The sequence below is a fragment of the Macrotis lagotis genome, chromosome 8 (genome assembly GCF_037893015.1).
Source record: "Macrotis lagotis isolate mMagLag1 chromosome 8, bilby.v1.9.chrom.fasta, whole genome shotgun sequence".
In the NCBI taxonomy this organism is placed as follows: Eukaryota; Metazoa; Chordata; class Mammalia; order Peramelemorphia; family Peramelidae; genus Macrotis; species Macrotis lagotis.
This window is the reverse complement of record NC_133665.1, coordinates 142,066,727-142,355,084: the sequence shown is the minus strand read 5'-3', so window position 1 is coordinate 142,355,084 and position 288,358 is coordinate 142,066,727. Positions and strand designations below refer to the sequence as shown.

Genomic DNA, 288,358 nt, shown 5'->3' with positions numbered 1-288,358 from the left:
GGATGGATAGATAGATAAAAAGAAGAGGACTCCTGACCAGCAATCATTCAGGGAACTTGGAGTACTTAAAGGAAACTTCATGGAAAGGTTAGAATTTGAATTATGTCTTGAAGGATGGAATAACCTTTGGATAGGCAGGGAAGAGAGGGAAAGGCATTCTGAGTGAGGAGGTGACAACGAATTTCCTTAGTATGCTGGTGTAGGATAAAGGGTTGCAATTATTAAGCTTGAATGAAACAAAAGAGTGAGTATGAGAGAAGAATGAAAGAAAAGTTTTCATAGATTGGGTAGAACTTGGTGTGGAGGAATTTATTGTTTTAGTTATTGTTTCGGTATTATTCTCCTATAATTAATTGAATGAGCAAACATTTATTGGGAGTCTCCCATGTATGCTAGGCACTGGGAGAGAGAGAATAAGAAAGATTTAGATAAGGCACAGTCCCTGTATTTGGAGTGTTTAGCATCCAAAAATGGGAGTGTCTAGTCTTCCCACAATGCTGAGCATGCTCGTATGCAGTACTTTTCTCACAATCAATAGTGAAAGAGCCTTAAATGGAAGCAAGTTACCTTTCATCATGGGACTGCACTGATGAAGTATCCACGTACCCATTCATTAAACGTAGGATGCCACTCGATGAACTAGGCAGATGGAGACCTTTCCCCTTTGGAAGACAACATGCAGATAGGATAAAAGTACGGTGATGTGAAGAACAAACACAACTGACAAATATATTTATCTATTTAGATTATTCCAGGCCCATGAGTTTGTTGCCTTTGGAAGGGAAAACTGTCAAAGGAAATTCATAGGTTAGTGATACTATTTGTTCCATTGACTTGTGGAAGCTTTCTCAGAGGATGTGGAGTTAAGGTATGTCTGTCTTCTGTTTTTCACTCAGATATGCTTGGGCTCCATAGAAACTGAGGAGAGCCTCCTTCCAAAGACAGGAATGGGCTCAAAATTTGCTATATCTAGGCTTGATGGTTGCCCATGGTCCCCACCCCCCACAATGTCCTAACATAGAGACATACCTTCTTCAGGGGGCTTCCCACTATTTACTTGATCAAATCCTATATTTGTCATTCAGACTTTGGATTATTTGCAAGTTCAAAAGTTTTATGTTGAAGGTCATCAATGAAGGAGAGGAGAACAGCTCCAAATTTTGAAATGCCTTTGCTCATAATGTTGGTTTATACTAATAAAAATGAGCTTGAGATGTGTTGGGTGGTTTTTGCTATAGTTTCCGTATAGGAAATCATATGATGTGTGTGTGTGTGTGTGTGTGTGTGTGTGTGTGTGTGTGTGTGCGCTTTGAGAGACAGTGCATGGGTAGCGATTTTCCACGTGTATTGAACAGATAAGTATATATGGCAGAAAAAATGTTATAGATATAAAAGTGGTTATGCGTTTCTCTATGGATAAGAACTATAATTTCTCTATGGTTAAGTGTTTCTCAAATGGGGTATATGCCATGGGAACAGTTGTGTGCTTTTATGTGGAGGAAAAATTGGGAATGTAAGGGTGTATGTATAGAAGAGATGACTGAGAGTACTTCTGAAGGAAACTATACATATGTGTACTAGGAGTCAATGAGTCCATCTTGTTGGTAGTTGTATATCTTCTACAGTAGGATATATTTATATATATATATATATATCTATAGATATCAATATAGTTATAGATACAGATACAGATATAGATGTACATGTACATGTAGATGTAGATATAGATTATAGATGTAGATATAGATATAGATTATAGATATAGATATAGATTAGAGATAGAGATAGATTATATAGATATAGATTAGATGTAGATAGATATAGATATAGATATAGATGATATAGATATAGATATAGATGAGGGGATATGAGTGTTGCAGGATGGTGTATAGGTATCTGGGCATGTGTGTGTGTGTGTGAGAGAGAGAGAGAGAGATTCATTTATGTATTTATATGTAGGAGTTGTGTGATGCAGTGAGGTGTGTGTGTGTGTGTGTGTGTGTGTGCATACACACATGTGCAGATGCATACAGAGGGTGCTGAGCAGGCCCATATGCAAAAGATGTGGTTTACCTTTTACAAAACATTGTTTGCTGGACTGCAGCAGTGTAATCTTAATAGCAAAAAGAGCCCTTAGGCCAAATTAAGAGAGAGAGGCACACCATCCAGGACCAGTTTTGCTGTACTCTGTTCTGGTCAGACCATTTCTCACAGCTCATGTTCAGCCCTAGGTGTCACATTTTGAATGGATGTTGATGTTGATCAGCTGGAGAGAGTCCAGAGGAAGGTGACCTGGATAGTGAAGGGCCTCATGTTGATGCAGCATAAGGATTGGTTGAAGGAACCAATATAGAGACTGGAAAAAAAGACTTATGGGAGACATGATGTTTGTTTTCAAACTTCAGGGAAGATGAAGGAATAAGCTTTTCTTCTTAGTCCCATAGGTGGAAAAGGAGAGATGGATGGAAGTTGTAAAATATCAGATTTAATGTTTACAGTCAGGAAAATAAATTCCTAATAATGATTGCTCTCTAGAAGTAAGATGGCTACCTAAGGAAGCAGCAAGTTCTCCCTTATTAGAGGTTTCATGACCACTTGTTGAATATGTCATGGAGATAACTCTTGTGTAAACATGAGGTAGGTACCTGTCTACCTCTGAGATCCTGTGGGCACATTCATGAGGGACCTTCTAATGCCTCTGTGGATGTGTGTCCTTGCCTGTGTGGGAGATATCTGCATCCAGCATCAGTTCTCACATTTTCATAGCATAGAGGTCCCTTCTTGCTTCCCTGAATGTCCTTGACCATCTGTCTCTGATATAACTTGTTCTCTCTCTCAGGGAATCGCTGGTACTGACGTTGCCAAGGAAGCTTCAGACATCATTCTGACAGATGACAACTTCAGTAGCATTGTCAAGGCAGTAATGTGGGGCCGCAATGTTTATGACAGCATCTCCAAGTTCCTGCAATTCCAGTTAACGGTCAATGTGGTAGCTGTCATTGTGGCTTTCACGGGTGCTTGCATCACACAGGTAAGCTCTGGTCATATTACCAACCCATATTACCAAGCTCTGGTCATGTTACCAGGTCCATACTTATGTTTATTAGAGAATTGGGAAAGGAGCTGGAAACTAGTACATGCAATATAGATGAACTGCAATAGTTTTTTGTGATTAATATCCCCTCTAGGTTCTTTTTGTTTTACTAGAGCTGATCTAAGAGGGAAGGATTTGGGGAAGTTGAGGGACCAGCTGAGAAGGAACAGAAGGAAGCAGAGGTGTTTGTTAGGTATAGACCTCTTGGGAGTGGGCCAAGGACCCGAGCCCACTCCTTCCTCAGTTAATCAAGTGTTTGACAACAAAACTGGGTCATTAGAATATATAGTAGAGGGATTATTCTACCCTACACTAAATAAGGAGCTTTTGGACTTGCCCTTAACTTGAATTGTGATAGCTGAACAGAGAGCACTGCCACTTCACCTATGACAGTGAGTTTTTCACATTTGTTGACTACAGATGAGATGATCTGGCATGGGTTGAAATCTGTCAGGACCAATCATATTTGAGGAACCTTTTTTTAGGGGGGCTACATAGTATTTTAAACAATTTGATCCTTGAAAAGGGCCTAGGAGGTTGGAAAAATGACAAAGATGAAGAGGGGTCTATATTGCTTATTGGGTTTACTTCTGCTTGAACAGATAGGTCTGGCCACCAGGTGGAGGTCCAGGATTTAATATCCCTAAACCCAATATCTAATTAGCTGATAGCTCATCAGATAAAAGTGAGAGCTGGCCTCAGAGGTGGAAGGAGGATCAAAATGAGAAACTCAAATTAAATTTGAAAACTCAGGAATCAAAAAATGCTTATAGGTTTCAAAAGTCCATCCTCAATAATAGATGAGGGGTTGAAGTTGATAGTAGGTTCAAATAGTTGCACACAAGGAAAGGCCTCACAAGCTTTCCATCCTCCATATTCATTCAAATTTCCTTCAGCTGGAGAGCTCCCTATGGCACCACCACATTTATTAACTTTCCTTGGAAACTATGGGGCGGTAGACCCCTGGAGTCTAGAGACTTGTGGACTAGTCCTGGCTCTGTCTCTTACCCTTTATTTTATCTAAGGTAAGTCACTTAATTTTTCTCAGTTTCATCATCTCTTAAATGGGAATGATAATATCTCCATTAGGGATATAAAGGATATAATTGTAAAAGTTTATTGAAAAAATTATATTAAGGAAATTTGACACTGAAATTCATTAAAAAATACAATTAGTCTTCTGTGAAAAATCTTACTGGCTGCCATTTTGTTTTAAGATGGTGGAGTGACCTATGGATCTAATATAAGCTGTGTCTTCATTATTTTCAGTCATTGTCTGAAATCTGAAGGAAAAAAAATCATTTCCAAAAGTTATTGGAAATTACTGCCTGAGGTCAAATTGATCCACAGACAAATGTGAACTATCTTTGAGTTGAACTGAAAATGAAATCCTGATTTAAGTGATTAAATATGTAGCCACTATACTATTTGGGGATTTAAAGACCAGCCTAGAGTAAGTGAATGGAAGTTAATTGGAATTTGGACTTTTAAATAGTTCAGACTCATGAGAAACCAATGTAGGGCAACCACATCCATACCCCATTATCTTCGACAAGAGTGATTTCCAAACTTTTTGTTCTCACCCCACCAGCAAAAAAAATTTTGGGCCAGGGTCTTCAGTATATGAAATACTATATTAATTTATAGCATACATTATAAAATTATGCAGGAATAGAAATGTTTAAAGGAAAAGAAATGTTTAGATGATTAGAAGATGAAATAAATAATATTATTAAAACATTTTTACATATTAGTGGCAAAAATATTTTCTCACTGAAATTATCATAATTAATTATTATTATTTTGATTTAAAACAATGTGATGATTATTAATATTTTGAGTAAAATCAATGTGATTGAATAGAATTCATTGTTGTTGACTATCCTGAGTTAACAAATTATAATATAATCATTTCAAATCCTTGACTTTAATAGTGGTCATCCCTAAAAAAGATAATTTGAAAAGATCCAAAGGGAAGTAGAACATCAATGACTGTACTTACTAATCCATGACCCTCATTTTTCAATTCCATCTACCATGCAAAGTTTGTTGTTGATGTTTGCCTAGGAAATTTCCACCTTCCCTGGTATTCATCAATTCTTCTTACAAAGTCATTTCAAGGTGTCGTGTTTTTACCTTTGGTCAATTGGCAATTGTCAATATCAAATTATTTCACAGATTTTTAAACAGGTCAGAAAATTCTATGATGAAGCAGAAAAACATCAACCAACCATTACTATGTGCAGACAGTGGCTAAGCACTGAAGTTATAATTAGATGGCAAAAGAAAGACAGTCCCTGCTCTCAAGCCAGTTACTTTCTAATACAGGAAAACTGTCACATAAAAGGAAGCTGGAAAGGGTGGGGAGAAGAAGAGAAGGAGAAAAAGAATATATCCAGGGGAGGAATGGTGTCAAAATCCAGAGAGAACAAATCACAACCCAGAAGGGAAAGTATACTCAAGGAAGGGCTTTATATTAGTGTACATATTTTTTCAAGGCATATTCTGTTCTTAGGACAAGTTTCCTCATTAACTTCAGTCAATATAAATCCAAATTTTAAAATAATCTTTTTGATAATTTTGAATCTTTTGAACTGACTTCTCATCAGATCTGATTGGCTCCCCATTGTTTTACCTCATCATGTGTCTTCCAAAGATCTTATCCCAGGAGTAGACATGTTAGCTCAATAATTCCTTGTTGTTTGTTTGTGGCAGTGATATTAGAGATATTAGAGATATTAGAGAGGCAGTGATAATTCAATCCATGAATTAGTTCAAATCACTTGCTTATTTTATGAAGAGTAATTTATTCCAAACTACATAACAGCTCCTCCAAACCCATTTCATTGCACACTTTGTGTTATAGAATACTGAAAGTAAATGATCAAAGAAGGGTGCCTGTTTCTATCAGTCCCACTGTGTCATAGAATTCCCACTCTCACACAACGTATGAAAAATTGACTGATTTACAAATTGAATTAGCACATCAAGGTGAAACTACATGTTAAATTTTAGTAATGTTTTTAATTGACTAACTTTTCAGAATAAAAAACAAAACTAGATTTAATATTTTTCTCCAGGTACCCCAATGAATCAATGTTTTGGTGTATCATGGGTTGCGTGCACCTCACCTTGGTGACCACTAACCAAGAAATCAAAGTGACCCTTCAGACTCTTAAAAATTTCCCCCCAAAAGAGCTTATGAGGGTTATAGCTACCATATTATATGCCATATGATAAATTATGTATTGTTTAATTGTATCAGTCTTGTCCAACTCTTTGTGACCCAGTTTAGGGTTTTCTTGGCAAAGATACTAGGGTGGTTTTCCATTTCCTTCTTTATTTCATTTTACAGATGAAGAAACTGAGGCAAATAGGATTTAGTGTTTTCCCATGATTATATAGCTAGGAAGAAATTTTGTACCACATTAGAAATTAAATCATCTTAGTATTAGAATGAAAATAATTCTGACCTCATATCCCCTGAAAGGACTTGGGGAGTCCCAGATTTGCTGGAATGGAGGCTAAAAGAAATTCACCCCTCCAACCCGATTTGCTTTATGCTTCATAGCAGACACATAGCAGAGACTGCCTTGCCAGAAAGTGGCAGTGTGCCCATTTCACTCTAAATTCAAGGGGAGATTCATTCCGTAATTGTGACCAGAATTCTCAGTTCTTCTTTTCATGGATTTTGCATTGAACTTGAATGTCTTTTAAGTCTTCTCCCAGCTCTAACATTTATCTGAAGATGATTTCCCAGCCTAGCAATATATATTCTTAGATTCCTTCCAGCTTCCACATTCTTTGTTCTAAGATTCCAACTCTTAAGGTTTTACGTTCTAAGGGACCTATTTGGTCCAGAAGTCTATGTGCTGAGGTTCCATTTAAGCCCTACCGATGTATTCTAGATACTAATGTTTCTAGTCTAATATTCTGTGTTCTAAGGTCCCTTCTAACTCCTATGTTAGAAGAAAGTCTTTCTAGTCCAAACAATATCATCTTTGTTTCTGGTAAATGGATAGTTGGGGCCAGGTCAGTACGGTACTAGGAACATTTGTTCCTGAGTACAGGATGTTTCTGGCCCACTTGGGAAAGCCATATTGTGATCTCTTTGAGATCCTTGGAGGGTTTTGATCCTTTGCTTAAATCATTGTCCTGAATTGTCTCTATAGCAGTCTAAAACCCAGGGCTACAACTTGTCCCAGGGTCAGACTCTTATTCAAACAAAATTAGCATCTGACCAACTCCTTTATGAGTCTCAGCAGTGTTATCCCCCTCCCATTCACATCTTACCCTGACCCACCCCACCTCTTCTGGTAGGGGCACAACAATTATATCTGAGCTGTTAAAAATCAGGATTTTCCTATCTTTAGTAGCATCCTCTCTTCTAGATTAGTGGACAAGCAGCACCCTCTAGTGTCTACTTCCCTAATATTTACATGTTAAGAAAAAATCAAGCTTTTCCTTTTTCTCCCAGGGATTTGCATTTAGCCATAGTCGTTGGCAAATCTTCATCTCCCTTGTATGTGGCTCAATTAGATTCAAAGTTTTTTTGATTTGTTTATGGCCATCTATGCTCTTTGTGACTAATAATCAGACTCAGTCAATCAAAATGGCAAGCATGGTAGGGTGGAAAGATCTAGATTTATAGCTGTAGATAAGAGGTAGCATAGTGAGGTTGAAAGAACACTGGATTGGGGGTAGGAGGGTAAAGACTCAATGTTCAGCTATTTCACTTGTTAGGGAAAGTCACTTACCTTCTTTGTATCTCAGTTTCTTGATTTGTAAAATGGGAATGGAACATTTTTTTATTGACTATATTACAGGGTTGTTGTGAGGAAACTACTTTGGAAATTATAAGCTTTCATAAGCTATAAAGAATGTTGGTGCTCTTTCCACAATTCCATTCTTTGACTGGGCCAAAGAGGAGACTATAGACTGATATCCAGCATTCAGAACTGTGGTTGAGAAGGGATATCCCTTTGTCCAGCTAATTTAAAGTTGGCATATGGATAATCCTTGCTCACCAATATCCAAAGATATAAGATTCCATGGTATTAAGGGATTTAGGGCTGTATGGGATCTTAGAGAATAACTGGACTGCTCATCTCCTTCCATTTTATGTGGCTGAGCCCTACAAACATGAAGTTATCTCTAATAACATAGGTAGTATTTAACTTAATTATGTCTCTTGGTGCCAAATCCCAAACTTCCCACTATACCTAAATCCACCATACCTTGCCACTTTATCACATAAGATGACAAATTTATAGGGTTTTTTTTTGTTTTTGTTTATGTCCTTCATTCTCAAAAAAGACTATGACATCAGAGAGGTGATGCCATGACATGTGAGTGAAGAAGGCTGTGCTAATCACCAATTTCACTTTCTCCTCCAGAGCCATCTGAATCCAGTGGCCAGATATAAATCAGGTCAACTAGAGATGGCCCTGGATGTGAGGCAACCAGGGTTAAGTGACTTGTCCAGGATCACACAGCTAATAAGTGTCCTCCTGACTAAAGGGTCAATGCCCCATCCACTGAGCTACCCAGCTGCTCCTCTATAGGCAATAAATCACTTTAATTGTGGGAGCTTCATCCTAAAGTATCCCAGGCTTTACTTAGTCCTCCTTTATTTCCTAAGTGTAGATCTAGCCATGTGACTCTCCTGTTCACCAACTTTGTGGCTTCCTCTGATCTCCAAGATAAAAAACAAGTTTCCTGAGGTCCCTTCCAGCTTAAGATCCCGAGATTTGTAGAAAATGGTCAGCGTTTCTCTTTCCTCTTCCTCTCTCCCTCTCCCTCTCCCTCTCCCATTCTCTCTGTCTCTCTGTCTCTGTCTCTGTCTCTGTCTCTGTCTCTGTCTCTCTCTCTCTCTCTCTCTCTCTCTCTGTCTCTCTCTCTCTCTCTCTGTCTCTCTCTCTCTCTCTCTCTCTCTCTCTCTCTCTCTCTCTCTCTGTCTCTCTCTCTCTTTCTCTCTCCCCCTCCCTCCCTCTCCTACACACACACACACACACACACACACACACACACACACACACACAGAGCTATTGATGGAAAACACTATACCTCATCCTGGGAATGGCATAGTCTCCTCCCCAGAGCTGTCCTAGCTTGGTTACCTCCATGTTGTGACTGTTGATTCTTCTTCTGTCTTCAGGACTCTCCCCTAAAAGCTGTACAGATGTTATGGGTGAATCTCATCATGGATACCTTTGCCTCCCTGGCCCTGGCCACAGAGCCACCAACAGAGTCCCTTCTGCTGCGAAAGCCATACGGCCGCAATAAGCCGCTCATCTCCCGCACCATGATGAAGAATATCCTAGGCCATGCAGTCTACCAGCTCACGCTCATCTTCACCCTGCTCTTTGTTGGTAAGTTGCTGGGTGTCCCTCTGGAATGCTCAGTCATAAAATCCTCAGGAATAGATTCAGCACATTAGAATGTAAAACAATTTCAGGGTTTTGAAAGAGGTCTTAGAAATCAAATAGCCCAAATCCCCTATTTTACTCAGTAAAAAACTGGTCTAGAGAAGTTCAATGAGCCTTCAAACTTCACAGTAGTATAGAGGCCTTCTGATTCAGTAGCCATTACAATCAATTTACTACCTTCTATCCATATTTCCTCCCAGGTTTTGGGTGAGAGAGAGAGAGAGAGAGAGAGAGAGAGAGAGAGAGAGAGAAGAAAACATTTTTTGAAGACTTAGTAAAAGACTGTCTAGACTGTCTATTCCTATAAGTATATTAGTATTTAAACATATTCACTGAAAAAGGACAGAAAAGATTTGATGTCACTTCAGAACTCCAATAGCAAAAATTTGGACAGGTAGAAAGTGGAAAGTGGAGGTTCAGAAACATATTGAATCTTCTGTTTAAGGATAGCCTGGCTAATTGCAGAGAAGATTATCAGCAATAGGCTGACCACTTGGTGGTGAACACTTTGGCTATGTTTCTGCATGAAACAAATACTATCCAATATGGTCCTTGGTCCTGGGAGCTCCCCCACTGCTTCAGCAAGGAAGGTGGCAGAATCATGGAAAATTAAGGAGAGAAGGATGCTAAGATTGACATCATTTTAAAACCATCCATAACTCTTCTCTTTACTCTTAGTAGGTTCAATGGGTTATCCTTATCCAATTACTGAATGTACATCATACTGGAGGAAATGAGTCATATCAATCTTGTCAGTCTTGATATAAATGAAACCAAAAAAGGGGGGGAGGGAAGTTATGGTGGAAGGAAATTTGTCTGACAGGTTCATCCTGTAGAGGCAAATAAAAAAAGTTGGTGGAATTGGTTTAACTTTATATATACAAAAGCATCAAGAATTGTTGCTTGAAAGGGAATTTGATCATCTCACTACAGTACTTTTGATGTGTAAAAAGATTGTCATGAAATAAAATAAAAGCTTATAAGAAAATAAAAACATTTCTATAAAGAACTCAAGAGGCGCCTACATGTTAAATGAATATGGATTCTACTACTTTATGACTTAAGAGGAAAAAAAAATAGACTACATTAGATCAGGAAGAGGGAATGAGAGAAGCTTGAAGGCTACACAAAATCTCCTGCCTATAGAGTGTAACACCCAGTTATCAAGAAGAGAATCAGAAGGTGCTAGGCAGGAATCAAATAACCTTATTGAAAATCATTCTGCTTATATTTTAACACAACAGGGAACAACTCATTATGTATTCTTGTGGAAGTCATTTCTTTATTAGCTGTCTGTTTATAGTCAGAAGCAATTTGTTTGAGCAAAGATCAGAATTAGTGTAAAGCTAGAAATAAGAATGAATGTGTGAATAAGATTTGATATGCAGTTAAAGCAAATAAGGAGATTTGGACATAAAGAAATACATAGACACAGACTACAATAATTTCATATAGAAGTTAACTGATATAAGTCATCTGCTGTTACAAGAAGATCAGGGAGTCTAAAAAGTACTCTCTAGTCATTAAACTTATTTACTTGCCAAGAGGAGAGTTACGAAAGCCAAATGCAATATTAAATTAGAATATGGATTCATTTTTTAAAATTCAAGGAGGAGGAAGAAATGCTTTGAGCAATATTGTCTCATAAAATAGAAAGAAGCAGTGGGAGTAAAACCAATTTAGAAAAAGTTTGGTAAGAGAATCAACTAAGAAAAATAATTTTAAGGGTATTTAAGGATAGCAATGGAAGGAAGAAAGCAAATGAAAGAAAAATGGAAAAGATCTGCATGTTTATAAGAAATTTTTTCAGCTTCAAAACACAGAATCTTCATAGTTCAATGTCACAGACTTAGATATATTTGCATAATAAATAAAGGGCCATTAAAGAGCTTAAACATGATGAAAGCAACTTAAATTAGTCCAAGTGACATAGAGGAGATCTCTGCTGGAGGTAACACAGTCTTGAGAATAATGAGAAATCACTTTTCAAGGTTTCTGCAGGAGAAGAAAATACCAAAGGTGTGGGGAAATTTCAGTTCTTATTGATATTTTTAAAAGATTAATGGAAAATTGCAAAAACTATTGGCTTGCATGACTATTTTCATACATTTATAAAATTTTTATATAAAAATATACATTTTTCAAAATCTAAATACTAAATCTCCTGGGAAAGTACAGTCAGGCTTTAGCAAGGAATATTACAGAGTATACTTTATCTTTCTCACCATGCAATTTGCTGAAAGTTGTAAAGAAGATAAGATCCCATTGTGTTTATTGATTTAAAAGAACAATTCCTTCAGTAAAACAAATCACCACTTTGATTTCTCTTTCATAAGGTGTCTCCTGAATACATCAACATTTTTCTAGATTATTTAATTGATATAGGAAGAGAGATCATCTTGATCCTAAATAGCAAGGGAATCATAAATTAGGGAGTCATATCATCAAAAGTATTTGCGGCTATGATGGCATTAATTCAGTACAGCAATGGCATTAATTCAGAGATAGTGAGGTCCTTCAGATATTCCTGTTTATGGATAGAAAGTTTCACAATCACTGGAATTTAGCAATCATCCAAACAGGGAAACACTGAGAAGAAAAAGAATTTTTATTATCTAGATTGTGATTTGCCATTTAATTAACAACCTAGACAGAACCCCTTCAACTTTTCTCCCTGTTTTCCCATATATACATATGTATACATATATTTTATGTATCATATGGAAATGCATATATGTATATCATTGAGAAGGAAGTCCAATGGACATCTAGCTGAACAGAGAATTTAAAAAGAGAAGAGCAGGCAGGATTGATTCCCTTTGGGAAATTTGCAAGTTCCTTTAATGATCTCAAACTTAATTCTCTCTGAAACAAAAGACTGACTTTTTAATGCCAGTGTTCTACAATGTTGTATGCTTGTGAATCATAGGGGAATATAGTTTCTGTAGAATTAAAAATGAAGAAATGGATGGGCACCTGGTAGACATAAGTAGGCTGCATTAAATAACAAGTGAGTAATCTTGGAAAAGAATAAGGAACTTCATTAGGGAAGAGTATGATTAAAAAAGATGGGCTAATCATGTGACTCGAGTGAGGGAAAGACCAGGAATATTCTGCATATTCCATTGGTATCTTCAAAATTTTGAGATGTAAAGAAAGACCCTTAGTACACAGAGTAGACTTCCTTCAGGGAATTTTTTGAAGACAAGAATTACCCAAGATAGATAGAAATACTTTTACCCATAACTTCAGTAGGAACATCTACACCTAGGAGATCCATTAAAGCAACTAAGTCAACATTGCAGGAAATATCTCCTATAAAATGTATGGAAGTTTCATCCATAAGCACATGATCATTTTTACAGTTCCCTACTGATGGCTAAGAATAAAAAGCTATGAGGTGAAACAAGTTTATGAACTACTTTTCTCTTACATTCTCCCCTCTGGCTTTGACTTTCTATCATCTTTCCAACACCTATGTAGACATAGAAGAGCAGGTGGGTAGAAACAGAGAATATTAAGCATCGGAAGGGATGTTAGAATTCAGTCAGTCTAAACCTTTCATTTCATAGATTAAGAAACTGAAGCAAAGAGAAAACATGGAACTTTACCCAAGTCACCCCACTCATATCCTTGGGACCCCTTTGGTTTTATTTGCACTTTCCTTTCTATAGGTGAGAAAATGTTCATGATTGACAGCGGACGCAATGCCCCCCTCCACTCTCCTCCCTCTGAACACTATACCATCATCTTCAACACCTTCGTCATGATGCAGTTGTTCAATGAAATCAACGCCCGGAAAATCCATGGGGAGCGGAATGTGTTTGATGGCATCTTCAGGAACCCCATCTTCTGCACAATTGTACTGGGCACCTTCGCCATTCAGGTAACCAGGACCCTGGGGTATCTTCATTGGGAGAAACTTCACCTGGTCCCTGGCCAGCAGGAAGTCCCAGTCCCTGTTCTGAGAGAGGGAACTTGTGCTTCTCCTGATGATGGGTTTGTGTCTCCAATTTTGTCTCCAGATAGTCATTGTGCAGTTCGGGGGAAAGCCATTCAGCTGTTCTCCTCTCCAGCTTGACCAGTGGATGTGGTGTATATTCATTGGACTAGGAGAACTTGTCTGGGGTCAGGTAAGCTCTTCTTGGCAGGTTCCCATTCTCAGCATGGAACACGAGTAAGCAGTCTCTGCCTCTTGAAACAAACCCTAACTTCCTTCAAGGCTCAGCTCAAGGGTCAGATCCTAAAAGATCCCACGTACCCCACTTCCAGACATTGCAACATTTCCTACATCAGTCCAAAATGATTGAGTATATATTTTAAATTTATTTATTTATTTGTGAATGTGTTGTTGCCCTCATTTCACCAGAGAATGGAGCCTTTTTGAATTGGTGAGGATGGGGTTTATTTGGTGTTTGACTTCATTCTAGACACTTAAGAAATGTTTGTTGGTTTAAATTGACTAAATTTGGAAAAATCACATCCTAGTCTCAAGTTTGCCAAAGTTACTCATAAAAATCCTAGATCTGCGACTTGAAGGAACCTTAGAGGCAATCTAGTCCCAACCCCTCATTGCTCAGATTAGGATAATGACTTGACTGAAGTAAAACAGGTAAGCAAATCCTTTGGCTCCAGATTCAGCCTCTAACACCATATCATATCTTTAAGTAAATCCATTCACCACTTGGAGCCTTAGATTCTTCCTTTGAATGAAATGGTTAGGATGAATGATCACCAGGTCTATTCCAGCTCTGAATTTCTCTAATTCTACCACAACTTTCTCAGACCAAGTCTTTTCTGTTAATTCCTTGCTTTTCTTGTCATTAAGTCCAGGAACCTGCCATGTCTTAACTTCATTTGCAAACTTTTTTTTCTTTATACTGAGGGTGCTTCCTAATATAGGAGAGAAATCCTAGACACCTGAAATTGGCTCCTAAAGGGTGGTTTTTTTTTGAGGTGGGGGGGGCTCCTAGCCAGAGAGAAACCAATAAGACCTTTGATTTCTTTCTTTTTTTCTTTTTTTAGGTTTTTTTTCAAGGCAAATGGGGTTAAGTGGCTTGCCCAAGGCCACACAGCTAGGTAATTATTAAGTGTCCGAGACCGGATTTGAACCCAGATACTCCTGACTCCAGGGCCGGTGCTTTATCCGCTGCCACCCAGCCACCCTGATCTTTGATTTCTTAAAGGAAACTCCAAATACCTGTTTGGTATTTGGAGATCAGAACCCGTTTTGCAACATATAGTTTTAGAGAGGTGGCTAGGGGCCTCCAAGGGTTAAGTGATTTTGCCCAGTATTATATATAATACTTTTTCAGAGGTAAATCAACTGGCCCTAGGGCCAGCCATCTATGCTGCTACTTTTTATTGGGACTACTTGCTTACAGGGGGTCATCTCAAAATTCCCATTTTCCTCTTTTATATAAAAAGATACTCAGAGGCAGCTAGGTGTTACAGTGGATAAAGCACTGGCCCTGGAGTCAGGAGGACCCGAGTTAAATTTGGACTCAGACACTTAATAATTTCCTAGTTGTGTGACCTTGGCAAATCACTTAACCCCATTGCCTTGCAAAATAAAAAAAAAAATAAAAAGATACCCAGGGGTTTCCAGCTCAGTTGCAGAAACAACTGTGACCCCTCATTAGTCCAAAATGAGAGTTGTGTTATTGAAGGATTTCAATGAAGGTTTCCCACTCCCACCCTCCACCCCCTTATTGTAAAACCTACCCCTTTATATAAAGGGCAATAGGAGATCCTCTATGTCTGACAACAGAATTAGGAGGTGAAGTCTTAGCATCCCATAACACCTCCTATCCAACTCAGCATATCCTTCAAAAGAATATCACATGTAGTAATTAACTCCTTATTCATGTTTACTGGGTACTCCATAATCTGTAGAGATTAGCTGGTCATCATTCTTTCTCTAAAGGGAGGTCACTTTAGCATTGGGGATCCTATCCCAACTGCTCTGTGAGGGTGGGAGATTGCAGGAAGTCAGTCTAGTCCTTCTGAATCCTAGACAAGTCTTGTGGAAACCTTGGATAAACTGAGCTGCATCTCTCTTGTTCTTCTGAAGAAGATGCCATTTTGCTTTGAGGACACTTTGTTCCTTGCCATGAAGAATTAATTCTAAAATTTTTTGACTCATAGCATTTGCTTACCCCAAATTTCCATCTCTAAATGGGAGGAAAGTATAATGAATCTCACACACAAACATGTGTGTGTGTGTGTATAGATATATATGTATATATAATGTTTATATTTATATGCACACATACCCATACCAACCAGATAAAGGGACCATCTAATTCACATTTCCACCTAAATAACTTTGCCTGTTCTGCCATCTCTGCCTGAGATGCCATCCTTTTTCTTGGGCTTTTGATTCTAAAGTAAATATGGGGCACATAATTAGTATTAGTTATCACTGACTGAATAAGTGAATTAGAACAGTGAATTGGTTCACAGTAGGTGTTTAATGAATGTTTTTTGACAGATTGAATTTGCAAATGAATGAATTGATCATGAATGAATTCAGAAATGAAGGCATGCCTCTTTTGATCTCCACTTGCCTCGATTTCAGGTCATTGCCACCATCCCAACCAGCAGACTCAAGTTCCTGAAGGAGGCAGGACGGCTCACTCAGAAAGAGGAGATCCCTGAGGAAGAACTCAATGAAGACGTGGAGGAGATTGATCATGCTGAGAGAGAACTTCGACGTGGACAGATCCTGTGGTTCCGTGGCCTGAATAGAATCCAAACTCAGGTATGTACAGTATGGTCAACCAAGAGTCAACCTGGGTAGTGATGGGCCCTCCATCCTCACACCAGAGCCACCGGAAGATGCTAGTGTGGGGAAGTGTGGGTAGGGGAAGTGAGGAAGAATGGTCACCTTGTCCAGAGTCCTAATCATCAGACCCTTCAATAGCGTAATAAAAAATAATCTCTTCCTACCACTGGTAAAGGTCCCCAGAGCTATGTTATCCTTCTGGGACTTTTGGAGAAGCATCTTTCCTTCCTCCCTACATCAATTGTGACTCGTTTTCAAAAGTCACTCAGTCCCTAGGTCCCCTTCATTGACATGTCCTTATCTCTGCGAATCCACTACCATTATGAGGATATGGCACACTCTGAAACAAAGCCACTGGGTTTTTCTTTGTATTTTTCCCATTGGAGTGGCTTTCTCTAATGACATTTTGTGATCTTGATTAATTATCTTCACTTTATAAGTAATAAGAGTAGGCATTAAGGGGAGGGGAGAGTTGCAGTAACTAAAGTGGATAATGAGCTCAGGGGAGGGGGCTGGAGTTCCTTAGTGTGTCTTAGTGAGGTTCGAGGTGAGGTTGGGGTGGTAGGGATGGAAAAGGGGAAGTAACCACTTCTACCCACTACTACTTCAGCTGACCAACAGTTCTCAGAGGTGAGTGTCAGATCCCAGTCTGAAAGCCCAGGCTGGGGTCTCTACTGGGTGGACTTGGCAGTGCTTGCTTGGAGTGGGTAGTTGGGCACATCCAGCCTCTCCTGTCTTCCCACAGAGACTTTTACCTTGATGAGAAAGAGAGAACGATAATTTGGGGTCTCTAACTCAATAGGGAGCTGCTCTAACCCAGTCTGGAGCCCTTTGGAGGCTACTTTTCCAAAGCGTTCCTTTTAATTTAACTTTCACTTCAGTGATTCAAGGCCTCTACATGACCTGCCTCCTCACAGCAATGGGCATTCACTCATATCCAAGAGTAAACTCCCTTCTCATAGAGGTACATAAACACATACACAGTAGGCAGCTAGGTGGCCCAGGGGATAGAGCAATGTTCTGAGAGATCAGAACATCTGAATTCAAATCCTTTCTCATGTACTCTCAGGAAGAACCGAGTTCAAATGTGACTGTAGACAGTTATTAGCTGTCTGGCCCTAGGCAAGTCTCTTGACCCTATTTTCCTCAATTTCTCCATCTGTCAAATGAAGTGGAGAAGGAAATATCAAACCAGTGCAGGATCTTTGCCAAGAAAACCCCAAGGTGGTTTAGACATGACTGAACAACCTCTAGGACCCTGGCAAGCCTACTCACTGTCTCCATCAATAAATTAGATGAGGTTACAAGGTGCCATTCAGGTCTAAACCTAAAATTCTGCTCCCAAATTCTACTTTCCTGGGCAAAACTGCAGTGCAGAAACACAGTGACATGGACTTCCAGAAATACATGCATGCATTCATATGTAATAATGTGTATATATACACATAGAGATCCAGTGTGCTATCTATACACATACAAAAACATCAATAAACATATATGAACATACTGAAAATAGATGCAAAAGTAGAGATCTATCTGTGCAAACAATGTTGAAACACAGATAAATACTTGTACCTCCCAAAACTTTTATTGTTGTTGGTTGGACCCTTCAGTTGGATCTGACTCTCCATGACCCCACATGGGGTTTTCTTGGCAAAGATACTGCAGCAGATTTGCCATTTCCTTCTCCAGCTCATTTTACAGATGAGGAAACTGAGTCAAACAGGGTGAAGTGACTTGTCCAGGGTCACACAGCCACTAAGTGTCTGAGGCTAGATTTGAACTGAGAAAGATGAGTCTTCCTAACACCAGAATGTGTTCCACTGCACCACCCAGCCGCCCTTGAAAAAACTTACATGTGATGAGAAAGTATACTTGGGATATAAATACACAGGCAAAAATATGCCTACAAACTCACATGTAGAAATATATTCATGTACATAATATAAAACATACCCATTCACAAACATGCCTATACAGAACATGCATACATCCACCAAAATATCCCTACAAACTCACATGTTGAAACGCACTTCTGTGGACATCCATGTGGAGAACCCACATATGTAGAAATGGACCTTCTATGAATAATTTAATTTAACAGATTATTGTTGAGATTCTGAAGGTCTGATTGCTTATCCATGCAACAACTTTAGGGACTTCAAATGGAAATAATACACAATATACCAACATTTATAGGTAGTGTGGGATAGTGGAAACAGCTCTGCATTTGGAGGCAGAAAGGTCTGGGTGCTCATCCCTACTCTGACACAAGCTGAGTGACCACAAACAAGTAGCTTCATGGGGCTTCAGTCTAATCATCTACAAAAATGAAGATAATACTATATGCACTGCCTACCTCAGAGGGTTATGAGGGAAATACTTTATAAACCTGAAAAAGCTCTAGAAATCTGAATGATCATTCCTGTGGCATGTGTCCATAGGGAGAAAGATTGCCATTCACAATACATGGAGGATGGGAAGAGTCCTGGGTCCTTGGCACCATTACACATGTTTCTTTTCTTATGTTTGATTTCAAGTCTGAACCAGGGCAGGGTCAAGTTTGTTTGCCCTTGCCATCAGTCTTATTAGTTCTCTTCACCCCCTCAGGAGTCAGGGGTTGTTTCTAATCACTTCTATTCTAACTCCCCACAAGGGAGTGAAGGAATCATGTGTGAGGTTCCAAAGAACCTGGGGAGGGGGACAGGGAAGATTCTGAACCCCAGAAACTTCAAAAAGGGGAGAAATGGTAAAATCAGTGAGTTAGGGGACAAGAGACTAGTAAGCCTATGAAGCCATGCCTCTCCCATTCTATATCCCAGGCTTGGTTCTGCATATTTATGTCCTAGGGAAGAACACTTGTTAATGAATCTGGCCTGTTATCTCTATGAAGCAGTCTGAATGTTATTGCCCAAGAGCTAGAAAAATGGAGAAAGATGAAGAGAAGTGGTGGTTCTGAATTTGATTCTTTACTTGCTACCCCAGCTGTTTCTGGGAGGCCTAGGCTACAAGTATTCCATCCCTTGGTCATTTTTAAGGTTGCAGGGGCAATGTGGAATTAAAAGTGCAAAGAACCCTGGCCTTGAATATTAAAAGATTCAGGTTTGAAGTCTAACTCTTTTTTGTCTCTGTCCAAGTGAACCTGGGCAAGTTGAACCTTGGGTTTTCTCATTTGTAAAATGTGCATGGCATTCCCTACCATCTCTACCTCACAGGGTTATTGGGAACTTAACTGAGATAATATTTTGTCAAATTTAAAGTGCTCTCTAAGTGTCAGTTATTAGCAATTATTTAGAACCTTAGTAGAATTTGTTCATCTGAGCTGTGAATGAGCTCATCTTGTATGGAGGAAAGGGGGTAATTTGTCTGCTAGACCTTTTCCGGAATCACCTCCTCTTCCACCATGAACCCTGGAGGGTGATTCCAGTCAATAAGCTTACTACAGAAGATTAAACCAGAATCCACAGTATGGTATGTCATTTCAACAGCTCAAGTTCCTTTCAACCAAACTTCATATCTATGAAATGCCCTGGACATGTCTGTTTGGGGGTGGGGCTGGGGAAATATCATTTCCTAAATGGAGATGAAGCATTTGGATTCAATGAAGAATCCTGATGATCCCTAGCAGAGGATACTATCCTTATAATCTGCTCAACTCACACCATGAAGAGGAGAGTGGGCCCAAGGTATAAGCATTTTCTAAGATCCTCTCTTTTAAGACCTCTTCCTTTGACCCAAAGCCTGGAGAAGGTTTTATTTAAGACTTCCTTGGGAGCTAGGAATGGGAAAGAAACTCTTTTCCCCTGGAAAATAACCCTTTCCCCACCTTTGAATCATTAGGAGAAACCAACCGAAACAGCCTTCTTGGCTCGGGGATGCCAAGAGCCTCCCAAAGTGGGTGGGGCCAGGCAGAAATTCTTTAAGACATTTAAGTTTGTGTTTATTTGGTTTTTTCTTTTTTTTTTTTAAATTTAAGTGATATTATTATTATTATTATTATTATTATTATTGTTGCTGTTGCTGGTGTTATTGTTGCTATTATTATTAATTATTATTATTATTAATTATTGCTCTTATTTTGGTTGTCATGCCTGTCAGTTGTGTAGCCGTTGTGTCCACCCTTTTCGCAACTTGTCTCGTTCTCTCCTCCGTTGCAGATTGAAGTAGTCAATACTTTCAAGAGTGGCGCTTCCTTTCAGGGGGCTCTCAGGAGACAGTCCTCCGTCACAAGCCAGAGCCAGGATGTAACCAATCTTTCTAGCCCTAGCCACGTATCGTTATCCAATGTTCTTTCCTCTCCTACCAGCACACCTCCTGCTGCAGCTGGGCGTGAGTGTGAATTCTTAATGCCTCCAATTGCCAGAGATGCCAACTCTCTCAGTGGGCAAGTGGGTGGATGGGTGGGCAGAGGTTCCTAGATGGTTGGAAAGGTCAGTCCAAAAAGAATAGTCAGACAGGTGGTCTAGCCCATGAGAAGGATCATAGTCAGTTGATGAGTTGCAGATAATGACCAAGGGATCATAACCAGTTACAAGGGATGTAGTTGGTCACGGAGGCCATCCTGTCCTAGACCCAAGTACCATTTCTTGTAATCCTATCCCTGGGGATGAAGTGCAATCTACTCTGCCAGTAAGAGAAATAGAATATATTTCTCAAATTCCCAGTTCCCAATCCCTTTCTTGAATTGGCCTTGGGCAGAGATTGGTTTCCCTCAGGTCACTGACTTATGGTTTGGACCAGGTCCCAAAAGCTTGTTGGTTTCTAACTGGAAGGTCCCTATGGCCCAACTGAATTTCTCATCTCTAATTAGAGAAGAGAGGGTAAAAGATCTGCAGTGGTGATTTTCAAAATCTTCACTTACTATAACTAACAAGGAAGAAAAAGAGGATGAAGAGAAGGAAAAGAAACACCCTCATTGTGGTTCTTTTCCTTCTAATGGTCCAATGTTCTTATGTCATATAGACAAGGGCAGGGAAATAGATTCCCATATGTCGTTTGAGATTCATACAGGAAATGTCAAACAATCAGGTTTACTGATTAGTGGTCTAGCTTTGGTGGTGGGATTGATGTGGTTTACTACCTAAAACCTCAAGCCCTCATCTCTATGGCCCATAAAAAATGTGAGGGTCAATGGAGCCCTCTTGAACCAACGCCAATCCTCTACCCTTAGAGGATTGTCAGAATAAGAACCTGGTTACATTCTCCTCCCAGAAGGTATTGGTCTTGGGTTTTGAGGTGTTTTTGTTCAATGAAGACAGCACTACTTCAGAGTGAAACTCATCAGAGTTGGAAGGAACCTCAAAGATACATCATTCTGAGCAACTTTCCCACTTTACTGAGGAGAGCCCAAAGAAAGGTCTGCTGGAGGTGTCAGGGTATTTAAAAAATATATATCAAGTATCAAAAATATGTCCACTATCAAAAACTTTTAAGAATATACCAGGACCTTTGAAGTACAAAAGAACCAAAATCGTCTTAAGAATTCAAGAAATCTTCTCTTTCCCTAGACTTAGTTCTATCCTACGGTCCCTTCCTCTCTGGATTTCATCTCTGAGGTGCTCAGGGACATGATTGTCATCCCTGGTATTGACTTCTTGACTTCAGTAAAGTCTATCATAATAGTCATACCATAATTATTACTGATATTATGATAATATCACTTCCCTTACATGAGCACTTTCACCATTTCTACTCTGATCAGTTTGTAAGTCCCTCATGGACATAAGCATTCCAGCTTCCTATAATAACCATTTAGAGATCAGTCATTCACAGATTTATGCTATACTTCTTAAACTGTGTATATTCTGTTTTCTAGTCCTTTTCTATCCTCAATATAGACATCTTCTGGATTCAGTGAAACAGGTATATATCCAGTGATGATATAGACTTTGATCCCATCCCCATCTCCATCAGTCATGACCCAAAAGGCCTCATCAGTTTTAAGCACACTCTCCTATGACAACTGCTTCAGCATCCCAATCAATTTTGTTTTCTCATGAATATTGTCCAGGTCTTTCTTGAGATATGGTAACCCTAGACACACCTACTGGTCTGTACTATGAAACACAAGGAAACGGATACCATTCTCTCTATTCCTCTCAGTCCCTTTTCTTTGTTGGGCTTTTTGGACCATAGGATTATAAATGGCTTAGTATATTTTGAAAGTATTCTACAATAATTTTCAGCTCTCTGTTATGTTCTGAGCACTTGCTTTTGATGCATTGTCATAGAAGTGAAACTTGAAATATTTTTTCCTACTTTCAATCTGTCTGCTATTCCTTCCTAACTATATAACTTCAAATAGTCTTCTAGGTGGCTCAGAGAACTGTGGAATAAGAAGACCTGAGTTCAAACCCTAATCCAAGTATTTAGTGACCATGATTCTAGGTAATTCTTTTAGTTTCTCCTTAATAATCTATAAAACATCTTCTTTCAATTTGTTTCCACCATCTTCCATCTAACAGAGATGGCCATTGCTTGACCTTAACCTGAATATTTCATTTATGCAAACTTTTTTCTTCACACCCTTTATATACATTAAATATGACCAGACCCTTGAAACTCTATTGTTTATGATTTTCTAGCTTGAGAAATGCCCTAGTTTTTTTTCCATGATAGACTGTTCTATCTGTTATACCAGAGTGACTTGTGGTTTTGGTTTAAGGATTGTAAAAATCTTCCAAAGATATGGCTGGTGATTTCCCTTTTTGCCACATCTGTATTATCTCCTTCAAACCATTCCAATCAATTAGGAATTTATGATTGCTTTTTAGAAAAGACCACCTTTTTCTCAAATGACTTTTGTTTGCTTGAATGTCCAGGGGTCTTATCCTTTACTTGAGAACTTCCCCATCCAAACTCCTCCTTCTTAAACCCTTTTTATAAATGTGGATTGCATTGACAATCTGAGAGTCATTCAGTATAAGTACTAATTCATAGGACCCTAGTATACCCTGGTATCTTAGATTGAACCTTAGAGATTCAATCATTTCATTTTATAGCTGAGCCCCTTTTCTAAGGTCATACAAGCTGTAAGTGATAAAACCTGGTTTCAATGAAGTTCTAAATCAAAATCCAGTCTTCTTTACACTATTTGTTCCAGCAAGTCATTCCTCTTGAATTCACTATCTCCTGCTTCCCTTAGGTGAGCATTTTTGCTTTCTCTGCTCTGATCATGGCCTGTGAGCTCCTCAAGGACACAGAGGCCTTTTTAACCATGTCCTCTCATCCCTAGGGAAAGAATGAGACTAATGGACAGAAAGCTGAGGAAGAGAAAGGACAGCTTTTCTTTGACTGGCACTTTCCTGAGAGGTGATGCTGTTCATTCCTGAAATGGGATCCACATCTTAGAGTAGAAAAGGAGCAGGGAAAAGAGCAAGAAGGAGGGAGAACTTTGAAAAGCTACAGTATCATCCAGCATCTGTGATGAGTCTTTCCGAGCATGGTCTCATTTATATAAATTTTCACATTAAACATGGTTTATAGCCAAATGTATTCACATTATAGTATCAAATAGTGTATACTCATCTTCTTTCTTTTGACTAATTGAAAGTTGACAATATCTACTAAAGCCCTCTATGTTCAGATTCATTTGATGTTTGGCCCCAAATGCCTAGAAAGACCTCAGTATTCTAATTTTCTGATGACATAATTCACTTTCTTCCTCCAGAAGCTACTAATGAGGGAGGGTATTCCTGACAGAATGGTGAAGAAGATAGAGACCCCAAACTTTGAGGCAGTAAACTTGAAATTCAAATCCTGCCTCAAACATTACCAGTCTCCCCCATCTGTAAAATGAGAAAGTTACATTCTAAGCTGGTTGTTTCTAGTTAAAAATCTCCCCTTCTCTTCATTGATGACCTCAGTGGTGAAGCAAGGGCCATAATTGTCATCTGTAGGGCCATTAGACCAGGCAGGAGCCTTACTGTAAGCTTTGAAGGATGAGTCATCCCTATCTTAATCCCTTTCCTGGTGGATTCTGATGCCCTAAGACAGTTTGATGACCAGTTTGATGGACCAGCGCATGTGGGGTTGATTTTTTTAAAATTCCCTGTCCAATTCCCCATTTGAGATAGAGAGACATTTCTGGAAGCCCATGCTTTTGCGGGATGGCCCTGCTCTCCCAGGTAGAAGGTGCTCACTACACAATAGGATGGTTCAGTCTCTTCCAGACCCCTCACTCCTTACAGGGAGAAACATATCTGATGGGAAGCCAGAATGGAATTTTACATTCCCTTTTTTCATTGAAGATAATCATGGTCAGATTCCTGATAGGAAGCCAAAATAGGATTTTATGCCTTCTTCTTTCATTCAGGATGATTATGACCAGATACCTGATGAGAAGCAAGAATAACATTTTACACTCCCTTCTTTTATTAAAGATGATACATACCCCTCTTTCCAAAAAACGAAAACAAAACTCTATTTTTATTTCTTAAATTTTCAATGCTAAGATCAGCTTCTCCTATAAACTTAAGATAAACCTCTTTTATATCGGCCACCATGTTTGTTGCATGTTTGAAAAAAATTCTGTCACTTTATAGATGTCTAATTGGATTCTGATTATGTTGGAATACTCTAAGTTAGAAAGTACTGCAAAGAAACTCATCTATTAGGACACTTTCCTCAAAGCCCCAATCCACCAGAGGGACAAGAATCCCTCTTGCCCCCTTCTCCCCACTAAGATTCCTGATTCAGAACCTAGTCAGGGCAAAGAGTTGGCATCTCTTGGGAAAGATAAAATACAATAAAATTGGACCTCTTGTTTGGTTTTGGTTACTAATCACTTATGGATCTTTCGCTAGTGTGAAAAATGACTTGCTTTTGCAGTACCCTCCTCCTCTCTACTGTCTGAATATTCAATGTGTTTGTTTCCCTAGAGGGCTAGAGAACCCTGGACTGAGAGTTCAGCAAGAGAGAGTGAAATTAAAAGAGGTTGTGAGTCTTTAACTTGAGCCTGACATGAATGTGAACCAATCCCAAGACACTTGGCTTCCTTGAAGCCGGGTAAACATTCGAGTATAATCTCAAATGCTCCCTGTTGAGCTTGGAAGAGGCCTGATGTATTTCACTTCAGATGAAAGGGTTGAGTCTCACTTTTAATTTCTCCGGATGAGCAAAGGAAAATTAGAAAGCCCTAAAATTTCTCTTCTGTCTTCACCTGGCCCCTATCCCCTTGATCCCTGCAATATATATATTTTTTAATTTAAATTTGACTTTCAGCATGTGGGAGGGAGATGGAAAGATTTTTTTCTTTTTTCTTCCTCCCATTTTTTTTTCATTTCAGCCTTGGAGAAGACCGAAGTGGAGACTTGAGCCAACGTGGCAGGATGCTCCTAAAGTCTTGTCCCCATAGTCTTGTCCAGAGCAGTTCATTCTTTCTGTTGTCTCCATCCCTGTGGAAGGAGGGGCCTGCATCTCATTGTGTGTGTTCCCCATCCCCTTCCCACCTGCCAGCCAGCTTTGTCAGTTGTAGACCAGGCCAAACTCCACCTAGTTCACAGGGAGTCCACAGGGATGGGAGCTCTGGTCCTTAACTTCACCATTACCTAGCATAGGGTCAGGGAGTCAGCAAATACTGTGTCTACTCCAGAGGAGAATGGGCAACTAACAGTGAGATTATTTTTCTTCAACAATTGTGTAGTATTTTATTTATCCTAAAGTTAAATTCTGGGGTAACCTCCGAGCTCTAAAACATAACTATTCATCCTAAAGCTAGACTCCTGAGTACTTATTTCTACCCTAACAAAGCCCTGAGACTAAAACTAACCCCTTTTCTCTTCCTCTCAGAAACATATTAGTCTTATTCAACACTCAAGTCTAGACAAAAAAAAACCCCAATAGGTTCATGGAGAGTCAGGCATGACTGAAAAACAACTCAATTCTAATACCTTCCATTCTATGGTTTTCTATCTACATAAATTTGGAAAAAGTAAAATGTAAGAGATTACAAATTAAAAAAAAACAGATAAAGAAGGAGGCCATATATTATTGTGTGATAGAATAACCTATATGCCTAATCATGACCCTGAGGCATTCAGGAAAGATTGAATGATGCTTAAGAAGTTGGGGAAGCATATAAGGCATCAAAGGAAAAAAGTTTATCAAAAATGATTGCAGCGAAGTTGTAGAAGTTAAAATTTTAATTTTCTGGTAAGATAAAAATTTTACTCCTATAGGAAAGCTGAAGCTTCAATGATGCCCAATGAATAAGTCTTAATTATACTTTAATTAGTACCTGTTAATCTAGATCTGAAAGTATCATCTCACACATTCTTCTACCTCCACACAGGCCACCATTGAAGTAATATAACACTATTGCCTCTTTTTTTGGAAGGGGAGGTCCTCATTTCTATACTGCCATCAAGTCTAAAAAAGCACATTATGAGTCAGAGATTCCAAAGTCTCAAAGCCAATATCATTCTATTCCCCCCTATTCCCTGTTCAGGGACTCTACAGTCTCTCTGTGATATTGGCTGAACTGAATAGATCCTATATTTGGTTGTGGGGAAGAAGATGTGGAGTTTTCTTTTTTTAAGCTTTATCATCTCAAGAGACAAAGCATTCTTAGTGAACTGGGAAAATGGCAGCATTTTCCCAAAAGGGAGTTCTAATTTTCCTCTCCACTTCAACAAAACAGACTAGATAGAAAACAATCATCCCTAGGACATTCATTACAAGAATCATCTAGTCTAACTCTCTAGTTGTACAAAGAAACTGAGACCTAGAGAGAGCAGAAGAGACTTGGCCAAAAGCTTATTAGAATGCCCTGATGGGTGTTTGTTAACTGACTTATTGATTGATTGATTGATTTGATTTGATTTTCACAGAATTGTAGAAAGTACTCTGACCTTAGAGTCAGAAATTCTGGGTTCAAGTCCCAATTCCACCACTGAAACCCTTTCCATCATGAGCAGGTCTCTTTTTTTACTGAGACTGAGTTTCCATCCCTCAGCTAAGTAATGTAGTGAGTAGAGTAATGAACTTAGACGGGAACCTGACAAACATGAGTTAGGATCCTATCTCAAGTTAGCAATACTTTGCTAATTATATGACCCTGAGAAAGTCATTTAGCTTCTCAGTCTCAGTTTCCCCATTGGTAAAATGAGAAAATAACCATCTTTCAGAGCTGTTATAAGGGTCAAATGAGATAACATATGCAAAATACTTTGCAAATCTTAAAGAATTATATAAATACTATTGTTATTATTTATTATTATTATTATCACCAAATGGAGATAACATTTCTATCATCCCACAGAATTCTTGTAAGCAAAGTGCTTCATAAACTACAATGTGTTTAAATAAATGTGAGTTGATACAGGGAGTAATTTGGGATTGATAGCTCAACGATAATAATAAAAGCTAGTATTTATATAGTACTGACTATATTAATATTAAGCTAAGTCTTTACCAATATTATCTCACTTTGCTCTATACTAACAACCCTGGGAAGTGGGTATGATTATTATCCTCATTTTAGATTTGAGGACACTGAGGCAAATAGGGATTAAGTGATTTACCCAAGGTCACACCTCTAATAGGTGTTTGAGGCTGATTTCCATGCTAAGGATGGGTCTTTGTGCTTGGGGTCTACCTAGAAAGCAATCTGAAGATCCTGTCATTAAATATTAGTTGAGTTGATTTGTAGATATATAATATTGAATAATATTTTAGATATGACATTCAACCTGTTACTCTTGATACAAAATATACAGAAATAATATTCATTCTTTAAGATTCAATTCACTGGGTTATTTTCCCTAAAGGCCATCATAGTATGGTGGAAAGAGAGATTCAGGCAGGTACCAATCCCAAGTCTGCCATTAACTTGCTGTGAGACTTCCAACAACTCATTTCCCTGACCCTCTGGAGTTTTTCAGTCTCCTTTATGGGAAGGACTCGGTCAATCTAAATGGTCTTTTCCCTGCTCTAATAGTCTGTATTCAGTTCATCCAAGTCCTGAATCAAAGAATCAAGGTTGGACCCTCTACCCAAATTACAAATGAAAGAAAATTATTCCTAGAAATCTCTTTCCCTGTCCACTCATACCTATGACTTAACTATGACCAGAAAGCAGCAATGCCACTTCCCTAAAGACCTGATTTTTAGCAACCAGAGAGAAGCTGACCCCCTTGGAAAAATCTGAGAGTAAAAGGTTTTGTTGAAAAATTACATTAAGGAGATTAAGAAATGTAGTGATGATATAAACAATAGCTTAAATTTAAAAAAAAAATAAACTTGAAACTAAAAAAAAATTAAACTTGATAAGCAGAGTTCAGAACTGAGACACAACAATTGAAAGAACATGACTCAGTCCTCTGCAGGCCCCAGAGTGATATCTTGGGGCTGGGTAAAGGATTTGGCCAAAAAAAAAAAAAAAAAAAAAGGAAGCAAATAAATGATTACAAAGCAAGTTGAAATGAAAGGCCAGGATGTTGAGTCTATACTCGAGTGTTTACCTCCCAAATGCATGAAGGCAAAGACCAAGTTGGAAACAGACCAATCTCTGTTCACATTGTCTAGGCTTCCAAGCGTAGCATTGGTGTGGCAGTTGTGTGTCTGTGTGATAACCAAACTCCCTTCTGCTGTGGCATGATTCTTCCCCTGAATGTTGTCTGCTTGGCTCCCCATGCTTCTGGCTGCCTCTGGTTTTCTTCTCTGAAAACTCTTTACGTCTGGTTTGGGTTTTTAATTTTTTAATTTTTTGTCCTCAGTTTGGCTCTTGTGTGTCGTCTCTCATCTTGGCCCATCTGACTGTCTCAATATTTTGTTCTTTTCTGTGTGTGGAGTGTGATATGTTCTATGTCGTAGAGTTTCTTTTTAAACGATGTTTGATTTATTTATTTATTTTTTTAAAAAAAGGTTTGGTTTATTTTTTTAAGCCGATCCTATTTTACTCATATCTGAACCTGCCCCTTCCCAGCCCTGTGCATGGTTTCGACCTGTGCATTGAAATTAACACAGCTTGGTCTTTTACTACTAGGTATGGGCACCCACCTGAGTGGACTTATGCTTTCTTTAACTCACGCTGCCCATCAGCTCTATGATGGTTTGCGACTCGATCTATTCTGATGTTGCAGTTACATATGGCGCCCATGTGCACACACACCACCCCCCAAATGAATGCACAAAACGAGCCCATTCCTTCCACCCCATCCCATCGATGCTCCTAACATTCAGCGACTGGATTCCAGCCATCTGCTGTGCCCTAACCCTTTCTGCTGTGCTCCTCCAAAGGCCCCCCTCAGCCTGTCAAACCCATTTCTCCCCTACCCCAAGCCCTCTCTGGAGTTTGTTGCTTCTAACCCATTTCCTGATGTTTCCCTTTCTAGATCCGCGTCGTGAAGGCATTCCGTAGCTCTCTCTATGAAGGTTTAGAAAAACCCGAATCTAGAACCTCCATCCATAACTTCATGACTCATCCTGAATTTAGGATAGAAGATTCACAGCCCCATATCCCCCTCATTGATGACACCGACCTGGAAGAAGATGCCGCTCTCAAACAAAATTCAAGCCCGCCGTCATCACTGAACAAGAACAACAGCGCAATTGATAGCGGGATCAATCTGACCACTGACACGAGCAAATCAGCTACCTCTTCGAGCCCAGGGAGTCCTATTCACAGCCTGGAGACATCACTTTAGCGGGAAACATTCACATCTCCTAAAAACAAAATATTCAAAACAAAACAAAAAACCCCACAAAAAATAAACAACAACAACAAAAATAATCCCATTGCCACCAACAACTCAGAATGAACCAACCCAGAAAACTCAACCATGACACAGCACCAAGAAAACAAAAATAGACAAAATGGGAGAGAACGAGATCTCCACCCAATAGAACCTCTCTCTGGCTGAGAAGCTGTTTGAGCTCTTTGTCCCTCTGAGGCAAGTGACGGGATCCCTGATGTGGGTTCTCGGGAGTGAGCAATTGCCCGACGAGCCCTTTCTTGCTCCCACCCAAACACAGACCAAACCCACCCACCACCTTCCTGCATGGACGTACTGTACACTTCCACTCCTTCTCTTGTTTATTTTTTTTTCCTTAGGCAGGAACTGCAAACCAACAAAAAACAAAAAAAACCAACAAAAAAAAGACTCCTTTCTGAGGCTTATTTATCCAATTCACTGGTCTGTGAGTTTTTTGAACTGCTTGTGTGGCATGGTCTCAGTTGTAGAGATTAATTTAAATAACTTTTTGAAGTTGCGGAAGCTTAACTTGCACAGTAGGGTTATACCAATGGGACAGAAGAACTTCATAGACACTAATGAGATTATATCCATTTCTTTGTATCTATATCAACGTATACCTCATCGAGAATGTATACGTCCATATAGATAGGTAGATATATATGTATATCTATATACATGGATATATAAAGTTTTTTTTGCTGGCATGTTGCCTTGTTTTTGCTTAAATTGCTCTATTTTAACTTATTTATGTCTTAAAAGAAGAATGTAATTTGTTTACAAACCTGTAGATAAACGTCCTTCACTATTTGTAGGGTTAAGAACTCTTCTTGCTGAGAGAGTATAAAGACTGCTCAGCTCATCAGATACTCCTCTCAGATTGCATCCTCGATGTTTTACGACAGCTCGGCTCTGATTTTTTGCCTGCTCTTTTTCGTTCAGTAATGTAGCTCCTGCTGGTGAATGACAAAAGAAGCCAAAATATAACATATTGGATGTAGGAATGTGCTCCACAGACATGGGGTCATGGGACTGGAAGCTTGACTCTGTCAGGAAAAAAAACAAAAAACAAACCCACCATGTGCAACAATCAGGTTTATTTTTTTGTAAAAAAATAAATAATAAATAAATACCTAAATTGTTCAGCCCGGTTTTGGTATGCCCCTCATCGGCCAGAGGCCACTTTGGTAGCCGTTGTATTAGAATGGCTTCCGTGGAATATTTTTTTTTTGGAAGACTCTCCTCTTTATGAAACTCCTTTGAGTTTATTGAGAGCATTTAAAAAATAAGTTATATTTGGCTTTATATGGAGGGCAAGGTAGTGTTGAAATATTGTGAACTCTATTGTGTTGATTTTTTTTTTTTAGTCACTTAGAAATTGATTTTGTTATCATTCGCAGCTTATAAGCTGGTGGCATTTTGAATGAAGATCACTACAGCTTGCTGCTTTTCTTTCCTTTTTTTTTCTTTTTTAATTTTGGAAGAAAACTATCCATCCCCTTCCCCCCAACCCACCTCCTCTGCACTATTCAGATCTGAATGAACTTTATGACATGTATATTGAAAATGTGCTCTGTGTGATTTTTAAACAAAGCCTGTCTTCCTGTAATCACAATATATACTGTAGCCATTTAACAGTGTGTCCAACCTTCCTGCAAGGGAAGGTGATCCGAAAGCCTACAGTATCACAGGTGAGAAAAGTTATTTTGTAGTTCTTTTCTTTTTCCCCAGGATGGTATCAGCACTAATAATCAACTTACTATGAGCTTCTTGAATTGCTACGTCAGCCACTTGAATGCTAAGCACTTTGTGGGCCACGGCTTTTTTTCATAAAGAACTTTTGTATTTAATACAAAATTTGCTTTGAGACTTTTCAGCACACAGTCTTTTTTCCATAAACTTGTACAGTGCAAAAGACATTTTGAATATATATAACATGGTCGGTGATGTCAGATGTGTGGAGGAAAAGAAAAGCACTTTCCGACTCACCTGCGAAATTAATTTGTCCAGCTGACCCCACCCAACCCCGCCATCTGTCAGGTCCCTCCTTTGGGCCTAGAACTTGGCAAATCAGATGAAATCTTCTCCGCATCCTGGCCAAGAAGGAGCATTGTCTTGTGCAGATGGCCAAGATTAGGTAGAGCCTTTCCCAACTGGGGTGGCCAGTCTCCAAATGCTGCTGGCGGAACAGCAGCGTACCCAGTCCACTGTCAGCTCCCTTGTCTGGTCTAAATGTTCCTGTACAAGGGGCCGGTGCCTAGGACAGTAGGGTCTACAACCCCTTTCTTTTGAATCAAGAACAGGGCCCCCATATCAATTGTAAACAGACTGGCAATGAAAACATCGTTGAATGTTTCCGAATGGCAATTTAGTCAGGGTTTCATTTCCACATTACAAGGGTGGAATCTAACCTTAGCTTTCAAGTATTGGAATTTTTTTTTGGGAGGGGGAGATGAGATCCTGTTCTTTGCTCTACTTATGAGGAATGGGGAGGGTGTTGTTTGGATTTGCACATCTGTGAAATGGGTCTGTTCTGGAACATGATTTACTTTCTCTGTCTTTACTGCAATGAGTTATTTTTCCTTTTCCAAATCTCTCTCAACCACCTCTTCTTTCCATCGGTAATGCTCATGTTCACCCAGCAAGAGCACTAAGCCATTAGAGAACATCTTTGCGGATTTGGATTAGCCTCTCGTGTGGCACTATTTCCTCCACCCAGGGGTCTCTTGTAAATTGAGATGACCATACTACAGTGGCTGTCTCTCCAAGAGAAACCAGAAATCTGGGTGGGATTGAAGATTGGTAGTAGGGCAGGCTCCAGGATGGGAAGGGGCAGGCATCCGTGAAAGAGTTTGTCAAAGTAACATCCAATTTCGCAAATACCTAAAGTTTAGTCTTGCCTCCTGGTCTCCTTTCCCCCTTGGTCTTCTATTGTTGGGAACTATGGCTCCAAAATAATGGCACATGGAAATCATGATTGGTTGGTTGGAGATCCTGATTGGTTGGTTGAAGCTCACCACAGTACATACACCGCCTGCATCCCTGCCCTCTGTCCCTGGCCGCATGGAGTTTGTGCTCAACAATAAACAATACCCTGGTACATTTGGCCATCCATCCCATTAGGGGGTAATAATTTATGTCCATTCATCTGTTTTTATGAATTTTTTTATCTAGACAACAATTGTAAATAAAGAACTCACCGTCTCTGTTCATTTACTACTATGCAATGGCAATGCTTTCTCTTACTCTGGTTCATCAGATTCCTATGGTGTGGGCCTGGAATGTTTGTGGTTTAAAAAAAACAAAAACAACTACAAAAAAGAGTAAGCTCTGTGATGTAAATTCTTTACTAGTTTGGAACAGAATGATCCAACTAGACTTTTAATTCCTCCCTTTCCTTCCCCTCCACCCATTACTGAACTTTCTTTACAGGTGCCCTCAATCAACAAATGAGTGAAACTAATTCCCACGGTAGTATGAACGGCCATGGTCTAAGCTTGGCATCTTTTCTGTATTGCTCCATTCCTTCCCATTCCCATGTACATTTTACTCTTCTTCCCACCATGAGTCAGAGAACATAGATCACAGACACTGAGCAGTTATTCTGTACCAGGGGTCACATGGATACCTGAGGGATGTGGCTGGGGGAAGCTATTGAAGTTAGGGTATCATGGCTCTGAGTCTCATCCTTACTTCTCCCCAGCTTTGAGCGGGGCCATATTTCAGCTACATCACATAGCAAGTCACCCAGAAGTGACATAGACCCTAGTGACATAGCCTCCCCATATGTTGGTCTTCTCCAGTAGAGCACTGAGCTCTTCTGGAGAATGATCATGGATCCAGGGTGATGGGATGTCAGGAAGCTGAGAACTACAATGAAGGCTCAGGAATAGAGAGGGATAATTTTGTCTGGCTATGGGTAGTACCCTCTCTACACTCCCAACAGAATTCTCTCTGGCCTCAACCCTTTCCCTATGGGTTGGGGAAGTTAAGATGTCACAGCTGATAGATGGGAGACTGCTCCATTGAGGATGAGGAAGGGCTCTCCTGTGCTCTCTCTTGAGTGGAAGCTCTGATGTCCCCTTGGAGCAACCTCTTCCTACTCCTTTCTCCACTTCCCCCTTCCCAGGAGAGAGATCAGGAGAAGCTACTTCCTTTCCCCTCCCTTACCTGGGAGATTCTGGTGCCAGAGGATGACTCCCCATCCTCAATCTCTGGTCTCCTGCATTTCAAAAGTGCACATCCTAGAGAGGTCTGGGACCTCCTCCCCAGGGATGGCTATAGTCTGGCTAATATCCTGTACCCCTAGGTCCACTTTTCTGTAATAGGTGAGCAAGAAATGAGACCCAGAGATGGTAGAATAAGAATGGAACCTTGCCATTTACTTCTCCTTGAAGTTAGTGGGGGAAAAAAACCTTGGTTCAAGCAAGAAATTTTTACTTGGTGAAAAGTTTCATCCTGGCAAGCTCTATCAACCCTCCCACTCTTCAAATTAACAATAAACACAATGATTTAGGCCTTCTCTGTGTGTGTGCTTACCTTTGTGTGTGTTCGCACACCCTTTTCAGATCTTCCCAGATTGTTTTAAGATGTCTTAAAAGCTGCTAATGTCCTGACCAGACCGCATCAGCCTCCCCAAACCTTCCTGGGTCTGCAGTCTGGCATGTGCTCAGGCCTCCCATACTCCTCCTGCTCCCGCAATATCCCTGCCAAGGCCCTGTCTAAGGACCTTACTTGGCTTCATTAAGGACCAGAGGACAGCAATAGGCCATGGGCCCCTTCCACTGTCCAGAAACCAAGCTGCTCTCATTTTTATTTCCAAATACCACCTCACCAAGCCAAGAGTCACAGTCACTGAGCCCAGCTTCCACCTCTTCCTGGGTCCAGGCCTCTCAGCATAGGGGGTACTCGGGGCCCCTTCCTGCTCCTTGAGGGACAGTGACCAATCCCTAAGCTGGGGCCAGGCTGATGCGAGCGCCTGAGAATTTGTCTGTCGTCTACACCAATGCCATGGAAATATCGTCTTCGCTACAGTTTCTGTAGTTTTGTAATTAAGTGGCTCTCTCTCTTTGACCTTTTGCTGGTCGCCACACTTTCATAAATATTGTATGTATATTTTTTATAATCAATAGTGTAAAGTTCTCTATACAGATTCCAATGATCACAGACCAGTTTCAAAGAGCTGTCGATGCTTCGTGGGAAACTTTGGAAAACATTTGGTTTTGGAAAAAAAAATGTGCTTACACTGTAATATCTTTTATTTTTCTGTATCCTCCTGCCTTGCTCTTTGTAATAGTGTGTTCGTCCGCCTTTTCAACACTATCCGAAGCAATAATAATAAATGCACAAGTGGAAACGCAGACAGAGACACATGTGGCCTAATCCTCCTCTTCAAATCCGTTTTGGTAGGACAGAAAATGGGACCTCCTTGGTATCTGAGCTCCTCTGTCCCGGCCCACCCCAGACTATGAGAATGTCTCTTCCTTTCCCTGTGGTCCTGGCTTGAGCATACCCCACTTTGGTAGTCCTTCAGTGGCAGCAACAGGGTCCTTAATGGGGAGTGGTCCCCTATAGACTGTGAGAGGAAGTCAACAAACAGATCTCTCTCCTATCCCCAAAGAGACTCCCTGTCTTTGTAATAGTGCTTGGTATTACTCCACTCCTTTCCTTCAAATTTTAGAGAATTTTGTTGTCTTTAAAGGATCCCCAGAAAAATTAAACTATCCCTGGAAAAAATGTCAAGTCTTAGATAGTGTCACTCATTGCCTTCCTGGAAACTAGCCAGTTGTTCCATACAACTAAGCTTGTGAGAATGGAACCCAGGACCTGAGCCTTGTAAGGCCAAGAGATAGAAAGAAGAGTGCTGAAGGGAGGTGGGAAAAATAGATTTTAGCAGTTATACAGACCATAACTGAAATTATCCAGTTATTTTAATTAGATTCCCAAGTTTGCTTATTTGACCACAAGGCACAGGATGTGTTAGAGTCCACATGTTGGGTCCACCCTGCTCCCCAACCCCTTCTCTCCCCCTTCCCAGCCAAGAAAGACGAAACCCTTGACAATCCCCGGTGGACAATGATCCGGATTGTGTCTTCTCTTGCTCCTTTCCCTGACCATCCACAGAAGGGAAGTGTGGGAGGAGAGGGTAGAAATGGGAAGGGAAAAACCACCAGAAGAGATGATCAAGTTCATTTAGCCAGAGTGGAGACCCACAGTAAGGTCAGACTGTGTGTACCTGAGAGAGGTAACAGGTAAAACACTACATTGTTTGGGGGTCTCTATAACTCCAAAAAAAGGCTGACTTGGGGAAATCCCACTTTAACAGCTAATTGAACAGACTGATTTCTTAGCTAACTAAACTGACATTCAGATCTGAGGGGAAACTAGTCAAAAATGATCTCAAGCTTAGTTCATCAAGTCATCAGGAACAGTTGCAGGCAGAGCCAATCTTATCAAGAGATAAGGTCTAGGTTTGTCATTTGGAGAGATTGTGAGAACTAGAGACCCATTGTACCATGTGTCCCATCATAAATCACATTTGCTTAAGCTAAAAAATTATCCTAAGAAATCTTGAGTAGAAAAAAAATTTAAGAGTAACCTGTTGGAGTTCTTAAAAGGTGGGGATGGGGGAGTGGAGTGAAGGAGGTATTATTGCCAGATAGGCAATCCCCAATTCTACCTAACTTGCCATAATGATAGTGGGGAATGTGATGGGGAGTTCTAGGCCCACAATGTTCAAAGCACACTGATAAATCTTGGAGCTGAAGAAACAAAAAAATAGACAACTGACTTAAAGGAGTTTATAATTCTGTTTATGTCTATGACTTCTTAAAAACACTGGTAATAGATGACCTCCTGAATGAACTCTCTCATGAAATTCCCACCACCATCATTTTAATGTCTCCAAAGCATGACAATTGACTTCACAGTGTCCTGAATTTAGAGTTGAAGGAAAGAGAAATCATCTAGAATAATTCTCTTTTTTTTGACAAATGAGAAACTGAAGCCTAGAGAGCTTTGAGGACTTGCCCATTTTTACACAAGTTTTAGTTAGAAGAGCCAGGATTTGAAACAGGTTCTATGACTCTATCATCAAGAGTCTTTCCATCATATGACACGGCCTCCCCTTAATTCGCTATCATCATCTTGATCAACCTTATTTACAAATGGTAAAACTGAAATCCAGAAAGATTAAGTCAATTGCCTAAAGTCACACAAGTGAAAAGTAAATGAGAGCTACTTCCCAAGTCAAATTCTCCTATCATTTCATTGAGTGATTTAATGAAATGATACATTCTAGGTTTTAAAGAAATGTACCAACTGTACACCACTGGCAATGGAATGTACTGGATGTACCATTCCATTAAACCATCCAAGTTCTCTTTCTACCAAAGCAATCATTAAAAAGCCAAGGCCTTATAGTCTATATAGAAAGTCCATACATTTCTATCATTACTTCCTTCAAATTGAGAATTTGGAGGTGTTGGATATGGTACCATCCATGTAACAAAGCAAAAAAATAATAAATAAAAGTGATTTTATCCAAGCCACAGGAAATTATTGGTTTTGAATGTAGAAATCATTTCCAAATCACTTGTCTATTTACACTGAGACTATTGATTATTTAGAGTAAAAGTGAACATCAACACCAAATTAGAATCAAATAATAAAAATGAGCCAAAATGGAATATAATTAAAATAGTATCAACCTGACTTATTTAAATGAACAATTGACATTAAATATGGGAAGTGGATCAAAGAATAAAATAAACATGTTGTTACACCGACAATCACCCTTCCCCTAGAAGTTTTAATGACTTTAAAAAAACAATAAAGAAGACCAAATGAACTTAGCTAACCTCAGCTAACAAGTGTTCTCTTTGTCAAAGAGAGAGATATGGCAACCAAGAGAGTTTTGAATAAAAATCCATTTGTAAAAATTTACATAATATGATAAGACTAGATCGGACAACATAGTGGATAGAGTGTTGGATCTGTTGTAAGGATAACCTGAGTTTAAATTAACTTCAGACACTAGTTATATAACTTTGAGTAAGTCACTTAAACTTACCTCAGTTTCCTCATCTGTAAAAAGGGAATAATAATAATAATAATATAATAATAATAATAATGGCATCTACCTCCCAGGGTTGTTGAAAGTATGAAATGAGATATTTGTAATGTGCTTTGCAAATCTTAAAGTTCTACAAAATGCTATTTACTATTATTAAGATCATAAGTTATTTTGATTCATGAAATAGAAGCAGTGAAAGGAAAAAATGAGATTACAGACATCTTGTTCTAAGACTCAAGGCATCATCCTGAGAGTATTTAAGGATGAAACTAGGAGAAAGACAGCAAGATAAAAATGGTCTGTCAAGATTTCTATAACAAATTATTTACTTTACTAGTGATAGCAGATTTTGAATCTAATCATGTGCCCAATAAAATCTTCCTCAGGAATCAGAAGAAGCAATCAAAAAACCTACAAATATATTTCACAGCATCATAAATCTAGAGATGGAAGGGACCTCAGATTACACCTGGGACAACTTTTATAACACCAATGTTCTCCTGGTGATGCTCTATCTGGAATAGCCTCTCCTCCACCTCAATTCTTTCATTCTTCAGTGTCTTGTTCAAGACTTGCCTCCTCCAAGAAGTCTCTTGTAACCACATGGTACTAGAAATTTTTCATATTTCAGCCCTTTAAAAATCCATTCCAGGGATGTATATCATATTTGCCCTATTCCGAGGGTTCGCTTATCTTTCTGTAGGTCAGAGTATTTTGTTTTTACAAAAATTCATAAATTTCAGTTAGAAGTTAGTGGAAATAAATTCTCCCCTGAGATAGATTCTTCCCCATCCATGGACCCCATGAAATCTATTCATAGAGTCCTTGGGAGATCCAAGAGGGTCTCAGGTTAAGACCCCTGTTCTCTGTTTCTTAGTGGATCATCTCTAAGAGAGTTGCCATGATCCTGAATCCATTAGTCACTCCAATTTAGTGAGAAGCTGGCCCTCAGATGAACACTCATCCTATCACTGGTCCTCTACTCAAGGACTTTCCAGCATGGGAAGCATATCATATAGCTTGTACTTCATTAACATAGCCTTTAAGACCTGTTAACTTTAGGGCTCAAAAATGTATCAATAAAAGATGCTAGTGGAGGACAAGATGGTGCAGTAGAAAGAGTGCTGGATTTGGAACCAAAGAACCTTAATTAAAATTCTATCTTAGGACTTGCAAATCTCTTCCTAGACAGCAGTTAACCTATTTAAAAAATGAGAGAACTAGACTAAGTAATGTCTAACATTCTTCTAGCTATAAATATATGATTCTATTATTTTAGCACAATTTAAAAAAATTCTGTAGTTATATGACTATGGGTGTGCATCTTATTACCTCTGAAAACAGAGAGTAATAGATTTCCCTCTGACATTATCCCCAATTTATCTTGTTGATATCTTATTTGTACATAGTTGTTTGTAAGTTGTTTCCCTTATTATATAATGAATTCCTCGAAAATAGGGACTGTTTTTTGCTTCTCATATATCCCCCAAACTTAGCATAGTGCGATGTATAGCTGCTGAAGAAATGTTAGTAAACTGATTCTTGGGGCAGCTAGGGGGCGCAGTGGATAGAGTACCTGCCCTGGAGTCAGGAGTACCCGAGTTCAAATCCAGCCTCAGACACTTAATAATTGCCTAGCTATGTGGCCTTGGGCAAGCCACTTAACCCTATTTGCCTTGCAAAAAGCTACAAGAAACCCAACAACCTGATTCTTGTTTAGGCTCATACAGTTTACCACCATACTGGGACTTTTTTCTCTTACATGATTACCCAGGTCTTCCCTAGATTGTCAGTTCCTTGAGGTCATGACCATGTTTATTCCTTTGGTATCTCCACCATTTGCTACCAACATCCCCCTCCATGATGATTTGGTTTTTGAAGTCAATGCTAGCAGAGTATAAACTCAGGCAATTTTTTACTGAGTTGTAAAGACTTTGTGTCTTTACTCCTGTGTCATCCAGGGGCCACCTTAAGCTTGCAAAGATTCATCACAGGAAACTAAGGACATAATGATATAATTTTTGATCATGACAGCCATGATAACCATTTCAAATACTTTGAAGTCCAGAGTACACTTAAAATAATTCCAATTCAGCCATGGCTTCTTTAATCTTTAGATGGACCTAGTTCGTACTTACTAGTCCGGGGCCCCAGAAAAGTCATTTAGGCTCATTCATTATCATTTCTAAATTGGACATGACATTAGCACTGACTTGACAGAGTTTTTGTGAGGATCAAATAAGAGAATGATTACCTTAAAGTGTTCTGTACGTACAAGCTATGATTAGTATGGTGGGAAGAAAGATGGATTTTTTAAAAAGGTGCTAGAAGGTCTGTGTTGGAATCCTGTCTCTCTTTTATGTATTACCTGGGTAATCTTAGGCAAGATGGCTTAAACTCTCAATGATCATATGACCTCAGAATCACTAGTCCTCAGTTTCCCCATTTGTACTTGAAAACACTAACATTCTGTGATTCTTTGTGTGTCCCATTAGCAAATAGATTTTGAAAGAAGTCTAAGTTTTTTTTAAATCAGCTAAATTCTGATTCCCTTTTCTCCTCTATTCTTTTGACCCCCCCAAATCTTCTAATGATGCATAAGAAACCCCCAAATCTCATATGTCTAGGCAATTTTCCCCTTCCTCATGACTTAAAGAGTTTCCTCAAAGTCTTTGTGCAGTTTTAAATAATTTGAGCTTAACAGTGTTTCCCCAAAGTGCCTGGGAAATTTTAAGCTTAAAATGCTTAAAACTATACAAAGACTAGGGGGACACTTTTTTTTTAATAACATATAGAATGTGAAGGAAATAACACTGGATCACTGAGTAAACTGACCCTACTAATGAACTTCTAAATGAAGAATAAAATGCACCAACCCATTGTGCCCCAGGGTTCCTCATCATCTACCTCATCCAACATGCACATATGTTGGAGGTTCCTGGATTCTTGCCTTTCATAACCCCAAATGTTTCCTTCCCTCTTCTTATAGATAATGGCCAAGCCAACCTATCCGGGCTGAGCAAAGACTGGAAGGTAACAGTGCCACGCTCCAAACGAGCACCAGATGGCAGCCCATACCAACAGATATTGGGACCTTTTCAAAGACCAGACCTTCAGAGACACTAGATAGAGGAGCTGCCTCAGGTTCTGGTTTCTGGCTCTAAAACTGGAAGCCATATAATCTAACCTCCAGATTTAACAGATGAGGAGAGCAAGATCCAGAGAGGTGATTAAACAGGATCTTAGAAAGAGTGCCAGAGTCAAGGATTTGAACCCCTAATCTGGGCTCGATAACAACTGGCTTTTCCCACTGCACCATTATATCTATCTCTCTACCTCTGAAAGGGGAGACAGGGTGGTAGAAGAAGAAAAAGGGAGTTCTACCCATACACATTATAAGAAAACCCTATTAGATGCCAGAAGCCAATGTCCTGTTCCTTGAGGTCCTAACTGACTGTCAATTATTCCAATATTATTCCAATAGCTATTTATGAAATTCTTACTAGGCATTGTGATAAATACTGAGCATACAAAAACTAAATGTCATGCCCTCAAGGAACTTCCATTCCTTGGGGAAGAAAAAAATAAGCATATACAGAGGCAGCTAGGTGGCCCTGGGGTCAGGAGGACCTAAATTCAAATCTGACCTCAGTCATTTAATAATTACCTAGCTTGAGCAAGTCACTTGACTCCATTGCCTTAAATAAATAGTTTTTTTTAAAAAAAATAAGCAATATATAAAAATACTAATAAAGTATATAAAAACTAATTTCCTATCTAAGATGTTAATTAATTATAGACTGGTCAAGGAAAAAATCATTTATTAAATATTGCTAAATGTTCAGCTATGTTTATAAAGAAGGGGGAAAGAAGGTTCCTGTTCTCAAGTTGCCTCAAGTTTAATGAAGGACAGGTCAAAAAAATGTATAATGGGGCACAGTGGATGGTGTAGTAGACATGTAATCAGAGGGAACTGAGTTCAAATCCAGTGTCAGACTTCATATTTATTAGCTGTGTGACTTTGGGCAAGTCACTTAACCCCATTGCCTTGCAAAAAACCGAAACCAAAACAAAATATGTACAAACAGATATACAGAGGATAATTTTGAGATAATCTCAAAAAGAAGGCACCTTTAAAGAATAAAGAAAGGCTACTCTCTAAAGGTGAGATTTTAGCTGAGACTTGAAGAAAACTAAGAAAGGCAAGGAGCAAAAGTGAGATAGTCTTAGTTATCTGGGAGAGTCAGCAATAATGATCAGAGTCCAGAGATATGCCTTGTTTGAGGAACAAGTCCCCCAGTATCATTGTGTTGTTAAGTACATTCAGGTGAGTGAGGTATAAAAAACCTGGAAAGGTAAGAAAGGAGCAGATTGTGAAGGAATTTGCTTGAACACACACAAGGTAGTTTATATTTGATGTCAGAGACAATAGGGAGCTACTAGCATTTATTGAATGCTTGGTTTTGGAAAATCAATTTGCCCGCTGAACAGAAAATGAATTGTAGTAGGGGGAGACTTGAGTCATAGAGGCCCAACCAGAAGGCTATTGTTGAAGGTGATGAGAGCCTACATCAGGATGCTGGCAGTGTCAGCGGAATGAAAGGAAAATATATAAGAGATGTTACAGGACTTGGCAAAAGATGCAAGACAGGACTTGGCAACCAAAGGGATATGGCGCATGAGAAAGGGAAAAGTAAAGAATGACACTTGTGAGCCTGGTAAATGAGAAAATGGTGGTACACTAGATAGCTAAAGGGAAATGCCAAAGAGGGAAGCATTAGGGAGAAAAAATAATCAGCTTAGTTTTCCATATGCTGAATTCAATAAGACAATGAGATATTCAGTTTTACAAGTCTATTAGGCAGTTGCAGATGTAAGACTGGAGAGAGATTAGAGTTGGGCATAGATCTAAGAATATGATGATTGAATATGGGTGCCAATGAGATCTCTGAGTTAAATAGTATAAAGGGAGAAAACAAGATGGCCCAGAACAGAGGTTTGGGGATGGCCACCATGATTATACAAGACGTGAGTGAAGTCTGAGATAGAGCTGAGGAAAATATTGCTTACAATTGAAATCCTTTGACTCACAGAAGATATCAATTAATGTTCATATTTTTATAAGTTATGTATTTCTATACAGATATGTTTATATCTATATAGATATAGATCTAAAGCAGGATCAACTAGAGATGGGGCTAAATTCCAAGAAATAGAAATAAACCAATTGATCAACAATTATTAAATGCCTACTATGTCCCAGAGACTATGCTTGTTAGTGATATAAAAAAAATGAAGTTCTTTTCCTCAAGGAAAGAGAGAGAGAGGGAGGAATGAGGAAGAGAGAGGGAGTCAGACAAAGACAGACTGATGATGATGATGATATAAATACATCATTGTTCCTGGGAGGCTGTGAAAGGTGTAGGAAATAGTGTTGAATTTGGAGTCAAAAGACTCGGGTCTGAATCTAGTTTCAGATACTTCTTAGGTCTTGAGAATTAGATCATGAGCAATCATTTTATCTCTCAATGTCAAGTTTTTTTGTCTTCAAAATGGAGTAATAATAGTAGTAGCCCCACAAATCTCATTGAAGGAAAGTCTTCTGTAAACTTGCAGGGATTGTATAAATGTGTGTTAGTATTATATAGAGGTGGACTTTGATACCTCAAAGATAAGAAATTTCAGAAATATAGCCTGACTCTTCTCTCAAATGAAACAGAGGGCAAATTCTTTGCAGTCCCATTTTAGTAAAAAGTCTTTATGAGGTGTTGTAAACAAAAGGTTTGTCACTTGGTCAACAAACAACCTTCTGGTGATGAGCTTCTGAATTTAGCTGAGTTGATCAATCAATGACCCAAAAACTATTGTACCAGATAGTGTGCTCTGTACATACTGTCTGAGAGGGTGAAAAGTGATTCCTGGACTCAAGGAGATCACATTTCATACTATGATCCCTCAGTTAGTAGACAAATACTCCTTCAGACTGAAAATTAATTGTATGGCTGAAAGTCATGGATCACTGTAGTCTCTGGAAAATTAAAGTTGTTGATTCCCCAAAAAGCAGTGGAGGGGTTCATAGTAAATATATGTGGGTTGCACTGAATTCTAGGAAAATGGTATAAAAAGAGACCATACAAGAAATGAACAGTTGAAAAAAGGCATTTGGTAAGAGTTAGGGATAGTTATGAATAATCCTCTTGTTCTATTGGTATTTTGAGGAAAACTCTCAGTGTTTTTAGTCTTCCCCATGATGGATATGGGGAAGGCATGATGAAAAGGCTTCCAGAATGAGTAGGCATGCCTAGGTTGCATTATTGTTAGAGGGAAGACTCTCATTCCTTTGATCATAGTCCATGGGGGAATAAGCATTTTGAAGGGTGTTTCTTCTTTGCCCTAAACCCTTCCCTCCTTAATTTAAAATTAGCTTCCTCTCCTTCTAAAGGGTTTTGTTCTAAAGACTAACTCACTGTCTCCAGCCCTTTCCTGGTGTTATTGATGAACGATGAGCCACCTGACCCCACTTTCCAATTTGAAACGATCTCATCTTAACAAAAGCTAACAAGGGCTACAATGTCCCGAGAATACTTTTAGGAACTAAGTGTGCAGAGGGATGGGAGTGGGTAAAGAAAAAGAGCTCACATTTCTATAGGAATTTACAATGTATAATGTACCATCCGTTGAACAATTCTGTGAAGTGCAAACTTGTATGAATGACTCAAAAATAAATATTTGTTGACTTATCTCTATCCTACAAATGAAGAAATTGAAGTGATTCAGTTAAAATCCCACAGTGAATTGGTGAGTTTGTGAAACGAAAATCAATTGAAGGAACTGGAAACTTTTAGCTTAGAGAAGAGGAGGGACATAAAACCTATTTTGGGGTAACTGAAAAGCTATCACATAAAAAAGGAATTGGACTGACTCCACAGGGCACAAACAATGCACGGCAGTTGTAAAGAGGGCAATTTAGGTGAGATTCCAGGAGAAGAAAACAAAACAAAACCAGCAACAACTTTCTGAATAAATGAGAAGTGTCCTCAGGTGGAACCTCAAGAGGCTTCCCCCTCCTCAGAGGCCTATGAACAAAATCTGGCTGAACACCTATCAATTATGTTCTAGTGGGGGAGTCTTTTCAGGAATCCTTTGGAATATATGACCTCCCACAGGGCTAGAATTCAAATATTTGGCGCTCTTCCTTTAAAATCCAGTGCTATAACAAATGTGATATGGGCTTGACCTTGGCGGAGTCTTGCTGCCTAGCTGAAAGCCATGCACCTCCTCTCTTGAATAAGACAGATCACAAGATTATGCTGCCATGATTTGAGAGGCCAGGTGGAGGGAGAAGAGTGGGGAGATCTCTTAACTTAAAAACCAGGAGACCTGGACTTGTGTCCTGGGTCTAACCCTTACTTGCAATGGTGGGAAAGACATGGAATCTCCAAGTGGTTAAGAATCTGATAGACCATCTAGATTACCTTCTGCAGCAATCTTGATTATGGACATTTAATCTCTGCTTAAGGATTCCCAGAGGCAATCTACTCCTTTCTAAGACAGTCTGTTAGTATATTTTTGGGACACCTCTAATTATTAGGAAGTCTTTACTCAATAATCAACCTCAATTTCTTAATCAGTAAAATAAAGGGCTTGGACTAGAATCAGGGGGTCTTAACCTGGGGTTCATGAACCTGTTTTTAAAAATGTATTTTGGAAATTATATTTCAACATAAATAGTTTCCTTTTTAGTCTTCTGTATTTTCTTTTATAAATGAAAATGCATAATTCTGAGAAAGGGTCTGTGACACAAAAATTAAGAATCCATGACTTCCTAAAAAAAAAAAGTATCCTGATCAGTCTCATTTGGGGTGGCTAGGTGGTGCAGTGGATAAAGCACCAGCCCTGGAGTCAGGAGTACCTGGATTCAAATCTGGTCTCAAACACTTAATAACTACCTAGCTGTGTGGCCTTGGGCAAGTCACTTAACCCATTTGCCTTGCAAAAAAACAAAACAAAACAAAAAAAAAGAATGCCTGATTTAAGAATCTATCTCTAAGACATCTACCAGTTCTAAATCAAGGATGGTCCTAAGCAACAAATAAATGGCATAGAAGTGTTCTGAGGAGGGAGAGTATAATAATGCTTCCTTAGCTATACTGTGACCCTTGGAAAATTACTTTCCCTCTCTTTCCATTTTCCTTTCTTATTCTTTGAAATGAGCTTAAAAATAAATACAAATAAACAACAAGACCAAAAAGAAATAACCTGCCTCTGATTTTCAGAAGATTTTTAAAATCTGGGAGAGGAGATAGTTTCTCCATTATCTGGAGTTTCCAAGTCACTCTGTGGTTTTCATACATTCATCTCCAGAAATTTCTAATTCTATCAGCAACACACAGAGTCATCTGCAGAAATACTATGGAGAAAAATGAAATATATTTTAGGCCATCTCCAGTTTTCTCTTTCCATTGCCATTTCCCCCATCTCCCTCCTTGGTCGTCTTTCTAGTCTTCATGCTTCTAGTCGTTCCTTTCCCAATCTTGCCTGTCAAAGCCTGTTCTTGGGGAAGAACCACCTATAAGTCAATGATAACTGAGCATATACCAAAGCCCCTGAGTTACCTCTTCCAGGAACCCTTGTGCTTTATGCTTTTTCTCTCACTTTAGAATAAAGGACACTGGCTACTGTTAAAATGATCTCCAGCCTCAAAGAGCATGTTGGAAAGGTATTTGGGGACAAGGAGGGGATGATCAGGTTGAGTCTTCATGATTGTACTGAGAATATACCCACAGGCAGAAATTTGCTGCCATTATGCTCTGGTGAGAGACCCAAATTCTGAGTTATGGAGTCTTAGATGGAGCCAAGAGAACAATGTACACATCAATAACATTATGAGATGAACAACCTGGAAGGAAGCAGCTCCTCTCAACAGTTCACAGAGCTAGGACAATTGTATTAGACTGGTAATGGTCTATGTTAACCCCAACCAGAGGAAGAAAAACTAAACAAAACATATAGAAAAAAAATCACCCCTACCAAATCTGATGAACACCTTAGAAAAATTATCTCTTATGTATCTCTTTCCCTTAATCCTAATTCCTCATGCCCAAAATTACTCATTTGTAATTTTATTTAACAAAATATGTATGTAAAATGTGAAACTGACTGTTCCCTACTGAGGGGAGGAAGGTGGGAAGGAAGGGTGCTGGGAAATTTTGTACCTTGGAAATATGCTTGTAGAAATGGATGAAAATAAAAATAAATTTAAAAAGAGATGGAAATCCTTGGTCCAAAAGATGTGAGCTGGGGGTAGATCTTCATCTTTTTAAGGTCTCATCTCCAGATCTGTTCAATGATTCACATCTATTTTCACTTATCCTTATTTCCTCAGTGCTTAGCACTAGATAATGGGATACCAGATCATAGAAGTTGTTTAATAAGTGCTTATCAATTGATTAATGTTATAAAAAGATGTAGACAACAGGAAACCTTACATGTCTGTTGGTCCAGTTCTCTCGTTTTGCAGAAGAAACTGAAGATCCAAGTAGTTCATTAACTGCTAAGGTTGCCCAGACAAGTAACCAAAGGATCAGGATTCGAATCTGACCCCGAATCCATTGTCTCATGCTGTCTGGATTCATAACTATAGAGCCTTTTGCAAGTTTTTAAGCTCATCATCATTATTATCGACATTTTTCCAGCTGCCATCATGACAACTTGACTTGATGACCTCTTTGGGCTCGTTTGACTCACTGTCTTGGTGGGCCCAGTATCCTAAAGACAGTTTCTATGTGTGAGGTTGTATGTGTGTGCGGGGGGGATTCATCAGGGACAGACCAATGAGGTCCTGGTCAGTGAGAGAGGAGGGGGGTTATACCGAGCATCACAGCTGTTACCATAGAGACCAGGAATCATGGGATGCCCAGGCTGGGGAGCATGCCCAGTGAATGAATAAATGTGGCCCATTTTTCTTCCTTTGTTTGGAGAGCTCTCTTCAGACTTCCTGTTGTCAAGCACAGCTGTGGAGACTGCTCTATTTGCATGCTATCGAGAGCTGGGCCCGGCCGCCTGGCAGAGTTGGGAGCTGGGTACTGTGACTGCTAACACTGAGATTAATGCCGGGAAAACAATCCGGACTTTGTTTCTGTGGGAAAGTCCAGCCTCCCAGGAAAAGGACTTTCCTCCAGCCCCCTGTACAGGGAATCACTTCTATTTGGAAGGAAGGTCTCCTACAAATCACAGGACCCAGTGGTCACAAAGACCAGCTTTCCTCCTTGTCAAGGGGGGGATGCCTTGTTCTAAGTCTCCTTGCCCTCTCTCACTCAGTTGACTCAAGACAGGGATGTTTCCATGAAAACCACTTATGCCTACTTCCCTCCTTCCTTCCTCAGTTCCTGCCTTACTGCTCTCTGGTCAGGGTCTGAGCCCTGTTAACATTTATTATGGAACGGTCCCATGGCCACCAGCCTGGGGCTATTTGGGATGCAAGTCATTCAGTAAGGGCCTGAGGGGCTGTGTGGGCCACTGTCCAGTTGGCTGGCATTAGTGGGTGGCCACGTGCCCAGCCTGAGCAATAAGACCAACCCTGGCTCCCACAGCCCACTAGGGTTGAGGTGCTAGCTGTATTCTAGGCCATGCACCTCGAGCTGATGACCCCGGAAGAATGAGGACTCTATTGGATTGGCCCAGAATCAGGCCACATGTTCATTGCCAAGGCAAGGTAGAGGTCATTGATAGGCATATAATATTGCCTTCCCAGTTGTTATACTCTTTCCTTTTCTTTTAAAGGATTTAGGATCTATAGCTCTATGACATTAAACATTATGAAACCCAAGGATGGGCTGACTGGGAGGGCAATGGATTTCTCTTCACTGAGAGTCATGATGCAAAGACTAGATAATAGTGTACTGGGCGTTTTATGTTTTGGATTTTGTTTTTAGTTAGGTTGCTGTAGATGGTTGCTGTGTTACCTTCTAGCTCTGAGACTGTATCATTCTGCAATGGTATTAGAAGTAAATTATGCAGTTTTTTTAATATGACCCAAGTGTTTTGTTTTTTCAAAAATGATTCTTATAAAGAATGTCATGAACCAAAGGAATGATTCTAAATGCTGTTTTTAGTTCAGTTAGAAATGTTTTAGGTAAGGGTATCCTTTGGCCATCACATGCCATATAAGTCATAACTCTCTTCATTAATACCCCAGTCTGTCCCTGAGCAAACAAAGGGTAATGCTTCTTTAAAAAATTTGAATAAGACTAAATTAAAAAAAAAACCTGTAAAACTGAATTCCAAGCCTCAAGAGAACTTTGTATTTCATTTCTGGAACTTAATGTATTCTTCCTACTACTATTTGTCATATTGAAATCAGGAATTCTGAATTCAAATGCTACCTCTGATTTTTATTAGCTATGTAATCTTTTGTTTTTGTTTTTGTTTTTTAGGTTTTTGCAAGGCAAATGGGGTTAAGTGGCTTGCCCAAGGCCACGCAGCCAAGGAATTATTAAGTGTCTGAGACCGGATTTGAACCCAGATACTCCTGACTCCAGGGCCGGTGCTCTATCCACTGCACCTAGCTGCCCAAGCTCAAAGTTTCTTGATAGCAAATACAAATCTTTTAGCCAGGTTCTGTCTCAGTGTTTCTAGATAGAGGATTTAATAGACTCTCCACACAGAAAGGTTTAGAAATTTTGCTCAGCTTCTCTTTAGGAGTTTAAATTTTTTTAATGATAGAAATGCTTATTCCCTAGTACATAGAAGCACCGTTGCATAATTGAGACCTTCTGGCATATATTTTAGATTTTCTCTGCAGTCCCAGTAAGCTGTTAAATCATTAAACTTCGCTAGATACCTCCCAACAGCAAGGAAAATGAAGATTCACTCATTTCCTAGTTTTATCCTTTGGCTTAAATTGGATGAAACAGGATTTAAGATGTTCAGATCTTCCCCATGTCTCTGATTTGTAACAACCAGAATACTGAGACAGGTAAAGCACCATTCATACTCTGATTTTGCAGATCTGTCAACTGAGGAGGTAAAAAACTTGTTCAGGGTTACACAGCTAATAAAGATTTGAGGGGCGGCTAGGTGGCATAGTAGATAGAGCACCGGCCCAGGAGTCAGGAGTACCTGGGTTCAAATCCGGTCTCAGACACTTAATAATTACCTAGCTGCGTGGCCTTGGGCAAGCCACTTAACCCCATTTGCCTTGCAAAAAAAAAAAAAACCTAAAAAATAAAAAGATTTGAGCAGGTACTCAAACCCAGGTCAGCTCTCTCCTACTCCAGTAGGCTTCCATATGTGGCATTGCCTCTAACTCCCGCAGGTCTCCTTTTCAATAAGATGTACATACCCTGAACTCAAGTCAATGTTAACTGCCAAGAAGAAGCAAGAAACCTAAACTAGGAAACATGAGATACCTAAATCTGTGACGTCATCAGGTAATCTCTTTAGCAAAATAGTCAAAATCAGAAAGAAGGAATTTAAAAGTTTTCCATTTGATTCGATATAAAAACATTGAATTTAGGATATTCCACATCACTGTTTTGCTCAAGGACCTTCAATGGCTCATGATTAAAACAGGCACTTTTAATAAAATACAAATTTCTCAGCCTGATATTTAAGACCCTTTATGATCTCGATCCAGTCTACCTTTCCAAATTTTTGTCATGTAAAATACTCCTCATGAATTCTGTGTTCCAGATAAACTGGAGATATTAATTGTTCCCCAAATTCAACATTTCATCTTCTGCTACCATGAATTTTCTCAGTTGTCTCCCCAACCTCACCATCTTCACTTCTGGAAAGTCTCAATTTCTTTCAAGGCTCAGTTCAGGTGGTACATCCTTGTGAACTAGGGCAATGTGTATGAATGGGGGAGAGACAAACAATAAGACAGAAAGAGAAACACAGAGGGAAGAGAAAGAGCGACAGAGAAACAGAGAGATGGAGAGACAGAGGGAGAGAGGGAAACAGAGAGACAGAGTGGCAGAGAAACAAGGGGAAAGAGACAAAGAGGGCGGGAGGGAGGAGAGAGAGACAGAGAGAGAGAGAGAGAGAGAGAGAGAGAGAGAGAGAGAGAGAGAGAGAGAGAGAGAGAGAGAGAGATTTAAAATTGGAGGGAGGAAGTGTTTCCTGCTCAAAGTCTTGAAATGAACAAATGAATTTGCAGAGAAAATATTTCTTTTTCAAACTCCACGACAAAGCAGGGATAATGTTATCTTGTAAGTTCAAACCAAAATTACTTCACCTGACCCAAGAATGAGCTAGGTAGGTGGTGGCAGCACAAGGCGAAGAAGGTCTGGCAGGAAAATTTCTCTCTAAGCCTTTCTTAGGCAGTTGACTTAGGTAAGTTTCTTCTCCCAAAGAGGAAGAGCATGAAGAATTTGTTTCTGAGGCTTGTGCCTATGGAGTAGAGTAAAACCAGTTAGACTAGGATCAGGAGAGCCAATTGTTAAATTTTCAGGGTGAGAATTTCCACTTTGGCAATCGGCCACCAAAGTGCTAGCAATCAGGGCTTGATTGGCTGATTGTCTAGACTTAAGAAAGTGATGGAGGAAAAAGTTAAAGATCCAGATTAAACTTAAAAGTGTATCATGTGTATATTTTATTTCAGAGAATCAATTATTAAAGGTAGACCAGCACACTCATTAGCAGAGATCTTAACTGAAAAAAGGTAGGGTACCTGAAGGAAGCTGCTTAGAAAGAATGGTTCTGTTCACACAAGGGTGGGCAACACCCAAGAAAGGATAGCTGGTTTCCCTGCTAAATCAAATACTTCTAGACATTGTCACACTTGTACCATGCTTATTTTTTAATATTACATTCCCCTAGTAGAATGTAAACTCTCGGGGAAGAAATTAATTTGTTTCTTTGTATTCTGTCCTTGTACACAGTAGATGCTTAATATATTTCTTGATATAAATATTTCTTAATATACTTTCTGGAATTCAATTTATTGGACCCATGCTGCATGCAAGTCCCTTTATGGAGTACACAAAATAAAGACCTGATTAAAAATGAGGATCTTTGCCCCCCAGTGATCAGGTAGGGAAGGGGAAAGGAAGAGAGATATAACACAACTACAAATATACCTATTGTGCTCTGATGAACCCTTGGTCTAAGTCATCAATAAAGGGATTCCTTCTAATGGTGCATATGATACCCTGTCCTTTCCTTCTCATTCTTATCCATGTTTTTCTTTAATCCTCCTTATCCAACAGGATGAAGGCCTTTCTCTGGGCCATTTGCTGTTTTGTGAATAGCAGAGTGACACTCAGGTTTTTTATCATCTCTTATCCTTTACCCTTGCTGAATTGGATAGAGCTTGTATGCATTGCTTACCATCTGTATTTGATTGTTGCCAAGTTCATAACATTCAAATATTCAACATGGCCAATGGGAGAATCTCTTCCAGGCATTTCTGAGATACCACCCACTCCCCTGCCCATAACCTTCCTCTCCAGATTCAGATAACATATTCTGTACAATGCTCTAGTAATGCCCAGAACATATGACATTCCATAGGAAAATTATCCATGTGGATGTTTCATTATACTACTAAAATATAAAATGCTTTACAACAATCCCTAAGCCTACCTAAACTTTTTTATGTCTTCCAGAACTACAAAGTGATAGCTTGAGGTAGCTAAATATACAGAGAATTGGAATAAAAAAGACTAGAGTTCAAACTTTCCTCAGACATTTACTCTCTGTGTGACTCTGAACAAGTCACTCAATCTCCATTTTCTTCAATTTCCTTAGTTGTAAAATGGGAACAAAAATACCACCTACCTACAAGAGTTATTCCAAAGTCCTTTGCACAGTGCCTGAAATATGGGTGGTTCTTGCTTTAATAAATGAGTTTTGCTTTTATTTTGTTTTTTTTTGGCAAGTTAATGGGGGTTAAGTGACTTGTCCAAGGTCACACAGCTAGGCAATTATTAAGTATCTGAGGCAGGATTTGAACTCAGGTACTCCTGACTCCAGGACTGGTGCTCTATCTACTGTGCCACCTAACTGCACAAATAAATGAGTTTTGAAGCCTTTTGTCCTTCCTTCCTTATTGCCTCACATACTTCTCCAAACATAATAGGAAGGGGCTGATTAAATATTTGATGATTCAATAAATGAATTCTTCTTTAAGATATCTTTTCAAAGGGTGGGAAAATATGAATTCCTTGGGAGTTTGTAAGATCAAAGAAGTCACTTAATCAATCTATTTTGCTCTCTTACTCTGACAGTGGTTTTTCCTTCTCCCTATTCTTTTTCCTCTCTTTTTCAATTCATTTTGTTATAGACAAATGTCTTTGCATGTAAAGACTGACTGGGACCCTAGACTTAGATATACCTGCTGTGGCACTCAATCCTAGGCCAACTATTTTATTATATTTTTGAATTTGGGTTCATTTACTCAGATTCCCTCACCAGTATTTTTAAAAAAAATTCTCTTCTACCATTTCTAGGCTAGGCAATTGTTCTCTAATTCTCTATTTCTCTCTCTTCCCTCCTATTCTCTATTTTCTCTCCCTTCCTATTTTCTTCTTCCTCTTCATTTCTTTTCCAGATCATTTAAACCTCCAGTAATAGGAAGCAATCAAAATTGATATTGTTCCGTGTTTCCTTTTTGATATCTTTCCCCCATATCCACTCACCTTCTCAGAGACTAAGTACTTTCAAACTAATCCTAGCTCAGGATCATGGTGGAGAGAAAAAGGCAATATTTTTTGGGTTCAAAGACCCATTTACCAACCTTAGCTCTGTTACTTAGCAATTATGTCACCTTGGACAAGTCCCTTGATCTCTCTGGGCCTAAATTTTCAATTTGTCAGAGAACAAAGAAAATTCACTTCTAACCTTAAGAACTGATTGGAACCAAGCTATCGTTCACAGGTGAAATCTCTAATCTTTGTCCCAATTAGTCTCATTGAAGTTTTCATTACAGTCTTCATTCAGAGGAGTAAGATTATCAAATGTCAGCCCTGAAGAAAGAGCCTAATCTGAAACAAAAAAAGAAAAATAACCTGGAAAGGTAGATTTTAGCAGTTGGAAAGTTTAATTGCCAAAAAAGTAGTTTTGAAAAACCATTTTTCTATTTTAATCCAGTCCCTGGGTTACTCAACTAAAGGGGGAAATAACTTCATTGATGTATCAAATACATAACTTCTACCAAACTAGGTAAGACTTTTCTGCTTTTTTTCCTCTGGGTGTAATTACACTCAAATTAGGGGATGTGGAGTCAGTCATGGAAGAGTTGCTTATTAATCAAACCAAGGATGTAACTAATTCCCTGAAAAATGCAATGAAGCAGAGTCATCTCTAAGGGTCTTCACTACCACCTGTTGTGATTAAAAGGAGTAATAACTGGGGAAATGATTGGAATATGGGGAAAGGAATAACTGAACAGAATAACTAAGACCCAGACTGGAGAAAACATTTACCCATGATCAGAGGAGTCTAGGAAGAATTCATGAGTCCTTATTTCATGTAATGTCAAGAATTCTAGGCAGGAATCCAAGTCAATAACATTCTCTTTCCACACCACAATCCCTGAAAATTCACCATTTGAAAGTCTTTTTAAGGAGTTTTGAAGACTTATTAGTCTTCCAGGGTCCTATGGGTCAATAGGAACATTCTATAGTAAGACCAGAATTTTAAGATCACTTTAGTAGCTGGGTGGAGGATGGATTGGAGTATAGAGAGCCCAAGTAACAGGTGATAATTACACTAGAATAGGCAGTCAACAGCTCTGAATTACGAGACCAGACCTTCTGCCACCTTCTCTGACTATAATATCCCTCAATTTCCTCTTCTGTGAAATATAGAGAATGCCTGCTGTCTAACAAACCCTCTCTGGCGGTAGCAGCGGTGGTTGAGTCAGTATAGAAAAATGCTGGAGATGCCTGGAGCTGTCCAACACAACTCCCACTAGCGAAGGCTTTGTATTACATGAGACTGACAGAGTTCAGGCTAAGCTCATTCAGGGGAAAGAGAGGAGAACAAGAGAGACAAGAGGGGCCATAGCCCTTCAGAAATAACTTTGTGAAGTACATTTCAGGACAGAGAAATGAATGAAAGGACTCCCTCTCCTCTTATAAATAAATAAATATAAAATGTGCATGTATATTTATGGGTATATGTAAATATATGCATGTATGCATATGTGTATGTATGTGTGTCTGTTTATCTGTATACATACATGCATGTATATTTATACACATGTATATATGTGTATTAGATGTCATTATTATGTCCCTTGAAAATCCAGGATTGTGTCATGTGAAATAAAAGTAGAGACAAGAGTGGCTCTCAGTAGATATAAATGAGGCAACCTGCCAAATTCAGCCTCAGAGCCTTCCAAGCCCCAGCTCTTGGCCATGTCGGAGACACCAAAATATGACTTTTTCAGAAAGCATTTGGCTCTATGCTTCTGGGAATACCATTCACAAGGAAGTTTTCCAAGAGAAGGAGACAGATTTTAGGCTCCTGGGATTAAAAGTGATTACTTTGGGAGCCAAAGTGCTGTTGTCCAAAGTAGGAACATACTCTTGAGGTTAAGGGCTTTCTAAGAGGAAGGCCAGAGAAGTGATTCTGAGGCAAATTCATGCACTGGAGCAGAAAAAGTATGAGATCACTAGGGTTCAAATTCTGCCTCTGTTCCTGACTACTTGTGTGTCAACTTGAGTTCCCCAACCTCTATGGGACTCAGTTTGTTCAGTTTGTAAAATGATGGCTTGATCTAAATGAATCCATTCTGGTTCTAAATTCTGCAAATGATCCTCTCCAAATAGATCTTACAACTTTAATCGTCTCCTTGGCATGAATTAGATTTGAAGGATGCCAAGTGACTCTGGGGAAGATTTTGAGAAGATCCAAGGATCTGAAGGTCTATAGAGTAGGTCCCATGATCTTCTGAGTGTGGTCTCTTATTGTCTGTCTCACTTGGAGTCTGTTTCTCTATCTCTTTTTCTGCATGTCTTCTTCCTGTCTCTATCATTTTATATATTTATGCAGGTATCCTCCATTTCTCAGCAGCTGAAATGAATTCTTTACCGAGGGCTTTCTATGGATTAGGGTACCCTTCAGATCTTTGTCCCTAAAAATCTTAGTCCAAAAGCCCTTGCCAACGTGTAGACCTTTAGAGGTCAGTCAGTGGACTCAATTTTAAAGTCCACTATGAAATGTAAATAGCACAGAAAAGGAGAACCTCTTAAGCCTTTATAAATTGAAAGGGAAATACCTATATTTGATATGGTGCTTGCAGAAACTCTATTCAAAAGGGTCCTTCTTCCATTTGGAGCAGAGTTCACACTGGGGACAGGCTGCCTGCCTTGGGCTGATCCAGTTGCCACCGTTCAGAGCAGGTAAAACATGAAGGTTTGTTGCTCCCCGTGGTCCCGCAAGCAAAGTAAAGAATTGATTTCCCATAGATTCTATGGCAAGGCTTGTGTTTGATGCTGTGGAAAACATGGAGAAATCCAAGACATAATGCCCACCCTTGGAAAGCTTGTCTAGCTAGAGAAGAAGGAATCAACCCAGAAGCACTAAAATAGCAATAATAGGTCAGACAGGAAATGCTGCTTATTAAATGACAGTCTGCTTGCAAGAACTTCAGAAAATGGAGCTATATGGAAGGATTGAACCAATACTATGAGATTTCAGAGAGTGGGGGGAACTTGGGCTGAACCCTGAAGAATAGATCATATATACCTAAGATTGGCATCTAGCAGTAGAGAACACCAGCATGGAGATGGAGAAAGGGGGAGGCAGGGAAGGCTAGTCTCTCTATTAAAAGCAGCATGTTTGGTGCTCAGACTGCCCAAACATAGTTCAAGTTGAGGAGTTATGGAAAATAATATTGGAAGGAGAAAATGAATATTTATCAAGTGCCTAATTAATGTGTCTGGTATTTTACAAATATTATTTCTGTCCTTATTTTCCCTATTTTACTTATCATTGAGGAAACTGAGGCTGACAATAGTTAAATGGTTTACCTAGGGTCACCCAGCTGTATAGTGTCTGAAGTTGGAATATCTTCTTGACTTCAGGACCAAGGCTCTATCCAATGAGTCACCTATCTGCCTCTGGGTGGTGTAGGACCAAATGGCACAAGATCTTAATGCCAAGGATAGGTGTTTAGAATGATTTTCTATACATGAACAACTGTCGTTAGCTATTGGTTGTTTTTTTAGCATAATAATGATATGCATTTTATAGTCTATAAAGATTACCCCCTGGAAGTAGGGATGCCAGTCAGAAAGCTGTTGCAGTGATCCAAGCATGTAGCAGTAAGGATCAGAATAGAGAATGAAATGAAACAGGACAAAATGGATAAGAGGAATTGTAAAGATTTAAACATTACAGCGTATCATGAAATGATGACACTACGGGCGATAAAACATTGGGATGGGATTCTTGAGACCTGGATCCTAGACTTGGTTTGGAATCAGAAGACTATGAACACATTTTGACTCTGGGGATAACTTGTGTGATTTAGCAGGGAAGGGGGAAAGTCACTCAACTTCCCTGGACCTCAGTGTCCTTATCCACAAAATAGTCAGGATTAAATGTTTTAAAATAGATGAAGGAATAAGGTAGAAAACATTTATCAAGCAATTAATAATATTTCAAAGACTGCAAAGTGCAAAAGAGAAAGGAGAAAAACTCTAATTGTGGGAGACAACAAAAAAGTTCAATTTCAGGGCAGATGGAAAGACCAGGGAGTCTGTAGTTTGCTTGAATATATCAGATGACTTATTGATCATCTGGAATGTTTAAAAACAAGGCAGATGGTCAAGCCTGAAAGTACTTAGGAAGCTACAGCAGGGCAGATGGCAAGACCTGCTGATCATTCATCCTACCAGAATAGAACTGATTTCTCACATCTTATCTCAAGTTATGCAAACAACTAAGTAACCTGAATCAGTTCTGAGTAGGCAAAAGCTTGAAGGGAATGCAAGGCCAAAAGTCTGGCACCGGATCTTAGTTTTTATGCTCTTTCTGTCCCTGAGTTATCTGGGTCAAGATGTTTTTCCTCTTTGTGCCTCAGTTTCCTTTTCTGTGAGGTGAGGAAGTAGATTTAGATAATGTCTTAAGCCCATTCCAACTCTTAAATTATGTTTCTATGATTTAGAGAATCACTGGATCTTAAGGTGATTAGGTACCTCAGAGGTAAACACACCTGAATAAAAATCACTTCTATTACATCTCCACCAAGTGACTATCCAGCTTCTGCTTAGAATTCTCTGCTAATGAGGAATTCACTATCAGTTCTGACCAGATGACTAAAACCTTATGGAGGAAGTTCGCCGAAGCTGAGCCTTCCTCTGGGTCTTAAGCAAGCTCTATGGGATCCATTATGAGAAACATTATGGGAAACAGAGATGGAACAAATCCTGCAGGCTCTTTCCTGTTCCTTCTTCCAACCCTTCCTGTCCTAAATTCAGGGATGCAAGAAATTGAAGAATTGATTGGAAAACACTGCTTCTTACTACTTTTTCCTACCATTCCACTCTCCTTTAGCTGTTCATCATGGAAATTATACTTAATTACCTTTAACTATATATAATTGGGCATTCATTCCACAGGGTTTGTTTTGGTTTTGTTTTTTAATGGGGAGAAGAAAGACCTCAGAGATGCAGTCTTTCAATTGATTTATATATAGGACCTAACCAATGAGGCGTGACATGAAATGAAGCATTTTAAAGAAACACAGGCATAGGCTGAAGCTGCTCCTCATTGTGTCTAATCCCACTGACAAGCAAATTTTATAAAACCTCTATTTTGATTTCTTCTTCTAATATTAGCCATTCACTGACTGAGGGGTTTGAGGATTATATAGACACAAAGACGGTAGGGGACAGAGAAGACTTGGTTGGTGATAGACAATCTACGGAAAATGACTGTATCATTTGTCTTTGCTCCAGTCTTTTCTATACCTATCATTTTCCTCTCCCATGCCTCCATCTTTCTCTGTTAAATTCCTACCAATCCCTTATTGATCAGAGTGCCATTTGTTCCATGTCCCAGGTAAAAATGGCCACTCTGACATTTCTTTAGGCATTTGCCTTGTTCTATTTTGTGTGATATATATGTTTGCAACATAGCTATTTTATTCTCTAGCACCACAAATATAAACTTCAGAAAAGAAAATTCTGTGTCTGCTTCTCCTCACCCATGCCTTGCATAGCCACGATGTCTATTTGATTGTTCTGAATTTTTTATCCAGAAAAGGATCATCAATGTTTTTCTCATTCAAATTTTTTTCTATTTCTTTTAAATTATCTTGGTAGTGGCTTCTCAGTTTAAGGTTGTCCTTAAACTGGTTTAAGATACTTAAATGTAGACCAGAGAGTATGTAAAAGCCCCCTGCTGGTTTCTCCAGAGAGATCTCCAAACTTGAGAGATTTGGAAAGTTTCAGAGAAGAAAACTGGTTTTCTTCAAAGAGAAGGAAATTGATATTAAATTCAAAATTACTTCTTGGGTATTTTAAATACATAATCCCCTAAACCATATTATAGTCTATGAGATGTTAACGTATCCTCCTCCTTTACTAGCTAGTCACTGAAATGAGCTTCAATGTTCTCGTCTATGATTCTCGTCTATGAAGTAGGGAATTGTTTGTTGTTATTAGTTCTTATTCTCAAAGAGGACCAATAGCACCAGAAATGTGAAGTCTTAATTTGCAAGTAAATTGGATTTAAGAGAGGCAGGGCTGTGCAAAGTCACCAGCCTCACATTGTTTTCCAGAATCATTTGAATTCAATGGCAAGACAAGTCAAGACCATTGGAGAAGGTTCAGGATGCAGCTGCAGGTGCTGACTTTTTTAAGCTAAGTTCTTTCCTAAGTCTCAGTCTTTCTTAGGAAACATCCATTCAGTTGCCCATTAAGGCTGATAAGAAATGAGACAAGAAATAGCCTCTCTTTTACTTACTCAAAAAAAATAAATCTAGGAGGCAAAGATCTTCAGTGTTTCTGATCAGAAGAGAAGCAATTGGTACTTACACTGGGACAACAAAAGTCAAAAAATGACCAACTGAAATTTGAGTTAGGGTTTATTACTGGCCAGTGAGTGCCAGGGTGATTTGTGTTTAAGGAAGTAACTTCAGTTTTGGAATGATCTTCCCTGATTTTCTTCAAGTCCCAACTAAGATCCCATCTACAGGAAGCCTTTTCCAATCCTTCTTAATTCTGTATTTATCCTATATAACTTGTTCATGTTTCATTGTTCACTGACTTTCCATTGTGAGTTCCTTGTGGGAAGGGACTGTATTTTGCCTCTATTGCACAGTATCTAGAGCATAGTAGGTACTTAAATGTTTATTGATTGCATATTGTTAGGTTTATGGTTGTTATTGAAAAATTACCATGCTATCTTCTATTTCTTTTCTTTTTTCTTTTTTTCTTTTTTTTTGCAAGGCAAATGGGGCTAAGTGGCTTGCCCAAGGCCACACAGCTAGGCAATTATTAGGTGTCTAAGGTCACATTTGAACTCGGGTCCTCCTGTCTCCAGGGCTGGCCCTCTATTTCTTTTGTATTCTTAGTTTCTTCAAAGTTTCTACTCAAAGATTTTCCTCAAGCCCCTTTGGCCCATGGAGTCATTAGAATACTTTGACTAATTACAAGGAGTAGCACAAAGATCATTCAGTATGATAGTGATAGATTCAGAATCACTGAACATGACTTTATATCCTGGTTCTGCTATTTACAACCATCCATCAATTCAACTTAGTTCCTTCTGTCTATTGTTTCTTCAGCCATAAAATGAGTAGTTTTGTGTAGATTAGTGGTACTCCAACTTTTTGGTTTTGAGATCTCTTTACATTTTCAAAAATTATTGATTACAGGGGCAGCTAGGTAGCACAGTGGATAGAGCACTGGCCCTGGAGTCAGGAGGACCCGAGTTCAAATGCTATCTCAAGCATTTAATAATTGCCTGACTGTGTGACCTTGGGCAAATCACTTAACTACATAGCCTTGCAAAAACAAAAACAAAACAAATTTAGGATCTCTAAAGATTTTTTAATTATGGGTTATTCATATTATTAGATATTGAAGGATATTAGTAGTTTAAAATAGTTTTGACCTTACAAACCCCTGAAGGGGCCTCAGGGACCCCCAGGGATTCCTGTTCTGAGAAATGATAAACTAAATGATCTCAACCCAACCCTGAATCAGTGCCAGCATGATCCAAAATCTGGTTGGGAATGGCATTAGAACAATCCTGATCCCTGGTAAAGATTACAGTACAATGTGTGGAAGAACAATTACTCCATCCTCTGTTTCACCTCCAATCAATCTGCCCTGGAACCTATGCACTGTCTCTGCCTCACTCATATCAGAAAGGACTTATGGCCCTAGGAACTCTGGTTCAGAAGGCTACAATAGACTCAGTCAGCCTCAATACCTCTCCCTGGATCCTTTAACCAGATCATGGTACTCTTTCTTCTCCCTCACACTCCTGCCTGGCCCAAGGAATGATGCAGAATGAAATTCATTTTGGAGGCTAAAAGAATTCCTAGCTTTCTTGAGACCTGTCCTTTTATGTCTTCCACTTTCATAAATGGGAGAGTATTCAGAAGAGGACAATCAGGAATTGTGGAAGATTCCAATTCTGGCTACATCAGAATCTTTTGGAAGTGGAGATATTAAGCATCAAGATATTAAGCATCTAGAATGCATAAGCAATAAAGAAACACGTTGATTGATTGATTGATTGGAGAAGAGTCAAAAGGTTTGTGCTAAACATTTTCAAGAATGTGAGAGGTTGTCAGGTGGAAAGAAGGTTAGATTTTTCATTAGATAGAGATATCAGAACTTGGAGCAATATGTGAAAGTGGTGAAGGTGCAAATTTGAGTGTGATATCAGGAAAATCTGCCTAACAATTAGTACTCTCATTGGAAATCTTCAAACAAAGGCTGGATGATTAATTGTTGGGAATGCTGTATTGGGGAGTATTTCTGGTATAAGTTGGACAGATGAAAATTGAGACCTCTTCCAACTCATTTGGTTGCTCCATTTGTTGGGCTACAAGAGAAGTGTGCTCAGCACGGAAAGCTCTCTCAGATTTTACTCTCCACCATTTCAACCATTAAGAACCCAAGGCTACCTTTGTTCCATATTGAGACATAAAAGGACTTAAGTAAAGACTTTAGGAGTTTTGATCATGGCAATCATGATTTCTTATAAAAGCTAGAAATGATGTGAAATAATTTCATGAAGATGAAAAGCTAAAAGAGCTTAGAAATTGTCTCAGCTAGCCAACCAACACTTGACCTCCTGGACAAGCAGAGAGACTTGGCTGCCAAGGGCAATTTTTGGAGGAAACAGATGGATGATTCTGAACAATATTGCCTCATTAAACAATGTAAAACAGTTAGGAGAAAATGAGCCTGGAGAGAGTTTGAATTGAGACCCAGTTACCTCCAAACTATTTGAGGATGAATCTGAAAAAAAATAGCAGATAGATTTAAAATAGAACAGATATGTCAAAATTTCTACATAGATCTATGTTCTTCATTAATGATGATTGAGCCAGAAAATATGAACTGTTACCCCAGGTGTTTCTTATAAGAGAAAGTGTAAATGAGACAAAATAAAGTTGAAAAGAACGGTTGGATTTAAGAGCTACATTTGGAAAGCAAAACCTCTGTTGGAATTTACACAATTTTAAAGACACTCAGAAATAAAATTTCAGAATATCTCAATGTAAAATCTTACATAAGAATGGACAGTATTGCTACAAAAAGGGCAAATAAGAAGGAATAAAAATTACTAACCTATATACTTATCTTCTCCTTTCTGTAAAATTTTTATGAGAATGATTTATTCATAAATTAAGGGAATTGGAAGAACTGAGAAACTCATCGTTCCACCCATGCAGTTCAACTTCCAGCTGCTGAAGCCAATTTCACCCTCCACCTCCTGCTAAATTGCTATTTACCTATCTACCTTTCCCCATGAATTCTTAGAAGACTTTTTAAAATGAATTTTTAAAAAAATATCAGAGAAGATGCAAAAAGAGTCTGTAATTTAGTTGCCTGGAGGGAGATGCTGGTAAATCATGAGATTCCTTCAAGAAAGCCTGTGGCCCTAAGAGAAGAGGAGCCATGTGACTGCAGAGATAGCCACGGCTGTAGTGGAATGAGGGAAGAGTTCTTGTCCAAGCACAGAAATTCTGGGTCAAGTCTTCTGAAGGGATGAGGAACAGTCCCTACCTTATGGCCAGTTCCAAGACTGAACCCAAACTTGAACTGCAAAGCAGCAAAAGAGTCATGATATGGAAGCTTAAACTCAAACTTTGCCTTCCATTGGTACTTTGAGTTATGTAGGCTAATTGAGGATAATGATGGGGTAGGAATTCATTGGTTTTTTCCCCCCCCCAATCAGAGGGCCTTATTTGCAGGGAGAAAGTAGGGGGAAGCAAGATAACACAATGGATAAAGTGCCAGATCTGGAGACAGGAAGATGCATCTCCCTGAGTTCAGATCTGGCCTCAGACATGTACTAGCTGTATGATCCTGGGGAAGTCACTCTCAGTTTTTTCATCTGAAAAATGAACTGCATAAGGAAATGACAAACCACTCCAGTATTTTTGCCACTAAAACTCCAAATGGAGTCATGAAAAAATTAGATAAAAAAAACTCATCATCATCATCATCATCATCATCATCATCATCATCATCATCATCAACAACAACAGCAACAACAGAGTAGGATAAATTCTCTTTAGACACAAGCTTTCGCCTTTGGAAAGGCATCTGACTCATAGAGTGGTGTAATAAATCTGGGGGTACCTATATTGGTACCCATGAGAAATGGGCTCACAAGTAGAGGAGAGTGGTTTTGACTATTTATGGAAGCCAACTTTGAGCTTCTTTGTAGGTTATATTTTTTGTTGTATAAAACAAAGCTATATTCAGTTTATTGTTATTCATTGGAACTGGGGGCCCGTTTACATTTTCTGTAGAGATCTGGATGTGATATATGTTTTGATGTTTCTGGGGAAGCCCTTTGATGGTGGAAGCAAAATGAACTGATTTCTGATGTTCTCAGGGAAACTCTGGGCAGACGTCAAGTGGAATGATGTGTGACATACTCTCAAAGTTGGATTTAGTTTATATAAACCCAGAACTGGAATCCCAGACCATGTTATGTCCAAATTAGTCAATCATGATTTTCCTTTACTCTAACCTCCCTAGATTGTGCTTTCTTAGGTGCTCAGTGACAACATCCTTTATTAAATACTTAGATGGATCATTTGGTCAGATGTGCTGTTAATAGAACATCCTGTTCACCACTTGCCCATGTGATGGTATTTAAATGGAAAACCTTCGTAACAATTCTATCTGAAAGTGCCATGGACTACCTTGAAAAGAAATTAGTTCCCTGTCACTGATAATATTTGAGTAGTATTGAATAATATTTGAAAAAGGTAATTTCTGAAAGCTTTACAAACTCTGAGATTCTGTGATTCTTTGGAATCCATATCTCTACCTCCAACATATGTTTAGCCCTTAGAACTGATGGGAAGAAAATTCTTACCTTTTCTGCCAATTATGTAAGTTCATTTTCTCCTCTTTAAAATTCAAGCTTTCCCTAAGTTGGTGAGTTTCAAAGGGCAGCTTTAGTTTTGTTCAAAGGAAAGCAAATATCTTACCTTTTCAATATGGGAGAACCAGATAAAAGTATTTCATTCACCATGCTGTAGAGCCTCTTTATTCCATCTTTAAATAAGTATTGATCAAATATGCAGTTGTAATGGGTTGGAGATTAAAATGTTTCCTTTGGGCTTAGATGTTTGTGATGAATTGGACCTGAAGTTACTTCAGAAGAAAAATAATCAGGAATGAAGTTGACATGGAATCAACTAGGGACAGGAAAGTGGCCAGTTTATAATAGTTTCAAGTTCAAATTACTAAAATCTGGGTAACAATAAATGTTTTCCTTCCTCCATTTTTTTCTCCAATGTTTTATTAGAAGTTTTCTTCAACTGATTTATATTACCTAAGTAATCAGTTAAGGTCATCCTGGAGGATTGTGGTTATTTTTCTTCTACAATTTTGGGTAGCTAGGTGATTCAGTCAAGAGAGTTCAGGAAGACTCATCTTCTGACATCACATCTGGCCTTCTACACTTAATAGGTACATGGCCTTGTTTAAGTCATTTAACCCCATCTGCCACAGTTTCCTCATCTATCAAATGAACTGGATAAGGAACTCTAGTATCTGTCTCCTCCCCGAAATTGACATTTTATTTTATTTTTCCAGGTACGTATTAAGATAGTTTTTCAGCATTCTTTCAAATGCATATTTATAAATTATATAATTTCCTTCCACCCTCCCTTCCCACACCATTTCTCTCAGTGGTGAACACTCTAATGAATGCTGCACATGTGCATTTATGTTTAACATGTTTATATAGTAGTCATTTTCTGTATGAGGTATTAGGACTAAGGGAAAAGAAAGATAGGCATAGGAGGGAAAAACATAAGAGAAATTTTTAAGAAGTGAACACAGAGTCCATTCAGATACTGTAGTTTTTTTGTTTTGTTTTGTTTTTCTTCATCTGGATGTGGATGGCAGTATCTATAACAGGTGTCCCAGGGTTGTTCTAATTCTCTGAACTTCTGAGAGGAGCTGCATCCATCAAAGTTTATCAATTCACAATGTTGGTGTTAATGTGTACAATGTTCTCTTGGTTCTGTTCCCTTCACTCAGCATCAGTTCCTGTATTTTTTTTCCATGCTTCTCTAGAGTTCAACCATTCATGGTTTCTTACAGAATAATAGTACTCCATAACATTCATCTAGCATGACATGTTCAATCATTTTCCACCTGGTGGGTATTTCCTCAATTTCCAATTCTTTACTTCTACAAAAAGAGCTGCTATGAATATTCTGGAACATATAGGACTTTTCCCATTTTTTATGATTTCTTCTGGACATAGACCAAGTATTGGTATTGTTGGGTCAAAGTATAAGATCAATTTTATTGCTCTTTGGGCATAGTTCCATTACTCTCCAGAATGGTTGGATCAGTTCACAACTCCACCAGCAGTGCATTAATATCCCAATACACCCAAAACCTCTCCAACATTGTTTGTTTTCCCTTTTTGTCATATTAGTCAATCTGATAGGAGTGAAATGATACTTCATAGTTGTTCTAATTTGCATTTCTCTAATCAATAATGATTTGGAGAATTTTTTCATATGATTATATATAGCTTTAATTTCTCCATTTGAAAGCTGCCTGTTCATATACTTTGATCATTTATCTATTGACTTGTAAACTTATAAATTTGATGCAATTCTCTATTTATTGTAGAAATGAGACCTTCATCTGAACCCCTAGCTGTTTCCCAACTTTCTATTTTCCCTCTAATCTTGACAGCATTGGTTTTATTAGGACAAAAACTTTTTAAATTTAATATAGTCAAAATTATTCATTTGGCAATTTATAGTGTACTCTATTTCTTGTTTGGTCATAAATTTCTCACCTTTCCATAGAGTTGACAGATAGAGTATTTCTTGATCTGTTAATTGGTCTATGGTGTTATCCTTTATGTCTAAATCCCATGTCCATTTTGACCTTATTTTGGTACAGGATGTGAAATGTAGGTCTATGCCCAGTTTTTGCCATACTAATTTTTTTTGAATTTTACAATTTTTCTCCCAATCTTGTTTCACTTCCTCCATCCCCCACAGAAGGCAATCTGATGATCTTTACATTGTTTCCATGGTATACATTGATCAAAATTGAATGTGTTGAGATAGAAAAATCATATCCTTAAGGAAAAAAATATGAGATAGCAAAAATACAGAAAAAGATACCTTTTTTTAAAAAAAAAACTTAAAGGTAATAGTTTTTGGTCTTTGTTCAAACTCCACAAATTCTTCTTTGGATACAGATGGTATTCTCCATTGCAGATACCCCCAAATTGTCCCTGATTTTTTTTTCCATATTATTTTCCAGTTTTCCCATCAATTTTTGTTGAATAGTGAGTTCTTATCCCAGTAGTTAATCTTTGGGGTTGTCAAACAATAGATAACTATAGTCATTTACTACTGTTTTTTTGTACCTATGCTAGTCCATCCTTCCATTCTTCTGTTTCTTAACCAGTACCAGGCGGTTTTGATGACTGCCCCTTTTTTGGGTACAGTTTTAGATCTGATAGAGCTAGTCACCTTCCTTTATATTTGTTTTTATCATTTCCTTTGATATTTTTGATGCAGCAAAAGGTAGTTTGATCTGGTAAGGTAGTGAATAAGTAATTGACTTTGGGTAAAATTGACATTTAAATTATATTAGCTTGACCTAACCAGGAGTAATTGATATTTTTCCAATTGTTTAGATCTGACTTTATTTGTATGAAAAATGTTTTGTAATTATGTTCATATAGTTTCTGGGTTTGTCTTAGGAGGTAATATTATAATGTCTGCAATTACTTTTAATTACTTTAAATGGAATTTCTCCTTCTCTTAACCTTGAGTTTAGTTTTTCATATATATAGAAATGCTGATCATTTATATGGATTTATTTTATATCCTGTTACTCTGTTGAATTTGTTAATTCTTTCAAGCAGTTTTTTAGATTATTTTCATGGGTTTTCTAAGGATACCATCATATCACCTGAAAGGAGTGAAAGTTTTGGTCCCTCATTGCTAATTCTAATTCCTTCAATTTATTTTACTTCTCATTGCTAAAGCTAATATTTCTAATACCATTTTGAATAATAATGGTGTGATAATAGGCATCCTGGTTTCACCTGTGATTGTATTGGAAATGCTCCTAATTTATCCCCATTACATATAATATTTGTTGATAGTGTTAGATACATACTGCTCATTATTTTAAGGAAAACTCCATTTATTCCTATACTCTGTAGTCTTTTTAAATAGGAATAGATATTGTATTTTGTTAAAGACTTTTTTGGCATTGATTGGGATAATCATATGATTTTTTGTTGGTTTTGTTATTGATATGTTCAGTTATGGTCAGGGTTTTCCTAATATTCCACCATCCTTGCCTACCTGGTATAAATTCTACCTGATCATGGTGTATTATCCTAGTAATAATGATGTAATGTCTTTGCTAAAATTTTATTTAAGATTTTTGCATCAATATTTATTATGGAGATTGATCTATAATTTTCTTTGTCTATTTTGACTCTTCCTGGTTTAGGTATTGGCACCATATCGGTGACATAAAAAAGAATTTGGCAGAACTATTATTTTTTAAATAGTTTATGTAGAATTAGAATTGTTCCTTAAATTTTTATAGAATTCACTTGTATATAAACAAAAACATAAATATAAAATAAATAAAAGGAATAAGAAACAGTAAAAAATAATTGTACATGTGTAACTCTATCATAAAGAACCATCCCTACAAAGATTACAAATATTGTTACTATATTTTATTTTTATTTTATTTTATTTATTTTTAGGTTTTTGCAAGGCAAACAGGGTTAAGTGGCTTGCCCAAGGCCACACAGCTAGGTAATTATTAAGTGTCTGAGACCGGATTTGAACCCAGGTACTCCTGACTCCAGGGCCGGTGCTTTATCCACTACGCCACCTAGCTGCCCCGTTGTTACTATATTTTAAAGAAATAATGGAATCATTTAAATTTATTTTGACTCTGAATTTGACAAACAATAAATAAAATGAACATTTTCCAAATATAAAATAGAACAAAAAAATAAGATTATAAGTTACAAATTTCTTAATACAACTTTCTTATCCTTTTAAGTATAGTGAATGTATAGATATAGGTATCTATATCTATATCAATCTATCTATCTATCTATCTATATCTATATCAATATAGATATGTATAGATAGAAGAATATCTATAAAATATTTATATACAGGATATCTATATATATAGAAGAATATCTATATACATATATTAATATAGATATGTATAGATATATATCTATACATTCTTTTTGAGGTTTTCTCAGGTTAACTACTCAAGTCCTCATTCTAGTGTGTTCCTTCCACTGTTAAATCATCAGTAATAGTATTTCATTCCATTTAACCAATTAACCTCAAAGAGATTTTACAAAGTATTTTTTACTACAAAGACATAGCAGGGGTCGATTCTCTTATATACCATCTTGTTCCTTTGGGAGAGTGCTTTCCACATCAAGACACTTTTCGCATAGTGTTCGTCCCATCAAATTAATTTCCAGCTGTGGTCTGGTGCATGACTAGATGTATCTGGATTTGTAATACTGCTTACCTAGGCTGGTTGGGTTGCTCAGGGTTTCATTCCTCATCATTTCCCGATGAATTCATACATAAGTTTCAATTCCTGGTTTGATCTCTCGACCTTTTGAAGCCCAAAAAGCCATACCTATTTCCAACATCTTTTTTTCTCTACCTAATGACAAAGAGGCTCGTACTCATAGATCATATGTCAGCTTTTGAAGCTGGCCCTTATAGCACTGTGTCTCACCAGGATCCTGACAGACAGAAAATAAAACCAACCAAGGGCTAGATTTTGACTGACTAGTATATTTTGAATAAACTTCAGGTCTGCCTAAGCACCTAATTAACTAATTAATAATCCATAACCTTATTAGAGAATTAGCAAATTAGAAACAGTTACAGAGTGTCTGTGCATACTCCAAATCAGAGAGCAGGACTCATATTAAATGCTCTTCATGTTAGTGAATTATATCACCATCCTGTCACATGTTACCCAAGTATATAATACATTCAACACCTAATTTCAATATAAGTTACTTATCTGTGTCTTTATTGGACATTCTTTCTATTCCCATTTAAAATGCAATAAAGATCCTCTAATTCTTTTTAGATTTGGATGAGGTGATGGAAACTTTATTGCTAGGCTCTCCATCCTACTGAAATAATGAAAATAAAAATTTTGTTGCCATTATACACAATGAAACCAAATAAATTTACACATTGAACACATCAAAAAATCCTTACTTTGAATCTATTGCCTCTGCTTCTTCATCAGTTCATGGAACCTGATAAATAAATACATTGATCAAAATCCTTAAGTCTTTCAAAGTTCTTTTTTTTAAAAAAAATTATTATTGTATATACGTTTCTCTGGAATCTACTTACTTCCTCTGACTTTCATTCAAATCTTATTAAATTATTCTGAAACCATATTTTTATCATTTTTCTAGCACATTAATATCCCATCACATTCATGTACTATAATTTGTTCAGTCTTCCCCAATTAAGTACTTTTTTCACTTCCAGTTCTTTGCTGTGACAAAAACAAACAAACAAAACAACCTACTAGAAATATTTTTACCCATATATGTCCTTGTAGAAATATTGCTAAATTACAGGATTTAATGACTTGGGAGGCATAATTCAAAATTGATTTCCAGGATGACTAGAACAATTCCTGCTTCATCCAATGGTGCTTTAACTACATATCATAAAGATTATTAGTGTCCTAAATGATGCATTTAACTCAGGAATTATCTATTCCTAGAATGTATTAAATGTACCAGTCCAGTAATGACTTTTTCTTTTCCCCAATAATTAGTTCTTTCTTTTTATCTATTTATGGTTTTGCAAAGTTGAACATTATGTAGCTTTAATAGGAATTTATTGATCTCTTTAATATTCTTACTTTTGTTGGTGTGTAACAGTATGCAATATTCCTTAATTCATTATGATTTCCAATTTTGATTATTTGAACTTTTCTTTTTGGTTTATATTAGCTAATAGCTTCCTATTATTTCATTGGTCATTTGCAAACACTTTTTGTTTTATTAATTCAATTATGTTTTTATGCTTTTGATCCCTGGTAATTGATTCTTTTTCTTTATCACTTTCTTCATCTCTTTACCACATTCTTAGTTGATATGCAATAAATTGTTTTATTTTCAGATTTTAAAAAAGCAAATAGCTTGTTAATATCTTTTTTTATTTTGTGAGATTAAATTAAGCATTCAGGAAATAATTTTACCTTGTGTTTCAACCCATAAATTTGATATGTTAAATTATAATTTTCATTATATTTAATGCAGTTTTATTGTTCTCTGGTTGATAAATTGTATAATTTGATCTTTAAACCAATCATTCTTATGCAAATAATGGTGGTCTTCATTTAGGTTTGTATGTTTGGTCAAATTTCTCTTATTAAAAGCTATTTTAATTTCTTATAGTCCAGAATTTAAATGTATGTTTCTCTCCATTAATTTTAAAGTTCCTTATGTCTTAGAGTTTGATCAGCAATCAATATATTTGAATAACCAATTAATTCCTCAGTAAAGTTGCTTAATTTTTCTCTTACAGTTGAGTTGTTTCAGTCTTGTCCAACCATTCATGAAACCTTTATTTTTTTTGTCAAGGGGATTATTGGCGAAGATACTGAAATGGTTTGCCATTTTCTTCTCCAGCTTATTTTACAGATGAGAAAACTGAAACAAACAGGGTTAAATGATTTTCCTGGGGTCACACAACCAATAAATGAGCTATTCCACACACAGACAAAATATAAATAAATATATCAATTGTGACATATATAAACCTTAGCAACTAAGATAAACACTCCATATTTGACAAAATTTGTCAGGTAAATTGGATAGCAACATGGAAGAAATTAGACTTAAACCAGCACCTCACACCTACCATTCAGATAAGCTATAATGGGAGAAATATGGAGGGAGGAAATATGGAGGGGAGGGAGGAAATTTTCTATTAAATCTCTGGATAGTAAAAAGAAATGTTCATTGTCAAAGGATAGAGAGAAACCCAGAAGATGAAGTGGATAATTTTTAATTACACAAAATTCATAAAACATTTTTGATAAACATATTCAAATGATATAAGATTAAAATGGAAACAATTAACGAGGGGAAAACATTCACATTAAATTTCTCTGATAAAAGTTTTATTTTAGGAGCAGCTAGGTGACTTGGTGGATAGAGCATGGGTCTGAAGTCAGGAAGTCATATCTTCCTGAGCTGAAATCCAATCTCAATACTTACTAGCTGTGAGACCCTGGGTAAGTCACTTAACCCTGTTTGTTTTCTTGAAATGAGCTGGAGGAGGAAATGGCAAGCTACTTCTTTGTCAAGAAAATCTCAAATGGGGCATGAAGAGTTTGAAATAACTGAACAGGAAAAATATATATTTATATATAGAACTAATGAAACTTTATAAGACTAAGAGCCATTATCCTTGATAAGTGGTCTAAGGATATAAATAGACAGTCCTCAATAGAAAAAGTCCAAGCTATTTTTAACCATATTTTTTAAAATGCTCCAAATAACTAACATTAGATAAATTCAAATTAAAGCAATTGGGAGGTTTTGCCTCATATTCACGAGATTGGCAAAGATGATAAAAAGGAAAATTTAAAATGTAGGAGGGGCAGGCACATGGATGCATTATTGATGGACCTGGAAATGGGTAGCACAATTCTCACAAACAATTTGAAATTTATATAGCTTATTCAACAGTGCACACCTTTTGACCCAATGAAGCTACTAATAAGTCTGTATCCAAAAGGAGATCAAAGAAAGAGGAAATATATGTATAGAAATATTTCTGTTATTGTGACAACTTAAGGACCTAGGTCATTTGGACCAGAAACCCATTCACATTCAAAGACTGATGTAAGAAATTTTCTCACGATTGTACATATCAAACTACCTATATGTCTTTTCTGAAAACTGGTCCTGTACTAGTCAATTAGTTATTGTTACCATGTTCCTTTAATTGTACAGACAGTTGGAGGAATGGGAGCTTCTTTTTTCTGATCTCTTAGATATTTCAAAGGCATTTCAAGACCAGCCTGCACAAAGTATAATTCATCTTTCTCGGAAAACCCTCTCTGCCCTTAATTTTACTGTACTTCCTGCCAGTCACTGCTTCCTATTTGACCAAGTTCATAACCATGAATCCATCTTTTACCTTCCTTCTCGTTCACTTTCCAATAACCAGTCGGTTGCCAAACCACCCTGTTTCTCCTTCATAGTTCTTCATTCATCTGTCCCTTCTTTCTACTCTGAAGTCTACTACCTTACATCAGGTGCTACCACCTCTTTTCTGGCTCTATTCATTTCTTGATTATTTTTCCCCTCCAGTCTCACCCATCCTTGTTATATCTTCTCATTGTTATCAACATCATCTTCCTTAGGGACAAATCTTCATTTATACCTCCCCCACACTCAGCAAACTCTAGTGGTTCTCTGTTATCTCCAGGATCAAAAGGGAAAAGCCCTTGTTTGCTTCTGAAAGCCCTTCAAAATCTGGCTGCCTCCTGCCTCTCCAGTCCTCTTATTGACACTCTTCTCTTCGATGCTCCATGATCCAGTTACATTGGTCTCCTCATACTTGATATCTATCTCCCATTTCTAAGTGTTTGCACTGGCTGTTCCCAGTGCCTGTGATGTTTACCCTCCTTTTCTCCATCTGGTTTCCTCTCACCTTCCAGAACACCTCACTGATACCGCCTTACCTTTGAGATTACCTCCAATTTACCTGTATAAATCTTGTCTGCAGTTAACTGTTTGTAGGTTGTCACCCCTATTAGAATGTGAGCTCCTTGAGAGTAGGACTATTTTGTCCCATTTCTTTATATCCTTAGCAGTGTTTGACAAACAGTGGGTGCTTAATAAATGATTATTAGTTGGCTTACCAGGATAAAATACAAATTCCTCAGACTGACATTTAAAGAACTCTTATCATCTTGCCCCCACTAATCTTTCTAGTCTTGTTTCAATACGCTATTCCCTTTAATGAATGCAATATTCCAACCAAACTGGACTATTACATTCTTTGAGCTCAATATTTCATCTGCACTACTATGTATTTATTTGTTTTATTTTAAGGGTTTTTTGCAAGGCAATGGGGTTAAGTGGCTTGCCCAAGGCCACACAGCTATGTAATTATTAAGTGTTGGAGGCCCTATTTGAACTCAGGTCCTCCTGACTCAAGGGCTGGTGCTCTATCCACTGCGCAACCTAGCCGGCCCACTACTATGTATTTATGAAAGCAATATTTTGTACTTTAAATGCATTCTATTCTTATTGCCACCATGTATAATCTTGATATTCCTTCCAGGCTAAGCTGTGATATAAACTCCTTTAAAAATCCATCCTTCCCTGATTCTCCAAATGTTCTTTTTCTCTTATTAATGCTCTTATGCAATATTTACCTGTGGGTTGCTCTAATAAAATATAAGCTCATTGAAGGCAGAAACTGTCTCAATTTTTGTGAATCACTGAACTTCAGAAAAACCTGGAAAGACTTGTATGAACTGATGCTGAATGAAGTGAGCAGAACAATAAAATATCATGCACATTAACAGCAACTTTGAGTGATGATTAACTATGATGCACTTATCTCTTCTTATCAGTACAATGATTAAAGACAATTTGTGGATGGAAAATGCCATCCATATCCAGAGAAAGAATTATGGAATCTGAATGCAGATCAAAGATTATTATTTTCAATTTTTAAAATTTGTTTTGTTTTATAATTTTTCACTCTCATGTTTTTCCCCTTTTATTTTACTTCTTCTTTAACAACATGACTAATATGGAAAATGCTTAACATAATTATACATGTATAACCTATATCAGATTACTCATTGTCATAGGAGAGAGGAAAAGGAAAAAAGAGAGAAAAACATGGAACTCAAAATTTTATAAAAATAAATGTTGAAAACTGCCTTTACATGTAATTGCTAAAAAAATGAAGAAAAAATCACATAAATAAATAAATACTATTTTTAAAATGTTAGTTCAATTGAATTAAATCAGTTATAGAATCCCCTTCTTTGTTGTCTCCCAAACTCTTGTTGTTCAGTAGTATCTGACTCTTCATAACCCCATGTGGGATTTTCTTGTCAGAGATATTAGAATGGTTTGCCATTTGCTTCTCTAGCTCATTATATAGATGAGGAAACTGAGGCAAAAGGGTTAAATGACATGCTCAAGGTCACACAACCAGTAAGTATCTTAAGTCAGATTTGAATTTAGGAAACTGAGTCTTTATGAATCCTTGTCCAGCACTCTATCCATTGCACTAATTGTCTGACCCCTTAAAACTGAAAGGCAGCTAGGTGGTAAAGCACTGGTCTTGGAGTCAGGAGGATGGGAGTTCTAATCTAGCCTCAGACATATGACACTTGTTAGCTGTGTGACCTTGGGCAAGTCACTTAAGCCCAATTACCTCATATCCAGGATCATCTCCAGTCATCTTGATTCATATCTGGCCACTGGACCCAGATGGCTGTGGAGGAGAAAGTGAGGCTGGTGATTTAGTACAGCCGCCCCTCACTCAGATCCAATTCATGTGCTTGTCATGGCATCACCTCCCTGATGTTGTGGTCTTCTTCAAGAACAAAGGACAATGCCATCAAGACTGTTTGAAGCTATAATGCTTTCATTATGATTCTGTTAAATGTTTGCATCTGACATATTGAATTCAATGTTTTACAGCTTGCCCAGGCTTTTATTTGTACCACCTATTCTGGAATTTCTAGAAATTATCTAGAGTTTTGTTCCTAAGCTAGCTACTTTCTCCATTTTCTGTCAAAATGCTTGAAAATGTGAAAAGTTAAAAATTATTTTATCTTACTTCAAATATAATCTCTAATTTCCCTATCATGCTATTCTGGAACATAAGCCAGTTTTCATTTGACTTTCAATAAATCATCTCCAATTATTTATTTTTACCTTTCAAGCAATGGGTTTTTGTTGCTAGATTGCTGGAGAAACTTACTCTTTAAACTATCATTGTTCAGATTCAAATTAATTTTCAGAATAAGCCAGAGAAGTTTTGCTGTATTTCTCTAGCCTCAAATAAGACAGCTTTCTCTGAGAAAACTGTGATCGCAACTCTAAATATGAGTCAAAAAGAAACAAACTTAATCTTAGTCTGGGAAACTTTGCTTACCTTTTTTTTTTTTTAAATCTGAGAGCACACTGGTCCTGGAGTCAGGAGAACCTGAGTTCAAATTTGCCCTCAGACACTTAATAATTAGCTAGCTGTGTGATCTTGGGCAAATCACTTCTCCCCATTTCCTTGCAAAAACCAAACAAAACAAAACAAAAACCTGAGTCTGGTGGTTTAAACTAAAGAGCTGTCAGTCTTCCCTTATAAGGGAGAATTTTATAGTTACTAAACTTTAATTGATGATATATAAAAAGAATTGGCTTTCCAATTGGGAAGACATAAGGCTAAAATTCCGGCCCTGGCTCCGATTCCCTGTCTGGCAGAGTACTTAACTACTCAATGCTCTGGACAACTTCCTTTAAGATTTGAAGTTGCAGTAGAGTTGCTGAAAGAAGGAGTTTCTCCACGGGAAATTCCATAACCCTATCAAGGTCCAGGCTGAAAAAGAAACAACAGAATATCTGAACACATTAGAATTAATGTGAATTAATTATAATTGATTAATTAGGATTTAATGAGTACACCTGGAATTTAGATGGCCAAAACATATGCTTGAAAACCTGAAGCTCAGGAACAAGGCCCAGCAGAGACTATTTACTTCAAGATTAGCTCAGTAGAGACCAATGAAACAAGGTGTCACCTTCAGAGAGGAGTAGACCCATTGGCTAACTAGAAGAAAAAAAAAACACTTATACAGTAGTGAAGAAGCTAATCATATACTTTCAAATGAATGTGGACCCACAAAGTCCATTTGACCTAGGGTAGCTATTTTGGGGGCCTTCTGTATAAAAGGGGGTTACCCCAGGAGCTACAACTCTCTTTTCTTAGCTTGAATGAGTAATCCAGGGCAATTTGAATGTCAGTTCCCTAATAAAGAATGCTTTTCTTCCTAGAGGCTTCCAAAATACTGTCTTTATTCATGAAACTCTACCATAGGATGACAATAACTGAATGAATTAAAACTGACATTTCTCCCTGTGGCCACCAGATGGATGCTATTGAACTATATATCCATATTCTTTGTTTTACAGATAAAGAAAAGGAGGTACAAGGTTACATGTGAGTTCTTTGTAGTCCTGGAACTGGGCAGCTAGGTGTCACAGTGGTTAGAGCGCCAGACTTGGAGTTAGGAAGATCTGAGGTCAAATGTGATCTCAGACACTTACATTTAACCCCATTTGCCTCAGTTTCTTTATCTAGAAAATGACCTAGAGAAAGAAATGGCAAACTACTGCAGTTTCTTTGCCAAGAAAAACCCCTAATGGAGTCACAAAAAAGTCAGATATGACTGATGGTGATTTAGTACAGCAGCAGCAACAACAACAAAGCTGAAACTAGAGTCCCTGATGTCGTTTAGTGAGTCCAGATCTCAAAAACAAAAGGCTTTTGATTTTAGAATGTCAGTATCTCAAGGACTTCTGATTTTGTTGGCATAAGAACACCCCAGTTCAAGAATTCCTTCTACCAATTACCTTGCAACTCATCTATAACTTAATTTTAGAGGAACAGATGATGAGGGTCTTCTTATCCATAATCACATGTCAGGTAAGTTTCAGAGGCAGGATTTGAGCCCAGGTTCAAATTTGAACCCAACTCCATAAGTAGTATTCTATCCATTGTACTGTTGAGTCCTTCTTTATATATTATACATCTATCTACCAGCAAAACAATTTTATTAATTATTTACTGAGGCCATGTTTTTTATTAAAAATTTCTTCCTATTTCTCCTTATCATTGTTTTTGTTATCATTTTGTCATGTTCTATTTTTACTAATAACAAGAGCTCTCATTACAGATGTCAAACTTTCCTTTATCAACAGCAGTTTCCCTTTTATATTCTTTTCAATGTCTAATATCTAATTTGATCCATCATGCTAGATGCAATTGCACTGAGGGACTACTGGTGCTGGAAATTAATTGCTTATTTCTTTCTTCCTTCTAGTACCTCCTCTTTGGAATCTTTTCAGCTGTAGTATTTGTTCATTGTGTCAGAAGATATTTTTTGTCTTTAGCTTGCTAGGTTTTTGTCCTTTTCTTTTCCTTATCTGAGGAGCTGTTAATTCTGGGAGCTTCCAGGCTCACTGAACTAGGTCTCGGGGACCCTAGATGCAGCTCTAATAGGAACTTTTAAAAAAATTTATTTTTAATTTATGGAATAAAGCAAACATTTCCATAATAGTATAATAAGAAAGATGACTGCCTAAAACTGCAAATCTATTTTGTAAAACTTGCTATTCTTTTAAAATATATAATAAAATTATCATGTAAATTTCTTTTTTTCTTTCTTTCCCCCTTCCCTAGAGAAGGCTACCATGACACACAAATATTACATGTAAAATAACTCTATATATACTTCTCTCCAAAAGCAGATAGCTTCTTCCTTCATATGTCCTTTGTGGTTAATTAAATATATTAGTCCAAATGATTTATTCACTCAGAGTTGTTCTCAAAATAGAATTGCTTTCACTGTATGCAACATCTACTAGGAAATTAATGTCATTTCGACTCCCTGTGCCTCAGTTTCTTTATAAAACAGAGACTACTATCTTACCATACTTCCTCATAAGTTCTTTAAGAGGACCAGATAGATCATTACCAAAAGTGACTCTCAAGAGTCACTTAGGAATTTTGCAAGATAAAAAGTCTGACCAAGGAACTTGGTCTTTTCTCAGAATTTGAGACAGAAATGATACCATATAGATCTGTATGGAGGTGCCATAGTACATAGAGTGCTAGGCCAAGAGTTAGGACGATTCATCTTTTTGAGTTCAAATTAAGTAACGGACATTTACTTATTAGCTGTGTGAACATGGCCAGGTGACTTAACCCTGTTTACTTCATCTGTAAATTGAACTGGAAAAGGAAATAGCAAACCACTCCAGTATCTTTGCCAAGAAATACCCCCCGCAAAGGGATCAAGATAAATCAAATATGACTGAACAACAGATCTACACATTAGCTAAATGGTTATAGTTGCCCTTTGGACTATGTCAACTTAGAGTGACTTATCTGAATTGGAACTCCAAATTTTAAAAATATATTATTAGAGAAAAGTAGGTGGTACAATTGATAGAGTTCTGGACTTGGAGTCAGGAAGAAATATGTTCAAATCCAGCCATAGGCACTTAATACCAGGGTAATCCTAGGCAAGTCATTAAAATCTACATTCCTCAGTTACATCAACTGTAAAATGGGAATAATAATAGCAGAGTTGTTTAAGGATCAAATCTGGTAATATTTGCAAATTTTATAATGCAATATAAATGCTAGCTGCTATTATTGTTAAAAGTATGGCTGGGGTGGGGGGTGGCTAGGTGGCAGTGGATAAAGCACAGGCCCTGGAGTCAGGAGTACCTGGGTTCAAATCCGGTCTCAGACACTTAATAATTACCTAGCTGTGTGGCCTTGGGCAAGCCACTTAACCCCATTTGCCTTGCAAAAACCTAAAAAAAAAAGTATGGTTGGTAAAGGAAATGGATATCACATGACATCAGTAAAACAAAGTTATGCCAGATGAATCCTAGATGGTCTTATTTGATTAGCTTTTTAATTTATAAAAGTCTATCTCCCTTTGTATTCAGGTCTAAGCTGAGGAAGAGGCCTGGTCCTGATTAGGCAACTGGAATCTATTGATTAATCAATTGATTTTCTTGGAAGCTAGAACCTTTATTTCCCCAGTCATTTCATCCATCCCCTCTCCCCATAGCATTCCAAACTTATTGAAAAACTGAATACAAAGAGCAATAAAGAATGATTTGATGATGTCTTAGAAATAAGTCTGTTGGAATTCTTTGTTCCATCCTGGACATTTTTATTAACTATTTGAATAAAAGCATGGCTGATATGAGGCAAATTATTCATATGTCCCAAAACTAGGCAAGATAACCATGAAATCAGATGTCCGAGACAGGATCCCAAAACACCTTGTTTTTAGATGAAATCTATTTACTTGGAATTCAATAGGCATGTATATAAAGTCAAGCATCAACTTCACAAGCACAAGACAGAAGGAAATTTAATACTGTGTAGTTTACTTGAAAAAGACTTGGAATGGGGTTTCAAGCTTGGCTTACATCAGTAGTACACTCTGAGAGCTATAAAACCTAAGGTGATTTTTAGGTTAAATTTGAATTCTATAAGTCCTCTAGACTCCATCTTGGTGAGATAGCATTTAAAACATTTTGTTTCTGTTTTAGGCACCAGATTTTTAAGAGTACTATTAAGTTGTAGGGTACCCATAGGAAAACTTGAATCCTTGCCATCCCCCAGTTAGGCCCATTCCATTTGAGTTATATTGAATACTAGCAAACATGGAACCAATTACAGAATTTAGACAACTGGTTTTTGGTTTAACAAAATGGGAAGAACCTTTTTTGGAAGCTGATTCTAATTTACACTTTTGATTTAGAAATTCAGTGACAAAAAGATAATCCCAAGATATGAAGGAAAGGTGGTTTAGAAAATGTTACAGATGAATGGAGGAGGAAGAAAATGTTTGTGGCAGAAATATGGGACCTTTTTAAAAAAGGATAGTGGAATCCTAAGGAAAGGATCCTTCTGACAAAACTGTCCCTCATAGAGGAGACTCTGAAACAAGACCTGCCTTGTCCCATAAGGGAGGTTCAAAACATCAACTCCATGAGCACAAGGTGGAGGAAGATCTAGCTCTGTGTCACTCATGTGAAAAAAATCTAGGGGTGTTATGATCATGCAAAATCAGCCTATGTTGTAAAATGCTGTGGGAACCACAAAATCTAAAGGGGATTTTAGATGCATTCAAAAATCTATGAAAAAGAAGTCCTCTTTATTTTGCCTTGGTCAGACATTTAGAATGCTGTGTTCTGTTCTAAATACTACATAAGAGATCTTCCCTAGGAAAGTTCTTACCCTTTAGGAACAACTTGGATTCTAGTTTTATATTTGAGGCTGAAGGGATTGCTGGTAAGGGCCTTTGGAATTTCTGGATTATTTCATTAGTATAAGAGATTGTAGATGTGGACATTTTCTTCCTGGGTCAGAAACTCCTCTATAATCTATAGTCTTAAATTGTTACTTCAAGAAATGAGAGGTTAAGATGTTGCCTAGTTTACCCATTTCATTTATATAAGAAAAAAGATGAAAACTCAAGTCTCCTTGACTCCAAGAATGCCCTTCCTACCTTTTGCATTATGTTGTCTAGAGAGTCAACACAATTAGTAACTTCTCTTTCTCAAAGTAGAAATCCTAACATAGATCAGGAGTCACCAAAATGTGGACACAGATAATGATGTTTATTTGGGGACAGTAAATTCCTCCCCCCCCCAAGTAGGAGAGGAAATAATGCCAATTTCGAGGCAATATTCCATATAAATTCAGAAGTTATAGACTTTTAGAGCTGAAAGAGAAGTTAAGGTGTCATCTCATTAACATTCTGATTTTACAGATGAAGCTATTGAAACTTTGAGAGGGAAAATGACTTTTCTATTCCTTTTCTGAATCTATTTTTCATGACAGTCCTCTGGCTTTCTAACCAGTCTACCTATCCCTTTATGTTCTGCTCAAATCTACCTTCTTCCTTGCATATTTTTCCAACTAGACATATTGTATTTTTTCCTCAGAAACCTTTTTCTGAAGGCAAATAATATAGTCAAAAGAGTGTGGGATCTAAAAAATCAAGGGATCTAGGTTTAAATCCCAATTTTGCCTCTTATAGATTATGTGATGTTGGATGAATCATTTACTGTCTTTGGGTCTCAGTTTGCTCATATGTAAAATAAGAGATGTTCTAAATGGTCTCACGTTTTTCTGGTACTAAAAGTGATGCTCATATAACAGCAATAGTTGACATTATCATTGAGTTTTAAGGATTGCAAAGAACTTTACAAATAAGATGAGATGATAAAACACTTTAAAAAAATTTTTCCATCCTAGCACCTTTACAGATGAAAAAACTGAGAATTAGATCAATGAAAATGATTTATGTATAGTTGCCTAGCTATTAAGTATCAGACATGGGACTTGAACTCAGATGTCTTCTGATTCCATAGCCAGCTAAACTATTAGAGCTAAACTTTGCTAGACCAATTATCTGGCGTTAACTTTGTCTATTTTATTTCTTTTTTGTGTGTGTGAGACAATGGGGTTCAGTGACTTGCCCAAGGTCACACAGCTAGGCAATTATTAAGGGTCTCAGGTCAGATTTGAACTCAGGTCCTCCTGACTCCATCCACTATACCATCTAGCTGCCCCTTGGCATTAATTTTGGGTAAGAGAATATCTGTGGTTTCTTTCAAAGTGAATTCTAAGACCTCTCCATTTTCTGATGTATTTAAACAAAGAAACCAATCAACCTAGACTGGCCAACTTCCTTCAAAAGAATGGAAATAAATCACAAATAATAATGGAAGGGAAATGGTATCTTATCAATAGTGGAATTGTCTAAGTTCCTTAGAAGGAAGTAGTATGTGTTCACAAATGTTATAAAGACACTTTTCTTATCTTTAATATAGTCCTAGATTCATAACTTGAAGGATTTCTTTCTATCTCTTACTTGCACCACGTTTTCTGAATTGCTCTCCTCCTTCCCAGTTCTTTCATCACATAATGCCTTCATCCCCTTTTCTTCTTCACCCTCCTCCTCTGCACTCAACACATGCTTTAGGCACCTGGAAACAAGTTGCTTCCATTCCAGCTTCTCCAGAGTTTCTGGGAACTTGATTCATTTATTTCATTCTGGTCCATGGTTCAAAATATTATCTCATTATATTGTTCCTTCTTACCATATTCAAAGTTCTGAATTTCCCCACTCCACTCAGAGCTTTCTATATGAATTACTCCATTAGCTTGTTTTCCTAAAGGTGTGTGACTGTTATCTAGCTCTCTCCATAGATACCTGCCCCTGTTTCTTGTGCACACTTATTAATACAAATGATTCCCTGCAACAATGTTAAGCACAATCAAGAATAAATTTTGGGCCAAGATCATCCATAGCACTGAACTTTCTTCTTTAAATAAAGATAGCCCTGAGATGAGAGAGTTCCCACCCCCATCATCTGGAAGGAAGAGCATCTCTTCTCTGCTTCTTCCCTCTCTCACCTTCATGTCTGAAGAGACCCTAGGGAACTTATGGAAAGAGAAATTCAGTGGCCTCTACCTCTTTGTGTTGCATGGAAACAACTGAGCAGTGAAAAAAAAATACTGTTCTGAGTATCACAAGACCTGAATCCAAATTCAAATTCTCCTACTTCTTATCTGAGTGGTCTTGGGGATTTTGTTTACTTTCTCTGAGATGAATTTCTTTGGGAAATGAGAGGGTTGGCTAAAATGGTCTCTAAGGTACCTTCCAGCTCTAAAACTTATTATTAAGCTTTCATCTGGCTTTTAAAAAAACAAATGGAATCTAATTTCCATGTAAATAGGAAGGTGTTTAAGAGGTGGTGGTGCCTTGGCAATTGGATAGGCAGCTAGTGGCATGACTAAAGTGGTGGTTCTGGGGCAGATTTGGAAGGAACCCAAACACACTTGTGGAATTACAAAGGAGGCTTGACACCATGTTATTAGTAGTACATTTAGTTTACTAAGAATTTCTGAAAAGATAGTAGAGTAAGAGGGCATGAGTGATTTTTTCCACCCTATTCTTTCTAAATCCACTCAAGAAGTGAAATGTCTAAAGCAAAGATGGGGAAAAGAAACATTCAAAAGATACAAACTTGAGGCAGCAAGGTGGTACAATGGATAGAGTATGGAAGTCAGGAAGACCTGAGTTCAAATGCAGCCTCAAACACTTTTACTTTGTTGTGTGACATTGGGCAAGTTACTTAATCACAATGCCTTGCAAAAAAAAAGAACCAAACACTACAGGCTTCAAAACCAAGAGATGAAGGGTTCAAATTTCAGTGCAGGTCAAATTTCCAGGAGATGTAACTCTGTCCTTCTCCTCTCCACTCTCTCCTCTCTAATAGAACATCACTGCCTTCAATGTAAACATGCCAACAGTTTCTGGAGACCAGATGACTGTCTTCAAGTATTTATAGGATGGTTAATGAAAGAGAGATTAGACTTGTTCTGTTTGGTCCCACAGGACAGAACAAGGAAATGGAAGTTGACCAGAGGCACATTTTAGTCTGATCTAAGCAGAATTGTTCTGCTAAATGTTTAACAACCATGTGTCAACATACTTTTAAATTTCATCTGCATTATTAATACTTTAAGTCAAGACAATCAACAAAATAATAAATCACACTCTGATTCACAGCATTTTCTAAGGTATTAATGAATGCCCACACTACAAATTGAACAGTTAGCTCTCTTAAACCAATTGAATCTGATTCCATTATACCCTTAAGTGTGAGTAAAACCTTCCTGTGAGTTGGAGCTATCCAAAGGTGGAGTGAGCAGTGGGATTGCCCTCATTAAAGATCAGTAAGCAAAAACCAAAGGGCCATTATGATAGAAAAGATATTCTTGATTAGGCATCTGGGTCCTTTTGAAGCTAGCAATTTGTGATCCAGTAATCTCATTCATTCACTCTCTTACTCAATAAAGCAATAAGCTTATTTTATGTCAGACTAGATGTGCAAAACCAATAATGAAACAGTCTCTGACTTTAAAAATCTTATATTCTAATGAGGGAGAGAACATTGACATACGTAAGTATTTATCAGACTTCTAGAGGTCAGATACAAAGTCATCTGGGCAATGAGGAAGGCACCAGAAGCTCTGAAGACCAACAAAGGCTTCATGTAGAAGATAGTGCTTGAGCTGAATCTTCATGAAAATCAAGGAAGCCAAGAGGCAGAGGTGAGAAGGGACAACATTCCAGTAAAGGGTGAAAGCCAGTGAAAAGCTATAGAATTGCCTAAGTCACTTAACCCCAATTACCTAAAAAAAAAAGTCTATTCTGTTTCCAACCCTGTGTTTAGTGCTAAATTCATGAAGGCTAAATTCAAATCAGAAGTTATAATACATATAATACAAGCATAAATAATAATAATACTATAATTTAGAATTAGCATATTATACTAATAAACAATTATTGATTGAATGCAAAGTGCAAAGGAGCAAAACAGATAGTGAGATTCAGGGATAGTGGAATCACTTCTAGCTGGGGTGAAGGAATGAAATTAGGAGCGTCTTCATGGAGGAACTAATACTTAAATCTTTGGAGCCAGATAAATGTCAAAAGATGGTTATGTGAATGGAGTTAGAGATTGAATGGTAAACTGTGTCTTGTACCATTTTGTAGACCTCCACGTGTCTAGTACATATTAGATACCCAGTATATATTTGTCAAATGAATGTGCCTCAATGATAGATTCTCAACACAGACCTAGGTTCACATCTTTCCTCAGATAATCATTAACTGAGTGATACTGAACCTCAGTTTATCCATCAAATGGAAGACTTCGAGAGTGGTACATGGATGGCAGATGACCTGGTGATGTCTGGGAAGAGTAACAGAGGACTTTAGACCAGCTCAATGTTCACTACTCAGAACCCAGGATCACAGGGGGTAGGACTTTAGGTTTTAGGTGGAAGAGGAGGAAGAGTTCAGAGCTATAGGCAGCCTGTCATGGAGATGGAATTCAGAGAGACATTGTCTTGGGACTATATGCTCTGTCCCCCCCGCCACGCACACACACACACACACACACACACACACACACATAATGAGAGGGTCAGACTAGACAAATTCTAAATTTCTTTATAGTTCTATAATTCTCAGAATGTATTGTCTCATCTTACCACTAAATTTTTTCTAAGCAATGAAGGATTGCCCTGGAGAGGAGGGAGATGAGACATGACCTCAGTGCTTCATTGTAATAATTCTTTCATCTTAGCGCTCTTTTTCTTGTATAGTTGAGGGGCAGATAGGTGGTTCAGGAGATAGAATGCCAGACCAGGAGTCAGGAGGACCAGAGTTTAAATCGAGCCTCAGATACTTACTAGTCATGTGACTATTATTCACTTAACCTGTTTACCTCAGTTTCCTCATCTGTAAAGTGAGTTGGAGAAGGAAATGACAAACCACTAAGTATCTCTTCTAGGAAAAACCCAAATGGGGTCACAAAGAGTTAGACTGAACTGATGTGACTGAGCAACAACATTCTATAGATGTGCTTACAGGACAGTTTACACCCCTCATAGGATGGATATCAGTAGAATGTTAGCTCCCTAAGGGCAAGGAAGCTTTTTTCTGTCATTTCTTTATGTCCCCAGTACCCTTACCTAGAAGATGCTGGGGATGTAAAGAAAAGGCTAGAATTTCAAAGGCACTTTAAAATAATACTAGCTGATTGATTTTCCTGGGTTTCTTGAGTAGGAAGTATACACCAGAGAAGTGAACAATTTCCCAATTATTATGGAACCCTTAACATCCTAAGAGTCTCTCACATGAGAGGTCCTGGCATCATGCATTTAGACAGATTTTCATCAAAAAGAAAACAATTCAAGTTTGCACATTTTAAGACTTCTAGTTATATGGAATTATCCAGAACACCAAAGCCCTATGGTTCCAGATTCAGTTGCAGTCTGATCTGTAAATGCTATGTTTCTGATGTAGCCCAAGTTTTTAAGTTGATATTCAACCATCTGCGTTGAAAGAGACTTTTCAGTAATTATCTAACTTTAAGAGATACCTTGGTATAATCTATTACATGTTGGATCTAGAATCAGGAAAACCTGGATTCAAATTCTGTCTCTGGTATGTACTTACCTCTGTCATCCTGGACATTCTGAAACTCAGTTTCCTCAGCCACAAAATTGGGATGATGACAATACCTGTAGTGCCTATTTCACAGACTTATCATAGCACTGCTTTTGAGGATTCACTCTGTTGATATGAATTTACTGTGGAGACCCAACTGGCTTAGTTCACTGTAACTTAAAACTCCCAAGCTCAAGAGCTCTACCAGCCCTGCCTCTCTCCAATAGTTGCAATTTCAGGCATAGACATCATGCCAGGTCTATAGGCCAATTTTCCTGGGCAAATTGAAAGGTGAAGTTAGCTGAGTTTGCAATGACTGAGGTGGAAAGGAAGAAGGAAGAGGCTAGCTCCAGTTCGTCTTTCTACTCATGCACTGTTTAGCAGAATTTTATAGCCTAATTGGCGACTGGTGAGGTTTGCAAAAGCAATGTGGAACTAACTCTGTTCTAAGAGTCAGTAGACTTGGATTCTGGCCTCACTTTTGTACATGAGGTACATGAGATGACCCAAGGCAATTCACTTTCTCAACTGTCAAATGATGAGGCTTTGGTGTTCTGGATAATTCCATATAACTAGAAGTCTTAAAATGTGCAAACTTGAATTGTTTTCTTTTTGATGAAAATCTGTCTAAATGCATGATGCCAGGACCTCTCATGTGAGAGACTCGTAGGATGTTAAGGGTTCCATAATAATTGGGAAATTGTTCACTTCTCTGGCTTATGGTTCCTACTGGAGAAACCCAGGAAAATCATTATCTGATCCTATCAAGGTCATCTACCAGCCCCCCCACAAGAACAAATGACATACCAAAGAAGACAAGTTATAATGAAATGATAAGAAAAGAAAACAATGACCCTTGTAAAATCAATGGAAACCCAACAAAGAACAATTCTCTCTCAAAAATCTCTAGTTACGAATAGTCCTCTATATGCACACAGTTTCTTGCTATAACTTCTCCCCTATTCCTTTTCCCCATGGGTACTCTGGGGGCTTCTTCTTCCTATCTGCTACTGCCCTCTGCTGCTAGAGTGTCTACAGTGGTGGAATACTCTGCAGCGTGCATCTTCAACTATGGTACCTTAGAGCGTGCCAAATGTTGTAGGTCTATGAAGGTGTTTCCTTTAGGAGCACCAGCAACTTGGGAAATGAGAAAGGAAGACAGTTCACAACAGCCATATACATATTTCCCTGCATTATTAAAAAGAGTGCACTGAAAATAATGTAGTCCTTTCTTGCGTTTTTTTTTTAAAACACAAGATCTCTGTCTAGATCTCTTTGTCTTTGCCACATACTTTGATACCCATCAATAGCCAATAGCAGTGCCACTTTTTTCTGATCAGGGAATCTACCTATCACACAGAATCTTTTGTTATCTTCAGACATTTTGCTTTTCTTTCCTAAATCACACGTTAAGGTTATCAGTTACTTCTGAAATTGTTACTGTTGTGGATGAATAAAGACACTAGTCAACAGAGGAACTTAGGATAAACAGAGGACATTGCTCTCATACAGGATTTAGCAATAATACTTTTTTAAAATTTATTTTTATTAAAGATATTATTTGAGTTTTACAATTTTCCCCCCAATCTTGCTCCCCCCCTACAGAAAGCACTCTGTCAGTCTTTACTTTGTTTCCATGTTGTACCTTGATCCAAATTGGGTGTGATGAGAGAGAAATCATATCCTTAAAGAAGAAAAGTCTAAGAGGTAACAAGATCAGACAATAAGATGTCTGTCGGATTTAGTAATAATACTTATCATTGTCTTCATGACTTTACTTTCTACTCATAGGGCAGTTATTTCCCCTCTCTTCTGCTCTCTGTGCTTATTTCAATGATGTAAATGCTTGATTCTCCCACCATACATGAGCTGTGGTTGTCTTCTACCACTACTGACTTCATGGAAAAGGATTTTAACAATGCTATTGGTTTGGAATACCAGAAAACTGTAGAAATGAATCTGTTTGAAAAGTGGAATGAGCTGAAAAAACATGAGAAGTAATATTGGAATCTCAACTAGCACTACTAAAAATAAAAATGTATACCAATCTCTGGCAAAGGGTAACAATCATTGGAAGCTTCATTCCATTCTCCTCTTTCGTCTCTGTCTCTGTCTCTTTCTGCTGCTCTGTCTCTCTGTCTCTGTCTCTGCTGTCTGTCTCTATCTCTATCTCTCTGTTTCTGTTAATGACAAAACACTAGATGGTACCATACATAGAGAAATTGTGTTCAAATTGGGGCTAAGGCAATATTGAGAGAAATTTCCCAGACTCTGTAATATAAAAAATCCTTACAGGAGACTTATTTAAGGCTTTTCACTACTCATTTCTCCAGACAGATCAGAATTATTTTTTTATTGTCTGCCTCATATAGAAAGAACACCAAAGCTTTAAAAATGTCATTTTACAATCATCTAATTTAAATTGCTCATTTTATAGAATAGGCTAGGAGAGGGGTCTCAATTGCCCAAGGTCATCTAATGAAACAGTGAAAGAATTCAGGCTATAACCTGGGTATCCCACTGAAGGCTTCTTTTCACCAGGCTTGTACAAAGGCTCCTAAGCCTATCCCTGGCTCAATGGTATTCATATTGAAGTATGCTATCCAGCATACCAAGGAGAACTCTTCATGTTTTTGTACAAGAATGGATTATGATTCCTGTTTTGTGGCTAGTTTGTGACCAGAATGTCACTGCCCTTTATAGCCATAGCTACATAGTAGGCCAATGTCCTGAGGGAAAAAATCCATAATGAGTCAAAAACCCTTTCCTGGGTTATGCCTGATATGGAGTAGAATCAAAGAAGTTTTCAAGCTTGAATGGACAGTGGAGACTCTCTAGTCTAATATCTTCATTTTACAAGAGAAGTAAAGTGCTTCAAGATGAAAACTGATTTACCCTAGAGTCCCCAAATAGTCCCTGATCCAAGATTAGGATTTAGATTCAGAAGACCTCAGTACTGGCTCTCTGCAACTCATTTTTAAAATTTTTTTTTAATTTATTAAATACAACAAGAATTTACATATCATAGTACAACAAAACAGATGATTGCACATGAAACTGTAGATCTACTATGCACAACTCGCTATTCCTTTCAAATATGAAACAAAATTATTATGTAAGTTTATTTTTTTCTTTCCTCCCACATCCTAGAAATGACCACATTAGACACAAATAGTATATATAAGAAAAACTATTTTGTATACACTTCTATTTCTCAATTCTTTCCCTGTATACAGGTAACATCTTTCTTCACATGTCCTTGGTTGTTAATTTGGGAATTTATAACAGCCCAAATTTTTCATTTGCTCAATCATTTTGTTTTTAATTTTTTTATTTTTTATTTGCAAGGCAGTGGAGTTAATTGACTTGCCCAAGGTTACACAGCTAGGTAATCATTAAATGATTGAGATCGGATTTGAACTCAGGTCCTCCTGACTCCAGGGCTGGTACTCTGTCCACTGCGCCACCTAGCTGCCCCTTCAAAGTCATTCTTAAAACAATTTTGCTGTTATTATATACAACGTTCTTTAGGTTTTGCTCATTTTGCTCTCCATTATTTGGTCAAGTTTTTCCATGTTTTTCTGAAACCATTGAGCTACTCATGAAAATTTATGTGACCTTGTACATTACATGTCTCTGTAGCTCAGTTTCTTCCTTCATAAAATGAGAGGGTTAAACCAGATGGTCTCTTCCATCTCTGAATCACTTAATATTCTAAACTCTCTGTGCTGAACCAAATTGTCATTATCATTCTATATTTTAATTTCTTCATCCTTAAAATTATTTCTCTGCACTTAAAATTATCTGAAAACTAGTGCTAAAAATTGTCAGCCCCACCTTTTTGCCCATTCACATGGATTAGTAGGTTTGCCACACTTGACATTATCATGTTATTACCAAGAGTATATTAATATCCCTCAGAGGTGTCATCTGACAACCTGTGGATAAAAGATGCACTCATTAAATAAGATGGCTCCTAGTATTGCTCCTGGAACACTCTTATGTTTGTAGTTTTATTTATTTAATTGAATTCAATTATACAAGTATTTGCTAAGCACCTACATTGTTACTATACTATGCCCTAGAGATAGAAAGAGCAATAAGAGGAAAAAAAGAAAAGAAAAAAAAAAACAAAAAGCCCCTGTCCTCTTGAGGCTTACATTCTTTTTTGGGACAGTGGAACAAACAGGCGTAAGACCTCCCTTGCCAATCTCTAAGATTATTCCCCATTGGTGAGAAAACATCCCTCAAGTACCATCATTAGTCACCTTAAGAAATAATTTTTGGATAAAAGACTACATATATATATGTGTATATATATATATATATATATATACACATATATATATGTAAATAAAACCCATTGGTTTTCTTTTATTCATGTGCATATATCCCTTTTATTTCCAATAACCTATAGATTGGCCAGGCCTGATTCCCCTTACTGAAACCAATCAGTCAATCAAAATGTATTTATTAAACACCTACTATGATCCTGTACTATATTCTAGAGATTCAAATACAAGAAATGAAATGAGTCCTTACTCAAAAAAGGAAGGAAGGAAGGAAGGAAGGAAGGAAGGAAGGAAGGAAGGAAGGAAGGAAGGAAGGAAGGAAGGAAGAAAGAGAAACAGGAAGGCAGGAAGAGAGGGAGGGAGAGGGAGAGAGGGAGAAAGAAAACTATAAACTATATTTGTTTTCTTGATCCTTTATCATTACTACCATGGAAAGTAGACTCATCACTCAGTTTGGTTCAGAATCACCTCTGGAATCCTCCTGTTGGCAGTCAGTCCACATCTTAGCACAGTGCCCATAGGTAGTAGCAAGTTGCACATGTAGACCAACATTTACCCAATTTCACCCTTGAGTTCCTTCAATGCTCCCAGGTGGAAGCTAGCTAGACCTGGGTCTGCATCTACACTGAATGGGGAACATTGGGTTCTGTGCAATTATCACTACTTATTTAAAATAGGCAAAGAAGAAACTTCCCAACATTATTCCTTGGTCTAGACTAAAGCAAAGAATCCATTGAAACTCTATTATTGTATTGTCATTGAACACACCTCTGACATGTAATCAAGTTTAAAAACTGATCCACTCTGCTTGGTTTCAATCCATGAGTATATTAAAGAATCTCTTATTATTTGGCTTTATAGTTCCTTCAAATATACTGGCTACAATTAATTTTACTTTTGCTGAATTTTAGTTTACATACTGTTTTTCCTTGTCTTTCTCATCCTTCTTCATCCTTCCATTTTTGAAAAAAATCATTTTGGACCTGACAGAGAATTTTAGCAGAATTATTTCATTTTCTAAATAACTATATAGGATTGTTTTGTTTTGTTTTTCTCTCAAGTAACTTTGGTTTTTATTTTTCATATAGTATTTTTTTCAGGCTGCTATATAGTGACTAGCAGATGACAAGCAAGTGAATTCTGTTATAGTGGAAAGAGTCCTGGAACTGATATTCACTCTCTTTGTGATGCCATCTCTGGACCTCAGTTTCTTCATTTGTAAAATAAGCCCATCAAAAAGTAGCTATTGAGTCTATGCCTCTCACTTTATAGTTAGGAACCTGAGGTGGGAAGAGGTTAAAAGACATTCCCAAGGTCATACAGCTACTAAGTGTCAGATGGAGATCTGAACCATTCAATTATGGCACAGGATCTTGGTGAATAAAGCCTTTTTGGGGATTCAGTACTCAATCCATCTGTTGTCTCACATTCTTGGTAGGTGACTGGAACACTTTATCAGTCCTCCATGTCTTTAATGATGCCTTCTTTTTGGTAACTTAAACTCACTGTGAGTCTTCCCATTTCCCTTTGGGTTAATCATCTCCTCAGAGACCTGTGCTCCACTTGTCATACAGACCAGCCAACACCAGAGGGCAACTCAAGGCAAGTCGGAGTTCTTTGTGACTCTTGGAAAACCGGTTGCCTCTCTTTTCTTAGTTTTGAATTCTTGGGATGGTACCCTTTCTCTCACTGATGTAGGAGTATTGGATGAATACTCTCCAATCAGATTATGGGTATATCCTACGTGGGAAAATCCTCTCTTTCAATCTAAACTTTTGATGCACTATTCAATTATTCAAGTCTCCATAGGCTGAACAGGAGTTTAAAGGAATTAAATCAATTGCAATACAATGTAAACAGTCAAAATACAGTTCAGAAGTGACAACCATTTCAGGTCAAAGAAAGATTGCTCAGATGTTGTATTCCAACCTCCCTACTCCTGCTGGTCCAAAAGGAGAAGCATCAGCCAGTCATACAACCCAATGCAGGTATGAACAGTTTGGTCCTAATCTCAATTTTCATTTTCTCTCCACTGCTATTAATTGTTTCCCACATGAAGGCTAGCAGAAAGCTTGAGCCTTTCCCTAGTGTCTTCTAGAGCTCACTCATTATCTTGGTTAAATGGGGACCTATTGGTTTGTCTCAGTGAAGCAGACATCCACCCCATGATAGATGAGACAAAAAACAGAGACAAAATGGCCTAGGATTTTCCCATAAGCAGTCTTTCAGTTACTTTTGTGTGCAGATGTCATTGTCGGGATTCCATCAAATCCTATTTTTATGAAGTTTTCCCTTAAACCTTATCTTAATCTCTCTTCTTGTAGTAAGTCTCCCTCTCTTTATCCTAGTCGTTCTACTTGGGGTCAAATGGAACAGGTTGAATCCCTTAATCACATGTGAAAAGCAAAATATTCTATGATTTTTTTGCAAGGCAAATGGGGTTAAGTGGCTTGCCCAAGGCCACACAGCTAGGCAAGTATTAAGTGTCTGAGGTCAGGTACTCCTGACTCCAGGGCTCGTACTCTATCCACTGCACCACCTAGCCCCCCCCCCAAAAAAAAACCCAAAATATTTTACAACAGCCATTATGGTCTCCTTTCCTCCAACTCTCCTTAACTTCCCTAGAGTAAACATTCTCTTTGGCTAACTTGTCTTCAAATGGTATGGTTTTCAATCCTCTCACCATCAGAGGAAGTTACTTTTTTCTACACACGTGTTAGATTGTCATTGTCTTTCATAAAATTCAGTAAAGAACTGAACACAATGCTCTAGGTGGGATCTGACCATAACAGAGGAAAAACAAGGGTCTTACCTCCCTCTTCCCTGGTGTCTTAACCTGAGATCTGTAAGCTTGCTTTAAATATTTTTATAACATATTCTAATATAATTGGCTTCATATATTTTGTACATTTAAAAACATCACTTTGACAAAGAGTCCATGACCTTTTCCAGACTTCCAGAATGATCCATGACCTAAGGAAGGTTGAGAATCTTTGCTCCAATTTAACATTATTCTTCCATTAAATCAAGCTAATGTTGAATTCTGTTTTATGGATGTCATGTTACCCTGGTAACTCATATAGAATTTCCATTGCAGTCAAACTAAGTCTTTTTTTTTAGCATGACCTGTTTTGAAACTAAAACTCTTCATTTTCTAATTATTCATTTGATTTTTTTCAAACCCAAGTGTAGGTCTCTACATTTATCCCTGTTAAATTTCATCTTATTAGATCCTGCCCATTGTTCTAGCCTGTCAGTATATTTTTGGATTCTGATTTTGTCATGCAACATGTTAGCTATCCCTGCCAGTTTAATGCCATCCACAAATTGGAGAAGTTATGTCACCAAGATCTTAATAAAAATGGTGAACAGAGAAATGCTAAGAATACATCCATAGAGCATTGCTCTAAAGTCTTTTTCAATTTCCCATCGCCAATGACTCAAAGAATCATAGATATGGAGCTAGCTGGAATGGATCTCAGGTGCCATTTAGTCCAACCCTTTCATTTACAAATGATGAAACTGAGGTCCAAAGAGGTCAAAGAACTTGCCCAACATCACACAGGTAGAAAACATCAGAAATGGATTTGAACCCATGCTCAAATTCAGTGTTTGTTCCATTGTTCCTCAGGGCTTTTCCCTAATTCTCTCCTCTAGCCCATGTATATCTCTTTTGTACTTAGGAGAAATTTATCAAAAGAAAACTTGTCAAATGGCTTGTAGGATTCCAGGTGCATGATGTTTAAAACATTCCCTTGATCTACCATACTAGTAACCATGTCAAAAAATAGAAATGATGTTGGTGTGACCTGGTTTCTTCTTTATGAACCCATGCTGTCTTGTGACAATCATCAATTCCTTTTGTAAATATTCACACACCATCCTTTTAATAATGTATTTTAGAATTTTGATGGGAATTGATGGCAAGTTTACTAATTTATAATTTAAGACATTATTCTTTCTTTAATCTTCTTTCTTAAATTGGAACATTTGCTAACTCTAATCCTGTAATAAGGCAACTGGGTGACACAGTAGATAGGGCACCAGGCTTGGAATCAGGAAGACTTATTATCTTCATGAGTTCAAATCCTTACTCAGACACTGACATGACCCTGGGCAAGTCATTTAAGCCTGTTTGCCTCATCTTTAAAATGAACTGGAGATGGAAATGGAAAACCACCACAGGACCTTTGCCATGAAAATCCTAAAAGTTGTCATGAAGCATTGAACATGACTGAAATAACTGAAAAACAGCAACAATCATATAATAACTCTAAAATACTTCATGATTTTTTCCAAGATTATTTGTGGGCACTCAAATATCACATATTAGCATTCTCTCTTTACCCTGGAATATAGCTTGTATGGATCTGTTGCCTTGAACTCATTGAAAGCAACCAAGTGAGGCCTCATTTACTATGTTCTTACTTATCTTGAGTTATTAACTATTTTTAATCTATTTTTTGTTTTATCCAGTGGTTTTACTGACTATATCTTATTTCAACCATGTTAACTATTTTTATTTTCTTCTTCCTCCATAAACTACCTGTCATCTTTTTTAGAGAAAATAAAAGAAAAAATATGATTGGGTAGTAATAAATTCTCTCTCTAGCATCTCTTAATTTTGTCCTGTGAATTTCAAATGTTGCTCTAATGAAATCTTCCTTTTTCTCCAACATAACTTAAAAATTATTTTGAATATCTAAAATATTCATAGCTGTAACCTATTCTGAGTTTGGGCATTCAGGATTATTTTTAGAGAATAGGACCAGTTTTGCATTCAAGCTTTGTAACTATCACTTGCTTCTATTTTCTGTATATATCTTTTTTAAAAAAAAATCTCAGTTGATTCCATGCACATCCATTTCAGTCTCTTTAGACCCAGCACCAAGGTGGCAGCTGTGTTGCTGGAGAGGTGACACATAATAAAGATGTGTTACAAAGGAAGAAACAGCAAGGCTTAGCAATAGGTTAGATTTTGGGGAGAAGGGAATGAGATAGAATGAGAAATTGAAGGTAACACTGTAGTTTCAAACCTGTATGATTGCAAAAATGATGATTGTCTCAACAGTTTTCGAGAAATACGGAGGTGTGGAGAATTTGGTAAATTAAGTCTGGAGAGAGGTTAGCCCTGGAGAAATAGATCTGAGAGTCTTCTTCACAGAGATGAAGATTGAATCCATGGAGCTGAAGAGATCATCAAGTGAGATAGAGGAAAAAGGGAGGAGGATCAAGGAGAGAATCATGGGTGAATGTCTATGTTAGGGGATATAATATGGCAGAAGCTCTAGTAAAAAGTAGGAAGAAAGAGCTATTGGCCAAGAAGGAGGAAACCTAGAGGTAGGAGAGCTATTAAGAAGGGAATAAATCATAGTGTTAGAGGTTGCAGGGAGATCAAGAAAGAAAAGAATTGAGAGAAGGCAGTTAAATTGATCACTTAAATTTCCTAGTAACTTTGGAGAGAACATTTTCAGTTGAAGGAGGAGTGTAGCATATTTTTATCAATAAGTGAAAACATTTTAGCACACTAAGAAGAATCAGAATGGATCATGAAAGAAATTGAGGTTATGTTATTGATAGGTTGGTTTTAAAATATATGTGTACAAAACTATGTATGATATATAATTTAACAAGCATTTAAACAACTGCAAATTGACCAGTGTATCTGGATTGTGGACTGTATGTAAGAATGAAAAAAAAAGTCAGAGGGATGCAAGTTATGCAGAACTTTATATGCAAGACAGAAGAGTTTATGGTCCCAGAGGTCATAGAGAAAGAATGGAATTTATGGAGTAGAGATCATACCTACACTTTAGAAAAAAGCCTGGCAGCTGGGGTAGAGGCTGGTTTGGAGCAGGGAGAGATGAGGCAAGGAAATCAATTAGAAGAATACTGTTATAATCTAGACAAGAGAACCCGAAAGAAAGAATACATATCCATAAAAAGATGCATATGCAAAATATATGAACATTTGTACATGCATGTATCTACATTTACATGCACATATGTGTGATGTGTTATATATTCTCTGTATAAACACAACACATATGTTATGTGTGAGTTATGATGTTATGAGAGTAGAAATGACAAGATTTAGCAAGGAATGGGATACCTAGGGTGAATGAGGCTGAGGAATCAAAGGTGACACTGAAGTTCTGAGCCCGGCTGACTAGCTGGCTGGTGGTTCCCTTGACAATAGAATAAGAATTGAGAAGGATTTTGAGGGAAAGATAATGAGTTTCTGTTTTGGACAGAGTGAGTTTGAGATACCTGAGGGAGATGAGTGTCTGTAGCTCAGGAAAGCTTTTGTTGGCCATTGTCCATTGCAAGAAATAGTCTCAAAAATAAATGACAAAAAGAGCTATATGTGAATCAGTTTAAATCATGAACTGGCTGTGTATTCTGCTGAAGAAGTTATGGTAATTATATAGATTAGAGGACCACCCCCAATGATTTTTTAAATGATGCTCAAAGTTTATCTTCAGTTATTGAAAAAAATGCTTCCTTTTCAATGATATCAAATATGCTAGTATGTAGATTTTAGGGGGGAATCAGTAGACTTTAGTTGGGATAGCAGCCCAGATACCTACTGGCAGTGTGACTGGCTAGGTGCTCCAGTGGCTAGAGAGTGCTGGAACTTAGAATCATGAAGACCCAAACTTAAACCTGACCTCAGGCTCTAATTATAAGCATGATCCTGGGTAAGTCACTTAACTTCTGCCAGCCCCAGTTTCCTCGACTATAAAATGGAATTAATAATGAAGTATATCTCACAGGGTTACTGTGAAGATCAAATAAGACCCTGTTTTTATGAGCACAGCACAATGTCTGTGATAAAGTAATAGCATTTGTCGTTTGTTCTCAAAGAGAGGCGACCATGAGAAGTATGTGAATTGGATTTGAGTGAAGGATGCTGTGCTAGGTCGCCAGCCTCACTTTCTCCTCCAGAGCCATCTGGGTCCAGTGACAGGTTTGAATCAGGACGACTGGAAATAGCTTTGCATATACCAGGCAATCCGGGTTAAGTGATTTATCCAGGACCACTCAGCTAGTAAGTGTCTGAGATTGAATTTGAACTCAGGTCCTCCTGCCTCTCAGGCTGGCTGTCTACCCACTGTGCCACCTAGCTGCCCTGAAATGTGATAAAGTATTTATTCAACGGTTTGCTGTTGTTCCTTAACTTCCTTAATGAACTGGAAATAATACTCCTGCCACCTATCTTCCAGGAACGTTTAAGGGCAAACATTATTAGTCCTGTCTCTCTCTCACTCCGGGAATATCCCCAGATGATGGTCTCCACATCAGTGACCCTAAGCAGCAAACAATGGCACTAACAATTTCTTAGGGATCGTGTGCAGAGGAGAGCCGGTGGCAGGGGTCTGAGGGCCATGGAGGCTGGCACGGTGGCTGGGTTCACCAGCACCTGAGGCCCCTGGGCATCCTGGAGGGCTCTCACCTTACTCCTTTTACTTCTCATTGCCAGCCCCCCCCCCCCCAGCCAGTCCTGCCACCCCTTCCCTCCCACCAGAGGTGGGTGTGTAGGGAGCGGAGTGGAGAAGGAAATGAGGTTGGGGCAAACTGGGCAGGCCACCGGGCCATTGCAGAATGGGGGGGGGGGGGTCGGAGGCGGGAAGCTGTCTGCACTCACCCGCTCCTTCCTCTTTCCCCGCACTGGGTGGGTAGGGTCCGGGGGGAGCTATCCCGAGTGCCGGGGAGATGTTTGCCCGGGGGGTCCCGGGTACATGGGGGCACAGTGCTCCCGGAGCAGCCAGGGCCCTGGGGGAGAAGCGGAGAGGGGCGGGCGCGAGGGGCGGAGGGAGAGAAGCGAGGGCGGCCGCCCCGACCCCGCACCTCTGCCCGGCCGCCCCGCTCCACCTAGCCCAAGCCCAGCAAGCCCCAGGGGGGCAGCGGGGAGGCTGCCCGGCCGAGGGCTCGCGCTCCCGGGTTCGCCAGTCCTCGCGCCTGCCCCCGGCCCTGGCACCGGCCCCCAGCCTGCCCACTCGCCTTCCCCCGCCGCCCATCTGCCCTCCCCACGCCTCCCGCCCTCCCTCCTCCACTCTCCCCCCCTCCAGCGGCTCCTGAAAACCCAGCCCTCCCGGGGCGGCCCCGCAGTGCCAGGGACCCGCCGCCGCCGCCGCCCCGGTCCGCTCTTGTCCAGCCTCCAGGCTGCCCAGTCCGCCCGCGCCACAGTCCGCCCGGCCGTCAGCGCGCCCGGAGCCATGACCGCCGAGAAGGCGCTGCCCATCGGCAATGGCAAAGCGGCGGAGGAGACGCGGGACCCCGAGGCCTCGGGGGCCGGCCCGGCGTCCGGCCGCGACAAGAAGGTCCACGAGCGCGGCCACTGGAACAACAAGCTGGAGTTCGTGCTCAGCGTAGCGGGCGAGATCATCGGGCTGGGCAACGTCTGGCGCTTCCCTTACCTGTGCTACAAGAACGGAGGAGGTGAGGGAGGGGCGCCGCCGGGGGGCGGAGGGGGGCGGAGGGGGGCCAGGACCGTCCCTCCAGGGACCTGCCTCCTTCTGGCGATTTCCCTGTGCCTTGCTGGGACTCACACCTACCTGACAAGGAGACTGGGCGGGCATGATCTCTAGGTAGTGCCCCCCCACTTCAGACTGGCACGGACAGCTTTGTATATTGGCCCAGCACTTTCCCTGTGCCTTGCTGGGACTCACACCTACCTGAGAAGGAGACTGGGCGGGCATGATCTCTAGGTAGTGCCCCCCCACTTCAGACTGGCATAGACAGCTTTGTATATTGGCCCAGCACTTTCCCTGTGCCTTGCTGGGACTCACACCTACCTGAGAAGGAGACTGGGCGGGCATGATCTCTAGGTAGTGCCCCCCCCACTTCAGACTGGCACGGACAGCTTTGTATATTGGCCCAGCACTTTCCCAGTGCCTTGCTGGGACTCACACCTACCTGAGAAGGAGACTGGGCTGGCATGATCTCTAGGTAGTGCCCCCCCCACTTCAGACTGGCATGGACAGCTTTGTATATTGGCCCAGCACAAAGGAAGCTCCTTGAGGGCAGGGAGCCTTTCATTGGTGTCTTTATCACTAACAAAAGTGTTTCATTGGTGCCTTTGTTCCCAGACTGTAATTACTTTGTTACTAACAAGCTCCATGTTTCATTGGTTTCTTTATTCCTAACACAAGAATTATTTTATTCCTAACAAACTGTTTCATGTGTCTTTATTACTAACAGTTATGACTTTACTAGTTCCATGCCAAAGGCTCCCTTTGTGTCCTTAGTATGACCACTAATTATTTTATTACTACTATGCCAAGTGTTTCATTTGTATCTTTATCACTAACAGGCCTACTCGGTCTTAGTCTATTAAGAACAGTTTGTTGTGTGGATGTGCACCTCAGACACTCAGCTTTCTTTTGAGTGGGTTGGTTGGGACTCATTATGGAAGAAGAGCAAAATGAAATCACTATGTTTGAGACAAATTGCAGTGTGTCCAACTGTGGCTGAGTGTGAGAACACACACATGTGAAGCCAAGACAAATGTATTAGGTGATACTCAGACACACTTATACTTGGGTGAAATTACCCCCTTGGTCTTCCTGTAAATATCCCTTGAGGTTTCAGGTACACATCTACCTAGATCCCAGATATTCTTCAACCATTTAAATATTGTTTGGTTTTCTAAAGTACTTAGAAAGATAGAAGTGTTCTTCCCTGCCCTTCCCCTTAAAAAATTCACATTAACTATGGTCAATTCACAATTCTCATCCCATCTCCACCCCAAATAAAATCTCTATCTATGTCCCTGAACGATAAAGTGGTTCATTGTCCTAGAAAGTATGCTGGACAGGAAAGACAGTGACAAAAGTTTTAAGATCCATAAGAATTGGAAAGAATACAGATTCTGGAATCAGAGAACCAGGGTCTATTTCCAACCCGGATGTTTACAGCCTGTGTGACCCCAGGTAAATCATTAATCTCCACCAGCCTCAGTATTTTTCATCTGTAAAATGAAGGAGTTGAACTAGATGACTCAATCTATAGAATTCAATTGACACGCTATTGTGAAAATGAAAGATGCCATTCGTAAAAGATTTTGCAATCCCTGGGGTAATATGAGTGTCTACTAACTATTGTAGAAAGAATAAGAGAGGCGATCTGGTGTCTTAAAATAGTCAGTTGATAAGCATTTCTATACTGTGCTGGGTACTTTGTTATGTCCTGAGGACTGCGCAGAAAGTCAAAAGTTAGTGCCTACCCTAAAGGAGCTCACAGTTTAATGGGAAAACAATCCACAACCAACTAATGCCAACAGGCTAGATTCAGGTTAGATAGGAAATGATCAACAGAGGGAAGGCACTAAAATTCAGAATTGGTAGTCTTCCTGTAAAAGAGGAGATTTTAGCTAGGACTTGAAGGAAGCCAGGGAAGCCAGGAAGGAGAGATGTGGAGAAAGAACCTTCCCATGGGGGACAGCCAGTGAAACTGACTGGAGCATAGAGATGGAGTGTCTTATCTAATAGTACCCTGAACTGAACAGTAGGAGACTTAAGGTGCATTCTACCTCTACCATCATCCACGACTTATTTGACTCCTCTGGCCTTGGCTTGATGGTTTATTTCCAAGCTCTCTTCTAACATGCCATGACTATGAATGGAAGGAAGATACTGACTTTCCTAGGCATGTTGCTGAACTTTTATTTCCTCAAAAGATAGCAACAAGTGGCTCAATTTGTCTCTGTCCCATTCCACCCCCCCCCCAAAAGTGCTGTAAGGTCTATACAGCTCTGAGGGAAATATGAGTAGGAAATGGAACGTAGCATACCCCTGGTGATTTCCCTTGACCCCTAGGAAGCATGTGTGCTTGATTCTGGGAATCCATAACTAAATGAATTTTCCTTCTATTAGTTAAAAAAATACCTTTCCAGCAATACATATACTACTATTTTTCAAATGTATGCAGATATTATTTTGATGAATAAATGTAAATTCATTTAAAAGAATCACAGAATTTAAAGAGGCTTTTTGTTGTCCTGAATTTTCTCAATCCACAGATACAAAATATATAACATATAAAACATATCATACAGAGGTCCAACTTTGTTTTTAAAAAACACTACAACAATAGTATTCCTCATTTCTGCTCAGGATGATAGAATTACCCAAGAATGGAGCTTGTGTAGAAGACAGATAAGGAATAGGAAAAGCGACAGATAAGGGATAAGAGAGACCAGTTGACTATTTATACTCTTCACAAAGAGCTTCACAACACACCACAATTTTGCTAACTTGAAAGCCCAAAGAAATGGTGAGGTGGGTACCACCTTGAGGCAATTGTCTAAGTCTCTTCATTCTGCTACTCTCAGCTTTTTCATCCATAAAAAAATGGAATTCAGCTAGATGCTACTTTTAAGGTCCCTTACTTTTCTAACCTTCTAGGTAGAGTGCTGTGGGGATGGCACAATGAACTTCAACTAGCCTTGCAAATAGTCACTCACAGCAAAAGCAAAATATTTAATTTGGTATTATTTAGTATCAATGTACTATTTGGGAAATTCTCTGAGTCCATCTTTTTATTTAGCAATTATTTGTAAGGCTTTTTAAAATATAGATTGCATGGTGAAGGAGTGATATCATCAAAGATCAGTAAACAGTCCAAGAAAAAAGAAATAATTCACAATCAGAGCTGTGTCAAAGTTGTTTGATTGGGAAAATCATTTAACCACTATCTGCCTCATTCTACCTCACAGGATTGTTGTAAGGCTCAAATGAGATAATATTTATAAAATGCTTTGCCAACCTATAAATGCTGGGGGGTTTTTACTATTATTTAAAAATATTTTATTTTTCCCAATTACATGTTACACTCTTGAAAGCTTTGAGTTTTGAATTCTGTCCATCCCCCCCCTTGCTGAGACAATGAATGCTTCTTAACTATTTAAACACTTCAGATCTTAATGAACTGCCACCTGTCAGGACATACATCTACTAGAATAGTCATTGGCAGTTTCCTCTATCAACAACAAAAAAGCAAAATTTGTTTACATGATTTCTACAAGATAACAAGGCCTGCCAGATGTTTTCCCCACTTTTATTATAGTGACACTGCCTTAAAAAAACCCTGAAGTAGCTTATTTTGCATATAGGATGTTTTCCATCTGTCCATAGCCTATTTCTCAAAGCTCTTTCTGTGCCATTGGTATGGTGAGAACAGAAGAGAAGGGCCACTTCTTGGTTTGAGCTGTTTTCTTTGGAGACTTTCATAAATAGAGCAAGTTGATCTGAGTCTGCTCAGCACTGATAATGAGGGGGCTTTAACAGTGTTTGTATGAGAGCTAGGTCTGGGAAGCAAAACTGCCGTCTTGCCTTCTGCTGTGGGAAAGACATTGCCAATGCTCTACAAGGTCCTGGGTTATCCAATTTGGTATCATGTTAAACATTTCTCCTTATTACTATCCAGTAATAGATATAATAGGTGGATGAAAGATAGAAAGTCTTGAATTCATCTTCTGCTTTCTCTCTCTCTCTCTCTCTCTCTCTCTCTCTCTCTCTGAAACACACACACACACAAACACACATGAGATATAAAATCATCAGTGTTTCGCACAGATCTCTAAGACAAAGTTACAAATACCTTGTCATAAATAAGGAGGGGGAAGCTTAGAACAAAACTGGGGGAAAAGAAGAAATTTAAAAACATGATTTTTGGAATATAATAACAAAACAGTTAACTCATCCTCAGCCAAAATGATTGCATATAGATTTCCTGTATTCTGAAATCAGTTCTATGATGCTGTGCTATGTGAAGGAAAGGAAGTTGGTGATTAACAGAATTTTACTGTGATACTTTGGTGCTCACTGCCACAGCAGGCGTCCAAATTCTAGTATAAAAATACAGAAGGAAAAGTTTCATTGAGAAAAGTCTAATGGTGCACTGTAGTGGAAAAAGCTCTAATAGAGATCCAGGAGAACTCAGCTCAGCCACTGGCTCATTCACTCCAACAAAACATTTCACTAGTCCAAGTTTTATTTTCCTTGTCTTTAACAGTAAGGGGATGGATAAGATGGTCTCTAAAATCTCTTCTACCTCTGTAACATTTTATGATTTTGGTTATTTTTAAGCTGATGTCCCCAAATCTTTCCTTGGGTGGGTAGGTATACACATACATGCACATATAATTTGGACTTAAGTTAATATATATAAATATACATATATTCATCTTGGATAGTTTATCAGAAGGACCTTTTAATCTGCATTCTCTTGTCAATGGACAGGAAAAAGACTTTGGGTCTTATTAAAAGTTCAAGGTTCATCGTTAGATTGGGTATCAAATGTCAGGTGGTGTTTTGCTTTTTTTTGAAAAAAATTGCCTAATATTTTACAATATTGAACCAGCTCCAAAAATGAAACAAAACAAATTTTTTTGCTTAGCAAAGATGGCACTTCTCAAACATTTTTTTCCATTTTAACAATCTGACTTATTGGATCTCTCAAGTCAGTGTTATTCTTTCTTATTAAGAAATATTAAAATGGATTTGACTGGGGTGGCTAGGTGGTGCAGTGGATAGAGCACCGGCCCTGGAGTCCGGAATGCCTGAGTTCAACTCAGGCCTCAGACACTTAAAAATTACTTAACTGTGTGGCCTTGGGCAAGCCACTTGCCCCCATTTGCCTTGCAAAAAAAAATAAACCCTAAAAAAATGGGTTTGACCACTGAAAGAGTTAGAGATCAAGTTTGCTCATTGTAGCATAAACTGAGTGAAGAGGGTTCTTTAGTTTTGAAGGAATTACCACCCACCCAGGCAGTCAACAGATTACTAGATCAATCATTTAATTGACAGACACATATTAGTACATATAATATGCCAGATGAAGGTGATACAATGATAACAGTGAAGCAGTCCCTAACCCCCAAGAAGTTTACCTTGTTAGCTATTAGCTATTAGCTAACAGTCATACTAATCAAACTGATTAAAGGAATGAGGAGAGAGACATAAGGATTGGTGATTTCCTCAGTAGTTCCACTAGTTAGACAGAGATTAAATAAATTCTCCCATCTCCTATAACTAGCAATTAATCACAAGCAGGATTTAAACTTAGTTCTTTTTTTTTAATTTTTTAGGTTTGTTTTTTTTTTTTTTTTGCAAGGCAATAGGCTTAAGTGTCTTGCCCAAGGCCACACAGCTAGGTAATTATTAAGTATCTGAGGTCAGATTTGAACTCAGGGACTCCTGACTCCAGGGTCGGTGCTCTATCCACTGTGCCACCTAGCCGCCCCCTTCCTCTTTCTAAAACTAGTATTTATCTACTACATCAAGATAATGCTTCCCTAATCAGAGATCAAATTGTGTTTTTTAAGGTGTTCTACTTCAGTGCCATGCTATTTTAAAGGAAACCTTCTTCTGACAGATAAGAATATATTGTTAATGGATATGCTTTCAATGTTAAGAGGAGAGAGGGAGAGAGGATGGTTCCAGAGAAATTCAATTCTGTTTGGTATTTCAATCATGTTGGTCTTTTTAATGTATATCATAGATGGAATTGTATAAAGAAAACAGAGAGAGAGAGAGAGAGAGAGAGAGAGAGAGAGAGAGAGAGAGAGAGAGAGAGTTCCTTTCTTACAAGATTTATTGAGGGGCAGTTAGGTGGTGTGGTACAATAGAGAGAGTATTGGCTCTGTAATCAGGAGGATCTGAGTTCAAATGCAGCCTTAGACATTTGACACATCCTAGCTATGTGATTCTGGGTAAGTCCCTTAACGCCAATTGTCTTGCCCCCAAAACTCAACCAAACAAACAAAAAAGATTTACTGAAACCAGTTTTCTTTAGCAACATATTCATTTCTCAGTTAACCATATTCCTCTTCCCCTTAATCCTTCCTTGTAACAAGTCAAAATAGTTAAGGAAAACTATTAAAACAACTGTGTCTGGGGGCAGCTAGGTGGCACAGTGGATAGAGCACTGGCCCTGGAGTCAGGAGTACCTGTGTTCAAATCCAGCCTCATACACTTAATAATTGCCTAGCTGTGTGGCCACTTTACCCCAATTGCCTTGCAAAAACAAAAACAAAACAGAACAAAACAAAAAAACCAACTGTGTCTGGCAGAATATTTAACTTCCACTCCTATAGTCCCCCTACCTATCAACGGAATGAGTTTCAGCTTCTGTTATCAATGACCAAGATTGGTCATTATAATTTATCTGAGTTTTTTCACCATTTTTGTTATTTTCATTTATATTATTTTAGTTTCTGTGCATATTATTCATCTAGATCTATTAAATTCATTCTATATTAATCCATGTTATATCAATTCATAAAAGTTTTTCTATAATTTTCTGAGTTCCTCAAATTTGTAGTTATATAGTTGTCCATTTCATTAATGCTCAAAATGTCTCCATGCATTCATCAAAGGATAGTTAATCATCTTTTTGTTTCTAGTTTTGTTTTGTAAGGGTATGAACATACCCTTATACCAATATACCCTATCCATATACCAAAAAATGCGTGACCTTCTCTCATTAACCTCCTTGGAATATACATCCAGGTAGGTGAGTCAAAGGGTATGAACAGTTTTGTGGCCCTATTCCAAATCCACATAATCTCTTTTTTAAAACAAATATTTTGTTTTATTTATTTTAAGCGTTCCTTTAATTTTTAAATTTTGAGTTCCAAATTCTTTGCCTCCTCCCTCACAACCTCTATGAAGGCAAGCAATATGATGTCAATTATATACATGGAATCATGCAAAATATATTTCCATATTAGCTATATTTCAAAAGCAAGAAAAGTAAAGTGACAAAATTATACTTCAATTTGTACTTCTAGTTTATCAGTCCTCTCTCTGGTGTTGGATAGTATTTTTTCATAATGAATCTTTTGGAATTTTCTTGGATTATTGTATTGACCAGATTATCTTTTACAGTTTATCAGTATTACATCATTGCTGATATTGTGCACAATGATCTCCTGGTTTTTATCACTTCACTTTGCATCGGTTCACACAAGTCTTTCCCAAGTTTTTCTGAAACCATCTCCCTCATCATTTCCCACAGCTTAATAGTACTAATATCCCTTTGATTTCTAATTCTTATTTACCACAAAAAGCTGATCACATTCTTACATACATGTATGTCACTTGAAAACAACATATGCATGTTTATGTATACACACACACATATGATTCTTGGAGCATAGTTCCAAATTCTTTTCCAGAATGGTTGCACCAATTTACTACAGCACAATCATTCATTGGTGTACCCATTTTTCCCTCATGACCTCTAGCAGTTTTTATTTATGATGGTACCTTAGAACTGCTTTAAATTGTCTTTTTCTAATTAATAGTAAGTTAGAGCATCTTTTCATATGACTACAGATAGCTTTGGTTTCTTCTTTTGAAAATTACCTGTGGATATCCTTTGATCCTTTATAAATTAAGGAATGGTGTTTATTTTTACATATTTGGCTTAGTTCCATAACTTGGTATATATTTGAGAAAGGAGGTCTTTAGCAGAGATATTTGATAAAAAAATTTTAATATTACTTCATTGTCTGATACCTTTTAATAAAAGTTTCCTTGATTATCCCATTTAATTAGATCTATTTTTGCCTTTGCTTTGTCTGAGATCATTATTACTACCCCTATTTTTTTATTCCTGTGAAGAATAATAGATTCTGCCCCAGCCCTTGAACTCTGTGTGTGTCTTTCTGTTGCAAGTATGTCACGAGCAACAACATTTTGACTTTATAATCTAATTCATAATCTCTTCTGTTTTCTACTTCCATTTTATGGGTGTGCTCAATCCCATTCACATTCATAATTATGATCACTAACTGTTTATATTCCTCCATTCAGTTTTCCTTTGTTTCCTCCTCTTTGTGTGTCCCTTTTATCCTGTCTTTCAAAAATCTGGTTTGCTTTTAACCACTGCTTTGCTTAGTCAGTTCTCCCTTTTATCATTCTGCTTTCTATTTACTCTTATCTCCTTCCCCTCCTATTTTCCTAATGGGTAAGCTCCATTTCTATACACAATGGAGTGTATATATGCGTGATTGTATATATGTGTGTATTTATATATTTTCCTCTCTTTGATTCAGAGGAGAGTGAAGTTTTGACTGCCAGCTCTCCCTATTTTCCCCTCCAGTATAAAAGTTCTTCCTTGAATCTCTTTTATGGGTGAAAAATTTACCCATTCTACCTCTCCCTTCCCCCCTTTTTCCTGTGCATCTGTCTTTCTCACCCCTTCACTTTTATGGGGAAATTATTCCAATGTAGTCAATTGTCTATATGAAATCCTTTTAGCTAACCCCAAAACAATAAAGTTCTTAGGCCTTACACCATCTTTTCATATGGGAATGTAAACAGTTTAACTTTATTGAGAACCTTATGATTGCTCTTTTATGTTTATCTTTGCATGCTTCTCTTGAGTATGTTTGAATGCTCAATTTTGTATTCAGCTCTATTCTTCTCATCAGGAATGCTTGAAAGTCCTCTCTTATTAAATATTCATTTTCCACAAAGGATTATATTATTTTCCTTGTTAAGTTATTCTTGATTGTAAGTCTAGATCCTTTGCTTTCCAAAATATCATCTTCCAAGTTCTTCAGTCCTTTAATGTGGAAACTGCTAAATCTTACGTGATCCTGACTGCTTTCAATTGGTTGTTTGGAATATTTTCTCTTTGACCTGACAGATTTGGAATTTAGCTATATTCCTGGGAGTTTTCATATTGCAATCTTTTTAGGAGATGATCAATGGATTCTTTTAATGTCTTTTCTCTCTGGATCTAAGACAGAGAAGCAGTTTTCCTCATTAATTCCTTGACATTTGATGCGTAGGCTTTACTTTGTGGCTTTTGAGTAGTCCAATAATTCTTAAATGAGCTTTCCTTGATCTATTTTTCAGATTAACTGTTTTCTGATAAGATATTTCCCATTTTCTTCTTTTTTTGACTTTGTTTTTATTGTTTCTTGATTTTTCATGGAGCCATTAGCTTTCACTTGTGAGTTCTACTTTTTAAGCAATTATTTTCATCAGTGTGATTTTGTATGGTTTTTTCCATTTTGCCAATTCTCTTTTTAAGTTCTTTTCTTCAGTGAATTCTTTTTATCTCTTTACCATTAGATCAATTTTCTTTTTAAGGCATTATTTTGAGTATTTTTGTGCCCCTCTCTATTTTCTTTTACCAAGCTATTAATTCTCTTTTCATAATTTTCTTGCAACTCATTTCTTTTCCCAAATTTTTCTACCACTCTTACCATTCTTTAACTCTTCCAGGATTGCTGTTGGATTTGAGTTTAACATTTTCTTTGAGGCTTTGTTTGTAGCTGTTTTCACATTGTAGTCTTCTGAATTTGCGTCTTGGTCTTCTTGCCACTGCAATAACTTGTTATGGTCAAGTTCTTTTTTATTGTTGTTTGATCATCTTTTTAGTCTATTCCTTGACATTTAAATTTTATGTTAAAGTTGGGTTCTGCTCACCTTGATCTGAGGATGCATTGTCTCAAGCTTGAGGCTTCAGGCTGTTTTTCAGAGCTAGTTCTGGGAGGGCTGCAAGTTTTGGTGCTTGATTATGAGAGGTATAGTCATTGCTATCATGGTATTTACCTAGGAAGGGACCTGGTCACCTGCAGCCAAAAGTGCTAGCATTCTCTTTGCCTTGGAATTTGACTAGGGACCCTGCTCTCTTGTGTCAGACCCACATTCCTCCTCTCCATCCTAGAACTACAACTTTGTATGGCCAATAGATTTGCTAATCAGCAGCAATTGTACTCAGTACCAGTTTAGTCCCATGGAATCTCTTTCTGAACAGTTGGCTGACTCCCCAACTTTCTCTAGGTTAAGATCTCCCAAAGTTGCTGCTGCTGTTGCTAAGATCACTTGTCCCTGCCATAGTTGTGAACACCAGACAGGCTTCTATACTGATGTCAATGAACTTCTCCTGCTGATCTTCTAAGTTATCTTAGCCAGGGGAAAAAGTATCTCAACCCGATCTTCCAAAATTTGACTTGAGGTGTTATTTCAAAGTTGTTTGGAGGAAAATGTTGAGAAAGTTCAGTTACCTCTAATCCTCCATCTTCCATATTATCACTTTTTCCCCAAATAAATTAAAATCCAGCTTTGTTTCACCATCTTTAATACTTTTCTCCCTATGGGCTCCTCACTGTAAGGATATTTAATTGTCTTATATCTGATCAGTGCTATAACAGACGGAACTCTGAAAGGCTTTTCTTATGGAAAAGATCATTTGTGGTTGATTCACTCCCTGGGTAAAGTTGTTCTTCTTTAATACAAGAACATATTTGAGGAGCAAAAGAAGACAAAACAGTTTTTAAGAGTGAGTAAAGGGGTGGCTAGGTGGCTCAGTGGATAAAAGCACTGGCCCTGGAGTCAGGAGTACCTGGGTTCAAATCTGGTCTCAGACACTTGATAATTACCTAGCTGTGTGGCCTTGGGCAAGCCACTTAACCCCATTTGCCTTGCAAAAGCCTAAAAAACAAAAGAGTGAGTAAAGACATATTGGTAGCTGAATTTACCACCCAGGTCTTCAAAATATGTGTAAGTAGATTTTTGAAGCTCAGAAAATGTTAAGTTTTGTAACATGTTTTAGTAAATTTAGTAAAGTTTTTATAAATTGATTTATTTGACTGTATTTTTTTGCAGGTGCTTTCCTGATTCCTTATGTGGTATTTTTTATATGCTGTGGAATACCTGTGTTTTTCCTGGAAACAGCCCTGGGACAGTTTACTAGTGAAGGTGGCATTACATGCTGGAGGAAAATTTGCCCTTTGTTTGAAGGTAAGTTCAGGATTAATTTTGTGTTTGTACATGCCCAATATGTTTGCATACCTATGTGACTGCATGTCTATGTGTGTGCATATGATCACAGACAAACATAAATGAATGTATATACACAGAAAGAATTGTATGCTTGATTATGTGTTTGTGTATGTATGTATGACTACATGTATGCATGTTTTACATATACATTTGTATATTTTTTAATCTGAAACTGTGATTTCACTGGGGTTAGGAACTTCCTACATGGAAGGGTCACATCCCTTTATGGTCATTCTTATATGGGACCTACCAGTGTAGTCACTTATTATTGTCTTAGGGACACTGGGGGTTAAATAACTTCCCTATGAACCTACAAGCTAGAATGTATCAGAGGCAGCTTGTTTGCCTCTGATACTCTGATATTAGCTAGAGAGACCACATTGGACCTGGGTACAAGAATATATTTCTCTGTGTGCATATGTGTAGTATATGTTACCTATGCTCATATACACACAAATGGACATGGAATCATATATATATATATATATCATATATATCATATAATATATATATATATATATATGTATATGAATGTGTTGTACCTGTATCTGTAAATATGTTTGTTTCATTGAAAACTTCATAAATCACTTCTTGTCATGCAATAATAATTAATCCCTTCCATTTACCATAATTTGTTTAGCTATTTCCCAGTAAGAGAGTAATGAATTATTTCTAGTCACTTTTGAATAGGGCTACTGTTAGTACTTTAGCACAGATAGGTCCCTCGTTCCTTTTATTGATGGTTATATACTCTGAAGAGTGGGCAGAAAGAAACAAATACTGTGGAACATAAGATTGAATGTTTCTAAAGATATTAACAACCTTACATTCTTAGTAAAAAGAAGACTAAACAGTGCCATCATAATAATCAATGGTGTTATCTTTTACATTTTTGTTTCCTGGCCTCCATACCTAATGAGCATCTTCATAGTCAAAGCTCTATTCTGTCAATGAATCCATTCCTTAGCACCTTTAACCACAGTTTTTACTGGGAGTACCTATTCCTTCCTGTTCTGTAGAGATTCCGGACACATAATGAGACCTTAAAAATTTCATGAATGAATTAGTATTATATGTATATACATATATATTTGCGTGTGATATGATGTATAAATAATGTTGTCTACTCTTCCCTTCCCCAGAAGAACTTAAATTTTTAAAAGGTGAGAATTGTGCATAGTATTTTGCCTAAAATAGGCACTTAATGATTTTTTATTGAATTGAATTGAAATTAAATAAATTGGAAAAAAAAGAAATGAAATAAATTGAATTGAACGAAAAGTGGGAAACTGAGAACTCTAGTTGGGAGCTTTGAGAAAGATGGAAGAAGTGACTGATTGCAATCTGTTTCTCATATTCCTCCTCAGGTATTGGCTATGCAACTCAAGTGATTGAGGCCCACTTAAATGTATACTATATCATCATTCTAGCATGGGCTATTTTCTACTTGTTCAATTGCTTCACCACAGAGCTACCCTGGGCCACCTGTGGGCATGAATGGAATACAGGTAGGAGCCAGAAATTCTCTCTTAAGGTGCCCAGAATAACTCCCTATTTGTGACTGTGCTGGAATATGGCATAAATTTAAATGTTCCACAAGGTCATAAAAGAGATGTTGGAAGTCCCTGAGTTCATGTCATATAGAATGGGTTATATTTGGCCTGAAGAAGATAATATGGAGGTAGGAGGGAGACATGATTTCTTTTTTCATGTATTTTAAGGATTGGAAACTGGAAGAGGTTTAAACTTGTTATAATTTGTCTCATGGGGCAAAAATCGGAGCAATGCATGGTAGTCACATTGGAATAAATTTAGGTTTCACAGAAGGAAAAACTTTCTTATAATTTTAATGCTATTCAAAATTGGAAATTCTTGGGAGACTATGGGTTCCCCCTCACTTGAAATTTCTGAACAATGACTGGGTGAACATTGTGCATCCTAGGGTAGATCATAGTGTGGTTGAAGTAAATAACCAATGGAGCTTCTTCCAACTCTGGCATTTTCTAATACTGAAAGAAGAAATGCTCCTGAAGGATTTGGTGCTTAGGATAAGTCTTGAAGAAATTAGGGGAATCTAAGAGTCAGAGTTTGTAAGAGAAAACATTCTAGGCATTGGGGACAACCCATGAAAAAGCATAGGGAGGGGAAATAGTGTATCAGTTATAATGTCAAACTAGTTAGTATAGAGTACAAGGAGGAGAGTGATGTGTTAAATTATTTGAAAGGGTCCAGGTTGTAAAAAGTTTTAAATGCAACATAGAAGACTTTCTGTTTCATCCCTGAGGTATCAGGGAACCACTGGAATTTATTGAGAAGGGAGGTGACATGAGCTTACAGCAAAGATGGACCAAAAAGGGAATGGTGAGGCAGAGAGGTCAAATATAATAATGTAGGCAAGACATGGAAAATTTTGAACTGGAATGATGGAATTGTTATGGAGTGTTGAACTGGAGGGTTATAGAATTGGAGAGAAGGAGATGTTTGTAAGAGATGTTGTGGAGAATGTATACAATAAATGAATATATGGATGGGTGAGAGGGAAGAAGTGGGGATAGCAATATGGGTGGGGGTGGAGAGAAGGCTATGTTTGCAAGAGATATTAGAGCGAATGTATACAGCTAATTGGATATGTGGGATGAGTGAGGGGAAAGAATTGGGGACAAAACTGAAATTGCAAACTTAGGAACTGGAAGGAAGGTGATGCCATTGACAGCAACGGGGAAGTTTGGAAGAGGGGAAAGTTTTGAGTTCTATTTTGAACATGTTGATTTTGGGATACCTATGTGATTTCCAGTCTCAAATGACCAGGGGACAATTGGAAATACAGTCTACAGGAGGCAGGTCATGGTGGATCTGTAAATCATTTGCAAAGAGAAGATAATTAAATCCATGGGAACCATTGAGATGAATGTAGTGAATGTAGGGAGAAAAGAAAAAGAAGAAGAAATGGGTTTGAGTGGATAATGATATAATGATCCAGGAAAACAGAATGAAGAGAGAGAGAGAGAGAGAGAGAGAGAGAGAGAGAGAGAGAGAGAGAGAGACAGAGACAGAGAGACAGAGACAGAGAGACAGAGAGGAGATAGAAACAGAGAGATGGAGAGAGGGAAGGAGATAGAGACAGAGAAGGAGAAAGGAGATAGAGAGAGAGAGAGAGAGAGAGAGAGAGAGAGAGAGAGAGAGAGAGAGAGAGAGAGAGAGGATCATTGATGACAATTTCAGCTGAATAAGTCTGGAAGTTAGAAATACAGAGGACTTAGAAGGGTATTAAGAGGAGGGGAAGTGGAGGAGATGTCATTTTATTCAATCAGAAATTTCTCATGCTGGTCACTATCCAAAAATCATCAAGAAGTTTATGAAGAACTCCTCACCAGCTGTTGCTCCTGCTGATGAAATTAGAAATCTTTCTGAAGGACTCGAGGTCTTCCATATTAAATCACCATATACCTTAATTACTCAATGCCTTCAATGCAATGATGAGGATGAAAATGTAGAAAATATGGTTCCAAGTTAAGAAATAAAAGGGGAAGGAAGGAAACAAAAATTTATTAAGCAGCCACTGTGCAACAAGCACTTTGTTAGTGCTTTAGAAATATTATCCCAATTGAATCTCACAAAAACTCTGGGAGATAACATGTTATTATTATCATCCCTATTTCATAGGTGAGGAAACCGAGGCAATCAGATACTAAAGGATTATCCACAGGTCACATAGCTATTCTGTGTCCAAAGTTAGATTTGAACTCAGATCTTCCTGACTTCAGTACAGCTAAGTAGTACAGTAGATAGATTTAGAGTTAGGAAGTCTCATCCTCCTGTGATCAAATTTGACCTCAGTTAGTTATGAACTGTGTGACCCTGAACAAGACACTTAACCCTCATTGCCCCAGTTTCTTCATCTAAAAAATGAGCTGAAGAAGGAAATGATCTGAAGAAGGAAATAGCAAATACACCAGCACTTTTTTTTAATTTATGTTTTTTTAGGATTTTGCAAGGCAATAGGGTTAAGTGACTTGCCCAAGGACACACAGCTAGGTAATTATTAAGTGTCTGAGGCCAGATTTGAACTCAGGTACTCCTGAATCCAGGACTGGTGCTCTATCCACTGTGCCACCTAGCTGCCCTGACACCAGCACTTTTGCCAAGAAAACCCCAAAATAAGATCACAAAGAGTTAGATATGACTGGAAACAACTGAACAACAATTTCCTGACTCCAGGCCAAATACTATATCCATCTCGGTAACAGGCCAAAAACTTAATGACTGTAGTAAAATAACACACGCTTCTCTTAAAATGGTATAGCCTCACCCTCCCACCCCTGATATCTTATATGAAGTACTGTTGAGGTTGGGAGTGAGGGAATAAAGAGTCTCTGTGGTGGGTTTCCTTCAGCTTTATCTCTCTTGACAGTTGTATTTCTAGAAGATCTGTGGAGAACTTATTAGGGAACATAAGCGTGAGTCCCCCAGGATGGGCAGAAATGAATTGATTATACCTACTCCATTGGAAGAAATAATCAAATCAGTGATATTTTATGTCCATTCAAGAGCATTTAAGGATGCATTCCATTTCTCGAAACGGTTGAAAATTGTGTATATGGTGAGAGGTGAACATCATATAAAAAAAAAAAGAGGAATCAAGCATATTAGATAGGATGGGAAAGGGAGAAACATCTTGTTCTAAATGTGGAAAGCATTTCCAAATCTTTGTACAACCAGACCATTAAGTAGACAGAAAGAAGGAAAGATACAAGTAGTTATTAAATAGAAACTTGTTTCAGACCCTATACTAAGCACTAGAACAAAGCAAAGCTAGCACTAAATTAGAAGAAAATGAAGATGAGAAAACATGGAGGGCAGGTACAAGCTTCATCTGGCTTATTTTAATAAGCTATTCAAAGCAAACAATGGGAAAATCCTGAAGAAAAATAGATAAGTGCATACCATCCCAATTTCCTTTGGAAGCTTACCTGAAGCAAAGCAATTATAGTGAAGAATAAGCCAAAAGCAAGTTTGCAGACAGCTTGGTGCCAAATCAAATTAAATAAGCCTGTCCCAATGAAAGTGCCACCTACTGCTCTATTTGGAGGTTGAACATCTCAGTTTCCTTTCTGCTGTGTAAAGAAGTGTAAGGCAAGGAAAAAAGTGTTTGCAATTTAGTAGATGTTCAGTAAGAATTACCCCTACAGATGAGGAGACCCTTCAATGACTCCTCATCAGACATTGTGTTGTTTGCAGTAAACACAGGAATATTAGAGAACCTCTTAGACAAGACCTCCAAGCATTCTAAAGCAGAGATTTGGCCTTTGGTATATCATGGATACCATGGGAAGTCTGTTAAAGAAACCTGTGGATCCTTTCTCAAAGTATTTTTTTTAAATATGTAAAAGGAAATTCATTAGATTGCAAAAAACTCAATTATATTGAAATAGTGACCAAATATTAAAAAAATAAAAATCAAGTTCAAAAACTCCCAGGCTAAGAACCTCTTTTCTAATAAGTTCATGCTAACAATCCACACAAGATAAGCAAATGAAGGGGCAGGTAGATGACACTATGAATAGAGCACCAGACCTGGAATCAGGAGGACCTGAGTTAAAATTCTGTCTTAGGAACTTACTAGCTCTATGACCCTAGGTAAGTCATTTAACTTTGATATGAAGATAGCAACTGCACAATTGAGTTAATTCATTGATTTATATGTCTTCTGCAGACCCTACAAATAGATAAGAATACAGAATTTAATAGATAGGGCTGGATGACATTTGGGAAATTGCATAGCATTTTTAATGAACCCAAAATCTTTGTTCTCTTTTGAGGTACCACGATGCAATCAAAAAAGCATTGAGTCAGAGTCAGGGGGGACTGAATTTCAAATTCCTACCTGATCCATCTGTGTGACATTGAACAATTCACTATCTTCTCTGGGAATCGGGTTCCTCATCAGTATGAACTGGGGGAAGGAGACTGATTAGATTATCTCTCCTGCTCAAAGTCTCTGACTCCATAATTCTATGAGATGATCTCTCAGATTTCTTCCGACAATAAGTCATCAGTTTTGAAATGCTGATTGACAGACACTTGATTCCCTGGAGTTAGATTCCAATCTTAAAGTAAGAAGATCTGAGTTTGTAGTTTGGCTCTGCTACTGACTAGCTGCATGTCCTTGGGAAAGTCACTTAGCCTCAATTAGCTTCAGTTTCCTCAACTATAAAATACACCAATGGGTCCAAGTTCAATGTTCTTCCAACTATATATTATGCAGTTTAATAACAAAGTTACCTTGTTTCCCTCCTTAATCCTAATTTTTTATTTTTGTTTCAGTTTATTTTTAATTTTTCTTTATTCTTATATCTTATATTTTTCTTTATTATTACTTTTGACTTTCTTTTATTTTAACTTATACGTAAATATATTTTGAATGACTTAATCCTAATTCTAAGCAGCCCCATTGCCGACTGGACAATCACTGCACTGATCGCAGTTAAATGCTTTCCTGGTGTTCGTTGTCCTGGCTGATATTTGCTGTTCAGTCATTTCAATCATATACAACCCATTTGCAGTTTCCTTGGCAAAGGTGTTATTTATCATTTCCTTCTCCAGCTCATTTTACAGATCAGGAAACGGAGACAAACAAGGTTAAATGACTCACCCAGGGGGACTCATCTAGTAAATGTCTGAGAACATATTGAAAACTATGAAGATGAGTCTTCCTGATTCCAAGCTCAGTGCTCGATCCACTGCATTATCTACCTGTTCCCTATAAATGTTAGTTATTATTATAATTGTTATTGCTCTCTTGTGCTATTTGTCTGGTCCCTTTCTTAAACTTAAATGATTTGACTTAATATATACCTTGGATTCATTTACTTACTTGTGCACGTGCTGTACATAGAAGCTCCTTGAGGACAGGGACTGTTTTATTTCTGTCTTGCATCCCCAGTGCTTAGCATAATGCTTAGAAATTAGCTTAAATGGAAGGTCACAGTCTCCTTTGTGGTCAGATTGCTTAGAGTGAGGAGGTTGATAAAATGGTCCCGCTTTCTCCTTGACCCTCTTCCCCTGCCCTGGTGCCTTCCCCTCATTAAAAATGATATGCTTTAGGGCATCTCTATTTGGTTTCCATTGCAGATCGTTGTGTGGAGTTCCAGAAACTGAACATGAGTAACTGCAGCCAGGTGTCTCTCCAGAATGCCACCTCACCTGTCATGGAATTTTGGGAGTAAGTGTGACTGAGAACTCCCTTACCCCCTTCTACCCCAGGAATATTTCATTTCAGCATATTTGGAAAATTGCATAGCCAACTCAATTGAACATGTGGAGCTCATAGGAACCCCACTGCTTCTGGGGCACTTCAGGGCCAAAACCTTTCAGAGAGAATAACTATGGTTTACTGTTTATTGGGTTTTAACTGGAAGCTCAAGGTCACCAATGTTTGATCTATCTATCTGCCTGTCTCTCTGTTTGTTTGTCTGTCTGTCTTTCTGTCTGTCTGTTTGTTTATTCCTTCATTCATTCATGCATTCATTTATTTATTGGTTTTTGAAAGGCAATGAGGTTAAGTGACTTGCTCAAGTTTACTCAGCTAGGTAATTATTAAGTATCTGAGGCTGGATTGGCCTCAGGTCCTCCTGACTCCAGGGCTGGTGCCCCTCTTCTTATTCGTTGATAACCAGTATCATTGGGTGTTAAATCTAGAAGAATTTCAGTAAAACATTGAATATTCATCTTTAATAGAAAACAATATTTGAAACATGCTAATCATTGAGTATATTTATCCTTTAGAAGAGTCAAAAATGAAAACTTAGGTTTGGAATGAGAAGACCTGTGCTCAAATCTTGCCTCAGTGGCTCACTGTGAGGCCTTGTGCTAGTCACATTGCTTACCTGACACTCAGTTTCCCCATCTTAAAAAAATAATGATTGGGTTAGATAACTATAAGGTCCCCTCTAACACTAAAACTCTATGTACTCCTAAAAAAATAAAAAATAAAAAAAATAAAAACCCCTATGTACAAGTATCTCTAGAGAAGACTGAGGAGAGACATTATTGCTGATTTCAAATATTTGAATTCCATGCAGAAGATTGCCTAGATCAATTCAATCCAAGCAATTTGTATAAAGTACTGATTATGTACAATCATAATGATCTTAGTTAACATTTATATATGGTTTAAAGTTTGTAAAGTACACACTCTCATTGGTGAGGTTTGTAAAATACACACTCATTTGGTCCTCACAACAACCCTTTGTTGTAATCTATTGTTTTCTTTGTTTTACAGTTGAAGAAAACAGGATTACAGAGGCTAAGTGACTGGCTCAGTTGTTACATGACTAAGTATCTGAGGCAGGATTTGAATTCAGTTCTTGACTCCATGCTTAATGATCTATCTGCAATGCCACTTAGCTACCTCTACCAAGTCACTGTGGTAGGAATGCAAAAAGATGTGAAGGCAAAACAAAGAATCGTCTTCATCCTTAATAAATGCACATTTTGAGTGTATTTTTGATTGCACAGGCAGCTAGATGATACAGTAGATAAAAGTGCTGAACATCAGGAAGATGTGAGTTCAAATCCTGCCTCAGCCATATGATTGACCTTGGGCAAGTTACTTAACCTTTGTCTGCATCCTTTACCTCATCTGTAAAATGGGCACAATAATAATGCCTACTCTCCAGATGGATAGTGAGTATAAAATGAAATAATAATTGGAAAATTTTTTCACATCTTAAAGGGCTAAAGAAATATTAGTGGTTATTCTTGTTATTTATACCATTATTATCTCAAAGGTTACAAGGAGCCAATAGGTGATACATCACAAAGAGGCAGGTTTCAGTTGAAGATAAAGAAAAATTTTGTGGCAAGAACTACCAGAGTGATAGTAAGCATCTGTCACTGGAGATATTCAGAGGAAAGATAACATCTTGTTAGGGCTACCTCACTCCTGAAGATTACTCCAAATCCTTTGTCTACATATCTCCTGTGTGCTTTGCAACTAATAGCTGCTATTCTGATTATTTATATATTTTTCTTGCCCCCCCCAAAATAATATGTAGAGAAATTTGCCATACAATATAGTTATTATAAACAGAGATTGTTTCTTTTTTCTTCTTTAAATCCTTAGAGCCAAGCTCAGTTTACCCCTAGGTGTTTAATAAAAGTTTGAATTGAATTCACTGCTGTAACAGAGATCCTGAGACAATAGAGATCCTAAGTGTAGTGCAATAGTAACTAATTTTAGAGTCAGAGGTATTAGGTTTAAATCCAAGCAATACCATTTGGGCTTTAGGAAATTTATTTAACCTGTCTGGGGATCAGACGCTTCGTGAAACAGTTGAACTAGAATACTGTCAGATTCCCTTTCAGAATGAAGTCTCTGATCCCATTTGTAAGACTGAGTCTCTGAGGTCCCTTCTATTCATCAATACTGATTATTGAATGAAGACAGTTGACTGCTGATTCCTTTTGGTTAGGAAGCTAGAATTTGATTCTTTCTCCTGAAATGTCTGAATAATGATAATGAATGAATAATATAGCTATTATAAAGCATTTTGTGTCTGCCATACATTTTGTCAAACACTGGTGATAGAAGTACAAGAAAATAAGATAGTCCCTGCCCTCAAGGAGCTTACATTCCAGTGGGGAAAGACAACATATAAAGGGGAGTGGGAAAGGGTGGCAACTTATGCACAGAGGATGGTTAAAAATGACTGAAAGGGGATGTGGAAGCAAATTCCAGAAGTGAGAAGATGAAAGCTCACCTTTCAATGATAAGGGCAGAATTCAGGTTCCAATGACAAGGGGATGGCAAGGATGAGGAGGACAGCCAATGTAAAGAAAGCACAGTTTGATAGTGACCAGGAAAATGTAAAAGCTCATTTGTATGGCATCTGATGATTTACAAATTCTTAAGGTCCTCAGATCCATGGAAAATTTGATTTTTTAGATATTTTTATTATTCCCATTTCACAGAGGAGGAAATAGAACATGGGTGCATTAAATGACTTGTCCAAGGACACATGGTTGTAAGTATCAGATATGGGATTTCAGCCTAGGTCTCATGATTGTAAGTCAAGTTCTCTTCTGGATACATTCCTCTGCCCCTCAGCAAAGATGGGATATGGTAGAAAGAATATTGGACTTGGGAAGAGAAGCCCGAATTCAAATCCAGCTGTGCTACCATGGGAGTAGAGCCTCAGTTTTCTCATCTGCAAAAAGAGAGATAGATAGTTCCATAATAATAATTTTCATAATATCTACCCTGTTATGAAGTTCAAATAAAATAATATGTAGAAAACAGCTTTTAAATCCAAAATTGTTACCTAAGATCAGCTATCATTATTTTCTGAGATTAGGATTCCTTATCTCATCAAGGCTAGAAGTGAAGTAGCTACACACCAACCTGATACCAATACTCATAGATGGATGCATCTTTGACATATGCCATTAAGCAGCCTAGTGGCCCTCTGCTGAAAGGGGCTCACTATAATGGTGCCAGCCTTAAATATAAAATACCTAATCAGTTTTAGTTCTAGACTGACAACTCAAGCTTCAGCTTCCCTAGCAACAGGAATTAAAGATATGGGCTACCATACCCAGCTCAGTAATTATTTTGGAAATAGATTCATTTAAATCATAGGCATTAAATAAGAATATAAAGGTAGATTATATGAGAATATAAAAATGCTATCAGTTACATGAGGGCAATATCTTTCCCCTAGCAACTAGTAAAGTTCTTTGTATGTATTTAGTGCTAGCTGTTTGCTGAAATTAATTTTGTTTGGGGTATGGGTAAAGAGAGAAAACAGAGTGGCTTCTATGGGTGGGGTGGAGACAAGGCTTTAATTCTAGCTTATATATTCCAAACTAGTGAAAGTGGAATATATTGAGATGTGGTAATTTGCATGTGATATATCTCAAAGTAGGAGTTTGCCAGACCGCACATACCGCCAGCAACTTTAGCTCTATTCATAAATGGAGTGTTTGTTAATGCAAATTCAAAAGGAACACCTAGTAGCTAGGCCAAAGTTACCAGCAGGAGCATCCCTCATAGTCTTAGATATTCTCTAGTCCAAATCACTTTCCAGAGCCAGAATTCCCTTGACAACACCCTAATCAGCTCTTCTACTCATTTTCCCCAGTGATAGAACATCCAGAACCTTACAAAAATCCCATTCTTTTGTTGAGTAGTTCAGTTTATTATGAAGTTGTATCTCACAATCAGTTAATTGCTCAACCAATTAGCATTTACATAGTGCCTACTATGTGCCATGCACTGGAGATTCAGAGGCCAAAATGAAATGATTCCTGCCCACAAGGAGTTTACATTTTATCATGAGAGAAAATATGTGGGGGCAGCTAGGTAGTGCAGTGGATAGAGCACCAGCCCTGGAGTTAGGAGTCCCTGAGTTCAAATCCGACCTTGGACACTTAATAACTACCTAGCTGTGTGGCCTTGGGCAAGCCACTTAACCCCATTTGCCTTGCAAAAACCTACAAAAAGAGATAATATGTGCTTATAAGAGAATATATATATATATACATATATACATATATATATATATATGTCAAGTCTATGGGCATGGAACACTCCATATATTATCAGATAGGTTGGTTTTGCTGAACTGTCTTCTCTTTTTTTTCTTAAATGCAGTGTTCTCTATTAGGAGGATAGATAAGGATATATTTAAAATATAATTGTTATAAAATAAGATAGAAATAAAATTAATATTCAAAATAAGTATTTCGTTATCCAGTTCTTCAGTTGTGTCCAACTCTTTGTGTCTCCATAGACTATAGCACACCAGATCTACCCCTCCTACAACATCTCTCAAAGTCTATCCAAGCTCATGTTTGTTGCTTCTATGACGCTATCCATCTCATCCTCTGACGTGCCTTTTCCTTTTGCTCTATATTTCCAAATATCAGGGTCTTTTCCAATGAGTTCTGTTTTCTCCTTATGTGGTCCAAGTATTTAAGCTTGAACTTTAGTATTTGATCTCCCAGTGAATAGTGTAAATTAATTTAAGTGTTAACCAATTCGATCTCCTTGTTGTGCAAGGGACTCTCAAGAGTCTCCATCACTATAATTTGAAAGGATTTATTCTGTGGCAATTGGCTTTCCTTATCATCCATCTCTTAGCTTTGATTTTATGACCTTTGTCAATGAGGTGATATCTGCTTTTTAGCTGTCCAGATTTGCCATAGCTTTCCTTATTCTAAGGAGCAAGTGTCTTTTAATTTCATTTTTGCAATCACCATCCGCAGTGATCTTTTAATACAAGAATATAAAATCTAACACTGCTTCCATTTCTTCTCCCTCTATTTGCCAAGTGACCATTGTATTGGAACTATCATTGCCAAGATTTTAGTTTTTTTGATGTTAAGCTTCAAGTCAGCTTTTATACTGCCCTCTTTCATCCTCATCAAGAGGCTTCTCCATTATTCTTCACTTTCTTCCATCAGATTGGTATCATCTGCATATTTGAGATTGCTGATATTTTTCTTGGCAACCTTAATTCTGTTTTTTGATTCATGCAGCCTGATTTTTTACATTATATATATGTGTGTGTATATATATATATGGTGGCAATATATAACAATGTCATACTACTTTTCCATTCTTTGTTTTGTTTTTTTTTTGTTTTTTTTTTGCAAGGCAATGGAGTTAAGTGGCCTGCCCAAGGCCATACAACTAGGTAATTATTAAGTGTCTGAGGCCGGATTTGAACTCAGGTACTACTAACTCCAAGGCTGGTGCTCTATCCACTGTGCCAACCTAGGTGCCCTGGTCAAATTCATTTTAATATTTCTTAATAAGCAAGAATAACACTGACTTGAGAGATCCATTCTTAAACCAATCAGTTATTCCATGTTCATTTTTAATTGTTGCTTCTTGGTTTATATGCATGTTCCACAGAAGACAAGTAAGATAATCTTATGTCTTTGATGACTTGCCACATTTTGTTATGATCTATACAATGCAAGACTTTAGGGCGGCCAATAAAACAGAAGTAAATATTTTTCTTTAATTCTCTTGCTTTCTCCATAAACTAGCAAATGTTGCAGTTTTATCTCTTATTCTACTACCCCTTTAAAAACCAGTCATTCTGTCAATTCTAGGTTCACATATTATTTTTTTTAGGTTTTTGTAAGGCAAATGGGGTTAAGTGGCTTGCCCAAGGCCACACAGCTAGGTAATTATTAAGTGTCTGAGACTGGATTTGAACCCAGGTACTCCTGACTCCAAGGCTGGTGCTTTATCCACTGTGCCACCTAGCTGACCTGGTTCACATATTATTGAAACGTGTCTTGCAGAACCTTAAATATAACCTTGCCAGTGAGTGAAATGAATGCAATTATTTGGGTATTTCAACACTCTTTGGCATTGCCTTTCTTTAGGATTGGGACATAAATGGATGTTTTCCAATTCAGTAGCTATGTAGAATTTTCCAAATTTCTTGGCATTTTGAGTGCAACACTTTGACAGCATTATCTTTTGGGATTTTTAAATAGCTCAGTTGGAATTCTGTCATCTTCACTAGCCTTAATGTTAGCTGTACTTTCTAAGACTCCCCCCCCACCTTGACTTCACTCTCTAAGCTGTCTGGCCATCAATCAGTAACCATACCATTATGGTTATCTGTGATGATGAGATCTTTCTTACACAGTTTTTCTATATACCCTTGCCACCTCTTCTTAATCTACTTCTATTAAAGTCCCTTCCTTTTTTGTCTTTTTATCAAGTCCATTTTTGCATGAAACATTCTTTTAACATCTCTAATTTTCTTGAAGAGCTCTCTTAGTTTTCCCATTCCATTGTTTTCTTCTATTTCTTTACATCGTTCATTTAAGAAAACCTTCTTGTCTTTTCTTGCTGCTCTCTGTAATTATGTATTAAGTTGGGTCTAAGCTTCCCTTTCTCTTTTCCCTTCTTTCTTTAGTTACTTGGGTTTGTTTTATTTTGTTTGTTGGTTTGTTTGATTTTTTGTGAGGCAATCAGGGTTGTGACTTGACCAGGTTCACACAGCTAGTACATGTTAAATATCTGAGACTGAATTTGACCTTAGGTCCTCCTGACTCCAGAGTCAGCCCTCTATGCACTGTGCCATCTAGCTGACCCACTCAGTTACTTATAAAACCTCATCAGACTGCCATCTTGAGTTCTTCTCTTTTTTTGGCGGGGGGGGAATGCACTTTTTTCCTACCTCCTATACAACAGTGAGAACCTCTGTCCATGGGCACTCTGATCTACCAGATCTAATTCCCAAAATTATTCCTCACTTCTATTTTTTATATTCATAAATGATGTTATTTAATTCATGATTTTATGACCTTTTCCCTCTTCTTTCTTCAATTTAAATCTGAATTTTGCAATAAAAAGCTCATGAACTGAGCCAAAGTTAGCTCTAGGTCTTGTTTTAACTGGCTTATAGAATTTCTTCACCTTTGACTTCAACGTATAATTGATCTGATTTCTGTATTGACCATTTGCTGATGTCCATATGTAGAATTGTCTTTTGAGTTGTTGAAAAAGAGTGTTTGTTATGACCAATGAATTATTTTGACAAAACTCTATTAGTTTTTGCCCTACTTCATTTTGTACTTCAAGGCCAAGTCTGCCTATTATTCCAATTATCTTTTAATTTCCTATTTTATTATTCCAATTCCCCCTATGGTGAATGTGACATCTTGTTTTGGTACTATTTCTAGAAGATGTTGTAGGTCTTCAAAGGACTAATCAACTTTGGCCTCTAGCATCAGTGATTAGAGTCTGTTTGACCAATCTATCTTAACTTGGTTCATGGAGTTTACATTACAGAGTTCTATGCAATATAGATCTTTACAACACTGGACTTACCTTTCGACACCTGACACATTCACAGCTGAACTTCCTTTAAGCTCTGCTCCAGTCACTTCATACTTGTAATTGTCCTTGGTTCTTCCCCAGTACCATGTTGGACACCTATGTTACATTTTTTAAAATTATAATGCTTTCTATGGGAATTTCTTGGTAAAGATATTGTAGTGGGTTGCCATTTTCTTCTCTGGTAGATCTCCTTTTGTTAGACCTTTCCACTATGACCTGTCTGTTTCGGGTAACTTCAATTGGCATAATTCATAGTTTCATTGAGCTACACAAGACTCTCTACCATGACAGTGAGGCAAGAAGCAAAAAATGTGTGTGTGTGTGTGTGTGTGTGTGTGTGTGTATGTATCTGTGTATCAAGATATATACAAAAGAAACAAAGTAATTTAGCAAGGAGAAGATACTGGCAAATGAAGGATCGGGTAACACTTCATGAAGAAGGTAGCTCTGTAGTTGAGGTTTTTTTTTTTGCAAGGAAAATTGGGTTAAGTGGCTTGCCCAAAGCCACACAGCTAGCTAATTATTAAGCGTCTGAGACCAGATTTGAACCCAGGTACTCCTGACTCCTGGGCCGGTGCTTTATCTACTGCACCACCTAGCTGCCCCTGTAGTTGAGTTTTGAAGGAAACTAGATATTCAAAAATGTAGAGCTGAGGAAGAAGTGTAATCTAGGTATGTAGGAATAGCCATTGTGAAAATGGGGAGAGGGGAGATGGAATCTTATCTTTGGGGAGATGGAATCTTATCTTTTGAAACTTTTACCCATTGTTCCTCAGTAAAAATTCCTTCGTAAAGCTATGAAAATTTTCTCTTCTTCTTCCATACAATAATCCCTCAGATTTTTGAAAAACAATGATAAAATCAGTTCTATGTCTTCTCTTCAACCTATTCTCATGTCACAGGGAATCCCTAATTTCTTGACATTCCTGGTTGCTTTTTGCTATTTAGGGATCATATTTTGGGATCATAGCTAGACCTAGAAAGGAACTCAAGCTATTTGGTTCAACCAAGACCCAGAGAAGTTGATTGATTTGTTCAACCATTCTGGTAGTAAACATGAGGTATGATTTGAGTCAGTTCTTCTGATACCAAAACCCATCTTTTTCCCCTATTTTTCTACTGCCCAGGAGGCATCCCTTCCAGGTCTTATACTTTAAAAGCTCTCTTCCTCCCAGAAGCCATGCCTGATTTCCTCAGTAGGTTAAGGTTATTCATTTTTCACTTTTCATACCCTAGTACAAATCTCAGTATCTAGATTACTCACCTCCCTTGAGTGCTTTTCTGGGTCAAATATTCTTTGATGATCTTCCCTCATATATGCTGGGTGAACTATGCAAAGTTCTTGGGGAGGGTAAAACCTAATTGATGCTCTCTCAGAACCCCAAAATTAATGTAATTGTTTGCAATAAAAGGGAATGAAAGATTGGTTAGAACTCTAGTCATTAAGAATATATGACAATAAATAATAAGATGAGGGCTTGACCCAGATTTTCCTTTGCTTAACTGAAAATTTATTTGTTTTTGGCTAGGCGATGGGGTTATGTGACTTGCCCAAGATCACACAGCTAGGTAATTATTAAGTGTCTGAGGCCACATTTGAACTCAGGTCCTCCTGATTCCAGGGATAGTGCTCTATCCACTGTGCCACCTAGTTTCCCCTGCTTAACTGAAAATAAAAGAGCATTGTTCAGGTAATGAGTGCCAGATGTGCCAGAGGTAGTATGTCCTTTACCAGCATCTGCTTACATTACAGTGTGATCAAAATAACCATTATAGCAGTTCTCACATTCAAAATCTTGTATTCCTAGACGGGGATCACAGTATTTTTCTTCAAAGTTTATCTCTTCACAAATTTGAACATTTTGTCAATTCAAAACAGGTCTTTTCTTGACCTGTATGAATTCCTTTCTTTTTCTGGTTTGATTTCATTGATACATTTGTTTCATGGGTTTTCTTCGTGAGGAAAAAAAGGACTAACCTTAGTTCAAGTCACTACCATTTATAATTGTATGAATTAGAACCAGTCATTGAACTTGACCTCAGTAAATATATCACCTTTTGCAAGAAACTTCTTCCAGTCCTCCTTCATTTTAGTCTTCTCTTTGAGTCTATGCCCAATTTATCCTCTATATATCTTCTTCATACATATTCTATCAGTTCTTGAGAGTGGGGAATATATTTTTCTCTTTATTTGAAACTATGCTGTTTGACCTAGGCCTAGCACATTCATGTCACTTAATAAGTATTAATCAACTTGACAACCTCCATGTGTTTCAGTTTTCTCATATGTATATTGGACTGCCCACCTGAAAAGGCTTATGGGAGAACATAAGAATTTATGGGATGCAGAGACTTAATCTGGATCAGCACAAACAGTACCTAGGGCAAGTATGACAAGATGTATCACCTTATCAATTTTTTTAAGCTGGATCCTTTGCTCTAAGACCTGAGTCTCTGGGACAGGTCAAGGCTGCTACAGGAGATGATGTCACCTTGGAGAGAAGATAATATAAGCAAAGAGGGAGGATCTTATGTGAAGGAGGGAGGAAGCAGATTATTTAGGAACTTCCTATTTTAATTAATTTTTTTGATAGTTTTTAGACCTGTTTCTTGAAATCTTGTTTCAAATTCATTCAGTACTTTCCAAATTCAGCAGCCTGAGGCAAAGCATGAAGCTCAGTGTTGTAGTTTTATATTACTATAGTAGCCCAATGTAAATGTGAATTATTATTTTTTTATTGTAAACCCTCCAATGGCAGGAATCTCTCTCTCTCTCTGTCTCTCTCTCTCTCTCTCTCTCTCTCTCTCTCTCTCTCTCTGTGTTTATATCTCTCATCATTGAACCATTTATTTTATTTCATCCCTCAATGCTTTGGATAATGAAGAAATCTATATAGAGTTCAAAATTTTAGTCACCGTTCTTCCTAATAATTATGTTTCATAGAGTTTTTAAAGTAACTTGTTTCTTGCTTTCATTAATATCTTCCCATGATGCTTGATCCGTGATTCTTAAAGCCTCTTCCAGAAGTGCACATGCTTTATCAGGTCTTTTTTTTGGAAATAGTATTTTATTTTCTCCAATTTCAAGTAAAGTAAGTTTTCTACTTTCCTTTTTATAAGATTGAGTTCCAATTTTTTCTCCCTCCTTCCCTCCTCTCTCCCCTCCCCAAGACAACAAGAAATTTAATATAGATCATACATAGTCAGTCATGGAAACATACTTCCACATTAGTCATTAGAAGAAAAAGAACAAAAGGGAAAAGATACAAAAAGTAAAAATGATATGCTTTGATCTGCATTCACACTCCATAATTCTTTCTCTGAATTTGAATGGTATTTTTCATCATGAGTTTTTTCAAATTGTCTTGGATCATTATATTTACAAAGCATAGAGCTTTGTAAAATGTTATTGTTACTGTTGCTGTGTACAATGTTCTCCTAGTACTGCTCACTTCACCTAGCATCAATTCATGTAAGTCTTTCCAGGTTTTTTCCTGAAATTTTTCCTGCTCATCATTTCTTTTAACACAATAATAATCCATTACATTCAAATACCACAACTTTTTCAGTCATTTCTTAATTGATGGACATCTTCTCAATTTCCAATTCTTTGTCACCACAAAAAGAGCTGCTATAAATATTTTTGTACCTGTAGGTCTTTTCCCCTTTTTATGATCTCTTTGGGATACAGATCTAATAGTGGTATTGCTGAATCAAAAGAAATGCACAATTTGATTGATTTTTCAGCAACGTTCCAAATTACTATCCAGAATGGTTGGTTTGTCAGGTCTTAAAGTGGATGAAATTCTGAGTAAAGTTGAGCAGGGGACTTTGTATTATTGGCTCTGACTTCATGACTATCACCTGAGGAAGAGCCTGGCTAAATTCAGAGAGGCTCATTCCTAGAGGCAAAAGATATTTGGGGAAAGCAAAGTAAGTCAAAAGCTATGTCTATTAAGGTGTGGCAGGATCAAGATTTGTGATGGTTGAGGGAACACTTATACCCCTAAAATCTTGGATATTTGAAGTGCTAACAAGTGTTTCTAAATATTAATATTTTTACTGTGGGAATTGAGGAGAGGGAGGGGGATAAGTGTGCTTGGTCTTACGATTGAATAGTGTAAAATCAATGCAAATTAGCAACTCAAATGGAATAAAATATGAGAACACTTAGAAGGTAAATGGCTTTCTAATGGTCACACAACTGAGAGTGGAGCTGGGACTTGAATCTAGGTCTCCTGTCTCCTTTCCATTTTGTTTTATGCTTTATATTGAGATTTACAATCTTTCAGTCCTTAGGGATTTTCTTGGCAAAGATACTACAGTGGTTTGTCATTTCCTTCTCCAGATCATTTTACAGATCAGGAACTGAGTGACTTCCTAGGTTCACACAGCTAGTAAGTGTCTGATCAGATTTGAACTCATGAAAATGAATCTCACTGATGCCAAGTCCAGCACTCTATCCACTGTGCCACCTAGCTGCCTCTGTTTTATATCATATACCACATCTCTAAGTAACACAAAAGTCTTTTTTTAATATTGATCTTCTAACACATAAGGGAAACTGTGATCTGTTGAACAGTGAAATAAATTTCTGGAACTCATTGTCTATAAGGTGACTTATGGAGACATTCTTGACTGTACTTCAATAATACAATGAATCTATGATCCTAACCATTTGAAAGTTCCTTTTAGCAATTAAGGTTTCATGCCATCCATGCCTAGCCATCCAGAATAACTCAACTAGGTTCTTCCCTCACTTTGATTCACATTGTTCTGGTATCATCTCTCATAGTTTCTTGACTTTGTGAAGATAGTAATTAATCATGTACAGCGTTCATACTTCTAGTTACATGACAACTTTTTTTCAAATGTTTTCCATTATATTTTCTTTGATGGTATTTTTACACTATTTTCTTTTATAATTCCTTATTTATGGTATTAGTCTGCTCATCTCCACCATACTCCTTTATTGCTCTCTGAGAAATACTTATGATTCCTGTTAGACAATAACAATGGAAAATATTGGCAATAAAAAAGTTGGATCTCTGTTTCAGGGAGAAGCATGAAATCACTAAAAGAACTTTGAAATTTCCAAAAGACAATCCAAGCTCCTCTTTCTTTCTTCAGTTTTGACTCAACTCATTGTTCATTTGAAGTGTCTTTCTAAGCTACATAAATATATGAACAAGCTCAATAGGTTGTCCAACTTACTAAATGTCATGATCTATCCATTAGACATTTTTCATCCACTTTTTTTCCTTAAATGGATAGTCAAGTCAACTCCTTTTTTTACATGATTATAGCTTTCAGTCTTTCAGAAGAATACAAGTCATTCACCATCTATATTGAATATTTCTTTGACTTGAATTCCATGTGGGATCTTTTCCATGATGGTGATAAACAATTTCAGAAAAATACTCCTTGTTTTAGATCTCATTTGTTTTCTTTTCTTTTTTAGGTTTTTGCAAGGCAGTGGGGTTAAGTGGCTTGCCCAAGGCCACATAGCTAGGTAATTATTAGGTGACAGGTCAGATTTGAATTCAGGTCCTCCTGACTCCAGGGCTGGTACCATATTCAATGAGCCACCTAGCTGCCCCAAGATCTCATTTGTTTTTAATTACCACAGAGGCTCATTGAACAAAGTTATATGTACTAAGCATTTATCATATAAGGAATTATGTAAAATTTTGGCATATTCATAAGAGACAACCTAAAGGAGAATTTTTAAGATAATGTTCTGCTCTAGCAAATTAATGACATTTTATGACCATCAAACTATCAACAAAGTGGATCAGTCAAGTATATATATTGAGCTTTTGCTAGGTACCAGGCACAATGCTAATTTCTGGGAATACAAAGAAAGGTACAAATTATAGTTTTTCTGTCTTTCAGACAAATGTGTATTAATAAAATTGAGGTTTACAATGAAATATTACTTTCCAATTTACCTATTCTGTTTTAAGATGTTCACCACTGAATGAATAAATTATTTTCAAATAATTCATAAAAATAGAAAAATGGAAAGTTGTGGCCTTAGATATAGTCTCTTGGTTGCATCTTTTGGTATGAATAATGTCTGAGATTTTTTTCCCCATCCCCTCAATTTTAGTATCTTTGCCTCCTTTAGATCAAATGAGATTATATTTGTAAAGCATTTAGCACAGTGACTGGCTTGTAATAGGTCCTTATAAATGATAATTATTGTTATCATTACATTTTGAGAATATATCTTCTCAATCCCTCCCATATTATGTAGACATATGGACCTTTGCTTTATATATGTTTGGTCTAATCTAAATGTTTGTCATATTTTTGTTTCATGCCATTTTTTCTTCTTCTCTAAGCACATCCAGGATGACAATGTTAAATCAACATGTGGTGATTTCACTGTCCTTGATGATGAAAATAATTTTTTATTAAAATCTCTGGAGGTCTTTTTCTATCTTTTATCTACTTGTTATCTTCATTCCTATTTCATCCATTAATAGTCTTGTAATGACTTTACTTGAGTCTCTTAGCAAGTTTTATTTAAAGTGATTTCCCTTCACTGATTGCTATTTTATGAAGAAATACTGTTCATAATTTTCTACTGTTCTTCTCTGTAAGTGTTTAAAAATAAGTTCTTGCCATAATTCTATTCTTGGTTGGTAGATCAGTTACTTGCTTATTAAGATAATTCTCTTTCTCACTATTTCTTGTGACAATTGATTCACCTCACTTATCTATCCATACAAAATGCTGTCACTAACAAAGTCCTTTCCTGAATCTACTTCCCATTTTTATGTCAATAATATTGAAATGGACTAGAATAAAATTGCATTAATGACACAGTAAAGCTTTTTATTCTTTCTTCTAGTTTTGTGTTAACTTTTAATCTTTGTTCTAACAAATTCGTTATCTGACTATAAGCAAAAGTTTGATTCAAGGAGTCTTAAATTGATGACAGGCTGTTTCACAACTATGGAAAATATCTAATCAATTTCATTTTGTGTTGTTATTTTATGCTCATTATGTCCAATAGTATCTAAGTTTTTTTTCAAATATGGTGGTCCTGATGGATGTGTGTGATGCTTCTGAGTAGTCTATAAGTATTCAGCCTTTTTTATTCCTTATTTCCTGAATCATATTTTCTAACATATTTTTGCCATCCTAACCTTTGCCTTGAAATCAGAGTCTCAAAACATATATTTATTTATTTATTTGGGGGTCTTATAAAGATCTTTATTGAATCGTGCTGCCACTTTATTCTTAGAATCTATGTTAGTGTGTTCTCTGTGATTATTTTCATGGTGGTCTTTATGTACATCCTTATCAAAAGCAATGTGATATGAGATGACCAAATGCTCCAAGAAAGGTTTGTTTTTGCTTCTGAACATACAATAAAACTAAATTTTCCAATACTTTCATTTGCCTGCTAAGGAAAATATGTGAACCAGCCTTCCATTTATCTTCTAATTCTTTTTGTCTTTTTGTTTCATTTTTAGTAAAACATTCAAGGTTGATAGAATTACTTCCAGTAGTGTTTGCACCATAGTAATTAATTCTCATATACATATATAAATAGATAAGTTGGCATACACAGATGGTCTAAAATTCATATAATTCCTAGGACTCTGCCTCTTTTTTGCCACTTTGCCACATCACTGCAGTGAATGGGTTACTCATTTTACCTCTTAAAGCTTCTGCAAGTTGTGTAACAACTAGGCCCCTATTAATGCAAATAATGAATTTCCCCTGTACCACATGCATTTAAATTCACACTATTAAAAGTTATGATTATATAAAACATGATCATTAGTTCTAGCTCAGTGGAAATATGCAATGTGTACTGGAATAATGGGACCGTTTCAAGGAATTCAATTTTCTCACTAATTGGGACTTAGCTGTTACATTTGTTTCATGGGATTGCTGCAAAAGGTTTTGTAAACTTTAAGATACTAGAGAAAATGTATTATTATTATTATTATTATTATTTGAAAACTTTCTTTTTGTAAAGCTACAGCAGGATTTAAATGATCCAGGGAAGCAAAGTTGCTTAGACTTTGCTCCAGAAGTTGATGTCATTTATTAATGTGCTGCCTCATTACTATGGCAACAGGGTCAGGTTTTGTGTACTTTTGGTCAAAGTTATCTTTTTTCTTTTCTTTTTTTTTTTGCAAGGCAAATGGGGTTAAGTGGCTTGCCTAAGGCCACACAGCTAGGTAATTACTAAGTGTCTGAGACCGGATTTGAACCCAGGTACTCCTGACTCCAGGGCCGGTGCTCTATCCACTGCGCCACCTAGTTGCCCCCCAAAGTTATCTTTAAAACCCCATACATTGTGGAAGTGGGGAGGGAAAAACTGAAATCATAGGGCCTCAGAACCTAATCTAGGTGAAATATCAGGCCTTTTTCTAACAGTCTAATTGACTGTGTAATGTCATCATGGCTACTGCAACTTTCTTGATGCAAGAAAAGTCAATGAATGAATCAATTAATTAACACATGTTTTTTTAAAAAAGAGCTTACTATGTTCCATAAACAAAAATAATTCATGGATTCATTTATATTCCATTCTAATGAGGGAAATAATAACCATATAGAAATATATTAAATACTAAATTTTGAAATAGAAATTGATAAGTTGAAAGTAATTTTAAAGGGTAAGATAGTAGCATGTGGAAAGAAGGGAAAAAGCCTCTTGCAGAAGGTAGTGTTTGAGTACAGGCTTAAATGAAGCCAGGGATTCTAAGAAGTAGAGGTTGGGAAGGACATTCTTAATATAGAGGACAATAAATGTAAAGACGTGAAAATGTGTGAGGAATAGCAAGTAGGCTCATATGATGGTTCATAGAGTATATGAGAGAAAGTAAAATGGAAGAAGAATGGAAATCTAGAAAGTGACCAAGTTGTGAAAGATTTAAATCCAGAGGAGTTTGTATTTGATCTTAGAGGTGATAGTGAGTCACTGGATTTTATTGAGCATGGGGATACTGTGGTTAGGTCCATTTTTTTTAAGATTTCCCCTAATTTTATTTTTAAAATTTTAGTTGACATATTTTGTATTTATATTATAAACATGTAGAGATTATTCCCACTTCATGAGAGATCTCCATAACAAAATAAAAACAATAAAGCAGTAAAACAATGATCTTATCCACAAGTGAATTTCAACATTTTGTATCTTTAGCAACCCCTCCCCCACCTGCATACATGCACACAGACACATATACATGTCCATTTTTTTAAAACTTAAATTTATGTTTTCTTCCTCTTATGCCATTGGGGAAAATACATTTATTAAAGGAAGGATGCATAGCTAAGCAAAATAAATTCCCTCTAGGGTTGTGTGGAAATATACACATGTTTTATTCTTTATCCCCAATCCATTACCTCTCTACAAGGAATAGCATGTTTCATCATTGATTCTCTGGAATCCTGAGTAATCATTATATTGATCATAGTTCTTGCAGTAGAATCACGCCCACATTTAAGGGTAATCGTGTTGGTAACTGTGACAGGTGAACTGGAGTAAAGGTTAACCTTGAGGCAGTGGGACCCATTAGAAAGCTATTGTAAAAATCCAGGGAAAATAAGAGGTCATATAACAATTGTATTCTGGTGATGACTTTTATCTCTGACAAATTCCTTCTTTGCATTATGCTTTGATTTCCTTATCTACAAGATGATGGTTTTGTTCAATTCAACTGAACAAGTAATTACCAGGTACCCCCTATGTGATAGGCACCATTATTATTGGGGATACAAAAAGGAAAAAGTGAAAACAGATTGGATCTCTGGGGCACATTTGCTAATGCAATTTTCTATTATTCCTTGTGTAAATCTAGGTGTTGAAATTCTTGCTGTATCACAGAGGCACTGAGGCTCAGATGCTGAAGAGTTGAGGGAACTATCTAGTCTAACCTAGGCTGCTAGATGGCACAGTACATAGTGTTAGACTAGATCTGAATTCAAATATGGCCTTAGACACTAATCATTTAATCTCTCAGTTTCTTTAGCTGTAAATAGGGGATAATAGTAGGTCTTCCATAGTTGTTGTAAGGATCAAATGAGATAATATTTAGAAGATGCTTTGCAAACATAATGCACTATATGAATGCTAGCAAGCTTAATATTGAAAAAGGAATCATCCCTATAATGATTTAACAATTAGTCATTAAGTCTTTGCTTTAAGACCTCCAAGGAATACAAACTCATCTCCTGTTCAGGCAGTCCATTCTATTTTTTGGAAAGTTCTAATTTTTAGGCACCTTTCTCCTAAATCAAACTTAAATTTTCCTTTTTGCAACTTCCTCTGATTATTCCTATTTTGCCTCCTGCACTATTACTTTGTTCTTTTCCTGATTTATTCTTTCTTTTCCTTTTTTTCTTTTTTGTTTTTTTCAAGACAATGGAATTAAGTGATTTGCCCAAGGTCACCCAGCTAGGTTAATTATTAAGTGTCTGAGACTGGATTTGAACTCAGGTCCTCCTGACTCCAGGGCTGGTGCTCTTCCCACTGTACCACCTAGCTGCCCATGCCTTGATTATTATTATAGCCTGTTGGTTGGCACAATGATTCCCCATTTTTTTTACATCTCACTTTGCATCACTTCACATAGGTCTTGCCATATTTTCCTGAAACCACCCTCCTCATTATTTTCCAAAACACAATAGTAGTTTATCACAATCATCTACCACAACTCATTCAGTCATTCACCAATTGATTAGTGTTTCTTTGATTTCTAATTCTTCACCACTACAAAAACAACTGCTATAAATATTTTGGTACATGTAGGTGCTTTTCTTTTTCCTTTGATCTCTTTGGACTATAGACTAGTAGTGGGTATGACTGGGTCAAAAGGTATGCTGAGTTTGATAGTTCTTTGGGCATGGTTCCAAATTATTCTCCAGAATGGTTAGAGTAGTTCACAACTTTAATTTAGTGAACCTATTTTCCCTCATAACTTATTTGTCATTTCTGAATAGACATAAGGTGTAAGTTGTTTTAATTTTCATATATCTAATCAGTAATGATATAGAGCATTTTTTTATTTGACTTTATTTTTGATTTCTTTTTCTGAAAACTTCCAATTCATATCCTGACCATTTATCAACTGGGGAATGGTTCTTATTTTGGGGAATTTGATTCAGTTCCCCTTAAATTTGAGAAATAATACTTTTATCAAAAATGGCTATAATTTCTTTAATATTACTTTATTATCTAGGGTTAGGAAAATGCAGTTTCCTTTTTAGTTAGGTCTGTTTTTGCTTTTCCCCTAGCAACCCCCTCCCCCCACCATGATTGATATCCCTGCCTTTTTTACTTCCACTGAAGCATAAGAGATTCTGCTTCAGCTCTTATTTTAACCCTATGTGTGTTTTTCTGTTTCAAATGATTTTCTAATCTATCTGCTTCCATTTCTTTTTCTACCTCCTTCCCTACCCCATTTCTACCTTCCTTCATTTTTCCTCCTTTCCTTCCTTCTTCCCTTTCATCCCTCCCTCCCACCCCATCCCCTCTGTCCCTCCCTCCCTTCCTTTTATCTCCCTCTCTCCCTCCCTCCCTTCCTTCCTTCCTTCCTTCCTTCCTTCCTTCCTTCCTTCCTTCCTTCCTGAAGGGTTAGAGAAGTAATTATGATAATGATGCCTCAGAAATAATCTATTTGCTACCAACCTGCTTATCTGTTAAAGAAAAAGCAAAATAACAAAAACCAAAAAAACGAAACATACTATTTGGGGCACTATGGGGCAGTATGGATAAAATGTAGGTAAAGATGAAATGCAACTGTGAATATAAAAGGTTTTTATCCACTTTAAAGATATTAGATGTAGCTTAGAGAAATGAAATCTTTTTTATATAAAAGATTAGATTTTGTAAAAAAAAAAGATTATATTATGTAAAAAAGGCGAAGAAATGAGTGTTATGTGTTTCCTCAGGGGATCTTTGGACCCTGCTGTCCTAATGATAGATATAAATGAGATTATCTAAAACAATAGGGATGCATTTTTGTATTTATTATGTTCTAGCAGTCCCTAAAAGTAAGGTAGAAGAAAATCAACTTTTGAAATTGCATTAGGTCAGGAGATTATATAGGGTAGGTATCTATCGACAGAATCATTAGAATGTCAGTGCTAAAAGAGACCTCTGAGATCATTTGTCCAATCCCTTTAATAGATGAAGAAACTGAGGCCCAGAGGTAAAGTACCAAACATGAATGGCATAACTGGGATGCAGAATGAGATCAGCTGACTCAGAATGGTGCTAATATTAACGTTGTAACTCATTAACACCTTATCATTCTGTCCCATTCTGTGTCCTTGACCTCCTATCCATCTGCTATAAAGAGCCAGCCTGACTGCTGAAGGCTTTCTTCTGGCTCTTTTAGTTTTCTGTGCATCCTAATTCCCATTGTCTTTTTTAATCACTTATTCTTGCTATACTGGACTCCTTTCCCTTTCTGAATTCATATATTCTGAATGATAGTTTTTTTTGTTTTTTGTTTTTAGTTTTTTGCAAGGCAATGGGGTTAAGGGACTTGCCCAAGGTCACACAGCCAGGTAATTATTAATTGTCTGAGATCACATTTGAACTCGGGTCCTCCTGACTCCAGGTCTGTTGCTCCATCCATTGTGCCATTTAGCTGCTCCTGAATGATAATTTTTAAACATCTTCTTGTATGCACATAATCATTGGAAATATGCTGTGGACTACTTGGGCCTGCTATGCATCTCATCTTTGGTTTTTGCCACCTGCAAATTTTATTCTTTGAAAATTGTAGTATTTCATGATTTATAGGCATATGATATAGTTCAAAGGATATTAATGGGTTTTAAAAAATGGATTTGGAGTTTAGCAAGCAGGTTGGAATCTGTCAAAATACTACAAAATTCCCCAAATGCAATCTCACTTTCTTCTGTTCAATTTTGGTCATCGTCTGAATCAGTCAGTTAAATCAGCATTTATTAAATGCCTACAATGTTCTAGGCACTGGATTGAGCTTGCAAAGAAAGGCAAAAAAATATTGTCTTTGCCCTTGAGATGCTAATGAAATAGAAATGAATAAACAAGATAGAAACAGTAAAAACTGGAAATAATCAGTAGGAGAAAAGGCCCTGGAATCAAGACAAATTTGGAAAGGTTGGATGATTTGGTTTAGTTGAGCCTTATAGCTGTCTGACATCTATAAATATATTTTCCCCACCATCAAATTTTCTGTTTTATAGAACAATATTTCCTGTCACCTTCTATGCTCTTCTTTATAATGTTTTACAAATGAGTTTATATGCTAAACTTTTCTTGTCTTAACTTCTCTGTCTCTTCTTCCTGACAAGGAGATAAAATAGATCTTAGTTGAGATAATTTTAAGACTCTTTTGACTGCCTTATTGTGGTTATTAATTTATACTGGTTCATCTTTTGCAAGAAATAGTAATAGTTCATGATGATATCTTTTCCTTTTTTCCTTTATTATTTTGGGGTAGTAGTAACATGAACCCCATACTAAGAATATTTGTTTTCATAGAAAAAACTGTTATTCTGAGTTTTTGACTCAGGGGATCATGCCGATTCCCTTCCAATGTCAACATAAAGGCTCCAGTATATTGCTATATAAAGGTATCATGCCACCTTCATTTATATTTTCTCCGTTAGTAGATGCTTCTTTTCTCATTGGTGACAGCACCTCTGTGACAGATTCTCTACTCTTTCTCTTGGTGTTAATTGCCAGTACCATGGATAGAGTGCTGGAGTTGTCAGACATTTCCTAGCCATATGACTTTGGCCAATTTCCTCCATTGTAAGATGAGAATAACAATAGCTCTTACCTCACAAAGTTGACGTGAGGATCAAAAGAAATATTCTATATGAAAAGCACTTTATATACCTTAAAGCAATGGTGGATCCAAATAAATTACCATCTGTCTCTCTGCCCTAATGACCCTTTTAGGTATTCAAAAAGATATATCAAAAAGTAGTTAAATTTTTCATGCATTTAATATTCAAATAAGAACAATAAAAGAGACACACTAAACTAGATCATGTTATATTACTCAAAGTAAACAAACATATCCTTATGGAGTAAAAGCAACCATGTGACCTCACAGCAACCAATGTTGGAACACATGCAGAACTAAAACTCATTCCACCTATTATTTTTATTCATTCTGCCTATAATTCTTTTTTTCCATCTACTTCCATGACTTCCAAAATGGGCAATAAAATAATCCTTGAAATCTATATTTCTGTTGGTCCATTGGGTCTCAGCTTCCTATTTGTTTCACCATTCAGGGAATACCAGCACTCTCATAATATCACAGGGGATTTGGGGCTTAACACAAAGTGGAAACAAATAACAGCGTGTCACCCTTTGGTTGTTTGGCACTATTTCTCTTTACATTATATGTTTGTTTACTGAAGTAACAAAAGCAAGGGAATTAAAATGTAGTATTTCATCAAGGGTATAATGAGTTTGAAGAAATGAATAAATAAATATTACAAGCATGGTTCTGTTGATTTTTTTTCACCTAAGGACTGAATGAGCATTACTATGGGCACTTAGAAAATGCTGTTGCACAAATGAACATTTAAAAAGACTTGTGATTTTTCACATTGGGTGACTGCCTGGCCACCCACCTTAAAGAGAACCTTGATTACAAGTATCATTTTAACAACTGGTTTGCCATATTCAACATAAAATTAGATATCAGATCTGCCTAACCAGTGCAAACTGCCACCACTGCCTTAAAGTGCTAGGTAAATTGTTAATAATTATTGCAACTGATGAAAATAATTATGGAAATATGCCTCCACTATCCTCATCAGCTCTGCAAAATGTCCTTAACTGACACATACTGATCCTTGTCAGCTACTTCTGGTGTCCAACTTTCTGCTTCTTAGAGAGGCAAGTAAAATTTACCCTTGATGGATAAAAAGGACCTTCCTATATTACTAAAACAGCCCTTTCAAAAACAGAGAAGGTTTTTACTTTATTTTCAGAGAGTTACATTAATGGCATCTAATAGAAAAGGTTGACAACATAGTGGCTAAAGACCTGAGGTTGAGTTAAAGTTCTGCTATGGGATCTTGATAGATGTCATTTAAATCATCTGAGCTTTGTATCCTCATCTGTTAAATGAATGTGTTTCCATTCCATTTGACTTCTTGTACAAGCAAGCAAACTGCAGAAGTCCATATGACTGTGACCTATGATAGTTGGAAGGCAGGTTTGAGCTAGTCATTCCTGCTATCAAATTAATATTTGAAGTGAAATAGTGTGTATGCCCTAACCTATATTCAATTTTAGCCAGACGGTCTTCATCTGTGATCAAAGGAGTCTGTGATTCTGATCTTGGAAAAATTCACAGAATGACACAAGTTAGTGGGGCAAGGGACTCTCTAGTAAAATAAGGGCAAGAAATAGATTTCATGAAAGATATTTAATTCTGTTTTTCTGCCCTGGGTGTTTATCAAAACCACTTATTCTTAGAAAGCAGTTTGTCATGGTGGATATTATGCTGAAACTGAACCTGAACCCAAAACAAGGAAAACCTGAATTCAAATCCTGCTTTTGACCCATTAGCTTTGTTATTCTGGGCAAGTATGAGCCTCAATTTTCTCATCTTTAGAATGAGGATAATAACACTTGAAGAACCCTTCATATGACTATTGAAGAATATAAATGAAATAGCATTATTTAAAACAATTTGCATACTCAGAGGGGTGATAATAAATGTCCACTTTTGTAATGACCTTGGGCAAGCCTCTTCCTTCCCATGAACCACAGAATTGCAATCAGAGAATCCAAAGTAAAAAGAGATCTCTGATTTTATCTAGCCCAATGCACACTTGTAAAAGTCTTCCTCTTTAGCAACTCAGACAAGTTTAGTGCATTGCTTGAAGACTCCTTGCTATTTCCCCAGGTAAACCAGCTCATTTTGGAAGAGTTCTCATTGTTAGCAAGCTTTTTTCTGACCTTAACCCAACTTTTGCTCTTTATAAATTCTACCAATTGATTCTAGTTCCACATTTAAGGGAAAGCAGGACAGATCCAATTCTTCTTCCAGGTTATGGCCTTTAAAGTGGTGAAAACATCTTTTTTCATTTTATCCCTGCCTGCCCCCCACTCCCCCCCCCAATCCTAGTCTTATCTTTGCCAGGCTAAATATCTCTAAGGCCTTTAACTCCCCTGGCATTAGCTCAAGGTTATTTACTATCCTGTTTGATCTCCTCTGGACACTATCCAGTTTATCAAAGTCCTTCCTAAAATGTGGCATCCAAAAATAAACATGATATTCCAGATTTGGTTCAACAGGGGCAAAGTACACAGAGATCATCCCCTCCTTATCCCTGGAAGGCATAGGCTTCATACTGCAGGTCATGATCTCATTAGTGTTCTTGTCTGTCATATTGTACCACTACCTCATGGGAAATTTGAAGTGGGATAAAACCTTGGATTTTTTTTGCATCAAATTTCTGTCTAGATATCCCTCCTCAAATTTGTGTTTGTAAAGTTTCCTTCTCTAAAAAGTAAAGGGATTCACCAATGTGGTCTCCAAGTCCCTTCTAATTCCAAATGCTAAGATCAATGTCCTGATATATGATCAAATTTCTATATATAATTAGGCTAGTGAAAAAAAAGAATTCTAATCTCAGAAAGATGGAATAAACCTCATGAAGTCATATAGTTAGGATTTACATATGTAGCAAATAGGGCCTAGAGAGGTAAAGGGACTTGTTAGAAGTCAGTCAGCAAGTTAGTGACTAAACCAGAATGGGAAACCAGGTAACCTGGCTCCAAGGTGAGTATTCCTTTTGGTGCTAAGATTTCATCACTCAAGAGATTTGTAATTTCAATAGCATAGGTCCTACCTCCTTTGATACCATTCCACCTCTCTTTCCTTCCACCCATTCTGTACTTTAATTGATGGTCTTTGGGATCCTGGATTCTTGAGACAATGACAGGCAATCCATCACTAGCCCTTTCTCCAAAACTTTTCTAACCTGTTATAAGTGACCAGAGATTTTCCTCCACTAGAATAGCTTTCATAGAGGCAGGGTCACCTCCAGACCACAATGAGACATTGGGGGTGAACTTTCTGTAGTCCTATTTGTCAACCTATCAGAATTGCTGCTTGATCTTATAGGAGTTCATGAATATGTTTCAGCATACTCCTCTTTGATCAGCTATTAGGGCTGGCAGGTATGACAAGTATTTACAAATAAAATTCACAATGCCTGGAAATGATAGTGACTCTGTGTATACTTAACTAGCAATGTGCCAATTCAATTCTAGATCTTAATTCTGACTTTGAAGAACATAACTAGGGAGCTTATTGGTTTTTTATTTTTAGGGGTTTTTTTTTTTTTTTGCAAGGCAATGGGGTTAAGTGGCTTGCCCAAGGCCACACAGCTAGGTAATTATTAAGTGTCTGAGACCAGATTTGAACCCAGATACTCCTGACTCCAGGGCTGGTGCTCTATCCACTGCACCACTTAGCCACCCCTAGGGAGCTTATTTTTGCAGGGTCAGGCAATCACTGTAGGTCACAACGCATGAGGGACAGATGACCCTCCCTTCTTACCCCATGCCTCCTACCTGTAAATAATTCTTGAAAAAGGAGCAGTTTGAAATGTGGAAAGGTCCAGAAGCTTGAACTTAGAAGAAGGGGAACCTAGATTACTCGCCTCTTTTCTAGATCCCTGGGGCACAGCCTGGTGATCCGCTAGAAAAGTAACATTGGCACTTTTCTGAAGAGGAAGGCAAGTCATAGCGGTTCATTTCTTCTAGTCATTATTATCACAATTTGTAATTTCACATCCTTTTCCTAGACCATAAGAACTCTGGCTTTCTAGATCTTTATGCTCCCTATCTGTAAAAATGAAATGGTTGTTAGATCAAGGGTCTTTAATCTAAAATCTTGATTCTTTAATCAACATTTTGATATCTATATTTCAATATATGTGGTTTTCTTTGTGATGCAATAAATTTCATTGTATGCATTTAAAAGTATGAGTCAGAGGAAGGGTTCACAGACCTCACCAAACTGAGCAACAGGATCCAAAAAATGGGAAGGTATAATTGGAGTAGAAGAAGATAGATAAAATTCGGTTTCAAATACTTGTCTTTTGTCTTTACTTGCTTGTGACCTTGGCTAAAACAACTCTGTGGGGTAGATATTACAGATATCTTTGTACCCATTTTATAGATGGGTAATCTGAGATTCAGAGATGTTAACTGCCTTAATCAAGGTCACAAGACAAGTAAAGGCTATAGGCAAGTATTTGAACCCAAGAATGGTTGTCCTGGCTTTCTAAACTGCTGAGAGGAGGTGCATCCATCAAGGCTGATCACCTCATAATGTTGTTAATGTGTACAATGGAGAGACCTGAATTCAAGTTCCCATAGGTAAATACTAGCTTTTAAGTCATTTAACCTCTTAATACTCTAAGTGACTAAGACTATAAATTGCAGATGTATTGCTAATCTCTACCAGTTAGGTGGCACAATGGATGGAATCTGGGCTTGGACTCAAAAAGACTCATTGTGATTTTGAGTAAATTTGTGGCTATTGTGGATGAGGCTTCCATTTCCCTAAGGATTGGGGTGTCAGATTACATAGTTTCCTTCCACTCTCCCTTCCTACCCCCTTCCCCTCAATGGTGAACTGTCTGGTGATTATTGAATATATACATTTGTTTTTAACATGTTTATAGATTAGTCACTTTCTATATGAGGAATTAGGACTAAGGGAAAAGAAAGAAAAACATGAGACAGGAAAGAAAAACTTTAAAAGAAATTTTCAAAAGTGAATGTAGTGTTTATTCAGATCCTGTAAGGGTTTTGTTTTGTTTTGTTTTGTTTTGTTTGTTTTCTTCCCCTGGTTGTGGATGGCATTGTTCAGGTCTCCCAGGGTTCTTTTCTTGTTCTGCTCCCTTCACTAAGCATCAGTTCCTGCAAATTGTTCCATGCTTCTCTAAATACACTTGAGTTCAGAGACATAGAAAACAGAGGTCCCATAGATAGATATCTATTATTCTAAAAAATGGGGCTCTTTGGTACACTGAAAGTTCAGTTGCACAATGTGATATGGCAGTTAAGAACACTAATATAATCCTAGTTGTATTAAGAAGGTAATAATGTCCATGACTGGGAAGATTATAGTCCTAGTGCAATAGGTGCTAGTCCCTGCTTTCTCCTTTCTCCATGAATGTATTCTTTTTTACCTACTCTTTTCTTTCCTTTCCCCAGACCCTCACAACAAAACCAATCTTTCCCAAGGCCCTCTGTTTTTCTTATTCCCAATACCTTTGAAATTAATAAGTTCATCTATGCCCAAAGGGCAACAAAAATGAGCATACCCTTTGACCCAGCAATACCACTACTAGTCTATACCCTGAAGAGATGATGAAAAAGGGTAAAAACATCACTTGTACAAAAATATTCATAGCAGCCCTGTTTGTGGTGGCAAAGAATTGGAAATCAAGTAAATGTCCTTCAATTGGGGAATGGCTTAACAAACTGTGGTATATGTATGTCATGGAACACTATTGCTCTATTAGAAGCCAGGAGGGATGGGAATTCAGGGAAGCCTGGAGAGATTTGCATGAACTGATGCTGAGTGAGATGAGTAGAACCAGAAAAATATTGTATACCCTAACAGCAACATGGGGTGATGATCAAACTTGATGGACTCGCTCATTCCATCAGTGCAACAATCAGGGACAATTTTGGGCTGTCTGTAATGGAGAATACCATCTGTATCCAGAGGAACAACTGTGGAGTTTGAACAAAGACCAAGGACTATTACCTTTAATTTAGAAAAAAAAACTGCTATCTTATTATGTAATCTTGCTATCTCTTATACTTTATTTTTCTTCCTTAAGGATATGATTTCTCTTTCATCACATTCAATTTGAATCAATGTATACCATGGAAACAATGTAAAGACTGACAAATTGCCTTCTGTGGGGGGGGTGGGGGAGGGAAGAAAAATTAGGGGGAAAATTGTAAAACTCAAAATAAATAAAATCTTTTTTAAAAAAAGAAAATAATAAGTTCCTGAAAGGATAGTGTTATTTTCTTCCTCTATTAGAATGTTAACATTACATCTTGAGATCCCTTCTAATTGTTCAAGTAAATTTACTTTTCTAATTTTCTCTTGTCTTATGTTTGCATTGCAAAATTTCTACCCCCCCGATCTTTTTTTTAGAAATGATCAAAGGTCATCTATTTCATAAAAGTTATTGTTTCTCCTCTGTAGGATTATATTTAGCTTTGTAGAATGTCGGTCCATGCATTTTGCTTTGGGGGATACTATATTCCAAGATCTCTTTAATAGATCCTGTTTCTTTCCTTCCTCTTTTCCTCACAATTTCTTCAATTCTAAAGCAGGATAACAGTGGCACCTACCTTGAAGGATTTTTGTGAGGATTCAGAGAGATAATATTTATAAAGTGATGTACAAACCTTAAAGCACTCTAAAAACTATTACTGTTGTTCATAATCTCATTACCATTATTATTACACACCATCAGTTTCATCTTCCTCAAATGGAATTTTTATCCCATCACTTTCATCCTCATTAACCTCCAATAGTTCTCTGCAGAGGATTAGATTAAGGGCAAACTCTATGGTTTGGCAGTCAGGGCTATTTAGAGTCTGTTCACAATCTACCCAAATTGAGCTCCTACTATATCATAACAAATCCATTCTATTCTAGATACAAAACAATCTTTTTACTGATGTTGCACTGGACCTAACTCATTCTCTCTAAACTGTTGATGTTTATATCAGCATGACCCTACCTTCCCATCATTAAAATAATATATATTGAAAACCACAACTTGTGTGTTTATATGGATGCGTTTGTGTTTGTACACACACCCCTGCTTTATTCAGGCATTCTACTAAATAATTTACAAACTTTCTCCCTTGATCTTAAAAACAACTCTTGAAGATGGGTACTATTATCATATACATTTTATAGTTGGGGAAACTGAGGCAAACAGGTGCTTAAAGTCTCATAGCTTGTAAGCATCTGAGATAAAATTTGAACGCAGGTCTTCTGGAAAGATAAGAGGGATAATGAGGAAGAAGATCAAAGCTAAACACAAAACTTTGAATCTGAATTTTATGGGAATGATGTTGAATTCTGGTTTTCAATAAGCTAACATTCTAAGTGAGACAATCAAGTCTAAGTTCAGAGCTACAAGACAGGAGAAGGTCACCCCATGGGTTCATAACATTCTGTCAAATCTTGGGCATACTGCCTCCAGCAGCCAGGGATTGAAATAAGGAAAAAAGGAAGGAAAATGAAGAAAATAGGAAAAAAAGAGAGGGAAAAAAGAAAGAGAAAATTCTGATAACTCATTAGAGAATGAAAGTTTGACAACCTCATATACTGTCATTTTGAGTAACTTTGTGGCTATTGTGGATGAGGCTTCCATTTCCCTAAGGATTGGGGTGTCAGGAGAACAACACATCAGAAAGATTCCTGGATGCAGAATCAGAGGGTATTGCATTCAAATCTTGGCTGCCATTTATGACCATTTGGCCTTTGAAAAGTTATTAAGCTGATGAACTAGATGACTACATAATTCCCTTTCAGTTCCCAGTTCTATAATCCTATGTCTATATATTTTTTAGAACTCTGGGATAGTGGACAAGGCAATTTCCATGGATGGCCACAAGGTGGCAAAGTAATTATGCATAGCTATCCAAGGCCTCCCCAAAAGAAAGATAATGAGGTCTGGAAGCTGGAAGTCTATGGATAATTCCAGGAGACTCTCAGAAAATATAGGACAATTGGAAAGTTCTAGGATCAGGGTGAGTTGAGAAATCTCCTCAATCCTCTCTTCCCTTCCCCTTCTCTTCATGGGGGGATTGAAACCTCTACCAGCACCACATAATGGGAGGATGACTCAAGAAAAAAGAGTAAGGAAGAAGGACTATAAAGTAGCAGTCCTATTAAATGAATGTGCCGAATATAGGGTGTAGGGATATAAGGTTCAAAGAAGATTCTAGGACCTTTGAGACGGGCATCTGGGTATAGGGATTGTCTCTATGATTGAGAGGTCAGAGTTAAAACTCCTTGTCATTTTTCCTCATTGAAAGCTGAGGAAAGGGGCAACTAGGTGGCATAGTGGATAAAGCACCAGCCTTGGAGTCAGGAGTACCTGGGTTTAAATCCAGTCTCAGACACTTAATAATGACCTAGCTGTGTGGCCTTGGGCAAGCCACTTAACCCCATTTGCCTTGCAAAAACCTAAAAAAAAGCTGAGGAAGAAAGACAGATGTTCTCAGTAGAATTATAGCAGCCTATATGGGTAATGGGAATGGTCCTAGCCATGGACTTCTCTTACAGGTAGATATAAATTCCAACAACAAAGTCTCTGAGGATGAGAATATTTGGTTATTTGTGAGGAGAAAGAGGAAGAGATGGAGGAGAAAGTAAGGTACTGGGTACAACTCTCCATCTGTCTCCCTAGCTTGTTGCCATCAGCTTTCAGCATGCTGTTAGCTAGTCCCTGCTGCTAAAAGATTTCTTTTTATTTCCATCTGTCTCTTCCCATTTGTAGGCCATATGTAAGGAGGTATAAGGAATAATAAGATAGATGGGTGCCCTAGGAGATTGAATCCAGTGGCCTTTCAATCTTCCTTCAGCTTTGTACTTAGTCCACTTGGGATGGCGAGGAAGAGAGGGAGAGTGGATGTAGTTGGAGGATGAGAATTGACCCTAAAGTATTTGTTCAGTGTAACCCATAAGTTAATCTTCTTACCTTATTACACATACCCTATAGTTTCAAAGAAAGAAGTCATTGGATACTCTACTAACAAATGACAGGACAGAATGCTAGCATTGCAAGCCTGTTAGTTCAGTTAATCATTAGCTGAACCTCTCACCCACATCATCAGTCTCTTGGTTGGCAGACCTACAGGAGAAAAGCACACACACTCATTCCCATCCTTGGGTAGCATGTTACAGTTTGCAGGGTTTATAATACATTATCTCATTTGATTCTCACAGTGGAACTGTAAGGTCGCTCTCTTTTCCTCCCCTACCTAAAGATTCATCCCTTATAATGAAGAATAAAAAGAAAAGTGGGGAGGGGAGCAGTTCCATGAGAATAACCGATATGACCAACAAGTCAAAAAGTATGGTCCCCCAGCTTTCCAATGAGGAGAGGAACATGTTCTTACCTCCTTTTCAGGATCAAGCTTGGGCATAATAATTCCATAATATTCAGTCTCCCTTTCTCTTTTCTATTGTTCTTTCCATCAATAATGGTTCCTCATTATATGTGTTATTTTTTCCAATTATTCTTCCTTCACTTTTTCAATTTCAGGCTTTTCATCAGTCTTATTATGCTTCTGTCTACTCTTCATGGTTTCTTATGGTATAAAAATATTTCATAAAATCCTATAGCTAGAATTGAAATGAGACTTAGAGATTAAGCTGGCCAACTCCTCTATTTCACTATTATACTCATGTGTCACAATGAACCTTTTGCCAAATTGATGAGTTTCCAGTTATTTGCTGCTATAAAAATGCTATTCTAAATATTTCTAAGTTTTTTTTCTTAATCCCCTTGGGGTATACGCCTTGAAATGACTTCTTTAAGTAAAAAGGCATGGACATTTTAGTCACTTTTTTTAGCTAATTCAGAACTGCTTTTCTGAATGGTTTAGCCAATTCATAGATTCACTAATATGTATTAGTGTTCCTGCCAACATCAATTATTCACATCTTTTGTTATTACAAGTTGTTTTGAATGGTTGGAAAAGGTTGGTTTTATGATCCCTTTTACAAGAGAAGGAACTGATCAAATAAAGACCATTCTCAAGGTCATACAGCAAGTTAATAGCAGAACTAAGACTGGAAAGTGGCAGAAGTGAGACTGGGATTCAGTTCTGTGCAATCTTTATTTGACTAGTCCATTGACTTCCTGTTTTGCAGAACTTCTGATTACTTTTCTCTAAGATTCTCTTAGAGCAAAACCCCATTTGTTTTAAATGAACTCTCTTTTGCTTAATGCTATCCATGGGTCTGACTGCATAAGTCTTCAGGAAAGAATAAATGAGCTTAATAATCAATCAGATATATCTTGTGAAATAATTAAAGGCTTAATTTAAGATTTATCTTACCTTATTTATCTTATCTTCTGTAGATCACATCAACAGGCATGGTGATATTACTACAAGGAATTCATTGTATATCAATAAATCAAATGAAACATTAAGACTAAATTTTTAATGATGTCTTTTTGCATCATCCTAATTTCTCAATATATGCCTTCTTTATAATGAAGAATTAAAAAGAGGGGCACCTAGGTGGCGTAGTGGATAGAGCACCGGCCCTGGAGTCAGTAGTACCTGAGTTCAAATCCAGCCTCAGACACAGACCTAGCTGTGTGGCCTTGGGCAAGCAACTTAACCCCATTGCCTTGCAAAAAAAAAAAAAACTAAAAAGAAAAGAATTAAAAAGAGAGAAAGGGTTGGAGATGGGGAAGCCATTCCACAAAATTCACTAGAAGGGAGAGGGGTAGATTTTTTAAAATTTTCCCTGGGATCATGCTTGGTCATAATATATACACACACATTATTCAATTTCAATTGTTATTCTTGCCTTTTCTCTTTACATTTTTTCATTGTGTTCATGTCATATATATTACATTGTGCAAATGTCTATCAAACTATGTATATCATTGTGTATTTTGTTTTCTTAGTTCTTCCTGCTTCACATTCTTTTAGATCCCACATCTTCCTAGTACTTTTCTGAATTTAAATTCACAATTTATTATGGTATAGTAATAGTTCACGACATTAATGTATCATAATTTGTTTAGTCATTCCCCAGTTGATGGACTCCTTTCAATTTTCACTTCTTTGCTACTTACAATGAATGCTGCTATAAATACTTGGGGACATATTGAACCATTCTTTGGATCAAATTCCTTGGAATATAAAATAGTTCAAAGCAAGAATCTACAAATATTTTAACAAACAACTACTTTCAGATGAATGGGGTGGATTCATGATTCCCATTCAACAATCCTTGCCTGATAGATCACTTTGTGTTATTGAAGAGACAGAATAATGTTAATAAATAGATTTCATTAAGTCAAACAGCACAAAACTTCATCTAGAAACAAAAGTGTCTCTCATGAAAGAATCAAAACCAGAGAACACTGAAGAAAAACCTAATAATACCTATTTTCTTTGGTAAATATTTTCTTTAACAAGAGTGGTTTGTATGTAAGTATTCTGAACTGGATATTAGATAATCAGAATTTTCAATCAGGCTTAGCAACAAATTGGATTACAACACTTCACAAATCATTCTATGTCTGTTTCTTCACATATGGGGTGGGGGTGGGGGTAGTTAGACCAAAAGATCTCTTCAAGGTCTAACATTCTGTATTCTAAAGTCCTTTCAGTACTAAGGTTCTATGTTCTAACATGCTCTTTTCTATGTTTGCATCTATTTATGACATTCTAGATTCTAAAACTAATTCTTCTAAGATTCCTCCTAGATCTGGTATTCCATATTCTAAAAGTCCTCCTAGTCCTGTCATCATATTAATTCCACAATCTGACACAATGTCAGAACATTCCACAATGTTCCTTCATTAACAGCTCAGAAGCTATTATTCCTTGACACTAACTATATCACCAGATTTATACCCAGAAATAGATTTCTTTAATATAGTTGACTGACAAGATCCTTAATGTTATAATAAATTCAGATCAGATTTAATGAAAATACAAAGAATAACTAATAATTTTCACTCTGCCAGAATTTAGAATCCTTTTCATCCACAGAACTCACTTGTGGCCCTGGGACTTCATCAGTGTCCTTGTGGCAAAGATAGGATCCTGAATTGTTCTATCCATTTTATAGTCAGAAGGAAGGTCAGATGAAAGGAGTGATTTATTCAAGGGCACATAATGAGGAGGTGGCAGGAGGAGAAATAGAACCTAATTCTAAGAGTATTTTATTTTTTCCCACAATTACATATTGTGAAAATTTTAGCATTCATTTTTACAAGATTTTGCATTCCAAATTTTTCTCTCTTCCACCATCCCTCCCCTCTTCTGAAAATGGTATATAGTTTGATATAGTTTATATATATATATATATATATGCTATCATGTATAAATATTTGCAAATTAATCTCAGCTATAGAAGAAGAAACAGATTAAAAGGAAAAATGACAATGGGAAAGAATAGAGTAATTGAAGAAAATATGCTCAATCTATATTCTGAATCCATCAGCTATTTATGTGGATAGCATTTTCCTTCATGAGTCCTTTGTTCTTGTCCTGGATCCTTGTGTTGCTGAGATGATGTTGCTGATACTGTGTATGACATTTTCCTGGTTCATACTTTTGATAGAAGCTCAGAATTATAGAACAAAACTGGACTTTTGTGCTTATCTAATCCAGGATTTTTGTGACACAAAGATAAAGCCTATGGACTTTCTCAGAATGACATTTTAAAAAAATGAATAATTGGTATCACTCATATAGCATTTTAAGACTTACAAAGAGTTTTATATATTTATCTCAATAATGGAAATGCATATACATAGAAACCAATTATCTTTAAATAATTTTCAATTATATTGATAAAAACAAAAAATAATTTTTGAAAAAAATTATTGCAATACTTTTTTTTAAAGTTCACATACCCTGCAATAAGAATCTCTTATCTGTTCTAACTCCCTTTTTAGAGAACATAACTGAGGCTCAGAAACAGGAAATAACTTACCTAAGATCACATAGCTGATTAGTAGTAGAGTCATCATTAGGATGGAGGCAGTTTCCCTATGTAAAGTCAGGATGACTTATCTTCCTGAGCTCAAATTTGACCTCAGACACTGGTTGTCTGACCTTGGGCAAGTCATTTAAGCCTGTTTGCCTCAGTTTCATCATCTGTAAAATGGACTGGAAAAAAGAAATGACAAAAGACTCCAGTATCTTTGCCAAGAAAACCTCAAGTGGGATCAGAAAGAATTGAAAACAATTGAAATGACTGAAGAACTACAGCAAGAATAGAACGTTGGTCTCCTGAATCTTTCCCTGATGTGTATATAGGTAAAATAGTCTACCTCTGACAGCTTATAGGGAAAGGAGTTAATCTCAAGCTTCTTCCTCTGGCCTGGATGACAAAGTCCCCAGAAATGTTTGGTCCCCTATTGCCTATGAAATTGTGCTTTGTGAAGCCATCCAGGGCCATTGTGGAGTTTGCCCAGATAGACCCCATCTGGTCTCTGCCATCTCTGGGCCAAGGAGTGTTGTAGCGGTGGTATTGTGGGGCATTCTTTTACAGGATGCCATTGGCAGCCAACTCTCCTTGCTATTCAGGAGTCTTCTCTGGCCTGGTACATTGGGAAGGATTATTAAGGAAGTTTTTTCCCAGTGTTATGTTCCCTGAGTCCCTGGGAGTTCACGGGGCTCTCAAAGACTACCCTTGTAGCAGCCGAAACAAACCCACTGCCCCCTCCTCCGGCTGTTCTTTTGCTCTTGTTGCCGAGTTCCTAAGTTGAAGTGGAAGTTGCTAACAGAAGAAAATATCTTGAGGATGTTTTCAAATAGTGTCTGATCAAATAAAAGAGTAATTTGTCTTTTTTAGCTTGTAGGAATCTAATTTCCATTTCATTGCTTCATCGGGCAGGGAGGGGAATGAAGGAAACAGGGACAATCCAATCCAAAGTGGACAGCTTACAAAAGTCGGATGTGAAAAAAACAGCTTCACATCCTGCCCTATATCCCAGAAAGACTGCTCCCCTTTATTTCTGAGGTTCCCCAATGTGGCTAGTTTTTAGATTTCTATTTCCAAAAGGGGAGCAGAAACCTCATCATGCGTAACTCTTCTGTCCAACTCTGCTTTTGCTTTGTTAACAGATTGAATTTAGAATTTCCAGCTGTAAAGATAATCTCTATCTGCTGGGATCTCTCTATAGGGTTGGAGCTCACTCTGAGGTCTTTTGTTGCTTTCGGTCTGGGAGGTGACCAGTCAACAAGGGATAATTGATGAAGGACACGTGGGAAAAGAAGTGAGCTTTATTCACAATGAAAGACTGTTCAGGGAATAGGGGGATCAGGGAAACAAGATCATTCCTTCAGCCTGGCAAAGAGATGCAGTTAAGCCGTCAACATGCATTTATTAAGGTGTCTTAATCTGTGTGTCAGCCACCACACTAGGTGTGGAAATTTAAAAAAAAAAAAGGAAGGGGCCCTGCCTTGAAAATCTAATTATCTATCAGGGAGAAACAATTTGTATGTTTAAAGTCATGTGTGAACACAAAAATATAAACAAATGGGTGTAAGTGGTAAGTGTGTAATATGGGGAGGGAGGAGGGAGGAGAGAGAGATATGTGTGTGTATGTGTATATGTGTGTGTGTGTGTGTGTGTGAGAGAGAGAGAGAGAGAGAGAGAGAGAGAGAGAGGTTCAGATAGACAAAATAGGTAAATGGATGGATAAATGGAGTTATATAGATATAGACATATATAGATACATAGATTTATATATAGATACATAGACAGATGGGTGGGCAAATGGATGTTTAGATGGATAGATCATAGATAAGACAGATTGATAAAAGAAAGAAAGAAAGAAAAATGTTAGATAGAAATAGCATATGATATGGAGTGGCTAGGTGGCACAGTGGATAGAGCATTGGCCCTGAAGCCAGGAGTACCTGAGTTCAAATCCAACCTCAGACACTTAATAATTACCTAGCTGTGTGGCCTTGGGCAAAGCACTTAACCCCATTGCCTTGCAAAAAAAAACCTAACAAAAAAGAAACAGCATATGATAGCTATAAGGTCATTTAGGAGAAAGGCACATTACACATTCAAGGTCTTATAAAACTAGGGCCATTTTTTTCTTGAAAATTCAGAAGAAATTGTTCTTATTCTTTTCAGTTGTTTGGATATTTCATAGATTCACATCTTTGTGACCCCATTGGGGGTTTATTGGCAAAGATATTGGAGAAGTTTGCCATTTCCTTTTCCAGCTCATTTTACTGATGAGGAAACTGAGGCCAACAGACTTGAGTGCCCAAGGTCACACAGTTGCTAAGTGTCTGAGGCTAGAATTGAACTCTGAAAGATGAATCTTTCGCTCTCCATATAATTGCCCTTTTTATCTTATTGGGTTGAATTCAGAAGCCTTTTACTAACTCCTTTTTTCAGAGCACTTTGCTAGGGCTGAGAGAGATGAAATTATTCAATAAAACACCATTTCTTACCTCAGGCATGCAAACATTCTATAGTCCAGCTCAACTCTTCTTTGAAGGGACTATTCCCTAGATCTGCAGAGCATCCCATCCCTTCATCTCTGCTTCTTGTTCCATCAAAGTTCAGTTCTAGTACTTCCCTTTCCTGATCACACTCCACCCAAATGCCATCCACAGAAACTATCTTCTAACTGCTTAGTGTATAATGCTTAGCATATTTTGTATGCTTAAATATAGCCATATGGTAGAGTGGGAAAACTGTGGGCAGTGCAATAGGAAGATCTGGGTTGAAATCCTGCCTCTGACAATAGCTAACTATAACCTTGAGAAAGTCAATTAACCTCCCTGAGCCTTAGTTTCTTCATTTGTAAAACAAGGGGGCTAGGTTAAATGGTTTCTTAATTCTCTTCCAGTTCTAAATTTATGATCCTTATAGTGTTTCTCCAAATAAAATGTAAGCTCCTAACCTAGAGGGCAAAAGTTATTTTGTTTTTGCCATTCACCTCCAGCATCCATCACAATACCTAGCACATGGGGATGAAAAGAGGGACTAGACTTGGAATTTTTATTGATATTGGCAACTCCCAGGTGAGGAAAGTCCTCTTAGCAATGTACATGGGCACCTTCTCTGTTGGTTCTAGTTTTAGAGATTTTGTCTAAAGTTCTGAGAAGCTAAGTGACTTGCTCAGGGTCACACAGCCAGTGTTTATGTCAGAGGAAGGACTTGATTTTCAGGTGTTCTTGAAGCTCTTTGGCCATTGCACCACCCTGCCTCCAATGTGGTATACTATGGTATCTAATAAATGCTTCTTAATTAAAGAAGCATTTTATCTAGTAGAAGGGATAGGAAGGACAAATAAAAACTATTATAAAAATCATGAAAAAATAAGGCATGATAAGGAGGGGGAATTGCAAATGTAATGCTTCATGATTTGAGGGGAAGGCAGAGCACTTCTAATTATGAGAATCAGGGAAGGCTTCCTAGAGGAGTTTTTGTTTTTGTTTTTGTTGTTAGGTTTTTGCAAGGCAAATGGGGTTAAGTGGCTTGCCCAAGGCCACACAGCTAGGTAATTATTAAGTGTCTGAGGCCGGATTTGAACTCAGGGACTCCTGACTCCAGGGCTGGTGCTTTATCCACTGCTCCACCTAGTGGCCATAATTGAGTTTTGAAGCATAAGTAGAATTTTACCAGAAGAAACTGGATCATGATGGAATGGGGTTCACGGAAAGGAGCTCATTCCAGAGACAGAAATAGGGAAAAGAATGAACAAAAGCAAATAGGGGTTTATCATTTATTTTAGATTATTTCTGGTATCAAGGTCCATATAATAATTAAGTTGAAATTATAATTATATTGCTCCAGAGCTGAAAGGGACCAGAGATACCATGAGAAAACTGAAGACTGGAAAAGTGAATTGGCTTAGAACCAGGATTTGAACCCAGAGCCTCTGTCTTTAGCTACTTGATCCTTTCATTGCCTCTCCACAGTTCAATAAAAAAGTTGTCTGGCTCAAGGACATCACACTGAAGTAGCTATATCCTTTTCTTTTCATTTAAAAAAAATGCTTTCATTTCTTTTTTTTCTCCTTCTGTCCAGCTCTTCTTCTCAGTGCGTGTAGATCTCATAGTCAGAAAGTACAGGAACCAGGGCATCAGGACTAGAATTGGAGACAGGAATAAAGGGGATGGTCTGAGGTTTGTTTATTGTTTTTATTTTTTATTTTTTTAGATTTTTGCAAGGCAAACGGGGTTAAGTGGCTTGCCCAAGGCCTCACAGCTAGGTAATTATTAAGTGTCTGAGACTGGATTTGAACCCAGGTACTCCTGCCTCCAGGGCTGGTGCTCTATCCACTGCGCCACCTAGCTGTCCCTGTTTATTTTTTTTAATCTCCCTACACATTATCCAATTATTTTTAGGGCTAAAACTAGCCTCATGTCTCTGGGCTAGGGGCTGGGGGTGGGGTAGGGGCTGGCACACCAACATTAATTGGAATCATTAAATAATTTATACAGAATGAAGCCAGGATCTGACTCCCAGGGAGACAGACACTGAGTGAGACTTTCCAGCTAAGCCCAGACTTAGCTTTCTCAAAGAAGGTTCCCCCAGCCCAGTACTGATTGACATAATTTTGGGGAGGGGTTTGGCACTCTGAATGGGGCTCATGGAGCAAATCTGGAGGGGATTTGTTTCTCAGACAAGCAGCCATTTGGTGCTATTTCTCTGGCACAATTTGGAGTGTGGTGTTTTCCTCAAATAAAACAAAGGCCTCAGACTCAAGGTTCTGTTGGAGGGGGTTATGACAGAGAACGGAGAGCAAACTGGTGGTCTTTTTTTTTTTTTGGTCATATGACCCAAAAAGTCACCTTTCTCTAAAGGGGTTAGACAAGTGGGGTGAGTTTATAGATATGTGACTGAGCTTTTTTATTTACTAATTGTTTAGTTGGGTTATACATCTCCATGTCCTTCAGAGTCTGATTTCTGAGTCAAATGTGACCCTGAATCTGGGACTCTGAAGTTTTCCAAGGGGTCACTGAAGGTGGGCTTATAGATAAGCAGAGACTTCCCTTCTAACTTGCAGTCCCCTGACTCTTCACAGACGCAGAGTCCTCGCCATCTCTGATGGGATTGAGCACATCGGTAACCTCCGCTGGGAGCTGGCCCTGTGCCTCCTCGCCGCCTGGACCATTTGCTATTTCTGTATTTGGAAGGGGACCAAATCCACAGGGAAGGTAAGGGCCAGTACTCCCAGCTATTTGCAGAAGTCAGGTTGGAGTCATATTTGTCCTCCTCACCCCAGCAAGGTCTGTGAACACCAAGAAAGACCTCCCTGTAGAGGACCAGGCTGGAGTCTTCTCTCATTCCTATGGGTCTTGGGAACTCACCCTCACTGGGTGTCCTGGATCACAGGGACCTGACAAAGAGTAGTGAATTAGAAGGACCTAACTCCAAATCTTGACTCTGATATTTAATATTTATGTGCCTTTTGACAAAGAGTTCCCCTCTTGGGATGTCATTTCATTCATCTCTAAAGTGCCTTAGAGATGAGGTTTCTCTATAATGCAAAGAAAATGGAGCTTACATTCACAGAAGTAGTCTCCTCACCTGGTAGTCCACCATGTCAATGAAATCCCAAAGTCCAATCCTTATCCTAAACATCATGTGTCCAGCAGTCAATAAATAAACATTCACTAAGCACTTATTTAATATGTGCTGGCCACTGGACTAAGGACCCAAAGCAAGTTTAAAAAAGCAAACAATCCCTGCTCTCAGGTAGCTCACACCCTAGACACAAGAACTCCAAAGAAGGCAAAAGGTGATCCCTGATCTCAAAGAGCACAGGTGTAATAAGGGAAATGGCATACAAAAATTGTATATAAGAAACTAACTAGATGGGAAATATTCTGAGAAGGGAACACATGCATTAGCAGGCATTGTGACTGCTATTGCTATGGTGACTTTGGCACTGGATCTACAGTCAAGAAGACCTAAATTTAAAAAAGTTATTCTGACATTTATTAGCTATTTGACCTTGGACGAGTCATGTAATTTCCCTCTATCTCAGTTTTCTTATTTGTAAAATGGTAGTCATCATCATCATCATCATCATCATCATCAAATCAGAAGGCAATATTTGCAAAATGCTTAGCACATTTTAAAATGCTGCCTTAAAATATTAACTATAATATTAGGGAAATACTCCTGGAAAAGATAGAATTTGATCTGACTCTTGAAGGAAACTAGGGGGAATATTTCAAGTGTGAAAGATAGTTCAAAGGTAGAGAAAAAGGAGATGGATTATCCTGCTTGAGGCATACTAAGGAGGTCAGTTTGGTTGAATTTACAATTCATGGTAGGAAGTAAGACATAAGAAGGTTAGATAGTTTGAAAGGAATCCAGTTATAAAGAATATAAACACCTATAATACCCCATGAGTATGTGATCTAGAAACCTACACTTTCTCCCTATCAGCAAAGGCACACAAAGGAAGAATAGGGGGAGATGACAGAGATGTTCAGGAGTTAACATTGCAAAATATAAAAAAAAACCCAATCAATCAAAAAATACTGATCACCTACTATGTGCTGAGGAGACAAAGTATAACGTTCTTGAAGGGGATCTTTTCTGTTTTTCCCCTTGGATCCAGTTACTGTCACACAGTAGGCACAGAATAATGAGTGTTCTGTCCTAAGGTACTGACCTTTATATGTATAGTATTGTACCAAGTGCCATGGGGAAATACTTAGGGGTATAAGATGCTGTCTCTGCCATTGAGGAACTCAGAGTTCAGATTGGGAAAGAAGACAAAGATTCACAAAACAGAGAATATATCAAGAACACACCAAGTCGGTGAAGGGAAGGGAAGAGAATAAATATTTATAAAATTCCTAATGTGTTCTAGGAATTGTATTACATGCTTTACAATTTTTGTCCCACTTGAAATGTTGAATTAAAGCATTGTTGGATATGAAACTCAAAAGACCCTTAGAGATTGCCTTGTTTATATTCTTTTATTTTGCGGGAGTTAAAATGGAAATTCAGATTTGCTCAAGCTCACACAACAAGTAGATAGCAGACCTAGGTATCTGGGGAATCCCTTGGATTCCTACTTCAGTTTGCCTTTCTCTTATAGCCCATTCTCAGAGTGAAGTTTTTGCAGGCTGAAATTTCATGGAGGAGATGGACACTAGATGACCACTTGCCAGACAGGATTGTTGACTGTACCTTCTGATGTTGACTGTGTACTATACCTTCTGATGTCCTTCTCTGACTCTGAGTTTCTGTGACTCTGGACCTTAAAGGTTAGTTAAGGAGGTCATACTGTTCAGGGCAAGTAATCTGATTATAGGTTCTGAGGTACAAAGGGAAAGGGAGTTGCACAACCAAACTGCTGGAGTTGAGGGAAGGATGGTTGGATAAGTGGGAGGGAACAAGATTATGATTAGCCTTTGAAGTTAGATGAAGTACTTCAGCCTCAATGTAGTAAGAAATGAGAAGCTATTTGAAGTGGCAGAACATCAGGTTACACAGTAGTATGGCACACTGCTGAAGAAACAGTAACACGGTAAGCTCAGCTGATATAATCCCTGCCTTCGTGAAGCTTACAGTCTACTGAGGGAAAGCAACATGTAAAAAAGACTTAAGGGGGCTGGATGGGATGGACAATGGGTCACTTATCTTCAAGTATTTGAAGATCTATTACATGGAACAGAGGACTAGATTTTTCTTTGCAGAAGCAAGTGGTGGTGGTGGTGGTGGTTGGCAGTCATGGTGGTGGAGGTGGTTCATGGTCATGGTAGCAGGAATCCTGAGTTATTTCACAAACTCAACCCAAAGAAAAGGAAGAAAGGAAAAGTATACTCTGCCCTCAGTCAAGTAGTTCCTTCCATTAACCACTTTGATTTTCTTATTATGTGGCAACTAGCTGGGCACATAGTAGATAGATTAGATTCTAGGAATAGGAGAAAGAAAGACACAAGTTCACACCTGACCTCAGCCCTTTCTGATCTGCGTGACCCTGGTCATTTTATGTTTCCCAGCCTCAGATTCTTCTTCAGTAAAATGGGAAAAATAATAGCAATTACTTCATGTTGTTTTGAGGATGAAATGAGATGTAAAGTGCTTTTGCTAATCTTTTAATGTTAGCTAAATGTTAGCTACTATTATAGTCTGATGTACCTTTAGAATGTAAACTTCCTGAGGACAGGGACTGTTTTTCTTTTGTCTTTGTAGTCTGGGACCCAACACAGTCCTGGCACATAGTAGGTGCTTAATAAAGACCTGCTGATGGATGGATTGATTCTCTGGGGGGAAGGAGATAGAAATGTGTATACCTGAAAACCAGTTATTCAATTGATATATCAAGAAATGGAAGATCTAACAGCATTCCAACTCTATGTAATATACCTTCACTCATTTAAAGGTGGGTCCTTAGCCTTCCCCTCCACAGCTCAAGCCTGTCACTCACCCATGAGATGATGCATTCAATGAATCTTACTTCCCTTCCTCTTTCCCTGTAAAAATGGTCTCTAAAAACTTTCTTCACTTCTCGTCATCCCCTTGGTTCCTCTTCAAGTCTTCTAAAGTGATGGAGTCCAGAGCTGGGTTCAGATTTTTCTTCAAGATTCTGTCCAAGGGGCGGCTAGGTGGCGCAGTGGATAAAGCACCGGCCCAGGAGTCAGGAGTACCTGGGTTCAAATCCGGTCTCATACACTTAATAATTACCTAGCTGTGTGGCCTTGGGCAAGCCACTTAACCCTGTTTGCCTTGCAAAAACCTAAAAAAAAAAAAGATTCTGTTCAGTTCAAAAACAGATGGGGATATAGTCGCTTTGGACTGAGTGTGTGTGAATGACTCTTTGACCAAAGCCTAGACACCTTCAGGCAGCTTAATTACCAAGAAATATGGGGTTTACTGGTGTGTAACATGAGGCTACGGGAGGCAGGGCCTTGCCCAGTGTCTTAGAGAAGATGGAAGAATGGTTCCCTTGAAAGGCCTGGGCCGCCTTTCAAGCACAGAGCATCCTAAGAACCTTCAGAAGGCCACAGTCCAAAGGAGGTGGGCCTTCTTCCTCTAAGCAAAGTGTCCCTACAAAGCTTTCTATCTTTAGAACTGTATAGGTTTGTAGAGCGCTCCAATAGGAAAAGAACTTAAAGATTCCTTACAGCAAGCTCTCATCACATCTCATTTGGACTAATTCAGTAGACTTCTATTGTATTTCCAAAATCAAGTCTTGCTGCACCCCAAGATTTCTCCCACTCAACTGCCAAAGAGATTTTTCTAACGTGCAAGTCTGCCATGCTACCTACTCAGGAAACTCCAGTAAACTTTAGTACTTCTTGAATTCAGTGGAAACCCCTCTGTTTGGCATCTAAAGTTTTTCACAACCTGGCCTCTTTCTCTGACTTTCCTTAGTCTTTGTTTCTTCCTCAAACTCTACCAAACCTACTTGCCAATCCTCACGCACAATTTCTCATCTCCAGGTTCCGTGTTCTTGTAATGTCTGTACTTGATACATGGAACATTTCTGACCCCTAAATTCTACCTCAACTTTTCAAGTTTCCTTCAAGAATCAACTGTAACCCTACCCTCTAGAGGAGACCTTTTTCAGGCTTCTCAATTCATAATTAATATTTTTTCTTTCAGAGATTTTTCTACTTAAACTCTATAGCTACATCTATCTATAGATATATTTGATAGATGTGCATGATATATTTGATAGATAAGTATGATATACTTTTATTTATGTCACATCTATTGAATTAACCTAATTATTTCCCTCTCCTCTCTATTAGAATGTGAGCTCTTTGAAAGTATGGACTAGTTTCACCTTTATTTGTATCCCAAGGATGTCATCATACTTGATTCATTTTTATTTTCTTTTTTCTTTTTTTAGGTTTTTGCAAGGCAATCAGGGTTAAGTGGCTTGCCCAAGGCCACACAGCTAGGTAATTATTAAGTGTCTGAGACTGGATTTGAACCCAGGTACTCCTGACTCCAGGGTCGGTGCTTTATCCACTATGCCACCTAGCTGCCCCTATCATACTTGATTCATAATAAACTTGTAAGTGCTCACTACTAACTGACCTAGACCAATACCTTTAAATCACAAATGAGGAAAAACTGAAGCTAAGGGCAAGGAAAGGACTTGTCCAAGGTCCCACAGCTAATATATGTGAATGACAGGATGAGATCAGTTTTGCTTACTCCCCACATGGTGCTTTCTCATAAGCACCCAATGACTGGGTGGGGTGCATCCTGCTCTGGTCCTGTTGGGAGAGAGACAGTGGGCAGGTTGAAGTGTTTTGTGAAATGGAAACCCTTCTATCTTAATTGACCTCTGCTTGGATCTTAAGTAGTCAACATTTGAGAAAAGAGATTACTCTGCTCTATGCTCATCCATAATTCCTTGATGCTGACTGTAGGGCTATTCTGTTGGACGCTTGCCAATTTTAAAGCCAAGAAAGGACTGCAAATTTAATTTCTTGAGTATTATCCCTTTACCTGATATGCCAGATCTACTGGACAGTGATAGAAATTTTAAGTGGACATCTATTCTGCTGTCAAAATCTCTGGTCCTTTCTGGAGGGTCCTGAGAAGTACTGAGCTCTCTAAGATCTTAGGACTTCAAAAGACATTAGGAGTCATCTGGTCAATCAGACAAGCAATCATTTAATGTATGCCAGATACTGTTTTAGACTCCGGGCTTACAAAGCCAAAAGAAATCTAATCTTGTACTCGAGAGTTTTGCATTCTTTTGGGGAAGATAAATATATCCTCATAGTTCAGCCTTCTCCTTTTCCAGATTGAGGACTCTGACACAAAGACTTAGGAAAGATAACAATCAAGTTATCTGAAATTCTACCATTAGAGATCTATTTCTTCACATTTTTAAAATGTTAAAATGCAAATATACCTTATTATTAGCTTAGCCACATCACAAATTTAGAGCTCGAAATAATTTTAATAACGATTTATAGTTGAAACCACTTATTTTATAACAAGAGTAACTGGGGACCAAATTTGTTAAACAATGAGAGATGGGGTGGATTGTTCTAGGTCACACAGATCAAAACTAAGACCCAAGTATTTGGAAGAATAATACTGTAAAAGGAATGATGGATTGAGTCAAAGATTCATATTCCAGATCTGTCTTTTACTACCTGTGTGATCTGGGACACTCACCCCGCCTCCTACTGCCTATTTACCATCACTAGTCCTCAGTTGCTCATCTGGTACATGAGGGGCTTGACTTTTAAGTTCCCTCCTAGCCCTAAATCTGAGTTGCAATTTATCAAATTCACGCTAAGGTATTATTTTGATTTAATAGGTAACTTCCAGGAAATGACATGCCTTAACTCAAAGACATTTATCTAAGATGGTGGGACCGTGACAGAGAGCAGATGAGTGATTTGAGGGTGAGGCATCATTTCTATAGAATCTCCAAGGTCCCACCATGTAAAAATTAAGGTTGGCTTGGCAACTAAGAGTAATGAAGGCATTTCAGCAGCTCTGGTGGGCAGCAAAGTCATTTGTCTGGGAAGTCTTAAGTGATAATCTGATAGAGCATTATGGTTCTTTGTTCCATTCTATCAGGGGAAATGATCTAAATGATGTCCAGATGGGCATCCATTAGAAATTAGTGTCCACATTGCCAGGGAAACTGAAGGAAGCCTGTTCAGAGAGTCCCAATCTTGAATTGTGCTCCTTCACACCCCCTTCTTTAGCTGGTTCCTTTTCTTTTCTCTCTTCCTTTTGTGGTTCCTTCCCTTCTTGTCCTCCTGCCCTACTCTCTTCATTCATTCTGAATGATTTACAGATTTCTCCCACCTTTCCCCCCCTTTCCCATTTCCTGGTTTCTAGGCAGGAAGGATTCTATATGGATAATTGTACTACCCCCCACCCCCTCATCTCTTTAAGGGAAGCTACAGAATAAATTCTGACTGTTATGTCTCCCCCCCCCCTCCAGTGCTCTGGATTCATGCTTTTCTGACCTCTGGGACATCAGAAACCCAACTCGACAGACACAAACAACCCTGAATAGATTTCCTTTCCTTGTTTAATTAGCCGGTGATTCCAGTAATCTGAAGGACCATGAACTTAATTTATGGGACTTTCCAGCCTAGATTCCTTCAAGCTGGAAATGAATTTCAGCTCTCAGCTTTTTCAGTCTCCCACCTGAGCAGAAAAGGAAACTGAGACCCTGAGACTCCAAGTGGTAAATGAGAGTTAGAGCAGTGATATGGTCTTTTTCTGGCTAAACTTCTTTATATTTTGAACTGCTCTGACAGATCAGTGAAGGCTATGAAGCCCAACTCAGAATAATGTTTTTAAATTGAAAGGAATGAAAAATTAATGAAAACAAAGATTTTTTTCTAAGTTTATCGATAGTGCCCCCCCAAATTTATCTACAAACCCAGTTTCAGAGTCCCTGAGTAAAAAATTGGGGGAGAAGATGAAAATGGGGAAGGGCAAGACCCGCTGCCCCAGGCCTGCTCCTTCTGTTAGTTGCTTCATTCATCTTTGCTCAGTGTGGGGAAGAAGACTGTTTATCAAACTCTTCCTTGTGTTCTCTGCTGAAACATCAAGTTCAGAAAAAGCCAGGCCCTACCTTTGGCCTCTTGCTCAATGGCTCCCTTCTCCCTCCCTTCCTTTGGGGCGGGCCCCAGCTTGCAGCCAGTGGAGACTCTGTCAGAAGTCCCCCACGGAAAATTTATTCTTCAATAGCCGCCCATAAAGCGCCTAATAGATTCAATGAGGCAGAAAGGGGCAGCCGCAAAGAGAAAGGGAGAGATGTGTGAAAAGGAGGAGAAAAGGGCCCAGGAAAAGGAACTAAGCAGCAATGCTTCTCGCTCCTCAAGTGTCTTTTGTTATAGCTTGAAGTAAGAGGAAAGAATGGGCCTTCATGGTGAGACTTTAGCCTTTGGTCCAAGATTGATCTCTGTATTCAAAGGAGGAAAGTAGAACGTTCATGAGATGCATGCAGAGTCTCTCTGCTCCCCAACCTCCTCTGTGTGAGGCTGCAGAGTGGGGAATAGAAAGATTCCCCCCCCTGCCCAGGGCAGGCCCAGCATTCCAGGCCATCTCTAAGCTGCTGGCTGAGGGGGTCTTTGTGTGGCTGTGGGGAGGGCTTTTCACAGCATCGTGGTTTGGTGGGGGGGAAAGGATAGCGGTAAATTGTAACATTAAATCAAAAGAATTGAGTGTCTAATTCAGTCCTTTCTTTGGCCTTGAATGACAGAGGTTCACCTTTAGCAGGAACTCTGGCAGCGTCTGGTGAGTTAGGAAGAAGGGGAAGCTTCATGCCTCGGTAATACCGGCTTTAGAAAAGCACAATGCCACCCTGAAGTCAGAGCGCCTGGCAAGGAGGAGGGGAAGGAGGAGGGCTGCCTTCTGAAAAGTCCTGTAAGGAGATTTGGCTCAGGCTGGGGGAGTGGAGATGTGGCCTAGTGGGAGCCTGGTATGTCCCGGAGAGGGTGAGGACTTCTGAATGGAGCTGGGAGAGACCTGAAAACCTACCACCTTCTGTGACTTTACAGAAAAGGAAATTGAGGCACTGAGGCTCCAAGTGGTAGAGACGTATGCAGGGTCACATAATGAAGTGATCTTTCTACTTGTTTCTTTTCAAAGGCTACTGGGGTATACCTGCATACATGCAAAGAGGGAAGAAGGAGGGAAAGAGGGAATTGAAGAGAGACTCAGTCAGAGAAGCAAGAGAAAAAGAGAGACACAAACAGAGAGAGAAGATAGAAATAGACAGAAAGATGCAATGAGAAACAGAGAGAAAGAAAGACAGAGACAAAGAAAGAGAGGAAGGGAAGTAGAGAGAGAAAAAAGATAAGCAAAGGCAGAGAAAGAGAGAAAGAAAGAGAGGTAGACAGAGAGACAGAGACAGAGAGAAAAATACAGAGGCAGTAACACCCAGAGAGAGACAGAGACAGAAAGACAGACAGAGAGATGCAGACAAATATGGAACTTATATTCTACTGGGATAGAACACAAGTTCACAGATGAGCAAATAAATAAAACATTTACAAAAATATATAGAGACTGGGGTGGGAAGTGTATTACTAACTATGAGAAAAGCGTCCTGAATGAGGGAGTCCTTAAACTATGCTGTGATGGACCCTCCAGATTTCCAAAGATGGTGGTGAAGGAGAGCATTTTTGGCCTGGGGAGCAGGCAGAGGGCAATGAGAGGTAGGGCCTGGAGTACAGCACAGGGGCCTGGTAGGGCTAAAGAATATGATCTTTATAGAATGATGGGCTGACATCCAATCATGAAGATCTCTAAATGCACAGCATTAGAGTTTGTATTTGAGCCTCAAGGCAATAGGGAGCCACCAAAGCTTCTTGTACTGAGGAGGGACAAGCTCAGACCTGCACTTTAGAAGAAGCAGTTGAGCATCTGTGGGGAGGGTGAATTGCAAAAGGGAGAGACAGAGGCAGAGACACAGAGAGAAGCAGAGAGAGGCAGAAAAATAGGCAAAAGAGAAACCGTGAGAGGAGGAAAGAGAAAGAGACAGAGACAGAGACAAAGGCAGAGAGGATTATTGTAGGAGTCCAGATGTGGAGCGAGACAGGCCTGGAATAGGCTGTTTGTATTATGAGTAGAGAGGAGAGGAATGAATTAATGAGATATAGGAAAAGATTGGATGTGGGAAGTGAAAGTGAGTGAAGAGCTAAGAGTGTCTCCTGGGTTATGAACCTCAGGGACTGGAAGGATGGTGGTACAATAGAGACAGGAATTTAGGAGAAAGGATGAGCTTAGAAGAAAGACTGAGTTTGAATTGCCTATGGAATTTCAAGTTGAGACCATCAAGTAGGCAGTTAGAAGGTCAAGAGGGAAGAAAGAAGGGATAGAGAGACAGGGACACAGAAAGATGGAGAGACAGAGACAGAGAGAGATGAGGGCTGGTTACATAGATTTAGGACAGATAATATGATCCTATTTTCAGAGCTCAAAGAGACTTGATAGATTTCATCTTTTGCATATCACAGACCCTTACTGCAGCCTCATGAAAATTAGGGACCCTGATTAGAATCATGTTTTAAATGTACAAAATAAAATACATTGGACTATAACAGAAACCGATTATATTGAGATATACTTATCAAAATATTTTTTAAAATTAGTTTTTGATTCCAAGTTAAGAACCCTCGGGCGGCTAGGTGGCGCAATGGGTAGAGCACTGGCCCTGGAGTCAGGAGTACCTGAGTTCAAATCCGACCTCAGACACTAAATAATTACCTAGCTGTGTGGCCTTGGGCAAGCCACTTAACCCCATTGCCTTGCAAAAATAAACAAACAAACAAACAAACCTAAAAAAAACCAAGTTAAGAACCCTCAATAATCCAGCATCCTTATTTAACTTCAAAGAAATGGTGTCATGAATAAAGTAAAAAATATCAGAGATGGAATTTGAACCCCAAACCTTTGCTTTTCACTATAGTGCTTCATTTCTGGTACAATATTATTTATTCAATATTTTTTGTATTTGAAGAAAAATTAAAAGAATTCTAAAATGTAAATTCTGCCATCAGAAAGCTTACAGTTTTCCTGGTTGGACAAGATATGCACATGTGTATATGCAGGCATATTAATATACATATGTGTATATGGAACTACACATGCATACAATATTCACAATGTGTTCGATACATTGTGTATACACATATAGAACCACCCAAGGTGAGTGCCTGAGTGTGTGACCCAGATAGTGAATTATCTAAGCTGTCTGAGGAAAGAAAAATCAAGATGAATTGGAATAGACTTAGAAGGGTTTGTGGGTAAAGTTGGCATTGCCAGATGGGTAAGATTTAGGGAGGATGTAATTGGGCATTCCAGGGCACAGCAAGGTTCTGAAGTAGAAAGTATGCAACATTGATGTGGGATAGTGGAGAGATTAGCCTTACTGGTCCATATTGGGGTAGTAGTGAGAGATGAGACAGGATAAATGGGAAGAAGTCTCTGAAGATGACTCTCCATCCCTCATATCCCTCACTGAATTCAGTTTTGAAAAATCTGGTTAGTGTTCTGGTCCTATCACAGGCTAGCCATATGACCTTTAGCAAATCCCTTTCATTGCTCTGAGACTCCATTTCTTCATCTATAAAGTAATGATTATATGTGTAGAGTTATTGTGACAAAAGGGCGTTGTAAGCAATAATGCATTTTGTAAGTATGAATCATTGTTTTAGTTAAATATAGCAAAGTTGGGTTTTCATCATTTTGGGATATTCCTTTTTCCAACAAAATCACTCACAGTATTATTGTGGATCAAATGGAGAAGGGTCGGCACAATTTGTGAGTCCAAATTTGGTTTCATGATTGGATCCAGAAAACCATGGAACTGGGATAAATCTAGTGTGAAGTCTCTCCTGGAGGACTACGATGGGCCTCTGTCTTTCAAGATTTTTGTCAATGGCATGAAAAATATAGAACAAAAATATAAAACAAAATTGCAAATGAAACAAAGCTGAGAGGAATAACCTGCTTTAAAAATGGAATTAAGTGTGAATTAAGTATGAAGCTATCATTTGGCTAGAATGATAGAACAAATTTAATAAAATAAAAGATAGTATGGATAAATGGAAAACTTAAACTTTGGTCTAACTCTAAATAATCGACTGTGGAAGTATAGGTTGGGGACCCTTTTGAATGGAATCATGCTATTCCATTATGTGTTTACTAGGGCTGGGGGGTTAGTCAGAACTACCATACCTGCTACCACTCTCACCTTAGCAGTGACATGCGGAAAAGTCACTCAGCTACCCACCTTGTAGAAGGAAAGGAGAGAAAAAGAAAAACTTAAGAAAAGCTTCATTTGAAAACTGCTACAAGGATCAAGAATTTTTGCCAAGTTCAACAAGTTGAAAACTGAAATATTGTAGTTAGTGACCAGAAATATGGATTAGTAAGCCTTACTTTGCTTAGAGGAGGTATGCCTGGGCTTAGCCTGGGGCCACCTACAGTCATTCTGGATAGTAGATGGAGTAGAGCACATTTATATCTCTCCCTTGGCACTCTTGAAAATTTTAATCATGCTGTGCTAGTTCCAGTTAAAATTATGGGTTTGATCCTTGGAGAATCTGTTGATACTTATACTGTCAGAGTGACTGATGTGTCTACTATGCCACAGTCAGGATTAGTAGATTCAATATTCCAAGCCAAAATGTTGAATATGCTGAAGCAGTTGGGAAAGTTTGAGATGGTTGTTGGTAGCACAGTCACCCTAGCTTTGGATGTTGGCCTTCTGGTGTGGATAGCAACACTCAACAGAACTATGAAGCCCTGTCAGAAAGAGACATGGTAGTCATATTGGATTCCTTTCAGAGTGGCAAAGGAAAAGTTGATACTGATGTTTTCAGAATGTCAGTGCTAATATGAAGATCTTGGGACATGAACTGAGACAAACAACTTCAGATCTGGATCATCTCTTAAGGCATTAGTTCATGGAGTGAACAAACATGATCACTCCATATCAATGAGAGAGAGAGAGAGAGAGAGAGAGAGGAAGAAATAGAAAGTAAGAAAGAGGCAAAGAAAGAAAAGAAGGAAGAAAGAAAACAAAGAAAGAAAAGAATGAAGAAAGAAAGAAAGAAAAAGGGCCAGAAAGATATTACTAAATTTGTAATAGAAGAGTTGGATGGAAGGACTGACACTCAGAAGAACAAGACAATGATGACCCAAACAAATAGCAATATGAATACTAGCAATAAGAACACAGACTATCAGGACCCATAACGTAATTTGAAAGCACATGTGATCTCAAATGGTATTTAGCACCTATGTTGGATACTGTTTTATTCAAATTTTAAAAAACAGTAGAAAGCTGTTAGTTATATATTTCAGTATAGATTCTATTGTTTCTAATTCTCACAATCCATCACCTGCCAAATGTATATTTAGTTAAATAGAAGATATCTGGTATTATTTGCAGTCCCAGAGCAATACTATAACTTTGGGCCCATGGTATGAAATTATTTCTATTTTTTAGGTCAGGATCTTTGCACATTCCATAATATTAATGAAAATACATCAAAATGGACAAATTATTATTACCACTTAATCTTTAAGGAAATCAGTAGTATACATTTATATGTGCATATATGTATGTATATATGTGTAATATGATTGTTGCTACATAATAAAAATACATTTACAATTTTTATAATCATAGGGAGAAGCATCCATTCTTGTGAAAAACCCTGAGCATCCTAATTGACTAATAGCAAATATTTGTATAGTTTTTTAAGGTTTGCAGAGTGTTTTATGAATATTATTTCATTTGAGTTTCACAACCCCTGAGAGTGGCTGCTGTAATTATATTCATTTTGAAGAAGATAAAACTGAGGCAGAGCTGGCCCAAAGTTAGCAATTGTCTGAGACTGGATTTGAATTCACATCTTCCTGATTCCAAGCCCAGCATTCTATCCATTGTGCCACCTAGCTGCTTTAAACTACAAACAATTCAATTTGACAAACTTTTATTAAATATAAAATATGTGATAAGGATTATGCTAGGCATGGGGTCCATGAAGACAATATTCCCTGTTTTCAAGGAATTTACCTTCTACTAGGGAATAAAGAACACACACAGAAAGATAAATACAAGTCATGGGCAAATTCACTGGGGCTAGAGTGCACAAACATTTGGAGGAATCAGGAAAAGTCTCATGTAAGAGGTGTTCCTTGACTTGAGTAGAGAATGGAGTTAGGGTCGATATATACCAGTTAAGGGACTGGCAATCTAAGGAGCAAATTTGACCTTAGACTCAAGCTGAATTTTAAAAAACATATTGTCCAGAATAAGGAAGGCAACAGTTCCCCTGTACTTTTCCTTTCTAATCACATCTGGAATATGGTGTTTCCTGTTTCATTTCAAGGATAAGGGGGATTATGGGAATAAAAGTTTTCTAAGCACCAGCTGTGCACCAAACCACTTTGCTGATCACTTTACAAATATTATTTCATGAAGGACATTAACAGATTGGGGGCATCCCCATCCCTAGAGAAGATGTCATGGAAACATTCTATATAAATTGAACTCATTACCTTCCACCTCCCTAAGTCCATGAATTTTCCAAACTTCCTTTTTCTCTTTTTCTTTCTCTATTTTTTTTGGTCAATGGCATAATCTTCTTCCCTTTCATCCAAGATCAGAACTCTGAAGTCATCTCTGACTCTCCCTCAGTCTCTCAATCCAATCAGATGTCTAGTCTAATCAGTTATAACTCCTATATCTGTCTTTTCATTCTTTTATACAGCTGCCGTCCTAATACAGATTCCCATCACCTCCTACCTGGATAATTGGAATAGGCTTTGATTTAGTCTAATTGCCTCCAGATTTCCCCTTTTCCCATCTGTCTCCCTTTATCAAGACACTGAGAGTGGGAAGGGATCAGAAGTCATCAGGTTTAACTGATACTGGTACAAGAATTCCTTCTACTAACCTTAGGAAATCAGACATCTTACTTTTGTCTGGAGATCTCCTGTAAGAAACTGTTTATACCCTAAGGCAACCTATTCCACTTTTGAATAATTCTTATTTCTCCATTTTTCAAGTTCCAACAAGGTGGAACTTAATATTGTTGCTAACAACTGGGAACTATGAGGCAGGTACTTGGAATTACAACAGCAATAATGATAATGACAGCTAGCATTTATGTTACACTTTAAGGTTCACAGAGTGCTTCAAATATTATTTCATTTAATTCTCACATCAACCTTAAAATAGAGGTGATAATAGTTCAAATTTTATAGGTGAGGAAACTGAGGAAAACAGGTTAAATGATTTTCCTAGCATTATATGGATGGTAGGTATTTGAGGCAGTATTTGAACTCAGTTCCTATCAACAAGGCGTCATGTTCTTTCTGCCAGCCTCCAGCTGTCATTTGAGATGGTTTTCATCATTGAGAGAGATTGTTTTTCAATCTCTGATCTCAAGGAGTCCTTTTTCCACTACAGGAGAGAGAACAAAGCTAAGCTAATATAGGACAATTTGAGGCTGAAAAGAATACACAAAACTAGTGAGGGAATAAGTTCTCGGCACTTAATTTAATCAGGCGTGATCATATTTGGAAGCCAGAGAATGAATAGGATTCATTTCCTTTCAATTCCCATCTGTCAAATGAGTCTCCTTCCACTCCCTCCCTTTTCCAGTGAACTTTAGAGTAAAATAATCTTCCTATAGAACAGGTCTTACCATGCTACTCCCTACTTAAAGACTTTCAATGACTCTCATGTTTCTAAGACAAAAAAACGAAAACTCAGCAGGCTGGTACTTCTAGCCCCTTATAGTCTGACTTCACTTTTTTCCCAGACTTAGTTGTCCTTTCCTGCCTCCCAACCCATCTCCATCCCTTTATATAGCCTATGCCCATACCTAGAATATACTCCCTCTAAATCTTGTCTTCTAATCCTTATCTCTTTTTTTGCAAGGCAAATGGGGTTAAGTGCCTTGCCCAAGGCCACACAGCTAGGTAATTATGAAGTGTCTGAGACCGGATTTGAACCCAGGTACTCCTGACTCCAGGGCTGGTGGTTTATCCACTACACTACCTAGCCACCCAATCCTTAGCTTTCTTCAACACTTGGCTCTAGATTTCTAGATTTTGACTTGACTTTGTGTTTTGCATTGCTCAGAGAAATATTCTCCTCAATTCTCTCCATCTATTGCATCTCACCAATAAAAACTTCAAAACTCTGGTAAATTCCCAATGTCACCATGAAGTTTGTCATGTCTATTTTAATCCTTGATAATTCTTCTCTGAATTCTTATATCTACTGCTGGTCCTTTACTATTCCATGCCCCTTCTTCTCTCTTTGCATCAACCTTGTCTTGTCAGTCAGACTAGAAACTATTTTAAAAATAAAGGTCGCTAGAGTTGACCCTTCTGAATTTCCAGAGGTCCCAGCATAATGATGAGAAGAAAAAGAAGAATATAGAGTTTGGAGTTTTTCAAAGCACTTTCATTAAAATAAACTCACCAGCTCAGTGCTAAATGTATCAATATTACCAATTTTTACAAATGAGGAAATTGAGAATTAAAGAAATTTCATGACATAACCACAGCCACAGAGCTAATAAAATACTAGAGAGAGAGAGAGAGAGAGAGAGAGAGAGAGAGAGAGAGAAACCAATTCTTGTTTCCAAGTCCAGAACTAGATACTTCATTGTATAGATTTTATGCTAAACAATAAAGGGTTGGGGGCCATTCATTTTCTCTCATCATGCTTCATTGAACAGCTCTGGTCATCACTTTGACTTCTCTGCACACCCTCCTTCCTACTCTCCTCTGGTCTGTAGTGTAGAGAATCCTTTTTAGAGTGTTGTAGAAATCTTAAGCCAGAAAATAATTCATTCTAAATCATAATTATAATTGAAAGTCAAATACTACACCTTCCCGAGTTCCATAACTCTGTGTGGATACTGATTCACCTCATGCAAAAGCAAGCAATGACAATATGACTGATAAAAATCGAGAGAAACCTTTTCAGGTCTCTGGAAGAATGTTATAGGAAAATGTCTTATACATAGTTGGCACTTAATAAATTGTTATTGAATGCACAAAAGGAAAAGGTAGACTTGCAGTTCTGGTCCTGGAGCTGACTTTGTGACCCTGGGCAAGTTACTTCATTCCTCTAAGTCTCAGTTTCCTTATTTTTCAAATGGAAATTAAAATATTTACACTACTTGTCTAATAGGGGTATTCTCAGGAAAGTGCTTTGTTAACCTTAAATTGCTATTGAGGTTGGAAATCATATTTTCCAATTTCTGATGCCTTCTATCAGCCATTGCCATCACCACCTCTTAATTGAAAATAGTAGAAGGCTTTTCAACTCAGAAAAATCAATTTACTGACCTGAATTCAGAAAGAGGGAAATAGAAATCTTCCCAGAGTCTGAAATTCTGTCCAAATATCTCAGAACTCTGACTTTTTTTTCAAGTCAGTTGCTGAACTGTTGATAAGATTAGAAATGATTAATTCAATCAGGCCCCAACTCTATAAAAATATCCAGCCTATAAATTGGTCTGATCTGATTGAAAGCTCACTAATCCCTAGCCTACTAGGCTAGATGGACCATGGGTCTGACTCCTTATGAGAGGTCTAGATTTCCATAAAAATGATGGCTGACATTTCAGTATTTAAGGTTTTCAAAGAACTTTCTTCACAAAAATTAGTGAGCAAGATGGTAGCATAGGAATGAGTATTCCCATATTTCGGATGAAGAAATTGAGTCTCAAAGAACATTTTGCCCTAAGTCACACAATCTGAGTACCTTGACTCCAATTTCAATGTTTTTCTAGCAACCCCATTTTACCTTGCATCACCTTAACACCTTATCTTTGTTTAAGATGTTACAGTTTATTATGAGAGACTTTTATGCTCTTTGTTCTATTTTAGAGATGAGGGAAATCGAGTCCCAGATAGTGACTTATCTAAATCACCCAGTGAAGTGATGACAGAACTAAAACTAGAAAAAATAGTTTGCTGACTTCCAGTTGAGGGCTATTTCCATTCTTCCCATACTTCTTCCTCTTGGGGTGGTTAAAGAGATCCCACTTGGCCATAATAATTAATTTTCATCCTCTTTTAGGACAGAGGCATGACTTGAGCCCCAAATCTAAACCAATGTCTAGTTAGAATTACCAACTAACTCTCAATCCTTTGGTGGTTGAGTTTGGAGAACAGATTCAGCTGATGTATGAATGTAACTGATCAGGGTAGCAAGTAGAATAAGATAATATATGCAAAATTCTTTGCAAAATCTTAAGGCATTATACTTATGAGTGTTAGCTATGCTATTATTCTTACTTTTATTAACCAAAATAATAGTTATAAAGAAAGCACTTCGAGCACTCTGCATAATATTAGCTCATGTGTACCTCAAATAGGGATTTGAAGTAGGTGCTGTTATTATCTGTATTTCAAAAGTTGGGAAGCTGAAACTTCATTCTCAATGAAGCTCAATATATAATACCTGTAAGTTCATTGTTAAACTCCAAAGCTCTATAAAAATTACAGAGATTGCTACTGGGTTTTTGGTAATGGATCTGTAATTTCACTGGTGCAGGGTATGCTTGCTCTTTGACTTTACAATCCTAAAGAGTTGCCAGGGACACTCCATGAGAGACTAAGTAACTTGCCAAGGATCACATGGCCAGAATATGTGAGAGAGAGGTACCCAGGTCTTGCCAACTTAGGGGCTGGTTCTTTATCAATTACTCTAGGCTACCTCATATTGGAGTTAGTATTGATGTTATCATTTTTATTTTGTTATTTGTCAATCATTTCAGTCATGTCCAACTCTCCGTGACCTTATTTGGGGTTTTCTTGGCAAAGATAGTAGAATGATTTGCCATTTATTTCTCCAATTTATTTTATAGATGAGGAAACTGAAGCAAAGAGGTTCTCCCAGCTATTAGCTGAGATCAGATTTGAACTCAGGTCTTCCTGAGGCCCAGTACTCTATCCACTTTGTCACCCAAGTTGCCATCATTTTTAGAGGCATGTAATTGTAGCTTACCCCTGGTTTCTTTTGCGAGCTTGAATGCAAAGAAGTTGGCCGAGGGCTAGTACTCATGTTTGAAGCCTGATGGCTTCTCATGGTACAGGTTGCTGCACTGACTATAATGGTGGCTTTAGCACTGTGCAAAGGTTTTTCATGGGTCATGGAAACACTCTGTGTGTACCCAGCTGCTGCTGCTGCTGCGGATGATGTTTGTTCTTCATTCTCAAAGAAGACCATGATCTCCTGGAGGTGATGTCATGACATGAAAGTGAATTGAATTTGAGTGGGGGAGTGGGAGGGAGTTGTGCAAAAAGCCTCACTTTCTCCTCCAGAATCGTTTGGGTTCGGAGGCCAGATATGGCTCAGGACAGCTGGAAATGGCCCTGGATGTGAGGTAATCAGGATTAAATGACTTGGCCCAAATTACACAGTGACAAGCATCTGAGGCTTGATTTGAATTCAGGTCCTTTCCCCTAACTCCAGGGCTGGTGCTCTATCTAATGCACCATCCCTCTGCCCCAATTAACTGTGCCCATGCCTAAGTCCAAGATCATGTGATGGAGCAGAGCACACTGACCACTTCAGCGAATTTCCATCTTTGCCACTAAATCCAAGGGTTCTCTATATCTAATTCAGGCCCCATTGCCCTAACTCATACCAGAAGGACACAAGACAAGGAAACAATCCTTGAAAAATCTACAGATACTTAACTGCATGTTTTCTATGGACCCAGAAGAGTAAAAGAGCAAAAAAGACATTTGGGATATGACCCATTTCCTCACAGACATTATCATCTAACTGGGAAAAACCATAGTGTGCATGGTTCTCGTAGCCTTTGTTTTGTTCTCATGTATTCATCACATGTGGATTGGATGACATTAACCTGCATGCCCGTGTTATCATCCTTACTGGACTGTGAGTGCTTTGAGAAGAACAAAGATCAGTAATTATGGATCCTTGTATCTCATCTAGTGATACAAGGCAAAATCCACATATAGAAGGCATTTTAATTTATTTTTTGAATGAGTGATCAAATGATTGGGAAAATAACTACTCTATAAGGCAGTGTGCGATAAATGTCAATGAACAGTAGAGGTGATCATAGCCGATATCTGAATGGCCTTAATATGATTTTCAAAGCAGGTGATAAACCTTAACTCATTTAAAACTCACTACGGCCTGGGAACATAAGTACTATAAATTATTATTATTATAGAAGAGGATAGAGAGGGGAAGAGAGGTCAAGTAAGTTAGCTGTGATATAACAGATAGTGCGGGAGGCAGGATTTGAATCCTGGTTTCTCCTGACTCCACATCCAGCTGCATTTCACTCTACCATAGTGCCAAGCTAATAGGACTGGCAATAAAGTCCAAGGACTTAGTTCCTTCTGGCAGGATAAATCAGGAAAGACTTTAAGGAGTTAGAAGTAAATTAAAATGGGTAGAAAGGACCAGGATTTTCCTATTTGAAGTTCAACAATTTGGAAGGGGAGGTCCTGGCAAAATGTCTGACTATTCTTGGCTCAGAACTGTCCTTTTTTGCTATACATAGTAGGTATTCAACAAATATTTGTCAACTGATTCTTGTCTGTCTCTTAGGACAGGGACTTTATCCACTTCCCCAGAGTTTGGAAGATGATGAAAAACTCCCACGCCTTGTTCCCTCTTCTGGTTGTTTATGATTACAAAAATACTTTCTGTGTAGTCTATTGCTAGATTTTCAGGTTTGGTTTTTAGTCAGAACTGGTGATCTAATCCATATAGGAAACAATAAGCAAGTAAATGGCCAGCACCAGTGTAGATCTGTAACACTACTGGAAGGTTAGTCTTAGTTGCCTAGATCACTGAGAAATTCAACAACTTGCCAATAGAGACAGCAGCAGCGTGCATCAGAGGCAGAATCTGAATCAGTCTGAATAGTTTGAAATCTAGCCCTTGGACCACTCTGTCATGTGAACTCTGTGGGTAGGGATGAGTCGGGAAATAAGACTACCTGCCTGATAGGAGTGATTATGCTGAAGTCTGAAGCATATATATACATACATATATATATATATGTATGTATATATATAGGATCTGGCTGAACAAATGAATGAAGGGAGCCCATGTGTGGTTGAAGATGGGAGTGATGAGGAGAGAGAGAGAGAGACAGAGCAGACAGAAGGGGGGGCAAAGAAGAGGAGAGAGTGAGTAAGCTGGGAAGAGGAAAATGGAGAAAAGCTAAAGACAGGGAGGGAAAGAGGAGAGGGAAATGGGGGGAGGGCAAAAGTAGGAGAGGAAGAGAAAAGAAAGAGATGAGAGAAAAATAAAGTCAGGAAAGAGACAGAGACAGAGACAAAAAGATATAAAGAAAGATACAGAGAGTCATGAGAGTGTAAGGAGTCAGGAGAGATTGAGAGAGAGAGAGAGAGAGAGAGAGAGAGAGAGAGAGAGAGAGAGAGAGAGAGAGAGAGAGAGAGAGATTTTAATAGAATCTGGGTGTCAGTTGAAAAAAATAGTTTTTTCCCCCCATCATTTCAGTTGTGTCCAACAGTAGGTAGCTAAAAGCCCCACAAGAACTAGGTTTGGAAGATCAATTTGTCTGACTAAAGGAAAGAATCTGAAAACATATCAAAAACTTGCTTCCCCGGGGCGGCTAGGTGGCACAGTGGATAAAGCACCGGCCCTGGAATCAGGAGTACCTGAGTTCAATTCAGGCCTCATACACTTAATAATTACCTAGCTGTGTGTGGCCTTGGGCAAGCCGCTTAACCCCACTGCCTTGCCAAAACCTACAAAAAACCAAAACAAAACCAAAAAAAGCAAACTTGCTTCCCCCATAGTCCAGAGAGTTTGGGTCAAACCCTGGCATAAGCCAAAATTAGAAGCAAGATGAAATTAGGAGGATTATTAAACTTTCTCAGACAGCATCTTCTCAGACTGAGAATGATCTGGATTTCATCTGTGTACTGGACTGCTTGAAGGATTCAATGGGATCACAAGTTGGGAAGGCAGACATTATACAGATCAAAGAGGGGACAATAGACTAGAACCTCAAAAGCTAATGGTTTTATGTCAAATCTAATCATTTGTACCTGCTTCCTGAAGTAGTTTAGACAATTAGGCAAATGACCAAATTGGGGAGGGGGAGGAGAAAAATGTTTGAGTGACTAGAATTGAAGGATATTTTATCAGCCAAATAGGACAAATCTGGGTCTGGTAACTATTCTGTATATCTAGTCTTGTACTCTTTTTCCAGTTTTAAATTTATTTTTATTTTTTCCAATTACATGCAAATATAGTTGTTAGCATTCATCGTTTTCCAAGCTTTTAAATTCCACATTTTTCCTACTCCTTCCCCTTCCCTCCCCCTCCCCATAGCAGTGAGCAATCTGCTATAGAATGCACATGTGCAATTATGTTGAGCATATTTCTATATTAGTCATGTTGTGAAATGAAGAATTAGATCTAAGGGGAGAAAAAACTAAATCAAAGACTTGTGTAACCATGCAGGAAGTAGCCCCTCCCTCTCCTTTTTCCTTCCCAAACTCCTTTTCTTAGGTTTCTCCAAGACCCCCCACCCCAGACACAAAGCAGTTGCTTTTTTTCCTAGAACAAGAAAACCAAAACTCCAAAGCCCAACAATCCTAGGAAGGTACAGGCCCTTTCTCTTGACCACAGAGGAACAGAATCATGTCTCTTCTTCTTCACTCCTCCAAACTTCTATCTGGGTATAGTGTTTGTTATTGTTAAACTTCATATTGTTATAACAGTAGAGGTTATTTAGAGAAGGATATTGGGGAGAGTATTTGAAGGTCAGAACAAGAGACCTTCAAGTGTATGAGCAATTTTCCTCAAGATAGGTCTTTGAGATTGGAGCCTGAGCAGGTGCCCCATCTTCTTCACTGGTAGCAATAAAGGCAAGAATCTAACATGACTTTACACAGATAGTTATAATTTTTTTTGACAAAAACATATGACCGTTTACAATTTATTATTATCACTCTCAGATGACTTTGTAAAAGAAGAGCAGAAAGCATTCCTTTCACCCTTTTTCAGGTTTGGGGTAAAAATATTCCTTTAATCTTTGGAGCAGGGTCTGCAAGAGAGAATTAATGGCATTTATATACTACAAGCTAAATCCAGGTAGTATCTCAATACAGTGAAAAACTCCTAGGCTCTGGAGTCAGAGGACCTGAGCTCAAATTCCACCACTGAAGCTTACTTACCACCTCTGTGACCTTGGACAAGTTGTCTAACTTCTCTGGGCCTCAGTTTCCTCATCTGTTAAATGAGGTAAGTTGGACTAGATAACCTCTGAGGTTCCATTTAGATTTGATTCCATAATCCATGGTTCTGTGACCCATTTGACTTACCCCTCACATAGAATATCAGCTCCCAGACATGGAACTCTAAATGTTTCCATTTCTGTGGATTTTCTCCAAGAAGGAAAAAAAGAGTCTGTGATACATCCCTGATCTGTCAACATTTTGTAGATAGAAACTGAAAAATGCTTTCATGGGTACCTATGGTTTGGCAGTGCCCAGGGTCTCCATGGAGACATCAACCTTATATTCTTAAGAGAGATGGATGATTGTTTCAGAACATCATCAAGAAGGATTACCAGGCATGATTTGAAACCACAAATGAGAGCCCAGCAGACTCAGATGGACAACATCCATCAATGACCATCAATCTGATTATAGCTCCTGAGTTGTTTCTTTTTTAGCCCCCTTAATGAAGGAGTCCAGCAAAAATCAATGGTCTTGGATGTGCAAACAAAGACTGGTCCAGACATTGAAATGCTGCATCAGCCATTTTTTCAACAAAACAAATAAACCTGTAAAGAATTGCTTTAGAGTCTCATCAAAAGCAGGAATGGATACCCCATAATTATTGTGTTTTGGAGGTTGAAGTGACATTATATTTAGTCAGCTAAATAGTCAGTATTTCCCTCTATCTATCCCACAGTGTTTTCATTAATAATACCTATGGCCCAGTGAACACAGAAGTCTTTTCAAAAGTTAAGGCTCCAGTAGTCATATATTCCAGTATACTCTGCCTTAAAATAGAAATGAACATCAATCCTTCCACACATCCTGTTGCATTTGAACTCAGGAAGACTTGGTTTCAAATTCTGCATCCAGCATGCTAAATGATCACAGGCAATTCACATAGTTTCATTGAACCTCCATCTTCTCATCTATAAAACAGGATAAATAATAGTGAGGCAGAATGGCAGTTAGCCTCCAAGTGAAGAACTGTGTTCAAATCCTGCTTCAACACATATTAGATGTATGACTCTGGACGAGTCCTTAGTCTCTCAATTCTGTAAGCAATTCCTTAGCATTAGGTCTTGCTAAGAATTTCCTCACCTAGGAATTCCTTATGTCCATAAAATCTCAGGTCCAGTCTCTGTTTTACTTATCCTTAAATCTGAAGTACCCACTCATGAGGTTAGTGAAAGGACCAACACAGGAAAGTTCTCATTCCAGTTTTAAAGGCAACATGACCTAGCACATAGACCTAGACCTGGAGTCAACATCCCAGAGTTCAAATCCTGACTTTGGTTTTCACTAATTGAGTGATAATGGACAGCTTTTAAAGTCTTTGTGAGTTTTAGTTCCTTAAAATACAGAATATGGATAATAAGTCTTATGGAAGTTACCTTAGAGGTTAGGAATGCTTATAAAATACTATCTAGCTGTCAGTTATGGGTACTGCTCACTTCCCCATCAAATTCTTTGAAAGACTTGATTCCTTTGCTGCTCCATCTTTTCTCAGTGTCTCACAATATGATTTCAGTCCTTGCCACCTAACTGAAACTTTGGTTTCAAGATTCCAGTAGCTTCTTAAACACCAAATACACCATTATTTCTTCAGACCTTATTTTCCATGAACTCTCTGCAACACTAGATGTGTATGATGACCATTTCTTGCTTAAAATTCTCTCTTTTCTTGGATATTGAGATACTACCATCTCCTACTTTTCCTATCTCTCTGGTTATGTCTTCCCTATTTCCTCTGATGGAACTTATTCCTCCCTTCCTCTAAACTTAGGCATTATGAAGTGTTTTGTTCTTTTCAGTCTATTTACTTTCTCCCTTGCTGATGTCATACATCTTTTCCAGTATAAGATTGAAACCAAAATCTCTGCTTTTGAATTGCAGTTTTATCTCTGTAAACATCTTACTGGGATATTCTATAATTAATCTTCATTTAAAATATGTCCAAATAGATCATCTTCATCCTCAGCATGTCAACAGCATCTTTCCAATATTTGTCTTGAAACTTCAGAATCATCTTTGACCAGTCCTCTTCCTTCCATCAAAGCATCTAGTCATCAACCTCTAAGTCCTGTTTATGTCATCTTCTTCCTTCTCCCTCTCTCTATTGTCACCAAATCTCATCCAAATCCTGTTCATTAAAGGAATGATTTTTATAAAGGAATAATTGTCTTTGAATGGATCTTTCCATTTCTAATCTCTCCTTTCTTTTCCATCTCTTGTTTTTGTCTTGTGATTTACATTGTTGCCTCTCCAATTAGAATTTAATCTTCTTGGGGGAAGGGACTATTTTTTGCCTCTCTGAGACTTGTTCTGATCACAGTGCCTTACACATAATATATCTTGTAAATGATTCTGAACCACCTTTTTCCAACCTTCACACTGCTGCCAGATGGATATTCATAAATCCTTACTCTGATCCCACAGTTCATGTCCAGAAAGTTGCAATAACTCCCTATTGCCATCAAATAAAATCTAAATTCCTTCACTAATGTTCAAGGTTCTCCAAAAATTGCCCCTCTATCTACTATTCTTGCTACTCAACTTTCAAGATAAGGGTTTATCAGGACAGAAAACAACAGGATGTCATTTTTCAATCTTGTCCAATGGGACTCTATTTGGGATTTTCTTGGCAAAAATAGTGGAGTTATTTGCTAATCCTTTCTCCAGTTCATTTTATAGATGAGGAACTGAGGTAAACAATGTTAAGTGACTTGCCCAGGGTCAACCAGAAAATAAGCATCAGAGACCAAATTTGAACTCAGGTCCTCCTCACTCAGATCCAACACTATCTACTGCATCACCTAGATGCCCTTCAAAATTTTCACTACTCTCCTTCATTTATCCCACACTGTTCCCATAAAAAATATCTTTGACCTGGTGAATATAGAAATCTTGATGCATAGACTTATGAAGAAACAGATTCCCCATAGCTCTAAGCATAGGAATTGGAGCAGAGGTGGTAGTATAATAATACATACAAAATAAATATTCTTTTTAGGTTTTTTGCAAGGCAAATGGGGTTAAGTGGCTTGCCCACGGCCACACAGCTAGGTAATTATTAAGTGTCTGAGACTGGATTTGAACCCAGGTACTCCCGACTCCAAGGCTGGTGCTTTATCCACTACGCCACCTAGCCACCCCTCAAAATAAATATTTTAAAATATGTTTTTAAAATGTATGGGGTATTTTGAGGTTTATGAAGCACTTTAGAAATCATTCAGCAAATGATTAGAAAAGGATTGATTTGTGTAGTGGTATAGCCATTGACTTTCTCTACTGCTCCTCTAGGCATAGTTCTTTTCTGGAGCCTATAACCATCTCTAGGCTCTTTCCCCCTCTTCATAGAAAGGCAACAACAAACTAACACTAGAATGGATGCTTTTTGATGTCAGGGACCATTTCCTTTTTGTCTTTATATCTCTCATGCCCTGGCCTTTAGCCTTGCACATAGTAGGCACTTCATTAATATTGGGAAAAACCCTAACTTCTCTACATTCAGGAGGGCCTGCTCCATGCCAAATTAAACTACCCTGAGCAGTCTCCAATCCTAAATTCTTAAACTGTAGCATAGAAAGAAAGAATTTCTTTCCCAAGGATATAATTACTACCTTAACAACTTTCAGCTTTTCCACCTTTGTTGAAGGTCCCCAGAGGCAATCTGAGCTAAACTCTAGCCACTAGAGATCCATTCTAATCCATTTCAATAAACATTTATTAACCATTTATTTTGTTAAGCATTGTCAGACATAGGAGATAGGAAGACAAAACAGAAAAGAACACCTGCCCTGAAGGAGCTTATATTCCTCCAGGGAAACACATCAAGCAAAATGGGTAACATGATGCTTGAGAACCCTCAAAAGGGAAAAAGCACTGATACCTCAAGAAATCAGGGAAGGCTATAAAGAATTGCACATGAAGTGAGTCTTGAAAATTAGCATTCTAACAGATGGAGTGAAGGAGATAATGCTTTTCTTGCATGGGGGAAAGCCTGTACAAAAGTACAAGTGGGAGATGGGATGCTGAGTTTAGGAAGCTAGAAAACAGGCCGGTTAGGTTGAAAAATAGGATTCATAGAAGAGAGAGATGTAAAATAAATGTGTGGAGGTAGTCTGGACTCAGTTTGGGAAGTGTATTAAAGGCCAAAAAGAGAAATTTGTATTTTATAATAAGAAAGGAAGAAGCCTTGAAAGTTTGGGGGCAGAGGAGTGACATGGTCAGATTTAGGCCTTGGGAAGATTATTTGTGAGAGTCAAACAAGACTCTCCAAAGTGGAGGTTATGTCATGATCCTAAGGGTCACTCTCCTTCCTTCCTTTAACAACCAGGTACAGGGCTTGTCTCCAACCCAAGCATACCACCCCTTCATGCATTCACTTCCTTCCTACTGCTGGCCTCTACCAGACACCGGTTTCTTAGGGTGGTTGCAATTGAGCACCAGCAGTTCTATAGCTGTTCAAAATTCCCATTCTCCCAATATCTGCCCTCCTCCTTCTAGGTTCCTAAGTTACCTTGCAGCTGTGGTAGGTCCTTTGAAGAGGGGAGCAGATTTTGCAGTCCACTGCAGTGGTCAATGAATATTTGTTTTCATAAGACAGAATGACTCAAATGGGATGGATCGGAATTAGATCATTTTACAATATTTCCTCTTTCAAATACCCTCCTTTTCTGAAGTTTTCTGGTTTTGTCAAGGATACCTCTACCTTCCCAATTATACAGGTCATTTACCACTCCTCACTGCCTTTTGTTGTTACTGTTCAGTCATTTTCGGTCATGTCAACTCTTTGTGACCCCATTGGGACTTTCTTGGCAAAGATACTGGAGCGGTTTGCATTTCCTTTTTCACTCCTTTTACAGATGAGGAAACTGAGGCAATCAAGATTAAATGATATGAGTCCAGCTTTGAACTCAGAAAAATGCATCTTCCTGATTCCAGGCTTGGTGCTCGATCTACTGTGCCACCTAAGTGTCCTATATTGATAATTCAGTTGCCTTTTTTTAGGTCATGTCTGACTCTTTATGATTTCATTTGAGATTTTCTTGGCAGAGATATTAGAGGGATTTGACATTTCCTGCTCTATTCATTTTATAAATGAAGAAACTAAGGCAAACAGATTAAGTAAATCAATCACACCACCAATGATCAAAACTTATTAATTCTATTTCCATGACATCTTTCCTATTTGTCCTATTTGTCACAGTATTTTCCCAAAGCATAACTCTGAGCATATCTCCCCACCAATAAATTTTGGTGACTTTCTATTGACTCTAAGATCAAATATTTAATCTTCTTGTGTCATTTTAGTAAATTCTATTTAGCTTAAGATGTTTTTATTTAAAATCATTAGTACATTTATGCATTTATATATCCTTATATAATATATAATATATCCTTATATTGAGAGAGGTGTGGTGCCATGATGATCTGGGTTCAAAGCTTGCTTCCTACACTTACTAGCGTAACCCTGGACAAGTCACTTCCAATGAAAATTTCACATTCAATGAAATTATATATCTAATCCCTATCCCATAGATTGGTGAGTTAACCGATACTGATGAAACACAAAAGTGGGTTAACTTATAGGTTTCCAGTGGATTATCACATTGCAAAGCTTAGAGAAACAACCATTATGTGCTCTCCCTGCTGAACATTCATCCTTAAGGCACCTGGCATGCATGCAACTTTTGACTGATTTGCTAATATGCATCTGTTGTTTGCCTGCATACACAATGAGGACAGGACAATCTCAGGACTTTGGCTAGCTTAGTAGGAGAACTTTTGACAAACTTCTTTTGACAAAGGTTCTTGGTTGACTTGGAATTTTATTTTCAATTCTCAATACCTTGGTCTTCTAAGAAGAAGTCCTGTGGTGCTGACAGATGTGTTTAAATTTAAATTTAAATTTTTGTTTTGTTTTGTTTTGCAAGGCAGTGGGGTTAAGTGGCTTGCCCAAGGACACACAGCTAGGTTATTATTAAGTATCTGAGGCCAGATTTGGACTCAGGTACTCCTGACTCCAGGACCGGTGCTCTATCCACTGAGCCACCTACTGCCCCCTACTGAGCCACCTAGCCACCCCTAGATGTGTTTAATTTAATAAAAATAACTAGTATTTATATAACACTTTACAAATATTATCTCTTTTTTATTCTTGCTACTACTCTGGGTTTTTTATTATCTCAATTTTACAAATGAGAAAACTGAAGAAAACAATTAAATGACTTGCTCAATCATACAGCTTAGACAAAAATTTGAACTCAGACCTTTTAGATTCCAGTTTCAGTTTTCTATCAACTATGTTGCCAATAACAGCCACAATAAGGATAGAAATAAAACTTGTAATTTTTTGGTATGTTTAAAAAACTCCTTCTACTAATGCAGATTGTCCTTTTTTCTATAACTAATGATCTGAGAGTGTTGCCTCGCCCACTGCAGTTAGATGTTTTGCCCAGAGGCACACCATCAGCATGGGTCAGAGGTGTAATCTGAAGTCGCATCTTCTTGGCTTTGAGACCAAGCCTCTATCCACTGTGCCTTGCTACCTCTCAATAAATAAAATCAAGACTTCTTCAAAGTTCCATGATAAAGGGAAAGGAGCAATTACAAAATAGGAAAGTGCCAAACAGTGTGATTTAGGACAGTTTTATCAAATTAGATTCTGATACCTATATCCCAGTCAGTGAGATATAACTGTTCTTAAGAGTGAAAGAAATAGGGGCAGCTAGGTGGTCTAGTGGATGGATCATTGGTCCTGAAGTCAGGAGGACCTGAGTTCAAATTTGAACTCAGACACTTAATAATTACCTAATTGTGTGACTTTGGGCAAGTCACTCAACCCCATTGCGTTGCAAAAAAAAAGAGTGAAAGAAATAGATGAAGTGGCATAAGATTGTGAGTTGGTTCTACTTAAAACCATCCTGATGACATGGAGAACAATGAAACACAAGAAATTCCTTTATAAAATGGTGAATTTCTTTGTTTCCTCAGGGTTTAGCATGGCTCTTGATACAATGTAAGCACTTAATAAATGCTTGTTGATTGTGTCATTGATACCCCAAGAAGGCAAGGGACACCAGAACAAATCAAAAACACATGTATCCCTTCTGATGAAGGGATATTTTCCGTTGAAAATATTTTGCACAATTGGTATTGCCCACGAAGTGAACAAATCAGGAATGTCCATGAAAGGAATTGAAGGTATAAATATTTTCATCATATGCCAGTAACAAAATGTGGAAAGAAATCTTACCAGTTATAGACAAGGACTTCATACTGTTTTTTTTCAGTGGTAAGTTATATGTGTGAAATCATACAAAACATATTTCATGTTAGTCATATATGTATGCATATATATGATATGTATATACCATATATATATATATATATATATATATATATGATTATATTGCAATTTGAACTCAGAGTTCATCAATTCTCTCTGTCTTGAGGGACAGCAATTTTCATCATGAGTCCTGAATTGTTCTGGATCATTATTTTATCAGAGTAGTTGTTTTTCACCATTGATCATCATTACAATATTACTGCTACTGTGTACAATGAACACCTGATTCTGCTTCCTTCATTTGTCTTAGTTCACCTACATCATCTTAATCATATTAGGTTTTTCGGAAACCATCCCCCTCGTCATTTTTATAGTACAGTATTGTTCCATCACAGTGACATGACCCAAGTTTTTCGCCTATTTCCCAATTGATGAGCAGTGTCCTCAATTTTTAATTCTTTGACGTAGCAAAAAGAAATGCTATAAATATTTTGTACAGATAGGTCTTTTTGCTTTTCTTTCATTGGGGGGGGTTTAGATCTAGTGCTGGTGTCCTTGGGTCAAAGGATATTCACTACTTTAGAGCTCTTTGGACAGTTTTAAATTGGTTCACAACTCCATCAACAGTGCATTGGTCTAGCTATTTCTCTACATCCCTTCTAGCATTTGTCATTTATGACAGGTGAAGTGGTATCTCAAAGACATTATAATTTGCATTTCTCAAATAAATAGTAATGAGAACATTTTTCATATAAGTATTTCTTCTTCTTCAAACTACCTGTTCATACGCCTTGACTATCAATTGGGAAATTGGTTTTCTTTTTATAAATTTGATTCCTACATATATATATGTATATATATATATATATACATATATATATGTATATATACACACACACACATATATATACATATATATATATATATATATATAAAATTAGGCCTAAAATATGAAATCTGAGAAATTTACTGTAAATTTTTTATATTTTACTTTGTTGACTATATTACTTTTTTACAAAACATAATTCCCATGATTATCTCTTTTAATTAGGTCTATTTTTATTTTTGCTTTGTCTGAGGTCATGATTACTATCCCTGTCTCTTTTTTTACTATTGAAACATAATAGATTCTATTCTAGTCCTTTATTTTAACTGTATTCTAAAAGAGTATCTCTTATAAACAACAAATTATTGAATTTTAGGTTTTTTAAATTTTTATTTTATTTAAGGCAATGGGGTTAAGAGTAACTTGCCCAAGGTCACATAGCTAGGCAATTATTGTGTCAGGTAGGATTTGAACTCAAGTCCTCCTGACTCCAGGTCCAGTGCTAAATCGATTTTGTCGCCTAGTTATCCTGCTGTTGAATTTTAGTTTTTGTTCCATTCTGCTATCCAATATCTGCTATTGATTTTATAGTTGAGTTCATCCATTCATATTCATAATAATGATTAATAACTGTGTATTTCTCTCAATTCTGTATTCTTTTGTTCATCTTTCCCTCTTTTTTGGTATCCTGTCCCTCCTTGAAATAGATTTCTTTATTCAACCAAGGGTGAGGTTCAAGCATTCCTTGACACCCACTAATCTCCATTTCCCCTCCACTATAAAAGCTCTTCCTTGTATATCTTTTTTTTGGTGAGATAATCTTTCCCATTATTTCTTTCCTTTCCCTTTTATCCTGGGACATATCTCTTTCTCAACTCTCTTCATTTTTTAAAAAAAAAGTTTATTTATTTAAGGCAATGGGTTTAAGTGACTTAACCAAGGTCACATAGCTAGGTAATTATTACTTGTCTGAAGTGGGATTTGAACTCAGGTACTCCTGACTCCAAGACTCTATCCACTGCACCACCTAGCTGCCCCCCTCATCTCTTCATTTTTAAGATCATTCCAATATAATCAACTCATACCCATGCTCTATTTCACAATAAATACCTTTTTATTGACATAATGATGATTAGGGGTTATAGGTATCATCATGTAAGAATGTAAATAGTTTAAACTTACTGAGTTCCTTATGCTCTCTTCCATGTTTTCCTTTTTCTGTTTCTCTTGAGTCTTGTGATTAAAGTCAATTTTTCTATATAGTTTTAGTCTTTTCATCAGGAATGCTTGAAAGAAAAAGTATCATTAAATGTCCATTTTTTTTCCCTGAAGGATCATACTCAGTTTTGCTGGATAGGTTATTCTTAGTTGTAATCCTAAATCTTTTGCCTTATAGAACATCAAATTTAAATGTTCCTTTCCTTTAACATGGAAGCTGATAAATCTTGTGTGATCTTAACTGTGATTCCATGATATTTGTTTCTTTCTGGTTCTTATAATAATATCTCAGTAACCCTGGAGCTTTGGAATTCAGCTATAATATTCATTTTGGAGATTCTCAACATTCTTAATCATTGACATCACATATCTACAATGAAATAACAGAATTCCAGTGACAATTGAATTTCATTCTAAGGCATATAAAGAAAAATTAGGCTTCCTCTAAATGGAATCTATAAAATGACAAAGATAGAGGCAGATAGAGACTGGGGAGAAACATTCTTATAGAATACTTCTGGGCCAAGTTTGTCATCATTACAGTGTTCATTTTCTATTATTTTGTTGTTATTTGATGTATATAAAACCTTTTATCATTAACTTCCCAGTGGTATATGTCCAACAGTAGAATATGTCAATGGGAATTTTAATCATTTTCAGAAACTGAAGTCCAGAGATGCTATGTGATTTGTCTATGATCACACATCTAAAAAGAATTAAGGGACATTTTTCTATAATGGAGGTACATCCTCCTCCGAAGTTTTGATGTGAATATTGTAGATTAAGGGGGCATGTGGTTCAGCTTTCTCTGGCTTTATATGAGTTTCTATTTGCTCAGACAGTATGATCAAATCAGACCACAGGTGTGATCTGATCTAGGTTGCCATTAATTTGTCATTTTTTCTCCCTTAACAGGGATTATGACCCAGTCCAGAGCCAAGAATCTGTCACTGTGACAGCTGGTGGGAAAGATACATTTGGGCAGGGAACCAGCCAGGTTTGCTTATGATAGAGGCAGACAGCTATAGGACCCACCCTGACTCCCAGACTTTGGAGGCTGCAATACAAAGGTCCCCTTGTGTCAGAGATTCAGTAAGACATGAAGAGTCTGGGCACATTTGGAGAGATTTTCTCACTTTTGGTTTATATCCAGGACTTAAGAAAGTCAGAATGAAATGCATGCTGGATATCTTTCAAGATGATTCCACTCTTGCAAGCATATAGCTCATGATCTTATAGGAAAGAGTGAAAAAAAAAATGACAGCCCATGAGCAATATCCAGTGAGCAATCCAATCCAGCCCTCTCAGTTCTTTATAGCAAGGTCGGTCCCAACTTTTCCTCTAATGCAAACTTTCCCCTTTACAGAAGGAAAAACTTTGACAGGAACAGTTTTCCCTGGTTTAGAGTATTAGTAATGGAATATCTTCTCCATCCCCAATCCCCAGATCAGGAGTGCTTGATATTGTGTGTCAGGGATCTCTTGAGAATCTACTGAAAACTATAGAGTCCTTCTCAGATTCACGTTTTTAAATTAATAGACCAAAATATATAGACTTACCAAAAATTCAATCATGTTGAAATAGTTATTAAAAACAAACAAAAATCTCTGCAAAATTTTCCCTCAATGCAATTATTCTTTGCTCTCTGCATCTAACTACATAGAAGTTTGCTGTCAACAATTATTCATTCAGATCAATCCATTCATTCATCAACAAGCATTTATTATGCATCTAGTGAATACCAGGCACTTCCCTGGGTGCTGGAGCTAGAAATACCAAGGTGAAATAGTTCCTAATCTCAAGAAGTTTACATTCTATCTAGACAATATGGCCAAATATATATGTATAAAAATCAATAAGTGAAAGATCTTTTTTGATGGGGTGAGGCAGTAGCAGCTGGAAAATTAGGGAAGGTCTTGTAGGTGACAATAAAAATGTTTGATTATGAATCTTGATAAAAGGTATAATAGTAATGCTCTGTGAGGTAGGTGCTAAAAGTATTAGATCTCCATTTTACAGATGAAAAACTGATTCTGGAAAACGTAACTTGCCTGTAAAGGATGATAGTGTTTATTTCATGATGATTTTCGTAAAGATTAAGAAAACGGGGGTGTGGGAAAGCATACTTAGAGTGTGGGGCAGGGGGAGAAGGTGGCCAGACTAGAATGAAGATACAGAAGGATGATGCCAGGGAGCTTGGAGTGGCTGGTAATCATCATCTTTGGTCGTCTAGTTTGACTGGAGAAGCAGTAGGTAGAAAATGGCAGGGAAAGCTATATGTAAACCACTTGGCAAACCTGAAAGGACCATGTGAATGTGAGTATCATCATCGTGATCATCCTCATCACCATTGGTAGCATCCTTTTCCCTCTGATGCCGGAAAAGAGAGAATACTCCCCAATTGAACAGAGAACATGCAAACTACCCAAACTAGCTTTCTTAGATATTAAAGAATCTCTCAAGCAATTGAGGGTTATTGTTCATCCCACCTAATTGGTGCGGTGGATAGTGCACTGGATCTGGAGACAAGATCTGAGTTCAGATCCAACCTCAGACACTTTTGTGACCCTGAATAAGTTATTTAACCCTGTTTGCCTCAGTTTACTGATCTATAAAATGAACTAGAGGAGGAAATGGCAAAGTACTCCAATATCATTGCCAAAAAAATCCCAAATGGGCTCACAAAGTTGGATGCAGCTGAGTCAACTGAACAATCATAACAAATCATCTGAACATCATCCAAACCTTTTCTTCCAATAACCAGTGCCATGTAGGAGCTATGTATGAGAAGAGGGGAACTAGAAACTTCAGTGTATTTCCTAAGAGAAAACCACCCATTTTTTTGTTTTTGTTTGTTTGTTTATTTTGCAAGGCAATAGGGTTAAGTGACTTGCCCAAGATCACACAGCTAGGTAGCTATTAAGTGTCTGAGGCTGAATTTTAACTCAGATTCTTCTGGCTCCATTACACCACCTCGCTGCCCCAATATGCCATTCATTTTGATAGCTGGAAGTAGAGTAGACCTCAGTCCCAGCTACAAAAACACAGTCTAGCCTTCCTCAGCACTAACGGCATTTTCTCCCAAGGATGACATTCTTCAATGTGGTGCTTCACAAACACAATGAGATAACCATTTCCCCCATTTCTAAGACTGGGAGGTTAAACTTGATGCCCTTTGATAACCATCCCAATACTAAATGCTATTAGTTATTCCAGTTAAAAAGTCTTTGAGTATCACAATGTCTACTTTTAACTATTAGTCCCATTTTTAGATGAAGAAGTTGAAACTCAGGGAGTGAGATGATTTGGCCATGGTCGCACAGTAAGGATTAGAAGGATTTCAACCCTAACCTTCAGCTTCCAAATTCAGAACTCTGTATTATAAGCCACACAGTGCAAGTCACTTGCTCTCTCTCTCTATATATATACCTCAGTTTCTTCTTGTGTAAAATGAGACTAAATAGAATGCCCACTAAAACAGACTCATACCCTAAGAGCTAGAGAGATAGGACCTCAGAGATCATAGTACCATTCCATTAACTCATTTTACAGATGAAGAAGGTGAGGCCTAGAGAGATTTAGTAACTTACCAGGCTAAGAGGTGATTAATTTAATACACATTTATTAATTATGTATCATGTGCAAGGTAGAACTAAATCTTTTCCAGGTTTCAACTGTTTATGTGTTCCTCATAGAATCCTACTGCTTAAGAGCTCTAAGGGAGCTTAGAATGCCCCTTGTCTGAGCCCTTCATTTTACAGGTGTGGGAAATGAAGTCCAGGAAGGGAAACTAAGCAATTTGTTCTAGGTGACATAGTCAATTAGCAGCCCCAATGGGAGGCTGCAACCTAGGTCTTTTTAAAACCCCAGGATTTCTCACTCCCATGCCCAACCACTTTTTGGAGCTGTCCAGCCTAAAGAGTTCCCTGCATTGGTCAGTCAAACTGCCTTCTGAACTCTGGGGCTGTGATTAGCTGGTTCGATCATTCAGAAAGCTAGCTTTCTAATTAGTCCCATTGTTCCAGCAACTTGGTGAGGACAGGCATGACTACTTTTTTGTGGCCTTCCCAAAGCTTAGACAACAGCCCTGCTATGAAATTGCTGTGAGCTGGAAGAAGGGGGAAGGGGAGACCACAATTCCAAGTATTGGTATGTAAATGAGCAATTAGGGTCAATTAAAACAGGATACAGTATAATTACCACCAATTGTGCTAACCTTTCTATTCACCCGGACTTGACCTATGGGAAAGGAAAAGCCAACAATAGGAGAAACTCCTTCCCCCACCCCCCACCCAGGGGCCTGTTTGGAGCAGTTTATACTTCATTTAACTAGGACTCCAGGGACCTGACAGATTAGTCTGCAGGGTCAATTTTTCACCTCAGAGGACCTGAGTTATACCAATGGGCTGAGAGAGGTCAAGGTAAAGCCAGGCTTGAGGGTAACTTGTCAAAGACTCCATTGTCTTTGCATTAAACTGTGCATGCATAATTTATCATAATGCTTGGAGTTCAAGGACTGGCTGTTAGGATACAGTTCCCGGCAGGGCCTCAGCTGCTTAGGAAATGGTGAAAGGATTTGGAGCTGGAAGGAGCCTTAGAGACCATCTGGCCCAACTCTATCCTTTTACAGACAGGGAAACAAGTCCAGAAAATGAAAGCAATCGCCACAAGGTCATGAAGGGTGTAAGAAAGTGATAAGAGAGTTGAGTTCTTTAAACTCCAAATTCAAGCACTGCTTCCCACAAAAAGCATGATTTCATATTTATTTCAAGTTTAGTTGTTGGGTACAATTATTTCCCCCCCAATAGAATATACGCTCCTTAAGGAGAGCAGTTGTTCATTATTATCTGTATCCTCAGATACTCTATAGTGCCTTGTATCCAGTAGGAACTTAATAAAAATTGAATTAAATTCATGGGATCATAGAATCTATGTTCTCAAGTAGAATTACCTGAGAGTTCAAACCGCCTTATTTATACATATCAAATTTCTTAAACTTCGGTAGCCTGGAGTCAGGAGGATCTGAGTTCAAATCTTGTCTCAGACACTTAAGACTTAGCTGTGTGATCTTGGGCAAGTCACTTAACCCCACTGTCTTGCAAAAACAAAAAAACAAACAAAGATGTTGTGACTTGAATAATTCTGATACTTATTGGTGAGGTATGGTCCAAAATGTATAGGATTCCAAGTTGAAAATCAGTTATCACCTTCTCTCTGAGCCTCCATTTCCCTATCTTTAAAATGGACTATTGGAGGAGGAAAGCCCTGTATTAACTTTTAGGTGCTACATATTGATATAATTTTTTCTTATATTACTCATTATCTTGCTCAGCCAGGTGCTATTTGTGGTATGATAGAAACTGAACTGTTTTACAGAAAAGGGGCCACTGTCAATAAATTAACTGTAACTTTGATCAAGTCATTTAATCTTTCTGGCAAAATTAGGGGGTGAGACTAGACGAGCTCCTTTAAATCTTATCCAACTGTAACATTCTAGGATTTCAAATAAAATGTAGGCTAAGGGAGACAATGGTCACATGGAGTACAACAATCCCAAAAACTTATGCCCTAAGAGGTCCCATAATCTAGAGGGAAGCTCTCCTATATGATTTATGATTTCTGTTCCACCTTTGAATCTTAACTTCTCGAAACTAAACATCACCAGATCTCCAGTCAATCCTGATGTAATCCCATACACTTTCCTAATTTCTCTGCAACTGTCCAAGGTACTGCCACCCTCCCGTTCATCTAGGCTCTGTCCCCAAGTGAAGAAAATTACTTCTTCATTCCGGATCTTACCAGATTCTAGAATTGGCAATGTACAGGTTAATGTTTACCAACAGACTCCCCATTAATGAATATAAAAAATAAAAAAAATAAAAAGCACACACTTGAAAATTTCATCCACATCACTGACATTTTCTTCATCACTTTTCTCAAATCTAGACAATCAATGAAACAAGCCCTGGGTGTGCCAGTTGCCTATTTATGAAGTGTAAATGTTCATTCTGAAAATTTAATAATATGCTTGTGTTTGAGTCAACTCTAGCATTTGCTGCCCAAGATAATAGATCTATAGTTGGAAAGGAGAAAATACATAGTCCATTTCCCAAAAGGAAACATTAAGATCCAAAGAACAATCTTTCACAGTCAAAATGAAATCTCTTTTTAAAAAAAACTGAATTTCCTGATCTGCAAAATGAGATCATTAGTTCTCAAACTTTTTTCAATTGAAGTTTTCATGGAATCCATAGCAATAAGATGATGTTGGGTTTTTTTTTTTTTTTGGCAAGGCAATGGGGTTAAGTGACTTGCTCAAGGTTATACAACTAAGTATTAAGTGTGTATGGGGTAGGATTTGAACTCAGTTCCTCTTGACTCCAGGACTGGTACTCTATCCACTGTTTTGCCTAGCTGCCCCAGTAAGATGATTTTAAATAATTTTAAAATCAATGATCCCAAGTTACAAAAGATTAATTTAGTCCTTTCCTTCTCCAAGATTTAGTGTGGTACACTGGAATAAATTTTTTTACTATGAAGGCAGAGCCTAAGGGATCAAATCCTCCTATCTCTGAATGCTTGCTAACATTTCACTATGCATTTACTCTGGTCATCATCCATGCCTGGAATGCTTCAACTTGTCATCTCTACTTTCTGACTTCCCTGGGTTCCTTCAAGCCCTAGCTGACATATTATCTTCTATTTGAAACCTTTCTCAATTCACCTTTAAAATAAAATGAACATTTTCTAAATAAATGGATTTCTCTCCATTGATTATTTCCAATTTATCCTCTCTATAGATTGCTTATACATTGTCATTCTTCTCCACCATTAGATTGGGAGCTCCTTGAGAAGAGGGATTGTTCTGTCTTTCTTTGTATCCCAATCACTTAGCACAGTGCCTGAGATGTAGTAGACATATAATAAATAAACATATAATAAATGTTTATTAACTCACTGACCATAAGTGGAAAAACTCACTGGGTTTCTTGTAAGATGATGAGTTTGGACAGGATATCCTCAGATTTCCCTTCCAGATCTGGATGACCTTTTTAGCTTTAAATGTATGATCCTGAATCTTTGGTTTCAATATATGAGCAGGAAGCTGGGACCCGGAAAAAGTGGCTTGACCAATCTCATAATTAATCAGAAGCAGAGTTGGGTCTCCTATTAAGGCTGATTTCAATATTCCTTCCATACTGAAGACCGCTTCAATGGAAATTTTCTTTTCTTCCCTTTTGGCTAATTGATAATTTCCTGTTAAAACAAAATTATTTTGAATAACAACTTAGCTGTTCCTCCTGGGATCTTTTTGTCTGGAAATAGTTGAAAGACATTCAGTTTGAGATGGTGGCTACAGATGAGGGAATAGGGTGATTGATAAAGATGAGTCTATTTCATAGACCGATCTCTGGTTGTCCCCTCTCTCTTCTGGGCTATGATTCAGTTCCAAGATGAAGACTCCAACTTCAATGAGCTATGTTGAATTAAACTTTTGGAGAAAACAAAGCCTTCCTGATTTCCTTGTTTCTCTTGCACAGGTTGTGTATGTCACTGCCACGTTCCCCTACATTATGCTTCTAATTCTTCTCATTCGAGGAGTGACGCTGCCTGGAGCTTCTGAAGGGATCAAGTTTTACCTCTACCCTGATATCTCTCGGCTCTCTGATCCCCAGGTGAGTTCTGCTCATGGATTGATTTGTCCCAAATCTTCTCACTCACTTTATGTCAATGGACAAGGGACTATTTTTGTGGTCTTACTTTCCTTATCTGTAAAAAAAGGTCAGAGGAAATTATCTGTTCAACTTCAGTGATTCCATAGAATGTGTTCAATAGAAATAGTATATAGGTATAGAAAAACCTGAATATTCAGGTCACACCAATAGCCTAGACCTCATGGCCCATTCAGTGGCATCGTATCTGAATTATGCAGTACCTAAGAGAAAATAAATAATCATAGGTTAGAGATTTAAAGCTATAATGAACTTTCAAGGTCATCAAGTCTAACTAATCCCCCTTATTTTGAAGATGAGGAAACTGAGGCAGACAGAACTTAAGGGCCTTAGTTACATAGCCAATAACTGTTTGAGGCAGAATTTGAAACTAGTGTGTTACCTATTCTTTTTTTTTAAATTCATCTATTCTTATAAACCAAAATTTATCTAATGTTGGCAAGTACTGTTCTAACTTTTAAGATTCTAGGTCTAGGTCAAGGACCAGGTGTAAGTGCTATCCAGTCATCACTAAATATTTAGATATACATACCCCATACCATAAAGAACAAAGAGAAATCACTATATTGTAGTAAAAAAACCCAAGCTGAATCCCGACTCTGCCACCAAATTGCTAGGTGAACTTTAACAAGTCATTTTTACTTCTATGATAATCAATTACTGTCCCCCTGAAAATGGAGAGCACTGGTCTTCACATCCTTACTCTGTGTTTCAGTCAAACCGGCTTCCCAGCTGTTCCCAGTAGTCAGCTTTCCATCCCAGGCTATCTTGCCTTTGCACTGGATGTCAAGTCCCCCCCCCCCCCCCACAAGCCTGGAATGTTCTCCCACACCATCTCCAATTCTTGATCTTCCTAATTATCTTGAAGATGGCTCAAATTCTGCTTCCTACAAGAGACCTTCCCAGATATTCCCAATATTAATTTTCCATCCAACCTCACCATGAATAATTTCATTTTTTTATCTTGAATTTATTTTGCATGTTCTTATCTGTGTAAATATTAGTTTCTCTCATTCTGTAGAAAAGTTCCTCCAGATTTAGCATTCTACCTAAAATGGAAGCTACCTGAGAGCAGGGATTATCTTATTTTTGTCTTTATATATTTAAGGTCCAGCATATACCGTAGTACACAAATAGCTTCCTGTCAATGTAATTTGAATTGACTTGAATCCATCAATGATAAGTTGCATCTAGTCTCTGCCAAAAGATTTTATAGAAATTCATTCTAGCTCAAGGATTTTTTTTAAAACTATCAGTGTTAGCTCAGGTCAAAGCATGTAAACAAGATTTCCATTTGGCTGGGACATCAGTCAGGAGTTCTCCCTCCCCATAGCTGATAAGCTGTAAACAGCCCTTCAGGAATAGAAGAGAAACATCAATCTGCAAAAGACCTTTGAGGTTATCATTCCCAAACCCCTCATTGTTGACAGAACTGAAAAAGAAATAAAATCTGCCTTATAAGATGTGTGTTTTGGAAAGTTAGATGATAACATTCAGGGCTGGAATGGCAGTTTAGAAAGTCATGTCAGAATGCATCTTGTTCAAGCCTTCTCCTTGGTCCAGGGAACCCTAAAGGGTTGTAGCCAGAGTACATCTGTGCTTGCATTAGTTGGAGGAGTCTTGAAGGAACTGCCTCGTGGCTTTGGATTACCTGAGGCTGCTTCCAGAGATGCATTGAGAGGTTAGAGAAGCATGTTAGGAATGGATGGGAGATTTTCACCAAAAAAGCAAGGGATACAATAAAGAAAGTCAGATGCAAGGGCTTCATTCTCAGTCTTCTTTCTCTGAATCATATAAAAGGATGCAATGAAAAGAGTATGAAATTAGGAGGCAGAAGATCTGGGTTCAAGATTTACATCTTGTTACTATCTGAATGACCTTGGATTTTTCAAGTCAGTCAACTCAATATCAATGTTGTTGATAACAAATTAAATTAATTTATTGACAAATCAACTGCCAACAAACATCTGTTAAGCATCTGCTTTGTACCAGATACTGTTCTTGGTGCTGGAAAGACAAATATGAAAAAGAAAGATAGTCTCTGCTCTCTAGGAGTTTATAATCTAATAAGGAGAAGAAAACTCATAAAAGAAAGCTAAAAGGAGATGGGGGGAAGTACCTGGTATAGCACGAGTAGGTAAGAATTGGACCTCAATTTCCTCAGAATTAAAATGAGGAGATTGAATTAGATGTCAGTAGAATAAGGAATGGCTCTGGGGTGAGAGGATTGAAATTAAAATCCTTCATAAATTTGGAAAATTCACTGAACATCCTTGACCTTTTTTCTCATCTAGAAAAAGGAGGTAACATCTAGGGAACATCTGAGGCCTTTTCTATCCCTAAATCTGTTTTATTGCATATCAACTACAGGTTTTTCGGGGAGTGAATTGGCAACTTAAAAATGATTCTGTTGGGGTCTTCTCCATCACCAACTCCCACCACATTTTGGACTCCTTCCCTGCTCTTCATTATCTCCTTTGGAGGCATCATCAAAGACTAATAGAATTCCAAAGCTAGAGGTTATGTAGTTTTGTTTTACATCTTGTATTTTATCACAAAGGAGTGAAGTCCAAAAGCACCTTATTTACTAATAAGATTATCACATGTGTTAGCAGGGTTGCCACTCTGGTAATGCACATACTGGAAAAGTTAGAAACCATAGCTTTACATTTGTTTAACTGTGGTATGAAGCAATAGAAAGAAGCCTGTAATGTTAGAGGAGTTAAGCTCATGCTCTTGTTCAATTGCTTACTCTTCATATAACCTTGGGCAAATCCCCTCTGTGGATCCCATTTTTCTCCCTATAAGATGATGAAGAACTTGGACTAGAAGACATTTAAAGTTCTTTCCAGTGCTGTGAGCCTATTATGAGTTGGAGAATTATCTGTGGCTTTCTATTACCCATAAACATCTTCCTTCTCTAGTCCCATATTCAATGAGCATGGAAAATTGAGAGTTGGCTCCCTTAGGCTGAGAAAGTAGGGCAAGACTGCTGCTGCTTGGCATCAATATTTTATCAAGGAAAAAAATCACCGTTAAATGTTCCATAGGAATCCAGTATTGCTTCTTTTAATGGAGTTCTTAATTTAGCCAGTCCAGATGCTTTTTTAAAAGGAGTCTGTCTTGTTTTTTTTTCAATTTGTTCATTCAATTGTACCAACAAAGAAAAGTTTGATGAAACTGTAACTGGGCCTGGTTAATCTCCCTAACAAACCTTGAGTGTTTGACTGGGCCTGGGAGAAGAGTCAGTAGAGGGCAATGGGAAAAATGATGGGTTTGAAGTCCAAAACTCTGGAGTCTTTGCTACTTACTAACTCTGTGAACTGGAACAACAGGTCACTTTTCTTTATTTCTGGGCCTCAGTTTCCATGAACTTGTGTGTGTATGTGTACAGACACAAATATATACATATGTACTCCATATTCCATATACATATGTATATATGTAAGTCCAGGCTCAGACACTTATTAAGGCTGTGTGATCCTGGGTAAATCACTTAACCCTATTTATCTCAGATCTTCATTTGTAAAATGAACTGAAGAAAGTAATGGCAAACCACTCCAGTGTCTTTATCAAGAAAATCCTAAATGGGGTCATGAGGAGTTAGGCATGATTAAGAGGACTCAACAACATCAATGCTAGTCTATGACCTTCATGAAGAGTAGCTTCCCAGGTCCAGAGACAGTGATAAATACCCAGCAGGAGGGTCAAATGATCAATATTTGTTGAATTGATACCTGTCATTCCACAGCAATTCATTCTTTAATTAATAGATAGCTAGATGGATGGATAGGCAAATGGATGGATGGATAAACGGATGGATGGATGGATGGATGGATGGATGGATAGATATTAGGACTGATTCTCCTGATATGGTGATGGGGAAAGTCACTGAGCATTTCCAGTCACCAGTAATGTTGGCATGGTCAAAATTTAAAGAAGGAAGGAAGGGAAGGAGGGAGGAAAAAGGGAGGGGAGAGGGAGGGAGGGAGGAAGGAAGAAAAAGAAAAGGAAAGAAAGAGCCCCACAGTCATAATTTGATACATTTCAAACTATCACCTAATATAGAGTTTTGTATATAGCAGATGTTTATGTAGGAAATGTTTATTGGTTAATAACCAACGTCAAAGAGAGATATATCACTACAAAAGATGATAGGTACAGAGGGCAGAAGATAACTGGTGAAAGAAAAAAACAATTCTGAAAGATGGAACTAAGGAAATCTCAACTGGACCTGGAGGTAGGATACAACATGGCAAATTTCAAGAAACAACTAGGAGTGCCATTGGGCCAAAACAGAGAATATGATCGGGGAATAAGAAAAAGGCAGAATCATCTAGCAGAGGTCCTTAAAATGAGTGCTGAGATGTTAGTATTTTTTCCTAGGATGACTACCACTATTCACACTCATAACCATAGATGTTGGCAAAAGTGAAATGTAACCTCACCTCAATCAAGTCATAGATCCTTTATGGGCAAACAGATTCCATGATGAGAGTATCAACAAATCCAGTCAATTGAGAAGGACTAATTAAATACCTACTATGAAACAGATCTTAGGGCTACACAATGAACATGAAGCAGTCCCTGCCCTCAAGGAGATTATATTCTATCAGGGAGACAACTTGTGTATATGTAAATATATACTATATATTAATAGGCATATATCTGAATGCATACATGCATATACATACAAATTCACACATGTCTATGTACAAATATAAACACAAATATACACATATATGTATACACACAAATATGCAATAGACTCATTTCTATATATACACAAAGACATATATGTCTGTCTATATACAAATACACCTATAAATAAATATATGCACATATACAGGCATTATATATATATTTATTCAGAGACATATATGTCTATACAAGCAAAGGCACATACATATAAATATACATACGTGTCTATATGCACTCAATTACACAGAGTTATATATAAATATGTATACACATGAATATATATACATACATAGACATGCATGCCTACATATGCAAATATGCAAATATCGTTATATACTCAAATACACACCTGCAAACATGTATTTTTCTATATAAACAAATACATGCACACATAGACATATATCTCTATAGAAACATCCAAATGAAAAGATAGCTATCTATCTATACAAATACAATCACATATAAACAGACATACATAACTATATACAAATAGACATCAATTTACATATATACAAACATACATAAATATAAATAGGCATGTATATCTATATACAAATACATGAAAATACACATAAAAATAGACATCTATCTATACATACACACAGACATATGTCTATATACACAAATACACATAGAGATATATATCTATTTATACAAATACACAAATTTAAATAGTTCTGTCTCTATTTACATGACACACATGTCCATATATGTACAAATGCACACATTTGAATAGGCATGTGCCAGTATGAACAAATGCACAAACAAGAAGACATAGACATCCCTATATATACAATTGTTTGTAAAAATAGACATGTATGTCTACATGCACAAAAGCATACACATATAAACATACACATGTCTGCATATGCAAATACATACAGAAATAGACATTGCTCTCTATATACAAATATAGACATATGTGTCTACATACACACAGAACATACATAATAGACGTATCTTCTCTCTATATATGTCTATATAAAGCTATACAGATACACATTTAAATAAACATATTTATATACACAGACAAAACCACATATAAATCAACAGATGTCTTTCTCTTATAGATATCCATATACACAAATGCACACACGCATAAATACTCATGTGTCCATATATGCATAAATATACATGCATATAAACATAAAAGTCTATATATACAAATACACACATAAAAATAAACACGTAGGTCTATATTGACACAAATACATCCATAATACAAATAGATAGATGTCTTTCTATATACAAATAGCCACACCGATAATTAGATATAGATGTCTCTCTACATACAAATACACACATATAAAGACATAATTTAGAAGGAGACAGTGAAGTTTCAAAGACACTAAAGATGCTAATAGATGAAATGAGGAGGATTCCAAAGTGGGTGATGGGGAAGGGAAGTGAGACAGTCAGTACAAGGGATCCGATTCAGGAGCTAGAGGATCAGTGGCTCCAGAAATAGTTCTTGTAGTTCTTGGAGAGAAGTAACAGATAATAAGGCTGGAGAGGTGGGCTGGAACCAAATTGTAGAGGGTGTTCCTGCTCCTCTGGAGTGTGAAGGTCAAGGCTGGACTGACCTGAAGTAAAGCAAAATGAGCACTGAACAAGAAGGACACTAGGGGGCTCAGTGGACAGAGTACCAGACCCAAGTTCAAACCCTTCTTACTTACTATATGACTCTGAGGGAATTGCCTGTTTGCCTTAGTTTCCTTAAATGTAAAATGGGGTAACCATAGTACCTCCTTCCCAGAGTTTTTTCCTGAGAATGAGTGCTATGAAAACCTTAAAGAACTATATAAGTGCTCGCTATTGTTATTTTTAAAATGGAATTAAAATCCTAATCTTGGCTCTGCCCTCAACTTGCCATATGACCTTGGGTAAGTCATTTCCTTCCTCTATGACCTCATTTCTTTAACTGTCAGATGGGAGAAAAGGATGTTGCTAAATATCTAAGGACCTTGCAGTTCTGAGAGTCTATGATCAACCTCTCTCTCCTATAGGACTTCTGTCTGCCCCTACCCACTCAATGGCTTGGTAAACAGGATTAGTGCCCTAGTGGGCTCTCCTATTTACAGAGGAGGCTGGAGGGGGGGCCCACACGAGTCTCTTCATTCCAAGGCAGCAGCCTCCACTCACTTTGCTGACAGCTTACAAGGGCTTCTGACATGCCTATTTGCAGTATCATTAACATTTCTAAAGAAACACACAGTCACCAGGGCCTGGTTGCTAGAGTTCCTAGGATGCGGTGGCTCCCAGGCTGCTTCTGTAGCATGGGAAATCCCTTTTTTCCCCTTAGACCTTCCTGAGCCTCTGGTGCATTAATTTTCCTTTAGGGTGGATTAAGTGTTTAACCTGGGGCTTCAGCTCCCACATTCAGAGCTACCACCATCCAGGGAAAGAAGTTAGTTGAAAGACAGTGAAAAGAAATGGGTGGAAATAAGGTCTCTGTCTTTGGGCAGGGGGTGGGGGGCCTTCCTAAGCTGTGATGTGGCAGCTTCAGAAAAGCAGAAAGGCTGTCCACTAGGTGAAGCTAAAAAGGAAAGAAAACCTGGACAAAGGCATCTGACCTAGTTGAAAGATCCTTGATCTTGGAGGTAGGGAACCTGGGATCAAGTCTTTGTTATAGTCTTGTGTTCTTGGGCAAAACATGAGCTTCACAGTCAAAAGATCTTGAAAGTTCATTCTATCTCTGATATTCTGTCTTATAAAGGCCCTCCCAGCTCTGACATTCTGTGTCCTAAAGACCCTTCCATTTCTGACATTGTGTCCTAAGGGCCTCCCATTAACATTTTAATGTTTTAAGGACCTTTCCAACCATCATTCTGAGTTCTAAAAGCCCTCCCAGCACTGACATTTTGTGTTCTAGGGTTCTTCTCATCTCTGACATTCTGCGTTCTAAGTTTCTTCTCAGTTCTGACATTCCATATCCTAAGGACCCTCTCAGCTCTGACATTCGATGTTCTAAAGTTCTTTTCGGCCCTGACATTCTGTCCTAAGGGCCCTCCTAGCTCTGACATTTTGTGTTTTAAGGACCCTACTAGCTCTGTCATAATGAGTTCTAAAGGCCCCAGCTTTGACATTCTGTGAGGTTCTTTCTATCCCCCCAGGTCATCAGAGACTCACCAATGTATAGGATGTCAGGAAACATAAGATGCCTAACAAAGGAGGCATTGTGGTCCCTTTGGCAGTGGCAGCTCTGCAATGACTTTTCTGATTCACTTTGAAAAAGTTCTTTTGCCTCTCTAGCTCGGGTCCCTCCTCTGTCAGAAGGAATTAGGAGTCCTGGTCTCACTCCTAGTAATAGTTTATGTTTGAATAGCGTCTTACCATTTATGAAAACACTCTTCTCCCTTGTGAGCTAGATGGGTCATTTAAGAATTATCACTGCATAGGGGCGGCTAGGTGGCACAGTGGATTAAGCACCGGCCCTGGAGTCAGGAGTACCTGAGTTCAAACCAGCCTCAGACACTGAATAATTACCTAGCTGTGTGGCCTCGGGCAAGCCACTTAACCCCATTGCCTTGCAAAAAACTAAAAAAAAAAAAAAAAAAAAAAGAATTATCACTGCATAGCACACTCTATAGATGGGAAAACAGAATCTAAAAAGAGATGAATTTGGACAAGTGTCACATTTGGAGTCAGGAAGATCTGAGTTCAGATTTGGGTTCAAACACTTGTTATAAGACAAGCCATTTTACTTCTTTGAGGCTCATCTTCTTCACTTATAAAATGATGAGATTCTTTCATTCCTCTCTGAGTTTCCTTCCAGATTTCCAAACTGTGGTCTGTAATACATCCCCTAATGACTTTCTCAAGGGCAGCTGGGCTGCACATTGTGCTTGGAATCAGGAAGACCCACCCTCAGAAACTTATTCTCTGTGTGACCCTGAATAAGTCACTTTAATCCTGTTTGCCTCCATTTCTTTATTTGTAAAATGAACTGGAAAAGGGAATGGCAAACCATTTCAGTATCTCTGCCAAGAAAATGTCAAAGGAGTCATGGAAAGTTGGACACAACTGAAATGACTGAATAATAATGACTTTCTCAAGGTCCCATAGTTAATACAGAGCAGAGTGAGGGCCCATATACAGTTCTTTGAGTCCAAATCCAAGGTTCTGCCCACTATCATGTGGCCTTTCTATATATAGCCCCAGCAAGATAGGTAACATATATATGTTATATCATATATATATATATATATATATATATATATATATATATCAATATCTATGTTAACATATATATATATATATTCATAGCTCTTTGATAGATGAAGAGATTGAGGCTCAGAGATAGAAGCACATAAGCTAGTCCATGTCAAGCAGGATTAGAGACCACATCACTTGTGACTTCAAGTCCCAACTCTTCTCATTCCACCATGAGCTTTTATTAGCTCTAAGACATAATTGACATTATTCTTGCTAACTGGTCTCTGGGTAGAGAATTCCTCTGGGACCCAAACATTTCTGGAAAATTTTCCCCATGATCACCTAGGCTTCTAGGTAGCTACTAATGAACAGTTCTGTACATATACAGAGAAGGATCATTATCAGTTATGGGGAACACCCAGTATGATAACTCTCTCCCTGTTACCTGTGACCCTTGGAGATTCATTGACTTACTGGGGTTACCTAGCTAGCTAATAAGAGTCTTAAGAGTGATTGGAGCCCAGGTCTTCCTGACTCCAAGCCCTGAACTCTGCCCATTACATCACAGTGGTCAGCACACTGCATTAATATTATTAATATTCCTCCAAAAGGGAGCAACTCTGTGGGAGCCAGTTTTGCTTTTGATCTTGTGTATTTGAAACTGGAAGAATCACTGTCCCTGTGCCTAAATGGGAGTGGCTTGAACTTTGGTCTTTATTGTTGACTTTGTAAATTAAGATTTTCATCAAGAAATGGGAAGCTCCATAGTGGCTGAACCTCTTTGTCTCTGTGGAGTTGGCATTCTGTGCTCTGTTATAACTTTCTAAACATCTATTTGTCTTCCCTGTCGACTCTCTGGTAGCTTTCAAGAATGGAGCGCTCCTGCCTCGGGCTTTTTTTATGTTCCATCTTTTCAGCATGCTGGGGAGCTATGTGGCCTTGCAGTCAGTCACATTCCCCCCTGCTCCCCAGTCCTTCACTCCCACTCTTTATTGTGTTCTGAGTGTGTGTTTGGAGGGTGAGAACAGAAGGGACTGTCTCAGTTCCAAAGCCTTGAGTCTGCTTTCCCATGGCATGACCCAGTCCTGAGGTTGGCCTCCTTGGCAGATGGGAGAATAGCAAATCAAGTCCCGCTCCTGAAGTTTCTGAACACACTGTGAAAACTATTCATTTCCAGTCCTTGCTTCGGGGGAATGTCTGAATCATTGAACTACTGCAGAGTAATAAATCCAGTTGTGGAAGCTGGTGTCCCTCAGTGTAAGGGTCAGATCATCTGCTAATGGACACCAGGTGCTAATTTTGAACGTAGATCTCAGAACATCAAATCAGAGCACATTTTGTTATGGAATGTTTATGTCCCAGCATACTGGGATATAAGGTTGTGAATCCACAGAACAGGAACAATTTTGAAGAATTGTAGGGGTCCAAAAGAAGAGGCTGTTTAATATAAGACCCAATGCAGTATCTGTTCATCATGTGTATACATATAAATATACTCACATTATATAATGTTATATATATATATATATGTATTTATATAGATGCCTATATCTATCTTTATCTCTAACTACAGATATATCTACATCTCTATCTCTATCTCTAAATAGATAGAGATGAGAGAGAGAGAGAAATAGAGAGAGAGATAGGTATAGGTATAGATATTGATATCAATATTACTATCGATATCAATATAGATATAGGTTTTGGTATAGGTGTAGGTGTAGGTATAGGTGTAGATAATATAAATGTAGAAGTAAATGTAAATGTAGATATAGATAGATATAGATATGGATAGATATAGATATAGATCTGGATATGATATACTGAAAGATTAGCTCTGTGAGCTGTACATCTCACTGCAGGAGCCTCTGGGCCATAGGTATTCTTCTTCCATTTACTTTTCTTTCTTATGTGGATAATTGACTACTTTTCAACTATTAAATTTTTTTCCTCCCGCTCTTCTCCTAATTTAAAGGAGATACAAAGAAACCCTTGTATCCCATAAGCATGGCCAAGGAAAACAAACTTCCACATTGTCCATGTCCAAATATATGCATCTTCTGATCTTGCATGGATAGTTGACCATTGAACAGAATGGAGAGAGGAGGCTGAATTCTCTTGAAGGGAGAATTATTTGAACAACTCAGCTTCTCCCTGAAACAAAGGTCCTGTTTAGTATCAATATCCTTGATGCTTGATAGCTGTGAATTGTGGGGCTCTTTGGTCTGAGCAAAATTGGAGGAAATGATTCCCAAAGGGCCATGGACAGTGTAATGAGCTGGCTACCATGTGTTATATATGGATAGTGATGGTAATGAGGTTGTCAGAGAATCTACAACTGGGAAAAATGAGTCACCAAAAGAAGGCTAGCTATAGTCCATGGATAAGACCTAGATGGTCTGTCAGTATCCCAGCAAAGTCAACTGAATGTGAAGAAGGCCTGCGCACTGGGCAGACCTAGGGCATAGATAAGTCACAGTACAGATGAATGTAGAACTTTTGTTTACAAAGCACTTTGCTCATACATTTCATTATATGCTTGGGCTTAGTTCAATGGTAATTGCTTAAATAAATCTTATTGACACAACATTAGTATATCAGCAAGCATTTATTAACCACCTAATATAAGGCAGGCACTGTATTAAGTTCTAGGGACACAAAAAAGTTTAAAAAATATGATTCTTGCCCTAAAGGATTTTACATTCTATTGACAGAAACAATAGGCTAATGACTATGTACCAACAACACAAATATAGAGTAAATGGAAGGTAAGAGACCCAGTCTCTTTTAAATCTAAATCTCAGGACTTATTAGCCTTAATATATAAAGTGTTGAATATATCAGGACAAGAACATTTCCCATCTTTTTTTTTTCCAACATGGAGTTAATAGAAATGGGAAAAGGGGAGTCAGACCTGGAGTATCTTCTTTGGGTTAGAAGCTACTCAGAAACTACTCTGCCCATTAAATTTGGAGAATTAGTTATGGAGAGCTGGAGTTTTAGTCCAACATCCAAGTTTCAAAGACCTGTATGACCTTGGATAGGTCAATTTATCTCTTTGGTCCTCGGTTGCCTCATCTGTAAAATGAGGGGGCTATACTTAGGAATTGTTGACCTTGTTTTTGGACCCTTATGCAGGCTGGGAAAATTTACATACCCCTTCTCAGAATAATAATTCACAAAATACACAGGATAAAAAGGAATCTTATTATAGTGAAATACAGTCATCAGAATATTTTTTAAAGCCGACTAATGAATTCTTTGGCAAAGAGTCCTTGGATTAGAAAATCTCTAAGTTTTTTTGCTCTAAATTGATGATCATCTTACCATTTTACGAGTTGTTTCCTCTAACTGAATGCCTGGCCAAGGTTCGTCTCTGACTTCATTCATCCAGTTTAATTAATTACAGTCACTTTTTAAGTATAGAACTCCATGGTGACAGAAAGGCAGTTAACATTCCATCTTTCCTCACTTCCTGAAAGCCCCTCAATTGTCCTATTGATCTTTGCCATCAGAATCCTGATTAAATTGAACTGGCCTTAATTTAATACTGATCATGGGGTGACATTCTATCATTGGCAATTTTCTGGAATTTTGATAGGCTCTCACTTCTCTGGTACCTTGTTTGTAAAGAATTGCTTGGCCATCACCCAATAGTCTGTTCACAGTTTGGCAAGAGTGCCATCCCCAAAGAAGTTCTTTCCAAGGTTCATGAGAGACCACACACACACACACACACACACACACACACACACACACACACACACACAAACACACACACAGCGTTTGTTTGAGGACCCCTACCTTTCCCAGCAGGATAAACAGTGTTGGCTCTGTAGGGGGATCTAGGAAAGAATTAGCCCATTATAATCATGATCATCATTCGAGAATACATTCAGTTTCAAGGTTTAGAAAGAGCTTTTGTCTCAACAGTCTTCTTCAGTAGCTAGTGTTTGTGTGACCATAATAATGCCTATTTTATAGACGGAAACAAGCTTGGAAAGGGGCTTTATCAATGTCTCTTGGGTAGGAACAAAGGGATCTAGGGATTCCTGATACCAAATACAGTGAACTTCCCATTCCACCATACTACCTCTGACTTTTGGTGACTTCCTCCATTCCTAGAAGTCCTTTGGGTAGAGGCTATTCATCCAAAGGGACTCTAGACAAGCTGGTATCCAAGACCACTACAATCTTTTTTTACAGAGTTAAATGGGTTGGTCCTCTGACTATGGCAGAGGCAAGACCCAGATCTCATGTGTGTCAAAAATGCTTCAAGGGTAGTTCTTTGCCTACTATGCCCGAGGTAACAAACACATAGCCCATGGATACGTGTGACCCACAATACTTCCAAATACAAACTAATGGGAAATAGTTAACAAAATAAAAATAAAATAAATTGAAATAAAATATAGACAACGCTACATTTGAAAACTAAGTCAATGTATATATCACTCAGGGATCCTTATGAATGCTTTAGTTAGTAGCCACCATTTCTCCTTGAGTTTGATATCTCTGTATACAGAATGTACACTATAACTGAAAACTTTGCATGAAATAATAAAATCTTAGTGTTAGTAGGGACTTAGAAGTAATATTGCCTATCAACCCATCACATGAAAGAACTCTTTTTCCAGATTCTTGACAGCTCCTACTTGAATTTCTAGTTATAGACTCCCAGAAGGCAGACCATAGCATTATCAGAGACAGGATAATAAGGAAGTTCATTCTTATATTGACCTGCCTCTTCCTCTTTATAAATGCTACCCACTAGCCCAGCTCAACCCTCAAAAGCTCATGCTACCCCCTCAGTTCAGACAAGTATATGCCCTTTTCTCTGATCACACAGTTGTTTAGAAATAGCAATTATATGATCTTCCCCACTCCCATCATGCTCCACTATCAGTTTAGGGTCCCTTTACCAGCTTAGTCCTTCTTTTTTCATTAGGTTCTAGGATATAAGCATTTTTGGTCTTAAAATGTTGAACCCTAAATAGGACTCTGAAGCTAATTTCACATGGGGAATAAAATTTATTTTCTCTGGAAAGCCTAAACCACACCCTGGTAATTAATATTTAATAATGATTTCATATTTAATATTAATTAATTTAATTAATGTAAACCACATGAACCCATTTATTGAATACATAATAATCTAATGATAATAATAAAAAGCTTCCTTTTATAAACGGTTGGCAGATTTCAACCAACTTGTCAATCAATCAGTCCAAATCCTAAATTTTAAAAATACCATGAGCTCTTTTGGGAAGAATGATGAAAAAATCAGGAGATCCAAGAGTACTCTTGCCTTACCAGTTGTATAATTCTAAGCAGCAGTAATTTCTCAGAATCATAGTTTCCCCATCTATAAAATGGGATCTAAATACCTACAGTACTTAGAGTCTAGGGTTATCATGAGGACATTGCTCTGCAAACTTGGCAAACCTTAAAACCTTATTTAAATATGAATTATCATTTCATCCATTGAACAACCAGAGAAGCAAAAAGGAGCAACCTATATACTATGGTAAGAAATGTCTGGGCCATGGAATGAGCTGTTCCTGTTTTCTCTGTAAGTCTCCAGTACTGAAGATGGTAAGTCAAGAAGGGGAGGTTTCCAGAATATTGCAGCAGCTTGAATGATTTGTAGAGAAATTATTATTATTGGATTGAAAACCCTGATTTGGAAAGGAACTGAGATCCTTCCCTGTGTAACCAAAGACTTCTGAAAACTTTTTGACATCCTTTTTGGGATGGACTGCAAAGTAACAGATGGTTCTGCTGATTTTTTTAATAACCAGAGCAGAATTTAAATATTTAGATGCATAGTGTACTTTCCAAAGAAGTCCCCTGAGAAATATCATACACTTATTCTGATGAGGCTAAACACTTTTTTGAGAACTGCCTCTGGGGACAGTTTAGGAGTCACATCTCAATTTTGATCCCAAACCCTCTTATCCAGTGCAAGATAGACTATACTAGAAATTGGAATTGGAATCAGCTAAAGGATGGTAGTAGGAAGGGACTTAAGAGATTATCTAGCTCAATACTTTTATTTTACAGATCAGGAATAAAAGCCAGAAAGCCTAGACACTTATTGAAGGTTGCAATGATATTAAGTTATAGAATCAGGATCTGAATTGAGGTCCTTAGCCACAGTTGACTAGCTTAACCATATTGTGCTTACTAGGGTTGTGACTATGGGCAAACCCCTTCTTCCCTCTGGAAGCTTCGGTTCCTCTTTTAGAAAATTAGAATCAATTTTTTTTATGGCATAATAACTGCCCATGGTTTATGGGAAGAAAACATTTTGGAAACTAAATATCTCTGATGAAAAGAGCTAGGTGGTGCAGTGGATGGAATGCTGGGTCTGGTATTAGGAAAATTCATTTTCCTGGGTTCAAATATAGCCTTGGAGACTTACTGTCTGTGTGGCCCTGGGCAAGTCTGTTTGCCTCTGTTTCCTCATTTGTAAAATGAATTGATAAAGGAAATGACAAAACATTCCAGTATCTTGTCCAGTAAACCAAAATGGGGTCATGAAGAGTTGGACATGACTGAACAGCAATAAATATCTCTTAAAATTCTATGCAAATATAAAATATTTTGAATATAAGTAAGACTTCCACTTCCACTTTTTATGACTGACTCTGAGAAACCACGGACTGTATCCCAAAATCAGGCCAATTTTACAACTGTAATGTACACTGACACTAAATGACTGTGAGACCCCGGGCAAGTCACTTAACAAGTTTCCTTGTCTTAGGGATAATTTGCTTGTACTCCCTTGGTAAGGGAAGCACTTAAATCTTAAAATGTTATGTAAACTATGCTGCTTAAATTAATCTTCCTAAAACCTAGCCTAACTGTGTAACTCCCCACCTTAAAAATCTATCAGTAATACCCTATTGCCTCTAGAATAAATGTATGTCCCTTAACCTGCCAGGTAGGGGAAGGAGACTAAGGTTTATTAAGCATTTACCATGCACTATGCTTAATGTTGGGATTACAAATACAGGCCAAAGATTTTTTTTAAAAAAATCTGGTTCTTGCCTTCCATCAGCTACCATTCTAAGGGAAGACAACATATAAAAGGGAATTTCATGCTTGGTGGCAAAGTTCAGAAAGTCAGAAGTACAACTAGGTGGGAAGATTGACTGACTTGAGCCCCTCTCCAAAATGGAGACCTGAGTGACTACAAATTGGAGTAGAGAACAGTAAGGATGGAGGGATGCTGGAGGGAGGGGAGGTACCTGATGGTGAAGTTTGGGAAATCAGAAACACAGCCAGGAGGAGAATCTTATGATCTTGTTCCTTTTCTTTCTTACCTTTCCAAACTTTGCCCCCCTTATTCACTTTTATACAAATTTTGTTCTAGTTGAACAGTACTACTAGCAGTTTGCCCCCTTTGTTCTGCTATTTGCAGGTCATTCATCCCCTGCCCCTACCCCATAGCTGGACTGTCTTCTTTGACTCTCCTAATGAAAAGTATATCCTTTCAATTCAATTTCAAAGTATTCATCAGTGACCTAATTTGAACAAAGCATTATTAGGTGCTAGGGGTAACAAGACAAAAGTGAAAGAGTTCCTGCCCTCAAGAAACTTACATTTTACTAAAAAGATCCGCCTTTTCCACAAATAAATGTGTGTGTGTGTATATGTGTGTGTGAGAGAGAGAGAGAGAGAGAGAGAGAGAGAGAGAGAGAGAGAGAGAGAGATGAGGGAAGGGGAGAGAAAGAGATAGAGCAGTGACAAAGAATTATCACTGGAAACAAGTTCATCCAGAAGTATCTACCTTGTGTAAATGCTGTGTTAGGTAGTATGTAGGATATAAGAAAAGTTTAATCCTTAATATCTACGTTTGTTGAAAATTGAAAAGATTTTGAAACGTCTTATTTTTATGATCTTTTTTTATCCTTTCCTTGATTGTGATCTTTAGCATTCTGTGATAAGATACAGCTTAGAGCTATAAATCTCATTATTTTTATTTCTAATAATAATAAGACTTAAATGATGTTTTAATAAGGTTGCAAAACACTTTATTATCTTATATCTTCATAGTTATAATAACAGCTAACATTTCTATATCATTTACTTTGGACCAGACCCTGTGCTTAGGGTTTTACAATTATTATCTATTTTAATGTCCCAACCCTGGGAGGTAGACACTATTGTCATACTCACCATACAGATGAGGAAACTGAACAAAAAGAGGTTAAATGACAAGCCCAGGGTCACTCTGCTAGGAAGTATCTGAAGCTGGATCTTGAATCAGGTTTTCTTGACTCCACACCTGGCGCTCTATCCAATGGGCCATCCAGCTGCTCCTCTGTGGTGGATACTTCTTACAGATGAGTAAAATGTCGCTCAGAGGGGGTGATATGATTTGCCAAGGTCCTTATAGCAATGAAAGTATCAGAGTCAGATGGGCTGCTCCTGATTTCAAAGCCAGAGTTCCTGATGTTCATACTTTCTCTCAGATTTTGAAATCAGAAGCTGGATTATTGGGCTTTGTTACTCACTGCTATGTGACCTTGGCCAAGACTCTTCACCTCCCTTGGTCTGTTTCCTCACCTGCACAATGAGAGGTTTGGGCTTACTGATTCCTTAAGACTTTCAGTTCTAAGTCTATGGTTCGATAACTCTCTTTGCTAAGCCTAGATGGTCTCATCTGGTGGTGGCTCCTATTTAAGAAGCAGACAGTCTAGTAGAAAAAAGAGCCAGAGGTGGATGGTGCCTCACCAAAAACCCTGGCATAGAAACCCCGCTTGGAAGGTCTTGACTCTAATTGAAGGGTATTTGGGAACGAGAAGGATTCCATTAGTGAAAGATAAAAGGAAACCACACACAGAGTGCAAGCTTCTGATGGAAACTTGAAATCAAAACAGAGCAAATGGCTCCAAGCCAGTTGTCAGAGCCAATGGACTCTGAGCTGAGCAGGACAGATTCAGATCTGGCCAGCCAAGACAACTCTTGAATCCCCAGCTCATTCTCATTGACTCAGCCTTGTGCTTCCCAGAGCTTTCTTGCTCCCAGGTTACCCAAGTCAGAGCTTTTGGGAGGACAGACTGTGGTAATACTCATCATCCAAAAACGTCTGAAATAAATATTTCTCTAGTTTTTTAATGGGTCCAGAATCAGAATTTAGAGGCTTAACGGCTGCTAGAGGCCATCTAATCCAACTCATAATCAAAAGAAATTCTCTGATTTAAAGTTGCTGTTGTTTCTCCTTCATTCACAAAGAGGAACAATGACATCAGGAGTGTGAAATCTTGACTTGCAAGTGAATTGGATTTAATCAAGGCAGAGCTGTGCAAAGTCATCAGCTTCACTCTCTTTCAGAGTCAATTAGGGTGCAGTGATAAGACATGAGTCAAGATAACCCTAGATGCAGTGGGACATCTTGACCTTTTTTAAGCTAAGGAATTTCTCAGTTTGTACTTGCTAAGTGGTCATCCAACCTTGGATCAAATACTTTCAGGGAGAAGGAACCCACCACCTCTTCAGACAAAGTTCAGAGATTCAGAAACAATCAGGAGGTGAAGGAAGGATGGCTGTCTTGAGCCCCATCCCCAAAACAGAAGCTCTGGAAAGAACTCATCAGTGGGAGAAGAAGGATGTATTAACAGAAGGATTCTATAAACCTAATTCTCAGGAAATTCTACTTGACAAGTCTTTATTGTATTTTTTATTTTATTATTATTATTATTATTATTATTATTATTTTTAGGATTTTGCAAGGCAAATGGGGTTAAGTCGCTTGCCTAAGGCCACACAGCTAGGCAATTACTAAGTGTCTGAGCCCGGATCAAGTCTTTATTGTAACAAGGATATTTGCAGAAGACTTTCCCAAATTCCTTCCAAGTGTGTAGTGCAAGCAGTGCAATCAGCACAATTTTAGGACTGTGAGCCCAGATCTGTGATTTCTCTGGTTTAGGAACTTCCCTCTATGAAATCAGGTTGGTACCTTCCTTCCATGTATATTCTTTTTTTTAGGTTTTTTTTTTTACAAGGCAAATGGGGTTAAGTGGCTTGCCCAAGGCCACATAGCTAGGTCATTATTAAGTGTCTGAGACCAGATTTGAACCCAGGTACTCCTGACTCCAGGGCTGGTGCTTTATCCACTGCACCACCTAGCCGCCCCTTGCATGGATATTCTTAAAGAGCTTCTTAAAATATTGCCTACTGACTTATCCAGTGCCACTTATGCAGTATGAGTAGACATGAAACTTGCATTCAAGTCTTTCTGACTTGGAGACCAGTTTTTGGCCCATTATGGCACATTATCTATTTTACATCTTAGAAAACTTAGAAAAGTGAGGCTCACAAGAGCCAGATGACTTGTCCAGAGTCACTGAACTGATAAAAATTAAGCCAAAATTTGACTTAATCTATTCTGCTTTCAAAGTCCAATGATCTTTCTAATAAGTTTACTATAAAGAGTGGGAGGAGGTAGAGATAGAAGCCAGAAGGAACTTCTGAAGCTAATGATGTGTGTGGGTGTGACAGCACTCAGGTGGCAGGGCACAGACGGGGTGATGACAGCTTGTGTATATTTAATACTCATCCACATTGCTGCTTTGTGTTCTATTTCCCTACAGAGATGAGACAAGTCAGATTAGACAATCCCTACTGAGATGAGAAAGGGTGATGACTTAAACATGAACATGATGGTCATTTATGACCTTTGAAAGACATAGAAAGCTCACCAGCGTGGATCATTTAATTCCAAAAGAGTTCAGAGAAGACATGTTGAAAGCAAAATGTCCTGTAGAGATATTCCAGAGCTTTGGGAGCAGACTGTAGCCAAAGGGACCATTCTCATCTTGCCACGAGGTAGCTTGTGGCATAATAGCTTACATTTAAATTGCACTTTAAATATTTTCCTCATAACAACCCTATGAATAACAGGCAACAGGTAAAATGAATTAAACACCTAGTTCATCATACTAGAAACTGTACTAAGTATTGGGGATGCAAAGAAAGGGAAAAACATAGTCTCTGCCCTGAAGGAGCTCACACCCAGAGGATACAACCTACAAATATATTCAAGGTCTATTGAAAGTAATCTTAGAAGGAAGGCTTTGATCATGTATGGTCCTAGTGGTATTTTGAGCAAAGTCTTGAAGGAAGCCATAGACACCAGAGTTTTGTAAAAATGAAGAAAGGAGAGGGTAACAGGTATCATGGAAGTATATAAGAAAATTGATGGATGAAGTGTTGTACATGAGGAACATTAGGAGCGTATAGTAAGAGTAGAGGGTATGTAGAGACTATAAATGTCCTAAAATAAAAAAAAATTGGAAAAATTCAGAATGTTGGGAAGGGCTTTAAATAATAAATAAGGAGGGGGTTATACATTCGATCCAGGGACCTCCTGGAATTTATGAAATGAAAGTGGATGATTGATATGTTTCTGTGTGTGAGAAAAATTACTTTTGGCAGCTGAATACAGGATAGATTGGAAACTGTGCTATTATTCAGACACAGGATAGGAGACCAAACTAGAAGACTAGAATAATCAATAGTGCAGGTATGAGATGGTAATATATGAGAGCTGCTGTAAGGGTACAAGGGTAAAAAAAATGGCAAGATTGGACAGCAGATTGGATTCACGAGTTGAGTTGTAGAGAATTTGAGAGACTGTTATTACCATCTTGCTAAAACTGAGACTCTGATGACTGCTTTTCAGAGCCAGGATTTCAACAACTTGAAATCCAACATGGGCAGCTAGGTGACACAATAGATAAAGTATAGGGCTTGGAGTCAGGAAGATCTGAGTTCAAATCCAGCCTAAGAAACTGCCTAACTGTTTGAACTAGAGCAAATCACTTAACTTCTCTTTGTCATTGGAGAAGGAAATGGCAAACCACTTTAGTATCTTTGCCAGGAAAATGCCAGGTATGGAGGTCCACAATATCACAAAGTGTCACACACGACCAAAATGAACCACAATGAATTCAAATAAATATTTATTCTAGGTTCATAGAAGTCAATGAATCAAGAACCAAATTTTTTATAGAAGAAGAAGAAACTAAGAATCAGAGAAGCTAAATATCTTTTTTTGTTTTTTTAGTTTTTGCAAGTCAATGGGGTTAAGTGACTTGACAAAGGTCATGCAGCTAGGTAATTATTAAGTGTCTGAGGTAGAATTTGAACTCAGGTCTTCCTGACCCCAGGGCCAGTACTCTATCCACTGTGCCACCTAGCTGCCCCAAGAAGCTAGCTATCTTACTGAGAATCATGCAGCTTTGTTTAAAGTAATATTCAAACCCAGGTTTTCCCGAGTCCAATTCCATTATTCCATTGTTGCCTCTAACCACCTCCTTTGGTCATCCATTCATTTTGTTATGTGTTGGAGATAGAAGGCCAAAAATAAAAGAATTCTTGACCTTGAGAAACTCACATTTTATCCTAGGTGCAACAATATAGACACGGACAGGTAAATGACAAATAATGGAAAGTAAATACAAGAAGTAGAAGCCACTAATTGGGAGGAGATCAGGAAAGACCTTGGATGTAAGAAAATATATGATTCAGGTTTATGTATTCATCCAGTGATGTTTTCTTCTTTCTACCTTCATGTTCAGGAAAACTCAACTATTGGTCAAAGCACCTGAGTTTCAATTACAATTTCCTTCTGTTTTTCTCCATTGCAGGGAGATTGGTCCCTTTCAACTCTAATATACTAGGAATTTTTCTCCCTGAATGCTAAGAGCTCAGCAATACTTGATAATTTTATTTTGTTATAATTACTGATGGTGCAGGCTGCTTAATGATCAGAAAGTTTTTTTTTCTCAACAAAATTTGGCTGGATAATGAGATTTTGAGACCTTTTATTTTTGCTATTATCATTTGTTCCTGGATTGTACGTGCTTCAGTAATCAGACTAGTATTGGAAAATATTTAACAAAATAAATAAAAATACAATAGAAATGTTGTTCAGGCATTTTTGTCATGTTTGACTCTTTGTGGAGTGGTTTGCCATTTTCTTCTCTAGCTAGTTTTACAGGATGAGAAAACTGACAAATAGGGTTAAGTGACTTTCCCAGGGTAACATGGCCAGCAAGTGGTCATATTTGAATTCAGGTCTTTCTGGTAGTATCCAGATCCACTACTCTTTCCATTGTACCGCCTAGTACCCACAATAGAATATAGATCATGTATTATGTGATGTTTTTTAAAGTCAACATGTGCTTTGCTTTTCTCAGTCAATAAACATAAACCTTATTATGGTTCAGTGGCCCCATTTCTTTTTGAATTTCACAGTGCTGATTTAGACCAGCTCCTTTATTTTATAGAAGGAAAAAACTGAAGCCCAGAGTGATTTCCCCAAGGACACATAGGGAGCTGGTAGCAGACTTAGGAAATAAACTTGGGACCTCTTCCTCTAATTTCTCCAAGTTTGGTGTTTTATTGTACTCCAGCCTTTTGTTAACATGGGATCCTACCTTTGGGATATACTTAAACCCAAAGCTAACGTTTTGAAATTAAAAATTATGTAATTTGTTAGATAAATAATTATGTTATGTGATGTCACATTATATAGTATATTAATAAGTACCTAACTACGTGGTCTGCCATTGTTTGATCAAATTAAACATGATAATAGAGGCAAAGCACTTTGAAAATCATAAAGAATTAAATCAATGTTAACCATTATTATTGCTATTTTTGTTTATACACTAAATTACTTGTTTCTCTTAAGTAACTTATTTCTTTTAAGTAATAAGATGTTTTAACTGAAGAAATGTTAGTGGACAATCATTAACTGTGAAACTCATACCTTCAGATTTGCAAATTCTTTACCTCTGTTATGTCATGTCAGTAAATCTCATTGGAGTGTCCTTCATATTCTGCTACATAGAAATATAGTGGACAGAGAACCAAATGTGGAGTCAGGAGACCTGGGTTCAAGTGCCACCTCCAGCATATTACCTGGGTGATCCTGATTCACTTGCCCGCACCTTCATTTTCTCATCTGGGAAATGGGAGCAGTTTTATGCTTCTGTTCTCCAACAATAGTTGTGAGGAAACACTTTGTAAACTAGAGAAAGGTGGGCAGATGCAAGCTGTTGTCTTTATTGTCTCCTGGTGATTCTCTGTATGTGTTCCTGCATGGCAGTTGGGGTTAGATGACTTGCCTAGGGTCACACAGTTAATATCAAGAGTCTGAGGTCACATTTGAACTCAAGTCCTTCTAACTGCAGGGACAGGACTCTATCCTCTCTCCTGATGATTCTGAACCCAGAAGCAGTGATTAAAAACAAATATTTCCAGCTTCTCAAGAGCTAAGTCAAGAAGTAATGATCTCAGGGCAGCTAGGTGGCACAGTGGATAGAGCACTGGCCCTGGAGTCAGGAGGACCTGAGTTCAAATCCGACCTCAGACACTTACCTAGCTGTGTGGCCTTGGGCAAGTCGCTTAACCCCATTGCCTTGCAAAAACCTAAAAAGAAAAAAAAAGAAGTAATGATCTCCAGCTCCAGGATTTGGGTTTAGTGGTATGGATAGATTTCTGAGGTATCAAGGGAAGTGTTTACTTACATCACAAAACTGAACAAAGGTCATTGGCATGATAACTGAGGATGATGAAGTTGGTCTTTACATCCTCAGACATATCCTTATCTTTTATATAGGTGTTCCCTTAGCTTCCTTTAAGACACAGCTCAGGGGCCATTGCTTTTCCTGACACCCTCTACTATTACCAGCATCCTTTTCCTATTTGAGTTTCTTGTTATTATTTTTATTTGCTTACCCATGTTTACATCCTTCCCAACTCCTACCAATGTCGCCAGTCGACAAGAATTTATGGAACGCTCACTACTGCCAAGCACATTAAAGGCTGATTAAAAAAAGAACAAGCAAAACTAATTCCTGCCTTCTAAGTGTTTACATTCCAATTAGAAAACACAATACATAAAAGGGAACTACAGTTGTATGACACAGTGGATAGAGCATGAGCTCTGGAGTCAGGAGGACCTGAGTACAAATTCAGCCTCAGACACTTAATACTTACTTAGCTGTGTGACCTTGGGTAACACTTAATCCCATTGCCTTGCAATAAACAAACAAACAATAAATAAATGGAATTGAAGATGGGGGAAGAGAGAAGCCAGGGTCTGGAGAGGAATAAAAGAAAATTCATTTAATGTCTTTGTATCCGCAGAGTTAAATACAGTGCTTTAGATTTAGTAGATGTTTAACAAACATGTATTGGATTAAATTACAATAAATATAGATGTAGAAGGGACCAGAGCCCTCCATCCTCTCCCTCTGGGTAGATGAAACCACTGAATATTCCATAAAACTGACTCTTTAACATCCAAAGCAATTTCATCAATTGGGATTTTTAGTGCTTTCTTTCTTGGACTACTTTTTTTTTATTTTTAGTTTTGGTGATCCTATATACAATGTAGGGTGGAATGTGGGGGCCAGAAAAACTCAAAACATTTCCTGACTGCCTTCTAACAAAGTCTTGCTTGCAGAATAATGGAGTGGGGAGAAGAATGGATCAGAAGGCTGATGCTTGGATTGAATCCTGGGCTTGGCTCTTATCTCATATACAGCTCTAAAAATCAGTTTCCCCTTTATGTAAAATGAAAGCGACTAGATGATCTCTGAAGTCCCTTTTTGAGCTAAAACCTATGAATGGGTAATGAAGAGCTAATAGTCTGAGACAAAAATCAATGAACTCTCAAGGGGCCAGATATATATGAAACTGCATGAGATTAAATGTAGCACAACACATTTAGGATCAAAGATTTGTTTTTGTTTATTCTAAAATAATCTTCTGGTTCAACTTTCTCATTTTACATCTGGGGAAACAGAAACTCAAAGAAATTAAATGATTTACCTAGGATCTCTTAAGTACTTAAGGACAAAAACTGGGAAATCACTGAACAAATTATGGCATACAATTGTAATGGAATATTATTGTCCCATAAGAAGCAAGTAATATGAAGAATTCAGGTAGACTTGAATTGTATATGATATGATGGATAGTGAAGAAAATGAAAACAAAAGGATGATATAAACACTATGAGAATATACCCATAAGCAACAAAATACCAGTCAAACCAATGAATAATGTTAATAAATCTCAGATGTGGAGAGGGATGTATTATTGGGTTTATTGTATGTGATTGGTCAGTCCTTTTTCAGTCATGTCCAACTCTTCATGACCCCATTTTGAGTTTTATTGGCAAAGATACTGGAGTGGTTTGCCATTTCCTTCTGCAGCTCATTTTACAGTTGAGGAAACTGAGGTAAACAAGGTTAAATGACTTGCCCAAGCTCACACAACTAGTAAATGTCTGAGACTAGATTTGAACTTAGGTCTTTCTGACTCCAGGCCTGGTGCTTAATCCATTGTACCACTAGGAACAATCAAAATATTATGTGGTTTTACTTTATATTTTTCACTGAATGGATGTTGTAGGGAGTGTTGTTAGGACATTTGTTGGGCAGCATGTCTGTCTTGGTGTCATAACAAGGTATATCCATTTTTTTAAGGACCAACTTATAGAAGCAGAATTTTCCTCCAGTTTCCCAACTCTTCTCACTCTAATATATTAATTAAAAGATTCAAATTTGCTTTATGAATTCAAAATCTTTTACTAGGGGAAGGGTGGCATTCTAGAAACAATAAACACAACAGGAGTCTATCATGTGACTATAAAATTTAGACCTACTCCTGAAGAGGCATTCCTTTTGCATATTTTCACCAAGGATTCCCTTGATATGCATGTTGATCATTCTTACAAAAAAAAATTTTAAACAAGAAAGTAGGCATATGGGTTGGTCATCTTAATAGTGTCTTGGTAACCCTTCAGAGTATTACTATCATTCATGATACATTCCATTCGTTTTTTTTGGCAAGGCAATTGGGGTTGTTACTTGCCCAGGGACACACAGCTAGTAAGTATCAAGTGTTTGAGGTTGGATTTGAACTCATGTCCTTCTGACTCCAAGGTAATTTCTTTATTCATTGTATGCCACTGAGCTGCCTACTTTCCATTGAATTTTGATATTTTCTTCTTTATGGTATCGGAGGCAAAGCAATCCTGCCATGCTTTCTATATTGAATCATCTTCTACTTGTATTTTCTCATTGTGTTATTAGATCCAATTGCCTTTCCCAACTGTTATCTTCCAAGGTACTTCCTTCTTCATGAATCCATGAAAGGAATTAGATGTTTACAATATGAAGTAAATATGAAAAATAAAAAAAATTCCTGTCCTCAAGAAGTTTGCATTTACTGTAATTTTTTTAAAAAGCAATTCATATTTCTCCAACACTTTACAGTTTGCAAAATACTTTATTCATGTATGTTATCTAAGCAAACCACAAATCATGGGAGAAAGGCATTGTTATTATTAACCCCATTTTACAGAGGCTCGTGACTTAGCACAGAGCCCCTTACTCAAATCTAATTCATGTACTTGTCAAGGTATCATCTACCTGATAGTATGGTCTTCTTCAAGAACAAAGGACAAAAATAGTATCATTTTTCAGAGGAGGAAACTGAGGCTCAGAGAGGTTAAATAACTTTCCATTATCACACTGTTAAAAAAAAGTCAAAGACAGTATCTGAACTTTTGATCTCTGTGGGCCTCCAGTACATTTTCTTCTCTTGTACCAAACTGACTGATTTTAGAATACAGTGTGACCATCTGGGTGCTACTTCTTAGGGCAGAAATAATAGAATTGGAGAAGTCCATCAATGAAATAATAAACACATTCTGTGTATCAGGTGCTGGAGATATAAAAAATGGCAAAAGCTATCCCTGCCCTCAAGGTGCTTGCATTCAAATTAGGGACATAACATGTTAATAACTAGGTATATATCAAAGCAGAATAGATGAAAGTTAATCTGAGAGGGAAGCCTTTCACTTTCTTCACAAAAATACCTAAAGGATTAGAAAGGTTTTATTATATGGGTAATTGACCCAAAAAAGACCTTTTGCTTCTTCCGATTCTTTGTCACTTCTCTAATTATGAATTTTCTTTGCCTATTCCCTCAATATAAATTCTATGTGTAGGAAGAAACTCAAGGATCATAGAATGCTAGAATTATAAAGGACCTTTGAGATCATCTATTCCAACCTTCTCATTTTTCATATAGGCAACTAAGTGATGCAATGGATAGAGTACTGGCCCTAGAGTCAGGAGGATCTGAATTCAAATACACTCTTGGACATTTGACACTTGCAAACTGAGTGACCCCAGGAAAGTCACTTAATCCTGCTTCCCTGGCATCCAGGATCATCTCCAGGCATCCTGATGCATATCTGATAACTGGAATCAGATGATTCCAGAAAATATGAGACTTGGTGACTCATGTATGTCATGGCATCACCTCCTGATATCAAGGTTGTTTTCTAGAATGAAGATAAACAACAACAACATTTTTTTCATAAAAAGGAAACTGAGGATCAGGGAAATTGAGTGACTTACTCAATCACACACAGTTAGTGAATTGTTGTGTTGGAATTTGAACTCACATAAAATTTATATTGAGGGAATAGGTTAAAATAATATAGTGAAAACTCAAACAGAAGTAAAAATTCTTAATCTGTCAACCTTTGCAGCTCTTGGTTGTAGCTCTTGGTTGTTAGAGTTGTTGCTATGGCTATGTAACTATTCAGTCATGGCTGTTTCTTTGTGACTCCATTTACTGTGTTCTTGGCAAAGATACTGGAAGGGCTTGCCATTTCCTTCTCCATTTCATTTTACAGATGAGGTAATTGAGGCAAATAGGGTTTAAATGACTTGGCCAGGGTCACATAGTAAGTGAGGTCAAATTTGAACTCAGGTTTTACTGACTCCAGATCTATGTCTATGTTGTTCTCTAGCTTCCCCAATATCAGAGTATTTGAGTTCAAATATATTCCCCATCACTTATAATCTGTGTGATCAGGTGCAAATAATTTCCCCTCTGAGGTCTTCAGTTTCTTTATCTACAAAATGAGGGGGTTTAGTCACTGGATGATCTCCAAGACATGTTCTAGTTCAAATTCTAACAATAACTATTTTCCAATGACTAAAAATCCAATGAACTTTCTATTACCCCATACTACTTCTCAGGGAAAATTAAAAAAAAAAAAGAACATTTTCCTGATCCTAAAGCCTCTGTGACAGCTTTGAAGGGACTAGATGGTTCAGTAATGGATTAAAAAACCCAGAGCCAGGATCCCAATGCTGCTTTCTTGACCTCAAGATTGGCATCACCAGCAGGCAACTCCCTGGGATGAAAGAATGATTCAACTTGTCTGACCATGCTAACCTTTGCAAATGGGGATGGGTAAAGGGACTTCTAAAGGAATTTAGGCCTGTGGCCCATATTTGTCACTTTAAGGAAGCCTGGCGAGCATCAGAAAAGAGCACATTGGACCTGAGGTTGGAAGACCTAGGATCAAATCCTGGCTTGGTACCTTCCTACCTCTGTGATCCTAAGCAAGGTAATCAGCCTCACTGTCAGTTTCTTATTCTGTAAAATGATAAGCTCAGACTAGATCTGAGCTTCCTTCTGGCTCAAAATTTCTCTGATTATGTTTCCTCCTTGGGAAAACGGGCAGAATAATATCTCAAATGATTCCAGTGTCATTGCCAAAAAATTTTTAAATAGGATCACAAAGAGTCAGACATGACTGAAACACTACAGCAACACCATCACAACATTATTTATAATGACAAAACATTTCGCAAGCATCTTCTCATGTGTTTTGCCCAACAATCTACTGAATTTGGCAGAATCGATAGGACCACCTCCATTTGATAGAGAAGTAATTGACAAATGAGAAAAATGAGTTGAGCAAGGACCATGGACATGTCTTTTTATCTTTCTCACTTCACTTTGTTCATCTGTAAAATAAGAATAGTTGGCCTTTATACATACATACATACATACATACATACATACATACATACATATATAGGTATTTGTATGTATGTAAATATACGCATACATCAAACTTTAATAGATTCTGCTGAACTAAGACTTTTGCTTTGCACAGCAGCTCAGGCTTAGCAAACTCCATAGCCAACATTCTTTCCACTTAATGGTGATCATCTTCCCTCTGTGGGCTATTGGGAGCATCAAATGAGATCCTAAGATTGCTAATGAATCGACCAAGGTCTTCACTTATTAAGTAAAGATTTGAGCCCAGTACTATACTAAACACTGAAAATACCAAGAAAAAGCAAAATACAAAATACAAACTAGCTCCTGTTTTCAAGGAGCTTGCATTCCAGTCGGAAAGATAGAATGCTTATAATAGAACTATATAGGAAAGTTAGATGGTGCAATGACCTTGGAGTCAGGACAGGAGTTTGAATTCAGCCTCAGACACCTGGGCAAGTCACTTAATCCTGATTGCCTCACATCATAACCCTGATGGCCAGGGCCATCTCCAGGCATTCTGATTCATATCTGGCCACTTGACCCAAATAATTCTGGAGGAGAAAGTGAGGTTGGTGACTTAGGACAGCACTCCCTCACTCAGATTCAATTCATGCGCTTGTCATGGTATCACCTCCTTAATGTCATGGTCTTCTTTGAGGATGATGGACAAACATCACATCACATAGAATTATATACAAGATCCCAGAATTAAAGGTGAAAGTTACTGTCTAGGTAGTATAAATTGACTTGTCTAAGATAAGTTGCAGAGCTAGAATTTGAACCTAGAGCTTCTTACTACAAATCCAGACCCTCCTCCTGAGTTGAAAGCTCTTCAAAAAGCATCAAAATGTATCAATACAAGATTTTTATTGCAATCGTTGTTGGTCTGCCTAATTAATTAGGCATTGAGACCCTTTGCTCTTGATCTAATCCACTCCCACACCCCAAACCCAAGCCTTTCCTCCTAACCTCCTCCCCAGTATTCTTTTACTCAACTTTTTTATGTTCTACCTTTATGGACAAAGATGACAGAAAGTGAGTTTCTATGGCTAATTCTCCATATTATACATAAGAGAAAAGAAACAACAAGGTCAGTTTATGCAAATTGTCTCTCTCTAGAACTTAACTGAATGGTTCCTTCATATACCAAAATCATTTCAATCTAATGACATTTAACTGGCACTAGCCTTGACCCCAAGCCAGATTCCAGACTCTTACTTTGGCCCTGCCCCAGATAAGAACCCAGAGTCAACCCAAGAACCAGAGTGGCTCCCCAAAAATGCTATCTGAACATATCAACAGAACATATTCATACTTCTTCCATACTAGGGTGATCTCTGACCCCTTAACCATCAAGCCATTCCCAATGGTTTTGCTGAGAGCATTAGCATTTAAATATGTCCAAAGAAGCTAAGCTTTCTCCCTCTGAAGGCCAACATGAATAAGCCAAAAAATGGGTATTTGAATCCTTCTCCCCATCTCCCCTTTCCTCATAAAGGATATACTGTATTCATGGGCGTCTTTATGTGGCATTAGCAGAAGGTGGGAGAGTGAGTGCTTAGCAACCCTGAGAATTCTGAAAAAGAGATGGAGAGGAAGTGATTCCCATGTAATTATTCACTCCTACAAAAGCTGTTGTCAGGTAGATACTGGAAACATGACTGTTGTATTCTTCTCCTAACCCACTTTGAATCTTTTGTGAATCTCTCCCACTAGAGAGGATGGGAAGAAAGGGTTTAATTCAGCCATTTTCTTCCTGGCCATATAAGTTGGGTTTTCTCCTTAAATGAAAACATAGCTTAAAAAAGTTGTGTTGCTCTGTGTGTATATGGTTTTGTGTGTGTGTGTGTATGTGTTTGTGTGTCTGTGTGTCTGTGTCTTTGTGTATGTGTGTGTGTTGAAGAAAAGGAAAGGAAAAAAATAACCCTGGATAGTAAACCTCAGAAAGAAAGGCAAGTCTTGTCTCCTTGCTCACCATTTTCCACTCTCAATTGCTTGCTACTGGTGACAGTCAGCTTCCACGTGTGATATTGGGTCTGGCTTTTTTTTATTGGTCACTTCAATAGATTCGCTTGGCAAGACTTTGGGACCACAAGATGCTCTCAAATTGAACAACAACAAAAAAAGTTGGCTGCTTTTTCTAGTACTTGGTGCCAGGGGTGAGAACCAGAGACTTGGAGAATCTTACGAGTTGGCAAAGACCTTAGAGATCATCTATTCCAACCTCCCAACTCCAGGAATCCCTTCTCCAACATTTCTAATGAATATTCATCTAGTCAGTCAGCTTCTGCTTGGGGGATGGGAAGGAGGTCTAGAGATGATAAGCACCTTGAGGGCAGGGCCAACTTTGTGTTGCTTCTAGTATCTATATTTTAATTAGTGCTTGCTGAATGATTGGATAAATGAAAGACCAATGAAAGCAAGAGAATATTAAAGCTGGAAGAAATTTTAGATATTAATGGGATAGTTCTGATAGTGAAAAAAATGAACTGGTGGTAATCTCCCTACATAGCAATCTGATGTTAATTCGCTTAGAAAATCTTATCATATTTTTTTTGATTCTACCCAATATATTTTAGCAAAGGTAGGGGATGGAGTAATCACTCAATCAATATCTATAGATTCTTTGATTGACAGAAGTCACTTGATGGACCAACAGCTGAAGAAGTCAACTATATGTATATCAAAGGGTTTGGTCACATAAATTTAGAACCAGAAGAACTTTAAAGGCATTCAACTACCAAGCCATTCACTTTATTGATGAGTGAAACTGAGGCACAAAGAGGTTAGGTGATTTGCTCAAGCTCATACAGCTAGCAAGTGACTGAAATGGGATTTAAATCCAGGTCTTCCTGGCTCAAAGTTCAGTCCTCTATACATTCCATTTTTTCTGGGGTTTTTTTTGACATTTCCTGAATTATGAGTTTTCTTCTGTTCTTTAAACACAAGATTCCATTTGGATATGATTAGAAAGAAGCTTGTAGAATAGAATACTAGAGTTAGAAAGCATCTTACAAATCATCCAGTTGCTCTCCCATATTGTACATGTGAGGAAACTGAAGGCTAGATAGGTTTAATGACTTCCTTAATGTCACCCAGTAAGTAGCTGAATTAGAATCTGAACCCATATTAGGATAGTATAATGATAAGTCAAGTGGTGATAATGCCCTGCCAACCTCTCTGGGTCTAGTGGTCCTCCATTTCACCAGAATAGAGTTGGTGACTGATCTCATCCAAGCTCTATGAGCAATCAAGTATCCCAAATAGACAGACGGCTAGGACCTGGAAATGAAATAAAGGGAAGAAGGATAAGAATGTTGTTGATGGTGAGTGTTCATTGTGGGATATCACTAAATACCTACCATATCTAACCTGACTCATACTCAATAGACTCTAAGATCAACTTTCTTCAAGCTATTGTGCTCAACCCCAGTACTATGCTGGACAGATAAGCATTATCTAGTTGGCCCCCAACTCAACACTGTGCACTCATACTTTGTTTTCATGCCATTTCATACATTCTGTTTTGTCTTCTTTCTTCTCCACCCCACCATACTTTCCAACTCTTGCTGTGGGAGCAGAAATGAAATCAAGACATGTCCATACATTATTCTACAAATCAATTCATCATCCCTATGATTTTTCCAGATCAAAATACCCCACCTGGTCACAATTCTCATTGTTTGGTCTTCTCCTATTAGAAAGTAAGCTTCTTGAAGATAGGGACTATCTTTCTTGTTCTATTTCTATTTCCATCTAGTAATACAGTGATTGACACACACACAAAGCTCGTAATATTTGCTATTTTCATTCATTCATTCATCTATCCATTCATTGTATATGTGTATGCCTTTTAGGTCTTTATAATCTAGTTCATTCCTAGCTTGTCTTCTTACATTTTATCCCATTCCATGTATTCTCTAATCCAGTAACACTGGCCTTCTTGAAAAATCTCACTCCTAATACTTTATCAACCAATTCCTTGCATTTTCATTGACTGTTTGACAGTGATGGAATTCTCTCTTCCCTCTTCTCTGCTTGTTGACTTCCTTCTTGTGCTAGTTAAAATCCTTTCCCAACCCTTCTTAAAGCTAGTGTTTTCATCTCCCTGTTTAGTTTCAATTTATTCATATGACTTTTATATATCTCATTTGTTCATTGCTGTTTGAATGTCAGTCATCTCCTCCATTGGACAGTGAATTGCTTCAGAGACAGGATTCTCTGAGTCTGTGAGTCTGCCGTGTGTGTGTGTGTGTGTGTGTGTGTGTGTGTACAGTAATTGACTTGACTACCTTTTATACTGTAAGCTCCTTGAGGGCAAGATTTGCCTTTGATTTTTATTTGTACCCACAGAATTCAGTCACACAGTATTTAATAAATGATTTCTTCATTCATTCATCTTTTTCATTTAAATTGCTGTGTAGCCACATCTTGCTCCCCATTCTGTACTTTTGCAACCAAATTTACCCAGTTCAAGTGTACATTTCCCATATTAAATTTCCTCTTATTGGATTCTCTCCATGGTTCTAGTTTGTTGACTTTTTTTTGAATTCTAATGAACATCTGTGTTGATTGTGAAGTCCCATTGAGACATCTTGATGAGTATGTTTAGTGGGAACTTGGAGTCACAAATCTAGAGTGTAAGAAAAACATCAAGACTAATGAAAAAGATTTGAAGCTGACAGTTGAGTAGGGCCATGGAAGAAGACAGATTATTTAAAAAGAGAATATAGGAAGAGAAAGGAAGGAAAGGGAGAAATGAAGAAGAAAAGGCATCATGGAGTTGGGGAGAAGTCAACAGAAAACAAAACAATTTTTGGTCTTAATGGATACATCTAATAAGGAAAACAAGCTAGACACAGATGAGTGCCTAGAAATATGAAGGCTTGAGGAGTTCAAATATAATATTCGTGTGACTATCAGCAGTTCTTGGCAAGTCCCTAATGAACGTATCACAGTGTGTATTTCATGACTCCATTGGGTGATTGTAAGAATCAAATGAGATTTTGGCAGGATATTAATTCACAATTATAAATTACTATGTCAATGTGTTATAATTCTTATTCTCCATATAAAATCATAAGATTTAGAACTGCAAGAGCCATAGAGATTATCTTGGTCAATTCCTTAATTTTACGAACAAGGAAAAAAAGATAGAGGATTTAAGGGATTTGTCCAAGGAACACAAATGTATGTAGCAGAACCTAGATTTGAATTTGATCTTCTCATTCCCAATCCAATGCTATTTCCACCACAGACCCTACAAAGAACTGGAAGCACCCCCCAGAATAAGTTACAGCAAAATGGTCCATGAAGTCCCATTGCCTCCTCAAAGCAAAATAGATACTCAGACTTTCTCCCTCTCCCATCTGGAGAGAAGCTCTTTTCCACCATTCCATCCCCATGCAGTTCAGTTCCGTAGTTAGAACTGGAGTAACCCTGGAGTGTGGACAGGCCAAGGCTCTGACTGCTGGAACGCCCCCCATTCACCAAGTAGAGGTACAGCTGAGGGAACAGGGACTGACCCAACTGCTGACCTAGCTTCCATGGTTGTTGGGGTTTGGTTTTTTTCCTTCAACTTTTGTGGCTGTTATTGAGAACTAAGAAACCCTTTTTTCAGTTGACCTGTGCTGTGTGCAGAGTTTTGAAAGTGCCCAATCCTGTGAAACAACTTGTCTGTCAATGAGTTTCGGCTACCCAGTTTCTCTCTCTTTGAGAGGTAGTCGGCCTTATTAGATTTAGCGTGACAGCCCCGGAACCATTTAATCCCCAAGGAAGAGCCAAGGCTTCTTCTAAACCACAAAAATATCAAATAGTCTTAAGACCAAAGCTTTCTTTAATAACATGTAAAGCTTCATCTCCCTAACATGGTTTGACCTTGAACAAGATGCTTCCCTTTGTGAGCCTCAGTTTCTTCAACTGTTAAATGAGAATGTTGGACTAGATCAGGTATTCTAAACCTAGCATCCTTGCACCCTGATCTATGGAGAGACTTCAGTGTGTTTGTGAATTTTGATGGGAAAAATGTAGCTTTATTTTCACTAAATTTTGTGTCCTTTATAATCTTATAATGTCAGCAAATTTATTTTATGCATTTCAAAATATTATTCTTTTTTTCAAAATATTATTCTTAAACGAAATCCATAGTCTTCACCAGACCACCAGAGAGAGTCCATGATACACAAAAGATTAAGAAAACTGGACAAAATGATAACTGGTACCCCCCCCATAAATATTGACTCACTTGAGTGATAAAGTAACGTTTGTTTACTCTTAAACAAGAATATTTTATTAATGCATAAAAAACATTATTGTACAAAATGAGAATAAATATTTAATTTTAAAAATCCTGCATAAAAAAGAAAAACGATAACTGGTAGTCTCTCACATGATTATATAAAATTGGCTTTGGGAAAAGTTCTTAGGACCAGTTGACATTACTGAACTGATCACTTCACTTCTCAGCCTAGAATGATTTCAGCAACTGAGCAAACTCTTCTATCCTTTTACAGCTCTCAGTGCCCAATGTTGTGCCCTGATATGGAAGGCAATCTTCCATAAGTTGACATCATATGATAAAATGCCCTGGTTTTTTTATTTTATTTTTATATATCTTTTCAATTGATAAGAATTTATTTTCTCTTTCTTCCCCTCCCTACCCCCTAGTTGAGAAAAAAAGGAAAAAAAATGTTTAAGTAAATATGCATAGATAAATAAAAGCCATTCCTTCATTGGTATGTTGGAAAAGCTATGTCTCATTCTGGCAGGAGACTGGTAGCATGCTTCCCCACTTTCCCCCTCCCAAACTTCTCTGGATTGTCATCCATTCTCTCTCCATTTCTCTCTCAGGATAAAAGATGCCTCCTTCTTCATCATTAAAGTGAACCCTTCTTCCTTAATCCTATTCCACCTCCAGACTTGCCCCAGTAGTTTTCCCCTCTCTCATGAAGCTTCATTCTTAGCCTCTCTACTGGCTTCTACATACTCTATCTACATTTGTCCATTCACATGCTCAGTCTCCCCAATTCCTAAATAGGTATTTCTTGAGCCATCTAACCTATCCTGCTATCATCCCATCTTTGTCTTCATCATTTAACTTCGGGGGAAAGGTTGTCTCTACCCTAAGAAGTTTTGTTATAGCTTGACTGTTTCGCAACCTCCTCCTGTTCAAAGTCATGCCATCTGACTTTTTTCCAAAAACTATCCTCTCATAGAATATCAATGACCTCTTAATGAACAAAATTAACTTGGGTTTCTCAGTTACAATCCTTATAATATTTGCACAACTGAACATTATGCTAAATAGTGGTTTCCTTGTACTTTAGAGTCATCAAACTCAGTTCTGCTCCTATTTCTCTCTTACCATTGCTGCTCTGTCTCTTTTCCTCGTTCTTTATTATGTTCAAAATGTGGATCTCCTCCCCAAGGTTGCACCCCCCTTTCTCTACACAAGTTCTAGAATCTACACTAAGGAATCCCATTCACTCCTATAGCTTCAATTCCAATCTTTATAGGAAGATGATTCCCAGGTCTCTGTCTGTAGCCCAGACCTGTCCTCTGAACTTCAATCAATTAATTAATCAACAATTTTTTTTAAATATCAGGTGTATGTCTGGCACTTCAGATCCACATCTCTATTGGAAGTTTCTAACTTAATGTCCTATAGACATCTCAAACTCAATACATTCAAAATAACTCATCATTTTCCCTCTTCCTAACTTCTCTCTTTCTGTTGAGGATACTACCATCTTTCCATTTATCTAAAGTCACACAACCTCAGAGTCACTATCACCTCTATCATGTAACTCATCCCATACATACGTATATATATGTATGAATGCCAGGTCATCCTTAGACCTTTGGCCTTTCTTAATTTTCCTGACCTAGAACAATGTCTGTCACATGTTGTTGTTTCCATTGTTTAATGTTTTCAGTCATGCCCTACTCTTAGATGAAATACTAGAGTGGTTTGCTATTTCTTTTTCCTGCTCATTTTACAGATGAGGAAACTGAGACAGACAGGGTTAAGCAACTTGTAAAGATCATACATCTACAATCTGAGACTAGATTTGAATTCAGGGAGATAAGCCTTCCTGATTCCAAGACAACACTCTATCCACTGTACAATCTAATATATAGTAGATGCTTAGTGATGATGTCTGTCCTTCATTTTCAAAGAGGACCATGACATCAAGGAGGTGATACCAGGGTGCATGTGAAGTGGATTTGAGTGAGGAGGTTACTGTGCTAAGTCACCAGCCTCATTTTCTCCTCTGGAGCCATCTGGGTCCATTGACCGGATATAGATCAGGATGACTAGAGATGGCCGTGGATGCGAGGCAACCAAGGTTAAGTGACTTGTTCAAGGTCACACAGCTATTAAATGTCTAAGATTGGATTTGAACTCAGGTCCTCTTAACTTCAGGGCTGGCACTCTGTTCACCATGCCACCTAACAGCCTTAAAGTGCTTAATAAATGTTTGTCGATTGACTCATTTAAATTTCCACAACAACTCTTGCATCTATTTGCTTTTCTCTATTCCTATAAACACTTCCCTAGTTCTTACCACCTCTTGCCTACACTAACTTTCTCATTGCTCTCCTTGTGTCAAACCTCTCCTGTCTCCAATCCACCTTCAACATAACTGTTAAATTAATATCCCTAAAGTTAGACCATGTAGCTCCCCTGCTCACAAAGATCAAGTGTTTCCTTGTTGTCTCTAGGATCTAAAGCCCTGCAGTCTGCCTTTAGCTTACTACCTTCCTAAACTTATTTCACATTACTCTCTTTCATGTGCTCTTTTGTCCAGCCAAACTATTTACTGTTCTCCACATGTGATATTCCATCTCCCAAACTCTGTACCTTTGCATTAACTATACTCCAGTACCCTCCCTCTTCACTTTTGCCTCTTGAAATCCCCAGTTTTCTTCAGATCTAAACTCAAGCTGCAATTCCTATACAAAGTCTATCCTGACCTCCTTAGTTGTTTGGCATCTAACTGCCTTGAAACAATATATTCAGTTGCCATCTCTTTTGTGTAGATTGAATTATATGCATTGTTTTCACCAGTGGAATTCTTGTGAGCATGTAATTCTTGAGGACAGGGATTGCTTCATTTTCATTTTGGTATCATTGGTGCCTAATAGCATGTTCATAGCTCATGTCTAATGTTTGTCCTTCATTTGCAAAGAAGATGATGACATCAGGGAGGTGATGTCATGGCAAGCACATGATTTGGATTTGAGTGAGGGATATTTGAGTGCTAGGTCACCTCACTTTCTCCTCCAGGGCCATCTGGATCCAGTGGTAATAACTGCATCAGGATGATTGGAGATGATCCTGGATGTGAGGCAGTCAGGGTTGAGTAACTTGTCCAAGACCACACAGTTAGAAAGAGTCAAGTGTTTGAGGTCATATTTGAACTCCTGCCCTCCTGACTCCAAGGCCAGTGCTCTGTCCACTGCACCACCTAGCTGCCCTTCACCTCTATAAATGTATCCCTTTCATTGTCCAAATCTGATTTCTCTCTTCAGTACTTCAGGTTTACACCTCCACCTTGATGTTCCTCCAGTCCCTTAAACTCTACATGTTCAAAACCAAACTTACTATTTTATCCCCTAAACCTTTCCTATTGAATTAACTGGTTCTGCCAGAAAAAACTACTGCTTATTCAGCCTCCCATTTTCTAAGCATTAGCAGTTTAGAGTTAGAAGAAATCATAGAGGCCATCAAGTTCAACCCCCATTTTAGATATTGGTAAACTGAGGCACAGAAATGTTAAAGGCACAGAAATGTTAAACTATTTTATTAGTGTCGTATATCAAATGTCTGAGGCTGAGAACTTTCTCATTCTAAATACAGTAGTTTATTCATTGCAGCACATTGTTTTCACTGTTATCTTTGATTCTTACCTCTTCCTTTCTTCTCTGTATTAATGTTTTCATATCCATGCATTTCTCTTTCCCTTGCTATCACTTCCATAATTCAAGTGGCTAGTAACAAGTGTCCTTATCAAAATAGAATTCTTTCGAATAGCTCTTCTCCCTGGTTTCTCCCTCTCTGATAATCCAGGCTTCATATTCATGCTAGATAAACTAATTTTTCTTATGAATAAACTCTAGCCATGATGGTCTTCTGCTTAACCATCTCTATAATTCCCTTTTACCCATTCAGAAAAGTTAGAATTTATTTGTTCAACATTCACAGTTCTTCATAGCTGGGCACTACAGCTTTTCAACCTAATTTCTTTATAATTCCTTTCCAAATACTTACTCTATACTCTAGTCAAATCGGATCACTCACGTTCCCTTAAATAATTGATACATTTTTTTTTAGGTTTTTGCAGGGCAATGGGGTTAAGTGGCTTGCCCAAAGTCACACAGCTAAGTAATTATTAAGTGTCTGAGGTCACATTTGAACTCAGGTCCTCCTGACTCCAGGACCAGTGCTCTATCCACTGACCCACCTAGCCACCCCAATAAGTGATACATTTATACATTTTTATGTATGTGTTTTCTTCCTATACCTAGCATGTTCCCCTCTTCTACTTTAACAGTTAAATTTTGCCTAATTCTTTAAAGTTCAGTTCAAATATCTCCTCCTCCAAGAAGCTTCCATGACTAGACCCTTGCCCTTCTATATCCCTCTAAGTCACATATAATATTTTATATCATAACAACATATTTTAAATTCTTTTCTTCTCTAATAAACTGTAAACTCTGTTAGAGCAGTGATTATGTTTTATTTAAATGTTATGTGTCATGTTGTACCTGGTCAAATTCTCTGCATACAGTAGATGCTTAATGAATATTTGTTGTTGAATGAATGAGTATATGGCAACATTGATTACAGAAAAGGAAAAGTATTCAAATGAATATATATATATATATATATAATTGAAGCTGTTGCAAAGTAACAATTTATCATTCAATGGAAGTGATCAAGCAGTGTTTTGAATAAAATGCAGTGAATTCATATTTTCAATAAGATTTGGACTTTCAGTTATCTTCCAATTCTAAAAATTCTGTGATTTAGTAGGAAGTCAATTAAAATTATTTGAGATGTTTGATTTTATTAAACCAACCCAAGAACCACACATTTGATTTTCTTAATGGATTCATCCACTATCTGAATATTTTCCAATTCCAGTCCTACCTGGTTTTCCAGGGAGACAAACAAGAAGCAACATCTCTTCATGTTTTCCCTCCTGTCTAATTTCTCCTCTATGTGACTCCTGTGATCTCTTTCTGCAGGTCTGGGTAGATGCTGGAACTCAGATCTTTTTCTCCTATGCCATCTGCCTTGGATGCTTGACAGCACTGGGAAGTTACAACAATTATAATAACAATTGCTACAGGTAAGTCTCTCATGCTACCCCCAAACAGAACCTCCAATTTTATTCATAACATCTTTCATGCTATAGGGTCGTTTCCAGAGTCTTCAGTGAAGACTGAATTTTCTTGCTTTATATTTCAATGACAAAGATGAACTTAATCAGTAGGTCTGACTCTGGGTTCCTCTGGTTTCTGAATTTGACTAAAAGAACAAGGGACTGAGCTTAAAAGGAGAGTATGAATGACATTTCAATATCTTGATGACAAATAGTTTCTTGAGTGTGAGAAGTCATCCTCTGGATTCTCTCCTAAAGGATACACAGGCAGTTTAGAGAGGACCAATTTGTGCTTGAAAAATGTGCTTACTGCCTTGGGAAATGAGCCCCCCTTTTGTCTCCTCCATGGTGAAGTGTGATGAAGTTTCTTTGTAGAAAAAGAGAACTTGGCAGGAAAGAATGCTCTGTTTTCAGTAATGTCATTAAGAAAGTGGGCATTATTAACTTCATATCACATAGGATTGACTATACTTCATGTGGACAGTCCAAGCATAATAGTATGGTTGAGCAGCCTCTACTATTGACCTATGTTTCAAGTTTTGGGGTAGTTTCTAATACTCCTTGTGTGGGGTGCATCAGAATCTATGTCAACTAGTCCTCAAAATCACATTAAAACTTTGGATAAAGGGGTGGCTAGGTGGTGCAGTGGATAGAGCACCAGCCCTGGAGTCAGGAGTACCTGAGTTCAAATCCAGACTCAGACACTTAATAATTACCTAGCTGTGTGGCCTTGGGCAAGTCACTTAACCCCATTGCCTTGCAAAAAAATATAAAAAAAACTTTGGATAACTACAAAATAGATTGTGAAAAGTTTGGGAATTAGGTATTATTATCTAGTTTAATCTTATTTCTGCTGTTTAGTTCAACTCAATAGAACATTTAATGTTATCAATAAATTATCATAGATTATAATTAATGAACTATAAATGCATTTATTATATCAAATGAATATATTGTAGTAATAAAATAAGTTTAAAGCTAATCATCATAACTAGGATTTATACAGTACTTGAATGGTTGTAAGGCGCTTACCAAATACTATCTCATTTTTCCTCTAGACAGCCAAGAAAGGTAGGTGCTGTTATTATCTCCATTCTATAGTTGAAGAAATTGAGACAAAAGAAGTTTAAGTGATTTGTTCAGGGTCAAATGAGTTATTTGGGATAGGATTTGAACTCAGTTATTCCTTATTCCAGATCCAGGACTCTATCCATTGAGATACCTAACTACATTGTGTGACTAGCCACAAAGATGAATAAGAGGAAATCCTTACCCTCAAGGAGATATTTTTTAACCTTTTTTGTGTCTTTATCCCCTTGGACAATTTGGTGGAATTAATGGATGCCTTGTCAAAATAATACTCTTATATGCTTAAGGTAAAAGACAGGATTACCAAGATGGTGATGTGGGATGCAGACAGAGATGGGAAAAGAGGAAAGGAAAAGGGGACATTAACATCCTTTGATGTCTTGACCATGAACTGGCAGACTCTGACCTTGGCTTTTTCCTTCTACAAGCTCAAAAGGTGTTATATTCCCAGAATCAGCTAGACGTAACTATTCTGCCCATGTGACTGCCCTGTCTCTTCCTTTCATGAATATTCTTTTGTCTTTACAACCCAGGTCGACAGGCAAAATCCTTTTCTGTCATTTTCACTCATTTGAGTGGAATTTTTTTCTTTCCTTATTCAGAGTTATGATGCTGGGTGTTAGAAAGAAAAAGAGCAGACCATTCAAGTGCAAAAGAATCAAATGAGGCATATTCTCTGGGGAAAGAGAAGAGGAAGGATGCAGGGGAAATCCACGTGATTAAAAAAAAACAAGGAAAAGCAATAACAATGTATTTTTAAACCCATTTTGTCGAATAAAAAGAATCTCCTGCAAAAAATTTTAATGCCATAATTTTTCTTAAAGAACAGAACAAATAGAAAAGCAACCTAGTGAAACAATAAAGAAGTAGAACCAAATGGATGGCATTATAATTTGAGTCCAAATGCTAGAAATAATACTTTAAAACTTTAGCGCATGACTATAAAGTAACACTACTGACTTTTATAAAATAATAAATCCAAGTCTCCTCTAAGTTTCCCCATTTCTGTTGACACCCATCACCCTTCTAGCACCATGACTCACATGTTTCTCTTTGACCTTGGAGTTTTAGAGTTATCCAGGTTCACAACACTGGAATCACCCTTCATTTTTCTCTCTCCCTCACCCCACCTATATCCTGTGACCATACCACCTCCATAATCTCACTCAAATCCATCACCTTCTCCCCACTCATTTAGATTCTATTCCAGATCAGTTTCTCATCCTTTCTTACCTGAGCTATTGTAGTAGCCTGTTCCCCATTAGTCTTCTGCCTTCAATGCCTTTTTTTCTCCAACCCATCTTTTGCATAGCTGCCAAATCATATTTCTATAACCATGACACTTCCCTTTTGAAGAAATATATAGACTCCTTACTGTCTTTAAAGTAAGAGGCAAAATCAACGAGGATTCAGAGCTACATCAGTTCTATTCTTACTTATTTTGCATTCTTCCTGCAAATTTTATTCCCCATTATAGACTATTCATCCTGGTCAAACTGTGTCATGAAGCTATTGCTCATATAGAACATTTTACCTTTCACCCCTGCTCTTTTGCATGCTCATGGTCCCCTCCTTCATTCTGATATGTGATTTCTTCTCATTTCCCTAACCTTCAAAGCACACTCAGGTACCACCTTCCCTTTGACATATTGCCAATACCTACAGACATGAGCATTTCCCCCTCTTAAAACTAATTCGTATGTATGGCTGTGTGCATCGGTTTCCTTTCTGCTTACTTGTGAATATATGCTCAATCCCTAATCACAATGCAAATAACTTGAGGGAAGGGTCTATTACAATTTTTTAAATATCTAGTATGAACCTAAGATATTTGATAAATGTTTATTGGATTAAGACAAATTGATCATCTGTGGCAGAATTTAGGTCAATGAGTATTGTTATAAGTTATTCATTTAGCTGAGCTGCATAGGTATAAAATATTTCAGGAATTCCTCTTTGGGAAACAGAATCAGAGTAATTTAGAACTGGAAAGAACAATGAAAAAAACCACTCCAGAGTTTTTAAAAAATTTGTCTAAAGGATACTTTGGACCTTGAAACATTTTAAGTGGAACTATAAAAGCAGCTTGATGTAACTTGGGTCTTCTAGATCTGTCATTGGCTGGAGATATGACTCAATGCAAGTCTTTTGCCTTCTATGGGACTCAGTTTCCCCATCAAAAATAATGGGATCAAACTTGATCCTCTGCAAAATTCCTTTTATTTCTAATACTCTACCAAGTCTATAAAGACATGGAGGATAAGGATAGGGAGATTTGGGAGCAAAAATAGAGAAATTAATTCTTTTTTAGATCTAAAAATTATTTTATATTATATTTTTATATCTAAAATTACTACACATGACAAGTGGAAGAGTAGGATTCAGACACAAGAACACTTAAGTTACTTAAAAATTTAACCACGAATTTGATGTCTGATTCTTTTCTCCCATTTGCTTCTATACTTCTTCCATTTTAGCAGCCCTATGAAAGAAGTAGTGCAAGTATAATTATGCTCATTTTACAAATGAAGAAATGGAGGCTTAGAGACATTAAGTAATATAGCTGTGAGCATATACCTAGTAAGTATAAGACATCTGCTAGTTGGGAATATTATATGCTTATTTCTGTCTCACAATCCTTTCATTTATCTATCAGCAGAGTATTTAATTTCATCCTTCTGCAGGAGAAGGTAAATTCCCAAATTTTAGTAAAACCAGAATATTAGCTGTAGCCAAAAATACTCCATGAACAAGATCATCCAATTCAGATCCTACCAAAGTAAAGCTCTCCTTTGTAACATCAATAAAAAGCAGCATATCATAATCTTATAGATAAATTAATCTGCTATTTCTGTTCATATTTTATGTGTGGGAGAAAATATATTAATGGGGTTGTAAAAGAACCATATTTATAACATTCCACATAGCTTTATGCATGAGTATTGTTGGTAGTTCATAAATTTTGAATCAGGGGTCAGAACACATTAAAAAAAATAAATAATGATTCTGCTAACCCAACCCCCTTTTTTCAAGTGAGGAAACTGAGGGCCAGAGAGGAAAACGGACTTTCCAAAAGATTCAGTTAATTATGGACTGAATTGAGAAAAGAACACAGATTTTCAGGCTCCCTGACTCCAAGTTCAGGGTCTTTTTTGCTATACAATGATTGAGAGAGTGAATGATCCTAGTAGAAAAATGCTTTGATCTGCAAATTATGAAACCTGGGTTCTGACTTATTAGATGACTATATAGAAAACACTTATCCAGAGAAACCTCTTTTACATCATCCACATGGATATCCACCAACTGTGGTAACAGAGTCAAGAGAATAGGGTAACCTCTCTCACTTCTTGCTTCGGCTACCCCAAGAGACTCTAAATTTCACTACTGGTCTCCAGACTCTGTCCACTTCAATTGAACCTTCACCCATTCACCAAAATAATTTTATAAAACACTTTGCAAGCCTTGAAGTATGGAAATGTTAACTATTGTCTTCCTAAGGCAAAATTCTGACCATGTCATATCCTTGCTCAAGAAACTTCCATGTCTCCCCACAGCCACTTAATAAATTACGAACTGTATAGCGATTCATTTAAAAGTCTTTACAGTATGGCTCCAATTTCACATATTTCACCTTTATGAACTCTGTTTTTGCACCAATTACTTATTTGCCACCCACCCCAAACTCACTCCATCCCCATCTTTACCTTCATACAATCCACCCTGCCTTCCTAGAATACACTTTTTCATCTCTGCCTTTTAGAATTCAGAACAGCAATATCTTTACCATATTCCACAGTAAACATTTTCTAATCCCCCAATGGTGAGTGTTGCCACACTCCTCAAATCATATATATATATATATATATATATATATATATATATATATATATATATATATATATATTTATCTCCTTACATATTATATATCCTCTCTGTCCTTCCACCTCCACTCCCAGCTCCTTAAGACCTAGCATTTTTTTGGTCCTTCTTTGTATCTTCAGATCAGAGTCTGGCACAATAGCTTAATAAATGCTAAGTGAGTGAGTGACTGAATCCTTGAAGAAAGGGATTGTTTTCATTTTGTGCTTGTGTCCCAGAACAGAGCATGATGTCTTGGGATAGAAGATGCTAAATAAATGCTTTTTCAAAAACTGGATTGGATTAAATCAATTCTCAGTCAGGAGGGAGATTAGTCCAGGATGGACAAAGGCAGAGAAAAGAGCCTTTTAGGAGCTTAGGGCCAGTTCCTTCCTTTGTTCCAGGAAATAGGTTCAAAAATGATCCCTACTAGCTATAAGAAAAATAAGATTGCAGGCTCTGAAGATTGGTAAAAACTGGTCCAATCACTAAGTCCAATTCTGGAAACTGAGGTCCTGATAGGTTAACTGACCTAGTTTGACTTTTCTATGTTTAGTAGTGGAGTCATCCTCCATTCCCAGTGTGATTTAACAGCCAGCAAAACAGTTAATCAAGTCTTGGGCTTCATTAAAAGAAGCTTATTCTAGGAATAAGGAGGTAAATATCCTTCTGTTCTCTGTTCTGGTCAGATCTCAATGGAGTTCAGTCCCACATTTTGAATAGGATATTGATAAGGAGAGGGAAACTAAGATAGTGAAGGACCTCAAATCCATGTCATATGAGAATATTTTGACGGAACTAGGGATGTTAAGTTGAGGAGTCTCACAGAGAGCTATCTTCAATGATTTAAATGGGTTGTCCTATGGAAAGAGGAATTTGATTTGTTTTGCTTGGATCCAGAGGATCAAATTAGGAGCAGCAGATAGGAGATGCAAAAAGGTCAATCACAGTTTAGAGAAATTTCCCAAAAGTGGAAGCTATCATTCAGTGGGAATGGATGGACTCTCATCTGAGAGGAGTAGGGGGAAGGAGGTCTTATTTGGTTTGGTTAAGGTGCCAAGACCCCATTTCACTTCTAAAATGATGGGATTCTGTGACTCCAAACAAATACTTTCTACTCTATCTTGGTGTCTCTACTCTGACCTTCTTTATTGTCATTGACTTTGCACCTCAATCAAACTCCAACTGTTTTCAGAGAAAGCTTTCTCCAGGCTTGTGGATAGGGCTGCCAGCCCACAAGCCATCATTCAATTTTCAGGTCTTCTCTTGCTCATTATAATAGGGTGTCTGGCTTCCATGAATGCCTGAAATCCAAACACAGAGTGAAGTAACACTTGGAGTCACTATATTGACTCTCCTACTCAATATCCCACATTCCTTTCCTTCAATTTTCTTTCAGCACAACCTCAGACTGTGCTGCCCTGCACAGCCTCCCTTGGGGGACAGCTAAAGGGATCTCAGATCTCCACAGTGAAGGTTGAAAGCTCACTTCCATTTCCTTGCAATAATCAAGTTCCTCTCTTAACCACTATTTCAGGGAAATGGTTTCTCAGAGATGGAATCCCTCACCTTGGGGATTTGCAAAAATGAATAGCATAAGAACATTTCTGCATCAGTTGAACCTATTGCTGATTACTCATTGCCCTGAAGGCCTCCTTCTTAGATTTATGCCTTCCTTCACCTCTCCACATCTTTCTCTCATTCCTCCTTCCTTTGCCTCTCTACATCTTTCTCTCATTCCTCCACCCTGAGGTCCCTTAGATTGTAAATACAGAGCCATTAATTCCAACAATTCATTTTACAAGCAAGGAAAATGAACATAGAGGGGTTAAGTGACTTATCCAAGCTCACATAGCTAGTGAATATCTGAGGCAGCATTTGCACCTAGCTCAGCTATGGGTAAATCACTCAATCTTTCTTAGTCTCAGAGTCCTCTGTAATATGAGCAGTTAGACTCAATGACCTCTAAGGTCCCATTCAGCTCTCACTCTGATTCCATAGAGGTGCCTGGAACTCTCTGAACTCCACCCACAGAAATGAGATCCTAATGTTCATAACCTTGTTTGCGCCATGGGCCTTTTTATTGGTCCACAAGAAAGCCTGCAGACCCCTTTTCAGAAAGTAAAAATCATAATTGAAGGAATGGCTAATAATTTAGCAAAAACAAAGACTCCCTTTTAACCATCCAAGTTCACAGACTTCCTGAGATTTGCTCATTAAATCTTTGAAGGTTCATGGACTCATGTCAAGAACTAGTCTAATGTGTTTTCTCTATCCTTGGGCAGTCCAATCCCATAATTCAATTAAGAGGACTTTATTAAGTGGCAAGTATTTATTTGACACTATGTGATGTACTAGAAATGAAAATATAAGAATGAAATAGGCCCCTGTCCTCAAGGAGTTTACATTCTTTCAGGGAAGACAATATATCTAGAAGACTATAAAACATATATAGGAAATAAATACAAGGTCAGTTCGAAAAAGGGAGGAGGCACTGGTTGACAAATCAGGAAAGTCTTCATTTAAGGGAGGTGTTTGAACTGGAGGTTGAAAGAATATTAGAGTTTCTAAGAGAAAAAAGTGAAGAGAATGATTTCCAGATATTGGTGGGGGGGATGCTTATGCTGCTTGTCTTTTATTTTAAAAGAAGACTATGACATCAAGGATGTGATTCCATGACATGCAAGTGAATTGAACAATGCATGCAAAACAGGGATGTCCGAGATGCAATGCCATCTGTGAGGAACATCAAAAGGCCAGTTTGGTTGGGTCAAAAGAACAACTGAGATGCTTTCTAATCATGTATGATGATAGTGACTCATTTTTCTATAAGAAATCACAGTACCTCAAAGCTGAGAATCATCACCCCCATTTTAGAGATGAGGAAATTGAGAAAGGAAAGAGAAGTGATTTTGATTTTCCCAGGACCACATAATAAGAAACTGGAAGAGGTGGGATGAGAACTTTTAATGCCAAACCTAGGGCTTCCTCCAACCCCAATACCACCCTGCATTTTGTGCTAAATAATATCATTGAAAAACTTTAGGAATTCTAGTTCTCTTTTAGAGAAAAATGTGGGAGAGCATAGGACTTCCTCCATATTCTTCTTCCCTAGTTTCTCATGGTCCAGGGTGTGAGACCAGGTAGAACTGGCTTCTTTCCCTTCTTGCTGCTGGCTGTCTATGCTCCATTTTTTATAGTTTCAAAATTCAGAGGAAATGGGCAAAGCATTGAATCTTTCTTAGTCTCAGCAGTACTTGTCCAGATAGTAGGAAGAATCCTCAATCTTATTATGCCATTGGGTTGCTGAAAGGTTAAAGCAGTGAATTTAGGGATCAGTTGCTTTCTCTGGTCCTAGTTAACTTTTTCCTTTCCATGTGGCCTTGGGCAACTCTTTTCATCTCTCTGAGCCTCAGTTTCTTCATCTGTAAAATGAGAATCACAGCAATGACCCTTCCTCTCTCCCAAGACTGTTGCAAGAATCAAATGACAGTTCCTTGTAAATTAACCCTATGCCTCAAAAAAACCCCAAGTTTTATTATCATTAAATAAGAGAAAGAGCCTAGCGAAATATAAAATACTGAGCAAATGGTGGTGTTTTGATGATCATAGTCTGCCGGAAAACAGGAAATTGTTGCTACCCTGTATAGTGGAGATTAAAAATAAGAACTAACATCTGGATAGCTCTTATTATGTGCCAATTTTATCTCAAGCTGATTTTCCCAACAATGCTGGGAGTTAGGTGTTATTTTTATTATCATTATTTTACAGGTGAGGAAACTGAGGCAGAAGGCTTTAAGTGACTTGTCCAGGGTCACACAGAAAATATCTGAAATCAAATTTTAATTTTGGGGGGGAGGGTCATCTTCCGGGCACAGACCTGTCTCTCCATATACTTTGGCGCCACCTAGCCGCCCATATGCGAGAAAGAGCTAGACTTGGGAGGCAGAAGACTGATGCAAATCTCTCTGATACTTAGAAACTGTAAAAGATTTTGAGTTGGAAGGGGATTTAGAGGCCATCTCATCTAACTGCTCCATTGAACAGATAAAGAAACTGAGGCCTATAGAGATAAATTGACTTGCCCAAGGTTACACAGGGAGAGAAAGAGGCAGAATTTGAACTGTTCTGATTTCAAAGTACTGTGGGCAAGTCTCTTTTAATACTAATTCCTCATCCAGATACCGGGTGCCTTAGTTATTTTTTTGTTTTGTTTTGTTTTGTTTTGTTTTACAAGGCAATGGGGTTAAGTGGCTTGCCCAAGGCCACACAGCTAGATAATTATTAAGTGTCTGAGGTCAGATTTGAACTCAGGTCCTCCTGACTCCAGGGCCGGTGTTCTATCCACTGTGCCACCTAGCCGCCCCCAGATATCGGGTGTCTTGACCAAGCCGTGGGGACCAACGTGCTTTGTATATTACAAAGCATTACCTAAATGTGAATTGTTCTTGTCACCAACACGTTCACAAATAAGTAATCCTGGGGTCTCCCTGTATGGATCAACGTCTACACTGTTATGGTTTGAAAGCTATCCAATGCCTCTTCCTTCTCTTCTCCAGAGACTGCATTATGCTGTGCTGTCTGAACAGTGGTACCAGCTTTGTGGCTGGGTTTGCCATCTTCTCTGTCCTTGGCTTCATGGCGTATGAACAGGGAGTGCCCATTGCCGAGGTAGCAGAATCAGGTATGTTTGCTTGGAGAAAAGAACCAGAAATGATGAAGACCAATAAGATAGAATACCTTAAATCTTAGTGGGATGTCAATGTCTATAAAAATGGAGGAGTATGGGGGGAAGTATTGGCCCTGGAATCAGAAGGATCTGAGTTCAACTCTAGCCTCTACACTTAATAGTTGTATGGCCCTGGGTAATTCATTTAACACTGGTTGCCTCCAAAAAAAAAAGGGAAAAGAAAGGGTATGTCTTTTACCTTTAATATATTGATGATGACTAGCATCTATATGACATTTTTCATACTACTTACCAGTTATATGTAGGCACACATACAACATTCAAGTCCAATTCCTTCATATTATAGATTAGGACACTGAGATCTAGGTAGGTTAAGTGACTTGCCCAGGTTAATAAAACTGGTAAGTATTCAAACTGAGAGTTTTCTGACTATAACTGGTATACTATGATATCTTTCACCAATCACCATTTTTACCATCATCTTCACTAATGACACAACTACCACTATCATCTGGTACAATGGTCCAACCCCTCATTGAACCAAGGAAGAAACTGAGACCTGGAAATAAGACTCAGATCATATAGACAGCAGTGAGAGCTTGGGTACAACCCCTAGTCTCCAAATTCCATTACATGCTCTCTTTACTGTACATTTCTGACTTCTTCTTTTCCTCCTTTCCTACATATAGTACACACACACACACACACACACACACACACACACACACACCTGTAAATGTTCAACAGTCAATCAAAAAATTAAGCATGTGTTACATGATAGGTACTGTACTAAGTGCTCAAGATAGAAAAACAAAAAGCAATCCCTGCTCCCAAGGGGTTCTATAAAAATGATTTGGTTTTTATAAACAGGTTAAAGTGGAGGAGATGGGGTTAATTGCAGAAGGATGGCAATTAATTAAGAAATGAAGTGAGGGAGAGAGGCCTGCGAAACACCACAAAACCACATGCTAGGAGCAGGAGATCTGTACAGGCAGGAGACAAAAGACTCTGGGGAATCTCACCTCCACTGTTGCCAACCATCCTTCTGGGTGATGCCAAAACCCACTGGGTGGCGCCATGTTACCAGCTGCCTTTGCCTCATTTAGCTCAGTGTGAATAAGGAGATAACCCTCCTGGGTTTTACCCTCCATTTAAGAAAAGGAAGAATAATTCTCTAGCCAAACAAAGTCATTTCATTTGGTTCAGTCCATTACACAGTTAAGAGATACATGCTGATGGAGTGTTGGACTTTCTGGTCTTAGGGGCCCATTCTAATTCAGCAGAGATTTTTTAAAAAAATTGTTATCTTGTTTTCCTCCAGCTTTAAATTCTTAAATTGTAAGTGGGTGATGGAAAAGTGGTAGCATAGAACAAAGCATTGATTGGGTGACCCCAAGTTGTTTTCTGGCATGGAGCTTATAGGATTTCATGAATAACCTGTCATAAGCAGTATTGCAAACATATTTACAAAAAAGGACATTAGTGTTGGGGGCCACAGGTACATGACTTTTCTCCATAGCTAACCTATTAAGATCCCTCTCCTCTACCTTTCTTGTCTGGGTTCATTCTTTCTGCCTCTTGCCCTCGCACAATCCTTCTTTGAAAGATGGAAATTCATAGAAGACACTTCAAAATTCCACTCACTCTAAAAAATTGACTAAAATTAGAGTCTCCCCAACCCCCTAAAGGAAAAGGAAAAGAAATGAAATCATGAGGAACATAGATTTGGTGCTAGAAAAGACCTCATGATTATTTAGTCACAAAATCAGAGATTTTTAGACTTGCAAATGTCCTTGGTAAGCAGTTAGGTGGCATAATGAATAAGATGTTGGAGTTAAGAAGAATTGAACTTAAATCCTACCTTTAAGATTTAACTAGCTGTGAGATCCTGGAAAAGTCACTTCACTTTTATAAGCCTCAGTTACTGCATCTATAAAATAAATCTGTCTCATGGGATTGTCATGAGGATCCAATGAGATAAATAAGTATTTTGCAAAAAAAAAAAATTATTGTCATTAATTATTAGTATGACTCATACCAGAAAAAGAATCTCTTCTATAACGTGGCCAGGTGAGCTCCTTGAGAGCAGGGACTGTATTTTGCCTTTCTTTATATCCCCAAGCCCTTAGAGCGTGTCTGGGACATATTAGCTGCTCAAAGACTCCAAGAGTGGGGAACCAATGGATTCCTTCCAAGGAAAACCCCTCTATTTCTGGATAACTTTAATTGTTAAATAGTTTTACACTATGTCAAACCTAGTTCAACCACCTCATTTTATAGGTGAAGAAACTAAGAGTTAGAGAGTGGTTTCATCACTCACACCATAATTCAATAGGTAGATTATAGAGGGTAGTTATAGGCATTTAATCGTTCATCTTCTGATAGTGGATACAGGGCTCTTTTCATTGTGCAATACTTCCCTAATTCTAATTCCTCTTTTCCTAATCCATAACTGGATCACATCTCAACCTCCCACATGGAACTAACAAACCGAATTAAAGTCCAGTCAATAATCTGGAATGATAATTTCTCATAACTATCCCCTCCCAGATTTCCTCCTCTTGCCAGCAGCTCGGCAGGAATTTCTCTGATGTGCACAAAAGGGATAGCTCTATAGGTGGGAGAGGGGAGGTGGACCACATGATCATGTTTTTTCCTTGTTTCCAGGGCCAGGACTAGCCTTTATTGCCTACCCCAAGGCAGTCACCATGATGCCCCTTTCTCCTCTGTGGGCTACTTTGTTCTTCATGATGCTCATCTTCTTGGGACTGGACAGCCAGGTAAGATACTCCTAAGGAAAAATTGGGGGAAGTCACAGTTCTTTTCAGGGAAGAAATGGGTTCCTTCTCCTTCTTCTTGGAGCTAGTATTTAATTTGATTCATCTCAAATCATTTCAAGTGACAATTATCAAGTAGCAAGGCACCAGGATTGCAAATACAGATTTGAAACATCCCCTATCCTCAAGGTGTTTACATTCTCCTGGGTTTAACCTGATTGCATTTCATCTTTGCTTAGCATTCAAAATCCTCCACCATCTGGCTCCACTTGCCCTGACCAATCTTATCTCCCTTTGTTCCCCAACATCCATCTTCCACTCCATTTGGGTCCACCTCCTCACTGTGCTCCAGACATTAGTCATTCAATTTCTGACTCTAAATGAAGCACCTAACATGTATTTATGAAATACCTACCACTGGGCTAGATGCTGGAGATAACAAATGCAAAAATGAAATAATCTCTGCCCTTAAGGGGCTTACCGTCTATCAAGGGGCCACTGGAAATAATCATTCTCTTTCTAACCTTTGCTTATTCCAATCCTACTCTTCCTTAAAGTTTCTCTTAAATCCCTCCTCTTCCATGAAGCTCTCTCTGATTCTCCCATACATAATAAATTTCTTTACATTGACATTTAATATAATATTAAATATGGAGGGCCTTATATTGACAAATATCTATGCAAATAAATCTTGCCTCCTCTAATAAAGTGGAGGTTCTCCAAGAACAAAGACTATATCTTACAATTCTTCAATATTTACCTTCCTGCCTAGCGCAGAACTGGGGACTGTGTAAGTGTCCAGTCAACATTTGAATGAATTGGGGAATGAATTGAATAGAGTGAATATGTGAAGGGGATATATAAAGGTAAATGCATGAATGAATGCAGGTGAATTAATGAATGAGTGAGTAAGTGAGAAAGTGAATGTGCCACTAAGTCCAGACAATCTCTTTTCTCAGGCTTCTCCCAAAACTCAATGCTGTTGCTCAAGATCTCAGTCAAACTTTATTCCCTCAGTTTCCTTGCCCAAACCCCAGCCTGCCACAGCTCCCAAGCTCCAGGCTCTCTCTCTCTCTCTCTCTCTCTCTCTCTCTCTCTCTCTCTCTCTCTCTCTCTCTCTCTCTCTCTCTCTCTCTCATCCTTTCCTTCTCTGATCTCAAGCAGGGTATGTCTTTAGTCAGATCAATGATTTCCCTTCCACACTTCCACCCTCACAGTCAATATCCCAATATCCCAATTAACCGCCATCATTCTTTTTGTTTTGTTTTGTTTTGTTTTTTTTAGGTTTTTGCAAGGCAATGGGGTTAAGTGGCTTGCCCAAGGCCACACAGCTAGGTAATTAGAAAGTGTCTGAGGTCAGATTTGAACTCAGGTCCTCCTGACTCCAGGGCTGGTGCTCTATCCACTGTGCCACCTAGCTGCCCCCCTCCTCCCTTTTATAGCAGCAGCAGCAGGAGTTGGGGGGTCAGAATCTCTCCTGGAAGGACACCCCTCAAATCTCCCCATTCCCTCCCAGGTTCCCTAAGGTCCTGACAATGAATCCTCAGCCAGGAAACTTTGCTAGGATTTCCCAAGAATCTAAAATATTTGGGAGAGCTATCACTGAACTTGAGAAGGATGTATTTGATTTGCTTGTCTTTTTTAGGACATGAATCCACGTTAACTTCAAAGTCTCTGACCCCCAGACCTTCTCATTCTGTCTTACGTGAACCCTTCCCTATTCCTCTCTTCTTCTTACCCACCAGAGAAAGCCACTTGCTTGTCAGGTCCCATTGCTCCTGTCTTTGCAGGGTTTCTTGCAACCTTCTCTCCTCTCCTAGATCACCAACTGAGTACAGGTTTCTCAGACTAAGGGGTTGGGGTGGGGAAGAAATAGGATGTAGGGATTGGATTTGGCTCCAGAGGGTCTGGGTTTGCATCCACTTTGGAGCATTTCTCACTTAGAGTGAGTAGCTCATCCATTCAGGAGGCAACTTCCTTATTAATAAAATGAGGGGATTGGATGAGATGACCCCAAAAGTCTTTAAGCTCTAAATCTATGCTCCTTCTACAACAGACTCCCAACCAAGATGCCTGTTGTATTCCCCACCTCCATTTGAATGTATAATATACTGATGAATTTTCTTCATGCCCCTCTTCTGCTCACAGACTTAAGGGGGTTTTCCTTCAAGATTTCAAATCAAGCCCAATTTCTTTATCTTGGAATTCAAGACCCTCCATAATCTGGATCTTGGCTATATAACCTTATCTCCCATTACTTGCCAGGGTCCAACTTCCTTTTGATGAGTGTGGGGTGGGGCAGCAGGGGCAAGGCAGATTATAAACTTAAAACCATAAGAAAGTCATGGGATCATAAATTTAAAGCTAGAAGGGATCTTAGTGATCATCTAATCCAGCTGTCTCATTTGACAAATAAGGAAACTGAGGCTAAAAGAAAGATCTTGCCTAAGGTCATACAGATAGTATCAACAGAACTGGAATTTATACCCAGATTCTGGCAGCCAGCTCCTAGAGGTCACGGACTCTGTTTTTCCTTTATTTCGATCCCAAGTGCTTAGCCACATAAGTGGCTGGCACACAGTAGGCCCTTCCAAAAAGCTTACTGACTAACTCGCCTATCCTGCCCTTCCCCCTTTTGTTCATTAGAATGACGAAGCGGCACAAGTACACGGCCCAGGATTTAAACAGGGCTGCTTATCACAGCTCCCCAATCCCAAGGAGTTTTAAAAGGCAAATCTCTGAAAGTCCAGAATTACTGAGTTTTGTTCCCTTATTGAGCAGCCCCCAAAGCTGCCCCAGACCAGCTCCTCTGTGACCTTAAGCAAGTCACTTAACCTCAAAGCCCCTTTCTTGGCATGGCCATCAATTCAGCCAGCCAAATCCAATTTCTGCCCCAGAATTGGTTTCTCAGCAATCGTTACTAAGCCTCGGCGGCCAGGAACCACGTGTTTCTCCTGATAATCACTTTCTATTGTCCTAGGTCAAAGCTGTGTGAAGCAAGGGCTTGTCATCAACCTAGTGACAACTGCAGACTGGGCTGTCAGGGCCCCCAGGGCTCCCCAGTGAGCTGAGTCTGCCTATGGTAGCATCTTGTACCCCACAGAGCTGAGCTCTGCCTATGGTAGCATCCTGTACCCCGGATGTTTGTACCCCATAGTGCTGAACTCTACCTATGATAACACTCTGTACCCCAGATGACCTGTACCCCACAGAGCTGAGCTCTGTATTTAATAGCATTCCAGGTCCCAAACATACAATATGATAGGATCGGTGGCATGGGAGGTTCCAGAATCCTGATCTACATTTCTAAAAGTCAATAGTCCAGACCCATAGCAAGACTAGAATCTGAACCATCCTTTACTTAACAAGGGGAGAAATAATCAAGCCAACAATAGGGATGTATCAAATACATTGAAAGTGTTCTGAACCTTGTCAGGTGCTATGAAGAATGCAAGACAAATTATGGGACAGAAGTAACCAACTTAATGTGGTAAAATGGGAAGAGATTTGGATTTAGGATTGACAGTCCTGAGTTCAAATCCCTGCTCTGTTGCCTCCTTGTGTGATTTAGGACAAGTAACTTCTTCTCTGAACCTCAGTTATCTTATCAGGAAATGAAGGGAAATGGGCTAGATGATCTCTCTGGTTGCTTTCAGCTGTAGGTCAGTGGTTCTATGATGGACCTTCCATCAAGGACAATAAGCAAGGACCTTCCTGTTGGGACTATAAGACTGACATTAGAACATAGAATAAGGCAATGATTCAAGGAAAGAATACAACGTGTGGAGTTCCAAGGCTTATATGTGAGCCCATGTTCCACCATTGATTTATGCAATGACTCTGGTTGAATCCCTTCTGAAATTCCATTCAACAGCAACAACAATAGTAATAATTGCAATGACAATAACCAGCAAATAATACCAGGCACTATTTTCTTGGATTCTTCTAACAATCCCAGGAGGCAAGTGCTGTTGTTTTCAACCTCAATTAATAGATGAGGAAACTAAGACTAATAGGGTTAGGTGATTTGCTCAGGGTCATACACAGCTGGTAAGTATCTGAGGCAAAATTTGAACTCAGAAAGATGAAGTTTCCTGATTTCAGGACAGACGCTCTATCCACCTTGATATCCTTACATAAATTGTTTCTGAAGGGCACAGTGCACACAGTGATTTATTTTTAGGTTTAAATGTCAACTCCACAACTTTCTTCCTATGTGACCTTGAGAAAGTCACTTTCAGTTTCCTTGCCTGTAAAATGATGGATTCATAGATCTCCAGCTGAAAGGAACTTCAGAGTCCATCTGGTCCAATTCTCTCACCTTACAGATGAGGAACCTGAGGTTCAGAAAAGTTAACCATCTTGTCTAAGGCCATATAGAGAGTAAGTATCAGAGGTAAGAACTGAATCTGAAGCCCTTTCCACTCTCCCACAGCCTCCCAGATCCTCCCACATCTCAGTCTAGAATCCTAAATATGAATTGAGGGAGGTCATTTGTCCAAGCTCATATAGGTAATAAATGGCAGAGATGGAATTTGAAGCCAGGGCCTTCTCCCTCAGTGGAGCTTCCTAAGATGTTAGAGAAAAAATTACACTCCTGGAAAAGACACTGTAATCAGCATTCATTGAGCATGAACTACGGCAGAGCCTTTGGCTCCATTCTGAGCTCATTATATTTTTGAACAGTCAGAGTGCAATAGGCTGGCAATTTCTGGGATGTCTAACCAAAACCATCTCTTCTTTTTAGTTTGTGTGTGTGGAAAGCCTCGTGACGGCAGTGGTGGACATGTACCCAAAGACTTTTCGGCGTGGCTATCGACGGGAACTACTCATCTTGGCTCTGTCCACTGTCTCCTACTTCCTTGGCCTGGTCATGTTAACAGAGGTAAAGAAGCCTTTCAGTTTATTTTTATTGGTACTGTCCACTTATCTTTTGTCTTTACATTGTCTTCATTTCCTAATATACCCCTTCTCCTTCCCCAACCTCATGAGCTATCTCTTAACAGCAATGAATAATGAAGAAGAAAGAACAGTTCAGAAAAATTTATCAATACATTAACAAAGCCTAATAGTATGTATGTATACATGTATGTAGTATTCAACATCCATAGTCCCTACCTTCACAAAGAAGGGATGAAAAGTGCACTCTCTAATTTGGGTTGGAGTTAGCAATGGAGTTATGTGATCTGGACAGTAGATTGGCTGCTATGTTTACATGATCAAGAAGTTTGCTTTGGAAATTACCATACTGATACACTTTGGGATGGAAGTGGATGAAGGGAAGGCTGTGTAAGACTTCAGAAGCCAGACTTCCCAATATCACTGTCAAATCACATAGGAATTTCTTTAATAAAAACAAAGGGTTCCCAGACAGGTTAGATTAGGCTATATGCTATTCACCTGGCTTTTTTAATATACATTTCATCCTCTGATTGTAGGCCTCTAGGCACACCTGTCCCATGCCCCTGAATGCCAATAAAATTTTGAATTCAATATTTATTAAGCAGAACTACAGGATGAATAAAGAGCTAGCCTGAGAGTCATAAAGATTTGGGTTTTAGTCCTCTCTTTTACATCTCCTCATCATTATCATAGCTACCAGGCACTATAACGAACTATAAATATTATCTTATTTGATCCTAGCAACAACTGAGAATTAGTTGAATTATTTTCTCTATTCTTTAGTCAAGAAAATGAATGTAAATAGAGGTCAAGTGACCTGTCATTTAGAAAGTATCTGAGTCAGAGTTTGAGCACAAGCATTCTTGATGCCAGACCAAACACTCTGTCCACTGCACCAACTTCTTGTTCATTGTTTCATATGTCATGGCCAACTCTGCAGCCTATTTGGGGTTTTCTTGGCAGAGATATTGAAGTGGTTTGCCATTTCCTCTCCAGCTCATTTTACAGATAAAGAAAATGAGGCAAACTTTGTGAAGGGACTTGTTCAAGGTCACATGACTAGTAAATTTTGGAGGCTGGATTTGAATTCAGGAACATGAGTCTTCCTGACCCTAAGTTTGGTACTCTATCCATTGTGCCACGTAGCTATCCCATATAAGGAATAAACTGAAACCTTAAAACATAAATTACTTAGCTTCTTAGTGCCTCAGTTGACTCTTTAAAAACCCAAGTTATAGTTGCTCTGCACTGATCAGAAGCTTTTCTACTGAGTTCCGTATGTACATTATTTCACAAGTCCATTGCTCCCATACTTGTAAGGGACTGTGTAGTTGAAGGAGATATGCAGTTATAAATGAAACGCTTTTCAACCTCAAAAACTTCTATTCTATTAGGATGGGAGAGAATACAACAGATAGACAAAGAAATAAAACTTATACAAGAAAAGTTGATAAGAAAAGATATCCAGTGACCAGTGGAATTAGAAATGGTTTCCCAAGGAAGTTTTCAAGCCAAGCATCTTGGATGCTTACCTGAAGGCAACATATTATAGCACAAAGAAAAGGGGTTTGTGATGAGGACTTGTATACAAATCATAGTTCTCCCATTGTTACCAGATTGAGTGTGGACAAGTGACTTTTCTTCATAGCTCATTTTTATCATCTATAAAAAAGAATTGGTTGGACTTGAAAATCTCTAAGGTGTCACTCCTATGTTGCTCTAAGATCCCTTCTGGCTTCTCCTGTCTTCCAAAGAACAAGCAGACTTTAAGAAGAAAGTCAGTTGCTTCTGGGGATATGCAGTACAGACATACTTATCTGTATCCTCCTTCTCTCTCTATCTTAACCCTTCTTGGACCCTTCTCTCATCTCAAAGAGAAGGACTGAGCCCTTTGAATTGTGGTGAAATCAAAATTCTCCCTATCTAGCCACTATTAGAGGCCTCAGATTGAAAATATTTATGAGTGCAAGGAAAGAAAAATCCTTGAGATTAATGGAAAGCTTTATGGGCTTCTCTATTCTTTATCTGAGCCCATGGGATCAAGGCTGGGAAAGTAGGTGCTCCCCTATAGTTGTGCTCAATGGCAAATGGGCACCAATTAATGCAAGGCATTCAGAAATATATTGGAGTATACATATTCTTCTTCTATTTCTATGGCCAGGTGAGTGGTTAATAATCATCTAAGGGAAGCGAGTATGTTTTATACAACAGGGCTTCTCCATAAAGTAGAGTGGAAAGGCAAGGCAGGAGAGGGAAAGATAAGAACAAAGAAGTAATAGTTCAGAATTCATGAAGAGAAATAATATGTATTAAGACTACAGTCAGATAATGTATAATTAGACTGGAACCAGATAGCAAGTAGTCCTAAATTATGGCCATAGGAGGCAGTTTAGTGGCTCATTAGATAAAGTATTGTCTGAAGTCAAGAAGACCTGAGCACAAACATAACCTCAGTTTACCAGCTTTGTAATCCTGGGTAAGTTACTTAACTCTCTCTCTCCTTCCACTTCCCCAGCTGCAAAATGAGCTGGAGAAGGAAGTGGTGAACCTCTCCAGTATCTTTGCCAAGAAAACCTCAAATGGGGATCATGAATATTGGACACAATTGAAATGCATAAACCACAAGTTAATAGGAGCCAGCAAAAGTAATGTGGAAGGAAGTAACATGATCTCTTCAAAGCTCAGTTTAGGGGGTGGCTAGGAGGTGTAGTGGGTAGAACAGCAGCCCTGGAGTCAGAGGACTTGAGTTCAAATCTGACCTCAGACACTTAATAATTACCTAAATGTGTGGCCTTGGGCAAGTCACTTAGCCTCACTGCCTTGTAAACACAAACCAAAACAAAACAAAAACCAGTATAACTCAACCTGGTAACAGTCACTTTCCCTGTCTACAACAAACAGTCTCTTTCTATATACTCATCCCCCTGGATTCTTTCCATGGAACCAACTATAATGGATCAGAAACCTAAGGAATATTGCTTCTCTTGGGTAAGGTGTGGTGACGAGATTTGGGAATGTCAAACTCAGAACTGCAGGTGCGCCCACTCACTCCTCACTTGTCAAGCTCTTGTTTCAGGTGAGGGGGTGAAATAGTTCTTTTCCTGGGTTCACCAAGATAACTAGAATGAAAACATTCTTAAAAAGCAGATTTCTTCTTCCCCTTGGCTCTCCCTCCCCATCCCCATCTGCCAGCCTTGGATACTCCACTTTTCTTTATCAAGAGAAGTCTTAAGATTCTCTTTAAAAAGATGTGTTTGAGCATTCCCCCCAGCCCCCTCTTGAGAATCATCAATATAAGTAGAGAAAGATTTCTTCTCTTAAACCTAATGAAAGAAGCTCAATGGAACTGAGGTTATCAGAGAAAAACATTTTCAGCTTGTTTAGTTGCTGACACCCTGGGGATGATGGGTTTCTTTTTCTCCACATAGTCATTCTGCCTGCATTTGTAGAGAACTTGTTAAATTCTGATTACAGAAGAAGAGGACTTTATGACATGCAAATTGACAGTTATGCCTGAAAGTTAAAAGAAACTCATGCATCAAAATGATGCCAAGAGAGAATATTTTGACTGGTATGCAAGGTCTAAAGATTGCAGAAGTCACTTGGACTTATTGATCTCCAAAGTCTCTTCCAATTCCCAAGATCCCAGTATTCTATAATAAAGATTTTTAAATGTTTGTTCAATTGAATTTGAATCCAGAGTTCAAATCTATGGGAATAACTTGAGATAGAGTCTAGACCTCAGAAGAGAACTAGGGGGCGGCTAGGTGGTGCAGTGGATAGAGCACCGGCCCTGGAGTCAGGAGGACCTGAGTTCAAATTCGGCCTCAGACACCTAATACTTACCTAGCTGTGTGGCCTTGGGCAAGCCACTTAACCCCATTGCCTTGCTAAAAAACTAAAAAAAAAATGAGAACTAGTCAGGGACAGGTACTAGTCATATGGAGAAATCATGATGAGGCTAACAATTGATAGGCAATCTTGAATATGGGCCACTTCATTTGATCCTCACAATAAGCCCTTGAGATAGATGGGTCATTTCCCTTTATAATAAGATGTTAGCTTCATTAGTATTCACTTAAAAGGAGAATGAGAAAAATGGAGACGCAGGAAAGGGAAATGACTGCCCAAGATCATATGCCTGGCAATTTAATTTAATAATTCATCAAATATATGATATGTTTCTACTACACACAGTAAAAAATAAATAACATTTATGCAGCATTTCTATGTGCCAGAACCTGTGCTACTTGCTTTATTATTACTATTTCATTTGATTTTCACAAGACACTGGAAGATAGTGCTGTTATATCCTCATTTTATAGATAATCATGATAAAGATGATAGATAATATTTATATAATACCTACTATGTCCCAGGCACTGTATTTTGCAATTTTAATCTCATTTGATTTAACAGAAACCCTGAGAAGTGGGTGCCATTATCATTCCCATCTTAAAAATGAGGAAACAAAAAATGAGGAAACTGAGGCAAACAGAGGTGAAGTAACTTGTTTAAGATCCCAAAGATACTAAGTGACTGAGGCCAGATTTGTTCCCAATTCCAGTATGCTCTCTACTTACCAGCTAGCTGCCCGAGATACTGAGCAATGGATAGGAGAAACAACAAAGAAAATGAAAATGAAAACATTCCTTACACTCTACTCAGGAACACACAATGTGTATACAAAAAAGGAAATATAAAATAACTACAAAATGATATAACTTTAAGAGGAAGGTAGTATTAGCTGGACAAAAGAGGAAAAGCTCCAAGTAGGAAGTGGTACCTGAACTGTGTCTTGAAGAAAGCTAGGGATCACAAGAAATGGAAGTGAGGGGGGAAAAAAAGTAAATTTCAGGCACGGGGGGTCACATGGCACAAAAACATGGAGGTGGGAGCTGGCAGTGTCACGATCTGGTTATGAACCCAATGAACCCAGTTCTTCTGACTCCAAGTCCATTGCTCTTAACTTTATAACACATTGTCTAGCAGAACTGAATAATGGCATCTCGTAAGAGGCTTGAGAACATTAATGACCAGCCCTTCAACATCCTAATTATGGGAGGTGTGATAATGTGACAGCCTTTGATATCAGCTATCCTGTCTTCTTCCTGGATTAGTCCTTCAGATGTGAGGGCTGCCTAATGTATTAATTCACCTCCTGTTATTAGAATAATTATGGACTTCATTCTCTGTAGCTTTTACTATTTTTTAAAGTCCAGCTCAATTGAGAGAGAAAGAGAATGGGATCTCAGAATATGAATCCCCTGTTATTTTTTTTCCTAAGGAAAATTCTGTGGCTTGACCATTTATTAGTCAGCATTTCATTTTCTGTTTGAATGACCTTTGGTTATTTCAAAGGTAGCAGAAGAGAAACCATTCATTGAGTCTAATTTAAGCAAATGCACCATTTTGCTTTGAATGCTTTTCCTTTTCAAACTTTATATCTACCTATTTTTTCCCCTCTCCCATTTCCAGTGACTTTAGGTAGGCAACAAGCACTCTTTAAATAACTTTTGTTTAAAACTTTGGCTATGCTTAACAAATATGGAATGGAACTCTATGGTTTCTGTTCTCAAAGAACTTAGAGTCTATCTGAAAAGAAAAGACTTGTTCCATGAAATTAATTATGAATACTAATAGCTTGACTAGAATTGAATAGCTGTAGTGGGATCTCAGGGGAACCAGAGATGGAACCATTGATAAAAGATCTCCCACAGAATGGACTATAGCTTATGGTCAGGTGAGTCAAAAAAAATTAAAGTCAAAGTGGCTAAGATATAGGAAACACAAAGACCAAATCAAAATCCCAGGTCAGATTTGCTTCTAACTCCAGGCACAGTGCTCTCTCTACTGCATCTAGCTGTCCAAGAGACTGAGTGGTGTATAGGAGGAACAACAAAGTATTGTTCTTAGCATTCTATGCAAGGATACATAATGTGTAGACAAAAAAGGAAATATGAAATAACTACAAAATGATATGAAATAACTTCAAGTGGAAAATATATTAGCTAGGGGAATGAGGAACAGCTTCACGGCTCTATCTTGAAGGAAGCTAGGGATCATTTGCCCTCAAGAAGCTTCCATCTAGCAAAAGAAATAGACAAGGAATAAAACCAGGAGAATTATGGGAACACAAAGAAACCTTAAAGATTATATGTGATACACTGTAAAACTGACTGAATTTGGATTCAGAAGAACTAAATTCATAATCCTACTGTTCCTCCATAATATCGGTGTTAAATTGGGGAAGTTAACTCTTTCTATGGCTCAATTTCTTTATCTCTATAATGAGAGATGGTCTGCAAAGTCCCTTCCTCTTCTGAATCTTTATGCTGAATTTATATATTTTAAAAGAAAAAGCAAATTATTCATAATGAAGATTTGTAGTTTTATATACAACCCTCTTTTTTCTGTTTTACTTTGCATATAAATGTACAAATGAAGAGTCTCATTCTTTAAAAAAAAAGCAATAGATCTGGACTCATAGTTACAGATCCATAAAATATCAAAACCAGATGGGAAGTCATTTAATTTAAACCCCTCATTTATAGAGGGTGGAACTGATATTTAGAGGGAAAGTCATTTTTCCAAGGTCATTTAGCCATTAAAGTCTTATAGCCATCTAGGAATGGCCCTGCTCTCTTCTGCCATGCATCTCGTTTTTTCCATCCTTTCCCCACAACACTGCCATCCTATTGTGAAGAAATTACCCTTCATTTACAGTTGAAGATAATTTTCATGGAACTTCCCTAAAGCTTCAAAGGTCCTTAAAAATCATTCAAGTGACACACCTCATTTTAATGATGGGGAAGCCTTGACCCAGAGAAGGGGAAGTCATTTTTTCAAGGTTAGAGTCAATGGCAGAATCAGATCTCCTCAGTGTATGTGGTCATTACTGTTCTCTGAATCTTATTGGCTAAAGGAGCATTCAGGTGATCATCATCCTGTTTTTCTAGAGTGGTAAGGAATGTGAACCAAGAGGCAACCTGAAACTGGGAGCAAGAGGAACCTTCCTAATACAGAAGACTAATGGTGCCTAGAAGACAGACTCACCCCAGAAGTTGGTAGGATGGGTCAGAGAAGCACTTCCTTTGAATCAGAAAATGAAGAGTTGATTTTAGGTTGGTCAGAGAAGAGAATCGATCCTGAGGTAGCAGGAAAGTTAGCCATTTGGTACAATAAGGCAAAAAAACTTAGAATCAGAAGTGCACCCAACTAATTGATTTGGGATACAAGCCCAGATTCTGACTCCAAGCCATAAAATTATCTGAAATCATAACCTCATTCCAAAAAGTTCCATGCTAATGAGTAGATTCATCACTTTGGTTAAGATGAGAGTTGCCCCTGAGTTTAAAGGAGACCATTGATGAAGTTGCTACTCTAATTTTGCCCCCCCCATCTTTCCATTTGTCTCTATTGTAGGGTGGTATGTATATCTTCCAGCTATTTGATTCCTATGCAGCAAGTGGGATGTGTCTTCTCTTTGTTGCCATCTTTGAATGTGTCTGCATTGGCTGGGTATATGGTGAGTATCAGCCTGCCCCAGTCCCCACTGCTATTTGCCATGAAATCTCTTTCCCTATGCCAGCTGCAACCCATACCACCTGTTCCATAAAGTCAATGCAAGGTACAGGCTCTTTGTTCTGGCCTTGACTTCACCTAGGCAGGAGCCAAAGCAATAGGCCTGGCAGGATCTGCTATTTTGTCCTCTGTGACTACAATATAATAGGCCTTGTCCCTTTATCTCTCTGGCCTTCATCACCCCCATCTATCCCAATTCATGCATCGATTTCATAGTTTTTAGATTCAGAGCTTCAAGAGACTTCAAAGATTATCTGGTACAGTCCCTCATTTTACAAACAAATAAAAAACTGAGGTTCAAGGAAGTTGGGACTTCAGAAAGTCATACACGTAGTAAGTAGAAGAGGAAAAACTTGAATACAGAGCCTCAGTCTCAAACTCTAATGTCCTTTCTCCTGTCTCAAAGGATTATTACTTCCCATGCCTATTAAGTTTTCTTTCTTATATCTAAACAAAATCCCTACAGTAGTTTAAATGAGAGGCAGTGTGGTATGTTAGACAGAACAGTGGAGCCAAGGAAGGACTGAGTTCAAATACTGTCTTTAATACTTACTAGTGGGGTGGCTAGGTGGTGCAGTGGATAAAGCACCGGCCCTGGAGTCAGGAGTACCTGAGTTCAAGTCTGACCTCAGACACTTAATAATTACCTAGCTGTGTGGCCTTGGGCAAGCTACTTAACCCAATTTGCCTTATAAAAAACCTAAAAAAAATACTTACTAGTTTTGTGATCATGGACATGTACTTTAACCCTTCTGTGCCTCAGATTCTTCATCTGTGATATTAAGAGATTGAACTCAATAAGTTCTAAAGTCTCTCCCAGCTCTAAATCTATAATCCTACTAAATTTGAGCATTTTTCCTCTCTTTTCATCCTATGTGAGAGCAGGGAATATTCACTCATCTAGTTCCCCTCCATTCAAAGATATGACAGTAAATATATATAGCCCCAGTCTCTTTTCCTTAGTCTAAGAGCCCAATTCCTTTGACCATTACATATAATCCTTGAAGTCTAATATGGAAGTTTTCATTATGACTTCTGTGGGGAGGAGTGAGAGGGGGTAATAAAATGGATAATTCTTTTTGCTTATGGTCAGCACGATCTGTGTTCAAATATTTCTTCAGATACTTTACCAGTGATCCCAGATAAGCCACATAATTCTCAACCTCTGTTTCCTCATCAAAAAAATGGGTATTAAAACAGCAGCTTCCTTGTGAAAATAAAATGAAATAGCCTTTATAAAGTGCTTTGGAAATTATAAGGACACTATAGAAATTCTAGCTATTCCTGTTATAATTTATATTATTTCTGTACAGGAAGTAATCGCTTTTATGAGAACATTGAAGACATGATTGGCTATAAGCCACTATCTCTAATAAAGTGGTGCTGGAAGGTGGTGACCCCAGGCATCTGTGCAGTGAGTATTCCTTCAACAGTTAGGTGCCCTTCTGCCTCATAGTTCTAAAACCCTGAGATAACCAATGGGTTCTTTACAGACAACAGGCCACAATGTCTGCGACTATCCTGAATGGTCCCTTACTCAAGAAAAAGATAGTGCTAGAATCAGACTTATATTATTTCTACTCTCATTAAGCAGAAATTATAATAGAGATGTCACACACAAATAATACAAAATAACACATAAACTGATTCATAGAGGTGGGAGCTAAGTATCATGTAAGTTTAGAGGAGGGGAAGATTGATCCTGTTAGGATTGGAAAAGGCTTCTGAGAAGATGTGACATTTGAATCATGACTTATCATCACCAAGAAGAGATCCTAAGAAGAAAATTTACAGGAATGACACAACCAAGTTTCCAAGTTAAAGAAAAAATACTGTATTTATTTATATGATAAATTCAAAATGAATGAAAGGTCAAACTATAAAAAAATTAAAAGGAACAAGAAAAAAATAATTAAAATATGGCAATAAAACAATCAGGAATTTACAAGACCTAGCAACTTCTACACTAAAAGATAGTAGGTCTTGGAATATTATATTTCAAAGAGCATAAGAACAGGGGTTGCATTCAAGAATGACTTATCCAGTCAAATTGAGTATAATTCTGAATTTTTTTAAATGAACATTTGAAGGATGGGTAGAAGGACGGGCAATTGGTGGAGAGGCAAAGTGAGGGAAATCTTGCCTGAATATGTGATTAATCAAACAGGAACACCATGGAGCTCTGACTTCAAGCTCTCTGATGAATACTTGCTTTATGAAAGTCACTTTAGTCCCTACATATCAAACAATCAACAAATGTTTCTCAGTCGTTTTGTTTTAGACACTGAGGATATAAGTACAACGAATGAAACAATTCCTATGGGCAATGAATTTATATTCATTAGACAATAATACATAAAAAGTATATAAAGTTTATAAAGACACACATCTATGTGATTATATCATTTATGTCCCAGGGGCTGTGGGACTTTACATGGTCCAGCTATCTCTAAGCTAGGATTTCCTTGGGGAAACACCTTTGGGTACCTCCTAAAGATAGTGCTCCTGCAGGGATTTTCATACTAATGACCATGTCGCTCTTCCATCTTTCAGGGAATTTTCATCTTCTTCCTGGTGAAATACAAACCCCTCAAATACAACAATGTATATACATACCCCAACTGGGGCTATGGGATCGGATGGATGATGGCGCTCTCCTCCATGGTCTGCATTCCACTTTGGATTGTCCTCAAGATGTGGAAAATTGAGGGCACGCTCCTGGAGGTAAGTGAGAACAAGCCCTACCACCCAGTCATGGAAAAGGGAGAGTTGCCAGGTGGAGAAGTAAGGAAAAGAACACGCATAAAAGGGAAGGCTTTCAAACTAGGCTCTTTCTGGTTGTCATGGTTTCAAGGTATGTATGTGTATTAATACTGGACCAAAAATCTGATAAAGGGAGAGCTAGCATTTATAAAGCACTTTCTATGTTTCAGGCTTTGTTTTAAACACTTTTTTACAAAAATTTTGTTTGATTCTCACAATAGCTCTTTGAGACAGGTGCTATTATTAACCTAATTTTATAGTTGGGGAAACTAAGGTGAACAGAGGCTAAGTGTCTTGCTTAGGGAAAACAGTTAATAACCTTAGACAGCTAGTAAGCATCTGAGATAAGATTGTAACTCAGGTTAGACTTCAAGATGACTTCAAGATGAAAAGAATAACTGCCCATATGTATTTAGCTTCTATCTACATAATGCTTTTGTCGTGACAATTCTTTGGAGTAGAGAGTGATTGGATTATATTTTATAGATGATAATAATAATAAAGCAGGGTGCTTTAGGCGAAAGAGATCTGCCTTTGGTCCATAGTATTTGCACCAAAAGTCATCTTGGCATAGTCGATCAGTTTTAGTATCAGGAAGACCTGGTTTCAAAACTTACCTGTGATACAAATTGGTTATGTGACTGTTCTCTCAGTACCCCAGATAGCTCTTCAAAATTACAAGTTGTAGAAGAAGGTTAATCTGCATTGCTACAGAGAATTTCCTCATTGGGAATTCCCCATATGGATAAAATCTGAGATGTAGGCCTACATATACACATACATACACATACCCATATGTACATTGGTCTAGTTATCTGCTATCTATATATCTATCTATATATGAACATATATATATATATATGTTATATACAATTATATTTAGGTCTATACCTATGATTTTAGCAGTTGGGGGAGAAGGGAGGCTTCTATTGCAAAACTCCCTCCTGTACTTGAAATTAGTAACTAATGTATAACCTGGTCTATATATTTTATACTCTTCAAGAGTGACTTGGGATCACTGGTTTTAGAAAAAGTAAATCAATGGGACAGACAAGGAATGAATCACAAGTAATTGAACTAAAATCAAAGTGATTGGTCAGCCTGAAAACATAAAATACACAGGAAAGATCTCACTATTTGAAAGTAACTCCTAAAGAAACTGAGTAGACTGCCACATTTTATATCATATTGCATCGATTTGTATTTATTTATATGATAAATTCAAAATGAATGAAAGGTCAAACCATAAAAAAATTAAAAGAGAAAGCACATCATATACCTTTCACAGCTATATGTAGGGTTTATATTATTAAGTAAATGAGATAGATATAAAGACAAAGGCAGAATAAATAATATTGATAACATGAAATAAAAAAACTTTTGCACAAATTACTTCATCTAGGAATGAAAGAAAGAAAACAATTGCCTGGGGGGGTAACAGCTTTATATGGCATTTTTAAATAATGGTTTAATGTCCAAGATAGATAGAAAATTAACAAAAATATATAGAAACAAAATTGATTTCCAGTAAAAACATAAAGAATCTGAATCCATAATTCTTAAAAAAGAATAGCAATTGACATGCATTTAAATGAATGTTCTAGAAAATTATTAATAAAGGAAATGTAATTCCAACAGTCTCAAGGTTTTGATGTACATCAAGCAAGTTGGCAAAAATGATCAAAAACAGAAATAATCAATGTTGGAGGAGTTGTGGATTGATGGTCATATTACCCAATTGTTGGAGCTGTGAATTAGAACAATAATTCTGGGGAAAAAATTGGATTATGCAAATAGAATCACTAAAATATTTATACCCTTTGACTAGAGCTTACCCTACTAAGAGTATGTTTCTAGAGGATCATTAAAAAAAAGAAAGGTTCCATATATATCAAAATATTTATAGCAACCCTTTAAATGGTTTTAAAAAAAGAAATAAAATAGATGGCCATAAGTTAGAAGCACATTACAGCACATGACTGTAAAGCTATAAGAAACAACAAACAAGAGAAATTCAGAGAAACATGGAATAATAAATGAAGTAATAGAAATTGAAATAAGTAGAGGAAAACTACATACAATAATTAGATCAATATAAACAAAAAGAAAAATTACAAAACAAAGTTGAATTTTATGAAACTGTAAAGAATAAATTAGTTCAAAAGAGGAGAGATGAATAGACATGTCCCCAACTCCTTTTTAGAGATGAGAAGTTCAATCTTATGGTCAATTCCATCCATTTTATGCTTTATGAAGGCTATTTTGGTAGCTCAGTGGAGAATGGTTTGGAGAACAGTGACACTGGGATTTATTGAAATAAGCCAGTCAAGACATGAGGAAGGCATGAACTCAGATCATGGTGAAAAGGGTGGAGAGGAAAGTAGAATTTAAATGAAGAATGTGATTTTTTTTTGTTTACTTGCTTACATTTGAAACTTGGAAGTCTTAAAGTTGAAATGTGATCCCTAGAGTCACTGAGATAATCTGGTCCTCAAAGAGGACTCAGCCCTGACATAACGAATATTTTCCTAGAGAGTAGAAAACCCTCCTAAGTGTCACCTTACGGAAAAATATAGTCCCATTGGCTTGCCACAGGACCTCAGGCCAGTTAGGAAAATAATCTCTTCTTGCCTTCTTTCTGAAAGGATGATGATTTTTTCTGGAGCTAAGAGTTCTGTAGCACTGAAGGTCCTCTTACTTGGAAAGAGATTGTTGGTCACCAGGTTGTTTTGATAATACTCTGGGATTCAGAAATATGGACTAATTTTTCTAAAGATGACTGGACTCTAGAATTAGGAAGGAAGAATAGAGATCCCTTTCCTTCCCAAGTGACTTCCCAAGGAAAGAACCTATCTTCAAATCCAACTAGAAATATCTCCCCGGTACTTAGTTTTCTTATTTGCAAAATAAGAGATTTGACGTAAGTGGCCTCTGAATTTCCTTCAATTCTAAAGTCCTATGTTAGAATAATGATAATTGTCACAATTTTAAAATTTAAGTTTTGCAAATGCTTTCTAAATATTATCTCATTATCTATCTACCATGAGTAGTGGGTGTTATTCTTATCTTCATTTAACAGAGGAGAAAACAGATGAAACAAAAAGAGGTTGAATGAATTACTTCATGTCATTCAGGAAGTAAATGTCTGAAGTGGGATTTGAATTCAGATCTTCCTGAATCCAGCACTCTATGATCTCTGCCATCTTACGGTCCATCTGAGTTAGACCACTTGTCTGAAAGTCAATTGCATTCTTAGGACAACAGCCCCCATATTTAAGAAGCACAGTGATGGTTTAAGGAACAAGATGACTGAGAGACTTTTGAGTTGCTATTAGAAGGGAATCCCCAGATGAAGATGATCAGACTTGCTTTAAGTTTTTTGCGAGGCAAATGGGGTTAAGTGGCTTGCCCAAGGCCACACAGCTAGGTAATTAGTAATTATTAAATGTCTGAGACTGGATTTGACCCCAGGTACTCCTGACTCTAGGGTTGGTGCCCTATCCACGGTGCCACCTAGCTGCCCCTTAGACTTGCTTTTTAAGGGCATAATTTAGGTAGTTGTATGGAGAGTAGATTGGAAAGGAGAGAGACTTCAGGCAATGAGGACAATTTGAAAACTACTTTAATTATCTAAGCAAGAGGTAGTAGGGTGAAGGTGGCGACTGGTAGGTAGGAAGAAGGGAACTTTTAGGAAAGTTAATGTAAAGCTAGAAAAGACAAGCTTTGGCTATAGATTGGATATATAGGATGAGTTTAGGTACCAAGTCAAGGATGACACCAAAGCTGTTGGCTTATCTCGACAATAACAGGGAAGTCGGGAAGAAGGAATGGTCTGAGAGCAAACATTTTGCATTTTGTTTGGACGTTGTTGCATCTACAATACCTTTAGAGCATGACTTTCACAATGAACCTGGAAGATAACTCATATTGTTATCCCCATTTTACAGATGGAAAAACGGATACTCAGAGAGGTTAAGGGTTTTAGGACCATTTTTCCTTAAAAAATGACCCAAGAGGAAAGAGTTAGGCTAATACAGTTTACTTAGAGACCCAGCTCTGCTACTCATGCATTGGGTGACCAGGTCCCTTCTTGTCCCAGGAGGAGGGGAGATGAGAAGAAAATTCTTAGGGGTGTGTGTGTGTGTGTGTGTGTGTGTGTTTCCCTTAAGTCTAACTATGTGGCTTGAAGGAAAAGTGATTGGATTTAGAGGATCTGGGTTTCATATGCCACCTCAGATCTTTACCAGTCACATGGCCCCCATCAATTCACTTCATTTCTCCAAGATAAAGTGAGGGTGATTGGACTAGCATCCTTCCAAGTCCCTTTTCCATCTCTGAATCTATAGTTCTTAAAAAGCAGGGTAGGTAACATCAAACTTGGTACAGGTTGGAAAAACAGACAGGGCTAAAGTCGAGGAACGTCCTTACCAAACTCTTGTCTTCTTCCATCACACAGAAATTCAGGAAGTTAATAGTGCCCAGCCCAGATCTGAAGATGAGAGGGAAGCTTGGCACCAACCCACAAACGGTTACTCTAAATGACTGTGATGCCAAACTCAAAGGGGATGGAAACATTTCTGCCATCACAGAAAAGGAGACACATTTCTGAAAGACCTCTCTTCGACTGGGATTTTTTTTATAAATGAAGAAATAAACTACTTCACTTAATTATAGGAGTTGGCTTGTTTTGCACAAAATTTATTAACAAGTTAATTTTCAAGTGAACACTGTATACTTGTTTAAAAGTCATTATTTTTTAATTATTATGTAAGTAACAGTCACAAAGAGATAATATTGTATGGGATGCTAGCAAAAATTGCTTGTAATGTGGTGATTTTAATTGTCAGTTTATAGGAACTAGGAAGGTCTGTAAAATGTACTGTCCTGTCAACCTTTTATACTTGGGTTTGGGGGATGGGGTGGCATTAAGCAGCTCTCATGATGCTTCTAATCTATTTCCACAGACCATTGTGGACCATTTCCTTTCCAATGTATGTCTATAAAGAGGACCACTGTTTCCTTCTCTGTACACTGGAGGGAAGCTTCCACTCAATTCTTGCCATCTTCATTTGAGCCCCAGCCTTCAAATCATAGGATTTGATCTTGAAGAGATCTTAAACTTGATGAGGATTTAGAGACAATTGAGTCCATGTCTCTTATTTGACAGTTGAACAGTTGGAGAGTTTGGCATTGAAGTAGCAAATCCAGATTTTCAGGCCCTGAGGTATGGCAGAAAAAGCTGTGGCCTGGACATGAGGAACTCTAAGCTTGAATTTGTTTCTCCGGTCACTCACTGTGTGAACTTAGATCACTTAGCCCCTATGTTTGTTATGTTTACAATGAAGGCACTGGACGAGGTAACCTCTGAGGTCTCCTATTTTTCAGTCTCAGAGCCACAGATCCAACCGAGGAGCTGTGGGTGGGAGGCCATATTTGAGATATGATCACCCTTCTAATCAGCATCAAGATCATTGTTTTGTAGGGTGTATTTCTCTTTAGAAAAGTTGGACCAAGTTTCAGGTCAAGTTGGACCAACTGGCTCTTACTGCTCCAAAGACCTAGGGAGTACCTCCTCCCCAGCCTTTCTTTTTCTGGTCTAGGCTGTCCTTCATACCCCCAACAGAATTTGTCTTCCACTTTAGATGGATGCATCATCCACTGTTTCTGTTTCATTCTATAAGCAAGGGAATGAAAGAAAGGCCAAGGCCCCTTAGGCAGCGGAGAAGGCTAATTAGGAAAAGGAGTTAATGTGAAGAGATGCCTTCTGCCCCTTCTAGAAATGTTGACTAATGTTTTTGAAAAGTGATTGGACTAGGGTATCAGGGCAGAAGGACATGTTTGAAACCCCTTTATCAAACTACTCTCATCAAGGTGACTTTTCTTGAATAATTCAAGGGACTGGACTTGTCTCATACTGCCTAGGAGAGAAAATCAGAATGGAAAGAATCCTGAGCAAGAACCAAATTATTGTCAAAGTTTTGCTACATGGCAAGTAATTTCCTCTCTTTGGACCTCAGTTTTCCCCATCTGTAAAAATAAGGGTTTTGGATGGCAAGCTCCTTAAGATCTCTTCTTGCTCTAATATCCTATTACTATCTTACTTTTTTGTCACTTATTTTTTTAGGGGTTTTTTTTTTTGCAAGGCAAATGGGGTTAAGTGGCTTGCCCAAGGCCACACGGCTAGGTAATTATTAAGTGTCTGAGAACAGATTTGAACCCAGGTACTCCTGACTCCAGGGCTGGTGATTTATCCACTACACCACCTAGCTGCCCCCATGTCACTTATTTTTAATTAGTCCTGGGAGCATATCTAGTATGCACATGGTTCAAACCACTTGAGCATGTTTTTGGATTTGCAGATACCCCAAAATGGAGAGTCAGCCTTGAATTCAAGAGGACCTAAGTTCAGGTGTCATCTCTGATACGTACTGACTGTGTGAACCTGAATAAATTTCTTAACCTCACAGTGCTTTTCATTGACAGAACAGGTGAAGAATTACCTTGGTAGAAGGAATTTCTTTATGTATCAATGAAATCACAGGTCTAAACCAAAAAAACAAACAAAACAAAACCTAACCCATTCACATACCTTTGGAATTTACCAAAGTTTACATACCAAAATTTGCCAAATTTACCACTGTTAAGAAGTAAATCAAATTATGGAAATAGCAATTCATCCTAATTTTTTATTACAAAATCTATAGATCTGAATTTTTTTATAAGACCAGATAACTACTGCCACATTGTAGTGGATCTATATAAATATTTTTATCCTTAAGTGATTTCATCCTTTCCATGATACTTTCTTCCCAGGTTTTTCATATTTCTTCTTTTTTTTTTTTAGGTTTTTTTTGCAAGGCATTGGGGTTAAGTGGCTTGCCCAAGGCCACACAGCTAGGTAATTATTAAGTGTCTGAGGCTGGATTTGAACTCAGGTCCTCCTGACTCCAGGGCCAGTGCTCTACCCACTGCACTACCTAGCTGCCCCTCTTTCACATTTCTTAGCACGTAGGAATGACTGTTTCATTGTGTGGTCTCTGTCACTGTTAACCTGGGTGACTCTTTACCTTTCTGGATCTTCCCTTCCTCTGTAAACAGTTGCTCCAAGAATGCACTATTTCTCTCTTCCAAGATAATGCCTACCTACTCTGTCAAGTATCAAGTCTTTCATTTTAATTCCTAATACTTAATTCTTTCTTAGACCCTTCCAAGTAGCCCTATGTTCAGGGAAAATAAGAAGACCCAAGTTAAAAAAAGAAAAATCTCTTCTCACAAATGAGCATGGTTTCTGAAGGAGATTTTTAGACTAAACTGCCATCAAGTGGACTCCTTAATCTTGCTTGGTAACATTCTTATTTGCTTGATTGTTTTCAAACTTATATATTCTTATTAATTATTATTTTAATATTTAAATTAAGATTTTTTTTGTTTTTGCAAGGCAGTGGGGTTAAGTGACTTGCCCAAGGTCACACAGCTAGGTAATTATTGTCTCAGGCTGGATTTGAACTCAAGTCCTCCTGACTCCAGAGTCAGTGCTCTATCCACTGTGCCATCTAGCTGCTCCTAAATTAAGACTTTTTAACCTCATGCCTCTAACTAGCTGACAGCCTTGAGTAAACCCCATTTCCCTAGTGAGACTCAGTTATTTCATTTATAAAAGTAGGGTTTTGGATGGGATGATTTGTAAGGCTTCTTTCTGCTTCCTATGTTTCCTGGAGATGTAAACTTTCCAAATCAGAACTTCTGGTTTATAACACACTGGAGCTGAAAAGGGAAAACTTTGTTTACATCATAATGTTTAAAGGAAATGAAAAATTGATTTTATCCTAAAGTTTCTAAGGCTAGCTCATTTATCTGCTCTGACCAGAAACTATCCCTATCCTCAGTTCTGTGATTTTATCTTGCTGACCTCCAGTTCCTCATGACCTAGGCTCTCCCTCTTTAGTTCTCATTCAGATCTAGCATCCCATCTCCAGAAAGATAGCAAGATGCCTCTCTCAGGGATCTTGAGTCTCCACTGATGTCCTCTACCTTGAATTCATTTCTATCTGCACCAAGTAAGTACTCCCACAAATCCTAGGTTCAGAATTTCTTCTGACTCTGCTGCTATAGACTGTTTCATCAACAGCTTTATAAACATACATGCGGGACCACATGGTCTGAGGTTACTAACATGCTTGGGGCTCAGTTTGTGTGCATTTAACACCAGAACAGCTTAACATTGTATTCATAGCACACAGGAGGGATTTTCCCCAAAAAAATTTCCTACTAGTATTTGTGTACCTTCTGTGGAAACAAAAAAACAATGACACAAAAGAGAATTTTGTCCTTGTGGTGATGATTTTTTGATATTCATATAGAAGCAATAGATCCTTTCAGAGATATTTACAGTATTATTAAAAGAAAGGGTTGTATTACTGTTTTACACAGTCGAAGTTTTTATTTGGCATTCAAAGGACACAAAAAAATTTGTCTGTTTACTCATTTTTAAAAATTAAAGAAGTGAACAATGTGAACCAGTTGTCTTTTTATGTTCCCTTCATTTTCTCTGGTCATCTTCTTTAGATATGAGAATTATAATAACTATAGCATGTTTCTCATCATATTATTATGAGAATAAAAGGAGATAATGTATGTTAAGTGCCTTTTAAAAACTTTAGGAGCCCATATAGATTCAATTATTTTCATTATAATTATTATGTATTGCATTCAGAATGACACGGATCTGCCACCAACTTGATGAGGATTTTTTTATGGAATCATATCTGTGGATTTTATATTGGAAGGCAGTTGTAAGATTAACTTGATTTTTAGAGGAAACTAATTTCACAGTTAGCTTTAGTGGAACTCAACAATTGTGCAAAGTAAAAGATGCCATATGTGTTTCTGCTTAGGCTGGGAGTGTGGCTCTGGTTTGCAAACCTTTGAAAACTATGATTCATCTCTGCCTTAGAGACTCAAGGTGTCTACACTGTCTACTGGCAGGAGAAAAGAGTTTCTGGAGCCTGGATACCTTGAGCTGAATTATCTCTTCCTTGCCTGGAGACTTAGAGGAGTCCACCTGCTTCCTAAATTGGCTTTTGAGTGACTTGAGGCTCTTCCTCCTACCCCCAAACCTTAACTCTGTCTAATCTCTGAGATACCTTGCTGGGGCAGAAGGGTATACCTGGATTAGAATGATGATGTATGGGTTGCCTAGCAACCTGAGTCACCTTCATGTCAGGGAGGTCATTTGTAGACCACTGGAAAGAGAGGTGGAGGAATAAGGAAGTGGAACAATTTGGAATAATGAGTCACTGGAGATTTTTGAGAGCCATAGAGAGTGGTTGGGCATCATTCTGGGCTGGAGAAATCTGAAAAAAAATATGATGAAGAGCATAAAAATTGAGAGGAAACCTTAAAATTCTTTTCATTTGAAATGTGGGAGAGAGAGAGAGAGAGAGAGAGAGAGAGAGAGAGAGAGAGAGAGAGAGAGAGAGAGAGAGAAGGATGTGGGAGGGAAGGCAATCCATCTCGGAAATGTTGGTGTGTGCACCCTCCTAAGAGACGATGTTCTTTGTGAAGCATAAATAAATATGTATCACTTCCCAATTTTGTATGAAAAGGTAATTACCCAGGACCTGCTGCTAGATTCCTGATTTGCAATCATAAGGAAGCCCAGCTTTCACTCCTGAGAAAGCATAAACACTAGGAGAGGCAGGCAGGCAGCTATTTAAAGCAGCAAGTCCCACCTGGGGGGGGTCTCAGGCCAAGGTTGCCAATGACCTTGGCTTTGCTGGGCTGCCTGTGGGTTGGTGGTATTTCTTGATGGTCAGCCAGGAGCAGCTAGGAGCAGTGTCTACTCTGTTCAGTCCTAGTCAGGAAAGGCTCAAGGCAACACATAACATTTGTCTCCTCTGCCTAATGTTGGAATTCAGAGGGCTACATTCCTCTAAATATACATTCCTAGCAAAGGGGAACTTAGCAAAGTGGGGTCATTTTTCAAAGCTGGATCTTGGTTAGCACCATGGAGAGCACCCCAATGCAGGGACAGCCTGGAAAGACTGGTTAGATGAGGGTGTGGGGATAAGATACAGAAATGTTTCCTCCCAGTTCCCCCACCCCCACCCCAATACACACACACACACACACACACACACACACACACATACAGAACCTGCTCTTAAGCTTTCACACAGATAAAGAAAATATGGAATCCGAAAATAAAGACTAATACATAACTGAGAAGGAATACCTTGATCTTTCTCTAATGCTACATAACTGCAATTCACTGGTTATCTGAAACTCTTATCTCTGTACAAACCGATAAAAGACTGTCCCCTTCTCTCATTTTCAGTTGCTTGAAAATGTGAAGATGGTGTGATAAAGGACAGGATCAGATACATGATATCATAGGATGAGAGATTTAGGACTAAAGAGGATCTGAGATGTCATCAATAATTCTATTTTATGAATGATGCTGTGACTTGTCCAAGTTCATGCAGATATTAAGTGGAAAAAAGCTGTATTTGGACAAAGGTCCTCTGATTCCAAATCAAGAGTCCTTTTCACTGAACTGTACTGCTTCCCATTCTTTGTTTCCCATCTGGTTATTGTTTCTTGAGGATAGGGGGAATCAAGGAATGTGACTCCCCACTCTCTTATCTTTGATATGTTTAGAAAAAGCGTACTGATGTAAAGCCCAGAGATACAGACTTTATTGTTTGCTCACCCACTTATGACATCCTTACTTCCACCTCTTGGAATCTCCAGATTTTTTTAAGATTCAACCCAAGGGCTCCTTTATTCATGAAACTTTTTATGATCTCCCCCAGCTACTGGTGCTTTCCCTTCTAGGGATGCTTTCCATCTACTTTGAATTATTATGTATATAACTTATATAGATATATAAACATAGTTATAGCTATAGATATATTCCCCAGTAAAATGTGAGCTCTCTGAAGACCAGGATATGTTCATTTCTTTCTTTGTAGCCTCAATGCCTTGACAAACTCCTCAACCTTTCATTCGAAGTCCTTTGAAGTGTGACTCTAACCCAAATTTCTACCATTGTTACATCCTAAATTTATGCCTCTACCTCTCCTACTCCTTCATCTGCTCTTCCTTTGAATCAAATTATACTAATAGCTGGTCCTTTGAACTTCTCCATTTCTTGGTAGATATCAGGAGGAGGTGAGATTTGAGCTAAATTTTGAAAGTATCATATAAGAATATCTCACATTCATATAGCACTCTAATGTGCCAAAATATTTTACAAATATTGTATATGAGCCTTACAACAATCCTATGAGCTAGATATTATTAATCCCATATTACAGAGGAAGAAACTGACATTTTAGAGATATCTAACCAAGTTTACAAAACTAACAAAATATCAGAGACCAATTCAAGCCCAGTTCTTCCTGACTGGAATATAATATCCTTTCCACTATGAGAGGCCTCCTCTACTATCATTATTAGCATTTTCTTCATCATCATAATTGAAAGTTGGTTAAGAGAAGCTCAGATTTGAAGGTCAGAAGGGACCTCAGTGACCATCTGGACCAATAAATATATAAAAGAAATCCCCACTCTACTATATCTGACAAGTAGTCAAATACCCTTGAAAACTTCCCCCAAGTAGGAAGAGAACCCACTGATTCCACTTTGGGAGAGTTTTTCACTGACAAAAAAACAAAAACAAAAACAAAACCTCAGTTTGCTTCTATGAAACTTCCACCATTTCCTGTTTCTGCCTTTAGGGTCAGATGGAACAAATCTAATCTATACACTGCATAATCACCCTTCAAATGCTTGAAGACAGTTAACATCTCCCTCCTCTCCTTCATCCTCCCTAATTCTTCCTTCTCCAAGCTAAACCTGCTCAGTTTCTTCAATTTATTGCCATGTGATGTGGTCTCAAGACCCTTTGTCATCCTGTTCACCCTCCTCTGGACAATTTCTAGCTGATTAATATTCTCCTTCAATTGTGACGTCCAGAACTGAACCCTTTACTGAAGAGGCATAATGAAGGAAGAGTGGAGTGTCACCATAGTCCAAAATCATATTTGCTTTTTTTCACTGACACAACAGACTGCAAACTCATGTTGCATTTATGATCCACTGAAACACCAGATCTTTTTTCAGAATAATTACTATGAAATCTATGCATCCTCCATATGATATTTATGAGGGTGATTTTTTTTACCTGAGTATAAAGATTTATCCTTATTGAATTTTATCTCACTAAAATTAATCTAATACAGTAGTATGTCAGGATCTAGAAAAGCAGATGATAGGAAGAGGATAAAACATTCCACAATGAGTACTTGTGATCTACCTACTTCATAAACAAAGTTTTGTTCCTCTTCAAAAAGTGACCAATGAGGGCTCATTCAATATTGCTTTGACGAGGGGGCAGCTAGGTGGCAGCTAGGTGGCACAGTGGATAGAGCACTGGCCCTAGAGTCAGGAGTACCTGAGTTCAAATCCGACCTCAGACAGGTAATAATTACCTGTGTGGCCTTAGGCAGGTCACTTACCCCCATTTCCTTGACAAAAATAAAACTAAAAATATATTGCTTTGACCATTGTCAAAATGGATAAACTTACCTACCTTAAGCATGATCCTTTGCCAGAGTAGGGTCAAACCACTTATAGAATGGAAAGTGTTGCATTTGCCTTCTTTCTACCACCACCACCACCTCCAAATGTTCAGGGTCCTCATGCTACCCCTACTATTAAAGAGAGAATAACTAAGTCCTATATACCCTTGAAGGCCCAACTCCAGTTCAAATTCCTTTAAGAAAAATTTTCCAGGGCAGCTAGGTGGCATAGTGGATAGAGCACCAGCCCTGGAGTCAGGAGCACCTGAGTTTAAATTCGACCTCAGACACTAAAATAATTACCTAGCCGTGTGGCCTTGGGCAAGCCACTTAACTCCATTGCCTTGCAAAAAAAAAAAAAAAAAAAAAAAGAAAGAAAAATTTCCTTATCCCTTCCATCCCCAATCTATTCTAATCTTCTCTAAGCTCTGATTGATTGCATTTATATACAGACAAACACTTAATTATCCTCTGTTTCATGTGTGGGTGTCATTTCCCCAGGCAGGATGAATTCCTTGAGAACAGGGACTGTGTCTTCTACTTAGTAACTGTGTGACCTTGGGTAAGTCACTTTTCTAGACTTCAGTTTTATCCTCTGTAAAATTAATGAAGTTGATTATCTTCTAGGAACAAACCCCACAGTTCTATAGAGCCTTCCTTTTCTTGGCTTCCCAATAGAACTTTTTCTGGTTTGATAAATTCACTTTAAGTCATCAGGATGGGAAGGAAATGAACACACACAGACCCACAAACAAATAACAGGCTTGAGTGAAGTTCTTTTTTTTTTGTTTTTTGCAAGGCAAATGGGGTTAAGTGGCTTGCCCAAGGCCACACAGCTAGGTAATTATTTTAGTGTCTGAGACTGGATTGGAACCCAGGTACTCCTGACTCCAGGGCTGGTGCTCTATCCACTGCACCACCTCCTGAGTGAAGTTCTGTTGGACTTTTGATGAAATTGCAAAGGGGGAACCTCCCAGAATCTTGGGTTCTCTTCTAGCCCGGACCAGCTAAGGTGGCTCAGATGTTTTTGCCTATAGTTTTCCAGGAGACTCACAGAGCCCAGCCACTAGATGGTGCTGCAAACTAAATGCAAACTAGCTCAATGGGGCCATTGAATAGGGAATAAACAAGTCACTGTCCACCCACAATCTCTTTATCCAGCTTGAAGTGGGGAACAAAGGATCAGGAATTCAGGAAGCTGGAAGGATGGAAATGTTCCATCATCACCCTCTATGCCCCCACTCCCACTCCTCAGCATGCAGGGAAATTGTCCAGGTTTTAGAGTCAGAAATAACAGGATCCTGGTTCTTCATAGGTAACCTCTTTGGAGCTCAGTTTCTTCATTTATAAAATAAGAGAATAGTACTAGATTGTCACTAGAAGGTCCCTTACAAGATCAGATGAATAACATGGGATAAAGACACTGAGGTGCCCCAACAGGGTGATTCCAAAGACCAAAAGGGTCAGAATTATGCTCTAATTTCCTTTTTCTCCACCTATTCTCTGTGTTTTAAGCCCCATTCTCTGATCATGGAATTGACCATTTGAAGAAACCTTGGATATTATTTCTAGCCCAATTCCCACTTTTCATAGATGGTGAAATCATAACATAGTGGGAAAGAGCAATTAATTTGGAATGGGAAGAACTGGGTTTAAATCACAGCTCAATTCCTTTCATCCATTCAGCAAACATTTATTGAGCACCCACTGTGTAGATCTCCCTTAAGAAGTTTGCCTTCTATTGGGGAAGATTACATGTTCACAAATAAGTTTGAACAACATAATTTGGGTATATACCTTGGAGAAGGGGCACCGACATGGGGGCTGTGTTTTGATGATGCTAGAAATAGGGAATAGAAGTGAGGAGAGAGCACAAGGCAGGCAGGCGGATAGCAAGGAGATGGAAGATCTGTATGAACTGGGTGGTGTTAGGAAAATTATTTATATTGCTCTGATCCTCAATCTCTTCATTTGTAAAATGAAAGCATCAGACTAGATCCCTCACATGTCTAAATTCTATGAAGGGAATCTCTAAAAACTGAGGGCCAGAAAAGCGATTTGCCCAAGGTCAAATAGATCATATGATCATAGTCTTGAACTACAGGATCCATCAGAGGCTGTCTAACGTAACCCCCTCATGCTATAGATGAAGTAACAAAGTTGCCCAGAGCAGTTAGGTAACTTGCCCAAAGTCACTCAGGAGATGAGGACCAAAGGAGGATTTTCACTCCAACCCCAAATCTAAGATTCTTTCTACAGTACCATTTTAATGGCAGAGATCTTTCCTGTTGACTAGAAAGTCCAAAGGTTAAAATGCCAGGAAATAAATGTTCTATTTTTCTTTAGTTCGACCTTAAAACCATGGGCAGTTCATTGGTTCTCTAACCCTCAGTTTCCTCATTTATAAAATGGGAATGAGAATAATACCTGCTCTGGGGAATAGTGCCTTTTTTCTGAATCTTTTAGACTTTTGAGTGACAAATGACATAATATATAAGAGAGTAGCTTTGGAAGCTAAAACCCTTGATATGATTGGGGTTATTATCAGTTTTTTAGAGCTGGGAGTGACCTTAATCAACCTATAAATTAGAGAGCTAGTTAATAACCAGACCAAGATTTGACTCCCAGTCAAATGATTTCCTTGACCTACCTCTTACAGTAAATTTTTAATACTTTGAAGTGAGTAGCATTAATATGTTAACCTCTCCCAGGAGTCTTTGCATTTTGGGGGTTTTTTTTTTAGGTTTTTGCAAGGCAAACGGGGTTAAGTGGCTTGCCCAAGGCCACAAAGCTAGGTAATTATTAAGTGTCTGAGACCGGATTTGAACCCAGGTACTCCTGACTCCAAGGCCGGTACTTTATCCACTACGCCACCTAGCCTCCCCGAGTCTTTGCATTTTTGAAGAAGAGCTTCAGAAACAGAAATTCTTGCATGTGAAAGCTGGAAAAAGTTTTAGAAATGATCTAAAGGAATGAATTGCTAATGGTGGAATTTTGAAGGTATTTTTTTTTCCTAGCACTAGGTGTAGGGCCAACCCTTAAGAAGGACTTGTCCTCCATAAATATCAGCAGTGAAGAAATAAGCCTCATAGATTAAGGGTTTCACTTTTTTGTTTTTTGTTTTTTTTATTTTTTGCAAGGCAAATGGAGTTAAGTGGCTTGCCCAAGGCCACACAGCTAGTTAATTATTAAGTGTCTGAGGTTGGATCTGAACTCAGGTCCTCCTGACTCCAGGGCCGGTGCTCTATCCACCGCACCACCTAGCAGCCCCAGGGTTTCACTTTCAATGACTGGTCACCCCCTGTTTTGAAATCTAAGGGCAGCTCCAAAATCAGAAACCCTTCCTATTCCAGCGATTAACAGCTACAGTGCCACAGTTAGGATTTGAGTGGGAACAAAGACTCAGAGTGAAAGAAAAATGAATCTAATATGTTTGAACTGAAGAGTGAGTCTGGCTCTGGGGGAGATAGGGCACATGGGGGAGGGGGAGGATCTAGTACTATAGAAATTCCATAAATTGTCTGCCTACAGTGTACATGGTCCCCCTGAGAGGTCACGAGGAGGCTGAACGTACTAGCAATTCTCAAGCCAGGGGGTGAGGGGAGAGGAAATGAACCCACAATCTTTATTTAGATCTGTATTATTCTTGGTGACTTTTATAGGCGTTGCCACAGCTGGGAGCTCAATAGGGGTAGGACTGATGGCTCAGTGACACAGGGCAACCTTGGGTTTGATAGAAGTACCAGGCTTCTACAGACCTAGCTTTTTCCTCACAAAAGGGAGGGAGAAAAATCTCACTGTCAGCTGCAGGTGACTGCCTTTGTCTGGAGGAAATCTAGTTTCAGCCAATGTTTTCAGTATGTAGCAGAGGCAGAATTTGAACTTGGTTTAGGCCAACAGTGAGGCTGGCTCTCAAATTACTATACATGCTGCATCTCACTCAGTAAATTTTGGGTGTTAAATTAATGGAAGAGTTGAAAGGGACCATTGGATCATCTAGTCCATCTTGTTTTTAAATATTTTGACAATTGTATTGGAATATAATAGGTCTCCTTTGTAATCCTGTTTATTTCATTTTATGTATTTTAAAACAGCATTCAGAGAAGATGTCCCTTGCTTCTATCAGATTACCCAAGGGGTCCAGGACACAGAGTGGTTCATTTTAGAGCATAAAAGTGAGAATCAGTAAAGGAAGTGAATTGTCCAAGGTCAAATAGCCAAAAACCTGTCTTAAAGCCAAGTTTTCTGATTCTATGATGTCTCTGAGTTCCTTCTCTAAGCCCTATAGATTTGAGGGACTCCTTTACTTCATTACCAGAAGGAGAGGGCTCACAGATGTTGTTCCCCATTTATTTTTTCCATGACTTTTCACTGGGGTGAGGGATCCATTTTGCTAAACATTTGAGTCTTCATTAGGATGTGCTTGAAAGTTGGCTATAACAGTTACTCAGCTAGATTAAAGTCTAGCTTTGGAAGGGAGGTGTTTGTGCCTATCATATCACTGAACTCCTAGCCTAGGTCAGCCTCTACTTCCCCAACCTAAAAATCTTTTTCTCTTCTTGGTTCACCCCTGGAAACATTAATATATCAGGATGAAGTCATTTTTCTAGCTGTACACTGTGCAGAATACTAAGAAATATAAGGCACTATCTCTAACAGAGAAGTGCCTTGGAAAGTATAAAGGGTCAAACAATTACCTGATGCAGAAGACTAGATTCCCTGCCCTGGGAGCTTATGATAGACTTGAGTGTGCACAACAAAGACTCTAGAACACATATAAATCAATGTAAAAATAAGTGTAATAAAAATTGAATTCCTAAGATTTTAAGTTATCATAAGCCTTAGAAATCATTAAGTCCAATCATCTGCTTTTGCAGATGAGAAAGATAAGGAAAAATTGTAAAATAATTGAGCAAATGAGAAGTAATAAGTTGTTTTAACTAATATGTCCTAAAGAAGTTCAGGGAAAAGATGTATTTGATTTCAGTTTGTTAAGGAAATTTTAAAGATGAAGACAAGATTTGAGATGGGGTCTTAAAGATCAGCAGGCTTAGTTAGGCAGAAGAAAAAAAGAAAAAGGAGAGAATTTTAGATAGAGGGAACAGTGTGAGCAAAGGCAAATATATGAGACCACACAGTTCAATTTAGAGTGTATCAAGACAATTATAACATCATAGATCATAAAGGGCATCTAATGGAAACCTTCTTGTTTGAATTTGAGGAAAAGTGAAGCCCAGAAAGGTTAGCTGGTTTGCCAAAAGTTTTGCAGGAAATAATTGTCAAAATAAGGATTCAAACCTACTATCTCTGATTCTAAATACAGGACTCTGCACTGTCAAATTGTAAAAAAATAAAGATTTTATGATAGCTTGGGACCAGTCTGTAGATATCTTTGTATTCCAAGCTAAGGCAGCCCAAACCAGATGAAAATATAATTGGGAAATGACAAAATAAATAAAAATATAATAAAACATAGATGATGTTCATTTGTGGTTTTATAAACTTATATGCAGTCATAAGGATCCGTTTCTATTGGGATTTGATACCACTGGGTAGGCAATGTGAGCTATTATGATTATTATGAATATTTATGCATCAGATGGATGAATTATTTTGTATAGGAATTTGTATAGGAATCACTGTCTGCCAATGAATGTCAGCAAATGCTCTGTGACTCTGTCTTGGAGAGTTGCCCAGGGCATATACCCTTAGTTACATGGCTGATATGTATCATATTAGATTTGGATCAGATTAGACTTGAATACAGGCCTTTCTGATCTTAAGACCACTGCTTCTATATGCTTCCTCTCATTATCATTAATAATACATCACATTGGGGTAGCTAGGTGGCACAGTGGATAGACTATTAGCCCTGTAGTCAGGAGGATCTAAGTTAAATTGGCCTCAGCCATTTAATACTTACTAGCTATGTGCTAGTCATTTAACCCCATTGCCTTGATCAAAATAAATAAATAAAATAATAGGTCACATTTCTAAAGCACTTTCCAGTTTGCAAAGCATTTTCCTCTCCAAAAAATTTTCATAATATGTAATGCAAATATTATCCCTGTTTTACAGGAAATTGAGGAAAATGAAGGCTCTGAGAAGCTGGATGATAACAGATGCCCTTGTAGGGGTAGAAGTGTCCCTGATCAGAATTTTCTGCACCCTCTCCAACAGCTCTGTTGTAATGAGGTTTTTCCCCCTCAGTCCTGGACTGGAAGCCCCACCCGAGTAGCTCTGCAGAGCCCCTCAGGCTGACAATGAGCTCTTGTTTCCATGTATCTAAAATTGTCTCCGTCTGATTAACGCTATACAAATCCTGTTCTGGGCTTCTCGTATCCAGTTGGTTCTATTTCAAGAACATTCTGATTAGTGCCCTGATTGCCAGCTTGATGGTAGCAGGCTGATTGTTCAGTCTATCTCCCACCTCTCCAATCCCTTTCCCTACACTGGACTGCAGTATGAGTGGGGCTAGCTAGACTAAAGCATAGTGGCAAAGTGTGGACAGTGCAAATCAAGTGAACTTCCAGTTTTATGATCTCAAATGGTGATGGTTGGGGGGGAGGCAAAAAAGATAAATGAGTTTCAATATCTTTTTATTTTAAGATCTTATAAAACTCAAGAAAGCCTATGGGTCTTAGCTCTATTTCCTGCTTATAGCTTGATCTAGGTCCTTCTGAACTGAGAACACCCTCCCCACAAAGGAGCCTATTTCTGAATCAGGGATGTTAGCCATGACTAGATGGAGTCTTCTTCTCTTTGATTCTTAGGACCAGTCCCTCCCTGGTTTGGGGATGAGGAACTGAGAAATATATTTAACTGTGAGCAATATAGATCACTTCCAGGTGAATTAGATTAAACCATAAGCAATGGATCACCTTCAGGTGCTTTACAAACTAGAAAAGGGGCATGAGAAACCCAGGATCTGATTCTGATTCTGCCATTTGTAATTCACTGTGTGTATGTCTTTAGGGTACTCAAGTTTTCTCTCTCTAAGCCTGAGTTTCACATCAATAAAATGAAGGTTAAAAATCTCTATCCTGCCTGTCCCGTAAGGGTATTATGAGGTTCCAATGAGCTAAGGCATGTGGAAAGTATAAGGGGCCAAACAAATGCTTGATATAGAAAATTAGTTTCCCTACCCCAGGGAGCTTATAATAGACTTGGGGGATCCACAACAAAGACTCTAGAGCAAATATAAATTAATGTGAAAATGAGTCTTATAAAAATTGAATTTCTAAGATTTTAATACATGACCTTAGAAATCACTGAGTCCAACCATCTACTTTTGCAGATGAGAACACTAATAAGGGGAGTACCTTGCTCAAAGTCATATGGATAGTATATAATAAAGATAAGGTTCAAACTCGAGTCCTCTAGCCCCAGATCCAAATTATGTTCTCCATCAAAGAGAAGTGAGTTCTGAGAAGATATGCCATGAAGAATGTGATAAATGGAGTTGATCTAGAATTCTCTCCCCAAGAGCTATCAGACTAATTGACAGATTAGGTGACTATAGACTTTGTAGTAGCCCCATCTCTTCATATAGTTCTTTCTTCCCTGGTTTTGAGGTTACTATATATATATATATGTATATATATATATATATATATACATATATATATATACACACACACAAAATAAATATATGGTAATTGGTGGGGAGAGGAGGGCTGGAGTAGCCTTCATTAGTAAAATACTGCAAACTATTCATATTCAATATGTATCTCTCAATCATCATTTGATTCAACCATGATTTCAGTTCTCCAAAGATTGTAGTGTTCCATGATTTTTTCATATCAGTGGGTACATGTAGACATTAAAAAATGCTTGAGCTTTTATTGGTGAAGAAAATGGAGGAAAACCTTCAGGGTGGGTGTCAGGGTTACTAAAAGTTATGTTGCATGAAAATCCTGACTGGAATTGTATACATTGAGCACTCAAGACTTTTAATGGAATATTCAAATATGGACTGGTAAGTCCACCCAAAGTGTATCTAGAAATATATTGTGTAGATAAGTCCTATATACCAATAGGCTAAAAACTTCCCTTTTGCTAAGGAATCTGATTGGCACCAATACCTCTATAAGATAAAATGGGTATAGCTGAGGGCTGAGATGTATGGAACAAAATGAAAAAGAAAAAGAAGTTATTGAAACTGTTGAATGTCAATTAGAACCATTGCAAGATGATCAAAGTTGGCTTGGACTAGGAAAATACTCTGACTGATTCCTTCAGTGGCCAAAGACAGAGTAACAAGTAAATGTCTACCAAAGTCCTAATGCTGTAAAAGATCCAAATTGCAGGTTATCTTTTAGTTGTGAGTTAATAGTATGATTTGCTGAATTATAGCTGTCCATGTATCCTTCACTGATCAATTTTTGAGATTTGTTTTAGGATGTATTCATTTAGTCCTTTGGAAAGGAGAGATTTAGATCATCCAAGAGGGACTCCTTAAGCTTCCCCATTTTATTACACTTCTTAACTCTGGTCCTCACCATCAGACTATGGGATTTAGAAACCTTGCTTAAGGTAAATTGCTGAAATGTCAATCTGTTTGCAGATTTTTGATCATCCTGTTACCAGTTCTTATCTGGAAGGCGGCAATATGGAGGGCCAAACATTGATTTCCCTTCCTGCCCAATAAGTCTTTGAATCTTTTAGCAGGTACTTCAAAAGAAATTGTGGTATGCTGAATAAAGCATAACCTTCAGAGTAGTAAATAAGAGATATTTAATCCATACTTGCAAGCACATGGGACGTTAGGGAGATACCTAACTATATGGTGTCTGAATCTATTAAATGTGACATTTATATATTAAGCATATGTAATATATTTGTGTATATACATTAATATATATAGGCATATATTCTATAAATATATAACCACATATTTTTTTCAAGAAAGCAGACACTTACAAAAGAGCATGAGAGTATATTACAAATCAGTACTTTGAATTTTGTTGGTTTTTGTTTTCATAATTAAGATTTCCTGGGGGTGACAAGAAAGGATCCAGTCTTAGGCTCTCTGATAAAACTTATAAACTAAGTACTCTAACTAAACTTTTCGAGAGACAGAATCTACAGGGGGGACCCAGTGAGGCAGTTCTCCTACTCAAGGTAACCTGGAAAAGAGCAGAAAGGCCCTGCTCCTGGGTCGGAGGGGTGGCCTGCCAGAGGGGTGGCCAGCAGAGTGAAAGAACTTCAGCCTCCCAGAGGCAGCCCCAGGGGCACTGGGAGCCCCAGCTCACAGGAGCGGGGGAGTCTCCTGAGCTACACCCCGGGGAGCACTGGGCACAAAGTGGGGGAACAACGGGGGGGGGACCTCTGCCAGAGTGAGCATGTGGAGTCCAGCCCTCAGGGCACACAGCCAGCAGCGTGGTCTCTGCAGCCCAGATCCAGGAACAGAAGCAGGTGGAGCCAGTAAGCAGGAGCCCCCAGGGCATGAGCCCATTGAGCTGGGGGGGGGGAGTGAAGAGAGAGAGACTGCTGAGCTCTGTCCTCTGCCCCTGGAACAGCACTCTGGGGCTCTGAACACATTCAGAAACTGATTTCAGTCTAGGCCCCCCCAATAGAACAGCAGCCACCCCCACCTCAGCACTGTGGCAGAGTGGGGCACTTATGGTCAATCATAGACCAGGAGGGGAGTACAGAGCCTCACATACTGAGACCCTTGTGGTAGTGTCCCAAAAGCTCAGGAAGCACCCCAAAACCAGGCCCAGGATGGGAAAATGAGCAAGCAGAGAAATAAGAGGAACACCATTGAGAAATATTTTGCAAATGAGCCCAAGAAGGATCAAAATACTCAGTCTGAAGATGAGGAAGCACAAGCTCCTGCATCTAAAGACTCCAAGAAAAACAGAAATTGGGCTCAGGCTATGACAGAGCTCAAAAAAGACTTTGAAAATCAAATGAGGGAGTTAGAAGAAAAACTGGGAAAAGAAGGAGAGGTGCAAGAAAAAACAAGAAAAATGAAGTCAGCAGCTTAGTCAAGGAAATCCAAAAAAAAAAAAAATGCTGAAGAAAATAGCATGCTAAAAACCAGCTTAGGTCAAATGGATAAAACAGTTCAATAAGTTATTGAAGAGAAGAATGCTTTAAAAAGCAAAATTGACCAGATGGAAAAAGAGATAAGAAAACTCTCTGAGAAGAACAAATCCTTCAGACAAAGAATGGAATTCAGGGAGATTGATGAATTTACCAGAAATCAGGAATCAATACTTCAAAAACAAAAAAAAAATGAAAAATTAGAAGAAAATGTGAAATATCTCATTGAAAAAACAACTGATATGGAAAACAGACTTAGGAAAGATAATTTAAAAATTATTGGCATACCTGAAAGTCATGATCAGGAAAAGAGCCTTGACATCATTTTCAAAGAATTACTACAGGAAAATTGCCCTGATATTCTAGAAGCAGAGGGCAAAATAGAAATGGAGAGAATACACCGATCCCCTTGAGAAAGAGATCCCAAAAAACCAACCCCTAGGAATATTATAGCCAAGTTCCAGAACTCCCAAGTCAAAGAGAAAATATTACAAACAGCCAGAAGGGCACAGTTCAAATATTGTGGAGCTGCATTCAGGATCTCACAGGACTTAGCAGCAACTACATTGGAAGCTCATAGGGCTTGGAATATAATATACTGGAAGGCAAAAGAGCTTAGAATGCAGCCAAGAATGAACTACCCAGCAAGGCTGAATGTCCTCTTCCAGGGAAAAAAGATGGACTTTCAATGAACCAGGGGAATTTCAAATGT

At 38.0% G+C, this 288,358-nt stretch overlaps 2 protein-coding genes and 1 pseudogene across 19 annotated transcripts in view; all 3 read left to right on the top strand.

Moving 5' to 3' along the window:
- ATP2B2 (ATPase plasma membrane Ca2+ transporting 2) overlaps positions 1-31,148 on the top strand; it is a 681,398-nt gene extending 650,250 nt beyond the window's left edge. For 14 of the 18 annotated variants that reach the window (XM_074198571.1, XM_074198568.1, XM_074198575.1 and 11 more), the window contains 6 exons: positions 2,840-3,031; positions 9,252-9,465; positions 13,197-13,408; positions 13,548-13,655; positions 16,103-16,285; positions 29,644-31,148. In XM_074198571.1, the coding sequence (XP_074054672.1) occupies positions 2,840-3,031; positions 9,252-9,465; positions 13,197-13,408; positions 13,548-13,655; positions 16,103-16,285; positions 29,644-29,955 (1,221 nt within the window). In that variant the 3' untranslated portion in view covers positions 29,956-31,148. Of the gene's footprint in view, positions 1-2,839; positions 3,032-9,251; positions 9,466-13,196; positions 13,409-13,547; positions 13,656-16,102; positions 16,286-20,466; positions 20,643-25,188; positions 25,244-29,643 lie in introns of all 18 variants that reach the window. The other 4 variants (XM_074198587.1, XM_074198586.1, XM_074198584.1 and 1 more) reach the window with 2 other exon arrangements.
- Positions 31,149-99,011: 67,863 nt separating this feature from the next.
- Positions 99,012-269,680, top strand: SLC6A11 (solute carrier family 6 member 11). Its single transcript, XM_074198567.1, has 14 exons — positions 99,012-99,392; positions 110,582-110,716; positions 112,126-112,266; positions 117,890-117,980; positions 157,452-157,584; positions 197,004-197,138; positions 237,210-237,313; positions 246,856-246,980; positions 249,654-249,766; positions 254,511-254,648; positions 262,091-262,193; positions 263,563-263,663; positions 264,803-264,973; positions 269,469-269,680. Exons 1-14 carry the CDS (start codon positions 99,170-99,172, stop codon positions 269,619-269,621), a joined length of 1,866 nt encoding a protein of 621 aa, XP_074054668.1. The 5' UTR covers positions 99,012-99,169; the 3' UTR covers positions 269,622-269,680.
- On the top strand, positions 161,331-170,257 carry LOC141495088 (26S proteasome non-ATPase regulatory subunit 14 pseudogene; annotated as a pseudogene).
- Positions 269,681-288,358: the final 18,678 nt, after the last annotated feature.

What these genes read in the sequence shown, in the direction of transcription:
- SLC6A11 (XM_074198567.1), top strand. Translation starts at nt 99,170, where the DNA reads ATGACCGCCGAGAAGGCGCTGCCCATCGGCAATGGCAAAGCGGCGGAG. An exon ending in TGGGCATGAATGGAATACAG is followed by an intron (nt 112,267 to 117,889) that starts GTAGGAGCCAGA and finishes TTTCCATTGCAG; the next exon opens with ATCGTTGTGTGGAGTTCCAG. An exon ending in CTCGGCTCTCTGATCCCCAG is followed by an intron (nt 197,139 to 237,209) that starts GTGAGTTCTGCT and finishes CTCTTTCTGCAG; the next exon opens with GTCTGGGTAGATGCTGGAAC.